At 41.7% G+C, this 287,689-nt stretch overlaps 10 protein-coding genes and 1 long non-coding RNA gene across 19 annotated transcripts in view; 3 read left to right on the top strand and 8 right to left on the bottom strand.

The window, feature by feature from the left end:
• EDN3 (endothelin 3) overlaps window positions 1–9,273 on the bottom strand; it is a 16,535-nt gene extending 7,262 nt beyond the window's left edge. Inside the window, exons 1-2 of the mRNA XM_058850776.1 lie at window positions 8,892–9,273; window positions 8,336–8,552 (exon numbers count right to left, since the gene is read on the bottom strand). Of these exons, the coding sequence (XP_058706759.1) occupies window positions 8,336–8,552; window positions 8,892–8,943 (269 nt within the window). The 5' untranslated portion in view covers window positions 8,944–9,273. The remainder of the gene's footprint in view (window positions 1–8,335; window positions 8,553–8,891) is intronic.
• A 20,687-nt stretch (window positions 9,274–29,960) lies between these two features.
• On the bottom strand, window positions 29,961–42,418 carry ZNF831 (zinc finger protein 831). The gene is made up of 6 exons (XM_058850582.1): window positions 42,351–42,418; window positions 34,701–38,906; window positions 34,052–34,194; window positions 32,223–32,392; window positions 31,945–32,096; window positions 29,961–31,652 (listed from the first exon to the last, which is right to left on the bottom strand). Exons 2-6 carry the CDS (start codon window positions 38,871–38,873, stop codon window positions 30,810–30,812), a joined length of 5,481 nt encoding a protein of 1,826 aa, XP_058706565.1. The 5' UTR covers window positions 38,874–38,906; window positions 42,351–42,418; the 3' UTR covers window positions 29,961–30,809.
• A 13,832-nt stretch (window positions 42,419–56,250) lies between these two features.
• Window positions 56,251–61,473, bottom strand: LOC131584873 (uncharacterized). Its single transcript, XR_009278819.1, has 3 exons — window positions 60,420–61,473; window positions 58,249–58,473; window positions 56,251–57,300 (listed from the first exon to the last, which is right to left on the bottom strand). It is a non-coding gene; the product is annotated as an uncharacterized LOC131584873 (long non-coding RNA).
• A 141-nt stretch (window positions 61,474–61,614) lies between these two features.
• PRELID3B (PRELI domain containing 3B) lies at window positions 61,615–68,388 on the top strand. Its single transcript, XM_058850416.1, has 9 exons — window positions 61,615–61,773; window positions 62,389–62,557; window positions 62,927–63,016; window positions 63,397–63,467; window positions 64,250–64,352; window positions 65,009–66,378; window positions 66,463–66,521; window positions 66,561–66,604; window positions 66,772–68,388. The coding sequence occupies exons 1-6, from the start codon at window positions 61,742–61,744 to the stop codon at window positions 65,126–65,128; spliced, it is 585 nt and encodes a 194-aa protein (XP_058706399.1). The 5' UTR covers window positions 61,615–61,741; the 3' UTR covers window positions 65,129–66,378; window positions 66,463–66,521; window positions 66,561–66,604; window positions 66,772–68,388.
• A 5,587-nt stretch (window positions 68,389–73,975) lies between these two features.
• On the top strand, window positions 73,976–75,165 carry ATP5F1E (ATP synthase F1 subunit epsilon). The gene is made up of 3 exons (XM_058850262.1): window positions 73,976–74,134; window positions 74,262–74,388; window positions 75,009–75,165. The coding sequence occupies exons 1-2, from the start codon at window positions 74,103–74,105 to the stop codon at window positions 74,383–74,385; spliced, it is 156 nt and encodes a 51-aa protein (XP_058706245.1). The 5' UTR covers window positions 73,976–74,102; the 3' UTR covers window positions 74,386–74,388; window positions 75,009–75,165.
• Window positions 75,166–75,289: 124 nt separating this feature from the next.
• On the bottom strand, window positions 75,290–83,158 carry TUBB1 (tubulin beta 1 class VI). Of its 3 annotated transcripts, none has more exons than XM_058850260.1 (5): window positions 82,868–83,158; window positions 81,165–81,399; window positions 78,343–78,451; window positions 78,070–78,180; window positions 75,290–77,951 (listed from the first exon to the last, which is right to left on the bottom strand). In XM_058850260.1, exons 4-5 carry the CDS (start codon window positions 78,128–78,130, stop codon window positions 76,873–76,875), a joined length of 1,140 nt encoding a protein of 379 aa, XP_058706243.1. In that variant the 5' UTR covers window positions 78,131–78,180; window positions 78,343–78,451; window positions 81,165–81,399; window positions 82,868–83,158; the 3' UTR covers window positions 75,290–76,872. The 3 variants fall into 3 exon arrangements, with proteins under 3 accessions (XP_058706243.1, XP_058706242.1, XP_058706240.1); XM_058850259.1 differs by having other exon boundaries at window positions 81,165–81,388; XM_058850257.1 differs by lacking the exons at window positions 81,165–81,399; window positions 82,868–83,158 and adding an exon at window positions 79,902–80,080.
• Window positions 83,159–83,482: 324 nt separating this feature from the next.
• Window positions 83,483–88,620, top strand: CTSZ (cathepsin Z). The gene is made up of 6 exons (XM_058850261.1): window positions 83,483–83,798; window positions 84,211–84,374; window positions 86,019–86,198; window positions 86,788–86,938; window positions 87,134–87,296; window positions 87,760–88,620. Exons 1-6 carry the CDS (start codon window positions 83,659–83,661, stop codon window positions 87,871–87,873), a joined length of 912 nt encoding a protein of 303 aa, XP_058706244.1. The 5' UTR covers window positions 83,483–83,658; the 3' UTR covers window positions 87,874–88,620.
• Window positions 88,621–89,378: 758 nt separating this feature from the next.
• On the bottom strand, window positions 89,379–97,925 carry NELFCD (negative elongation factor complex member C/D). 2 transcript variants are annotated; one of them, XM_058850256.1, is made up of 15 exons: window positions 97,823–97,925; window positions 97,268–97,383; window positions 96,977–97,086; window positions 96,021–96,130; window positions 95,619–95,726; window positions 94,927–95,079; window positions 94,055–94,185; window positions 93,478–93,643; window positions 92,714–92,848; window positions 92,196–92,335; window positions 91,896–92,010; window positions 91,492–91,587; window positions 91,157–91,297; window positions 90,699–90,828; window positions 89,379–90,296 (listed from the first exon to the last, which is right to left on the bottom strand). In XM_058850256.1, the coding sequence occupies exons 1-15, from the start codon at window positions 97,886–97,888 to the stop codon at window positions 90,262–90,264; spliced, it is 1,752 nt and encodes a 583-aa protein (XP_058706239.1). In that variant the 5' UTR covers window positions 97,889–97,925; the 3' UTR covers window positions 89,379–90,261. The 2 variants fall into 2 exon arrangements, with proteins under 2 accessions (XP_058706239.1, XP_058706238.1); XM_058850255.1 differs by lacking the exon at window positions 89,379–90,296 and having other exon boundaries at window positions 90,305–90,828.
• A 7,702-nt stretch (window positions 97,926–105,627) lies between these two features.
• On the bottom strand, window positions 105,628–238,121 carry GNAS (GNAS complex locus). Of its 3 annotated transcripts, none has more exons than XM_058850243.1 (12): window positions 237,741–238,121; window positions 185,780–185,852; window positions 154,574–154,628; window positions 154,369–154,488; window positions 140,988–141,085; window positions 114,024–114,078; window positions 113,603–113,676; window positions 113,116–113,174; window positions 111,395–111,515; window positions 110,265–110,395; window positions 109,668–109,735; window positions 105,628–108,777 (listed from the first exon to the last, which is right to left on the bottom strand). In XM_058850243.1, exons 1-12 carry the CDS (start codon window positions 237,982–237,984, stop codon window positions 108,631–108,633), a joined length of 1,245 nt encoding a protein of 414 aa, XP_058706226.1. In that variant the 5' UTR covers window positions 237,985–238,121; the 3' UTR covers window positions 105,628–108,630. The 3 variants fall into 3 exon arrangements, with proteins under 3 accessions (XP_058706226.1, XP_058706227.1, XP_058706228.1); XM_058850244.1 differs by lacking the exon at window positions 237,741–238,121 and adding an exon at window positions 189,494–190,640; XM_058850245.1 differs by lacking the exon at window positions 237,741–238,121 and adding an exon at window positions 187,488–188,971.
• Window positions 238,122–258,715: 20,594 nt separating this feature from the next.
• On the bottom strand, window positions 258,716–271,922 carry NPEPL1 (aminopeptidase like 1). Its single transcript, XM_058850726.1, has 12 exons — window positions 271,720–271,922; window positions 270,657–270,842; window positions 269,332–269,502; window positions 266,699–266,788; window positions 265,950–266,031; window positions 265,630–265,772; window positions 264,979–265,056; window positions 262,389–262,489; window positions 261,661–261,784; window positions 261,125–261,301; window positions 260,391–260,501; window positions 258,716–259,638 (listed from the first exon to the last, which is right to left on the bottom strand). Exons 1-12 carry the CDS (start codon window positions 271,867–271,869, stop codon window positions 259,480–259,482), a joined length of 1,572 nt encoding a protein of 523 aa, XP_058706709.1. The 5' UTR covers window positions 271,870–271,922; the 3' UTR covers window positions 258,716–259,479.
• Window positions 271,923–274,320: 2,398 nt separating this feature from the next.
• Window positions 274,321–284,826, bottom strand: STX16 (syntaxin 16). 4 transcript variants are annotated; one of them, XM_058850570.1, is made up of 9 exons: window positions 284,447–284,826; window positions 282,140–282,151; window positions 281,006–281,113; window positions 279,926–280,066; window positions 279,357–279,519; window positions 278,332–278,423; window positions 278,029–278,172; window positions 277,438–277,518; window positions 274,321–276,316 (listed from the first exon to the last, which is right to left on the bottom strand). In XM_058850570.1, exons 1-9 carry the CDS (start codon window positions 284,579–284,581, stop codon window positions 276,212–276,214), a joined length of 981 nt encoding a protein of 326 aa, XP_058706553.1. In that variant the 5' UTR covers window positions 284,582–284,826; the 3' UTR covers window positions 274,321–276,211. The 4 variants fall into 4 exon arrangements, with proteins under 4 accessions (XP_058706553.1, XP_058706555.1, XP_058706554.1 ...); XM_058850572.1 differs by having other exon boundaries at window positions 282,140–282,184; window positions 284,501–284,826; XM_058850571.1 differs by lacking the exon at window positions 282,140–282,151 and having other exon boundaries at window positions 284,447–284,825.
• Between the last annotated feature and the right edge of the window lie 2,863 nt (window positions 284,827–287,689).

The following is a 287,689-nucleotide window of genomic DNA, read 5'->3' as shown; positions in this document are numbered from 1 at the left end:
GAGGCAGAACTGGGGGGATCCTGCACTACCAGTTCCTTACACTGTGTTCCTTCTGGTTATGACCCAGTCCCTGCCCTAAGTACTGGCTAAGCCATATAGTAATTTTTTTTTAATTTCTCTGAGGCATCCACAGGTTTTCAATTAATTCATTTTTTTAAGGTTTGCATTTAATGAGAAAATTTAAATTCCTGACCTTTAACTCAGTATGCAGCATTTCTTTAGAAGAATAAAATTCTCCTGAAGTATGCTAATATGAGTTTAAGATATATTTATAGCTAAGGTGTTCTGTGACTCCTCTATGCCTTTCTTCTCTACAAAGTGGAGAATAAGCAAAGACATTTCTATATCAGCCTTTCCAAGGTACTACTTTGAACTGGTATCTGATTGGCAACATCCAAATCTGTGATTTCTGAGGAATTACACTCTTTTGGGAGGTTCACTATGGTTACTGCAGCCAGACAGTGGGTGCATAAAGGTCTGCATGCTCAGTTCTTCAGCATTTTCTTACAAAGAGAAGGTCTGAGTTTAAGGAAATTGTTGCTTCTTCAGTATAAGCTATTTGTTCTTTACACTATACGCAAAAAAAACCAAAACAACCCAAAAAACTACCACAACTCTCCAGTACTTACAATTATTCCACGTGTTGTAATTGTGATTAGTCAGTGCAACAGATAATTAACTGAAGATAATCTCATGTATAACAGAGCAGCACAGAACTAATCAAAGCACAGTGTGTTCTTGTCAGATTGGGTATCAATGGCTGAAATAACCAAGATTATTTGTGTACTTCATGTCCACAAAACACAACCAGAAAAGCTCTCCCCCTAAGAGCCAGCTAGCTCTTGGAGCAAGGTGTTGACATTAAATTAACAGAAATAGTTTGTTGAAAAAAGACAAGAAGTAGCAAGTAATTGGTCCCAAGTGATTTCTCCACTGAACAGCTGAACATTTTCCACAGAAGAAAACTGCCTGTTGAAGGATTAATACCTTCAGGTTAGATTGGGAAGTAGGATTTGCCCGAGTCCTGCTGTACCCCACTCATAGTGAATGCTCAGAATTCAGGCAGACAAATCCAATTGGTTTATTTTAATTTTTATAACATGTGGCTGATTTTCTCATGCTACATTATAATTGATCTATGAGTTGCTATTACTGCTGTACCCCACTCATAGTGAATGCTCAGAATTCAGGCAGACAAATCCAATTGGTTTATTTTAATTTTTATAACATGTGGCTGATTTTCTCATGCTACATTATAATTGATCTATGAGTTGCTATTATTTTCTACTTTCCCAGCCACTTAAACACAGTAGATACCTCCAGGGCACTGGAGAGTTTCAGGCAAAACAAAGGGATGAGGGGGTTGCAGCAATCATCTTAGATGCTGTGATTTCAGGATTCAGCAATATATTTTCTGGCACACACCCAGGCCAGCAAGGCTCCCAACAGTCTCCAGTGTTTTCAGACAGTCCCAAAATGTATGGGATCCCTGTAAGGACCACTGAGAGCAAAGAACACAGAAAGGAAGCAAAATTTACCATCCTCCAAGTGACACAAAATATCCCCAGAATGAAGGATGATGCCTGGGGGAAATAACAGATATTCCTGTGTATATTTTAAGATAAAGGTGCTGCAGTAGCATTGTGTAGCTTTACAGATGAAGAGATCATTGCCTGCTCTGGAAGTTGGCTCCAGCTCTTCCTATAACAGGCGTGGGATTTTAGGAGTTCACAATAGAGGTACCTCCCATATTAACCCATCCTTATCATTATTTAAGGAGTAAAACATCTCCAGAGGATGCCTGACTTGTTGCTTTGGTCATCCTGTCCACATTCTCAGAAGCTGCACTTTTTCTGAGTAGCTTTTGGAAGTTATTTTCAGATGAAACAACTTTTATCCTTTATAGCTACACCTTTCTTTCCCACATCCTAAATTTAACAGTGCTCAGTGTTCCTAGATACTGAACAGGCTTCTATTATCCAAAAAGGTGCACCTCCACAACCTTGCTATCTTATCCTTTAATTAATAATTGCTAATTTTCGAGGATGCCAATTAGTTTTAGTTCATTAATTACAGCTAACTTAGGTAATAAGCCAAGGATTCCACACATCTGCTTCATCACTCAGGTTCACTGACCACGTGAGTTCCTTGATTTTCCTCCCCCTGGGGCTTCTTGGTACCCAAGTCAGGCACTGTGAGAATCTGGAGGCTGTTTATCACTCTCCATCCTCCTCCTGTAGCTGTCAAAGGGATGTTACAGGTTTTGTTTCTCAGATATGGTCAGAAGAATATCTGAGTTGTGGAGTGAAAAGCTGGGGTGTATTCATTGAGGTAAACACCATGAAGCAAGCCCGGGGGTGTCCATTAACATCCCAAATCCCCAGAGAGACTGGGTAGAGCTCACCTGACCTAATAAATCAAGCCAGTGTTTCACAGAAATACCTCTCTCAAAACAACTCTAAGCACCTCCTTCAGTGCCTCATATCAATCCCAGTCCTGTTACAAGATATATGATCATTAATTTAAAGAAATAATTAAAATTTGGAGCAGCATCCTTTGTCTGTCAGGCACAAACTCCTATTATTCCTTTTCTCCCTCTGACTAGCAGTCAGTACTATTAGTTAGTGGTTCTTACCACTTACCAGTAGCACAAAACCAGCCCAAAAGACAGAGCAGCTGGGAAATATGGAAGAAAGGAATCAAATTAAGATTTTTTTCAAACCAAAATTCAGAGTACTTACTGCTGCTTCAGATGCCACCACAGCAGTGCACACAAGGAACACACACTAATGTACATTCCCACCTCTCTCTACAGCATGTGCAGTTCAAAACCCACCGCTGGTTTAAAAACAAATAAAACAAAAATCCGGAGGAAAATAAACACATGGTGTTAAAATGTAAGACTGGTGAAAGTGACTGTGGTTTGACAGCCCTTGAGAGTGTTTATTCTTAGAATCAGACCAGCAGGAGCAGCAGTAGTGAAATTTCAAAGCCCTGGCTATCAGCGTGTCTCATCCCTGACCTCATATTCTCAGGGCCAGCTCCTGCAGGGACATGGGATTGTAACTGCAGAGCCAAATCATTTCAAGTCTTTCTGAGAGATCACTATAAAACATCAATTCTGGGAGCACTGTCAGGAAGCTCAGAGGACATATTCTACTTCTAGACTGAGGAGGGCATGCAAGCTATACACACTTCAGACAGTGAGACACTGAAAGTGTGAAGTCAGTACACATTTTAAATATGTAGGAATATCTTTTTGAATAGAGAGGCCTAAAATCAAATCAATTTGTCCATAATAAAATATAACAATTTCAGCAGGAGCCTGTTACTATGTTCAGTAAATCTGTTTGAAATGTTCTTCATTTCACGTGAAGATTTTGCAAGACAAACAGATTCCATGTGAACATGTGGATAGTAAAGATTGCAAAAACAGGGTGAGCTTCATTCAGAAAAATACAATCAACTAGACAAAGATTCATCATTCCAGTTTTGGCACTTGGTTCTGATGGTTAACCATGTGCACTGTTCAGCTGACATATCAGCTTCCTTGTTTGAGCTTCCTGGCTGGCAGCCACTGTTTTATCATCATGCCTTTGGCTAGCAGGGATTTTCAATCTGATCTAGATTTTATAACCACCTGCTTAATTGTTTTGCTGAACAAGAGATCTTTAGCTGTGTATTTTATTTCCAGTAAAATACAGGATGTCACCTATACTTATTAAATTATGAGTATAATTATCCAGAATTGGGGTTAACTTAGAGTATCACAAAATGTCCATAAGGATTTAAAGCATCTTAAATTTTGTTATGTTGGGCTTCTGTTCAACAAAATTCAATCACCAAAGAGATGCAACAAAAAGATGTTATGAAGGAAAAGTTGGCCAGCAGAACATGCAGTTAGAGCAGAGTAAATCTTGTCTTTTGGAACACCATCCCAAGACATCATCTGTGTGTGTGAGTAAAACTGTGAGTGAAGTGATGATAGCTACAGATTGTTTCCATTCTGAGATGACTTTCTGATGGTAACCTAAGTCAGTAATGAGCAAAGATCTTTAACTGATATTTGTTGGAGAGCTGGGCGCAGGTGGGATTTGCTCAGGCTGTTTAGTCCTGACAATCCCATTTGTCATCACTTACAGCAATGACCACAAGTGTCTGAAAAGCATTTCTCACCTCAGCCAGTGGTCACCTGAGGTCAGGAAAACACATTGCTGTTGGGAACTGTCTGGAGCTAACTTGTTGCTAAGGATTATCTGACTTGCATGAGTCACAGAAACAAATTTCTTTATTAAGTGAAAAAACATCAGATCCTTCCAGTGCTCACACAGCACGGGACACTCACCAGATCCTCTCCCAGTGTATCCCACACAGCAGAGACAGACACAAGTCCTGTCCATGTCCTTGTCCTCCCCCAGAGGAAACAGAACATATGTTAAGTACAGAGGATCAGAGCAGCAACATGGTGTTAGATCAAAATCTGTCTTTCACTGTCTATCCAATTTTCCTGATTCAGAAATTCATGTAATTGGCAGACAGAACTCTTAGATCATCTTGTAACTGGTCTTTACAGTGTGGTCACAGAATTTCATTCAGTCACTCCTCTTTTGAACATAATAATAAATACCAAAATGATATGTCATTTAGGGGAAAAAAAAACACTTTTGCTTTGTTTTAGACCCTTCAAAAGAAATGTTCTTATTTTTGGTGCATAGTTTGAATGAGGAATTCTCCATTGGAAATGTTTGGATTATTGCCATAGATTGTCATTACACTTTTATTTTAGAATTGAATACCACAGTATGTGTGCCCTTATGATAATAACATTTTCTTAGGAGTTGTCACCTCTTAATCTATTACTCATCATTCTGAGCATTGATAAAGCTTCATGCAGCAACATTAATGTTATTAACTGAATGAACTGTTATTAATTGTTATTATTGCTGTTGGATGCACTACCTCAGTTCATATTGAAATATGGACACCTCTGAAGAAGTGCAGATCTAAAAGTAGTCTTTCTCATATTTTCTTCTCTTGCCTATATTTTCTTCTTTAACTTAGAAAATTAAGCATCAAGCTGTGTCTGTATTACATCAGTGATTACTGTTTAAAAGACAATTCATTCTTTAAAATGTGGCTGTAGCTATAGATCAAGATAAGCATAATTAATCACTTGACAAAAAAAATGCATTGCAAACTAATTCCTGGATAATCAATCTTATCAGTGAGAACAGTTCACCAGCTTTTAATTACCTTTGTTATGCAACATTTGTCTACACCACATAATTGCATTATTCTCTTCTGACTTACCTGCCTTTCTTTAGGTCATCTTCTTTTCCACTTTCCTACTGTTCCCAGAATGAAACACTCACTATACCAAAACACTGATGCTCTTCGTGGTCAGGATTAACAGCAGTGGTTTGTAGTCAAGTATAAAGCAATACTCAAAACATGTGTGCACAGATAATTTCTCATTTAATTGGAAAAAGCTGCAGGGAGTCAAAGCCTCCACATTCTGCAATTTTGTGCTTTCCTACAACTGTCACCCTGCTGATCTAAGTGGTTTCTCAGCAGGGATAGAAATAGACCTTCTATTGTCACTCTGCCTCCAACAGCTTCAATAAAAACTTTAACTGCTTTTCCAGAAAAGGAGGAGAGGCCATGACCAAGATTTGTTTTGAATATATTACAACAATGCTTAACAGCTCCTGTTGGGAAAAGCAGAAGAAACTAGAGGAGGAATTAAAAGTTTTTTTGTAAAGTATAGAGGTGAGAGTAGTCTGAAAACAGAAAGTACTGAGGAATTTTTGTGGGGAAAAAGAAGCGATAAAGTGAAATAAATAAGGGGGGAAAGAAAGGAAAACATAAGAAACAATTACAGAGTTTTGGGGGGAAAAAGGTAAATAAACAAGAAAAATACCAGAATCAACAGATGTCAGGAAAACTTCTCCAAACTTTAACACCAACTTTCTGGCCTCTCACTTTGTTTATGATCCTCCAGGTTGCATTGGAGCCAAATTTTTAGTAAATATAAAAACTTTCCACAACACGTGTACGAGAGCAACGTAAAAGCCCCTTTTACAAACAGCCAGTCTGCACACATCCAGTGTTACTTCCATTTCAAAGAAGTAGTGTAACTTGCTCAGGATATTAAATTGCCTAAGCAGGCCTGGTTCCCCTTATTCACTTCCAGAAGAACCTCTTGACTTCCTGAGATGTTATTTGAAATCAATCACCAGGGCAGAATTAGTGCCTGTTCATGGCACATGGAATCTCAAATCCTGGTCTTGTTGCACTGAAATGGTTCAAAATATCCAATACACGTAATTTAATGTTTACCTCTGCCCTGGGAGCATTCCTAGGAAGAATCCTGGGAGTTTTGAAAATCACATCTATGCAGTTTCAGAGAGAGTTTTGTACCTCTGTCACCTGTTCATGGAGCAGGACAGCAAAGCTGCCCATTTCAGACAGAATCCAGGAAATTGAGTCCCTGCTGATTCCAGACTAATTTCACCATCATCCACTCACTCTTTGTCAACCTCAGAGGGCTCCCAGCACCCCAATTCACCCAGTTCCAACAGTGTTGTTAGGTTACACAAGTTCATATCTTTGGAGCTTCAAATGTATTATTCTCTGTGAATAATTAATGTTGAAATGGAATGTATTCATTCCATGGTTTGCATAGAAACATCCCATCACATGGCATAAAAATTATAAAAAGAGAATTTCCTAGTCCTCACATTAAGTCATTTCAGGTTAACCTATACCCAATGGGGGTAGACTTTACAGATCTGAAAGATTTGCTGCTGTTTTATGTACAACTGACTTCAGTCAAGAAAGCAAAGGCTTAGAACCCCAACTGTTTAATATTTGGATTATTATACAGACCTCATTGCCAATTCATGAAAATACTATATGCCTTAATTTCTAATTTTTTGGTCTTTCTTTAGTGATATTGGCATAAAACTTTCATGTAGGAAAACTCTCTACATCACTGAATTAATGCACACAAAGTAATTTTGGAACTGGAATGAAAATTGTAAGTCCTGTAGACTTAAAACAGGATATCCTAAAAAAAAAAAAAAAACAAACACAAAAAAAAACCCAACCCAGTGTGTGTTTAAAATTAGCAGAAGTCTATTTATTCAGTGCGTAGGGGAAAAGGAATGTCATTCCCCCATTTTCACTGGTGAGCTCTGACTTAAATTTACTGAGTCATAAATATTTGGCTAAAATAACCCTAAGTAATCCTGGGGTGGATTAGTGCAGGTATGGAACTCAAAGAATTGAATGACATGTGTGAATACATGATACTTACAGGTTGGTAGAAGTTCAAAAGACTTCATCAAGACATGGCCTCTAGCCAGGACACACACGTGAATTTACAAATTAAGCGCCCTAACCCCCATTTGACTTAACCTAGTTTACAGCTACTTTCTATTTTTCTACTCCTTTTGTTATTTTAATCTCATTAAAAGCTTTGCAACCGATTCAAAGGCAGGTCTGAATCTTTACAACTGTTCCCAGACTGTAGTCACTGCAATACTTGGCCGTATGTGCAGAAGTTCACACCACAGAGTCTGAAAAACTTTAATTCTTGAAGGTATTTGTTTTAAGGTTCATTTGATCTCCTGATTATTTTTGCACTGAGCTGATCTCTGTGGTTGCTACAGGACCCTATTAGCCTGTGAGAATCTTTACAAATCTGAAGTCTGTTTTGGTTACTCAGCAAGACAGGATATATACAATGGTGTAGGAAAAAGAGGCCTCTAACCTTTAGGATGTAGGCAAAGTGTCGCTCTTCCTGGATGCTTTCTTCCCATTAAGCACTGTCAGTACAGACAGCAGAGCAGCTTTTCTGCACGTGTGCTCCACCCCCAGCTCCCTGTGTGCAGCTCAGAACTTCCCATCCAGGCTTCAAAATTTGTTTTTATTACGAGTTGAAACAAAAGCTTGTGTTTCCGCAGAGCACAGTTGTAAAAGACTTTTGTAACATCTTAAAATCTGGCATATTGAATTTTTCAAACGTTATCCTAACGTCTCGGTATTTTTCCACATTGATTTGTATCAGAACTAGTACAGCTGCACGCACACACACTCTTCTCGCTCTCCCAGCGGCTGAATTGTTAGAAACAGATTTCTCGTGGGAAATCGGCTCTTTTCCCTGCTGTCAGCCCTGCCCGGCACTCCGCGGTGCGGGGTCCCCGGTCCGGGCAGGTGCTCGGGGGGCTGCGCTGGGCTCCCCCCTTCCCGTCCCGTCCCGTCCCGTCCCGTCCCGTCCCCGCGGGGTCCCGGGACTCCGCGCCCGCTCCCGCCCGCCATTTCCCGCACTCACTCGGGGGTGTTGATCCAGATGATGTCGAGGTGGCAGTAGTACACGCACTCCTTGTCCTTGTAGGTGTAGCAAGTGCAGCGCCGGGCCCGGTGTCGCAGCGCTCCGCCGTCCGCCCTGGCCCTGCCGCCCGCGGCCGCCGCCGCTCCGCTCTCGTCGCGCTCTCGGTGCCCCGGGCCGGCCGCCGGCAGCGCGGAGCGGGGCCGGGGCAGCGCGGTCCCTGCAAGAGCCGCGCTCAGCTCCCGGCAGCTCCGACCCCGCACACCCCCGCCCGCAGCCCCCCCGGGCCGGCCCGAGCCAGCCCCGCTCCCTGCGGAGCCCCGGCAGCACCGTTATGTTTGTGTCCGCCCCGGGCTGCGGCTGCCTCTGGGTTAAACCTACGGACGGCCAAAGGATGGCTTTGGCGTCTGGCTCTTTACAGCGCACCGGAGTGGGCTGCTGATTACAGCCCTTTGGAAGGAGAGGGGGGGAAAAGAAAAGGCAAGCAGAAAAAACCCACCCAGCCTTTCTTTGTGTGCATGCGTAGAAGTGGGCAAAGAAAGAAAGAAATTCACATTACCTGCAGTCGACGTAATCGTAAGTCCAAAGAGGAACAATAAACCCAGCTCCATTAAACCCAAATTGCACGCTGGTTAACTGCAGGCAAAGGTGAACTGCAGGACTGAACCGTTCCAGGAGGAATCACTTCAGGTTGGAGGCAGGGAATATCCTGGGGCTGGCGGCACACGCTGCTCCCGGGAGTCAGCTCCCACACGGAGGTGTGATTAGCTCTTCTCCCTCGCAGTTATTTTCCTCCAGTGCAAACTTAGTCCTGAAGGGGAGAGTGTTGTCAAAAGAAGGGAAGATCCATGGCTCGGCTTTTCCCACACACACCTCCCACCCCACCCCCAAATCTGATCAGCAAGCGGAGCTGCTGTTTTCCAGCTGCAGACGCCTCCCACCCGCCGACAGCTGCCGGCCTCCCCCGGGGCTCGGGCCGGGGGCGGGCACGGCCCCGCACCGCCCCCGCTCCCCCCGGCAGGTAAAGCGGGGATAGGGCAGCACATCCTCCCGGGAGCACCGGGGAGGCACAGCCTGCTGGGCTGCTCCGAGTTGAGCGCTTGTAAATGACCCGATCCTGTTGCTCCGAGTCCAGGAGGAATGGCTTGTGTGATAAAAATGCAGATTTTTGAGTCAAAACTGAGCTACAGGTTTCAGAGTTGTTTGGGGCTTTTTAAAATTCTTTTTTCCCCCGAGACTCTGCCACTGATTTCCCTGGGTGAAACTGAGTCATTACTTTATTAGTACTCTTTTCCCTACTTATTTGTGAGCACCTCTTTGCAGGCAAACCCACCTAGAGTGCAACACTTAAGGCAAATTTTATATTTGCCTGATAGCTGGGTCTGGAAGAACACTCCAGCCTGTGGCCCCATTTTCTATCTTATCAGCTATTAAGTGATAATAGGTAAGGGTTTAAGGTAATTGGCTATATCTTTCCTTGCAGTAGTTTGTGTAGTACATCCTGTTATGGGAAAAGCACATGGAGAAAGGTTGCAAACTTAATTGTGAATATTTTAAATGAAATTCTAATGTTTCATTTATGAATGTTTCAGTATTAACAGAAAGATCTGTAGCCAAAATTTCTTTTATGTATCATGCCAATTTAACACTTGTACTAACACCTGGTTTGCGAGTAGAAAACTGATTGGAGGATCACCCAGGAGTTACTCAAGTGAGGAACACTGTTGTCTACACATTCTTCTCCAGCCCTGCCCCCGACTGCAGCTTCTGATGTGGACTATCCAGTAACACTTGCAAAGAAACCTCATTAAGATGTCATGTTTTGTCAGCTTGTCAAGCCTTGCCTTTTGTCAGTGCCTGAAGATTGAAGGTTTTGTAGTGGACATATTCCCAGCTGGTTACAAAAGCACGATGGTCCCCAGGCAGGGCAATAGGCTCCAGTGAGCCCACAGCTCTCTGTGGAAATTTCAATTGCTCTTATTTCATACAATTTGTGCAAATGACAGGATATTCTCGTAATTAATACAGGGGGGAGTAAAACCCCTGTAAATTACTAAATTGAACAGTATATTGAAGTTCATGCTTGAGCTGGGAAAGAAGTGCTTGCTCACCTTTAGGGGTGAGGAACTGCAGTGGCCTGAATGTTTGTACCCTTTGTTTTGCTTGGCTGGGGGTCTGTGGGTGTTCAAGTCGTGCTCCCCAAGCATCAGCAGAGTTACAGTTCAGCCTCACAGTTCTATGGGTGCTCTGCTTTGAAAAAGATTGTGACAAAACATCTCTGAGAAAAGGAATTGGTTTGAAGTTATTCCCATTTCTTATATATCTAGAAAAAGTTATTTGCTTTATATCAGGAAGTTCTAGATACCATGCTCTTGTGCTGTTGGATACAGGATTGGTTTTGACAATTGCTTATGATTGTGTTTATGTTTTATGTGTTTATGTTTCATGTGTTATGTTTTAATTATCAGGAAAAGAAAAAAAAAGATTTATTGTGCAGTTACTGTTTAACAGAACACTGAGTGAGTGGGAAGTGATTACATGTTGCAGGTATTATAAGTAATAATGACATTATTCTACATTCTGGTTGATTAATTTCATTTTCATTATTGCAACAGTTATTCATTTTTATAATGATGCAAATTTATCATAGAAATGAGAAATATATAACTGTATCATACATATAGATATGTTAACAACAAAAGTTGTGTTGTGTGTGAACTGATTTAACATTTTCCTAAAAAGTATTCTGCTTTCTACATGAAATTTTGAAGGCATCTTCTACATTGCTGTACTTTTTCTTCTATGTGCTGTTTAATCTCTGAAGAGCCATGGGAGACCATATCAGCACCCAGCACTGTGCAAACAAAAGGAGTAATAAAATATATTCTTAAATCAGCTACCAGGGTTCAGAAATTAAGGGCGAGGGTTTGGCCAAATGACCTCATGTGAGCTTTAGAAGATAAGACATAGACTCTCTACAGGAAGAAAGATACCCTCATCAAACGAATTAATACTCCTGGTACTGCAGGCCTGATTCTCATTTACATTGATTATCAAGTTGTTTGGATCATATATTACCTAGTTACTTGAGAACTTTCTGTTTCATAAATACAGCTCTCTCAAAACAAGAAAGATGGTTAAGGAAATAGCAACAAATAAATTTTTAAAACCTAATCTCTGTTTTGCTTTGGGATAAGAAATAAAAGATATCTGGATACCATTGTCAGTGATAGTCATACATGATGCAAAATAGTTTTGTAAATCTATTTAATGATTATGTTTTCATTTAGTAAAAAAAAAAAAAAAAAGAATAGTATCCTTGAAGGTAGAGACTGGAAGCCAACAGATTTAATTAATAGTATTTTTCAGCTTTTCCTTTAAAATTGTTTTAACTTCATAGATTCCTTTTTCTTTCCCAGTTTCAAGATCTTTAGGGTTGATGGGTACTTTGCCTAAATCTTGAGAGTCTTGGACAATGTGTAGAGAGAATCCTTCTCTTTATACCTTCAATATTCCCAATTCCAGCACATCCCTTCCTGCCCTTGTGCAGCCCAGGCTGGCAGTGCTGTGAGCGCCGGCTCTTCTCTCCACAGACAATGGGAATTCCCCAGTCCTGGGACACTTCCTCATTCTTAGGGCCACCCAGGCAGCTGAAGAAAGACAATCAGCAGATCTGCCTCATCGCCGGGTATAAATTCTGTGTATTTGAGAACTTCTAATTGACTGGAGGGAGAATAATCTCGGGGATGAGGTCAAGGCTGAAGGAGTCCTGGAATGTGGAGCAGCTGAAACAGATGATGTTAAGGAAAGTAAGCTCAGATTCCAGATTTTATATGTGAAAACCCTGGGCTGCCATTTCAATTAGGAACATAATCTTGGGTTTGTTTAGGACTCCTCTGCCCCTTGTATCCCTGCTTTATACATCCACTCCTGTGGTGGTGGGGCAATCAGAGCCCCCAGCAGTAATTCCACAGCATTTAACCTTCATCATACAGGTGACTACACCAAGCAGTTGTGAGTTACAAAGAAGTTCCAGATGTGTTTAAGGAAAGTTGGTTACTGAGAGAAACCACTTTAAAAGCTGAGTTCCTAGGATGTATTTACACGAGTAATAAAGCCTGTAGTTAAAAGGTAGGGTAAGGTTTCAGCAGCAGTGCAGGATTTTTTGGCACTGATGCCGCTTCTTACAGCAGGCCAGGAGGAAAGCCTGATCAATACAGATATGGTACTAAATAAAGACAACCAGTCTAGTGCTTTATAAACCATTCATATCTCTTTTCCCACCCTCTTGCTTCCTTCTTAGTCATCGTGGTTTTTAGTGTTATTGAAAGGAAAGGTTATATTAAGCTGCAGACACTGTGTTTAGTAGCACACTCTGCATCACTCTCACAAAGCAAGCAACTTCATAGTGGTAGCTGACATTGGAAAAATGTGCTGAAATCAGTAGGTTCTCAAGAAAACCTTATCTTCTGATTATTATTTGTAACTTTTTGCTGGAGTTCTATAGGCAGAAAGCTGAAGTTAATCTCGTCTCCCCTCGTGTTTCAGACAGCCGCATTCAGAGCCCTTTGATGTCAGTGCAAAGAATCCCATTTTTAGTGGCCTTTGAACCAGATGTAGTAAAAGGGCAACTGAGCATTTGTAGGGGTTGCAACTGGGTAGCTTGCTTAAAGGAGGAGAGCTCAGACACTCATTTCTGTTTTCCCCTTTTATTTATTACTTTTAGTATTTATATACCATTAAGAGTAATGTAGATACTTGGTAGTGAAGAGGACTAATGCCTCAGATCTGACTCTGTTTCGCTTTATTTAGATAAAAACAAAGTAAAGAAGGAGCTCTGTGGCTGTTTTTCAGCCACACGAATTTAATGATTCCTGCTTGTTACAGCTATTGTGAAATTTAAGAAGGAGTTTGCATAAGATAACATATCCTGCTGTTGTAATGTACTGGAGACAGGGCTCAGATCTCTGGATAAGGAATGCTGCAAAAATCCCAAGTGTTATTATCACTACACACCACTCTCCCCAGGATCTGAACCTGACCTCCCTTCCTCGATCCAAACAATCTCTGTCTTTGTGAAAATAACAGGATTTAACCGGAAGAGAATTTTCTATAATTATGTGAAACAGTTCTTTTCCTTCACATTTCCTTCATTTTTCATGTTTGGGCATGTTACTGAACAAAGAGAATTCCATATCAAAATGTGATCAATCTGAACACTTCTTGTGTTTGTAAGGAATGGACAGGGGGCTGCCAGCAAATAAGCTGGAGGTGAAAAACTGAGGTGGTTGTCTTGCCAAAAGAACTTCACACATTTAAAAATGAGCAAGGACTTTGGAGGGACAGCTTGTTTCTGGAGGTACAATGGCAGGGAAGAAAACTTGAGCACCAAAACAAATCTTTTTGGGCAGAAGCCAGTCTGAAGAGTGGTGTGGAAAGGGAGGGAGTGGTGTTATATCTATAAGGGTTTGGGTCTGGCCTGGTTTTCCTTCCTCAGCAGACTGGTAGGAAACTTGTGGTCAATCATTTGTAGTGTGAGTGGCTGGAGGAGTCTGGAGTCCTGGGAGGGGAGGGAGGGATAAAGATAAGCTGGAGGAAGGGGGCCTGAGAATGGGGATGTCCCCAAAACTATGGCTGACCCCCAGGTTATTATACAAGAAGTGAAATCCTCATGCTTCTCTGACAGCTCCTCCTTAGGAGCTCCCGTTCTTGGAGCTGAAGCCTGCCTGGATGCCTTTGAAGAGGTGTTTCTTTGCATTTGTTGGAAAACCAAAGGACCACAAGCCCTGAATCCACTGCCCTGCCTGGAGCAGAGCCTGCAGGGAGGGGTGCCCTGGGGAGAGGTGAGTGTTGGCCAGTGCCACTGTTGTGCTCTGGGAGCTGATGGAACACCAGTGTGGGGGTGAGGGGGATGCTACTGGGGCTTTTTACAGCTCTCTTTGAGCAGAGATGCAGCAGCTTGGATGGAATAAAAGCCTAAAGCTTGTGCTGCAAATCATGTGGTTCATAGCCCTTCTGGCTGTAAAGAGCTTTATAACATCTGCTGGCTTTTAATTAAGAGCACAAATTTTTCAGAAAAGTTTGGCCTCTCTAGGTTCTGATGATTCCTTTTTGCCTGATTCAACAGTTTTTTAGGGCTTTTCTCTTGCTGTGGCTCTGTGATGTGACTTGCAGGTGACTGCAAGTATTAAAAATACCCTGTGCTGGAGCCCTGAAAGACAGGAATATCTATTGCAAATCCATAGGTGAGACAGGTGTTTTCCAACAGCCAGTCTTGTTACATAATAAGGGCAGTCTGGAGCAAAGCTTAATATAATATGTGGTGCAAAAAAATGTGCACATTGATGGCAAAAACCTGATTTATTGTATATTATGTGCCCAGGTGGACCAGACTGTTAATGTACAGCAGTCAGAATGCTGTGTGATAATAATTTATTCACCTATATAAAAACCAAACAGGCTGATCATAACCACCTTTATTCTGTAGCAAATCTCCTCCTCAAATTTGTACTTAACAACATTTGTAAGAGATTAATGTTTCTGGTGCTGTTTGTAGTATAAAGAAAAGTTCTGCAGCAGTTACCAGCTGCAGAAGTTCATTACTCCTTATTGCAGCTTCTTAGTAAACCCAATTTTAAAGACAAATACAGGTCTGACCATTTGTGTTTTGGGAGGATCCACAGCTGAGACTCATCAGTTTAGCAACAACCTTGACACCATGTTTGAATATATAACCTTTCCTCTCCCCAAGTAACTTATCTCTCACTAAGAAAAGACTTCCAGAGAGAAATAAACAAGTGTCTGCCTGTATGAACTAGTAAAGGGAAAATAAAATGAAAAATGAACTTGTATTATTTAAACAGTATGACATGACAAACTGCAAGTGCTGCTCACACCTAGACCTCTGAAAGCAGCTTGCTTTGTTGATAAGCTTTGATTGAACCTGAACCTTGAGTTCCTGAACCTATTTCTGTGAATAAATTACATTTTGCAATGGCATTATATTATAATCCTCCAGATTTGTTGGGATGAAATCACACAAATATCTGAACACAAAGACAAGGCCAAGTTGGGCATCAGTGTTGTGAGTGATCTGTCAGTCCTCTGGGATTATTCCAGTTTGGTGCAGAGGCTGAGCAGATCAAATCATTCCAGTCCCTGGAAAGGCTCAGGGGGCTGCAGTGTGGACTCTGGGGTAACACCTGCAGATCCTGTGTGCAGGTTGTATGGCCCAGGGCTGCAGTGTGGACTCTGGGGTAACACCTGCAGATCCTGTGTGCAGGTTGTGTGGCCCAGGGCTGCAGTGTGGACTCTGGGGTAACACCTGCAGATCCTGTGTGCAGGTTGTGTGGCTCAGGGCTGCAGTGTGGACTCTGGGGTAACACCTGCAGATCCTGTGTGCAGGTTGTGTGGCTCAGGGCTGCAGTGTGGACTCTGGGGTAACACCTGCAGATCCTGTGTGCAGGTTGTGTGGCTCAGGGCTGCTGCAGGTTTGGCCAAGGGAGGTTAAGGAAGCTCAGGCACTGCCGAGGTGCATGTGCAGTGTTCCAGCCCTTCCTGCCGAGCTCAGGGCTCTCAGCTGGGTTTGTGCTTTCTGAAATTCCACTGAGGTGTGCATTACAGACCCAGCATGTCTTATGGAAAGAGGTCATTGCCAGGCAGATCCAGGTTACCAAGCTGTTTTCAGCTTGAGGCGCTGTTGGTAAATAACAAATGGCACAAATATCCAAAGCAGCCCCAGTTAGGAAATTAATTTCTGTGGAAATGTGGTGTTTAGTTTGGTTTGTTGGAAGAACAAGAGTTTTCAGCATCTTCTTTGATGGTTCAAAAGGAACAGCCCTTTCCAGAGGAGGCAGAGGGCTGCAAAGTAAACACAGGGAGTTAGGAGATGAGCATAAACCTAATGGAACATGGGAATTCTGAATCTATTTATCTGTTCTCATTGACGTGGTTGTACTTATTGTGGAGGGTCTTGACCTCACATTCAGTTTAAGAACACAAGCCTGGGAATAACAGCAGTGCAGAACTTCAGGCATGGCAGGATTTCTGTACATTTAAGTACATGAGTTACCTTCTGTGTGGCTGAGACATCAGGGTAAGAAGAGAGCTAGAGGGAGAGTAACTCTACCATGCAACCTGCATGGAAGTTCTGAATGCAGCTGATGGAGCTTTCTCACATTTCCACAACTGCATTTCACCCTCTCTTATCAGGGTTGGTAAAGCAAGTTTCAGTAAATCAGATTATACTGAAAGAGTTGGTGCCCAAAGAGCGTTCTTACTGAGCTCCTATGGCGGGTGATGCTTTGGCATCAGCCGAAATAGGAGGGAAAAGTGGGGAAATGGGAAAAATAATGAGGAAAAACCATAGAAAAAGGATGGGGAAAAGAGAAAGTCAGTTAACTCATTTTTCACAGAAGTATCTTTTTCCATTATAAAGACAACAGAAGCAAACAGGAGGAGGAATAAACAAAAAGTTAAAAGATAAACCAAGATATTTGTAGGGGACGTAGAGAAAAGGAATCAAGAAACAGGGTAAAGGAAGAAAATGAGATGTTAATCTCTGGCCAAGGGTAAGTTTATCCCTCCAGCAGTGTGCCTGGGATCTTGCTTCTGTTTTTTGCCTCTGAGTGCCTCTTTAAAGCAAAGAGTTAAGCAGGCACCAGGCTGTTTAGAGTGGTTGCCTGTCATTTGAGCTTCCCAAGTACTCTGCTATTTCCCTGCTGAAAATTCTTCAGCTGCAAACATTGTCAAGCCATGGTTGTGGTGTTACGGGTTTGGAGGAAAGAGCGACTCTGGGATACCTTCTTATTACAGGGTTACTTTTCATATATCTTAGAAAATACATTGTGGCAAGCAATGAAAAGGAAATTGAGGTAAATTAGAAAAAAAAAGGCAAGTTCAAAAAGCTGTTTCATTCTTTGAAGGACTTGATGAGGGAGGGAGTGAAGAAGGACTGGAATTTGTACAACTCCAAGAGCCTGGCTGCATTCTTTTGTCAGTATTTTTATTGACTCTCACTTCCAAAGAAACAATGATGCTTCAAGCTGTTCTCTGGAGCCTGGATATACCTTGCTGACCTAAGGAGGCACAATGCACCGCAGCTGTTAGCAAGGGTCGTGTGTGGTGTTTGAACTGGAACAAAAGAGCTGGGACCATTCTTCTGTCACTCTGAAGTGCAATTGTTTCCATGCCTTTCCAGTTTTGAGTAACAGCATTTCACACATTAGAAAGGCCATAATGTAATTTATTATTCCTGGCTCTGAAGTAATTTATTATTGTTTTGACATTTTTCCTTTTACTGTTTTATCTTTTCTCAGTCAAGGAATAGAGGAGTAGGAGTCAGAGTTTCTGCTTTTGATATTTGCAGTTTTGCCAGCCAAGTTTAACCTAATGTGTGTATGAGCTAAAGTCAGACTGGTAGTGACCCTATAATGACAAATAACTGAAGAGGACATAGGGCTTGTATTCCCTCTGTGATGAGTCAGAACCTGCAGGCAAGGATCTTCTCTGTCCATCATTGCCATAATAGTGACGGGCAGAAAATCACTGACTACGGGGTAGCTGCAAAAAGCAATGAGGATTATTATAGGCTCCAGTTAAACAGCATAAAATATGAATTAAATAATTATCAGCTTCTCCACTAAATCTCATAGATGTCTGACCAGCTAGAGTGTCATTCAGGTACCTTTATTTGCTATTAGTTACTCTGAGAAAAGAGCATGAGATATTAATGAATTGTAACCAGTGCTTTCGAATAGTTTCTATCTTGAATTCTGAAAATGCACTGAGGGCTTAAAATTTGCACAAGACAATAAAAATACATAATACATACAATATACTATAATATAAATATATATAATATATGAACTAATAATATAAAAATACAATAATACAATTTTAAAAGGGTGGCACTGAGAACAAGGAGATGTGAGCAAGGAAATACTGTTATACAGCTGGAAACTGGCCACCCAAGAAGATCTGGCAGAGAAAGTAAAGTATTAATAGCATTATTAATCTACTAAGTTTTACTGCCAGTAAAATAAGTAGAGAAGGCAAGATCAAGGAGGAGAAGTTATGAGGCAGCAACACAAATAATGTAACAAATTTACAATTCTCAGGGGTATTGAGATTGTGGTTCCTGTTACCAAACTGTGAGAGTACACAAGGACAGCAGCTGTGCCAAATGTCCAGATACTGCAGTTCGCAGTGGGATAAAGGGCATGACACTGTTTAAACTCAGTACTCTTCTCATATGTGGTAAATCCTCCATAATTATTTACTACAGAAGCCATTTTTCATGGGTTTGAGGGGAAGGGTTGAACACTGAGTTAATCAATGCATTTCTTCTACTCTCACTCTGCAGAGTTCTGGCACCGTGGCACTGGGCCACTGGGACTTCTTGTCTGTTTTGCCAAAAACTAAAAGTTGTTTTCCTGATATTCTGGAGAGGTTTTTTTCAGACAAACAGTTCCTGTGATTTCAGAGTGTCTGAGACTGTCATTCATGAGAAGGTTGGGTCACAGTTCACACTTTGTGAAGAACGGCATCTTTCCAGTCCATCACCACTCAAGGCAATGCCACACCAGGTGCTGAAACCTCCCTTGTGCTTCCAGCCTGTGTTTCACAGCAGTGCCTTGGCAGGAACACGTTAAGCTTTGATTAAAGGGGCATGTTTGCTTTCAATGAAGAAAATTCTGCTCTGAGCCTGAGGTTTTCTAATAAAGTTCAGACTCATTTCCCAGTTTTCAGTGAAAATCTTTATTCACTATTTTATTTAGTTGTTCTTGCCTTCCTGATGGTCACCACAATTCCACACAATGATTCCATGGTAAACTTTTCAATATATGATTTTTGGAGCTAAAGGACATACTCTAGAGCATTAGGCCTCCATGAAAATGACATGAAGTTATTTTATTTTTATTTTATTTTAATGTTTGGTTTGTAGCATCAGGTTAAAGGGCCAAAAGAGAAGGATTTGATTGTTTGATCCACTGCATATGCATAAGTAGTGGTTGCTACTTTCCTGTGTTCTGATTGTTCCTGGTCAAGACAGGTTTACACAGTTGGAAAACTGAAGGTCAGGTGGTTGAGAAAAGATTGACTAAACCAGGAAAATTGTGGCCCAGCCTTTTCCACATTAGCTGGCTTAGGAAAAGAGAAGAAGTAAAAACCCAACACATTGGTGATTTCAGAGCCTATTAAAGATTAGGGCTCCTATGGATGGGTTGAGAACAGATGCGGATTTCAGGCTAAAGGCCCAAGTAAATACAATATTTAGGACAATACCTTCAACACATAAGACTAATAAAATACCGTGTCTGGGTGGGAAAATCATGTATTTTTAAAATAAACATAGGAGCCCTCTCAACAAATCACATGTAGCTATAATTTCCTAGAAGTGTGAAAGGCAGACTATGAAAAAAATATTTGGAAGAAGAGAATAAAAACAGATTAGTAGCAGGAAAACTGAAACCCAGTACATGAGCTGTCAGAGAACCATCACTCCCTTTTTGATTCCTCAGAAGCAGAGGAAGACACAGAGCTTTCCTCTGCTGCTTCAACTTCTTTCCCCTTAGGAAAATTGTTTGTTAGTTTAGTTTGAAAATTCACATCTGTTTTATACAAACTCCATGAGTATTTTAAACTTCAGCTATAAATGCTGTTAAGATATCATTTGCTGCTCACAGGATGGTTTATGATTGGGATCACGTACTCCCTTCTCAAATCAGGAAATTAAGCCAGAAATCCCTAGCTTGATAATTATCTCTGAAATCAGTGATAAACTGACTCTCATCCTCTGTGAGCTGGGCTCTGCCAAGGGTTCCAGTTCCAGACTGGTCTCTCCAAGTCATTCCATTCTTCTTCAGGAAGAAGAGGAATTTGCTGGGAATCCAAAGGTACCAGCCTCAAGAGACAGGGAGAGCTTTGCCATTACAGGTTTATTTTTTTAACTTGTCTGTTTGTAAGTAATTTGTTTGTTTTCAAAATCTTCCTACTTCCCTTTCCCCAAACTAACTTAAACCCAAGCAAGCATCCTGTTTAAAAGTAAATAAATAAACAAAAAATCTAGCTATGTAATCAAATCTCAAGTATGTTGCTTATGTAAGTAATCTGAACTAAGTCAGCATGAAAAATCCAGAGTTTGGACATTTCATACTAGTAAGTTCTAGGTTTTAATTCTAAAAATATTTTCTTTTTTGTTTGTTGTAGAAGACACCTTTGAAAAACAGTTGCTGTATAAGGATAGAGCATTTTGAGGTAATTTTTAATCTTCTTCCAACACTGCAGGCCCCTATCTTTGGGAGTGTATTCAGACCCTCTTCTCTTTCTTCCTCCCAGGGTTACTCAGATTCTCTTGGGTCTATAAAGAAAGTCGAGGTTGTTTCACCCTTCAGAAACTGAAAATTCAGCAATACAGGAAACTGAACCAAACCTTTTAGGTTTAATCCTGATAGATATTTTCCGTGATGATTCAGGAAGTCACCATCTCTTTCTGTATTCATAGCTGCCACTGAAGAGATGCTGATAGCTCCCCACCTTGAAGGACCCTATCTTAAAAAAGTCAAAAAAAGCTGCATCTTGCATAAGCTTAGTGCCCTGGTTTGTTGGTATTTTGAAAAATGACTTTTTTGTCTGAGCTGGATGATGTGAGTTAAACTGCAGTGGTCTTACAGAATGAAAGTTCTGTGTTTGGGGCATTTGAAATGCATGGTTGGTTTTATTTTCTTCTCAATTTTTATATCCTGGCTGTATTTACATTTTATGCCCAGATGGTTTTCTTTAACTTCTTAGTGTAACTTACATGTAACATCTTGCAAAAGCTTTGTTTTCTTGATTTATGCCTCTGTGTTTGAATAGTTTGAAAACTTTGTTAGGGACCTAATGGGGAAGCTGCTTTTTTAGCACTGTGGATGGCTGTTCTCTGTCAACAGAGAACTGGAAACTTGTGGTTTGTGTGTGTTGTTGGACAGGATTACAGTCATGTCATGCTATGGGTTTCGATTTTATCCTTGAAGAAGTCTAAAACCTTTACCTTCAATTGAAAATCTTCTTTCTTAGCACATTAATAGCTCTGAAATCAAGGATCAAGTAAACAACTTCTATTTTTCATAAGGAAACAGATTCCTCCCATATAATAAAATGCCATAGAAGATGCCAAGGCCTGTATGACAAAGATAAAGCTCAAACCTATGAGCTGATATGTGTGATGTGAACTTCTCATGAAAGGAAAATCCAGCCTTAGTTAGAACTAAAAAAGCTCATTGAGTAGATAAAAAGCCTGTAAATACCACTGGTTATAACCATCTTGTACACAGCATTATCTGAAAGAAAGGTTTGTAAAGAAATATTAATATATAATTCTAAAATTACTCTGCAATATAATGTGCAAGTCAGATGTCCTGCATTGTAAGAGATAATTCTGATCTATGAGTAAAAACACCTGCTTTGTAATGACAGCCTAAAAAGTAAGGATGTGCAGAAATCCATGGTGGTAAATTGAACTGGCAGTTGAGGGGGTTCTCAAAACAGAGTAACAGAGGTTTTCTCTCTTCTGCCTCTGGGGAGGGCCTGAGAGCTTTTGAGATTATTTGAAAGATGAAGTAAAATTGTGAATGAAATTACGCAGCTGGCACAAGGAATTGATTTCTTATCAATTATGACTATGCCAGTTATAAAGTGGTTTAGCTGCAGTGACTAACAAGTATTTCTGTTCCACTGCTGAACAAAATGAACTAGAAATGTTCACCAGCAGTGGAGTGCTTTCAAAAGATGCTGTTGGCAGAGTTACAATTCTTTTAGGGGAAAGAAGAGTAGAAAAGCATCTTGTTTTTGTATAATGTGAATGTAGTAGAAATTAGGCCAGGTACATCAAATTTACTGTAAATTTGCCACCTTAACTGCTGAAGTCTGAGCTGTATTGGCAAAGTGCAGTTACACCTTTCCAATCCCCTGAGAGCTTTTCATGGAGGAAGAACTTCTGTGCAGCCCCAAGGAGATGAGATCTGTTCCCTCCTTTCAGTCTCAAAGTCTTCCCATATACATTTGTTTGCAGCTCACACCCCCTTTGGCCAGTGCTTAGAGGAAAATACAATGTTAAATTCATGTTGGTAAAACATCATTAGAAAAGTTGGAAACAGGAGTTTTCACTAAATCAGGATCTGGAAGTTTTGTAAACCTGCTCTCTGCATTCATCTCAAGCACCAGCACATGCCAACACCAGGAACAATCTGAGGCATGATGGGATCTGCAGCTTTGAGTGGAAGAACAAGTCCTATTTTCACTGACCACAACCTTTGTGCTTGCCAGGGTCATACAGCCCTGCAGACCAGCATTGCTAAGGTATGAATTTTTATGAATCAATCTTATGATCAATTAATTTAGTTGGAGAATTGGAGTCTGTTAAAAAACTATTAGGATTTTGTTGCTTTTAGAACTTCTTTACATTCATATTTTTTTTGCAGAATAGCACACGATTTCCCACAAGAACAAGAAAAAAAGACTCAGGCTTAGGATTCCTTGAAGCCATTTACTGCATTCTGTATTATTTTTTTTATTTTGGACTTGATTATGTTTAATGCAGACTTGTGGTCTGTTTTAAGTTGTGCTGTACTATGAAACCTTTGTCTCCCAAATGATGTTAATTCTCCCTGCATCCCATAACTGTGAGTTCTCACTTGAGGGGAAGGGAGAGTACCTGTGAATACATTCCAGATCTGTGAGGCTTCCCTTAGGAACGCTGCTGGAACGCCAGCCCTGAGCCTTCCCAGAAGAATGTGGGATGAATTTAACTTTTCAGGGGGCAAAGATATTTAAAGCAATACAAGCTATGTAAAGAACTTAGGGATAGTCAACTAAATAGTTTTGTGTTGACTTCAGTTCTCTTATTGTCACGCAGTGATCAAGGGGGGGAATATTCATGCGAAGACACGTGAAAAAATGGCTCTTTCCCTTTGTATATCTTAGGGGCTTTTTTAGACTTGGCCTTACTGCAACATAGTTACTGTTGCTACAGTCCAATCTGGAATCTTTCCATCAGAAATGTTATTTTGATCACTGACTTCTAAATCGTTCGTATCTCTTTGTTCTGAAATTTGTCACATCCAGAGCTTGGGAGGGGAAGTAAATCCCATTTAATTTTAGATCAATTCTTTGCTATGCTGAACACTAGATTCAGTTTTGTTTAGGCTTAAGATTTCTATCGATTTCTGAAGCCAGAAACATCAGGGAGTTCCAGGGGTGAGTGGCAGTCACTGGAATGGCTCAAGTGACCTGGCGTGGGATGTGTGCCTTGCTGCAGAGCGAGTAACATGCTGTGTTACCCCTCAGACAATGGCACCACTGCCCTGCAGGTGCTCTGGAGCTTCCCCCTAGGAAATCCATGGCAGGCTGTGTTTCCACCCCCGGGACAGAGGATTCCAGATGCGCTGGACACCCCTCTGAGGGAAAGCAAACTGCATCCTGCCCTCTGCTGCCAAAGGGATTGAGGAAGGTGTGTGAGGAGCATCACTTGTGCCACCACTCCAGCTTGTATTAAAGGTCCAGCATGTCCACAACAGAAACTGGTGGTTCATAAATACTTGTTTAACCCTAAACAAGACCTGGAACATATTAAGCCATGAATTGGTTCCCAGCAATAGGACTGCACTGGTTTCAGCATCCCGGGGATATCCAGAACTTTCCGAATTCTCAAAGGCCACTGTAATAACGTGACAGAGAGGGAAGGTGTCCTCTCCCTAGGGAAGGTGTGGGAAGGAGTCCCCTCCCAGCTGGCTCTGGGGACAGGCTGGAGCTGCAATTGCTGGTGTGGGCTCCAGGAGCAGCCCCTGTGCCACATCGTGTGCCAGCCTTACAAAGTACAGCCACAGGAGACCTTAGCCCCGTTCCCAGGGGATAAACAGCACACCAGGGAACATGCACTGCAAGGAAGGTGCTGCACTTTAAGAAGAAACACAACAACTCTGAGAGCAAATAAATGTACACTGCAACCAGCAACTGGTAAACTTATCTGACAGGAGCAGCTGAGGGAGCTGGGAAAGGGGCTCAGCCTGGAGAAAAGGAGACTCAGGGGGGATCTTCTGGCTCTCCACAACTCCCTGACAAGGAGGATGCAGTGAGCTGGAGGTTGGTCTCTTCTCCCAGGTATCAAATGACAGGAGAAGAGCAAATGGCCTTGAGTTGCACCAGGGGAAGTTTAGATGGAAGCTTAGGAAAAATTTCTGCACTGAAAGGGTTGTCAAGCCTGACAAATTGTTGAACAGATTACCCAGGAGAGTTGTGGAGTCACCATCCCTGGAAATGTGCAAATGGCACTTGAGGATATGGTTTAGAGTGAACAAGCTGGTGGTGCTGGGATGATGGCTGGACTTGATGACCTTAGAGGTCTTTTCCAACCTTAAGCATTCTGTGATTCTCTTATTCTATAGATGTATTGTCAGATCTATCCTAGAAGCTCTCTCTTGATCCTATTGTCCAGGAGGCAAGGATAAGATTTAACAGCTTCTTGCCCTATTTTTTGCAGTGTCATTGTAATTAAACCAAGAATGGTGAGGATGTTTTGGTAAGAGGAGCTCTTACACAATGTGTTCTTGATGAACACAAGCGGGAACATCTGGTAGACAGAGCACACAGGCAATGCAATTACATTTTATAACTGATCCAGCATGGATGAATTTTCAAAATACATTAGTCACTACTGTGTGAATTAAGGTGGGGAGAAACAATGGATGTAGGCACAGAGAAGATGAGCATAGACATTGTGTGGATTCCATGAATGACAGTGATATCCAGGGGAAGAACTGCCTGATGGCTTTCTCTGAAGACCTCTTGTGTGTAATTGTTCTGTACAATGAGTGCCTGTGTTCTGACTTTTGTTAAATATCCCAGAGGAGGTATTTAGAAGATGTTACTGCAGTAGAACATTCTCTGGCTGTATTGTCCTTCTTTGCACTTTAAATCTTACAGGACCTATTGTTTCCCCAAAATGTTTTACCAATTCCTTTCCTTCCTAAAGGGAATTTTTCCTCTGAGCATTTCTAAGTAAATCCTTCATATCATATGCTTCAATCAAGCTTTTCTTCTGGTTCTATTGGTACATTGCCACTGAATTTAACTGGACCACATTGGTGTAATTGAGAGCAGAAGATTGGTTCCTTTAATGTTTCTGCACAAGTAATCTGTTTCTCCAATCAGAATTTTTTTCACTGCTTGGAATTTCTTCAAATTTGTCAACATCTTCAGGGTAAGGAGGTTCTTCCAGTTCTAATACCACCTAAATTCTTTTTGAAGCAGAGAACATGTTTCCACAGGCATGCTATTAATTATGGATATTTCCCTAATTCCACTTCTGTGAATATTGTCCAACAGTTTGCATCTGCCTATCCACATCTGGTACAAATAAAAAAAGGTTTGGTGTTTTTCATATCAAACATGTAATAATGACCATTTTGCTTTTGTTCTTATTTTTAAATCAAAGTTTGTGAATCCTTTTTCATATAATCTCTTAAGCCTTATAATATTGGGCAGGATGAGGCAGTTTTTTTATGCTTTACTTTGCTATATTTACTTTCCTGCTTCTGGACGACCATTTAAGGTCTGAGACCTTTGTATCATTTCCCTTTTCAATATTTCCCATTTGGAGCTAACATAACCCATAACTAGAATCAACAAAGTTATACAAAACCTTCTCATAAGTGGGATGAGTTGGAATACCAAGCACTCGTGGGCTACAGAGGCAGTGGTGGCTTTTTGTGTCTTCCATTTGAGGAGCTCAATGCAAATGATTCCCTGTGAGCAACGGGAGCATTAAGAGGCATTGTGGAGCTAATGGTTGAATCACTTTTTAAGGAGTGCAATTTTACCTGTTCCTCCTCCCAGCCAAGACACAAACATGTATGTGCACAGAACCCTCTGAATTGCAGCTTGTGCCAATCTCGTAATTGCATTTGTACTTACAAGTCTGGAGATTTGAGGTAACTGTTACAGTCCTGGCTCAGCTTCCCAGTGGAGTATTGCTCTTCTCAGACTGTGGTTTCCTAACACAGGTGGGAACAGCCCTGGCTCCCTTTTCCCCATTTAGTTGCTCACCTCAGTTGCTGCCAAAGCATGTTACGGAAATCAATTTTGATTTTTTTTTTTTTTTTAATTAACTATTTTGATGAAGAGGAGGAAATCTCTGTAATGGCTTCTTTTTACAGAGGAGAAAGGACAGCAGCTCAGCTGAGTGATCCTGTCATACACTGAGCTGTGTGTGTGTGTGACAGAATGTTTCATTTGGGCATGTGCAATGAAATAAGGATGTTTTCAAGAAAAATCTGACTGTGACATGTATAATACAGAATGATAAATCACAGATTTGTAGATACAAACACTGATTATAGCTCTATCAGTGTAAAAAGAGTGGGGAGGGCTGTTGATGTGACCTAAATTTTGCCCTGGGAATATCTCTGTAATGTGTAAAAGGCTTTGCTTTGCAGAGGTTAAGTGTAAAGCAGAAGGTGTAACTGAAGGTTTTACTGTCTGTGCTGGTCCAGAATGTCTGATCTCAGCAGCAGAACCTGAGTGGCCACCACATCAACTGGAAAACACGACCACAGGAGGTTATGAAACAGCTCCCATGGCTCTTATCCAATCCCTCCTTTTGTTAATGGCATAAGAATCTTTGAAAAGAATCAGAGTCTAATGTATCCCAACTAGCTCACTCTGAAACACTTCCAGTCCTGGCTGGATTAAGAACATGCTCCTGGTGTTGTACTCAGCGCTGCTTGTTTTGTCAATCAGTGAATGAAAAACATGCAGCAATCCTTGTGATGCTTAAGAAAATGGATTATGGATTAATGAATTGACTCTATGAAAATCACCTTGTTCAGCATTGGGTTTTGAACTCTGACAATAATTAGGGACTGGTAAAGAGACTTTTATGAGTTTTAAAGCTAAAATAGTCTATACACCCATGGCACAAGAAGTCTCTGACTACTTTGCAAAGCACCCACAAATTTGTTCAGGTGAGTTCATCCCTTGTTTAACTGGCTCTTGCCCCTCTAAACCTGAAGCATTACATAAATGCAGAACATATTCAGGCAGTTGTCATGAGTAGTCAATAGGTGCTTTGTGAGGAAGAAAACTCCTTTTTTATGTTTAAGTACTTAAGAGGATGGCTTATAACCAAACTATGGTAACATTACAGCTCCCTGGAAGACACAGCCTCTAAGTACTTCTACGTGACATTTATCTAGTTCCACCAAGACACTTTAAATCAACTGTTAAAATCTCAAAGTATTTTAAAGTCTAAAAAAAAAAAGAACCACTATTGACCCTTTCATCCATGTGACTCATGGAATGCTGATAGTAAATGAAAAATATAAGCCAGAAGTCTTAATCTGTGGCCATAACTCCACACAAATTCTTAAGGTAAAATTAATGGTTTAACAAAGCTACTTACCTACAGGAAAAACTATTACAATATAAACACTGATGAATGGGAATTAATTTGGTTGTGCAAATAAAACCTAGGCAGGTTTAGGTATGTTTTTAGGTACCACTCCCTGTGTGTGTCAGCAGGGCATACACTGAAGCACTAAATATATTAGGAATTGTGTTTTGGGGAAGATGTTGACAAACAAGATTTTATGGGTAAAAATAGGACTGGAAAGAAAGTCTGTTCCAGCCCTAAATGTCATGATGCTGCATTGGGTTTGTGTGGCAAGGTTTTGGCAGTGGGGGGCTGCAGGGGTGGCTTCTGTGAAAAGCTGCTGGAAGTTTCCCCCTACAGAGCCAATTCCAGCAGCTCCAAGCCAGAACTTTTATTCAAGGAATATCTGGTATTTGCCAGGGATCTCAGGTTTGCTCTGGCTGGTTCACACCCCTCTCACCCACCTTTGTGTAAGAGTTGGGGTTTGCCAGGCAGATCAGTGAAGTACCAATATTTAATAAGATCTACTAGAAAAGTCTAAAACAATAAGAAAAAATGTGTTCCCAGTTAAAGAGGCAAAATCTGAAACATCCACTAATTTGCATCTGTGTAGATGTAGGTGTTGAATATAGACCTTATTAGTAATCAGCATTCCTTATTAATTCGCTTCCTTCACTGAAACAGGATAAAGTTGATGAGGTGCATTCATGTGCAAAGGAATTTCAATTTTGCTTATAGCAAAGAGATGATCCATCAGAACTGCTGCTGGCTTTGGAGGAGAAGGAAACACAGATTTTTCCCTCTGTGCCTGGTGCCCTCCTGTGGTTTTTATGTTCAGCTACTTGGGAGTGAATTAAACGCATCAGTGGCTGATTCTTGTGCTGCATAAAACATAGAGAAGAGTTTGCCTGTTTAGTCTTTTTTGTGAGTACAGTGTGTTCTGGGGAGCTGGAATACAGTTTTCCATACAGCCAGATGGATTTGGATGTGCAAACTCCCTGAGTTTCCTAACTTGGACTGAGACCATTTCTCCCAGTCCTCACACACTGGTGTACCTGGCTCAGACCTGGCTCCTCCAAGGGCTGTTATGGCTAAAAGGATTTGTGCTGGAGTCGCTGCCTTCTGCAGTGATCCTATTAAAATGCCACCATGGATCTTATTTGCATTTTTAAAGGACTAATGTTAGGTCAAATTGTTACACAAGGTAAGGAGCTAAAATGTTAAGGATTACCCGTACTTCATGCTGTAAAATCTATGCAGGATAAAAGTTTCTTTGCACAGCACTTCTGAGCCTGTCATTAGAATATTTCTAAATTACTGATCTAGAAATTCTACTTTAAAATACATCATTTAGCCACAAACATTATGCAGAAAAACTTTATATAGACTATTCTTTACATGTATTACAATGTATTAAATAACTAGCTCTTGCACAAGCAGGAGGTGAAAATTGCTGCTATGGAGGTGCTGGTAGGGTTTGGTGCAATAATTTTTATACTGTGCTTTCTAAAGGTGCTTGGCCAACAGCATTGCTGGGAACACTGATCTGGGGATCTCTATAAGCTTTGTGTTTCTTCTTCTCCTGCTTTTTCTACAAATTCAGAATCCAGCTGGAGCTTTCACTGATTCCATCAGAAAAAAAAGCTCCAGAACTTCGAATTGAATAGTTCAATATTCCTCTTTTCTTCACAAATTCAATTTGTGTACTTCTCTGACTTCACATTATATAAATTCATTACACCTGGGATTCACCCCAATACCCACCAGATTGTCTGGGAGCACAAATACTGAACAGAGAAAGATAAAGGATAAATGTGAAGCTCTGTTTTGACAACCTCAAGCCTTGTCACATTTGTAGGACATTCAAATATACAATAAATGCACAGGACTTGGCATGTGGTTTATCTCTCTGAGTTGTTTGGGCATTTTTTTACATATACACATTTATTTTCTTCAGTTAATTTGTACTAGATTTCTTTCTATGATCTGTTTAATCCTTTACCCAAGCATGACTAAAAAGCAACTCCAAAAATCCCATTTAATTAATCCCGATGTGTGAGTCAGAATACAAGAATAGTAGAAGTTTAAGTACAGAATTTTACTATAATGTAGAAATGGAATGGTTTTACTGCTCATCAGTTTAATCAAGCAAGTGAACACACTTGGTCAAATTGAAATATCTAATTATTTATTCACATAGAAACCAGTAAATTTTAGGGTTTGTAGCACAAAACTTGTTAAAAAAAGAAAACAATCTATGCCATATAGCTTATTTACCCTCCTTAAAATTACATCATTGCAGTTAAAATTACAATAAAAATTAAACATTCCAGATGACATCAGTTGGAGCACAATGTGACAAATATAATGAGAGAATCCTTGTCAGGAATTTTACCACAAGGAAATACCAATAGTTAACACCCATATTCTCCACCTAGAAATCAAGAATATTTGAGTAGATCTTGGCATAAAAGGCACAAAACACAAAGCAAGGCATGCTTGTGTAATTTCTCACACAGAAGCACTGACATTTGTGCAACATGGAAAAAGACCAGCATTTTTCCAGACTCTTCCAATATCACAGATCCTTAGGGAACAGATCTTCCCCTAAATGCCAGTGTGTCACTCCCAGTACAGAGGCAGTGACTAGAAGAAACAGGAATATAGAGAGGAGAGCACATCTGTACCCTTCCAGCAGCTGAGGAACTGAGGAAGCTGCTGCAGTTGGATTGTTGAAATAACCCAATCCACTGCAGGCTTGGAGTAACACACCCACAGGCAGCCAGCACTTGAGGGAATTCTGAGACTGGCAGGAACGTCAACAATGCTGGAAACCTGTCAGGAACACAGGGTTGCCTCTTGCATTTAAATGTGCCATGCCAGCCTCAAATGAGCATTTTCAAAATAAGGTTGAGTCCTTGAAAGGAAGGGCTCTTCCAAAGAGGGTGTTGCCTCTGGCACAGAGGAATGGCTTTGCTGATGTTAAGGTGTTTCAGAGCTGTGGATCAAAGATCCCTGGCATTTCCTGCTGTAACAGGCTGGCAGACAAGCCCTGGCAGCAGCCTGCTCCTAAATTTCTATAACCAGCCTGTCCTCATCATCACTGCTCGTGTCATCATATTCCACCCGTGTTTGTTTCCTCATCATCTCTAAACCTCTCTTTTTGTATGTCTTGGGGGGTGTTGCAGAATAACTCTTGAACTCAGGGGATCTGAGAGTAACTGGGGAATTTTTAAAGGTAGCAGTAGCTGTTCCATGTGGCCTTCCATAGGGATTGGGCTGCAGGTGGGATCTGTTCCTGTCTGCGCTTCTGTGCAGCTCCAGGAGGTGCTGAGATAAGTCTGCCCTCTGTGAGCATTCCCTGCTGGGTAACTGAGCCCTCGTGCCTGTCTCAGAAACAGACTCTGCTTGTGATCCAAACAAATGTGAACATCCTGGCTGGGAGCTGGGAGCTGAATTTTCTGTGGGAGGTGAATGTGTGTTTTCTTCACTTGGAGGTTTCCCCCTTCCGGAGGCCTGGATCACCAGGTCTGATATTCCAAATATTTGGCTCTCTGACTCTACCCTCAATATGTTTTCCTGGCTTGCTCCAGGAAGATGAGCAGCAGCCTCTGGGTTTGTGCTGTCAGGTTGGTCACCTGTGCCTGTGTTTGTAAATTCAGGGCAAGACCCAAAGGAAGCTGCCACGGGGTCGCTGCGAAGGCTTGGCTGGGATTCTCCAGGCAGGGATGGCTGGAGCACGAGGGGCTGTGTCACCCAGCAGCAAATGGCCACGTCCCTGCTGAATTCCTGCAGGGATGTGTCAGCTGTGGAGGAAAAGGAATGAGCTGTCACAGCTATTCCCAGAGGAGCTGTAATGTTCTGGAGAGAGGCGTTTGTTCTTGGGTGTTCCCTGATTTGCCCAGAAATGTCCTGTAGGAATTAGGAGGGGAAAAATTTTATACATAGTTTTCAGTCCGGAGCAATTTTATCCAATTGATGCAAGTTTAATTGTTGTTTTAGCAAATTCTAACATTAGTAAGTTTTCATTATATTTTAACCCTCAAAAATACCTTTAACACACTGTAAAATATTTTAACCAAAATCTGTGATACAAAATAGGTTCAACTTCAACTTTAACACAGCTGAAATAATTCAGGTTTTAAAGAACAATTCTTTTTTCTGTTAATAAAAAATAATACAAGAATTAAGGTACAATACCTACTTTTTTATCCATTTTGTCTTTTTGTTTAACATGGTTTAGATTTTCAGTATGGGAAGATATTCCTGAGTTATTTTTTGCTTCTTTTTTCCTTCTGCAAAGTTGTTTGTCTGAGGTGGAATATGATGTGTCTTTTTGCTGTTGTAGATAATTTTCTATTGAAAAGAGGTTGGATAAACTTTTACTTTGATTTTTATCACCTCACATGCTCGAACTTGCTACATTTCTCATCATATCACTGAAATAACATTAATTTTCACACAAATATTCCAAATACTTACCTTGCATCTTGGATTGAGGAGGATGGCACTTCTTCTGCTTGTTAAATCTGGGGGGTTGGGATGAGCAGCCCTTTCTCAAAGCATCCAGAGCTCTGTTGGGAAAACAGGGCCTCTTGCTCAGCCGGTTCATTTTCAGCTGAGCAAATCCATGGATGTGCCTCCCTCTGTACCTGCAGTGCCAGGGGCATTGAGGGGATAAACAAATATGGGAGATGTAAGAGCAGACAGAGGGGAATAACACCACCTCACCAAGGGCATTAAAGTCTAACAGCAATTTATTACTGGGAAGAAGATGCTTGTTTATGTCCACTCAAAAAAAATCTGGATTTTAGGCAAGAGACACACAATTACTTTATTATCTTTTCTTTTCTCCGTAGGATTCAGTAAATCGATTTTCTAAGAGAAAATTATTAAGGAATAACAGATCCTTTTTCTTATACCTGGAATTTTAAAACAATATATCTCACAAAGATTTGAACCACACAGGAATCACCTGAGGCTGTGGTTTTCTCTTTTTCACTTCTTGAGTGCTACCTGTTCATCATCACTAAGGGACAACATAAGGATTTTGGTTATTTAGCAGACCCACATTGAATAATCCAACTCTGCTTTATTTTTTACACTGGCTCCGTCTTTTACTAACTCTGAATGAGTGACACTAAAGTCCCATCCCTAAATCAACAGACTGTCACTTTCCAAAGAGCATGATGCAAATCTAAAAGGATGCACTTATTCAGGTGTTTGGTGTATTAGAAAATTAAATTACATTTGGTGGTTACCACTTGGGCCAGTTACCTACTAATAGGTATGACCTGAGCTTTCAGGGCACTGTGCTTAATTAAATCCCTGCACTCATTGGATACAAATAAATTTGATATAAACAAATTCTGAGACCAGCAGGGGAAAAAAACCCACAACAACAGAACACCACCTGAAAATCAAACCAGAAAAAAGTCCTAGAAGAATGTCACTCGGCTGGGTGACATAGACCTGAGTCTTCTATTTCTGTTCATATGACCCTGCAAAACTGCAGTGCTGTTTGCTGAACTAGACACGGTGATTAAATTACTGCCACTGATTTGTCCTCTAGGGAGTCACTCTCGTCTGATTTTGCTCATGAAATAAAGAGGGATGTATGCACACAATATGTGTTCCTTACTGAAGCAATTCATCAGACATCCTGCTGCCCCACACTCCTGAAAGATTAGAGGGGAAATGTTCCATTGATATGAATTCCCACTGAAAGGGGGGAGCTGTGCTGATTGAGACAATGTGCCCTTGATAGTTTTATGCTCAAATTCTTCCTGCTTTTTTATTTAAACCAAATGATCCTTTGAACTACAGATGGTTCTGTCAGTTTGTGTTAAACTTGATATTTATTCTTCTGACTTCTCTGGTGAATACCAGTTCAGGATATGGATCTTCCGAGGACAAAGGGCCTCGCACACTGCTCTGACCTGTGACAGGATTAAAGACAGAAGCATTTTGGTTCCCTTCAGAAAAAATAAATGCTGACGATTCTGACAGATAAGAGTAATTTCTAAATCATAGAAAGAGTCAGCTGACCAGGCATCATCATTATGTGGAATATGTCCTGTTTGCTTAGAAAAGTCTGTTCCTAATAGTAAACACACTGATATTTTTACAGTGTACTTTTGGGGCCCTGCTGTGGTATAACAATAGCTCTTTCTGAGAGATTTCTCTTTTTTCTCCACCAGTTTTGACATGGTTGCATTTTGGACATGACTTTTTCTTTTCTGTGGAGTTTTTACATGCATTACAACAAAATTATGTCTGTATCTAGTGAACTTGAAAGCCATACTCCTTACCATTTAGGGGTGACTTTAATCCTTTTCTGTTTGTGGCTCCTCTTGAGTTTAGTTGTTGAGACTTTTTCCTTTTTACAAACTACTGTTTTCTTCTTTTGCTCTGAAATATTTTTGAAAGAACCACCAGGAACTTCTGAGCTTAACTGTTTAGAATATTGGAAAAAAATTAAGTACATGAAAACTGTGAATTACATTGACTGAGAAGTTGGAAATCTGTGCACTTTTAAAATAGCAATGAACAGCATAGGAGTTAAGTATAGCACAACTCTGTATTTAAGTCCTACTTTAAGTCAAATATTCATTTAGACTGAAAACAATGAAATACAGATGCTATTGGAGAAAAAATATTAAAAAACGCCATGAAGAGCGAAAAAATCAAGAAATAGAACTCTTTTCACTATAAGCATTCTGAAATGGTCAAGTGAAAGAAACTTAAATATTCACACAGAAGTATATCTTTCTGATGCATGAAATGAACATAAGACTTATCTCAAAAAAAACATAAATTGTAAATTCTGTATCAGCAAATGCCTGAAAATATCCATAAATACACTTCTGATAATTATTTCATTTTTCTAATAAGAGGGTGGAGGTGGGCTGTCAGCCAATAACACCCTCTTGAGACAGCAAACAGGATTATTAATATTACCTCCTGCATCTGGTGTCCTTTAGAAAAGGATGAAACCAACGTTTTTAAGCTTGTGTTTGTTAAGCCATATGCCACAGTCTTGCTAATATTTCTCATTTTGAAAATGGAGATGTCGTATTTCGACAGGGTGCATTCCCTGCTGGGTTCCTTGTCCCAGGAGTGCATGGAGGGGTGGGCAGAGGCTGCATTCCCACTCTGCTCCGAGGGCAAGGGGAGGCTTCTGCTCAGACAGCACCAGGTCAGCCGGGGCTCGGCACTGAGGGATGGGAAGGTGCTCTTGGAGCCTGGTACTGGAGAAATGCCAGAGTAGCTGGTCCTGTTATTGTGGGCCAGCACTGGGAATCCTTTGCAGTGAGTGTTGAGAGTGTGGCAGTAGAAAGTGCCAAAAGAATGGCAAAAATAAGTGGGGTTGTCTCTTGAGCTCTGGGAATGCTGCAGATCCTGCAGTGGTGGTGGGCTGTCCTTAAGGATGCGTGGACTCCCTGCTCTGTCCCATCCCAGGATTGCTGGCTCTGCACTCTTGCTGGAAACTGATGTCTTTATCAAAGAGTCACTTCCTGAGCAAAGGTGGTGTAAAGCCTTCCTCTCATCTTTGATGTCAGCAGATATGAAAAAGCCACTTGTATACACAGAAGTAAAGCAGATTTTCTTCCTCGGAGTCTGTGTAGAGCAAGTACTTTTACTCATCCACTTCTCTTCTGTTTGTCGTTGATAATTTAATTTATTTTTGTTCTGTTTGTTTTTCCAATCCTTTCTTGCAATATCCTGCTGCTTGAAGTTTTGGTTACGAAAGGTATTCTCTGCTATGGTTAAGATATTTGTGGTTTCTGAGTTGACTGGTGAACAGAATCCTGGAGGTTTCCAGTTTGTGTGAAGATTCCATTGAATTTCTCCTTTGCCAGCCTTTTGTCTCACTTCAGATTTTAAAGGAGACCAAACCACATCACTGGAATGAGAAGGGAGGAATGTGCTGCTGGAAGAGCAGGGCGGGGTTAAGGTCTCTGTCACAGGTGTGCCAGGTGTCATCTCCTGTTCAGATCGAAGCAAAGGTGACAGATCTGAAGCTCTCTTGTCCTGTGGCAATTTAAGGATATATTTTGGAGAGAAGACATTTTGTTGTGGGACTGGACTTAAATGGTCAGATTGTGGATCATGGCTTTTAGAAGATACATCCACAGCATTGTCATTGGGAAGTGGCACTTTTGCTCCTGTTCTTACAAGATGTGTTTTATCTTCTCCATGTGTTACATTGTGCGAAGCAAAAGAGTTAGAATCACTTCCCCTTAATTCAGACCCTAAAAATCCCACCAGTGAAGCTTTTGAGATATCTGCAGGGTGTGAAAGAAGGTTAATGTCACTGTAATTAAGAGCTTGTGTGGGAAGTTTGATTGTTTTCCTATATTCCACATCCTCAGTGGCTCCATTAATGCCTGTGCTTGATTTTTGCTCCTCTGCTTTACTGGAGAATTTCACTGGAGCTGTGGGGAGACACTGGGTGCCAGGGCAATGGCCTCTCTCTGCTTCACTTACTGCAGTGGTTTCACTACTGGGACTAGGACAGGACACTGAAATCACATTTTGTGTCTTCTCCACTTCAAATTTCAGCTTCTTCCTTTCTGATGGCAAAGTCTGGGATTTCCCTGCAGTTTCTCTGTTGTTGCAGTGGACCCACGGGGGCGTCAGGCCATGCTGGCCACTTTCCTTAGTCCCGTGATGGTTCCCATAATTGTGTAAAGTGCTTTTACAATCTAATTCAAATGCACTGGATTCTTTCCCAGGGCTTGGTTTCTCCCGGTTGCTACTCTGTACTGGCAAGCAGTCATCATTCCTCCCATGGCTGCTCAGCTGACTCTCAGGATTTTGTAGCCTGAGTTCACCACTGCTTGGAGCCAGCAGTGTGCTGCTGCCAGCTGTGCATTTCTCCGTGTCACTGCCACTGAGCTCTCGGGAAGTTTGGCTGGTTACAGCTCCGGCAGTTACGGAATGTGATGTCTCCATTAGGTTGGACACTCTGTCTGCAGTTTCCTCCGAGGACACATTCTCCAGAACATGATTACCAGCAGCAGAGGTTCCTGATTTACCCATGGTTGAAGCTGCTGTCACAAGGGAGGAAGGACTGTCACTTACAGAGCTGCCATCTCTTTCCTTAGTTATTTCAGTGCTGCCAGCTGATTCCCTTGAATTAGGAGTCAACCTTGTAATATCTGTAATCTTATTCTCTCTTTGTTTAATTTTCTTGGCATTTTGACTGCTTTTCATTTTTTGGTAGATTTTCTTAAATGTTTCATCTCCATACATTTGCCATTTTTCTTGAGAGAACATCTTCAGCTTCCTTTGATTGTGTTTCTTATTTTTAGCACTGATTACTTCTCCGGCCCCAAGCTTTTTAGTCCCTTTCATCTCCTCTGACAGAGAAGGATGATCAGCCACATTACTTAGGGGCAAATCATCCACTGCTGTTTGTCTGACTAGAGCTCGGGGATGGCTATTAGGGAAATCCACTGAACTTGCAGCGAGATCGTTGCTAGGCAGCAAACCAGCAGTGCCTGTGTTTACAGACTGCTTAGTAAGAGAAAGTGGTTTTGAGCAACCTGGTTTGTCACGTACCATCCTCGCTCCCTCCACAACAGGCAAGGAGTTGCTCCGAGTTACAGGCACAGTGTCGATTGTTGTGGAGAACTGGGTGGGAACTGAATGGAAAAACATTGGCTTGCATTTCTCCAGGGGTGCAAAGGTAGATTTTGCTGAACAAAGAGAAAGATTCTTTTTCCTATTTACATCACAAGTTCTGATATCAAAATGGAAAGAGTCTTTGTACGTGTAAGGCATTGGCAGGTCAATGCTTCCCTGTTTAGAAAGGACAGTTTTTCTGGGCCTGACATTGTCTAACTGGGTGTCATCCACCACACTTTTGTTGTGTGAAATTAGCTTTGAAATGTGTTCTTCCAGCCTCTTTTTCTCTAGCATCGAGGCTGTAGCTTTGTCAGCTGCCTCTGGCTTTGCAGTGCTTCCGGAGGCACACCTTGGGCTGCTGAAGGCAGTTTCATTTTCCAGCTCCGTGCTGTGCTCGTAGAGACTGTGCAAGGGGCTGGAAGATGTCATCTGCTGTTCTGTGCTGTCGGAGCGTGACAGATACCCCGAGTCGGTGCTCTCACATTTCTTCAGCTTGCAGTCCAAGGGTTTGTAATCCCACTGCTTCTCTGAAGAGGTTGCCTGCTGCCTTTGCAGCTGAATGTGCTTATTGGTAGTCGGAGATCTTTGCTCCTGCATCTTCTTTCTCAGACACGGACCATTTGGCAAAGCTCCTGGAGATGATAAACTTCGAGGTTCTCTTTCAGGATCCCCCTGATTAGCCTTTGAATGGGAGGATTGATTTGCTGTTTCTTGATTTTCTGAAGCAGCTGATGAAGAGCTTGTTGCTGGCAGGGAGAGCTCATGAGGTTTCTTGGTGTCTGTTGCTGCACTGGTCTCTGAACTGGGTTGTCTGATGTGTATCCCCTGGTCTTCACTGGTGCTACTCAAGACTTTGCTGCCTTGGGGAGAGGTGGTGCTCTCTGCTGATCTCTCATTTTGTTCTGGTCCCCCACTGATGTCAGAGTCTGAGGGCAGCCTGGTGTTGTTGACGTGCGTTTGAGTTCTCCTGTGTTTATACAAGTTGCTCTGAGTTTTAAATGCAATGCCACAAGTGGTGCACGGAAAGGGCCTCTCCCCCGTGTGAGAGCGAATGTGTTTCTCAAGGACACTTGGCTTCAAACAATCTCGTCCACAGTGTTTGCAGATGTATTTCCCAGATTTTTTTGATTTTCCCAGGTTTCCAATAGATGCATTTACACAAGAACTCGGCGATGATAAAACCGGTAGAGTGCTGACTATGCTCAGCGTTAGACTTTGCCCAAGCTGTTTCTGGAGAAGCGGCTGAGGCTGCTCCGCGCCCTCCGGGGGAACCAGCGGGTTGAGGATGAGGGGAATGTTGCTGCCGTCGAGGTGGACGCAGCTCCTGCCGGTCACCAAGGGCCCGTGCGGCTGGAAACAGCCTGGCTGGACGGGCTGGAACAGCGGGATCGTCAGGGCTTTGAGGTACAGCGGCTGGGGCAGGGCCGGGCCCCGGGCAGGCTCCGAGGAGCCCCGCGGGGCAGGGCCCGGGCCGGGATCTGCCGGGCGCTGGGCCTCCATGCCAGGGGCGGCTGCTGCCGTGTGCTCATGGACCTGCCGGGAGGGGACACAACGAGAGCGGTCTGCAGGCAGCAAATAACACACACTGCAAATCACAGATCTTACATGCTGGCATTATACAATCATTACCTCCTTTCCCAATTAAATTGATTCATCTTTCATTTCTCTAGGAGCTACAGTTCAGTACAGTGTAAAGAACACTGAACACTGCACTTAAAACCACTCTTACAACCTACACCGAGTACCCAGAGAGTTTCAGATTTGCAAATGGAGGCTCTAAGCACACCAGAAATAATACAACTTTAATTTTCTGGCACTATATTTCCATTACATATTTATATTGTGTTTTTAAATGTCATTAGTATTAATAATTTTTAATACAGAAACACAGAACAGCTGAGGTTAAAGGGGACCTCAGGACATCTCTAATCCAAACACCTGCTCACAGCAGAACCAGCACCAAGGTCAGATGAGGCTGTCAAGGTGTTACCAGTCTGGTTTTGAAAACCTCTGGGGATAAAAACTGCACAGTTTCTTTGGGCAACCGGTTCCAAACACAGGACATTAAACATGCCTGCATATTATCTGTGCTTACTCAATTTAAGGGAACTAAACACATTGCAACAAGTGGTGTAAAATGAAAATGTGTGAACAAAATTAAACTCATGTCCTGTTTTACAAGTCAGATTTGCATAAATTTGTGCAAAGTAGAAAAGATGGTATCATAGGAAAATAGTGTGAGAAACTAAAGCTGGCTTTTGTGTAGACCAAATTAAATTGGTATAATTAATGGAGATATTATGGTGTACTGCTTGTTTTTAGATGCTTTCAATGCCAGATGAAAACATCTTCTAGACACAATTTTTGAAAAAAGTGAACCTATTCTTTTGAAACCTATCCTAATATATGCAGGGTTGGTCCAGACTTCTTCTTATTTCAGCAAAAATTTGTATTGTCTTTTTTTCTTTCTTAGAAACAAAGGAGGAAACTATCAAAATAAGCAAGTTGAAAATTTTCCTTGGAAAAGTTAAGGGCATTGTAATTACAGTTTGGGTGAAATTCAGGTGATCTGTGAATGTTTATTTGATTCTTGCTCAGCTATGCTCACTGGATGCACTGGCTGCTATGAATAATGGGTTGTTCTTGTGCAAACAGACATTAGAAACCCATTTGGAATAATATAATCAGTGCTCAATTTGAAATCTGCAATTTGTTGCTTTACTGCATAATCTCTAGTGGTGTTCGTGTAACTTCCTTGGATCATCTTAATAGGTTATCATTACCGGGAAATAGTCAAAGAATTGCTTCAAAATGTGGCTTGAAATTTTTACTGGTTCAGTCCAAGAAAACGATATGTAAAATGAACTGATCTGTGCACAGCAAAATGTTAGATTTTGCCTTTTTTTCTTCTTCGTGAATGTTATAAATTAAGCTCAGTTATCAAGCATGGACTTTTCTTATGCACTTCTGACATTTCTATGTGGAAAAATCACTTAAGTGGCTTTTTATTCTAGATAGTGACTATAATGATGAAAGAATGTTAAAAGAATATGGCTTGTTAAAGAAATTAAGTTATTATCCATATTGTGCAGTGTGGTTACCCCTACAGAATAGAAGTGAAATTCTCTAATTTGCAAAGTGACGTTATCAATATTTCAAGTCCATTTGAGATGGTTCCTAAATTACATAGTCACTTCTAAATTTAAACACAGCATACAATAAGGGATAAGACATGAGAAAATGATACAAACTAAGTATGCAGTGGTTTTTCCAAAATATTAAAAAAAAAAAAGTTAGGGGAAAAAAATATGCTGCAGAGAACAGACTCCAAGAAGAAGAGTGAAGCCTAAATACCCAGTAGGTGGAACATCTAACAAGTACCACATCAGACAGAACAAGTCACTATGTCCTTGCTCCCCTCCCTCCCCCAGAGAGAAGTGTGGAAACACTTCCACTTATTTTACATTTCCCCCACCAGCCTGCTCCAGTGGCACAAACTTTCTCTCTCAGGTTTCCTCCCAGCCATGCAGAGCTGATGGGCCCTTCAAGGCCACCACAGACAGATGTTTTTCATAGGAATCCTGTGGTTCCCAAGTACCAGAGGCTCTGTAATTTCACTTAATGCTGTTAAGTTTCTGGGGCCCACAACACAGTCTAAGTCTGAGACTCATTTCAGTGTTCTGTAATGCTCTACAAAGAAAATACCTAAGTGGTGACAGAAAATTTAAAGGAAAGTTTTAAATAAAGCTCAACAAGTAAGCTAATGGTGATACTTAATGCACTTTTAAGAATGTAATAACACATAGAGATGTGTTAGTTTGCTACTTTTCACAGCAAGAAAAAGTACTTTTTTCCTGAGTGAAACTGCCGTGACTCGTATTCTACTGGGGCAAATACCGTCAGAATTTTCACATCTGTTATTTATATACCCAAAAAGGCCACTGTATTTCTTTGTACATTGACAAAAATAGCTTATCTCAAACTAATTCTGCCCCAAGGCTGATTCAGGGTAGTCCTTGCCTAATGTAGAACTTCCTCTGTTGGTTATGCCCTGGGCTCTGTTAGTGAGCATCCACCCCATGTTCTCAGCTGTTTGTAACTTGTGGCACTGAACTACCAGCATAAGAACTTGATCCTAATTAGATAAGGAAAATTTTCCAAAAAACAAAACCAAATTGCAGGATTTGGCCAGCTCAAAATTTTCTAAATTGATTTCTTAAGCTATCAAAACTGGTCACTAAAATTCCATTAAATATAATTATTTTTTCCTAGTTTGAAATTCTAACTTCAGGTACACACCATAGGTAAGTCTGTGGAACACTGAAAAGTGGAGCAATTTCAGATAAAAAATCATTGTAGCAGAAATTGTCTTAGTCAATTTATAACTATAAAATACTTTAATACAGAAGGTTGATTAAAAAACTCATTTTAAATCAGTAAGTTCCATTTCTGTAGACTTTTCCCTGAATTCCAAAAACATTTAAAAAATTTTGTTTCATTTTGGCAGCACTGTTATAATAATTCTGAACTACACAATCAAAAGATTTTTGTCTTTTGCATGGCACATGCAATGCTCTGTCAACTGCCCATCATTATTAACCAAATTAATAACTAAACATGTAAATACTTATTTTCTGCACTTTCATATCATTTTTTTACAAAGCACTGAGCAGAGCTTCAGCCTCTAAGCAGACTCAGAGTTCAATTACTCAATCCCCCACCCTGGTCTGCAGGTACAACCTGGAGACATGGCAGAGTTCCTTTATTTTTGTAACCCCACAGAAGCAGGTTTTCAACATTCTGAACATACACAGTGTTCAGTTATACCAGGACTCTTTGCCTTTTTTAAAGCTTTTTTTACCTTTTAAAAGCTTTTTAAAAAGCTTTTAGTGATCCCTGCCTTAAATACCAGGGAGCAGAAATGGGAGTCTGGAAATAATTAAGTCTTTAGTCTGGATATAATTTTAGTTCACGTACCTTTGATTGATCCAGGCCTTTCAGCAAAAAAGTCTCATTTCTGTCAATACTTGATGCAAGCAGAGAGAAACGAGGACAAAGACTTGAAACAGATTAGAAGTAGGAAGTTGGGGTTTTCTTTTTTTTTTTTTACATTTGGTGTCACGTTAACAACCTTCAGAAAACAGGAAGAGTTGAAGTAGAAGAAAATGAAGTGTCATTTCAATCTCTCCGTATCCTTTATCACTATTTAATTAGGGAGCTCAAAACAAAATCTTCAAAATGTGGGGGGTTTGTACTCAGCTTTCAGTTGCATTGTCCTGAAATACAATGGTAGGGGTTTTCATTTATACTCCAAAAGATAATTTTCTTTTAACTTTACAGTAAAGGGCTCACTTAAAATATTTTGGGAAAGAAAACAATGGAGGAGAGAATACACTTGCCACATATGAAATGCTAAACTTATCCAGAGTGGCTGCTGTCCACCAGCTTCTTCTAATGGTGCCCTGTGGGATGGGAGAAAGCAGCAACCAGGTGGGAAAATGCCTCAGGAATGTTAAAAGCATTTAGGTCACACTCAACAAACATCCACAAACTTGTGGAAAGCTGCAGGGAAAAGAGGGTAGTGCACAGCCAAGTGCACTGAAAAGATAATTGTAAAAAATTAGATTTTATTTGTGGGTCAAATTCCTAAAGAGTGCTCAGGTAACACAGTGAACAGCACTGAGGGGTCCTGGGAGGGACCACTCTTCCTTATGCAAACATTTGTTTAAAATAGGGACTGGGATGGCTGCAACCTCCTCTGCTGGTAGACTGAGTGAATCCCAAACTGGAATATGCATTCCCGATAACATTCCAAAATTGGCATCTCTGGCCTGTATAATTTCCTTAGGAACACCATGTTTTGGAAGATAACAGCTTTTCTTTTCCCTGTGAAGAGCAGCTGCCCAGTGCAGACACTGCAGCCTGTCCCTTGTTGGGTAGTTGTGAAACTGTAATGTTATAATTGTCCAATATCCACTTCAGTGGGAGTTCTTACTTTTAATAATTCTGCTGATAGACTAATGCCCGAGGCCTCGGTGGATTTTCATTCCAAACAGCTTTATTGATCCTGGAGAGTTTTTCCTGTTGTTTGGATTGCTTTCCATTCATTTCTGGAGCCCTGATTTAGCAGTCCTCTAATTTTGGTGGTGAAGAAATATTTCTGTCTTGTTCTTCCAATCTTTCTTGCCTGTCATATAGTTATTTAGGGGGCAGAAAAGCTCTTAACAGGGCCCAGGATTACTGCTTGAAATCCTCCTGGTTTCTTCCATACCCTGAAATGCTCCCAGTAATTGGTAATGGCACTGCAGACGCTTAAAATCTGTGAATCTAGAAAATACTTGACATTCTGAACTACTTTACAGTGACTCATGCTTCTGCTCTACAGACTCAGTCTGTCCAGATGGAGAGAATTACATACAGCAAGTAGTTTCAGCTCTGCTGGGAGATACTTTCCTAAAGGAATGTGTTCTCACCTCTAAGTGAGATCTTCTGGAGGATTACTGCATGCTACAGTCAACAAACCAACGGGGAAAAAAGATGCGCATCTTATAATAGAACACTGGCATGAATCAAATCATACAAACAGATGATTATGGGCATTTTACATAACCAGTCAAAATTAGTTTGTCTTCAGTTTGATCACATTTCTGGAGCCCATTATATTTTATAAGACTTTAAGACTGACTATTATTAAGTTAAGGTGAATTTGCTTAAAAGGGACACTTAATTTAAACAGTTCTAAAATTGCAGCAGTATGCTGGACCTAGTAACAAATTGAAAACATGTATAAGCATTTAAAATTAATTATTTAGATCACTCAGTATCAAATTCCAAATGCTAAAACTGCAAACTACTTACCCTGAGAGGCTTAAGGAGGCAATAATTAATTAAAGCAAGTTACAACAAAAGTGAGTGGCTGTCTGGATATTTGCCACTATCAGAGAGGTTTCAGGGTATAGCAGAACCTTTTGAAGCTTGATCTAAAATTTCTAAACCTTGACTAAGTGACTCTGGAATCAGGGTCCTTCACAGCATCCTGTGATTCTTCCCATTTTTGTGGATAAACAGGCTGCAATGGCTAGAAGTAACAAAATACAGAGCACCAGTATGACACTGCACCAGTTCTGTTTGAAATTAAGTGATTTTTGTTTCCTCTTTCTAATCAATCTACTTATGTGTTTTGCTTCCTCAGCTGCAATCTCTATGCAAGATTACTTATATTCATTTAAGTTCAAAATATTTTCCTGCTCAGAGAAACTCAGCTAACGTCAGCTGTCTCAATACACAGCAAAGTGTCAGTTTAAACTGTGCACAAAGCTGAGCCCACTGTCAGATGCTGCACAGGAGGGAGTTCTGGGGCTACACTCCTCTCTCAATCCATGTCCCCATCGGGATCTGAGGAGTTAAACCCACACACCATTGGTACACATTTCTGGGTCCCAAGTGGAAAAGGTCCCACCCCAGGTGTTTCAAACCCTGCATCCTTCAAAGAACCTACAGAGTTTTGTCAGGGGTGTGAGCAAGTGAAAGCAGCAATGAACATTCTTCCTGTGCTGGTGAGGAAATAGATTCTGAAGATCCTGCAACTACACGTTTTAATGAACTTTGCAAAGTTAAATGAAAATATCTTCCAAGATTGCTAATTATTAATTTTTCCTGTGAGGGCAGTGATGCTGAGAGCAGCACACAGTATCTTACTGTCAGAGGAAGATACAGACAGTGGGATTATCATTTCCAGTTGCTCATCCAACACTGACAGCCAGCACAACTCCCTTGACAGACCACACAAAACTTCTACCTCAATCTTAGCATCATAAAGTCTTAGTGAATCCTAGGGTCTGAAATAAACTTTGTGCAGATGCTTTAAACACTCCTGTGATGGAAGCAAAATGTTTGTGAGTGTACCCCAGGTCTGGAGGTTTTTAGTCCTCAATTCAAACAAGCAAAATGGAACCAACACATTTTCTGGTTAGTCCAGAAATGACTGTTAATCTTGGTTTACTTAAAAACTATTTCTGCCTTTGCTCTTTTCTCAGTTTGACTTTGTATCTTGAAATGCCTCATAACAGAAGTACTGAGTTCACCTTTCCCCCTGTTCTTAAGGGATGTGTCTGATCCCACAACTCTGCCAGTTCCACCCTCAACCTGCACACTGCCAGTACCTCCTGAGCAAAGTTAGGAGCCTCAGTCCCCTGCAGAATCAGGCTAAAAGTGTTTAATTCCATAATCTTCTGAAACCTTTCGAGTCTTTCCATGGTAACATCTCAAATTCTGCCTTTGGAAAATCTTGCTGCTTGGTACAATCATTGTTCTGAAGTTTCGCCCTGATTTAAGTACAAAGCCACTGGAAAACCTGCTGGGGGAACTTGGAAATTCTTGTATCATATCCTAAGGACAAATATTTTTGACACTTACTTCCACAATTGTATAATATCAGCAAAGCTGGTTAGGTTGGGTTAGTATTTCTGTAAATACTGTACCAGAATACAGTATTAAAATATTTTAGGAAGAACAGGATCTGCTTTACCTTCCCTTTGTTCCAGAATAGCAGCAACTGATTTTATTGTTATTATACATTTTTCTGTATTTTCCTATGTTCCTCTTCTTGAATATTCATAAATTAAAACATTCCAAAGGCTTAAATCAGTAAAAATATTGTTACCTAAAATACATTTTAATGTGTAAGTAAACACTGTATTGGCCTTTTTGATCTCTTCATGCAATTTGTATTAAGAATATTTCCTTTTCTACTTCTTACAGTGCTACTTTTCTCAGCTCCAGCCATAAGAAATGCTTTCTAGTTTATTATATGTCTCTAGTTTAGATTTACATCACTATTTCTAAAAAGAAACATATCTAACATATCTGTTGGTTTTTTTAACAAGTTTGGTGGCTTGAAAATAAGGAAAAAATAGGATTTTTAGTGCTTAAAAACCTCAAAGGATTTTGATTCTTTTATCCTTTCATCAAATTTACTCCTGTGCATTTCCCATGTTAGGAAAGAGTTAACAACCTCCAGCCAGCAGACTGCAATCAACAGGTTGCTCTAACAGAAAAATAATAACCCTAATCCATCTTTTAAAGTTTAGAAGGTTGGACTAAATAATGAAAAAATACCGATTAAAGCCCTCTGAAAAGCTGAAGTGGGGCCAGAACTGAAATGCTTTGTGTTTTATGAAAAAAAAAAATCTTTCTCGTTGCTAAGTGAAAGAACCATCACAATAAAAAAAAAAAATTGTAACTTTAAAATTTCTGTCTTGCCATCTAAAATTGAATTCTGCCTCTGTCCATAGAAAATGATAACAAAACACTTGCTAACCTTTAGGTGGCCAATTCACAGGCAGGTGGAGAGGTTCAGGTCCCTGGAATAGCGTTGAAACAAAAGAAGCATCCTGTTTTCTTTTTTCAGTGTCTTTCTCTTCTCCTTTTTTTTTAAGCATTTGAACAGTGAAGGGTGGGTGGTGGGGTGTGTGCAGAGAGAGCAGGGGGTGCAGGCAGCCCACGCTGGTGTAGGAAGAGTTTTAATGGCCGATGCTGGGAATATGGTTTGCCTGCTACAGTGTCTGCACTACTGCAGCTCTGTGTGTGGGCGTAAAGAAATGACACGACTGGGTTTCAAACCATTACACTGAAGATTTGCAAACAGTTAAAAAAAAAAAAAAAACCCCAACCAAAAACACACAACCCCATCAGGCACAAATGAAAGATTATGACTTTTCTCCTTTTATCTTTTTCTAAGGGTTTTTTGTTGCTTTGTTTTAACTTAGCAGATGTAATCCAGTCAAGTTTTTTTCCTCAGCCTCTAAAGAAAAAAAAAAGGTAAATTGAGTATTTAGGAAGGTTTTATATTTTACATAGTGTTAATATTTTGTTATCATTTTTGCTGCTATTTTTTAATTAATCTATAAGAACTTGTATTGCTGAAGGGTATCCAGATTTCCCCAGTGAAAGTCTTCAGAGGACACCTATATTTCTACTTTAGAACATGCTAAATAGGTGCCTAAATCTTGGTAGCACCAAGTACCACAGCACAGTAGAGCAGCCACTCCACAACTGGCCAGGCAGGACACCTGAGCCCAGGACTAACCCTTGAAAATTCCACAAAACACAGCCAAAAAACACAGAACATGCTGGCAGCCCACTTTTGTTCAGTAGTCCAGCAACACCTCAGGTTTACTGATCTAAATTGGGCAGAAAACAGACCTGAATGTTTATTGTAAATGCTGGAGACCAACAGGAGCGAGACAAAGGGGCTGTTCCCTGTCAGATCATGGGGAATGAGAGGAAGATGGGATTTCAGCTGATATAAAAGTGCTGACACAAGTGACAGTGACTAAAACAGTTATGAATACACTGCTGTTGGGAGGGACAGGTGGAAGGTTTTGTCAGAAAAGCAAGAACACTTCTCAAACATATGTTTTACCACAAAAAAGTGAAGGACAGACAAAACAGTTTTAAAAAGGAACTTGAAAAGTTCAAGGAATCTTTCTGATTTGGTTGCTCCATGATAGTAAGGGACTGACACTTGATAAATGTGTATCTTCAAGTATGTTGAGAAGAGACAGCCAGGTTGAAAATGTTGTGTTTGGACAGAAGGAATGTGTTCTCTGGGATGCAGGGCTTTGGGTGTCCATCTTTTCACACATCCAGATGAGCCCCAAATCAAGCAGGATTTCTGAAGCTCCATGCACAGGGAAAGGGGAGGCAAAGAGGGGAGACTCTGGGTGGTGTTCACAGCAGGGCACCCCTGCAGTCATTTCCCAGGGCTGAGGAGCCAGAGCTGAATGTCAAACCAGCACAACTCAGTGTGAGCAAAACCAACAGGACTGGACTGGACTGGAGGGCTTCAGACTGCTGATCCCAAACTTTGACGAAGCCTGATAAAGGAGTTAAGCAGTGAATCACCCAAAAATGAATGAAAAGCGATCCTCAGTTCTGTGTCTGTGTGGTAAAACTCTCAGATATTGCCATTATTACACAGCAGTGCAGCCTGACTTGGCACTAAGTGGGGTCTGGCCACAGGAGAAACTTAAATTCTTTTTCCATGTATACATTAACAGCTGAGGTCAGCTCCAGGAAAATTTTGCTGGAGAAATGTGTCCTCAGCTGATACAGGAAAGTGAATGTCTGGAGAGACAAGAAATCTGCCTGCCAGCAGGGTTCCATTCATGCAGTCCCAGTGCCATTGCACTCCCTGATGTAGTTTGCAAGATGACATTGCTTAAATCAATTCAGTAGAACTGGTTGTTTTCCTGGCATAGTAAACTTTTTTGTGTGTGGATAGAAGTAAAAGAAAAGAACTACAACTTTTTTTATTACTCTTTCTCTAAACTCCTAATCTTTGTGTTCTGTCTGCTCAATGAAGACCCTTTTTGCCCAGTTAAACACTGCATTATTAATGAGTGGTATCAGCTCAATATTTTATTATCATTCATATTTTTTTAAAAAATTACTATTTTCTTGACTCAGTTTGAAAAGTGTAGTAACAAAATACGCATCCTGAAGCAGTAACTATCAGAGGTGCATGTGTTGATCATTTCTGTCTCAATATGACATGGACAATTATTTCATGACCCTGTAGCTGCTGTATTTCCAAGTCACCATTTCCCCATGGTGTTGGTGACTGTGCTGCAGATGAAGTAACACCTGGAATGTCTAAATGCTCCTAATCCCCCTCTGAGGAGTAATCCCCATGAAGAAGCATTGCATAATATGGATATTGCTTATCATAAATAGCAATAGTTCTTTTATAGACACAAACTCTTAAAATTGAATGTACAGAAATCATGGTTGCCTACACATCTTTCATTTGATCATTTCCAGCATGGTACTTAAGATGACTGTTTTTTTCCCAAAGATCACAGCTTTGTGAATTGGCAGAATCTTTTAAAGCAACTATTAAAAATCTGGGGAAAAAATTAAATGGGGAAAAATATCCAAAAAATCACATTCTTTTAAACTGGACAGCAAATTACCACCCTCCTATCAACAATGCATAACTACAAAGATTCATCTGGTGGTTTATTCTGTTTGTTGAGCCAGTGAGAACTACCACCCAAAGAGGAGTGTAACCCTCACAGACTGGTCAGGCCATACCAAGAGGAAAAAACTTAAAGACAAAAATGTGCTTGAATAGCTAAAGGGAGAGACAAAGCTTCATTAGAAGTAAACATGGGTCTCCTTGCCAAAAAAAGTCAGTTCAAGGAAAATTAAAACAGAAGGCCAAAGTAATGGATCCCATTGGGAAAAGACTCAAGGGCTGACGAGAAAATGCTAAAGCAGCCACAAAACTGAAAAGGTTCAGCTGGTTGCAGACACAACCTCAGTGTTTCACTTAAGTGAATTTTTCCTTTAAAGTACTTGGGTTCTTTCCACAGCAGGGCTGGACAGGCAGACACTCACCCAAAGGAGAAAGGAAAAAAAAAGAAAAGGAAAAAGTCCAGCGTCAAACCATCTTCTGTCAAAATCCCATAAACCCTTTTTCTAAATGTAGTTTCAGTTTGTGTTAGGTAAGGCTCTAAATGCTGAATCATCACACAGTTTGATTTGGGGCTTTATTTGGTTTGGGTTTTTAGTATTAATTCACCATAAGCAGGTATTGTGAAGGGTTGTTTTATGGACTAATTTACAAGGATAGCCTGAAATCCAAGAAAAATCTTGGACATTGGAGAGAAAAACCAGAGTCCAGTTTTGCTCCTGAAGTATCAGGTGATGGGGTGGGAATGAAGAGCTCCAGTTCCTCCTCCTTGCCCAAATCTTCCTTTTGCTGACAGTTGAAAGGTTAAAAAAGTGGAGGATATCATGCCACAAAAGAGATGTTTTGCAGGAGGAATAGGAAGGGTCTTTCTGGATCCTATAGACTGCAGGATTAATGAGCTGTAGTTTTTTCAGGCATATCACATCACAAACATGAGTAATTACCATTATGACACACTTAGAAGCAATGTAGCTTTCAGAGGAACAGTTGCTCTAACTCGAAAAGGCAACAAGGTTCAGTGGTTTGTACGTGCACAAACTACAGATGTATTCATTTTTCCATCTGTTTCTTATTTGTCACAGAAAAACAGAGAACTACTGCCAGTAGTCAGAAATGTTCTAAAGCCCACCAAGTACACTGACTTCAATGTGTTTTACAGAGAAAGAGGATAGAATTTACAGGATCAATGATCACTTGAACCAACTCAGATCAGTGTCTAAACCAGTAAAAGGAAGCATCAGTAACTATAAATAGAGAAACGCAGCATTCCCATCATTGTGACCCCAGGCCAGCACCAGTCACTGCTAAACCCACAGTCCACACCACTAAGACAGCTCAATCATGTATTTCTTTTTATTTTCCCCATAAGTTGCTGTGTAGTTTTGTTTTTTCCCAACATGCTGTCAAGGAAACCCTACACTCCTGTAGCTTATTATCCAGCTCTTTATTGCTATTGACTGACCAAAACTTAGAATTTTGAACCAACTGATACACTGTCCTTCCCATTATGAAGGGATCTTCACTTATACCATAAGCTGGATAGAGTTAAAACAAGACCTTTTTTGAAAGTTCAGCTCTTCCAAAATGCCTGGGAGAAACTTACCAATTAACTCTTCTGTTTATTATTTTATTAATCATTTTACATATCAATATTCTATTATGCTATATGCTATCCACTGAAAAACAGCCCTGTAATCTGACTGGTGTCTTCTAATTTAGCTGTGTCTCAATTCCACTCTTATGTTATCTTTGAACAATGTTGAGTTCCTCTGACAAACAGTATTTTGTGAATTTTGTGAGAGCTGCCAGCTAAATTTCAAGTGATAACAATTAAGTTGCAGTTGCACATTGCTTGTATCTGTGTCATACTTTTATCTAACAGACAGATTTTCACTAGGAGAAGAGGTGCTATATATGAACATATATGTGAACACTGAATTTAGGATGCACTGCAGGGAACAGGAGCTCTTCATCCCTGGGTGTGCCCCGGTGGTGTCCCCTGTGCCCTGAGCTCATGTGGAGCACGAGTCACATCCACACCGCAAAGCACCAGGGCAGGCTCAGATCGGGCACTTGGCCTCTCAGCCTGGGGTCTGAGGAGCTCTTCCACACTCCACACAACACTCACCTGTTCCAGGAGTGCCCCAGGAGGGTTCCAGTCCTCATCACGTGCTTTAAGGCTGCAGTTCTTACCCTGAGAGCCTCATGCATGGATAACTGCAGGGTAAAGGCAGGGAGTGGTCACCTGAAAGAGCACTCCTGGCAGAGTGGAATTTATTATTGCACTGGACTTGGATTTCAGTTGTCTGTCATGGTGAGAGGTATTTCTGTCCCTCTCTCCTTTGGGTCTCATGGAGCTTTGCTTTTATCTGTCGTCAAGGAAACACCAGGGTTTTTTCCCCCTTGCTCATTAATGTCTGCATTTTTGTTTCCATAGCTACAAAGGAACCTTAGTGTTTTAAAATAGCAGTAATTGGATTACCATGACTTTTTCAAATTTATTGACACCATTAATGGTTCTGATTTCAAAAGCAGACACTGAAATTGTATCAGCAATTTTTCAGCTATTAACGTGTTATCTCCTTGTCCTGAAATCCTTGGTACATGCTCAGAAAAGTCTTCAGCATCCAGACACTCACTGCAGCCAGACTCAGGCTCCATATGTGGTGCTCTGAAATTACTGAAAATAGTAATAGTAATGCTCTTTACTTGGATTAGTTTCAATTTCTGATGGTCTCCTGCAAAGGAGTGCACAGGTTCTGTTGAGAATCTGCTCGGTATTAGCATATTACAGATCCTTTGTGATTTGACCCCAGTAGAATAATCTGGAAGAATTTTTACAGCCAAGGATCTAGGCAACTCAGGATGCAGGAACATGGGAAAAGCACAAAGAATTGAGAGTACCAGCATTGTTAACAACTGGTATTACTTAGCAGGGACATAATTCATGTTTTAAGACAAAAAGCGACACTCCTACACTGTCTGTGGTTCTATGCACCCTCCTACCACCCTGAAATTATTCCTGTGCTGCCTTCTAGCACTTTTCATTTACTTGTTACCATTGGCTATTTGAGGTGCTCACAAAGCACCATAAATGCATATTCTGTACCCCTGCTCTTTCTTTCCTGCCCCTCCTGCCCTCAGCTGAGGACAGAAAGCAGCTGAATTCACTGTATGGATGTCCCAGCAGCGGTGTCACCACTCCCTGTGCTCAGCCCAGCCAGAGACACACAGCAGTGCCACCCTGGAACTGGAACTGGAATAAAATTAACCAGAAGCTTAATAAGAGGTGGACAGAGAGAATGTCCAGATACCACCTATTGTTTTAGAAAAACAAGCTCAAGAGAGTCTCCAACCTAAAATCTAGGCATAGCAAAAAGGTGACTAAACACAAATAAGTGTGAACAAGGAAGTCTCTTTAATTTAAAATATTAGTTCCTATTTTTCATAATGGATTTCTGTGCTCCTCGAGGCTCAGACATTCTATCACCATAGAAACAGTATCCTGTGTCTCTGAGGACCTGCTGTAGTTGTGTGCTGTTATGGAAACAGTCATCTGAACAGCTCCACTCATGTCTGTGTCTCAGTGATTGTGTTTGTAAAGATCCATTGCTAAATTACCCTTTAAGGATTCATTTTAATAAAAACTAAGTCCCTGAAGTACATGGCAATTTCATAAACTCCTCAAGGCTTCTCCAAATTAAAAATACAGCAATGGAAAAAAGATATACATTAGAATTACCTTGCCCTTTCAATAATTACCAACCTCTCCTAATCCCTACCATCAGCAAAGGTTTGGGGAAAAGATGGGTCTGTCCTCCCCAGCAATCATTAATAAAACTACTTCAGGAAAGTAAATTTTGATGTCATGTTCTGTGCAAGGACTCCTTCACACACCCATCCTATGTGGCAGCATGGCAATGAAATTCAAAAAAATAAGATGGTACAGGGAGAAAATGTGGCTCACATGACTGAACTGGGAATTCTCACATTTTAATTCCAGGTGAACCATTCTTTGTCTCAAAAAAGCCATCCAAGACAGATTTCGGAAAAGATAACATGTGAGTTGGAAGCTCAACTCCCACTAATTTTTTCCTGGGAATTGAGTCCTTAGCTGATCCCAGAAAATTTCCTCAACATTTTCATATTTGTAACATCTGAGATACTACTACTTACATATTTCACTAGAGTTCTGTGGGCATGAGTATTTTGTATTTTCTTGAATAAAGCCATCAAAGAATCAGGAACAACTGAAAGGTGCTGTTTGGGTTAATAGTCAGCTGTAAAGAGCTTCCTGCCTAATTACAGATTTTTCCATGTAGTTACTGCAACTTTAGACTGTAATTTCCCACTTTTTATCTTTTTTTTTTAGTTTAATTAAAATCATTTGCATCAAGAAGCTCCTTTCCAACCCAAACCATCCTAAGGTTATTTCCTATCTCTTTATTCCTACAGCAAATACTGGTTATTATGGCTTGTAAAGGGAACATTTCCTAACACTGGATATCTGAATATCTCTGATTACACTATCATTTTATAATGTATAAAGAAATTACCCAAACATAATGAACTTGTGAGTATAATTCAAATACCTCCACTGAACTTCAGGGATGCAGGAAAACAAAAGCTACTCAGAAATGTGTCAGTTTTGAAACCCAGGTCTTTTCCCCTCATGAGAGGGATGCAGTGATACCTCAGCAATATCATCATCATCATCATCATCGTCATCATCATCATCAGTCTTTTTTCCTTTAAAATATTTACAGCTTCTTTTATGAGCAAGGTTTAAGATATGTGACACTCTGAAACACATTTATAAAGGGAACAAATATTGATTTTGGAGTCATGAAATAAGTAATGAAATAAATGAAATAAGTTTTAGTTATTGCTGATACTGGATTGCCTCCAAGTTTTGTGATTAATGAAGCTTTGTGGAGGCTTTTTATTTATATCATAATTTTCCTTAGAAGTCTCCTGGCCTACTGCTCCCCTCGCTGATGGATCTGGCAGCACCAATCCCTGTGTGAGTCTGTCTGCTCAGGAGTGTCCAGCTGGTCACACAGTATTTGTTTTTCCTGTTCCTATGCTACTCATCCCACTGCACATTTGGGAGCTTCTGGCTTTGAAGACACATAGAATGCACATCTTGATTAAAAAGAAGGGCTGTGCTCTTCATCTTGCATTTTATAGACTTTTATTTTTAATAATTACTGCTTTACGGTATTTTGTGTATTTCAGAGAGCTCCTGGATACTCAGAATTTTTCATCAGTAGAAAGGGTATATAAAAATTCCTCTTATTTCTGACCATCAAAACCAAACATTGACACTAAGAAGTTTTAACTCCATTTTTGCCATCATTAACCATGAACCTGCAGGATATCCTATTAAACCAGTGCACTAGAACTGATATTATTGACTTGTGCAGGAACTTGGAAGTGGTTCTTAAATTACTCAATCTAGAGAAGAAATAAATTGAGGCAGCTTGGTAGAAAGAGCTTTAATGTACACTATGCAAGTCCTAGATATGAAAAATTGCATTTTAAATGGTTTTGTGAGAAGAGTAGTCAAGGCTAAAACTACTTATTCCTTTTAAAAATATTTTTAACTTCAGTTTGTGGCTGTCTGTTTACATTTTGGACTCTATTCATGTAACAGAGAACACATATACATCCTCAGGAGATGGATCAGTCCAAGCTGACTTAATCATACTGGGATAAAATTGATGATTTCTCAGTGTATGGAATTTAACTTTTCCTTTTTTTATTTATACACGTAGTTTATTCCTTTCATTATTGCTGAAACGTTAAGTTGCAGGCAGCTCCATTTCATTAAGTCTAGGCAGTACAGTGGTGAAAAAGCTGATTTCTCCCAAAGGGCTCTCTAATTAATCATTACTAATGAAGCTGTGCCAATTAACAATGGTAGTGGAATGCCTAGAAGAGTCTGAGGGCTGAGTCCAGGCTGTGAGGATTTTATTTGCTGTCCTTCACAAGTGCAACACACCCAGGGCTGGTCTGCAAATGGATTTTTAACAGCTCATATGTTTTTGTAATATTTACTAAATTCTTAGATCCTCTTCAAGTTGTTGCATATATTTGACTCAAATGTTCTTGGTCTGTGTGTAGCAGGTTTGTACAGGCCTGTTAAATGTGTTTGGCTTTGGATCAGGACAGAATGTAGTGGAGTTCTTTTGCAGGATTTCCAAGATTATAAGTATTCCCACATATTCCTCTCACTTTCCTTAAGTGCTGTAATATTTCACAGTTAAGTACATTAAAAAGCCCCCATGGCCTGGAGTGTCAGACAGTGGTTACAGGAAATGCAGATTCAGGAATTTTATCAAGCTGGACACTGACAGTTTTGGTCACACCATCTCATGGCCTTTGATTTTTCCTAAAAGGAATCTATGACTTTTACATTAGTGAAGATTTTATGGAGTCTGCTTACTTTACAGTTTAATATGTTTATTAGAGCATACCATAAAAGAAAATACTTTTGTCCCAACTGTGTATTAAGAGTATTCTGTTATTTTATTTGCATGGAAGATCCTGCATTATGTTTCCATCTTAAACTCTCTTATTTGATTATTTTTTTTTTATTTTTCTTTTATAGTTTATCCCTTAAGCTGGATGAAATGAACTCATGAGAAACCTTCAGAAGGCTCTTTGGAAAATAGGAATATTTTCAGTGAAGCTACAAACAAGAAACCACCACTGGCCAGATAAGATATTAAAAAATTTTAAATATCAGAGCGCCTCATCCCCAGCCGGACAAGGATCATTTTCAGGTACAGTTTTTGACTCCTATGCTCACTGTTTCCCTGTGAATTGTCAGTCCTGTCCAAACACCAACGTTTCTTCTCAGTTTGGGGTTGGGAATTCCCACTGTCAGGCCCAGAGGAGAGGCTGGGACTGAGCCTTAAGCTGCTGTTCCTATTAAAGATCTGAGGACTGCGGTCACAGAGAGGAGGTCTTGTGCTCTCAGTTGCTGAGACTGGATCCTCCCCCTGCATAACAAATACAATCCCAGCACTAAGGACAGCACAAACACTCCTAAATCTAGGATCCACCTTCTCTGGCCCACAAAACTTTGAAGAAAAATGATTTAATGGCTTTCCTTCAGCAGAGCTCTGTGGTTAGCCATGGGCACATGAAAGCCTACGTGCCTCAAAACTGTTTGGTTGATAATTGATCCGATCATTGTCTTGGTGACAGTGAGATGTCAGCACTGATGACTAAGTGGCCACTTCCATGAGGTACTTTGTGTATGACAAAGTGACAGCTTTTATTTCCAGGTTGTGATTTCTTTAAACCATGCCCAAAGATAGCTGATGGAGCACAAGATTTCTGAAACAAAGAGTTTGATAGAAATTTTGGACACGGGAGCAAGGTCTGAAGACCATGAGTTATGTTTGTGGTTTAATACATAAATCTGACCATGACCTGTCGTCACTGGTTCTTCAGGCTTTGCACTGAAAGTTGCACCAACATATGTTTGAGAATGTTTTTATAAGAACTGTTGTCATCTTTTGAAATACACAAGGATCACTGGGGGAGAAACATGATTATCTCCAAACAACACAAAATCATCAGCATTTTCAAAGTACTTTAAAATTTGTGGTTTTGTCTTTAATTGTGCTGTTACTGTGCTTGCTCATGAGTTGTGGGTGATAACATGTGATTATCATCTGCCTACTTGATCACATGCACATTTGTGATGCTTGCAAGAGCAAACATTATCTGGCTGGGATCTGTCACATTCTCAGGGTTTCAGAGACTGTTTCCCAGACAACAGCACAGTCCCCTTCATCCACGAGCCGTGCACCACCGTGAACCTGCGCTCAGTCTAACACCTGGTGGCAGCTGCTGCTCCCACTCCTGACACAGACGAGATGTTTGTAGAGCCATAATCCAACTGCCTGAACTCTGCAAGTCAAGGAAACTGCACAACTGAAATTAAAAAGTCAAAATGAGTCAAACAGCACCTACCTTGTTACAAATTCTGAGTCAGTTTTTAAATTGAAACCAGACCACTCCTTGCCAAAAGCCATTTAAGGGCCGTGTACTACCTGTTTAGGACCTCTGCTGCCAAACATCAAGCCAAGCACAGCTGTGTAAGGTGGTAAATCATTTCTCTTTGGTAATTTGAGTGTGTTAAAACAAAGGAGCCCAGAGGGCAGGTGGAAGAGTGAGTGTCAGAAGTAGCTCAGGCCAGCTGGGTGGGATCCTGTGAGCAGGGCGTTTACATTTTGGATGTTGTCAGGTGGGGGAGGAAGCTGATAAGAAAAAATAATTATTTGCATTCAAATTATATAAACAGTGCCAGAGCCTGGTTAGTGTAGGCAGTGTTAGACAGAGTGTTTCCCAACTGCAGGAGATGTATCACATGCTGGGTAAGGAAGGTATATGAGGCAACAGCACTCTGAAGGTGTGCAGCTCTAAGCCTCTTGGCACATTTTATGGCAGAAGAATAAAATAAAAAGGATATGAAAATCAAATGTGTGTCCCAGATCATTCTATTAAAGATGCATTAAACATTTTTAATATTCCCTAACTTAAACTTTGCATTGTGAAGCAAAGATAATGTCTGGGTTTGAATTTATAGGGGGGAGGGGGCAGGATATTGGTGGGATTTGGGCAGGGTTCTTCAAGGTGTGCAGGGGTATTTGGGGAAGGGAGGGGCTCTCTGGGGTGTGCCATTCCCTCTCTGGGTACCATGGGAGATCCAAGGTAGGATCTGATGGGAGATTTACCACCCTCTATAGCACCCGTTCCACTTCTGACTGCAACTCTGCCTTTCAGGGCTTCTCCAAGAAAAAGCAAATCCATGATCAAGATGAAGTGGCGATTCTTTTTCTAGCTGAAGACAGCTTTAAATTTTTTTAAGATATCCCTCACCTCCTGTTGAGAGCTTCCTCTTCCTGTGAATGATGTCCTTGGCTTTCCTCACTGTTCACATAAAGTACTGGTGAGTGCACAGGTGTACAGCAGGACATTTGCACTCTCAATTGTTCTCAGGTTTTTGGGTTTGGACATCTCTATTACCTGAGCCACTGGACTGGCTTTATTGAAATCACATCCTGGAGAGCTGTGCAGTGTAATTGTAGCTGTGGTAACCAATACCTGCAAAGGGAAGAAAAGCTACTTCATCACAGATGAGTACTTGTGGAAATTGAAATCTAAAAGACTGTTCTCACAGGGACACACAGGGAGTGGAATACACAGACAACACATGAGATCCAGCACCCCCCCTCTCATGGTTTTCCCACACAGAAGGCGGGAATCGATCCAAACTGATTTCTTAGTAATTATATAAACACCTGCAGCTCTTCTCTGAAAGCTGATATAGTTACTGGCATTTAATCTCTTCTTCACAGTGACAGGTATTAGTCTGAGGATAGAAAATGATAATCTGTAAAAATTTTTATTAGTATTTCCTAGGCAACTTGATGGCTATTTCTGGTGGAATATGAAAGACCAAGGGAAAGGAATTTGTTGGCTATTTCTATAAGGTTTTTTTTCTGCAAACTGAGGAAGTAAATACTACAGTATAGAAAACAAAACTCCCCTGGTCATCTGATAAAGTGCAGAAACAAATACAGGCATTTGGTTGTCTTACATTGCTCTGTGTTGTAACTGAGTTGAACTGAATTGCATGATACAACCAGCAAGTCAGTGTTTGTCAGAGGGTGAAGAACAAATGCACTGAACTGAGAGAACTGCTAAAGTCTCTGCTAAAGCCAAGCTGGTTCCAGTGGGTGTTTTGGGGCTGCACAGCATTGGTCAAATCAGCCCTGATCAGTTGTCCTTGCTCTGCAGCACTAGCATGGCTTTCCTGTCATTTTTTCATTTCATTTATGGCTCAGTGTGCAAACAGAAATTTAGCTGCCTTGTTCCCTCACAGTGCTCATCCTGGCCACGTGAAGAGCTGTCCCAGAGCACCACGAGCAGCAGCCCCAGAACAGAAATAACTGTCCTGAGGTGGCCCCAGGGCCAGCCCACACAGCCTGGGCAGAGCTGCAGAGCTCAGGGGCAGTTTGGCAGTGCAGCTCCCCTGCTTGAGGCTGTGAGGTTTATGGAGCTCAGGGCTCTCAAGTGCTGTTTGCTGCATTCTGGTCCTTTCCCTCTGCCCTGGGTCAAAGGAAGGCTACAGGTCTCAGCAGTGAGGAGTTTTCTTCTGTTCTGAAAAAGGAAGGGGAAGGGTTTTGGGGTGGGAGGCCAGTTTGCTGCAGCAGTGGGGACACCAGTGTTAGGACTCAACATCAGCAGTGAAACTCTTAATGCCTTGCAGAGGATGTAAAACTGGTAAAGAATGCTGGTTACTTCAATAAAAACACATTTTCAGGCAGCAGTTGCATTTAGCAGTTGTGAGCAAACAGCCCCTGAAGGACAGATAGGAAGACTAAGGAATCTCATCATGGGTTTCCACAGGTTTTTATGTTCTCTTCTCAGTGTCCATCATCATCCTCAGTGATGATTTTGGAACTGCCTGGGACTGGACAAACTTAACTGACAGAATGTTTTATTTCAGTTATTAGACAAATACTGACAACGTATAGGGACAAAGATACTGTATTTTATGGTACTATAATATATGTAAATAATTCTAAAGTTTAGGTTGTGCCACTTTTTATTCTGCAGTTACAAATGTGCATTTCATTTTCCTAAAGTCTGGCTGTATTATTTATAATTGTGTTATTTCTCTTACAAGACAGGTTTATAAGTAGTTCCACACTTGATATCACTCAGATATAGCGATCTACTTTAACAAATCTCCTGTTAAAATAGCCTGAAGTTTACGTGAGCAAGAACTGCTGAAATCTAGCTCCTAATCTGCACCATATGTTAGCATATGCTTTCTTCTTGGAGATGACATTTTGCTTTGCTTCCAGTAGATAACATTTCTTTTTCAGAAAAATACCCTGATGAGGCTACAGGCAGCCTGATGGATAAGGAATGAGTGTCTGTTGCACTGTCCCTGCCATTTAAGGGACACCTCCTTCCACAGCTGTGTCACACTGAGAACCCTCAAAATGCTTTGCATTTTTAACATCCTTTGCAAAACTCACCGGTTGCAAAAATCACTCGGTGGCTATTCAGACTACAATGGATTTAGAGCTGCCTCACAATCTTCCAGCAATAACTCTGTGCACTCTGACAGATCAGCAGCGTGTTAACCATGTTCAGGAATAGTCCATGAGGTTAAAGAGTCAGGGAAAATAGAATCAAGACAGGTATGCCCAGCAAAAAATTAATTCTCTTAACAGCTCTCATTTAAGTATTTGCTGCTGGCTGAAGCTGGTGTTTACCATTAAATAGTAGCTTCTCTGTACCAGAGCTGCTGGATTTGATGTTCGGGATGCACAGGGGATGTTCACTGCCTGTGAGTCCTGGCACAGGACTGGGATTTCTGGCACGGCAGAGGGGCGCCAGCGATGTCACGGTGTCACAGAACCTGTTTCTGGAAGTTTCCCTCTCCTGCTTTTCCACTGAGGCTATTTCTGTGCGGTTACGAGTGCACAGAGGTCACTTTGTGTGCATGAAACGCTACCCGGCTGTTTGACCAAAGCCCCGTTTTCACTGAACTCACGGCACTTTCCAACATTGTCGGGAATTTCAGAAGGAAGCGCTTGACGGGGCGCCAAGAAACGCATGTGGGTCTGTTTGGAGCCGTGCCCACTCCTTCATTACGGCCGTAAATCAGGCCGGTTCATGCGGCGGATGAGTCGGGAGGCAGTCGGTGCCAGCTGCCGCGTCCCTGGCAGCGCTGCGGGTTATGAAACCCTTACGAAATCTCTTACAAAACCGCCCGGGCCGGGCCGGGCCCCGGGCCCCGCGCCCGCCGCGCCTCACGCGCGTGACGTCACACCCCGCCTGCCGCGCCCCCGGCGCCCCCTGCCGGCCGACGCGGGAAGGCCGCTGCGGTGTGACGTCACCGGGCACCTACGGCCGCGCTGACGTCATGGGACACCCGCGGCTCCGGCCCCGCCGCGCCCGGGCAAGGCGGCGAGGGGCGACGGGGCCGGGCTGGGCCGTGCGAGCCCCGGGCTGGGCCGTGCGAGCCCCGGCCTGACCGGAGCGCGGCTCACAGACCGCACCCGCCCGTGCTGGCGCGATGGGCGGCGGAGCCGGCGGTGCCACCCCCGGGTGCTCCCTTCACCCGGGCCCGGGGGGGTCACGGGCCGCGCCCGCCCCAACCTCACCCCGTATGTCCCCGGTCGGGCACGGCCCCGGTCACGCGGTACGCGCCCCGTGACGTCAGCGCGGCGCCGCGCGACGATTGGCGGGCGCTGCCCGCGCAGGCGCGCGCGGCCGGCGGCAGAGCCGGGCCCGCGGAACCGAGCGGCGGCGGCGGCGGCTCCGGAGCGCGCCCGGGCCGGGCCCCGCAGCCATGAAGATCTGGACTTCGGAGCACGTGTTCGAGTAGGTGCCGCGCAGGAGGCGGGCGGGCGGCGGCGGGGCCGGCCCCGGACGCGGGGGGCCTCCTCCGGCGGGCCGGGGGCTGCGGGGACTGCGCCGAGCCAGGGCCGCTCCCCGGGAGCTCCGCGCCGCAGCCCCGCTCCGGCGGTCGCGGCCTCTCGCCTCCCCTGACCTTCCCCCGGAGCCGGCGGGGCTGCGGGAGCTCGGCAGCGGCTGTGGCTGTGCGGGGCCAGCCGCGCTGCCGGCACCCAGCAGCGTCCTTGTGCTGCCCTCGCCCGCCCCGATCAGGCCCTCCGTGGTGTCGGGGCTCAAGTGCCCCGGAACACCTGCGTTAAAAATAATCTGAAGGGACCACTCGTTAGAAGGAAGTAGAAACTTAATAAATCACTCCGGTATTACGAAAATCTGGATAAAGAGCAGTCTTTCAGCACGGTGTCACAGGGAAAAGATTCTTATCCAGTTGCAATAGAATTCAGCACACCCAGTGAATCAGGTGTGTTGTATACTTGATTTTTGTGTGCCACTGCTCAGTCGACGAAATAGAGGGTTTTTTCTCTAGGGGAGGATATAATCCTATTGAAAACTGTGCAACTTAGTGTTGTGATTGTGTTTGGGCAGTCACCCCTGGGAAACGGTGATGACAGCTGCCATGAGGAAATACCCCAACCCCATGAACCCCAGCGTGGTGGGAGTCGATGTCCTGGACAGACACGTGGATCCCAGCGGGAAGCTGCACAGCCACAGGCTCCTGAGCACGGAGTGGGGAATCCCGGCCATTGTGAAATCGGTGGGTGTTGATTGTGTCACAGGCCAGAAAGGGACGCCGCAGGGAGGGGAAGCTCCTGAGGCAGCTGTTGTAATAGATGTGTATTATTTCATAACTTTAATGGTTTAAACATTTAATGACTTAAGCATTTACGTATTGGGAAAGTTCAGCAGCAGCACACAGTGACCCTGGTAGTCAGCTCTTGATCTCAGACTGCTGCTATCTGGAAAATGAGATCTATCTCAACTGAGTAGCTTTGTTTTAAGCTAAATCCTAATGGTGTTCTCTTGGTGTCTGTTCAATTCAATAACCACTGCTTGTGCATTTAAAGGCATGAAGAATTGCAGTGGGTTAGTGGAATTGATGCCATCTCTGTTTGCCTGTCCCCAGCTCATTGGCACCTGCAGGACAAGGACGTACGTGCAGGAGCACTCTGTTGTTGACCCTGTGAAAAAAACAATGGAACTTAAATCCTGTAATGTAAGTAGTTGTGTTTGTGCCACTGAAATGGATCACAGAGTATAACAGCACCTTGTACATATGAAAAGGAAAATCATCTTGAAAATAACATGAAAATTGTGTTAGAACCATGCAAGTTAAAGGTTTAAGTAATGTGGTAATAGTTGATCAGTTCTGTTTCTCAGGAAGGAGCTGCTTGGCTCTTGGAACTTGTCACTGCTGAAGCTCTGAACATACTGATGAGCAGGAGGAGTATTTTGGGTGGGGGTTGTGTTAAGAAAAAATGTTTTAAAGCCTCTTGGTGTATGTACACTGTGACTGTTTCCTGATCATGTAACATCTTGCTCTCTGTAGTCCTATGTTATTTGTATCAAGGGGTAATCCTGTCCTGTGTTCTACAGATTTCATTTACAAACCTCGTGTCAGTAGATGAGAGGCTTGTCTATAAACCACACCCTCATGAACCACACAAGTGAGTACCTCCCTGCTCTGAGATTGCCCACAGCTACTGGATTTTGCTTTGAAAATGTCCATGGTTTCCCTTGATCAGAAGATGAGGTTTACATGGCCTCTGTTACACTAAATTGAAACAGGAAAAAGTGGACTGTCACTTCCTGCAGTGGTTCTGAGACTCACTGGAACACTTTGGGTCATGCTGTGCTGGAATCCAATTCTGTCTGTAACTGAGTTTGTGCACATCTGCAATTTTCAGCTCCTTGTTCCTGATCCCTGTGTTACCCTGAGCACAGATCTGCACTAGAAAGCACATTTATGTCCCTTTAGCCTCTGATTTTGGAGGTTTGTGTTTTGGTGGTTGCTTGGGGTTTTTAAGGCCACTTAGAGCTTAGTGAGTATGCTGCTGGAAGTGATAATAAGGTGATAATTCTGAAGGATCGTTCTAGGGATTCTAATGCTGGAGTTTTTTTCTGTCATGACAGTCAGAAATGTTCAATCCCTATTGTTGAAGGGGATGTTTACTGCAACTCCATATCTGCTGATTCCACTCTTAACATTCTACTGCTAAAGATGGAAATGGCTGAGAGCCACAAAGGGAGACTTGGACTTGCCAGGCACTCTTAGGCTTTATTTTATAAGTAGAAGCTTTATAAAGCAGTTACACAGTGTGGAAATGAGTTGAGTTTAGGGGGCAGGAAGTTCTGTGTTATAGAGCAAAGCAGAATGTACTTGTAGAGGAGGAGGGAGTTTCTTTTTTAAACAACTCAGAGTAATTCAGTTTCCTGCTCTCTGTTTCAGAACCATTCTGACACAAGAAGCAATAATATCTGTAAAAGGTGTCAGTCTCAGCAGTTACCTAGAAGGGCTAATGGCAAACACAATTTCTTCCAATGCTAAAAAAGTAAGTATGGCCTTTGTAAATGTGTGGTCACTGACTGAATGTAAAAGGGAATAAAGATCTCTGTTTTACTTTTTGGCTTTATCAGCAGTCTCAGGAAGGGGCCACATAGTTCTGCTGCCTTTACTGTAGAGACTGAATGCTCAGCATGCTGAACTTCCTCTTTTTTCCTCTTGTGAATGGAGATAATAAATTGTTATTGGCAAAGGTCTCTGAATCTTCCTGGGAGAAAACATCTCCCCTCACTCAACAGTGTGGCACTGTCATTCTTTTGCTGCCCTCTTGATGCCATCTGTTCACTTTTGCTGTCAAAAAGGGATCTACATTCATACAGAAAGAGTTATGTGGGAACAATGAAACAGTATTTTAGTTGAGAGTCTGTTTTCTGGCAATTCAAAGATATCTGGAGTTCAGCCTCGAGAATGATAAAGCAGTCTGGATAAAAAGTCCTTTGTGGTTCATGATGTGAGAACTGCTGATATAAAGAATTGTTTTCATGAAATCAAAGGCAGAACATGTTCCAGCAGTACTCCAGTTATTGAAATAACATCAGAGACACGTATTTCAACTACTGTGTCTTTAGTCATTTTCAGTAAGAATTTAGCTGATTTACTTATTTGTTAAGCTTTACACACTAATAAACTTTTCTTTAACTGTAGGGCCGTGAAGCATTGGAATGGGTAATTAAAAGACTGAATGCTGAAATTGAAGAGTTTGCAGCTTCAGCAAGAGGAACCATGAGGAATTCAATGGCAGCAGCAGCATTTGTAGAGAAATGATGATAGTTCTTAGACCTGTATCACTAACAAGGCTTAACGACTTGCAGCTTCTCTCCAGGCCTAAATACATGCATCCTTTCTTATTTAAAGGATGTGTGTATTAGGCATGTTATAAATTTAATCTGGAGAAAAGCTGAATTCTTACCAAGGCTGGGGCTCAAGGGCAATTTAATATATTGGGTCAGCTGGACCGAATTGCGGTTACAGATGAAGAAATAAATTTCAAAGTGTAGTTCCTGTATTTACATGAACTCTAATTTATAATGTTTGCAGATATGAAATAGCCTCATTTAGTGGTGAGGCTGCATATGGTGGAGGACACTGGCATGTTAGATTAACTTTATTTTTTGTGTGACTTACGGACTACCTCTTTTGGGACCAAGCCCAAAATTAAGCAGAATGGTTGTTCCAGCATTGCTCTTTTTGTTGATTTTTGGCAGTTGTGTGATACAACTTGGTTTTACAGAAAGCTTATTACTTGATGCTTGAAATATAAAAGAATGTTCAAAATATTTTTTGATAAGCTTTTTAACTTGACTGGTTGAACTAACACGGTACTCAAATTATTTTTCAGTCACTATAGGTAAAACATCAAAGTGTCTCTTACCTACCTACCAAGACCTAAATCCTGCTCCTAAATGCAACATTTATGAGCTGGGCATGCAGTACCTTAAAATCAAATTTTATCTTAAACTTCTAAGTATAAGAAGTATAATAAGTATCTCCATTTCTAAAAGCCCGTTACATAAAGGTACAGTAAGCAAAGAGCCTTAAAATCTTGTAAGCTGCTACAGTAGCAGGTGTTCACTCCAAAGAACCAATTAAAGACTGAAAAACCTTTGTAAAGGTGGCTGAGGAGATACCTGAATATAAGAGGAAGTAGTATTTAACAATATTCTCATGAACTTGATCAGGTTCCAGAAATAACCTGCTCCATCTACTGGATATTGTGTTGTCCTTTACTTTGACGAGTGTTCTAAGTTCCAAATCCCTTTACCCTTTGAACTTATTTGCTCATAGTAGAAGGCCCTTTGTGTTCTCAAGGGTTTCACTTGGTGTTCTCCAGTCTCTGTTTCCTGGTACTCACTGCAGGTTCTTGGTACTGTTGCCAGTCATTTGCTACAGGAACCGAAAGGTCAACCCTGTGTGCCAGGATGTGTGTGTGTGTGTGTGTGTGTGTGTGTGTGTGTGTGTGTGTGTGTGCAGGTTTTGTGTGTGTGTGTGTGTGCAGGCTGTGTGTGTGCGTGTGTGTGTGCAGGCTGTGTGTGCCAGGCTCTGTGTGTGTGTGTGTGTGTGCAGGTTTTGTGTGTGTGTGTGTGTGTGTGTGTGTGCAGGCTGTGTGTGTGTGTGTGCAGGCTGTGTGTGTGTGCAGGTTTTGTGTGTGTGTGTGCAGGTTTTGTGTGTGTGTGTGCCAGACTGTGTGTGTGTGCAGGTTTTGTGTGTGTGTGTCAGGCTCTGTGTGTGTGTGTGCAGGTTGTGTGTGTGTGCAGGCAGTTTGTGTGTGCCAGGCTCTGTGTGTATGTCAGGCTGTGTGTGTGTGTGTGTGCCAGACTGTGTGTGTGTGCAGGTTTTGTGTGTGTGTGTCAGGCTCTGTGTGTGTGTGTGCAGGTTGTGTGTGTGTGCAGGCAGTTTGTGTGTGCCAGGCTCTGTGTGTATGTCAGGCTGTGTGTGTGTGTGTGTGCCAGGCTGTGTGTGTGCCAGGCTGTTTGTGTGTGCAGGCTGTTTGTGTGTGCCAGGCTCTGTGTGTGCCCCGCTGCCAGTTGTCCTGGGCACCTCCCTGTCCCACCAGGCTCCTTCAGTGTAACAGAAAAACACAAAGGCACAGCCCAGAAGTAGCTGATGGTGGTATTTTTGGTGCCCAAGGTTTTTTTCTGGAATTTTGATTCTAAGTTTACAAGTGATTTCAAGACCCTCTTGGCCTTTATGAACTGTAATGTCACCCAGCCCAGCATATTTGATTTTGCATGCCATTTCTGTTCTATCAAATTGCCTATGAAGTAGCATCTGCTATATAGAGAACCAGAGCTTATTTTAACAAACGAGAACACTTCTGTAAGGTTTGTGCTGGGGGAAGAAAACAGAAATATAGATATATATTACTTTTAAAAACTAACTATTCTAAATAGAATATTTTTCTAAACAGAAATTGTTTGAGACTACCTTACTAATTCAAGTCATTGAGGTTTGCCATACTTTTACAGATTATTACAACTGAAATAACATTTCAATTTTAAAAGTCTGTGAAACTTCTGCAAAACTGTACCATCATTTCTGATAAAAATACTTAACTTGAAACTCATTTTATATGTTTGCTCAGCCATTAGCATAACTTGATATTCTAAAGTCAGTTTTTTAATTTCCAAATTTTTCTGCACTAAGGACTGCATAGTAGAACTCACAGTTTGGCCTTGCACTGAAAAAAAAGCCTTTTAAGTTTTACAGGCATTCAACAACTTGTTGAAAGATAATAAATTTCTTTCTTCTATTTTATTTATATGCCTGCATTCTCATTCTGTCAGAGTATGGCTTTCTGTACGTGGCGCTTTTTAAATAAAATTTTGTTTCAATTCTGGCTAATTCCTCGAACTTCCTGGTCTATTTGTGTTTTAGAACTATAAGGTGAGTAATCTAAAATGAGAGGGGTGAGGGTGAAGAAATCCCTGGAGTGAGTGGCTTCTTTTCTTGAAATGCATATCCTAAAATGCACATTCACAGCTGCTTTTTTGCTTCTTAATAACTGCTTTTCTGCAAAATCTGGCTGTAACTCACACCAAGATTTCACAGTTTGCTGTGGAGAATCCATCCTGTCTAAAGATTTTCAATCTGCTTGGGCTGAGATTTGTGTTCAGATTCAGTGCAGGGAGTGTGGGTTGCTGTGGATGAATGCACCACACCACTGTGAGGGGCTGGGAGGAATGGAGGAGGTGGGGAAGAGAAAGGCTACAGCTGGAGGAGCAGAACTGAAGGACCAGGAGGAAAGGAGAAATAAATAAAAAAGGGAAGGGACACGGGAAGTTTAGGGGCAGAGGTGGAGGAATGTGATGTGAACAAATCAGTGCTGAGGATTGATGGATCCCTGCCCACCAATGGGTGTCAGCACCTGTTCAGCCACAGCAGTGAACTTCAAGTGCCAGCCAGGGGTTTGCTTCAAAAAAAGCAGAAAAATTGTAACCACCATTTCCTACAACATTGCTGATCTGTCTCTTGTGGTCTGTACTTGCATTTATATTTCCAATAAATGTCATATATAGTAAACATGAGCACCCACTGTGTGATAACTGCAACATTGCCAATCTCCTGGCCCTGACAGCATTGGTTCAAAGGGAGGGTCAGTAACCTGTTGAGGTTCAAGCTTTTGGAAGAACTGAAGAATGCTGATAAAGAGCTTGTGTGGAAGCAGTGAGTCACTATAGAATCCTTCCATTTCTTAAAGTGGGGGTTGTTCTTTCTCTTGCACAGGACCTGTTAATTTCTATTTTAAATAACCCCGTAGCTTTGCTTTACATGTTGCTGTAGAACTGAATTATTCTGCAGGTAAAGTGCATGTTACAACTAAGCTGAACTAATTGCTTACCTTAGGAGGACCATGAGCACCAGCTGTGGACAAAATATCTTACATCATCATGCTATTTTGTTATAACCACATTTTAAAAGTAACAGAAGTTATTAAACACATGAAAAGAGGAAGTAATGCACAAGATTTTTAAAGCTTGAGTGTACCTGAGTTGTGCTCTGCAGATCCTGGGTCCCTCCTCAGGCTATTTATGCCAGATTTTGTAGAATGGACAGCTGAGACTTGGATGGCACTGCAAAATTATTTTTACTTTGAATCCAGGTGTCCAAAAGTTAAAAATTAATGTCTTCATCTTCTTCATCAACTAGCCTTCAAAATACTGTCCTGTAACAGGAAACAGCACAGAGCTGAATCTTAAGATAAAGATTAGAGCTGATTTCAGTGAGGTGTTTGCTGGCACTCTGGGCAGTGCTGTGCTCAGACAGGAGATTTACCAGGAGATGACCTGTATTGTCATCAGCATGGCATCATTTCCAGCGGCTGTGCAGCAGATTAGGGTCAGCAGCAGAGAGAACAGCAGAGCTTTACCAGCACAGCCCAGTATGGCTTACCCAGGCAGAGAAAGGAGGTAAATCCACAGCTACCCAAGGTAGGAAACGTTGTTACTGACCTCTGCATTTTGTACAAAGGTGACTGTAATTCCATGTTTCTTGACAGTGTTATTTCATAGGAAAAAGTGCAATACTTCGTTATTTTAAATTAGGACAGAAAGAACTCAGTGAAAAGATGATGGAATTTATAGCCTGTTGGATGCCGGCTCTTAATTTTAATTTGCCTTTTTAAAAAAATATCTGTTCTCCCCTGTAAAATGCACTTGAGAAACCTTTGAGATTAAAGATAGTGACAAAATTATAGTGGCTTTAGATAGCAAGGGATTCTTTAGGGGTTAATTACTTTTATGTTTTATTAAAAATACACGGCAGCAAGCAAACTTGTCACTTTATCATAAATTATGCATGTTTGGAAAAAGTAATTTGTTTTGCCTTTTGATCTATAAACATTGTGCTCTTGAAAGAATTGCAACCATGTTTCAACAGCTCTTAAATTACAGAAACACTATCTCTAAATGTTAAATACATTCAAGAACTTTTGGGGATGTCATCAATGATATATAAGCAGCTCGTTTTTTAGTGTGGGAATTTTTGTGTTGTGCGAAATCCCCAGGATTTTAATGTTTGAATAGTGAGACACCATTCAAGTTCAGTGGCTGTTCAGCAGACACCTGCTTCAGTTAAGAGGTGACCTGGGTGGGAGTTGCACCCATGGTGATTATGTTAAATCCATTACACACTCATCTGGCCATGGTTGTGTAAGAACACGGGCAAAGCTGGGATGTGTTCACCTGCAGCTTCCTGTACCTGTATCTTGCACTTTCTTGCTCCATAAAATGTGCTTGTGATGAGTGAAGAGCTTTTTGTGCCTTCCTGTGCCTGTCTGGAGAGGCAGCCGCAGGTTTGAGTGCTCTGAGCTTTGCGGCGCAGTCTGGAGACGAGAGAAGGCAGCTGTGGATCAGCCTCTTGATCTACTCACACTATAATTAGATGCACCTTTTTGAACTGAAATTTAAGCTGTTCTGTTCCCTTTTCAATCATGTCTGCCTTCTATCACAACTTCTCTTTACAGTATTTTTATTAAACAATTCAAACTAGCACAAATAAAAAAAAATAGTTACTATACAGGTTTTATATCCAGAGGTATAAAAGAAAGGTAACAAAATGAGACCTCTTTTTATCTGAATAACAGAATGAGTTTAGCACATTGTTAGCTTCCAAATCATGCACATGGTACACAGGAAAATAAATCTGGTTGAACAAGGACAGACATACCAGGAGAGAAAAATGTCTGCAACTGTATGTGTGATTTTCTACTGGTCCCCTGGAAAGGCACAATGTTCTCAATAATTGTTTGGGCTCCTATTACTGGAGTGTTTCTGTACCAAAAGAAAAACTACTGAAAGGCCAAGCACACAGTTTGAATCATTATTTTCTGAAAAAATATTTTTGGGGTCATGCTGTCTTTTTGTTTTGGTGTGATAGAGATCTTTTGTTTAAAATACTCCTGATTTAACACCCATCATGTTGGGGATTTATTTGGCTTTTCAGTGTCATCTCTTCAACCTACCTGGACCTACTTGGTCTCACTTTTTTGGCCTCCCTGGACCCCTCCAGTGTCAAGACTTTAGCCTCCTTGGAACTCTTTAAAATCCCCTTTTCAGATTCATTGGATTTATCCAGTCTGAGCTCTTCATCCTCTGTGGAATTCTCCAGTCTCACTTCTTCATCCTCTCTGGACCTTTCAAGTCTCACGTCTTCATTCTCCTCAGACTTCTCCAGTACCTCCTCTTCAATTTCCTTAGAGCTCTCCAGTCTCACCTCTTCAGATTCCTGGGAGCGCTCCAGTTTCTCCTCTTCAGTTTCACTGGACCTATCAAGTCTCACTTCATCAGGCTCTCTGGATCAGTCTGGCGACAGTTCCTCAATCTCTTTAGATCTCTCAAGTGTCACCTCTCTATCCACAGATTTCTCCAGCCGTTCTTCTTCACTCTCTCTAGACCTCTCCAGTCTCACTTCTTCATCCTCCACAGATGTTTCCAGTCTCGCCTCCTCAGCTTCCCTGGACTTTTCCTGTACAATCCCTCCATCCTCACCAGGTGTCTCCGAGTACAGCTCCTCCACCTCGTCGGAATCCCTAGACCTCACCGATTTTAATTATTTCATGTTTCAGCGCTCCTCTGGATTATCTTCTTCAACTCCTGAGGATGTTTCCAATCTCATCTCTACACCTTTTCTGGATGTCTCCAATCTCAGCTTTCAAGATGCTTCTTCCCTCACTCCCTCAGTGTCTTTGGACATGTCTAACCTCACATCCTCAGTTCCCCCAGACCTCTCCACGCTCACATTTCTGGATGTTGCTAATCGCACCGCAGCAGCTTCTCTTGATCTCTGCATCTAACCCTCCTAACTTATCCCCTTCTCTCTGCAACCTCTCTCTGTCCTTCTAAATTTCTCTCCTTTACCTGCTCTCTTTTTTTTTTCTCTCTCTGAAAATTCTTACTGGAGAAAAGTTTAGGGTTTTACAAAATATCTCCTGGCATCTAAACTGGGCATGAGAACAGGTCATACAAATCTATAACGGTGCCTTTTAACAGCTGCATAAACATCAATATTTATTCTGGAATTTTTGTAGATCACAGTTTCCATCACTGATTGATATCCAGTCTGCCTCAGCAGACCTCTCCCAAAGGTTTAGCTTTTTCAGTTCATGCTGAATTTTTATTTATCAAGACCAACAAATAGTAAATGGAGCTAAATGTGTAAATAATTGCATCCAGGTTCTATATCTCCATTATGAGTTTATATCTGAGTTAATTTGACAGAATTCCAGGCAGAGGGACTTCACAGGCAGGTACAGAGAGAGAAGGTGTGGTGGGAAAAGAAAATTGTGGAGCAAAAAGGAGCTGAGAAATGGGTTAGGGAGAGGAACCAGAGAAGCTGTGGGGCAGGAATAGAGGAGCATGTAGCTGGAGAAAAAATGCCCAGCTCTACTGGCATGATTTTTCTCTCCCAAGCCATCTATGTGGCCTGGGCTGCCCATGAGGCTTTAAATAATCTTAGTGCTAATTATTTTTATCTATCAAATCATCAGGGGTTCTCATTAAAGAAGTATTTGCATGTAACATCCCCTTTCTCAATTGATGTAACTACTGCAGTTACTTGTCTTGCATCAAATGTGCTGCTTAGCACAGAGGGGCTTCCCAAAATCTTTGGTGCTGTCTTGTATCTTTTTATTATCGTTATCACTGCGGCTTCAAAACCAAATATATTTCCTTTCAATATCACTGGCACCTTTCTGTTCTAAAAGTGCAGAAACATCTTTGTCATAACAAATATTTTTTTAATTTATTTAATTTATGCAAACTGTAAAGCCTTGCTCCAATATGCCACATCTGTCAAAAATTAGAATATGTTTGACACAAAAATAAAGAAGAAAACAAGTGCAAGTAAGTATTGTTTTCTGCCTCATTTACACTAGTTATTTCTTTAAAATTAAGTAGGAACAATTGCAATATGTCTGTTTAAGAAATTAACCCAGAATTTTATAGGAGCAGAGTTGTTTAACAGTTAAACAAATAAAAACAAAACAGATCAGTGGTCCAGATCTTATGATTGTATGCTGAAGACAGACTGACATATCTGGTGGACAGTTGTTCTTTTTGTTCTGGTGGGTCTTCCCTGAGTAAATTGTGTGGATTGTTAATTGCAATGGTTCTGGACTATATGAGATCTCTAATAAAGCTGAAAATTATTCTGTGCTTTAAAAATGGTTTGACTTTGGATGAAAGGAAGTAAGCAAACAAAAGTGCAAGGATTTGTTAAAAAGCCAATATTAAATCTCCTTAAGTATTTTGTCATAATTATTTAAATGAACATTAGGTTAGGACCAAATTGCTTACATATCAAACATGATTTGAATATTCTAATACTTTTTGCTTACGATATGTGGGAAATTGACTATTTTTTCTTTGTGTTGATAGTTTCTAATTTATTATGTTGTCTTTCATGGATTTGTTTAGAGGAAATGATTGAATTTCAGGTGTTTGTATCAACGTCCAAAGGAAACCCACGGCAAGGCACCGTGTCTGATGGGACAGAATTGTCACAGCTTAGCCACACACAGACCAGCTCCAAAATGAACACAGCCTGTTTAAAAAATCACTGGCTCCACATTCTTGTAAAACGTTTTTTTTTTTTTAGTGTCTTATCTCGAAAAAAAAACAAAAAGTGATGGCACAGACCGGTAAGAAAAGATTTAGGTGCAAAACACACCATTTTATCCACTTGCTTGGATGCTTAGATTACAACAGGATTACTGAGGAGGGAGTTAATGGTAACTAACACAAGTGCTCTATAACTAGCCATGAGCTTCACAGAAAACTTGGCCTTTAATTTATGTTCTTTACGTAATTGACCTCTAATGTATTTTCGGCAAATTACCAGCTCTGAACCACTGCACCGAGTCTCGTGGTTTTGACAGGCAGGCAGGCCCCGGCAGGCCGGAGGAGGGCCCCTGCCATACCGGGAAGGGCACGCACCTTTCCCTCACGGAATTTGCCGGGCCCAACCGCGAGGAGCCCCGGCACAGCCCGGTGCGGCCATGGCCCCGCCCACTGCCCCTCACGGCCGCGGGGCCGCCCGGGCCGAGGGGAAGGGGCGGGACGAGCCCGGGGCGCGGCAGGCGGAAAGGGCGGGAGCCGCGCGGGGGAACGGAGCGCTCTGATTGGTCACTGCTGGAGGCGCGCGCCCGTGAACGGCGGCGCGCGTGAGCGGTTCCCGCTCGCTGATTGGCCGGCGGGCACGTCCCTTGCGGCGCGCGCTGACCTTGCCGCGCGGAGCCGCAGCCATGGTGGCGTATTGGCGACAGGCCGGGCTCAGGTACTGCTGTCGCGACAAACCCGCGACAGGGCTGGGGCGAGGGGCTGGCGGGGTCACAGCGGCGCGGGGGGAACGCGGGTTTGGGGCCGGGCCCGGGTCTCACCGCCCTGTGTCCCCCCGGCCGCAGCTACATCCGCTACTCGCAGATCTGCGCCCAGGCTGTGCGGGCCGCCATGAAGCCGCAGTACAAAGCGGAGGCGGAGAAGGCAGCGGTGGCCACGGTGAAAACGGTGAAACCCAAAAAGGAGTGAAATGTAAGCGGGTGGGGTGGGCTGGGTGCGTGGCTCGAGCTCTGTAGTGCAGGACTGGCGTTAGCGATGGTCTGTAACTGCTGAGTCCATTAATCCCCAATATCTGGAGATAATCGCTGGATTTCCAGGCATGGGAGTGGAGGGGATTGCGGCTGCTGTGGTGCGCAGGTGTCTGTGACCTGACTGCGTGTGAGGTGGGGAACAGCCTAATGTCATTAGTGAGGGGAGAGGTACCGTCTGCCAAGCCCCTCACTGAACTCCTTGGGGTTTGGTCAGATTTTTTATGGGCTTCCACAGAACAGCTGGGGCTCTGTAGTGATGCTCACAGGTTTCTCTATGGTATTCACATGTTTGATACTTGCTAAGCCAGCAGATAGCCTCTCTGAGCTGCTCCTTCCCCTGATCAGCAAATCCGTTGTATGGGTTTTCTGCTCTCAGTGAGACCGATGCGGCTTGTACCTTTATTTGTGCCAGTCCATACATCACAAGCAGCTGAAATAGTTTCTGTTCTGGATAAAACAACTTCTATAACTGATCTGAGATTAAATATTATTACCTTTTGTTTGAAGTGTACCTTGTACACATTTTTGAATCTAATAACTTCTGTTTTTAATCTCTTGTAGGAGCTGATCTGTGGTGAATAACAGCAAACTGCAAAGCTGTAGGCAAGCTCAAGACTGCAGTGTAATGTCATCACATGAACTGTAGAACTTGCCTCTGTATGTAAATTGACATTAATATATGTATACATTACATTAATAAATGTAATTTCTGAATGTGTGGAAAGTGTTGTTCCTCTTGAAACAAAGTTTCTGTTCTGCAGTGGCATTTATTTTTCAGTTTTGTTAAAATAAAAGACTGCCTTTAGTACAGTCTGGACATTTAGTAGCAACACTGTTTATTTTTAAGCCAAATCTCTTTTTGAGTTTCATGCTGATATTTCAGGTACATAAATGAGTGAGAGATTTGATTGTTTTTTAAAACTTTACTACCTACTACATTTTAATGATTACTTTGAAAAAAATCCTGGCTAAAATCTGTATTAACAGAGAATATAGCATATAGCTTTGAAAACTGGAAGCAGGACAATTGTGCCATGGATGTACTGCTGGGGATCTAATCTCCAAGTCTGAGGCAGTGAATCAGGAATTGGGAGACTTGGTGTCATGTAAGAAATGGAGAAGGAAACAGGGGAATCTGAATTGTTTAATCTCATTAACACTTTGTCAAGACAGGAAGGAGAGGGACACACATTCCCTGGGAAGCAGGTATGGAGGGGAACACTTCTCTTGGCTGGGAGGTAAAGATGCACTTCAAGCTGTGTGGTTTTGGGGGAAATTTTTGCATTTTCCTGCTGCTGTGTATCCTCATAGCAGGAACGACATTGTCCCACTGCACAGGACACTTGGCTTCAGGTTCCTTCACCAAGACTGAACTCAAACATGAAGCATTACTTTCATCAGAGTACAACAAACCTTTTCATCTAAGAGTATAATTAATGTCATTCAAAGTTAGTTCTTGCACAAATAAACTATGGGGGTTTGTCTATCAAATGTTTCAAGTATAAAAGTTTCACAGAATGGTATATGATCTTTATTTAAAAGATTATTGTAAATACATTGTCAAGTAGGCAGCTGTGATGGTAAGAAATGTTTTTCACCAAAGGCAAAATACAGTTTTGTTTTAGTGACTGCCACAGAATTTATATTAATAAACTACAAACCATTCTATGTCATTTTTGTTGTACTGAATGTGAGGAAAAAAATTTACAGTAGTGAGTACCTAGGAAAAAAAAAATACCACACCAAAACTTTTACACAGTGTCACAACTTAGTGTGCTAATGTAACTCAACCTGTAGTTAGAAATAGAAACAAATCACACTATGATAATGAATAAAGCTCTGCAATAATATAAGCCAGCAATGTGATAGAACAATTAGACTACTTATAAGAATGTGCATATTCAGTCATTTGCCCCCTGTTGTTTCTGCAGATCCACATCAGTCTGTGGAGTGATAAAAGAGTCACTGCCTTTGCAGGCCTTAGAGATGTGCACGTGTTCCTAAACCAGTAACAAGTTCACAATCAGCAGGGACTGTTTACCTGAGAATAAATAAATGTGATGAGCTGACAGCATATTTTGCTATTGCTTATGATCCTGATCTATATACAAAGGCACAGTGGCTGTATAGTACATTCAGTATCTGGTGATTATATCCTAAAAGTGAATCCATTTACAGGAAAGACTGGTATGAGATAACGTGTCTTCATAGTGGATTGGTTTTGGGAGAGATTCGGTGTCAACAGTTGTTTCAGACAGTCAAGCAGAGCTGCCATTAATTTCAAAAGCAGTGTGTTGTAAAATCATATATTTGGCCAGATGCAGAGAAAAAGTTCAGAAGAAATGTGTTATTTTGGGTATGATGGCTATTGCTTTGTCTTTAGTGAATGTGAATGGGCTCGTTCAGAGAATGTTTTGATACTTTTTTACTCTGCTTCCTTTTCTGGCTTGGCTTCTGCTTCCACTTCTACCTCTTCAAATTCCTCCACATCTGCAGTGGCATCCTGGTACTGCTGGTACTCGGACACGAGGTCATTGGTGTTACCTTCTGCTTCAGAAAACTCCATCTCATCCATGCCTTCCCCTGTGTACCAGTGGAGAAAGGCTTTCCTTCTGAACATGGCCGAGAACTGTTCGGACACCCTGATGAAGAGCTCCTGGATGGCCGTGTTATTGCCAATAAACGTGGCTGCCATCTTCAGCCCTCGTGGTGGGATGTCACACACGGCCACTTTCACGTTGTTAGGGATCCACTCCACAAAGTAGGAGCTGTTCTTGGTCTGGACAGACAGCAGCTGCTCATCCACTTCCCTGGTGGACATTCTTCCCCTGAAGATGCAGGCGACGGTGAGGTAGCGCCCACGGCGGGGGTCACAGGCTGCCATCATGTTCCGGGCATCGAACATCTGCTGGGTGAGCTCTGGCACCGTCAGGGCCCGGTACTGCTGGCTGCCCCGAGCTGTCAGCGGGGCAAAGCCAGGCATGAAGAAGTGCAGGCGAGGAAAGGGCACCATGTTCACCGCCAGCTTCCGTAGATCCGCGTTCAGCTGGCCAGGGAAACGCAGCGAGGTGGTGACGCCGCTCATCGTTAGGGACACCAAGTGGTTGAGGTCCCCATAGGTGGGATTGGTGAGCTTTAATGTCCTGAAGCATATATCATACAGAGCTTCGTTGTCAATGCAAAAGGTTTCATCTGTGTTCTCTATCAGCTGGTGGATGGAGAGGATGGCGTTGTATGGCTCCACCACTGTGTCGGATACCTTGGGTGAGGGCACAACGCTGAAGGTGTTCATGATCCTGTCGGGATATTCCTCTCTGATCTTGTTGATGAGGAGCGTCCCCATGCCTGAGCCTGTGCCACCGCCAAGGGAATGGATGAGCTGGAATCCCTGAAGGCAGTCACAGCTCTCACACTCGTTCCTGACCACGTCCATGACATTTTCAATCAGCTCAGCACCCTCTGTGTAATGGCCCTTGGCCCAGTTGTTGCCAGCACCTGAATTACCTGTGAACAGAATTACAGAAAGAACAGCCACAAAGTTAACAGGAGAATTTTTAAAGGACGCCCAAGGCCCTTGGGACACTGGCCTGCAGTCAGTTTGCTGGCAGCGTGCTGTACATACCATGGATAAAGTTGTCAGGTCGAAAGAGGGGGCCAATTCTGCTGGACCGGACACTGTCCATTGTCCCAGGCTCAAGGTCCACCAGGATGGAACGGGGCACATATTTATGGGCTGGAACAAAACAAAATGAATGCAAATAATTACTGCTAGTGATCAAAGAAACAGGCTTACAATCCACTCTGAAAAGTCCCATCCACCTAGAGTGGTTTAGGCTTTTTGTGGGTTTTTTAATTACTTATTTTACCCTCCCAGCCAGCTCTGCTGAGCACTTACAATAAGCCTCATTGAAGTACACGTTAATTCGCTCCAGCTGCAGTGGTGAATCCCCACGGTAGTTCCCAGTGATGTCAATCCCATGTTCCTCACCAAGCACCTCCCAGAACTGCAAAAGGAAAGAGGTACAACACACTGAGAATTATTTATTTATGTTCAACGCAACATGTTCAGCACCAGCCCTGGGAACTGTGCCTGAAGCAGGGGATGCTTTGCCATTTACTTAGCAGATCAGAACAGGGATCCTTCTCTACCCCTCCCAAATAAATTTGAGGGAAAAGATTAGCAGACCATTTATGCTGCTTAGCTGTGACCTATGCACTAGTAGATGGAGGCCCTCAATTTCTTCTCTTTACAGTAAAAGAAAACTGATGTTTAAAAGTTTAAATAACAGCTACTACTTGGTATGAGCTTAACAAAAAGTTCGTGAAGGTATGGATTAGGGAAAGTTGCTTTGAGTCCTGTAATGCACAAGTGGGACCATAGCATGACAAAGCTGGCACGGGCAAATTTGTACATGAGCAAGGCTTTCCACAAACAGCTGCTGGTCCTAAATGTCCTATCTTGACACTCATATGGATGTGCTCTTGTGCTGGGCTCTTATCTGGGCAGCAGCCACAGCAGTGTTCATGCAGACACACCCACCCACTGTAATGACCAGGCTATTCTAGTATTAAAGGTCTCCTGGGTTAGCATCCAGTCTAACCCACCACTGCCAACTGGTGCGGGTTCCATGCTTCATGATCCATTAAAAGGAATCAAAGTTAGGGGTGGGAGAAAGGGAGAACATAACAGATCAATCCCTCAATTATCCCATGTCTTAAAAAGTCTCCCAGCCCAAAATAGATAATCTTTGGACAACTTCCTACTTATCAATTAAAAAAAAAAGAAAAAAAAGATGGACATCACACAGCATAGTAATTGAGGGTCTTTTTAGTTTTTACTCCTAGCCCAGAAAGTCAGCAATAGTGACTACTCCCTGTGTCACAGCATTCCAGCGTTTGAGCTACACAAAAATACTCCAAATGATATCTGTCTCTCACAGGAGGCCAGTGACACTTTGTGTCATTCTACACTCTAACAAGTTATGCCGTTGATTAAGATGATCCCATATTATCTTTTAAGACCTCTTCCAACACAAACCATTGTATGATTCTGTGATATTTAAGAATAAAATGTGGCAGTGCTGCTGGCACATGGCTGAAGTAAAGTACCAGCAACACAGTCTCACAGCCCTGGAATTACTGGCTCTGTCACTTGCTCCAGTATCTTGCAGAGTATGTGAGTTCCCCCTGGGAACAGAAGTCCCAGCAGGAATGCTCTGGTGCACTTGTAATCACTGGACCATGGTTATTGCAAATGAACATTAAACTTTGCATCAGGAGCAAATCCAGCTCTTGCCTTTCATACCAAAATACTCATGTTCCCTGCTAACATGCCATGCTTCCCACCACTGAGTTACAAGGTAACTGTCCCCCCAAAATTCCCCATCCATCGATGATGTGTGACCTGCTACCTCTGATTTACTACTAATGATCAGCATTGAAAAGAGACCTTACCTTGGCTCCAATTTGGTTCCCACACTGGCCAATCTGCAGGTGCACAATTTCACGCATTTTGTGTGCCTCAGACCTGTTGGTGGTGGCTACAACCTCGCCCAGGCCTTCCAGCTCCCCAGAACAAGCCCTCTGCCTGCTGCTCTATCAGCTGCACCCAGCACAGCCCGCCCCAGGGGCCCTTTTATACCCGAGGGACTGTCACTCAGCCAGCCAGGGGAGTAGCCAGCCCCAGGCTCTGCACCAGGATCCAAGGGCCTCTTTACTGCTGGGGACAGGTACAACAGCACAGGTGCACCACTGGGTGGCTTGGAAAGCAGCATTGTCACATGCACGCCTTCCCAGTTCTCTGTGCAGCAGTGTGGTGCATGAATATATGTGCATATTCTGTTTGTGTTTCATTATTTTATATTAGACATAATATATATACAAATATATGTGCATATGTAGAGATTATAGCCCAAAGTGAGTGATCTTAATAAATTAAGCACATGTGCTTCTGCCACATAATTTAAATTTTAGCATCATATGATTCATAGAGGACAACAACCATAATAAAAACAGTAAGAACTTGTGAGCAGGAGCCTCCTATAATCACAACATTCAGTGCATTGCAAGGCAAACTCCAGTTCACTAAACAGGCATCATTCCTGATGTTTGACTGCATGAAGGAGTGGAACAGGAGCAGTAACAAAAAATACTTTGTAACACATAAAAATAACACTACCCTCAGTGATGCATGGTCTTTAAATAGTTAAAGAATCCATCATTTTTAGCCAAAACTTGAATTAATTTGTGACTAACTTGTACAGATGCTCTTTCTCCCTCTCTCTCTCTCTCTCTCTCCTCATTTCCTGACATTAAGAAATACAGCATTTCTAATACTTCTTAATTTCTTATATCTCAGATGTACTTCAGAACTTGCCAGGAAAATGCTAGAGGTGAAAACCCCATTTCACTGAAGTTCTCTGAAGTGAACTGTAACACTCACTGGGTGAAACATCTCACTGTGCTAAAGGAAATGATGTGAGGCAGAACAAAACACAGCACAGTCATGTTTGGCTGCTGATAACCAGGACCAGTATCACTGACAAGCAGAAACCCAGGATGAAATGACTTCTGAAAGCTTAGAGCAGTTTCATTACATGTCAAATGACTGTCACTGCCTTGAAAGTGTTCTTTTTAAGGATGGGAAAATAACTATAATTAGGAAAGCACCTTAAACTATTGAGCATAAAATGGTGACAGTGGAAGGGCTTGACTCACCGAACGTAACTACCACTTTATGGGTTGCTAGAGATAAGGGATTTCTGAGCTTCCATATGGTTCCAGATGGAAAATCAGCTTATTCCAGGCTTCCCCTCCACTTGATGACTTCCACTTTTTCCACCAGCCAATGAAGGAACAGACAACTGCTACTAACAGAGAGTTCAGCACCAGAAAGGCATTGTAAAAAAGTAGAGAGCGAACATCCGTCATCCTCCGCCATGCTGTGAGCATACTCAGTAGGGAACAATAAAAGCAAGACGTTAAATTCAGGTTGATTCATTTTTTTTCCCTTAAAACACAATAATTTTATAATTTTCTAAAATATAAATATTCTCTAAGCCATTAAGTTTACCCAGGAAGACACACAAAATGTTCTGTTGCATTGCCACATTGTCAATATTTCCCACAATGACTTTGAATATCTTCTACAATTCCCAAAACAAATTCTAAAAAGGTTATTTGATCATTTACTTTAAAAGCAAATCTCAGTTTATTTATGCACATTTCATACTGGTTTTCCCCAACCATCCTTAGCTAAGAGCAGTAATGCAGATCTCAGTTGTAAATTCAACTGCTGCATTCTGAATGGGGGCTGCCTTGACACAATGTCAATAATAAATACTAAATAAATACAATTTAAAATATGCAATGTATTCACAATAGACACAGTTTAGGCAGAGGCTGAAGGTGCTAACCCACTATCTGAAAAATACAACAAAATAATTTCAGCAATAAATATTTTGCTGAGCACGTCTCACAAGGAAAGGGAAAAAAGGGAAGCGAGAGAAATATGCAATCACTCAACAGGGGTTTTTCCCCTTGCTGAAAATAGCTCCCTAGAATCATGTGCCTCCTCTGAAGCGCTTCCTTATAGAGTCTTAAAAATTCTGGCACATGACACCAGGTAGCTGAGATGCTTTGTGAAGCGGATGTGGGTTTGGGCCCCTTTTCCCCCTCCTCCCCACCCGCATTTCTGTGAACCTCTAAGTCTGACTTTATCCCAAACCTGGTCTAGAAGGGGCTTGTTTCTGTGTAGATTTAGTTGCAGGGCTGTCCCTGCTCAGCCCCAAGAAGCCCCAGGCCTGTTAACAGCCCGAGGCACTTCCCAGGCACGGCCATGGCACATGTGCAGCTGCAGATTAGCAGAGAGGCACTGGGGAGAGAGGGCCTGTGCTGCATGGGCTGGCTCAGACGGACTTTTGGCACTGGGGAGATTAGGAGCAGCCTGGCACTGGGCACAGCTACTACAGCTGTCCCACAGTGGCTATTATCAGGCTGCCCACTGCTTCCAGTGCTTCCAGAGCGGGCCCCAGATACCACAGCCTTGGTGATGGGCTTGAGCTGAGACCACAAAGACACCAAGCTTTTGTGGTTGCTGGGCTTTTTGTTGTTTTTGCTTTCTTGGTTGATTTTGTTTTGGTTTTTTTTTTAATACTACCCCAAATAAATATGCATGTGCAAGGAGGCTTTCTGGGTACTCTTTTTTAATGGTTTGCTTGGGAGGAACTGGCTTTGCAGAGTAGCAGAGAAGATTGTTGAGAGGAAAGCCTATTCAGTTTGAGATAAGCCTGGCGACAGGCCATCAGATAATTTTAGAGATCTCTGAATGGCTACCAGACGAGCTGATGCAAGTCTTAACTAACCTGGGCTAGCTGAATCACCCTTAAGAATGATACCAAAAAACATTGCATTCAACTCACAGGCTCCATTCTTACTCTGCTGTTCCTTTTGGTGTGTTGGTTCTCTGTGCCTCAGTTTCTCTATTCATAGTGTGGAGCTAGTAGAACTCAGGCCCTCTACACAAAGTGCTGAGAGCTAAGGATGAGAAGTTAGGAGGGGAGAACTGTCAGGTTTACCAAACCTGTTTATCAAACATGAAAGCTTCTAACATATGGAAAAGAGACTGGCAATCCATTCACACAGTCACTAGAAACTTCTGCAGGAAAATTAGGAAACAATTTTTACTATTGACTAAGTCTTCTAGCAAATAATAACGAATCTTCAGATGTCTGAACCCTAAGGAGCAGCCTAGCAAATAAACACAGGCCTGTGTTCCTCCGTAAATTGTAGCATTAAAGGGCTTGAGAAATCCAGGACTTGGGACTTCGAAAAAACCACAACCAAACAAAAAAACCAGTCACAGCGGCTGGCCACAGTCTAGCACAATGCTGAGGTGTTAGGCCAAAGGTAAAGAAACCTGTAACAGGGCCTGTCCCAGGTACAAGTCCTCTTGTCACAACCCATGTGACCGAGTTACTGAGCGTCCGAGCTGGAATCGCGCCTGAGGGTTGGGAAGGCGGGATCTCAGTTTGTTCCTCGTCCCCAGGAGACCCATCAGACACCGACCCTGAGGCGGTCCCAGCGCAGGGCGGTCCCCGCGGGCCGTCCCGCTGAGGCGGCCCCGCCCGGCCCGGCCCGGCCCGGCCCTCCGCGCCTCCCGCCGCCCTTAAACCGCGGTGCCGGCGGCTCCCGGGGCTGCCGCTGTCCCAGCATGGCCACACCGCTCCAGCTGCTCATCCCCCTCCTGCTGCTGCTCTGCGGCTGCCTCTGCCCGCCCGCCCGCGCCGGGCTCTACTTCAGGGAAGGGCAGCACTGCTACAAACCGGCCCCGCACAAGGCGCCCGGCCTCAGGTGAGGTTCGGTCCCCTGTCCCCTCCCGGGTGGCGTTCCCGGCCGCACGGCGGAGAAGGGCTGGGCAGGCACGGCCGGGGTGTTCAGGGGTCCCGGGGTGTTCGGGGGTCCCGGGGGTGTTCCGGGGTCCCGGGGGTGTTCAGGGGTCCCGGGGGTGTTCGGGGGTCCCGGGGGTGCTCGGGGGTCCCGGGGCCGCTCCAGCCCTGCCGAGGCTCGGGGTGGGGGGGGCGGTCACGAGACACCGGGACCGGAGCGGTCACGCCGCGGTCACGTGACTCCACCGGACACTCGCGGCCTCGTTACGAAACTCGGTGAAATCCGCGGTTTTCTTAACAAAAAAATCCCAAAATAACACCCGCCCGTCCTGCTCCGGGGGATGCCGGCGCTACCTCCTCGTCCCGTCCCCCCGCAGGACCTACCCCCGCCCGCACGAGTACCTGGACGTGTCGGCGCTGCCGCAGAGCTGGGACTGGAGGAATGTGAATGGGGTGAATTACGCCAGCACCACTCGGAACCAGCACATCCCCCAGTACTGCGGGTCCTGCTGGGCCCACGGCAGCACCAGCGCCTTGGCAGGTACGCTCAGGCTCCCCTGCCGGGCTGGCTCTCCGCTGGAATCGGGAGTTTTCGGGAAGCAAAGGAAGTTTAGCTTCAGGTTACTGACAGCTGGTATAAGGTGCTAAATCACTGCAGTGACTAACGCGACAAAACCGAGGCTGAGATGTCTGTAAATACAGCAGAACAGTGGGAATACCCAAGCTGAAGGCAAGGAGGGTAACCAACCCTCCTTGAATAGAAAAACAGAATAAAGCAATAGAAAAAGCAATGAGAGTGAGGCTGTCTCTGCCTTATCCAAAGGCGGAAAGGGGGGAGTGCTGATGTGTGGTTAAAATCCTGTTTGCAGAAGGAATGTGGCCATAGCTCCTCCCAAACTGCTCTCTAGGTCCTGGGGTAAGAGCTGGGGTTTTTGCCCTCCCCTCGGAGGTGTGGTGATGGCAGCAGCCGATGCAAAAGAGTTGTCAGGTCTCCTTCCTCTTTCTCATATCTATACAGCAGGGGCTCTCCAGCCATGCTGGGAATGAGGAAATAAAAGAAGTTGTTTCTTATGGGCTACAGGAGCCCTGTCAATCCAGTGAACTGAACACCACAGCAGACACACAAGTCTGATTTCAGCAGGAATCTCCCTGTCAGCCTTTTTCTTAGTCAAGGGGAAGTAGTGGTTTGCTACAGATGGAGAAGTAGCGGCTCTAGAGAGAATCCATGATTTGCATGCAGCAGGTACTGGAGAAGCACCACTTGCACAGGGAGGCTGTAGGAAAGTTACCTGTGAAGGAGAAATAGAGGAAGGTGGGAGAAGGGGGAAGACAAGGCAGGTGTGAGCAGACAGCAGGAATCATGAAGCATACAAGGATATGGACATGCATGACACCTGCCAGGATGAAGTACTGGGATGGGTAAAATACAGCAACTTGAAGGAAGATTAGGCTGCGATGATAGCTCCTTGTTCTGTCAAATATATTGGAATGTTGTTGGTACTAATAGGATTTAAAGTACTACAGTGGCATCAGTTAAGACTGTTAATGCAGAGAAGCAGTTTATAAATACTCGTCAGGATGTTTTTCCACCAAGTAAGCTTGTTGTTTCTGACAAAATAAGGCAGCAGGGTGGTGGTGCCTGTCTGAGATGGCAGGATGACAGTGAGATGCAGATGTAACAGCAAGGAGATGACTCTGAAAGCTTGTTCTTGCATTAAGACTCACAGAGCCAGCAGCCTGGGCTCCATGGGCTTATGTTTATGCATGGGCTTATACATAAATCTCTGCTCTCTGTAAAAGATGCTGTTCAGAGCTATTTTTTTGATGTGTATTTGAAAACTCTTTACTGTCAAAGTCAGGAAACAGATCTGAAAGTTTTCAGAAGCTGTGGCTTGAATTAAAGGTCTAGGGCTCTTCAAGGCTTTAGAAGATCTTGCTCATCTCCATGTTTTTGCTGAGTTTTTAATGGAAAAATCCCTCTTAATGGAAACCCACAATAATAACTGAGCCTCTGGTTTGAATTAGGTCATGCTGTGTTCCTCACTGCATACAGCAGAGGCTTTTCCAACCACAACTGCTGCTGTCTGCAAACAGTTATAGGTTCAGTGGAGAGAGTTTCAAAACCAGTTGCAATGTGTAGCCACTCACATATTCTAGTAGCAAACCCGTTTACTTATCCTTACAGACCGAATCAACATTAAGAGGAAAGGTGCTTGGCCTTCTGCCTACCTGTCTGTCCAGAATGTCATCGACTGTGCTGACGCTGGGTCCTGTGAGGGTGGGGACCACTCCGGGGTCTGGATGTACGCCCATGACCACGGCATCCCCGATGAGACCTGCAACAACTACCAAGCCAAGGATCAAAGTAGGATGGCTCTGCTTTGCTGTAGGATTTCTTCCCAGGTCTAGCAGATCTTAGTGTATTAAAAGAAAATAATTTCTTGGGTTTTCAGAGTACTGGTTCCTGCTGTTTGACTGACAGAACAGGTTTTCTTTACGGGCCTGTGTGTGCCTCCCACTCCAGACAGACGGTGTAGCACTAAATCATGCTCAGACAAGTTTGCACAGTTGAATTGTTTTAACTTAATCTCTTAAATCTGTGACACACAATCTCTAATGTACTGAAATATTTACAAGTGTCGCCTCAAGCTGAACAAAGGAGAAATTTAACCTTTGGTGGGTCACGTATGACTGGAATAGTTTCTCTATGTCTTCAACAAAGTATTTATACTTGTGAAGTAAAGAACAGTAAGTGGTGATAACAGGGACTTTAAATGTGGTTTCCAGGAAATGACTCAGTTCATCACAGAGAATATGTATTCATAATTACTCTGAAATTATTAATATTTACCTCAATTAAATTATAAAAGCTCAGTGTCCAACAATCACTTCACTTGAAGAAAAGCACCTTCCTGCTGATTATCTCCAGTGCTAATCTCACCTCTGTTTTACAGAGTGTAAGAAGTTCAACCAGTGTGGAACTTGTGTAACTTTTGGAGAATGCCACGTGATCAAGAATTACACTCTCTGGAAAGTTGCTGACTATGGGTCTATCAGTGGAAGAGAAAAAATGATGGCAGAAATCTACACTAATGGACCAATTAGGTAAAAAAAAACATAGATGAAACTCAGTGTACATTTTCACTCTAGGACATGTCAGCAGCTCTGCACTAACATGCAGACTTCAGTTCATATTTAAACTGAGATCAGAATTCAAAATGCAAGAAAACCAGTTGGTTTGTAGCCAGGCCCCTGCCCTGATCCCCCTGTATGGAACCTTCTCTCTCTGTTTTCTTACAGCTGTGGCATAATGGCTACTGAGAAGCTGGATGCCTACACAGGGGGACTGTACACAGAGTACAACCCCTCACCTACAGTCAATCACATCGTCTCTGTGGCTGGCTGGGGAGTGGAAAATGGGACAGAATATTGGATAGTTCGTAACTCCTGGGGTGAACCCTGGGTAAGGAGACATGGGAACACACTTTTGGCTTTGGAGGGAGGGTAGGGTTTGTCACTTGCAGAACTAAAGCCTGTGGATGTAAAACTGAAACTTTCTTTGAACTAGACTAATAGCTTCAAAATGACACCTAGACAATCTGAAGACAAGGATATTTGGTCAAAGCTACTTGAGTAATGTCAGCTCTATCCCAAATTCTACTTTTCAAGGACGTGCAGCTCCTGTTATAGGCAACTGGAAATTGCTGTTAGTTGTAGGCAAAAATCAAGTCACGTACCTGGACTGGATGAGTGGGATGTAAATTCACCAAAGCACGTTGCCCCATGGCTCCAGGGTTACACTTCAGCTGGTGTGAATTCCTCCATTCACTTAAATCATTCACATTTGGCTGACAGAACAGACCCACCAACGTACAATTTCTACAGTTGTGTTTCCTAATTTACAATGCAAATTAAATCCTTTACAGGGTGAAAGAGGGTGGCTGAGGATTGTGACCAGTGCCTATAAGGGTGGAAGAGGAGCAGACTACAATCTGGCTATTGAAGAGGACTGTGCATATGGAGATCCAATACTACCTTGATTCTACATGGTACAGCTTTTGGTTTAGGTACTTTGTTTGGAAGCTTCCCAGCACAACCTCCTTTTGTTTAAAGAATAGTAGCCTAAGACTCTTTCACAGTTCAACATCATCAAGCAGTTCTGCAAAATTAGCCCAGATGTAATACAACACCTTCAAAAATACAGAACTACCCTAATTTTATTTACATCTTGAAGTAATTCACCCATGAAGGAGTTGTCTACCTTGATGCACAGTATTAAAATCACAGACTGAATCACAGAACCTGTACATGTAAATATCTATTTTTTTAAATACAAAACACATAGATGTACTGGAAAAATATACTCAATATTTGGGTCTAGAGCTTCTTTTAAATTCTGTGACAGTACTGACCAAATATATTGCAATGATGCAAAAACCATCATAAATCTGGACATGATAAATCCAAAATATTAAACCCTGTTTCCTTGACCTCCTGGTGAAACAGTGGTGTTGGAAGTTTCAAATAATGAGACTGCTTTTATCCACCAAAATGATATAATGGGAATTACTTGGACCAAAAGACAGTCTAAACACTTTCTACTTCATCAGTCTTGTCTTTGCTCAAATTTCTTGCTCTAATATGTGATTTTACCCTTTTTCTCCTAAAGAGGAAAAATATAAATTGCCAAAACTCAGGACTCCTTACTAATATGACAAACCAGTGCCATATCAAATGTTACTATGTGGCATTGCTGACTGCATTTAATAAACAGACTTTTTCTCTTACGTGACTGGGTCTTTATTGTAAGAGCTTATTAATACAGGTGTGTGGCTGTCTCCACCTGGATGGTGCTGCTTTCAGTGGCCTTTTTCTTCTGAAAGGCCTGATGCACAAGTTTATACAGCAACAATGCTGGTTCAAACAACAACAATCGTATGACAGCACTGATCACAGCATCACAAAGGGTTTAACAAGTTAAAAATCATCTACAGGGATCAGTGCAGAGCAGCTGTTTAGAGGAAGTGATACCAAGCTGAACACAAGAAAGTAAAAATAAACCTTGTTCAAACTGCTGGCAGAGCTGCAGTGGACACAGAGCAAACTGCTCTTATCACCAAGAGCTTGCATGGGGCTGTACCCTAAATTGATTCTCTATAGGGTGAATAATTTCTGTCGTCAATTCTATAATTTATTTTAATTACAAACACTAGATCTCATGCAAGTTTTAAATGGTGAGAGTTAGCTGGAATAATAGTAAATCTTCTGTTCGAGGATAAGCAAGTAAGATCAAACCGGCCTCTACAGAGGCAACTTTTTCCCTTTTTAGGTGATTTTCTTTTTAAATTTACATCCAGCTGGACTTAGAGTTTCAGCGTCTTTTAGAAAGCAGATTCTTCAGAAAACAGATGTGCTTGGAAAAGAAAAATGTGCTTGTTTGCTCAAGAAAATTACTGTTTGTTTAAAAGTGAGGGGTGTAAAGAGGAATCCAGCCCAATGAACACAGAGAACAAGTAATCTTAATGAAAGTGAAAGACATCTCTGGAAAAGAACAAACACCTTTATTTAAAGGTAAGCTATATTGTTGAGTGTATCTCCCACTGTTTGACATCAGCCAGGACAGAGTAGAGATAAGTATAAAAACAAAGCCACAACAAGCAGTAATGAAATTTCGGCACATATTCATATTCTGGGACAGTAATGACTCGGTAATGAAACTTACCGGTAACATCTGATGCATCTATTTAGCAAAAAATAGATTCCAAAAGGTAACACACTCACATAGAATTCATCTCTTAATACAAAACTAACCTTGATTGTTACAACTCCTCTTGTTTTGTTACACAAAACAGGTGTTCTCTTTTCATGTAAGATATTTAGAATTCTAGTCTACTGCAAAGGGGAGGAACAGACATTAGGGCTTCTCTGCAGCACAGCGCAAATCCCACAAATTCCTAGTGTTTGAAACTTGCAATATCAAAGCCTAGAGCATTCAAAACCTATTTAGAGAACTGACAAGTGTTTTTAGTAGTAATTACCTTACTTGGTTTTTGTATTTTATTATACAAAGAATCAGTGACAAATTCTGCAAGTAACCAAAACAATGTTCTTTCAAATCTGTTTCTTGCTACCCCATCAGCTTCAGAACATTGACTTATACTGATTTGTGTAACAACAGAAAACCCTTTGGTATCATTCCATTTTCCAAATGACATTAACAGTTCTCTGCTATGGAACACAAACACTCCTCTGATAAGAATTTCAAGGTCACCATGCAAGTCAAGCAAATGCCCTTCAGCCTTTTCCTCCCTGTTTTAGGTTTGCTGGGTTTTGTTTTGCTGCTCTGTTGCCCATTTCTAGAACCTCAGTGGTGGGGAGCATGGAAAGCAGTGATCATGAGCTCTGGATGCATTCTTCTTTTCCACTGCTTAGTTCATCATAATAAAGTTAGATTTGCAATGAGCTTAAAAGGAGAGAAAAAAAAGACACTGTTCAGTACATTATTATGATTCTGTGATTTATATATTTGCATATGGATTTCTGGATTATGTAAATAATTGGGATTTTTGGGTCTGGACAGATGTTTTTGTTTTAGGATAGAGTATAATACTCTGACAACTTTCCTTCCTCTCCTTTCCTTGCTGCAGTGCTAGTTCCCAGAAAGTAGCACTATCTTTGCTTTCCTCACTAGTACCCACAGATTCTTGATCACAGGAAGATTGCTAAACACAGGCCAAAAAGGGAAGCTGTATGTGAAAAAAGCTGGCAGGCATTGCTATATTTAGCAATCTTCCTCCTAAACATTATTTGCAAATTGTAACAAACACAAATGGAAGCAGGTATGCAAGGAATAAACGTGACTTACCTATGAACTCTGTGACAGGATCATGTTCACCTTCTGTTTTTATAGTGCCTGCAATACTTTCGTTCTCCAGGATTGGAAGAAAAAGCTGTACAAAGTCTGAGGTATATGGAGGAGCAATCACATCAAGCACCTGAAACAGCAGACAAAAAATGATATTTCTTACACTTACAGGGGGAGGAGGGACAGTGTTTAACTCACATATCAGTTTTGGAAGCATACAAGTAGTTGTGTGGACAACAAGAGGTCTCAAGTGCAAGTAATTAATTATGTATTCTCAGGGTGCTCTGTGGAGTACCTTATTACTTCCAGAAGTCAGGATCAGTAGGACCAAGTCACATCCTGGTGAACACTGAGACATTGCTCAGAATTTGACCTGAAGTATTTCTGAATATCCAAAACACATGGAGCTGATTTTAAACTTGATCTCTAGACTTCAGTAAACAGTTTTTGCTGCTGACCTCTGTCACAAAGTATCTGATGAGTGAGATGTCCGTGTCCAGCTTCTCCAGGCATTTGCGGATGTAGCTGACAACAGGCAGGACGTACCCTCGGCTCAGCAAGTGAACCATCCTGTCCAGGAGAGTCTTCTTCAGCTCCAGCTGACGGTGAAGGGAGGGAAGAGCCAACACATTAGAACCTGCTCTCACAGTGTGCAACTTTTCTTCATTCAGAATCTGCTAAGCTACATTTTAACCACTTCTAAATTAAGCCTGCTGTGAGAGCAAAAGGTGTTGAATTGGCTAAGAGTGAGTGATGTGAAGTAACAAAAACCACCAAATCCTCTGAGCATCACCTGCTCCATCACATCCAGCTGAGAATGTTCTGTTTCGAAGAGCTTGACAAGAAGTTGCAGAACTTGGGGATGAAGCAGCTGATGGCAAGTACTGATCTGTGAACAACACAGCAAAGATCCTCAGAACTGCAATTTAAAACACAATGCACCAGACAAATTTACATTGATGTTCAGTGCCAGACAGAAATCCATTTACAAAAGCATTCCATCATTTCTTTCTGTGATGCCCAAGTTTTCCTGGTGTAAATAATGCTGAGCTGACAAAACCAAACAATTTACTCTAAACAGATTCATCTCTGCATATTTATTACCATATTGCAAATGACAGACACTCAGTACACTGGGTGTTACACAAGAATCAGAACTGTTCTTGCTCTCCAGCAAAGTTTTACAGACACTCTTACCTCATCCAGCAGTGCCAGGTGAACTGGGGTGTGATCAGTCTGCAGCTGGAAGTACCGTGGCTCTGACACTGTCCAATCCACCCACTTCAACACACCCATAGCCACCACTGGGAACCTACAAGAGATATCACTTTAGCACAGCAGCATGAAAAAAAATGGAAGTTCTATTAGAAATCCAATGTAATCTGTCATCATTTTCCAGTGGCACAGAAAAGCATGTTCTGCCACTCAAGGAGGACAAGTTGTGTGCGAAAGACAGGATTTATGTCCTCACAAGAGATTCCCAGCCTCTCTGCTCACCTGATGCACTGATAGAGAGTGCTCAGTTCTGCAACCAGCTCTGATGCCCCCTTGTTCTCATTGCAACACAGATTGTGAACAGTCTCAATGGCTTTTGAGGTCGACTTGAGTTCATCCTTGTTGATGCTGACTCTCTTGTTCTGCAAAATTATTGCGAAGTTGGAATGCAAAAGTTGCAGATCTCTTTGGTTATTTAAGGAAAGGAGCTGTAACCTGCAATAAGTCTAGGATTGCATCCTGTGTCTCAAAATTCAGACTCACATGCAATTTTCACAAGAATTAATTATGAGTGACCTGAAGTACAAGGATGTTTGCTTTACTTAATTCTCAGTGCACTCAGACTTCTGTTTGATCATCAGGATCTACACTTTTTAATCACCTCAGTTGAAGGCAGAAGCATTTCATATTAAAATAATGCTGAATATATTAAACTGAGCGACTTCACAACCATACATTTTCTTCAGCACCGGCAGGCTGCTGTAGGTAAAAATAATATTATTCACAGAAGTGAACATTACCTTTTTCCACATCTCTACAACACTAGCTGCATATGCCAATATGTGGATATATTTATGTTTGTGGTCCTGGTTGATCTTAGCACCTGGTTTAAACAAGGACTGCATGAAGAGGTCCAGAAATGCAGGCACTCGAATCTATGAAGAGAAAGAACATTTTATCAGAGCCTGAGAGTCATGAGAGGTGACTAAGAATGGAGTTCTTGCTTATGATATACCTTGCATAGAACAAGGTAACACATTTTCCTTTAAGAGTACATTAAACAGTTTTCTGAAGAGAACCAGAGTTTTGAAAGAAAAAAGGAAAAAAAATGAATCAGTTACAGACCATATTGCTAAAGTATCAAAATCTTGCCTTTTCTTACCAAAACCCAGGTTAGAACAATGCAGTGAGAAATGTGAAATATATCATCTAGGCCTGCTTATAACAAACTGTTAAAGTGGGCAGGGATTTTTTTTCCTGATTTTTTTTCTGTTTAAAGAATTCATTGCCATCTTTATTTCCTATGGAAAAGTTCTTTAATTTAGTTATGTGTAAAAACACAACTTGGAATGATTAAAAAACCCCAACAAAAGTACCATGAAGCTAATGCAAACCAGAATGCAAGTAGCAGCTTCACTTTTAGACATTACTTACAATCACAGAGGGACGAGTGAGTGCTAATTTAATTTTTGTGTCTATACAACACTTAGCACAAGGCACCCCATTTCTGAGTGCTACTGTAACAGAAATAAGTTTCAGAGGTTACAAACAGATAAATACTGACCAGTTCTACTGGAGGTGGGTCCATGCTTGTAAACATTTTGAAGAGGACAGTGATATCTGCTGGATTCAGAGCTCCTTTGGACAGCATTGCCCCCAGAGCCTGGCAAGCTCGGGGGTAGGAGGCTGCAGTACCCAGGGCTAAGGTGATCTGACTGGCATCGTGGCCTCTGCAGGAAGAGCAAACATACACAGTGACTTATTTTCTTAATTCAGACATTTCAGATGAAGTCTCACAGAGTCAACAGGCCATATTTTATGGGATGTAACACCTTAGGGTAATTACAGAAATAGGCCTGTGTTTACCTTGTTTATTTCCAAAATGTTAATTGAAAAATAAAAATAGATATTTCTTAATAGACAGAAACTTCAAGTCTTTGCTGTTCCAGTTTCAGGTCCCTCTGGTACAGGACACTGAACTTTTCTGCTGTTCCACAACTTCAAGCCCTGCTACAAGACCTGCTCTGTTGCAGCTAAAGATTCTCCTTTTGCTGGTGAAAGGTGATCAAGAGTGCACAAAAGCCAGCAGAGTTTACAGATTGTGTGAGTTCCATGTCCCTGATCCTGGAGCTGCCACTCACTTCTCGTGGGCGTATCGCTGAACCTCCTGAGCGATCCGTCGGACAGCGGAGCCGCCCTGCTCCTCCTGGGCCAGGATGGACATCATGGACTGAGCAAAGAGGTAAGTGTGTTCTCCATGGCACACCATCTTCTGTGAAAGCACAGCACAAACCTCACCAGTCAGCAAGAAAACATCCCAGTGTCCTTCTGAGATTACATTGCCATGAGAGCAAAGGGGAAAAAAACCAAACCAAACAGCAAAATTGCAAAGGAAAAAAAAACCCCAAAACACAAACAACTAAACAACAAAGCCAAAACCCCAATAGCCAAGAGGAAAATACAGAAAAGCACTGATGCCACACAAGAAGAAATGGCTGAATTGAGAACTTCATTTCTCAAATGCCAAAACTGAGAGGACAATCTATTCTGTTTATGCTCAGTACTTTCTCTGCAGTATTTAAACACTAGGAGAAGTTCAAAGCCAGCTGAAAATCACTGTGCTGTTTCACAACACTTAACATGTGCTGGGTTGATTCAGATGGCAACTTTTACACCAATGATGATGATAAGAGAATTATTTTCATTTGCCAGGGGACTGACACAACTGATCTTTAGATTTTGCGGCACATCTGAAGGACAACAGTTCTACCTCCACCTTTCCACAATCCATTTAATAAATATAAGAAGTGTCACATAAGCAACCCAAGGAATTCTTGGTCAAAGAATGACCAAAAAGCATAAATTTCTGGGTTTTAACTCAGATATACTGTCTCTTCATAAGCCTTTGTAGGACATCAAGATTGGCTACAATCCCACGGTGATCTCCATCTCCTAACTGGAAAGCAGAGCCACATAAAAAGGAGGGGTGGGGAACAAAAAAAACCAAACTTACAGCAAACTCAGGGAGGTTTTTCTCAAGGTTTTCTTCTCCTCCATCTAATATTGTTGCCAGAGATGTACGCAAGACTCTGGAAAATACTTCTAGTTGCTGACATGCTGTTGAAACACTGGTTATTTCCCCTTGATATCCAGCATCAGATATAAGCTATAAAAATCAAAACATCACAGAAATCTTGTTATTTACACTTACATTTCTAATATCCTAACAAACCTAGAAGAACACACAGAATCTAAGTTTCACCTCTGCATACACAGACTGGAATTCACATTTATATTGTGGTCTACAGAAAAGGAAACCAATAAAGATGCAGCAAAAATAAAGCACAATAATAAGAAATGTAGCAGAGAACACCAAAATATAACATTCTTTTCTTGTCACAGAAGCATACAAAACTGAGATGTTCCACTGCACCAGAAATCCAGAATTTTCAAACAGAGATCAGAGGAAAACAAACAAACAAGAAAGAGAAAACCTCCACACCTCATCAAATATTGAAAATACTTTTAATTGGGAAATTACACTTACTGCAACCTGTAGCACAAGTCCTCCCACCAAGGTGTACCTTTACTAATTAGCATTAGCAGGAATAAATACAAGATACAAGCAAGACCACAACTAATATTTGATGCCAGAACAATTAGCCCTCTATGAATATTCTTAATCATTAGACTTAAGTATAGTACCTTCACAGTAAAATTAAGCATTAAACAATCAGGATGGGCTTCTGCCAATTTGTAAAAAAGATCTCTCCACGTGGTATGTGCTATCATTTGCTCAAGCCAGGCTGGAGTCTGAAAAGAACAGAGCAACAGAAAGAAATTTAAGAATATCTTGTCAGGATCATAAAAAGCAAGGCTTTTACCTCTCTGCAGTTCTGTAAGTTGTCCTAGAGCTTTATTACAAAGGAATTCCAAATTTCCAAGTTCTCTAAACCTCTGAGGACTCCAGTGAGACAGAGCTGGTTTTCTGAAACCAGTTGTTCCTCAGCCAAAGAGCTTTGAAGATTCAATTTCCCTTCACTCCATCAGATGAAGGTGTCTAGGAAGGACCCACTGTAGAGACAGCAACAGGGATTCCATGCACACCTCTCCTTCCTCTGTAAAGATGGAATCTGCTTTCCGAGGGTCAAAGTGCTTGATCAGTAAGCTCTTCAAGTGGTTCTCTACAGTCTCCTGAACTTGCATTGGCTCAACACCTGCACAGAAGGAACAAAACAGATGCATTGGCAGATTCAATGCAGTCCAATGGAACACAGCAGCAGCATCCCACATTTTTCAATGAGAACAGAAACTACTCCAAAATTTATCAACACAGAGAAGATGACAGGAGAGCCATCTGTTCTACCATTGAGCCACACTGATACAGATTTACAGATTTTCAACATTTTTTTCCTAAATGCTAAACTGTTTAGGATCTCAGGCAGGTTATAACCTTCCTCTTGTTCTCCTCATCAGACACACAAAGAGCAATGCCAGTCATCCCCAGGACTGTTACTGGTGCAACAGCAAAATGCAGGGGTACCTTAATCAAAAAAGGGATTACCAGGGTTGGGGCACAAACCCACATGATTACACACTGAAGTTTATCCTTTTAAATATTGGTTTTCAGTAGCTTTGATAGTATTCTATAAAATAATACACAAATAGCAACGAGTAATTCTACATTTCTGAAATCAAGAGTACAATAATTCTGGTAATGTAATAATGATTATATAATTAATTCTATTACAAGATATCAAACACTGTTTATGCTATCTATATAACAGCACCCTTGCCCTTTGAATGAAATTAAAAAGAAACTATAATTTATGCAGTTGTTTCAGCTATAAAACCCTTTACAACACAGCTTGTTGGCATTTCATCAACATATTGCTTCATTATTCTCCAAGTGGAATAAACCTATTATTATAAAGGATTTAGCCACATACAGGATGACAATATAACAACCCATTTCCTGTGTGTGATCAAATTTGCCACAAATTCAGATATTTCTGACAGAATAAAGATTATAGACACAAACTACTCTGTATCTGGTATCATACCTGTCTGAATGAGCCACTCTGCCAGCAAATTGACAGTCTGTGCCACTGCAGTGTAGTTTTCAGAGAGAAGCTGAATAACATTCTCTGGAGATCCTCCTGCTTGGAAATATCTGATAAAAGGATTACAAAAGAACTATTTGAGTCATATTAAAACCAAAAAACAATCAAACTCTAAATTTAATGGGAAAACAACAGCACTATTTATTTTGCACACATTTCCACACATTTGCACACATTTCCATAGGAAGTGATACCTCTAACACACTGTAACACACATCAGGTCACACTCACCTCTTTAACGTGTTAAATATAGAGGGTTCCATTATATAGTCAGGGGTTGAAAATTTCTTCAGGCACTCCTGCTGAACTTCGGCATCATCTTCTCCCTCACCGTCCTCATCATCTTGCTGTTCACAAGCACAGTCAGGTCAGCTTCCCCCATCCCGTTTCCCCCCACACTCCCATATTCAGGATCTTTTTGCCCACAGCAGCACACACACCTCGGACCTCGGCTCAGCACTGCAAGCGACCTGCGCCCCGACAGGCAGCGATTATTAAGGGAGAAGGCACAAAAACCAGCACCGCCTTCCCCCTGTTTACCCCGGAGCCCCGGGCCCGGCGCAGCCCCGGGCCCTGCCCTCACAGCCGGCGCTTCTCGCCTCAGCCCGGAGCCCCCGCTCCGGGACCCACCCGGGGGTCGGTCCGGGTCCCTCCCGGGGAATACTCCAGGATTCTCCCGGAGGATGCTCCAGACTGAGGGGAATGCTCGGAGGCTGTGCCCAGGGGTTGCTCCGGGACACGCCTGGGGCTGCGGCCATCCCTCGCCCCGCTCCCCCCGGCGCTCACCGCGCCCCCGTCCGCCTCGCTGCCCCACTCGGCCGCGCTGCCCTCGAAGTAATCGGCGTCCTCCATGGCTCCCCGGCCCGGCCCTCCCCGCCCAGCGGCCGGAACGGGCGGGGCGCCGCGGAATGGCGGCGGCGGAGGCGGGGCGGCGGCCCCGGGATGGCGGCGGCTGAGGGGCAGCTCCGGGCGGGCGGGCAGGGTGTCCCCCGCAGGCTCTGAGAGCAGGCGAGCAGCGGCCACACTGCCTCAGGGCCCTGCAAAGCCTCCCAGCGCAGCAGCAATCGGCTGAGAATTGCAAGGGAAGAGGGAAAAAAGGGATGCGTTGCTCCATGGAATGCGTTGCTCCAAGGGGTATGTTGGCCATGGGATGTGTTTTCTATGGGACGTGTTCTCCATGGCATGTGTTGCTCCAAGGGATGTGTTCCTCCTCTGGCTGCAGCTGGACAACAGCAGTTCCCTCCCTCCCTCAACTCACATGGAAGCATGAGGACGATGCTGAACGACCGCCAAATTGGTAGAAATGATGAAATGTTACAGTGAATAGAAAAACTGACAAGTAGGAAAACAACAAACAAACAAACACAACAAACAAACAAAAAACCAAACCCAACCAAACAAAAAGTGTGTGTGGGGGTGGATAATGAAAGTGGGCATCTCTGGGCAGAGGAGAGGTGCTGGGAGAGCCACGTCCCCCGTTCTGAGGCTGTTCTGTAACCAGGCAGGGCCGCCTGTGGCACAGGATTTATTCCCCATCCACAAAAGTGCATCCCCAGCCCACCCTGGGACCCTGCCCGGGCATGCTGAGCGAAGACAACGGGTCAAGAGGTCCCTAGGAAGGGAGGGACAAGGAATTAGATGGACAGGGGACAAGTCTACAATGAAAACTGATCACATAATCAGGCCTCAGGCAAGGAGAGAAGCACTAGTGAGACCGTGTGAGAAACAAAGTCACTTTGTCTCTCTTCAGATCCACTCCCGTTCTTCAGTTGTATAAGAGTTTAACTGTGAGAAAGGGGAGGGTGAGGGTGTGTTCTGCGATTTGGAGGCCAGCCAGGAGTTTTGCTGATTAATTATTTAAAAGGTCCTTTATTCTCATTCAGTTGCTAACTGAAAAATAGTAAAAAGAAATGACATTGTCTTCCATGCATTGCTTGGTAAGAAAGGCCAAAAAAACCCCTGTTCAGAAATAACTTATAGGATCTCCAGCAGACAAAATCCTTGTTCAAATGTGGTTGCTGTGGTAATCAATGGATTTGCTGTTCACACAGATCCCCACAGAGAATGTACCCCAGCACCTGAGCTGCAGCACAGCAGCAAAGGAGTTGTGCTGTCGTGTGCTGCCCTACAGTGGTGAAGCAGCCCTTCCTGAAACACTGACATTCAGGAGAGCCCGGGGTAATGTGCTTTTTGCTCTGCCAGCAGAAAGGAAAAAAGACATTTTTGGAATAAACGACATGGATTGAAGCAGACCCACAAGGGACAGGTTTTCCACATTTCCCACTGCAGGCAGGGGACAGTGAGGGGCATCCCAGTGCCTGTGGAACCACTGGTCGTTTTTTATGAGGGATAAACTGGGGATGAAGTGACAAGCTGAGGCTAGGAGCCAATGGAAATATCCTTGAGAAAAAGTTTTTGGCTGATCTCCATTTAGTTAGCAGGCAATTTCCATCCCATAGATGTGAGAAATAACAGTGAACTCAGAACAGACAGTGTGATTAACCAGTCAGAGCTTCCTAAGAAAATTCCAGATTTGAATTTAATCCATCCCCAACCAAGAAAGAAAAATATACTTCATGAGAGTGTCATAAGAAACATCTCTACACCTCCTGTTCTTCATCAGCTCTTTTTTTTTTGGTTTTTTTTTGGCTTGCAATGAAGCTATAAGATGTGTAATTAGGTGCAGGACAAGTTCTCTTGAGGAGATTTCAGAGTAACCATTATAGTACCTTAACAGAAGGTTCAGAAAACTTCAAATTGGAGAAAAAGTGAGTCTCCAGAACTTAACATTCCAATGAAACTGAATGGGAAAACCACAAGTCTGAGACTTCCTAAGCCTTAGGAGAAGATTCTGGTTCTTTACATAAAGTTCAACTAAATACACTTCACATCACAATTTTTATATAGGTAGGAGACTCTTCCTTCCCACAACCAAAATTTGCTGTGCATCTCCTGGGCAGGACATTGGGATCTGCTGCCTGGAAGACTTCATTGTGCCAGAGCTTATGGCCTGAAACACTCTTAGCCTCAGTAAAACATTCTCAGAGCAGGCAAAAGTTTTGTCTGGTGACAACAATTGGACTTGTGGGACTTCAGTGGTAATTACGCTACAAAACTTCCTGCTTAATTGAGTAGAAAATGGGAACAGTCCCCAGCACCAACTACCAGTAAGACACATAGTGGTATTAGACATTTATAATACAATTTCAGTGCCTGAATCTTAAAACTAGAGGTTTTCCATCTTTATATATCTTTATTTTGATTGCAGTAACAGAAAAATTTGTGGTTTTTTTAATATATAAAGAATGAACAATACTCAAAGCATTTACTTTCAGCTTCCCTTGAGAAGAAAACTAGGGATCTGTAGCAGCCAGACATTTGCTGAATAGCCCTTTGCAGAATTGCAATATCCAACCTTGCCTCACTTCAGGTCAATAAACAAGAGGTAAAATCAGATTAAACCGAACAGTTTCAAGATATCACTTAAAATGTGATGAACTATTACATGTATTTGATTTAGCTAACTAAACCTTGACAATTTTGAATGGAAACAATGTTGGTTGTCTCTTGGATTTAACTGCATTCCCCCATATGGATTTGTGTTTTACAAAGCTTCAGTGAAATGTTCATGACTAAAAGCACTTAGATTTACCTGAATATCCCTGAAAGGTTTATTATGCAGCAAATTAATGCAACCAATTTTCCCCTAAATGAATATTTGACTACATTTTTTGTGTAAAATATTCTTGAGTGACAACAATATCTATCTAATGAGATTTTGATGAGGCAGAGAGCAAATTTTGTGATAAATTTTGAGACAGAGAGAAAATTTGGAGTCCAATAAATATCCAATGAAGGTCAGCCTTGGAGTCTCTGCTGCATGATTTGAGGAAGCAGTAAAGGCATTCTGGAAAGTGAAAGTGTGTGAAGAAGAGCCAGATGTACAGGAACATGGAAAATTACATTGTTTTTTCTTTTTGTGCCTTTTTTTTTGTTGTTGTTGTTATTTAACAGGAAAATAAAGTCTCAAATGCTCAAGTTTCAATTCCAACTATCCAAATTTGCTTGATTTTTGACCAAGTTATTTAACAACTGTACTTCAGGATTTGCTACCTAAAGGGATGAGTGTAATACAGCTGATGAAACCATCCAACTTCATGTGGTTCCTTCCTAAAATATAGAAGAAAAATCCCAAACAGAAGAGTCGACTTCCAACAAAACTGTTTGCCTTTTATTCATATGTTTTTTAAAAATATCCACCCTGGCATTCTCTGTCATTCCCTCTGCTCCTTGCCCTCTACAAATTCTTTTAGCATAAATTTGTATTTTTGTAATCGTTAGCCCTTTACAAAGCAGCCAATACATTCAACTAGAGATAAGGTAATAACTTTCCAATGGAGTAGGAAATTACAGCAGCATCGTTAGGCTAATGAGTTTTGGCTAAAGAGTTCCTCCTTCTTAAGCAGAGCCTCAAGACGAAGCATTTCTGTTTGTACCTCGAGTACTGGTAACAGTTATTCCAGACATTGAACACACGACACTTCACCAGGTAACCAAGAATATTCTGAGACAAAACAAGGTGGTTTTGAGGTTGCTGACGTGATGTCATTCTAGTGTCCTTCGAATGTCAACTTAAAAGTTGGAACTGTATTTTATATACTGAGGATTGCTTAAAACACTGAGCCTCCCAACGCCCCAAGTGCTTCTCAAGATGAGCCCGTGGTGGAAACATTTTCTTGCTTGAAAGCAAGTTCCTGTTGATTTTCATGCTGATCATTAAACTCACCTTTCACTAAACATCTCCCAGCTCTAATGGGTGCACAAAGTGCCTTTTTTTTTTTTTTTTTTCCCAGTTCCTTAACTGGATATCCCTGGACTTTTGGGATAGATTCATTCTCTGACCTTGAAAATTTGTATGAGGATCCCAGACTGGGTCACTCACCTGGGGAATAAAGAATTTCCCCCCTAAATTTCTTTCAGTGTCCAAGGTGATGGATTTTGAAGTTGTCTCATGCCCTCTTTCAAAATTGCTCTATTCTCTTATCAACCACCCTGTTACAAGAATAAGGGGGGTGAGGACAGGAGAAAGCAGCTGAACCCAGAGGCAGCAGGGTTTGGGTCATGCTGCAGGACAGAGCAATTTGCTGATAAATTTCCCAGTTTTAAATCACAAACAGGTTCACAAAAGCTGTTGCTCATGGCTGCTCTGGGCTTCCAGACTGCCTTACACAGATCAACCTCTGTAGCCCAGCAGAGCTTTGCCCTGTGAGAAACAGAACTCAGGGTTAGCACCAAAACGGTCACAATCCATTACTTCATTTTGGATGTTGTGCCTTCAAACAGTACGAGAATAGAGCTTAAAACTACTGAGATATTCATCACCCCTCACACCCCCTCAGGACACATCTCCACGGCTCTACTTCAGCACCAGTCTGAAACACTTTCCATTAATACTTTGAGCTCTTCCACAATATTTAGTTCTATCACCCAACCTGTAATTTGTCTTTTTGTGGAAGCTCTTCTGATCCTGCCAACAGCAAACTGAAAATGTAGCAAATAAAGAACTGGAATGTGCCCCCCTGATGTGGCAATTCCTAACCTGATACAGCTGTCCCTTTGCTGGCACTCTGGCATTTCAGTTGCAAGAATGATACAGTTCCAAAGTCACATCAAATACCAGAAAACTACAGATAGAAACACTGTACTTCACTTATTAATTCACATAAAATTCACAGCCTAAAACAATAGTTTGCATGACAGAACAACAGAACTGAGACTTCCCAACATTACCACGTCCTAGGCATGTCTTTCTCCAAACTTGAGTAGCAGTATATTAAAAAAATAAATTAGCCAACTCATTCAATAAAATGACTGGGTAAATTAAAGTGAAGAGATAAATTCACATTTTAATTTTGAATTTACTTACATTTGTCTGCTGGTACCCCAGCATTAGAAAGCATGTTACACAAAAATCCCTAATGTCAGCATCTTCTCCCTCACAAATGTATCCTTCTCCCTACCTTGTTTAAATGTTTAAAGGTTTTATTTTGTTCTGTCATTCAACAATTTTGAGTCAGACTTCCTAAGTGAAAAAAAAAAAAAAAAAAAAAAAATTAGGAAAATCTGTAAGTTTGTTTTGGTGGATTTTTAATTATCTATTACATATTTAATAGTTGTCCAGTAGTTCAATAGTTAATGGTCAGTTATCCATGTTACAGAGGTATCAATGCTGTTGTTACCCTGGGGAATTCTGTTTTCCACAGAATCAGTTTCTGGGACACAGAAGTCAGAAAAAAACCTCCACCTTATTATTTTTACGATTAATGCAGTGAGAGATTGTTTGTCTCCCCACCTCCTCCCATGTTGTTTTTCCAGGTCACTTTATGCTTTATACTGCACCCATTTTGCTCAGCTCAGTACACTGAAAATAACCAGGGTAAAAAGCAGTTTGAGCTTTTAATGAGAATCAGGGGTTGAAACAATTAATTATGAAGCCAGCACTTACGGCTCAAGTTTTAGCAGTCTGTGCACTACAGTGAAACTCTGAAGCAGTTTTACCTACCCTGACACACATCCACTCATGGGACTGAAGCCAACTGGGCATGACCAGGATTAAAATAGGCTCACTCTTGGAATTTGTCTTGTCAGTCACCAGAGGGATTTTTCAGTGTCAGGCTTTCATCAGCAGAGCTTCAGAAATCCCCTTTGTAGCTTATTTTGTTTACAAAGACGCTTCAAAGTCTGTCACAGAACAGGAAGATTTTTTTTCCCAACAGATGAATTTTCAGAGATACCAAGCTGAGAAAGAAGGGCACAGTTTGGTTTTGGACTGCAAACAGATGTTTGCCTATACACATTTTTACTGTTACACAAGCTCAACACTTATTTTAGAGATGAGGACTTGCTCCTGTGTGCGATTTCCACTGATAGTAATCTATGGCCCTGATCCTGCTTATTAAAGTTAATAGGAATTTTATCATCTACTTCCATGGAAGAGGTCTTGGGAGTGCCAGCATTTTAAGGAACACACACAGCACATTAGGTACAGCTGGGGAAAGAAGAGAACTTACTCTCTTCCACAGTGAGTCACATAATTTTATAACTTAGAACAACTTTATCACTCTTAAGACAACAGTATAGCACCAATCACCAAGAGCATTGTCACTAAGGCACTGGACTGGTACTCAGCTGTCACGGGCTCTGCCTCCAGGTTTGGGGTCAATCTCCTGTCTTTATGTCTTTTGTTTTTACTGGCACATAATTTTTGACATTGGAAAATAAGATAAATAATACAAAACATCCTCCATCATTTACAGGAACAACACACCACGACAAATTACAAGGTGCTCAAGTTCTGAAGCCATGAACATTAATATTTCTGTGCATAGATTTACTGGCAGAAGGAAATTACCCTGCAGGTATCAATTCCATGCAGCACAGTGGAGCAGTGTTAGCTTCCCTTCCTCTGGAGTTAGGACATACCCTCAGTTAAATCCTGCCCTGATGCCACGGATCAAAACAGTTTTTAGATAAATGAAGAAAAGCCCTCAGGATTCCTGCCTTTGACAGCTGATCCAGGATGCCTTCCTAGGCTTTTGCATCAAAGTCTGCTCCTATCAACTTGCAGAGCTCCAGTTTCAGCCTCTGAGAGTAGTTTTTGATGCTTTCAGAGGCAGCTGAATCCTTTTTTAGTTTCTAGTGGATTTATCTCTCCACATTATTAAAAAAGAAAAAAATCTTTATAGGAGTTATCCCTACTCTGCTGCACCACACTGAATGTGTGCTCTGATGCACAAATTATTAAAAGTTCTTGGGTTGAAATAAGTTACTGCAAATGCACAGTAGCTGATTTTGAAACCACAACATCTCTACAATTTATTATTATTTTTACAAAATACCCAAAATGATCAGACCATATTGTAGGTTACTGGCTTGCCGAAGGTTGTTTTAAAATCAAAACCATTTCTGAGTTACAGAAGTGCCAAAAACAATCTTGAACCAGGTTTGTTTGTTGTTTTTTTGTTGTTTTCTTTTTAAACCAACCCCATCCAACAAAACAGTTGTATAACTTAAAACAGAAACAAGAGTTTGTGTTGGAAACTGTTGAAAAACCAACCCACCAAATCACACTTGAGCAGAAGCCTTGTATGGCAAAGATTCAGCTTAGGGCAGTTTAGTGCCAAGGTAAGACCCTCCATAGGTTTACAATGGAAATACTGACACAACCTCAACTACAGTGATGCAAATGTGCCCTAAAAACACTGTATTTGCTTTTATTAATAAAAGTGGTAGTGTTTACATTTGCAGGTATCTTACACTTCAGCATCACGATGAATACTGAGTAGAATGAGTTAAGTTTTGGCTGTAAGGTCAGAAGTTTCCAAACAGATGAATGAGACAGAAGTGACAGTCCTCAATCATGAAAACAAGAAGTTCAAATAAATAAATAAAACAAAACTAAGAAATATGGGTAAGCATTAGGTTGGAATGGTTCAATTAACTGCAAATTATGGCCACTAAATTAGAGACAGAAGAAAACACAGTTACTTATTAAATAGCAAGCATTAAAGCTTTATGGTTTTGTATTAAAAAAAAAAAAAACAACAAAAAAAAAGGAAAAAGAAAGCTGTTAAAAATAAGACTTGCATTTACCAGGCCACCAAACTGCATGGACTAATAAAGAGACTAACAAAGGCAATACTGAGACATTAAGACACACACACGCTCTCTGTACTTGTGCAACTCAACCATATTCAAAACAATTGCCTTTTTCCTCACATAAGAGAGAAAAAAAAAAAAAGCATCCCCTAAACATATCTGTCCATATAAAGCTTTAGGTTTCTTAAACTGTTGCTGTCTTATATAGCTCATTGTTATTATGTGTCCTCATCAGAGGAAGAAGCTTATTTTGTTATTTTTAATGGAGGTGCTTTGTTTCTCTCAGACAAGAGATTACATTCCTCTCAACACTACAGGTTTTCTCCATTTATAAATTTGGTGTTCACACCAACTCCTCCTAGGCTTAACAAGATAAGGGTTGGCACTAAAATAAAGATTTTGGCTCCTGTAACTAAAATTAAGGCTCACAATGAATTTCCTTTCCACTACGTGTGTTCCATTTTTACCTAGTGGAAACGCCAGCCCTTTACCTACAGGCACTGGATACATTCTGAACTGGAGGGGCCTATTTTCAGTCATGTTTTCTACAGTTCTACAAAGTTCAGGTGCCAACTGTCTAAACCTGTGAACAAGAAAGATCATTCTTGAAAGGCCAGTAACAACTGCAGCTGAAATTTTTTCAACTATTCAGTGTCTTCTGGAAGCAATTCTGAATTGAGATGGGACAGTAACTCCCTCACATCCCTGCTCTCCAGTGAAAATGGACTGTGTGATTCATTTTAAGACTTTAGCCACAAAAGCAAATGAAAAGTCACAATTCTCAACAGTTGCAGTTCTTAGTATTGAAAAGGCATCCGATACCTGAAGCAAATCTAGCTGCACAGACATCACTGACCACACCCTCACTTGAATTTAAACTGGATCTCTTCCCAAAAAAAGAAAGCCAACACGGTCTCTTGGGTGGAGGGAAGCTAGTGTGAAAGGCAAAGAGGCAAGAATTTTGGTGTTTGTTTTTGTTTCTTTTCCTTTTAAAGTCACTGCAGTTAAGATCCAGATCAGTTTAGGGGTGTAAATGAAGGGGGAACAGGGGTGTTTGAGTAATATAGGCTAACACTGTTCTAGATGTGTTATTACAGCTGTAATTTCTGACTCTGTACAAATTGTACACGTAGGTTTAGACACATGAAAAAGTAACACACTCACAGAGACATAAAACACCTAGGTATAAAATATAAAGCAGTGTAGTAGTTACTAAAATTACATGCTCTCTTATTGCTACAGTGATTTTTGCTCTTTTTTCTTTTTACTGTACCACATGTTGTTCTAAGCATATAATTTGCATAAATTATTCAAGTTTAAGAAAAAATCCACACATCTTCACTTTTAAGCTACTTATATAGTTAATATAAAACAAAAAAGGTTCTAAAGTATCTCTTTATTAAAAGAGAAATAAAAATGTCATTTGAAACTGGAATTCAGTGGCCAAATCCAAGGGCAGTGCACACCTTGTCATTCTGGTAGTCGTTGCCCACGCAGCGCAAGCCGAGGTTGGTGGGTATTTGGCCCAGTCTAGAGATGGTCACCAGACCTGCATGATGCCCTACGTGTCTGTTATTGTTCTGTTTTTTTTTTTTTGTCTTTAGCAAAAAAAGGACTATGAATGACCAAAGACTAACATTTATAATTTGTAGCAAAATTTGGTTTTATGTAGAAACAAGCCATGTTTTGCATTTGGATAGAGATTTAAATGAATTAAAGCTAAAAATTAAAAAGCACGATGCTGCAACATCTGGTCACTTGTTGAAGACCTCACTTTTAAAGTGGTTAAGTTTGCACAATTTGTACTTTTTTCTTTTTTTTTTCTTTTTTTTTTCCTTTTTTTTTTTACTAAACAGTATTTTTCCTTCTTTTATAAACCAGAAAAACTAAACTACAGATAAATTTTCCCTACCTTGAGCTAATGCTGCAGATAGGGTTGACAAAGCTGTACAGCGCAATCAAACATACTTACATCTTAGCTCATTGTACAGGTACAGCCATAATCAAGGCACAAAGATCTTCTACAAGTTATTTTCAATAAAGTTGTACAAAATAATACATTTTACAGTCTGTACAAGAATAATAATCCAGCAGTAAAATAAAAAATGAGGGAAGGGAAGAAGAAAAAGAAGGGAAAGACTGTGAGGACTACAGTCCAGATAATGATTTTTAGAGCAGACGGGATCATCAGTGGACAAACTGAAAACAGTGTGTGGTTAACTCTTTCTGCAATCACAGGCCATACGCAGTTCAATTCATAAATGTCCATGGTTGTCTTTAGACCACCAAGACTGGTTTTAAAAATACCCTTCTGAAAGGTAGCAGTTGGTTTTTGCACTGTCTAGGTCTGTTGGAGAATTGTCAGTATTTCCGCCCAAAGCCACATTACAGTCAGAGAACCAAACTCAAGGGTCTGTCTTCAAACTTGGTCTGTGACTTGGCACCTTCGTTACTCGGATGCAGTGAGTGATACAAAGTGGAGATCACGGGTTATAGGATTATGCCCACAGCAGTGCTAAATTACCTAAAGTTTTCTCTCCCCCAATTTTTATTTCAACGTTTTAATTTTTTCATCCCCAATTCTTTCAGGTGCTCCGCATTCAGGGATTTTAATTAATTAAGGGGGTTTTTTTTGTTTTGGTTTTTGTTTTGGTTTTTTTTCCTTTTTTTTTTTCCCTCTCTTATTTGTTAATAACAGTGTTAGGGAATCCTCATGGAAATGGCCTTTTAAGTGTTAGGGGCCATCTCAAACTGTCCGGGGGGTACAGAAGCAAGCTTAGAAGTGCTGCTATTGTCCAGCAAGGAGAAAAAGTTGAGGGGTGCAAATCAATGGGAGATTCAAACAGTTCTCTTCCACCCTATGTGGGCAAGGGTGGTTTCTTTCTTTTTTTTAATAAGGAATAAGGAGTCCAAAACACAGAAAAAAGTGCTCTCCATCACAACAACTCGTATTGGCGAAGGTGCATGCGCTGAATAATGTCCCGACAGTCATTGAAAACCCTCCGGATGTTCTCTGTGTCCACGGCACATGTGAAGTGAGGGTAGCAGTAGTGCCTTCCATCTCCACTTGCTGTGCTGATTCTCTGTGCAAAGCAAGAGACACTGGGTTAAAATAAAACCCACTGGGGGAACCCCAACCCATCCCCAAAGCTCGGCTGAATGAAGGTGAGATGTGCAGTGTGAGCTGTGTCTTCAAAAAGTGCAACTGAGTGGAAAATGCCCACAAAGTTTTCACTCTCTCACCTGAAACATGAAATTCAAAATGATCAGAATTACATGGTGAGATGGTCACTGCAAGCTGGGGAATTTCAGAAAGGAATGAGAACTCAGGAAAATGCCATTATTTATATGCAGCTTTGGTGGATTTAGCAACACATCTCCTAGTCCATTTAGCCATGAGAAAAGTAGGATTTTGCCTCCCTGTACAAAGCTTTTATCCCTGCTTTACACTTACAGAAAGCCTCTCTCAACTTTTTGTTTTGCTCCATTTTAAAATGAGTCCACAATTTGATTGCCAAGCTCACCATTACAAGTAATTGTAACAATATTAAAAAAATAAATAAAAAAATCCATGTCCATTATAGCTTCAGCTGACCAGTAATGGGAAAGATAATACGAAAAGAACATTAATATCTGACAAATGAGGTATCTTTTCATTAGTCTCTATCTTCAGAAATAATGCATGGAATAAAAATCTGGCCCCGTTAATAACAGCAGGACTTCACTCACCATTCTATTTGGGATTTCTTAATTCTCACCAGTTCTTCTACTATTTAATTATGTACAAACAAATATCAAAAAAGCAGCTAAGAAACAGCAGTAGAGCTCATAAATATAACAGTGTTTGATGCCATGTGGATGTTAAATATAAACAACACAAGAAGTGACAGCATTTTGCAGTAGCAGAAGGTGAGCAAGAGCTTGGGTTTGAGAAGAATCACGTAAGAAATAGCCAAAGAAAGGAAATACTTACAAGAAACTCGTCTCTAATAAAATACTTGGCCCTTGTAACTCTGGGATCCTCACCAGGCTCTGGTGTTGCTGATTAATAATAAAATAAGTATCTTATTAAAACAGGTGTTTTCTGGTAATAGCACCTAAAAATCTCAACTTGTTCTGTTTTCTGCTCTCATATGACAGAAATACACTTGGCAAAACTGACTGTGAGACAAGACAAACCATAACATTATTTAAACCAGGATTAAAGCAGGATTTCAGGAGAACAAGGGAGTATTACCATGGCCACAGTACCAGGCACTTGGCAGGTAAGAGAAATGACCACAGGCAGGTGTGGGGGAGTCCTGAGGACACATTTGTGACAAAATGTCAGACTTTCATCTACACCAAAGTAAAAGGCTTTTGTCATGATGAAATTATTAAGATATTAAACGTTTCAGAGGCAGGAATCTTCCATTACTTGTATCTTAAATTCAACATTACAATTTGGCTAAAAGTCATTGATGACTACATCTACGTAAGAGTTTTCAAGTCTTAACTGAAGCTACCAAAACAATCACAAATGTGATTAATAAAGAAATGATAAATTGCAAACCAAACTTAAAAGTCTTACCATCATCTGGTGTAGTGTAGCGAGCAAATTCTGGAAAGTAGTCTTCAATTTTAGATTTCCCTGCCAAAACTTTCTCTGCTAGCAAATCTTGTTTATTCAGGAAAAGGATTACTGAAATGGTCCGTAGCCACCTGTGGAAAATGGAAACCAAACACTGTGAGGAGGCACAGCCCAGATCATACAGAAACTTAAAATAAGTCACACAAAATGTCTGGTGACAAGATCATATGACACACTGGAATGATTTGGAAAGGTTCCTTTTACACCTGAATCCCAAGAGGGTAATTCCAGGTGTGCACACCCTGAGGCTGTTTGGGTGCTCCCCACTTTGTGCTGTTAATCCAAACCCATCCCAGGGAAGCATTTCCACCTCCCAGAGCACTGCTCCATCACTACTTTAATTATTTCAACCTCAATATGGCAGCCACCAATTAGTAGCTGTGCAGAACTCTTTTCAATGATCTGAGTTAATATACATTAAAGTTGTGAGGCTGTGAAAAGAACCAGCCCAGACTGTGCTGGGAGATGTGAATAACAGAGCCCCCTGTGCTGTTAGCCCTGGTGGGCAGCCAAGCACCACACAGCTCCTCACTCACCTTCCTCCTCAGGGGATGGAGGAGGAGGAAAGGAAGAAGGAAAACAAAAAAATCTGGTGGTCAAGATAAAATATAAATGATGACTGTTGAAGTAGCGAAGGATAAATAAAAGCGAGGAGAAGACAAAACAAGTGATGCAAAGGCAATCACTCAGCACCTCCTGTGGGCAGACCAACACCCAGCAAGTTGGGTAACAATCCAAAACCCCCTCTTTTCCCCCTTACTGCAGAGCATGAGTCATGTGGCATGGAAAACACCTCTGGTCAGTTTGGATCTGCTCACCTGTGTCCCCTCCCAACACCCCTGAGGATTCACTGCAGGGACAGGGTGAGGAACAGAGAGGGTCTTGATGCTCTGCACACACTGCTCAGCAGCACTGGTGTGTTACCAGCATTGTTTTGGGCAAAACCTAAACCATGACACTCTATGAGCTGTTAGGGAGAAAATGAACTCTGCCCCAGGCAGGCCCATCTGAGTGGTGACTGCAGGGTGAGACAGGATCAGTAACCTCAGTGATAAGAGCCTTTCACAGACCTGTTGTTCCAGATACTCTTGAAGAGGTTTAGTGCTTCCTGCAGCCGATTGGTCTGATTGTCCTCTCGTATCACCATGTTGTAGCTACTGCTCGCCACCACAAATATGATAGCAGTCACATCTAAACCAAGAAATATCCTTCAGTTAATGCAAACCTCAGAAGAAATATCCATGAATCATGAAGTTCAGTAAGAAGCTGACAGACTTTCAGCTCCCTGCAGAGAACAGGCTAGAATGCTGCTGCTGACAGCTTTTTAAGTACCAGGAACCAAAAAAGAAAGTGAAGAAACCATGGAAGACACTCAAGGCAGGCCCCAAAACAGAAGCTGACAGAATGACAAAAAATGTAGGAAAGAAAGGAACTGAAGCGAGAGAAACTGAAGAAAGCCAAGAGGAGAATTAAAAGAAGATTTAAAATGTGTAAAGAAAATTGGAAACAACTGTGAGCTATCAGGAAAGGACAGAGAGGTCCTTGGGGGAAAACCTCAGGACAAACAGCACTTTTGATTTGTGTGATAACAACAGCAGACTGCAGTGAATTCATGGTCAACTGCTCTGGTCCCTGTAGTGGGTTTTACTGCTTAGAGCCCCATCTCTTCCCTGGGAGGCATTCCCAGGATCACAGGATCTGGATCCCTGTGCTGCTCCAGTCCCCCACACTGACTTCCAGGCTCATCTACCTCGGCACCAGCAGCACAACAGATGAGTCAGACCATGAGGGAACAGGAAAAGGAAGGAGCAGAGGTAAAACCCAAACAAATCTGTTGCTAATACAGAAGAAAATATTACACTGTCCTTCCACACACACACACACACTGTCCAGGTGATTCTGTGACAGGAACTGGAGCAATGCACCATGGATTTCAAGGTGCATTCTGCTTTATTTATTCTCTAGGATCTCATTGTAACTTTTCTACAAAAAGGTGACTTTTTTGTGTAACTTCATTGCTATTTTGTACAATCAATAACAAAGAGAAAATATTTTCACCAAATCTAGGTTTAAGAAAACCTGTTTTCTTAAACAGAAATGTTTGTCATCTAAAGATATAGATAAAACAAAGAGCTGCAGTGAAGGTACCTGTCACACTTCAGGACAGAGACAGAACTGCCTAATTTCAGTCATGTGGGAATTAAACCTGACCTGAACTCATGGGGCCACTGCTGTTAAAAGACTCCAGCTCTCACCAGATGTATCCAACCAAACACATGCTCCCTACAACCTCATTCTGCATTACTAGGTCAGTGCTGATTCAGAAAGAACCACCACAACAGAGCCAACTGGCTGCAATTATACACAAAAATGTGATAATCTGATTTTATGCATGTAATAATTATTCTATATTTTGTATTTTGCACAGACACATCCATTGTAAATCTGCACACGGAGGACAGAACATGGCTTGGAATTTACACTCACAGCTGGCAAATAATGCACAAAGCCACCTCCAAAAATACCTAGTTAAGAGAGGGAAGCCAAAAAAATGGACAAACTAAAGCTATCAAACTCAAATTCCTCTCCACCTACATTCTCCTTGAAGGTGTTCTATGTGGTTACAGGAGTTTACCAGTCAAGAAAAACTTAATACTCTGTGACTGTTAGATAATTCCTAATCTAAATCTACATGGAAAGATGATGGATTTCACAGTGGAGAAAATTAACATTAGGCACTACAGTTCTGCAGAGAACTGTTTTATAAAGCCAACAGAAATTCTAATCCTACCATTAAAACACTGGATCCATTTTCGGCGTTCATCTCGTTGCCCTCCAACATCAAACATACTGAGGAAAAAACATAAACCCAGTCAGTCAGAATCATTTTGTGCTGAGTTTTTTGCTTGTATCTGCATGCAAACAGAAAAGGTAAGAAACTTGAGGACTTCTGTGTCACAAAAGTTAATCTTGGATTACAAGAACCTGAACAGGTAAACAGTCCATGAACATATGCATGCAGAGAAAATGGATTTAAAACATTTTGTTCTTTGTGATTTAAAATAAAGCAGAAATTGCACATCAATTTGCGTTCCATTTTCAAGACAGACTACTAAATTAAAAAATCATAAAATACTTCCTTTCTCTTAAACATTGATATTTGAGAAATACAGTAGGCTCAATGAATATATGGTAGGCTTTCCTCCCAGTTTACCTTGGTATTTGTCTGTGTTGTATTAAAAAAATGTAAAAACATAAAAAGAAAGAATTATACTTACTGAAAATTTACTTTATCCACCTGAAACTTGGTTTCAAAAATTCCTGATGTCAAAACTCTGCATCTGAGAAGATCCTAAAGCATAAAGGGAAATGCATTGATTCAACACTGATACTTGGTGAGTTTCCATATATTCAGCAATGGAAATAAACCCCTTTTTTTCCATGCTGTACTACAACACCAGGCAACAGTATAGAGTGTTCAATGTCACAGAAGTATGATGGAAATCTTGTCAGTGATGTAACCTTGTACATCATTTTTGTGTATAAACATAATCCAAAGGACAAAGCCATTTTTACTGGAATACTAAATGTGTACAGTGCATGGCAATGCCTGAAATGGCAATTAGAAAATGAATTAATTACCCCCAAAGATGAAGGGGGAAGATAAATTGTGTCATTTCCTCACAAAGCTCCACGTACCTGGTCAGACGGGGTGTACTCGTTCTGTTTGACTATGTCAATCTTGTCTAGAAAACTGGGGAGAGGAAAAGAAAAAAGAGAAATTTGTTACTCTCAAATCAGACAAACTTCCTGATGCTTTAGTAACTGAGAGTTTCCAGGTAAATTTTGGTGTATTTTAATGCTCCCAGGCTCACAAAATGATGAAAAATCACACACTGAAATGGCTCAATTTGGGTTCTTGTCCTGAGGATGAGCATTCCCAGCAGCAGCCGGCAGAGGGCTGAGATCAGTTTAATTAATCCATCTGGGAATCTCATTCCAGCCCCTCCCGCCGGCTCCTTCCTCCACAAACACACCGGGAGTTTAATTTGGGTCATTTATTCACCCGGATCCTACGATAGAACCTGCTACTATTAACGGTAAAGCAGTGACTCAAGCAAATTGCCCACATGTACTTCCCCTGAAAGTAAAATGAGTACTTTTAAACAACTTATCATCTCTATAGTTCTTTAGATAAATGAAAGCACTAAACCCGTTTCAGTACAAGTTTAAGTGAGAGGGCACACTGATTTTTTCTGTCAGCTTTCAGTTACTTTCTGGAGCAGCAGCAGTAGTTAGCTAAATGAGTAATAAGAGAGATATTTTGTTCAAACTCATTAGCCATTACCTACAGATTATACTCTGGAGTATTAATTTTTTTTTTTAACCAATTAACTACAACCTCATAATTATCTTTCACTTCAATTTAGAGAGCAAAAATCTCAAGGAATTAGTTAGTTCTGCTTTATTGTGGTGGCAAACCAGCAGCTCAGAATGCAGATTTATGGCGTTTGCCCCCAGTCCCACTGCACAACACCAGGTCCTCAGCCAGGTGCCCCCTTGCTCAGCCCCTTCCACTTCAGCAGTGCCCTTACCCTTAACATTAATGATTAATCAGCCTTTAAAGCAATAGGCTCTGAGCTGCCTTTGAAATTCCTCTGCATGAATTGTTTTCTCTCTGAAGCAGAAATCAAAAAGGCAAGGCGAGTTTTCTCTGCCTCCTTTAATGTGCACTAACAACAGTCACAGCTTTAACGGGGGAAAAGGGATCAGATTCACCAATCAAAAACCCAAAAAGGTCCCAGTAAAGCCACCACACGACTCAGCCCCAGCTTCAGCCCCAGATGACTTCCTAAAACACCTAATGAGCAGGGAAAGGGGGAAAAAAAAATTTCCTGTATTTTGACAACTGCTTCAGTGCAATGCCCTTTTCACCAGGAACTAGATCTTGCTTCAGAGACACGTGAAAATTAATTTTTGTTCAGACTGAATTACAGAATTTTAAACATATTAAAGTATATTTTAAGTTAACACGCTACAAAAACACGAGAAACAAAGTGCAAAGATCAATTTCCATCACTAAACGTGACATGGCCACAGACACACAAGGATAAAGTGGTGACAAACTATGCTCTGCAATTTGCAAGCTGGATTTTTTCCTCATATCTTCCAAGCTGTTAAGTAATTTTTTCTCTCTCTTTTTTTTTTTTTTTTTTTTTACAAATCCAAAGGGAAGAAATAAAACTCTCTGTTCAGTACACAGAGGATGTTAAATATGTACAACAGCCGTGAGTTCCAAGTAGCACGAATGTTTCCACCCCATCCTCTCCCCTCAGAGCAGTTTCAGAATCACATGGCAATTTCACAAGTTGGAGGATGCTTGAAAAATGTTCCGAACAGAACATGTTCATCAAGATACAAAGGTGATTACTGCAATCACCCAGCCTTTCTGTATGAATTTATCCAAGCAGAACATTTTATGCTGGATTCCACAAGAGGTGGGACTTTGGTTTTGTTTTGTGTTTGGGTTGGTTTTTTGGGTTTTTTTTTAATTTAGTTTTGTTTTATTTTTAAACACTCTGCTAATCAGCTTAATGGATTTTGGAAACTGAAAATTAGAAAATAACAACAAGATATTGCTAAAACCTGGAACTGAAAGTACAAACCTCTTACAGTTGTTTATGCAGACTATTTTTAGGCCTATGATTTCCTTGAAAAACATCAGCCACATAGGAGCAGTAGTACTGTACTTGAGATGAATTCCAACAGCAATGCTCATGCCAGGTAAAACAACTTCGAATGGAATAAACATTTCTTCTTTCCCCCAAAACAAGCTCCAACATTCAGCAACATCTGATACTCCTAACAATGCTCCTTGGAGAAGGAAGTCTTTCACTGTGTGACAGCCACCAGAAAACCCCTCCTGCTTCCAGGGCATTTTAGGGAAAAAGGAGCACAGCGAGATATTCGATGAAGATTTCCCCCTGTGCCTGTGTCTCTCATCAAAGCCTGCTCCAGCAGCTTTAGAAACGGCTAAAGGCATTAAAAAACAGTTTGATTTTTTGCTCACATGTAAAGAAAGGGGATTGTTCTTTTGGTTGGTCAATGTAAAAATAAATGGCAGGAGAAAAGGGGAGCAGAAATCTGATCCCCTCTGATACACCTAAATTAAGGAGCAACAGCGGGAGCATGAGAGTTCATAAAAGATCGATACACTGTGTTCAGAGACTTCTCACTCAATGTTAGTCAAAACCAAATAATTTATCCAGTAAATTAAACTAATAATCCAGTCAGATGAGAACAAAGCTCAATTAAAAATAAACACAAATTCACCATCATTAATTTCTATTTTTAATTCTTGCTATGCCCTACCCAAAACATAAGTGAGGCCACTCGAGTACAACTTTGTGTGCTGAATTCACTGCTGTGAGAGATTGTTCTAAGCCTCCTGGAGATGTGCCCACCATCTACTGTGTCAGCAGTGAACTTACAGGGAGAAATAGAAGTGACCTTGATGAAATAATTCACATAAAACTGTCAAACCACAAAACCAAATTTTATACTGTGAGCAAGCCTTGAACCAAGTTACAAAGTTAGTGTTTTTTTTGTTCTGTAAAATCTTCCCAGAGATTATATGGAAAAGTTATTTTCCAGAAAGCAAATAATTCATTCAGCATTGCTGCCAATTCTCACTTTGGGCAACATTCTGGACATGACTAAATAACAGGATCAGCTACTGCTCTGCAAAATTCTGTCACGTAGTAAGAGACTCTTTTGCCTGTGTTATAAAACATTGATACTGCTCTGACACACACTAACAAAAAAAACCTCAAAAGACTTCAGGTTATTTGTAGTCAGCAACAGTGAGAGGAAGCATCTCTAGGTCAGCACCAGCTGTATCTCTGATATTAAAATGAAAGGTATTAACAAAAAATTAAGACAATCTGAAATAAAAAAAAAATATGCTGCATTTTTGTATCCCTTTTTTTGGCTTAGGGAAGGAAAACCACACATGAAGTGTTCCAAGCAGATCTTCGTGACAAAGTGTCTTTAATTTGAAGGGTGCACTCAGGAGGCAGATTCACAGAGAGAGCTACACAGAGCCTTTCCTCAGCTCCAGCAGGTCTAAGTAATTAAGCTATACATGTATCCTCAATTCCTTCCAAGTTTTAACTAAAATCTATTATGTCCAAACCATGTCCCAGTTTTCAGACGAAGATGTATGCCAGCACCTGAATTATTCTGGAGTTCTTTCATCCAGAGAGAGAGCTGCTTTATCCCTATGAGGAGGGAATTTCCTGAATGAACAGTGCTGCTGCCAGACAAAGAACTGCAGCTTGTTTTCCCTGCTGGAAAGGTGTGTAACACACGAAACCTTCCACCTCAGAACCAGCACAGCTTCACTGGCTGGGGCAGCACGGGAGGGGAACTCAGGCTGCCCTTCCTCGAGCATTTCCTGACAGCCTTCTCAATAAACAGCAATTGAAATGTTACCCTCTATCAACTGACAAAATGGTTGGCAGACAGGAATTGTATTTTTTTTTCCTGCTTTGTGAAGAAGAGCTTTTGTTTTCAGCCTAGGACAACGCTGGGAAGATGTCTTCAAACTGACAACACACCTATATTTGAAGAGCTTTATTTCCATCAGGTTTTTTTTTTTCTGGTCAAGTCATAACTTGAAATTTGCATAAAAATGTCTCCCTTAAAAGACACAGTAAGAACTCGTCTTCAGTGTCAGCAAGATACTTCATGAAATCAAGATTTCAACCCCAACTAAAGACAGCATTTATTTATAACTTATAAGCCTCAACAGTGGCACTGAAACTCTGTATTTGTGAAGTTCCTTGCCTCTGAAAGCCTCGAGGTATTTTACAGACAGTAAACCACACTTCCAGCTCCTGCCTGCCTTCATTGAGGCTGCGTTTCCTGCCTCCACCATCACACCCCAAAATGCACACACGGCATTAACCCTATTTTAAAGGCAGGCACACTGAGTAGTTAATTGCCCCAAGTCCCTTGAGTCAGTGGAAATGATTTTTCATTTCCACTGAGTCATGTGTTTCTACCAAGATGTAACTAAGAACCCACCAGAATATTACCAAGAATTATCAAGATTTTACTCAGAATTACACTGGCATTTCCCCTGATCACCTCTAAAACAGCCTTTCCAATTCAGGTTTTTATGATCAGCAAGAAATTAATATTTTTTACTGATCACCCTTAAGACCAAACTGTGCAAATGCCCAGCTGATTTTTATTTATTTACACCCTATCAGAACTACAAAATACTACTTAAAGTAGTTTTAAGCTGAAATTTAACTCAGCATTAACAGTGTTTATTGTAAAAAAGAGTGCATTTTTTGTTTTTCAGAACAGACCCCGCTTTACTTCTGCTTCCCTGCTTTTTTAGTCCTTTCCATAATCCTTTATGTTATTCAGCAAAGCTTTCTAAAAGCTCTGCAGTTAACTATTTGGTAAATTCTTTCTTCAGCTATGCTGTCTATGCTGAACCAGAGACATAGGATGAGTACAAAGATACAAAACTCCCTTTTAAAAGGGTATTTCTGTGTGAACAAATTGACTGTCCCTCAACTCTGTCCCTTTGTGCTGCTCAAAGCAAGCAGGGGTGGGGAGAGGGAATCCTATTCCTTAAACTGGTGATAAAGATTTCAGCTCGTTTATTTTGCAAGAGGAGCAGAACAGCAGGCAAAGTTACGGGAATGATGCAAATAAAACAAGCAAATGTTCAATCTGCTGGTATTTATAGTGTCCTACAAACATGGACAGCATGTGAAACCAAACTTGTCTGGTTTTTCCTCAAATATAAGTTAAAAATCAAAGTTGGGACATCAGTAGATTTTGATTGTTTCCTTTTTACAGATATACTGCTATATTCTATTATTTGCAAAGGAGGAGCTTTTACTGCTGAGGTGGTTGCTGAAAATGTGCCACAAATATTACTGGAAAATTAAAAATGCTCAAAAAGGCACAGCTCTTTTTTTCTGCCTAAACAAAACTAGATAAGGAGAGAGAAAATAAATTCCAAAACCTTTGTAATTACTTTAACTTTACAATTAGGAAAGATAAAAAACCTTTACAGACAGGCACATAGGGACAGTACTGTACCAAGTATTATTGCTATAATTAGGAGAGCACCACATTGCATCTAAAAACATCTCATATACGATGTTCCTGTACCAACATTCTCCATGTCAGTCCTCAGACATAAGGATCCCATTGAAAACCAGATTTATGTTGGAAATAAACCTCGAAATGCAGCATAAAACGTGAAAAGAAGTAAACCAAAAGCCGACTCCAGAAAACTTTCCCAAGAAGTTGCAAACACTTTTTGATTTCCAGTTTCAAGTCAAAGGCTTATTATGATTCCCTTATTGAAATTGTAAGTCGCACAGAAAGGTTTACAAATAGTCTAAAGTTCAGAATTTAATTATAGATGGTACCAATGCGTACATATCCCAGAAAAGTGATTTTGAGAGCGGCCCCAGCTGTAATTCCAGAAGAACCTCGAGCATTCCAACCACTTGGAGGCGGAGGGGCACCATGGGTCTAATTTTGAAGCAAATAATGAGAAAGCTGAAAAGTATGACTCCATATATTTGGAATCATCTTGTGGTAATCAAGGTTACAGTTCCTTATATGGCATGGAGAACATGAAGCACACACAAAAAATAGAGTATTAAAACTATGGGGTACAAAGAACTGCAACTACCGCAAAAAAAACAGCAAAGCCCCCTTTAGTTTTGTGTTTCTGTGAAGTTCAAACCTTGCCCTAAAAACGAGGCTGGTTACGAACCCGGCTTCCCAAACTGCCTAATTAAAGCAGCGTAACCAGCCGGGAGGCATGAATGAATTTCAGACAAACCCAGCAGAAGGCAAACCAGCCCTTCAAAAACTGCCGGCGCTTGAAAAGGGAAATGGGGAAAAGGTAGGGAAAACAGAAAAATCTATTTAAAGAGGTTGTAGTTGTCTCTTCCCCCCCCTCCCCTCTCTGCCTGTCTAAAGTTAGTCTGGCTTAGAGGATGCACTAACTTTCCCAATCAGTTTTACATTACAGCACAAGTCCAGAAATAGCTCCCAGCCGCCTTGGCCTCTAGCACGGTTGCCATGACAATGGAACCACAGGGCTATAAATAGCTCATCAGCACCAAATCTTGTGAGACACATCTGGAATGGGGCCAGCCCAGCCCCGGCCTGACAAATAAAAATAGGCACAGGCAGTTTCAAAGGCTGGAAAGGTACAATGTGGCTCAGGCTGTGCGGAGCAGGGCAGGGAAACGGGTTTGATTGCTTGTTAGCACGAGATTTATTTGATAGGAGATTGGGAGAGGTATAAAAGTCACTTTATTGCATACTAAACAGCCAGCCTTTCTCTAAGGTCTATTTTTCTTTCTTTTCCCCACCCGTCTGCAGCACAACCACCCTGCTTTTGAAACTGTAACAATGCAGCCCTTTGCCCAAGAGACCATTAAAATAAGGAAAAACAGAAGGAAAGAAAAGAGATCTTCAAATCTTCCCCCCCACAACTATTTCTGTACGTTTTTGGCTCAAGTGCATGGAGTGCTCCTGCGGGTCTGAGGCATCCTGGCTGGGATCCTGCCCGGGCTGGAGCGCTTTGCTCCAGCTAAAATCAGCCTCAGGCTGCTCCGTGCCTCCAGGAGCCTGGAGAGGGACGTGTTTCCCAAATCCTTGTGCCAGGGCTGCTCTCAGCATCATCCCTTTGGACCCTCAGCATGGGACAGAACCAGAGTCATATCCCATCCCACTTCCCGAGAGCTCCGTGCCACCGAACTGACTCTGGAGCAAGCATTTTCTTCCACTTAGTGGGTGAGAAAACGTATTTTTAGCACAGACTCTTGATCAACCCATTCAATTACATCCAAATTATCTGTGTGGGAACAGAATGTTATGTCAAAAATGTTATTCAGTGTATTTGTCAATATTACCCAACAGAAGCCATTTGTATAATGAGGAGATTCAATATTTTCTCCAGCATAGGAAAGCAGCAGCTCAGGAATCAGACTGAAGTTGTGAGACTCTGTTATTTCACAGACATTGGAAGTAGTAAGTCAGCGTGATATAACACAGAGAACACCACTCCCAAAATACAAAATCCAAGTTGCTCTATCAAAAACCAATAGAGACTACAGATGGTGATCAAGAAACTGCAACTATAATAAGCATTAAGCTACAGTAAAATATCTTCCGTCTGCCAAAAAGGCACCGTGCACGCGCTCCACGCAAACTGCACCATCAGCCCACAGGATTCCTTTAGGGCCCTACATGGATATTTTCATTGCTAAAAATTGTAGTTACTTCCACCCAGGCTTCAAGCTGTATGTAAACTTCCCTCCCTTCCCCCCTGCCTTTCACCACATCCAGTTTGCTCCCCTGCCATTTGAACAATGTACACCTCAGGAACAGCAGCTTGCACAGAAGGATTTTGGATAATGTACTTTAAAATATGCACTACAGGATTTATTGGTTTTTATAAAGATACTCCAAGTTAGTCTAAGAGTCTATCACCAGCTGCAAGTTTTGATTTAAATCATATAGAAAAGATTTTTTTACTTTTTTTTCTTCGTCAAGAAAGCAACTCATCACTACAAGATAGCCCTTTGTGGCCCACACAAGGGACAAACTTTCTCGTTTAGGGAGAAAGATGAAGGGGAGAGGGCTGTAGAGCAGCAAACCCTACATGGGATGACCCATGCCTGGCCAATGTTCCAGTCCTTCATTGGAAGGGCTTCCATGGCATCCCCAGTTCCTCTCTGCCATGAACTCCTTGCCTTGACTGGATGATCCTTACGGAGGATTTGTGCTCCTCTGTGCTGAGCAGGGCCCCGCACCCCCGAGCCGTGATCCTGCGCCCATTCCCAGCTCCCTCACGGAGCCGCCCTGCACAGCCTCCCCCAGGAGAACCAGCGTGACCCCAGGCCGAGCACGGGGGCTCCTCCAGCTGCCCTCAGTCCCGCTTTGCCGTGCAGGGAGGTGTTTCACATGGCGGCACCCCAAAGCAGACCGACTAAAGCACCTCGCGCGCCCAAGGCCGCCCCGGCCGGCCGAGCCCGGGGGTGTCCAGCGGCTCTGGAGCAGCCCTCGCCCCAGCCCTGATGACTTCAGCGGCTCCCAGCCCCGGCTGGGAACACAAGTGCAAGGTACCGCTGTGCATGAGATCACCACAGCACGATCCCATCCCAGGGCAAGCCCGGGGCGTGAGGGAGTGGGGAGGAACATGGCGCAATCCCTATTAACTGGTTTTTTTTTCTCTCATAACAAGGCTGCAAAAGGAGACAAAAACCATGGGAAAAGGCGAAGCGATTACATGTTCATGCAACAGAACTTCTCACTCCACTTTGCTCGCTGCTCTTCTGTTTCCTCTTGAATTTTGGAGGGCCATACAAACCAGAAACTTGGGCCTAATAAATGAACCTGTTTCTTGCAAGACACTATGAAATCTATTGCTTTAGATATGGGATATTTTATCTTTTCTACACTTTAAAGCAATTTTGCTTGCCTGCCTTCATTTTTACTTATCCTCATTTCCGTTCTTCCTGATGCTGGAAATTATTTTGACCTCCTGTGACTCTCAAAGATTATCATATTAAAGAATCTAGGTCCTTCACCAAGTTCAGTTTTTTTACCAGTTTTTTCAGCAAAAGCTCTGAACACTAAAGACTACAACTTTTAATTTTACTCAAGGAATTAAAAGCTGAAGTCTAACACTTAATTGTAAGAAAACAGTGAATTGTTTCCATAGTCTTCACTATCTAAAAACCAACAAGCTGGACTAGTGACAGCCCCAGTGTGGCTGCTGGTGAACTCCTCTCCCACCCGCTCCCCCTAAATAGCTGCATTTTTAATACAGGTTTTTGTCGTGCCCTGTTTTCTGGAAGGTGGAAAAGTATCCCTTAACAAGGTCTGGGATTTTCCTGTTTTAAACCTTTTTTAATTGTAAGCTAAAGTCACAGATCTTATGTACTGCAGAAGAAACCAAAAACTGCATCACTGACTGCATCCCTCCTGTGTTCTGCGGGGACTGAACTTGGAGAGAAATTTAATAATTTTCAATCTAATTTAAATCCATCAGGTGCAATAAGGATCTTCTCAGGTTTCAGAATATTTGCTGTTAACTTAGACTAAGGAGTCTGTTTAAGTGAAGTCAAATGTAGAGTGAAGAATTTTTAATGAAATTTGAATATGAATGTTTGAAATTCCCCGTATTTGATTTCAAGTAAAGATGTGAAAGCTTCCTTCAATCTCAGATGCCATTTTTGATATGGCAACAACCTATGCATTTTATAGGTGTAAGTCCCCTACTGAAGGCTGCTCTGAGCAATTAAAACAGGTGAACCTAATGGGATATCCTTTCATTGTGTTTCAACCAAGTATTTCTATGAATCTTGTCCTCATGGTCTGTAGCTCCCTCCAGTGCCATCAAATCAGTAGAATTGATTTCAGATGATAAACACCAGCATGTATCTATAATTTTAAAGCTGCATTATTATGACAGAATTAATGACATCACTAATAAAAATTATGTTAGCAATTTAAAATATTAATAAAAGTGCATTCAGATGATAAAATAATTAACAACCTTAATACTCCATACTAGTTTCCCTAAATTGAAGAAACAGAGCTATCTGCAAAACCAGATAAAATAAAGGTTCAGAAAGTTCCCACATTTTTTCAGCTTGTGTGTGGCTTGTAAACCTAAACAGCAGGAACACAGAACCGGGCACTTCCCCAATTACTACTGGAAAAATGGGCAACATCATTTGTAACAGGAATTTTAGGACAAGGCTAGCTGGAGCTGATGGGACCTCACATGCCAGAAAAGGAATTTTGAACCAAGACTGAATTTTCCTTAGGAATTAAGGAAGCAGTGATAGCTCAGGGAAGGAATCAGGCCCCAGATGAGCCCAAAACAATGGGAAGACAAACCTCAGCTGGGCTCTGAGCAGGGTGGTGAGGGAGGACTTCATCTCCCTATTTAAATACAGTTGTACAAAGATCTTCAGAAAAATATTTTGCGTATCTTTAGATGTAAGGTATAAATGCAGTGCTGGAATCTTGTCTGCTTAGGCACCATCCCAGCTGAGATTTTTGTTCTGTACTTTAGGAAGTTGGGTTCTCTGGCAAAAAGGCAGTAATTTTGCCTCTGATGTTCATTTCTGTCCCGTGATGCTGCGGGCAGGGGCTGGAAGGGCCTCGGTGTTTCCACAGGACCGAGTACCTGTCAATACCTGCTGGGGCTGACAGTCCCACACCTCACAGCAGCTCACATTTCAGCTTTTGCTTTCCTCAGAGGAATGTGGCTTCCCCCCCTCCTTCTTGTTTAAACGTTCTGCTTTCAACTCAGCAAAAACAACTCCAGGCCTCTGTAAAAGCAGAGGCACAAGCTGGCACCTGGAGTTGAAAGTATCTGTAAAGAGCACACCTCTCACTTGGAAGTGAGCTGTAATAATACAGTTATTATTCTTTTTCTTTTTCTTGAAAACATTTGCTTGATCATTAAATTTAATACCAGGAATATTTTAAAAATATAGTTTTAAATCAGGCCAATTATACACAGCTGCATCAGCATTTTATATTGTGAATTTTGAGCAGTGCAGGGACACTCATCTTTGGCTACAGTGAAAAGCAAATACCTGGTTCTGTGTTCTGCCATACAACAAAATGAAGAAGTCAAGTTTAAGTGCTTGTCTGTCCCTGGCACACATTACACTCAGGCAGATAAAAGGAGCAAGAAATCAAGCTTGAGGCCAAAATCAAAGGTAAATAATAAAGGTGACCACACTATTTCTGTGGAAAAGCCATTCACAGGAGTCACCATGGTTCTGGAATAGTGCAGCCCTCTTTTATTCCCAGAGAAAAACCTTTCAGTCATCCAGTCTCATGGTTCTGCTTTTTGCAGAGTGTTTTGCTTCTCTTAAAAGGAAAATCTAATATAGACCCTCCACCTTTGCTTACTCACGTGTCTGTGACAACATCAATACACAGCCACTGTCTGTGCAGTGTTTCCACAAACTGCATTTGGGTATTTTAGTGCCTTGAAGCCTGCAATGAAAATGGACACCTCGCAGAATAATGTGGCTTTACAAAGACTCACAAACAGCCCTAATTTAACAATGGCATGACAAGCCGTTTTAGAATCTTTTAAATATTTTGGCTCTCCCCCCTCTCTTCCCTAACTGACCTAACTTGACTCAACTCACTCTGAAGCAGAATTTAAATCATTACAAAAATATGAACTTTAAATCTCACCTCTCAAAAGACACAGCTGGCTATAAAAGACCTTAAAATAGTACTAAAAGCTCAAGTCATTCAAATGTCTGTAAAACACAGTAGGACAGACTTTGTATTTACAAAACATACTCTAACACTTGCAAAATGTGTTTTTTCATGTGGAATTTTCTAAGCTGTGCGCTTTTAATGCTGGAGTCACAGAGAATTTAGAATGAAGTGTGCACAGGAAAAGTAAAATCCCTGACAAGGCACAACCTCCGCCTGTTTCCTCTCTCAGCCGAGAGTCACGTCGCTGGTTTCGGCTCAGGGAGGTTTTCCATGGCAGTCCCTGACTCACAGAGCAGCAGTGAGGTGCTGCAAAACACGGAATCCAGACAGGACTGGAGCGAGGGCTGTGGGTGAGGGATGGGAAAATTTTGGGACAACTCTTAAAATCCCGTATTCTCTAATTAGCTTGTTTTGTAATGTTAAAATGAGGAAGTTGTTCTGCTGCTTCAGGTGGAATCAGTTCTTTTGAACCAGCTTTATTGGCTCTATTTATTACCTATATAAAAGTGTTGTAATTGCCTAAATAATTACTAATTGTATCATTCAGAGAACATAATGTTTTCAGCATTACAACCCCAAAAGCCCTCAGCAGCAGAAGGCACAGTTCTATCTTGAGGTTGAACCTTATACTCAAGAATGAAGACTGGATTAAGATTCCTGAATTAAGATTCAGGAGGTATCAGAGGTGACACAGACACACCACCACCCTTCAGCATCCTCACTGGCCTCCTTGTTGGCAGACTTTCCAGAGGCCAAGGACAGCCTGGGCAGGGAATCTTCTCCCACATCCCTCTCTCACACAGCTCTCTGTGCTCCCAGGCTGTGCCAGAGCCCTGACCACAAACCACCCTTCGGCTGAGGCTGGGGGACTTCTGTGCTGAGCTACCCTGGACAAAACTGCTCGATTTAAACTCCTGCCACGTTCTCTGCAAACCTTAACTCCAGTCCCACCTTTCCTCCAGGGATTGGGGCAAGGAGGACAAAGGATTGAGCATGAAACAAGCACCAGGAGGTGGGGAAGAACTTCATCTCAGTGGGCATTAATTCTGAAACTCCAGCGACACTGGTGTACACTTTTGTGGTTTATTACACTGAAAAGAAACTATCACAGAGCTATGAATAACAACTCATTTTTGCACCGCCAGTGGGTGAACTCCCCACCCTCGTGCACTCAATTACAGCCAGACAACACGGAATCCAAGTGAAGGAAAAGCCAACCTGAAGAGCCCAAGGTATGCACTGAAGTTACAAAGAATCTCCAAAATCCACTGGATGACTAAAAGCCGTGATTCCAGTAGAAGACATGCACATCTTCACCATCTTTTTGTCTGCAGAGGGCAGTGTCTCATGTTTGCATCTCAAATGGATGAAAGCCTGAACCTAAATTACTCATTAACAGATTACAAATTTCCTCTTCTACATGAAAGAAATATTCAGTCTCAGGAGAAGAACTGAACTAAGAAAGACACTAAAAACCAAGGGTATAATTGCTGCAGTGGGAAAGACGAGGAGGGGTCTAAGATGGTATTTCTCTTCCCCAAATACTGTGCTTATTCCCACATCACCATTTGTTAAGCCCCAGCTGGGGCTTTTGGCTGCCCAATATCCAAGCCTGTTATTTTGCAAAAAGACATAAACCCAGCAAGCCTCTTATAATGTCTAAAGAAGCACTAAATGATGTACAGCACCCTTCAGACTGCAGTCTAGGTTCAAATATATGCCTAAAACTTAGTGACCATCAGTCACAGCCCACAGATTTGGAAATAAATGTGCAATTCAAAGCTGTGCTGGGAAGCAGAGGCATGAGGCAGCTCCAGGAGAACAATCCTGGGCTGGCTCACCTATTGCTCTGATACCTGCAACTGGCAACTATGTGATTCCAGAGTGCTGGAGACAATTCCAGGATTTCCATTTGTTCTGCATTACTATAATTAGAGCTTCCGGATCATGGTTTACACTAAGAACAGCAGCAACAGCTTCAAGGTGGAAGAGACTCAGATCAGATGGGTCAGGAGAAAGTCTGCAGAGAACACTCACAGGTTCTGGTGAAAGGGAGGTGTGTTCCTACATTACCTACCCCGTATCAGGTGCTTATTTATACATACACAGTCTATAAACACCATAACCATATGTGAAACACAGCTTTTATCAAACAACAGCACTTTAACTCCACTTCCTGTCCTCAGCAGCAAATTATTGATTCACCACAAAAAAGAGGTGTCTGAGCACAGCAACTGGTACATTACACAGAAGTTAATAATAAGTGGCTACTAAATATAGCCACTCCTGCTTTTCTTCTGCATTTTGCTGCCTAAGAGATTTTTGCAGCATCTTGCACACACTGGTTTGCCCTGCACGGATGGTGATGCTCAAAACTAGTGACAGGTGCAGAGCTTTCAAAACAGCGCTTTTCCCTCACGCCATCCCACCCACGTTTAGCTCCAGCTTGTAAAACTGCAGTTATCTGCTTTGTAGGAACGCACACGCACAGGAAGTCCAAGGAACAGATTGCCAACAAGCAGATGAGAAAATTAAAAAAGATCTGAGATGCTAATAAACTGTGCCAGAATTACACACTGCATCTAAATACAGGTTTTGAGGGAACATCACTGGAGTACTTCTGCAGATAAGCATATCCCTCATTTTAATTAAGGAAGAAAATTTCCCTCCTTTGAATGAGCTCACTTCCATTGGAGAGATCTGTTTTACTAACATATCTTATGATTTTTGGTTTCTTTGCTTAAAGATAACAGAGTGGGGAAGGAAAAAAACCTTAAGGCCTATATAATTTACATTTGGGTCACTGACTTTCTTGGTTGTGGCTCCAAGCATCAAGCCTTTAAAAAAACCCCACAAGCCCCACACTGCTCTTCAGCAGAACTTCCTCCTGTTACCTACATTGATTTTTGTCAGCACAAACTGCAGCTACTCAGTGGAGTTACAATCAAAACGTATCCCAAGGTAAAAAAAAATCTTTGACTAACATCACAGTCAAAAAATGCAACTTTTTAGAAGCTGTCTGGACACAACCCTGAGTAAGGTGTTTGAGGGGACCCTGCCTGAGCAGGGAGGTGGGACTAGATGGCCTCACACCCCTTCTGTCTGATCCAGTTTCTAAGAAAGTATGCAGGGAAACTGCCATACATGTACACAGACAGACTTCACTGCAGAGAAAAATCTGTTTCAGCTTTCTGCATGTCCACCATGAATCCATTATGATGCCTTGTGGTGTGGACGTTAGGAATAAATGTGAAACAGTTCAGAACTTAAAAAAAGCAGCATTGCTTAAACATGGATATTACAACCTGATCCACCCAGTAAACCATGTATGTATAAAAGCAGCATGTGCTTGTACAGATTCTGGTAATTACAGAGGTTTGTTTCAAAAAAACACCGTGTTTCACACAATATAAACACGGTAATTGTCACATTATCTCACAATCTACATTGTGATTTCAATTATGTACAACAAAGGGACTGCTCATGAGAACTGAACTGAGAGAGTAAATCACACCCCTCATAATAATAGTAACAAACCTGTGTTCATTAGTGTTTGTTTGTTTTTAAAAGGTATTTGTTCAACTACTACAAACATCTCTTGCAGACTGGTGAAAAAGAAAAATGCACTGGGTGCGGCATCAATCTTTCATTTGTAAGACTTGTCTTGAGGGAAATCAGTTTCATATTCTTCACAGCCATGTGACTTTATCAGAAAACCACAGTGCACAATTTTGGCATAATTAGCAGGACCTTCTGAAATACAGCCCAGAAGAAAGCTCTGAGGGAAACAAACATGTTTCACATCATTAGAGAAAGTTAGAGCTGAAATGGAGGTACCAGCCTCTGCACACAACAGCAGAAATTCCACCTATTTTTAGTTCACAATTCCAATAAGAAAACAGCTGGGAGTCTAATGAAATTATCTTGGTGACAAATTTAATGGACTGAACACTAAAGTTACTATTTTTAAGTGAAGTTCCTAATTATCCTTCAAAACAAGAAGCAATTAAGCCGCAGTGGAGCTCCAGCTTCCCAAGCGTCTGCAAGGCTCGGCTCCAATCAGATTGAAACTGGGAAATGGCTCAACACCTTTCTGATCCTAAAAGTTGGTTGAGGGCCAGGCTTGGGGTTTGGTTGGGGTTTTTTTTAGTCTAATGAGAGCAGTTCTGCTTTCACCTGTCCAGTCCTGCCTCGTGCTGTTTTCCCTGCCCGAGCTCCGCGCAGCTGCGCAATTCACAGCGCGCCCGGGAGAGGAGACGGGGAGGGAAGGGAAATGGAGCACGGATGGTCTGGAGAGGGCTGGTGAGAGCCCTAAATGATAACACACTGCTTGGATCACAGAGCAGCCCCTCTGTGGGACAGAGGTGGAGAGGGAAGTGCTCCAGCAGCAATGGAGAAGGGCCAAGGATCCCACCTAGCAAAGAGCTCTGAGAGAGCACAGAGGAATTCTGGTATTTTCAAATTTACTGAAACAGCCACATTAATCACAATAAAGCAAGTTGTTATCTGACATGTTCATCTCCAAAAAGCTTTTTAAAACTGGCCATTTTAATTACTGTTTCCCATGGTAACACACTGTAGCACTAATGAGTCTGTTGTAACCTCACATCAGACTATCCCACACTTCATACATACCACACCTTATTTTTGAAACAAATTTTGAATAGGGGTAGAGAATTAGTTAGCATTGAAAATACACAGATGATGTACTAATATCTGCATTTTAATGAGACGTGGTAAGATCCTAGAGTCTGGAATGCCCATCTGGGGGAATATACCACGGTAAAACAGGAGATCTCTAAATCCATCCTGTCACCCCTTCCACCAAACCACTTCATTGTGAGATTCAAGATCAAGAATCCTGATGACAAGATCTTGATCAAGATTCTTGATGACATCACAACACTTCTTGGCATTAGAACCATGAAAGATTGATCATCCTTCATTCATATGACTTCACTTAAAACCTTACACTACCCAAAATCACCCAAGGGTTTTTGCAGATGTGAGCTTTTATAATCCTCTTGAAGAAGAGCTGTATCAAAACACCAGTTTACAAAGGGGGAAATTTTGTTTTGCCCAGGTGTGTGTATCCTAAAGCAGTTCAGCTCCCTGGGACAGAGGTGAACAAGGAGTCCTCCAGAATAAACAAGGAGAAGCCATTCCAACCCAGGGAAGAAAAAGAGTCTGCACATCTTAACTGCAAACTCTGTTCCTGTTCATGGCACACGTAGTGATGGTAGGGAGCGCTAATGAAAACACCAAAATAAAACAACAATCAGGAGGCTCACCCTTGAGACTCAGTTTGATGGAAGAATATCCAGAGAACAGCCACACTTTATGAAGCTGTGTAAGAAAATTGTCTCACCAGACACAAAGCTTCACAGTCCCCTTCACACATCTCCTGATCTTGTAACATTATAAATGTGTAATTCAAGTCCCTCTTAGACACCTTAACAGCAGAAGTGCTGGACAGTCTGGTTCTCAGAAACTTTGCAAGTATTACCAACACTGGCAATAAACAAACAAACAAGGCACTTTTACAGCTGTGGGGATTTTGTATGTATATTGCTGCTTTCATTCATTTAGAAAAATTACTTAAGGTTCAGAAAGATCTTTTTTTTTTTGAAAAACAGAAATCTCTCAACCAAGATCCCACAGCAGACCTGGCCACCTGACCCAGGCTGGCTGTGGCTCCTTTAGCAGCCCAAGAGCCAAGGCTCCTTCCCTCCCCCAGCTTCCTAAAAATAGTCCTTTGCCAGCTTTTACTGGGGCTGCAGTTTACATGAGCCCTCTGGGGGAAGGGGAACCTTGCAGACTACCCAAGGCACTCACTGACAATTTACTGGGCAGCCAACACGTTTCAAGTGTAAATTATCATCCAAACACTGAAACCCCTCACTTCCATAATGAATGCATTACAATTTAGCTTTATTGGTGCATATCCTTCTCAGAGACTTAATTAGTGTACCACAATACAAATATAGTTAACAGAGATTTATATTTAACTACAACAACTTATTTTAACACGTTTCAGCTACAAAATCAATGTATAATATACTACAGAGTAATCAGTTCAAAATTGCAATGCCTATCAATGACATCCTGCTACAAAATTACTCTTAATCACATGTAAAATTAGCCAGCAATTTCTTTCAGTTTGTTTAGAACTTAGTCACATACTAAAAATACCATATTTAAAGTTACTCAAGCTCAGCTTTGGTTTGAAAACATCTTCACCTATTATGAGCTTAATCTACTTTTTAATTTTCAGCCTGCCCCTCCTGAAGTCAGGATTTTATGACCATGTTCTCTGCATGCAAGCACATGGTCTCAATAAACTTTTGAGCCTGCTGGTAAATTTATACCAAATGTCCTCCAGACATCTTTGTCAGGGGTCTCTAAAAAACAGTAACTTCAGCAATACCTGTGACTGCAGGCAAGCACCCAGACAAAAGAAATTTAAATTGAAGTCCCCAGTGAAGGAAAGGCTTTGGCATATCAGCCAACAGTGGGGTTCACAGAAGAGGAAAATGAAGGGGAGAACGTGCAAGTCAGCAGCATCCAGTGCTCCCTCTCCCTGAGACTGGCAGTGATGTATCTGCAGAGTTTCAGCCCAGGGAATAATTGGGAATCGAAGCTGGTGCTTTCACATTGTACCAGCAAATGTACTGGCCTCATTTCATCCTTGGATCAGGAATTTTCTGTTGCCTTCCATCTTTTGGAATACGGGTGCTTTTACTTCCTTTTTTAAACCAAGTTTTTAATGAGGTTTTACGGTAGCTTTTTAGGTCTTAAGTTTGATAAAAGTATTCTCCTAATAGTCATCCTGTTATCTTGAGATGTTCCTTTTCTGCAGCAATGCAGCTGAGCCATGAGAGCTCTCATAAAACCCTCCTGTGCTCCAAAAGCTGTCGTGCCTGCTCACAGGGAACAGCAGAAACAGCAGCTCCCAAGGTCAGGCAAAAAGCTCCAGCACCCATTCACCCACCCAAGCAAATGAAATGCAAAATCCTAAAAATATTGGTCACACCTGCTTCAGGATGGTGCCTATCAGAGCACCAAGGATGCACATGCCAGAAACGATGCTCTGGCCTTACACGGGCCATGCAAAAGTGATGCAACCAATGCCACACTCTTTCTTGTTCCTTGTGTTTATTTAGCTTGTCCTGTATTTTGTGCCTGCAGATCTTCCCTCCTGGCAGGAGGGATTCCTAAGGAAGGCTGCTCCAGCCCCTGTGGAAGTTTTTTATTCTGCTTGTTTCTGTCTCACACTGAATTGTTTATTTGAATCACAGCTCAGAACGAACCTCGTTTGGGGATTTCTCTGTTTGCACAAGACACAAATCTTCACAAAGAACAAAAGCTGGGGAAGGGGAGTGAAAACTCATTCTCAGGAGCTACTATGGGTTGTAAGAGTTGCTTGGGTTGATTCTCACCATTTGACAGGCACAGAGTTTCACCAGTACAGCAGTCCAACACTGCTACATCATTAAGTCCAATACTCACAACTCAAGATGTCATTTGCTCGGCTTTATAATAAGCTCATGGAAATTTTATGGTAAAAATGAGCAAGTTTTTATATTAATGAGTAAAACTTAAAAAAATTACAGAAGTACACCCGAGGTGCATGACAAACTTACAGAGTTTACAGTCACAATTCCTCCTCTTATTTAACTTCTCACCCTAATTCATTCTGACCAATTCATTTATGACATTCATTCATTCCCAGTTCAGACTGACCACTACCTGTCTTCACAAAAACCAGAGGATTGAAGGATTACTGTGTCTACAACAATCTACTATTTTACTCATTTCAATTTTCTCAGAACATTTGAGCAATGCAATTACAGAAGTTTCACCTGCAGTAAACTGCTACTTTTAGGGAGAATTTCTTGCACTTTCCTTCCCATAAAAAAAAAAAAAAGGTACTCTGTAGCTGTTTTTGCAGCACTAACCCCAGGTCAGTTTAGGTTTAGGCACAATGTGCAGAGCCAGTGTTGTTCATTAATTCTCATTCTATTACAAACTTGGACCTATCAACAGAGCAAGAGACCAATACAATATTCACAGCATCTTCTCCAAAAGCCTCAGTGGATAAAATATGTTTTTTCATACATTTCTACCATATTCACTCACACTATAACTTAATGCCACAACAAAAACTTCTGAGGATGGAAAGAAACAACAGTGGTAAGGAATGAGGAACATTAAAATGCAGAAATTAGTGAGAGTTTAATTAACCAAAGGTTTTGGCTTATATTTCATCTCCTGCTGTATCACATTGCAACACTTTCCCTTCACCCACAAAAAAAATTCCACTGAATTTGCATTTGTAGGTTTGCAGAGAACAGAACCACAAAAAACAAAGCAGCAGCCTGAACAGGTATCAGAAATATGTAAAGTCCAGACACTACTGAGCCAAACAGACTTGAAAGCAATTACAAAAATATGCATCTGACGTTTGGTTTAAAAAAAGCTCAAGATTACTTTCTTTTCTGTTTTGGAACTAGAAATCCCTGGGATTAGGCACATTTTGTCATTTATTTGTATGTTTAAAATCACGTAGTGATGCAAGCATAATACTCTTTATCAACCAACACAATATGCCATTTTTACCACTAGTAACAAGGAATCCATCCTTCTCTTTACTGAATTATTTTTAACTCTGTTAATTAACACTATGGATATAGGCCACCCATCAAGAAATTGGCTAAAGAACTTTGTCTGCAGAATTGTGGACTGTAGCCAAATACTTTTAGTACAGAATTATCTTCTGAAGATGCATCACTCTAAGGTTTATACAGCAGTACTTACTTATACATTAACATTCTTTGGTAATAACAACTTTGGTTCCAAAGCCGACTAATAAAGTAAAATATTAATGGAGATACATCCTGAGCAAACTACACCCTGGACTCTCCTCCAGATAACTAAAATGTCAATAAGTTTGTTATCTAACCCTGCCTTCATTACACTCTCCTGATGGGTCTTCTGACATTGAAAATTAAACTTCTCAGTTAGAGTAGAAAAGCAATCTACTGACCAAATCATGTGGGAATCTGCTTATGACCTCAGAAAAAATTACTATTTAAATGACAACTTTTATTTAAATAAAATGCTAACATTCTTGCCAAACTTTGAAAAATACTCTTGACCCAGTGCAAGCCTAACCTGAACAAAAAATGTTGTGCATGTGAATTTTGTCTGAAACAAAGAAATAGCTGTTGTGAGAGCAAATCCATTCGCACGTGAAAGCAAATATAAAACACCCATTTCCACTGAATCAGGCATCTGTGAACACTAGAGTTTATCCTTAACCCTTGCAGGTATTAGCAAGTGATGCACTTAAACTAAAAAGTGAAGTCTGAGTATTTGGACACAAGAAACCTGGGAAGAAGTTCCTACCCAGCTTTTTCATGCTTCACAACCAGGTCAGCCCTGCCTCCAGCTGAAAGCAAATCCTCAATAGTTACAACCAGGCAGGGAAAGGAAATTGTATCTGCAGCCAAAGGCCAGAAAGGAACTGGCACATTCACAGATGTGTGGAACAGAGGAATAAAAGCAGCAGATGAATGAAGGGGGCTGGAAGTGGCCGAGGGAGTGAAAGTAGAGGCAGAAATCAGATTCCTGGAGCAAACAGTTAAACCCCTTGACAATAATTAAGGATGATGCAATGGGCATCACAGACACCTCAAAAGGCTGTGGTATGACTTCTTCAGTTAGTCACATTTTGGATTTGTAAAGGTCTTTCTGCCATTTATGGCCCATCAACTTTTTATCTTCCTTACTGGAACACCAAATTCCTAACATTCAAGTAACCTATTCTGAGACACCTTTTGGTTTATCTTGCTTCATACTGGGATGTAATTTATTTTGAAGACAGAGGAGTTTATCTGGGGTTGAGTGTAGCTTGAAATTATGAATTTATGATTAGCTGTGACAAGAGTGGGAACGTGTGCTAGATTCATAATCCATTTATTGGCTAAATTTAGGTAATCTGCTTTTCAGAGCACTTGCCAGCAGGCACATCCCTGCTATTGATAGTCAGCAAGAGAGGATACACATGTGGAGGAGTTGGGTATAATTCAGATACTATATATTTGGACCTGTGTTGTTGGTAGTGACTTCACTGAAGCCATGCAAAGACAGGACTTATTGTGCTCCCCATCATACACCTAATACTGCACTGGACTGCAGAAAATGTATAGCCTGGGCTGTATTTCTTTAATCAAAATTTAACCTTGTTTAAAACATGATCTTCTATTCCCTCAAGCTGAAGATGAGCAGGGAAAAGACCCTAATTCAGTTATCTCTAAGCACTCTGGAATAGAATAACGTGAATTTTATAATCAAGACCAAAAACTAAGAGTTAGATGATCTGGGTCTACTCTTTGGCTTGCCAAGGAATTCACACAGCAGTAGGCACGCTCACCAGTTTTATTCCAGCAAAAGGGGACATGAATATTGTTCTTCCTCATGGGAGTGTTTAACAATGTAATTGTCACTGTCAGTAAGAAGCTCATGTATGCCAGGAATAGGGGCCAGGGAAATTCCTGCTGTTCAATGGGAGCACTCAGAGGAGCTGGAGACAAGAGAAACCACTCTGTCAAAATCACATCAAATGTTAAGAAAGTAAAAGGAAAAAATTTACAAGTAATAAATATTATGGATAATAAACTAGACTAACAGTAGTACTCCTGATAAATCAGACACTATTTAAAAAGTTGAGACTTTGAGCAAACACACTTTACTGCATGTTCCATGAAGGGAACTTTGTCATGAAGAGAAATCAACATGGAAGAAAATCATCAAGCGCACAGATTGGGGCTCTTAACTGCTCTCTGCAAGTCTGCAATTCCAGAAATAAAACACACCATAAATCTTAATAAAAATATAAAGAATTCACAACGTCAGAAATTAAAAAGCCTGTGTGTCCACATGTGCTGATCCTTCAGCAGCCCTGCACAGCAGTCGGCTAATAGCTGCACTCCCTGCCTTTCTTTGATAAGTATTTTAAAAACAAACATCTTCAAAAATACTCCTCATAAACCCTTCTGGAGGAGCCTGGCACAGTTTCAAGGTATCAGAGAGGCTCTGCTGGTGCTGGAGTTCCAGAAACGTGACTCTGCACCTCCAGAGCCTCCTCCCTGCGCCTTCTCCTTCCCCGAAATGGCAGCGCAGGAGGGGAGCAGAGGCAGGAAATAGCGTGAGAATGGGCTCCTCGTGCTGCTTCCAGCCCTTCCTGACCTCGCAGGGTGTGAAATGGGCTGCAAACACTGTCTCTCACATTATTTCCTTTTCCACCCCAGCCACAACCAGGAAGCACCAACGAGGAGATTCGCAGGGAAAACGCAGTGTAAAATGAAGCACAAAACCCAATGAGTGGCCAAGGGTAACTCAAGCAAAAATCCAGGGATCTGTGGGCTCAGCCTAATATTAGCAACCCTAGAAAAAAGCACTAGAAAGCTCGTGTAGTACTCAGGTTTTGCTCTTAATTTGCTGAACAGTTAAACCCAAATGTTCAATGCAGATTTCTTCAGGCCATCCACAGGCTTTGGGCAAGGACAGTGTGGGCACCTTCATATCCTCATGCCACAAACAGCACATTCCCAGGGGACAGATCCTGCTTACTCTGGCTGCTCTGCTGGGTATTCCTGAGGCTTTAAAACCAGAGCTGCTCAAATGAAACCTGAGGTAGAAGTATAGGCAACAACAGCGCTTCCAAGAGATCGTGTTTGTTTGTATTTGACAGAAGGAAGATTTGACAAACAGGCTTTGGCACATCACAGTGGAAATGGCTCCTATATTTTTAATAATAATTCTAAATAAAATGTGACCCTGTGCCTTCAGGGAAGACATATGATGGATGGTAAATAATATAACACCGTTTGGGATTTTCTGTATTCTAGACCCTTCTGTGTTGTTCTGTTTATTATTAGCCAAGAGCAGGATCACACGACAGCTTCACATGAACACTCTGTGTATATCCCTGCAAGATGCAAGGGCAATGAAATTTGGTCTCCTCACAGATAAAGCTCCCTCCTCACCGCTGAAATATAGACTGGTGATAACGTCACAGACCGTGCTGTTCTAAATGCAGAATTGAAACTGATTTCTTAGTAAGGCCAGTTAAGAAATGGGAAACAAGCCTTCTTTCCTTTCTCTGCCTCTCAAGACTGTAAAATATGCCTGGGCAGGAAGTACAGTAAAGCTCATGATGAGCAGAGGCAGCTACTCTTTCAAAATGAACAGGACTCCTCTGAAGTGACATTTTCATTTAGGCAGTGCCTTGAGGATACAGGGCAGGATACCAGAAGGGCTCTCCAGCAGATGAGGTTACTGGCCAGACCTCCCAGCTTCACACCTCCAATGATCACAACTGCAGGGAAATGGGAAGCCAGGAAATGGGAAGCACCTGTAGCTCTTGGTGAAGTCACCTTTTCTCAGCCAACACAACCAGAGACTCGGTGGAGCAACAGCAAGAGTGTGTAATAATGTCATTTCTTATGGAAGACACTGAAAGTTGTAAAGATGCAGAAGGAAGCACTGTACATTTAAAGTTACTGCTCCAGAACAGGTGAAAAATACAATTTTCGGACTCTAAACCCCTACACTGGAATTAGGGAAATAAAACATTGAGAATTACATTTGTTCCCACTTTCTTGGGAATAAACATGAAACAGAAAGTGGCTTTTCCCTCACGCTCTGTCCATCCAGGAGAGCTCCTGACCCATCAGCAAATTCCTGTCTTTCCTCAGCACAAACTCTGCAGAAGTTTAAGCTGCCTTCTCTCCAGCATCTTTCTTTTCCAGGCTCTCCATCCCTGAATCCTGGAAAGCTCTTTCTTCTCCTGGACTACAGCTAAGCTGTCTACATGTAGAACCAGCTTTTATCCATGGAAAGCAGAACAGCTAAAAGACAGGCAAAAGTGATTTTTAAACATTTGGCAGAATATCCTCAGAAGCTTCCTATATAAAACTATGTCACAACAGTGACAAAACCTCCTTTTTAAAAAAATTCAGAATGTTAAAGTCCATACCAAGACAAACTTTACACTAAGTGATTCAGCCTTCAAAAAATGACAGTTGAAAAGAATTAAATTTTTTTACAAACAATTCTAAAAAGTTAATTGTTGTGAACAAAAAACATTGTTTAAAATTTTAAGGCAGATCACTGAGCAAAGAATCCATTAACATTTAAGATTTTATTCAACTTTCAAGAGCAAGAAAGGATTTTTTCAAGTCGGACTGATCTTGAAAGACAAATGCCACTTTTCCATCTCCCATTGCCAGTGTAACTTCCTTGTTTTAAATGGGGGCTTCAGAAGCGGAAAAATGTTCAGAACCCAAAACTTCTCTGAAAGAATGGACAACCCCAACAGAGTTTGATCAATATTCTCTTTTACTCTATTAGCACGAACAACAGCTAGTTGCAACTTGCAGATCCATATTAAAATATCCCTATTTTAGTAAATCTCAGATATATTTTGTATTTTGCCTTTGCCACATTTTTGTTAGTGTGTGCTCACCAGGTTAACTTAAAGGTATCAATCAAGTCAAATTTTATAGGAAGCAATTTTTGTTAGGTCCTTTGAAAATTTAATGTGATAAAAACAAATTCAGCATTTCAAAGTGACATTAACCTGCATGATAACATTTTGCCATTAAAAAACTCCTAATGTGCATATTCTGTTATTAAAAACAACACCACTGCATGGTCAAAAATGCCAGAAAGGACAAGAACTATCAAAATTAACAATTAGAAAGCTCCTTCTACAAGACTATAGTGTCATGTATGTTACCATCATATGGAATAAATACTAGAATTATTAAATACTTTTAGAAGGAGACAGCAATTTTTATTTTATTTTCTTTAGGGAAAAAAAAAATCTAATTTGTCAGCAATGTTCAAAGTTTATTTTTGGCTGAACAGCCCATGATGTAGAATTAAGTGTTCCACTAGATGGAGCAGGATGGTAAAGCCATCATGAGGGCCACCTCCCCTGCTGATCCATGGAAAAGTAAGTGTCCAGGGATGATAAGAATTTCAGCTTTCTTCTGTGCATTCAGGGCAGAAAAAGGGCAACACAAAACCCTCTTAGTGCTCAACCATATCTTTCTTCCCAGCACAGAAGGTATTAACAAATACTAAACAGAAACAAACCCACCTTTCCCTCACTTCTATCAGCTTTACACTAGAAACACAAAATCTACTGGTTGCTTGTCTGAAAATGAAAATATCTGTACTTTTTTATTTTGTAGTAACTGAACTTGCAAAAAGCTCCATGTCAAATGATCAAACATTAGTCACCTAATGCAAAAGACATCGTTACACATCAAACAAATTCACTCTGGAAACAATGGCAAAACTTCAAAGAGGCTCCTACAGACCTGGAGCTGTGCAAGGCATAGTAAAATTATCTCTCTTGTCTCTTTTCAAACAGAGCTAATTGTTGATTTACCTTTAAGTCTACCTAAACAAACAAACAAAAGAAGAGCCTTACAGATTTTATTTCATCAGCTGTTTTTTAAGAGATGCAGTATTAGACAAACTGCAGTTGCCACCATCGTGTGAAATGAGAAACCCTCATTTTCTTGACCATTAAACCTTATTTCAGCTTCTCCAAAAGAAGTAGAGAGAATATCAACTAAGAAAGAACAGTTTTAACCATTAATATTTCATACTTAAGTCCTGCAATTCTTGAGTATGCACAACAAAAGGACCAGGAATGGTCACAATTAACTCGAGCACCTTGCCATAAAAAATCCTGAGCCACAGTATATTGCTGGATGTGATAAATAACTGCAAACATGCAGCAGACTCTCAAGACAATACTAATTATCCCAGCAGTATAAATACCAGGAGAGAATGACTCTTTCTCAGATATGTGCATGAAGGCACACAAGCAGAACTCCGGTGACTGATCACAGGCTGCTTCCCATGACTGTCACTCCCATCTCTTTGTTTCCAGTTAAATAAACTGCACTAGAAACCAAAGTGACAAACGGGTTTATTTCCCACCAACATTTTCTCCAACTTACTGCAGCTTGCTGCAGCATCTGAAGCTGACATCTGGAAAGGATGGGCCAAGTGGAAGAGGCTGGAAATTTGGCCCTGAAGACAATAAAACTGTCCCCTCATTAAGGGGCCTTACTAAAGCCTTTTGAAAGTGAAAAAAGTCAATGCAGATATTGTCTAACTGAATACCAGTTTGTCCCACCTCTCTGAACAGCTGATTACCAAGAATTCATTATGCATCACACATTTCCAGGGATATGGGAAAGCAAGCATCAGGACACCAAAGCACTGTCATTGCCACGTGCAGTGGGGTGGAGCAGTACTCACTACTGTGCACAGTCAATCAGCTGGTACTCGTTGGATCTCTCGTAGCAGGCTTTCACACCTTCATCCTGCCAAAGTGTTTTTGTGTGTTCATAAAACTCCTGAAATGAGAAAACAGAGTTAAGGAAACGGGTTAGAGATGAAGAGAATCAGCAAATAGTAATGCATCATTTTGTTTTGCAGGAAATGGAGCATATTTAACAAAAATCTTTAACCATGCTTTAGAACCTCACTATGAATTCAGTTGGCTTTTTAAGTTTGACTTCAATGCTCTGTAAGAGTTAACTGCTTCTCAATCACTAATAGAATCCAACCATTGACTGTAAGAAGGATTAATGCCTCAATGATGACAATTTCCTTAGCATTTTTAATAATCAATGATATTTGGTAACATTTGTTCTTTAACTTGTAGTGTCGCTCTATTTTACATTCATGTGGCTGTCGTGATTTCTTTTTCTTCAATGAAACACTACTTCTCTATAATTCCTGCATGAATGATAATGATAATTAAGTTTTACATGGCTTTGCAAGTTAGTGAGGATCTTCAGGGACTATACAGACATCAGGGACTATACAGACATCTGTATCTTACTTAACTCTGTACCACTTTCGTAAATTCATTCTTTTACAGTGTAAGAAGACATTGAACTACAGAAGAAAGACAGTGATACAAGGCTAGATCATGTTTTGTCTCAGCCTTAAAAACTGAAAGCCAAGATATGAGAGCAGACAGCCAAAAATGCAACGCTTTAGATTTGTTGAACCCTTAACACAAGCTAACAACACAACCAAAAGCCCTCTCCATTTTGCATATGAAAGATGCACTTTGGCTCCAACAGTGCGTGTGCAACATGGGATTGAACTTCTGGCCATCAGTCCAAGAACTCTGAATACACTCAGAAAGAACAGCAGCAGCCTGGTGACTAAAATACACACAGACATCACCGTGGGCATTCCTCTAACCAACAACCAGGGGTGTTCCTTGGCTATCTCTCAGAGCTTTCAAGTGTTTTGGGTAAAAGACTTTCATTCTAAGTGGCAAATAATTTAGTTTTTTAATCCAGACAAGTGCAAGACCTTTAAAATTGCTGTTGCATATATTCTGTGTCTCCCCACCCTTTTTCTTTACAGCAGATCTATTTTAAAGAAGAAAAATGTGTTATTTTTGCTGCTTCAAGGTTCCTCCATCTCTTGGGATATCAGTTTCTCACATTCCTTCACTATCAATTTAGTACAAAGAAAGGGGACACGTTCCTAAGTTTCACTTTGAAAAGAGTGTTCAAAGAAATTCACATTCCTACCAGAATCTTTAACACGTGAACTGTAGCAGAACCACAAATCCTTTAAACTGCATCTTAAAGATGCATAAAGGCATCTTACAGTAAATTCAGTGATGCTGATATTCAGAGCACCCTCTTCTTGGCAGGTATAAGATGCATATGTGCTTGTGTGATCACACAATTATGAATACCAATGATGGAAGCAGCTCATCAGATGCAAATTTGATTGTCCTTTTATTGCTATTAAGTATTCCCTAGCTGCACATACACAAAAATGAGAGTAAACACAAAATACACATTTACATTTTGTTCTGATTTCTTTTAAAGAGATTATGATGTTTATATATGGTATTAGATGTCAGTTTGTTCCCTGCTTTTGTGAACTATTCATGAACAAGAAGACCAGTTAAATTTCTTTCGGAAGCAGGTAAGAAGATTTTACTTGATTTTTAGTATTTGCAGATTGCATGACCATTTGCTTTTGCTATTAAAGGAAACAGAAGATTAATCAAAATCTTAATTCCAGTCCTTAGTTTTCTGTCTCCCACTTCTGGAATTATGCTCATTGGATACTTAAATTTTGAAGATTTCCAATTTCTTGGCATTTGGGGGACTGTCAGTCATCTTCAATCATATCACAGCACAGTGAGGAAAATATCTTTCTAAAGCAAAAGGGAGAAGGAAGAGAAAGCAAGGGAGAGAGGGGGAATTATCTGCAATCTCACTTTATCTGAACAAAACCCATTTTGGAGAATGTTTCTATATTTGTTTATAAAAGTAACAGCTGTTCAGTACAGAACATCATATGGCTCACTCAACTTATGACTACAAAGCTGGGAAATTGAAAAATGGAATCAGCAATTGTACAAGGTTTTTTTTTTTTGCTGAAACAGCAGCTGATTCAATGGACAAATTGTCAAAGGCAAAGGTAAGTTTACAGAAAAAGCAGTGAAACATTCTTCATCATCAAAAAAATGTAGATATAAAGTGAAAAAAGTCAGTGCTTTAATAAGAAAAGTCACAGCACAGTAAAATTCTGTCACAAAAATTCTTCCTCATTACTGTTTCTGACTACAACTGTGACACCTTGGTGGAAAGCTGATATAAAACAATTATTTCAAAGACCTTTTAAACTCCATAATGCCTTACATTTGAAGTAGTTTCTGCAATCAGATCATAAAATGGGATGAAAAATAAAACCAGTTCCTGGCCCTAGCATAAACACATTGGTAATAAATAGAAAGCCCAGGGTTTAGTTTACCAGAACAGTTACACATTGTTTAGAAGAGTCCTCCCTGTGTTCTAGGGGCAGTTTTCACTTCTAAGAAAATATATGAATTACAATAATGGGATAAAGATCACTGTTTGTGTCTTGTTAGGTCAAATTAGCAATAAAATGTTTAGAACTGCCTTTATGCCTGTCCTGCTAATCTGAACTATAACCAGCAATACTTAAGCAATCTTCTCAGTATGCTTATTAATTGTCCATGTGGGATGGAAAAAGAATTTAATTCCACATTCTTTGCACTTCTTATTGGGGTTTCAAAATCAGGATCTACAACAAGTAAAGAGCAATAGATCATTATACTAAGATACAGTGGGGTTTCATTGGGGCAGGTTTTTGCTGTTACTTTTGGTCTTTTTTTCTTGTTTATACTGTGTTTTAAAAAATGAACTACATGACTTGAGATGGTCAAATATGAAGGCCTTTCATTAATACACAACCTTTTGTCTTTAGGCCGCATCAAATACATATTCACACATGCTGGGACTGATGCTGAGCCACCTCACAGAGCTGAAAACCAGAAGGTTTCACCCAAGCAAGGTCAGAACCAGGCTTGCAGAGCTCCTCTCCTGCTTTATTAGAAGCCTCTTTACTGTAGTGACGGATTTTGGAATTAAGACATAGTAGCTGGTTGCAAAAACCCCAGATTCTCCCTCCTCCCCAGTACACCTACACTAACCACAGCTCTGAAATAATATTTAAGAAAAAGAATAACACAAGAAATCCTCAGCATCCCATTTGAGTCATGGAATGTAGCCTGGGGCTACTCTCAGGGAAGGCAAGTAAAACCACAAGATTTGTTATGTATTTAGGTAAAACAGGGGCTTCAGAGGCCACTAGAAAAATCAAGTTAGCAAAAGGGCTGGGTTTTTTGGGTTTTTTTTTAGTTAAATAGGTATAATTTGTATGAGAGCTCTAAAAATAATGAGTTAGGAAACAAATTAACCAAAAGTAGCAGGAAAATTTCCTGAAAAGAAATAGCCAGAAAACTAGTCCTTACATGTCTGGTTCTCGTTTCCACAACACTGATTCATCTGCTGGCATTCTAATATAACAGACTCTACAGCAGCATCAACACAGGTTTTTCTTGCACTATAAAATGGAACTCCTAACAAAACAACTAAAATAAACAAATAATAGTAAATAACAATTTGGTTTGAGATGACATTCCACAACAAGTAGATCTGAATGTTCGGTTCCAAATGATCCGTAATATTTGCAGTGTATGATCATATTATCCATTCTTTCCCTATGCACACTTAAAATTGGGGGAAAAATATTCAAATTATGTAATTTTCTGTTAAAAAAATAAAATGCTGCAGTGTCACAATACACACCCAAGATCCTGTTTAAAGTACAGCTGAAGCTGTGTAAAGCAACAAAAGTCAACAGAAGTGGTGACAGGATGGCACCACCAGGGAAGATGAGGAATGAATTCCTCCTGAGCTTTATGTCAGGATTAGAGCATTTATTCACCACCCCAGACCAGACTTTACACATCCCAAAACGTTCACATAATCCTAAAAGAGGGAGAAATCCTTGAGGAGAACACTCAAGGAAAGGAATGTCAATGTAACACAGATCTGAAGAGAACAAACAGGGCCGGACTGAATCTGCTCAGCCTGGGCAGGGGAATAGTTTGAATTCCGGGCACAATCCCCAAGAACAGACTCCACTTCTGGGAAACCATAAAAAACCCTAAGAAAACCCTGTGTCTGGATAAACCCTCTCTGGTCTTCCTTAGATAACTGAAGGATCAAGGGCCACAACTTGCTGCTGCTCAGGAAACCTCATGTCTCACGATACCGGAACACTGCAATGGTTAAAAAGCCGCATTTATGTGAAATGTATTTCATTATTAATGTTTTATTTATGAGGCAACAGTTTCTCCACCTGCTGAAAGCTTCCCAACACAATGAGTCAATAGGCAATATTTGTAAATCACTTGTATTCACTTACAGGAATCTCTGCAGACCTCTAGAGAGAAAAAAAAACATCAGTGGAAATGTGGAAGGGATGCTTGGAAAATGGTTCTTTGTTCCAGAATGATCTTGCTGACACAACTCTGGATCAGAAAAGGGGTAATGCAGAGTCTAATCATGTTTAAAACTGACTTATATTGGAAAATTTCAGCAAGCTGAATAAATGGCAGCATGAGAACAGTGGTTTTGCTCAAAATTAAACTACAGAAAGTGTTAAAGAACTTGGGGGTTGAGCACTTGGGTTGTTAAAAAAAATAATCCTCAAGAGACAAACTCCAGGCCTGGGAAAAAAGAAAGGAACCAAGATCTGCTTTTGGGAAGCGTTCTAAAAGGATAAAATACTAGTATAAAATGAAAGAATATAACTGGACATACTGCCTACAATGCTTTGTTCCCTCCAGATGTATAAATACTCAAGAGACTTAAAGAAAAAATGTTTATGAAGCAATGTTTCATAGGCATTAGGATGTTGGGAGGGAAAAACATTGGCACAGTCAATGCCACTGTGACACCAAATTCACAGGAAACTTAGCATGGACATGCAACATTACCTTTTCTTTGTAAAGTATAATATAGGGTGGATCCTTCAACAGAACAGTTTATTTACTAATTCCAGCAAATGTCAATGCCATTGAAAAAAACCTTACCTCCTAGAAGGTGTGTACAACCATTACACAATGTTGTGGTTAAAACTGGGATTCAATTCCTGGGCAAAGTTCACTGTCCCATGGAGCTGCACGTTTCATAATAAGAGTTTTAAATAGGTCACCGACTTACAAATCGAATGATTAAAGGTCAAACCAAACCAGCTCCTAACTGTAAAACTGTCTCCTGGAGGACTTTGCTTCCCAATGTGTCCAGCTTTTAAAAGCAGCACTGACCATTGGTTTCAAACCCCTCCACAGACCTACCCTGCCGAGGGGAGCACAACTTTCCTTTCCTGGGAGCAGCTCTGCTGCATTCCACAAGCCAGGCACTGCAACAAGGCAAGGTCATGGGATGGCAGGGCAGCACAGAGCATTCCAAGACAAACTGCAGCAGCTCATTTTCTCATTCCAGGACAGGTAAGTACCCACCAAACTGATTTATTTCTCATTGCTCATGTATGAAATCGAGCGATCACTACTGACTACCGCTCAGAGAAGGGAACTCACGGCATCTTTTCGCTCTCCCCAGGTTTGGGTAGGGATACCAAAATGTGTTAAATTTGTAAAATCAGACAGTTTAATAAGCCACTTACTTGAATAGGGAAACATCTGCATTCCTAATGGTGTGAACAAGTGTTAATTATTGCTTGCTATTTTAGGGCAAATATGCTGATGATATCACAAAGGAAATGCATACCTACAAATAGTTGAAGATATTCTCCAGCTACTGGCATGTGTCCAGAGCTGAATACAAAACTCTTTGGGAGAGGCCCAGTGCTCTCAGCACTTCCCATATCTGAGTCAGGAACATTTTCAGCAAGGATTTAGTCTCATTATCAATAGTTTTTCATGCTTGGAAAAAAAGAATGATGCTGAAATATTCTGTGTTCATGCTTGGTAGCTTCTAGTTGTACAAATTAAACTGGATGTGGCTGCAAGAATTGGCCAATGGGAAGGGGAATTCTATTTGAGAAACTTCTGTCAAGTTTGAACTCACATTATTCCCCTTTGTTAAGAGTTTCAAAACACCACAGCATTCGAGACATGTGCCAACACACAAATCCATACCCATAGCTACAACGTGCTATGGTTAGAAGTCCTCACTAACATATCAAACTATTTCCCTTTAATTACTGCTTTCACAAGAAGTTTATTTGCCACAGAAACTTTATCTGTTGATACCAGAACACAGCTCCTCACTTTAATTAGGGAGGCAAACTCACTTTGGGGGACAGCAGCAAGCCTGCTCCCTATGTCATCAAGATTCCTCTACAATTTAAAGCAAATAATCAGTGTTCCTCTGCCTCTTCAAAGTGTATTACACATAGAAAGAGGCAATTCATTACTGGATCAAACCTCCTGACAGCAAAAAAGGCACAACAAAGTCTTCTACCTCATTCCAGCTCTCTCAGGGTAGTTTACACTGGTGACAGAGGCAGTTCAACCATCAGCTATTTTTGGAGACTTCAGTCTAAGAAAGAAGGTTTAATAAAACTGAGACATTTCCTTTGAGCCTCAAATCACAGTTTGGAAAATGTCTTTTACACTACATCATTTAGCTGTTTTTTGTTTAATAAATATATAATAAGCTTGAACAGTCAAATCCAATGACATTATTACCTTACCTGGTGCCAAGAACAAACACCTGGGACCACACTAAACTCAGCTGCTTCCTTTCATGTTGGAAACAAAAAGCCTCTTTTTACCAGAAACTTCCACCAACAGAAAAGGGTGTAAGATAAAATAGTTCTCCTCATTCTAAATTTACACAGATCCCAAGGACAGCTCACAAACCCCCTTCCAATCTTTCTGAAGAAGCAGCATCTGTACTCATAAGTGCTCACAGGCCCACAGTAAAGTCTCCACGAAAAAATGAAAAGCAAATATATTTAAAATACATTAATTGAAAGTTCTGCTTTATTTCTGGCATTTAACAGTAAAAAACCACTCTGTTTCCTGGGAGCTTAAAAAAAATATCTTAAATTTTCCTGGAACACTGAAGGAATGTCATGTATTCTCCAAAGACCAGCTGAAAGCCCTGACCAGGAGGCTGAGCACAACAGGGCTGTGGCTGGATCTACTGTAGTACCAGGGAGGCTCACAGGTATCATTTTATTTCATCTATGCATACACCAATATTTTGTGATAGTCTCTTACTGTGATTAAAACCAGAAAATGCTTAAGAATTTCCATATTAAATTATGCCTATTTCCTGTTTAATTCAGATGACAGCTCTTGTATTTCAACATAAATTGAATTAATCTGTCCTTGTTCTTTAAGACTGCTCTGAGGAAAACAAAGAAGATGTATCAAGAGAAATTAAGTCACGTGAACTTCTGAACCTGTAAATATGGTCTGGTATGGTGGGAATTTACTGGATAAAAATGCAAGTATAGAACAAAGCATTAACATTCACTTCAAATGCTAATCAAATAAATTAGTAATAAAGTAAAATATATAGGGTGAGAGGTTTCTGTACTACAAAAGCAACTGCACTCAGAAAAGACATGTATATAATGCCCATTGTCTCAAGTCCTGGGCTACAGATTTTCCAATTTAAGGAAATTCTTTGTGGGATTTCAACAGAATTATGTGAACACCTCAGTGAAAGCACTGCAGAATTCAAAGGGCTGAAAGAAAAAAAAACCAAAAACAACCACTTCCAATAAATACTTTAGCACTAACAAAATTTGCTAGATATTGATAGTCACACAGAAGAGTAACACATTCCTATCAGGCATTTATGCATGTAAACAAAAATCAGAGATTTCAGGAGACTCATTTGCAAATCATTACAAGTTATACATGTTTCAATTATGGGAAACAGAAATGAAATCAAGTGGCTGCCTGCCTCACAGACCCTATACTAAAAGAAGGCTTCAAAGGAACTCTGACTAATCTGTATTCAAGAAATTATTCTGCTATTAAAGGATAGGAAAACCAGCTTCATATAAGTTCCTGTTAAACTCTGATCAGGTAAACTCAATTGGATTATCTGGAAGCCCATTTAGGGGGAGCTGCTCTGTGTAGATAAGATAATAGAGATTTAAAAAAGAGTTAAGTAAGGATTATTTCAGAGTATCTAGCACCACATCACTGATACCGACTTCCCACTCCTTTCTCTGAACATTAACATTCCTGAGGCAAAAATACTTTACATATCCACATTTTCTAGTAGTTTTGCACCTCAAGACATGTATTCATCAGTCTTTTACACATAATAAGATAGAGGAGACTAAAAAAAAGGTAAATAGGACATTGAGGCGTCTTGCTCAAGATCATAAAAAATTTGGACAAGAAAAAGCTGGAGGCCCTAATTTTCTCTCTGTGCTAAGTATCCAAACTATACACAATATGTGCAGACACCCAAGAAACTGTCTCTGTCTCCCAGCTTTCCCAGCTTCCCATGAGTATCCTCACCAAGGAAAATGTTTTGCCTACTTTCACACCCCAAAATCTGTGACATTTGAGATATCCCCACGGGAAATGTCCCCCACTGCAGTGATTATGTTTTTCATTACTTTATAAAGCTAGTGATGCTGTCAAACCAGAACAGCTCTCTTCTTCTCCCATGATGTATTTAGACAGGAATAATAATATATCTATCATTATACCCATCAGGGTGGTTATCTACAGGGACAGATAATTTTGCTCTGTTGCCTACATAATCAAGGAACACTTCTGGCAGCAAAGAGATCCCAGCTCACATATTTTCTTACTGAGACTCTATTATCTCGTTACCTTCTTAAAGATTTTGGTGTCAAAACCATTTTAAGGACTCGAAAGCCTCGTTCTGACCCTGCTGCAGGTTAAGGGATCACACTTGGCACCACCTCCTTTGTACCACACTGCCCACGGGCCAGGTTGTAAATCAGACCTCAAAACTGATCCCTGTTAAAAATAATCTCCCCAAAATAGAAGAGAGAAGGAGTAAGGGTTACCAGGGTTATTTTTAACCTGGGTTGGTTCAATGCTCTGATTTACACTGGGGACCCAGAGGAGGTTTTTTTGGCCCGGTGCGGGTGGCACATCCCGGTGTGGAGCGGAGGGAAGGGTTGGCTGTGGGCACAGGGGATGCTGAGCTGCCTTTGAGGCTGAAGCCAGAGTGTGGTAAAGCTCAAGGACACCACTCAGAAACCATAATAAAACCATTCAGCAGCAGTGGTAGTGGGAGATTCAAAATAACTACAATGGAGCAGTGTAATAAACTGAAACCAAGAGACCTGCAGACAACATCAGCATCTCTTCTAAACATCCACAACCTGGAGAGCCATAGTCATTCCTCTGATATTTTGCCTTTCAATAGCTATTACTCTGATTCTACTGCTTTCTGAATACCATTTTTCTGAATTTAGTATGGTATTTTCAAGAGACATCTTCCTTAACTGAGTCCAGATCAATTAAAAATAGGCAGCTGTAAATCCTGCTCAGCTATTTTGAATATTTCATTAAAACCAGAGAATTATAAAGGGACTGTAACCCAAAGTAAATAGGTTTTATTTGGTAGCTTGGTTCAATTTGGTTGATCATGGAGTGTGAAATGTTGATAAAATGGGAACATTTCCTTCCCTCTTCTAAGAGTAAGAGCAAAAAGAAAGGGATGAGAAGAAGGCCACTATTACTGGGGATGGAGAAAATATCCTAACCACTGTCTGGTATGCAGAACAGGAATAAAAATATCACTTTTATAACCCAGCTAACCTAACATCACCTGACATTTGAGACAGATATACAGCTAGTTTGAATTATTGAAAACTACTTCGGAGGTTGATTTTTGACACTGAAAACACGCACATACAGTTGTGTTAAGCTAAATGCATTAAAGGACAATAATGATGGAAATACTATTTGGAAGCCTCAACTATAGATCTGATCTACTAAAAACTACAATATTTTAAAACACCAGCACGATTATGTGGACAGAATTCCTTTCAGTCAGTACTATGTTTTGCCTTTCTCCATATGCTACTACTTGTATTCAAAAATTTAATTTCTTAATACCAACTGTGCTGAATTAATAATCTCCAACATAGTAAATTTTCAGCTTTAAGGGGGATGTTTAACCTAGCATTACACTGAACCAACATTATTTTTAACTCAAGCTGTTGTTTTTTAGTTTTTTTTTTAATTCAAAACAATATGGTCTACACAAATGACACACATTTCCTGTAAGTCAAAAGCTGCAAAGCAAACAGATGGAGACCCAGACTAAGAAAAGAATTAGAATATCAGAATACAAAAGTTGCTCTTTGAATCCTAATTTACATGCAGAGCTAGATCCCAGTATTAGCATCCCACTGTAAAGCTCCTACATTCTTCCTGACTTCTGCCTTTCACATTACACTGAACCTTGCTGTTAGGAGACCTGCATTCTAGCTCCACCTGCTCCACAGGGAATTATAAACACAGATTTTGTCCTCTAGTTTAAAATTCATTTCAACTGCTCCTTCATGAAGATGATGATCTTGTGTAGCTGCAGAAGAAATCCTAATCCTTGTGCTGACCTCTATGTCAGTGCATTCTCTTCAGGAGAGCTACCTAAATTAAGGGTTAGGAAAAGAAGAATGGGCATTTAAAGAGAAGCAGAACAGCCATGTATTTAAGAGTATAGTTCTAAGTACTTGCAGCCCTCAAAGAAAATCCCCTTGGGACATGAGTGTTCCTCCTCCCTACCCTCATGCTCTTTCCAGGGCAGAGCAGAGCATCAAATACTACACTGAGAAAAGCACGTCCTCAAGACAGCTGAAATGTGATTTCCCATGAAGAAAATGCAAGAGGCAGAAAGCAAGTTCTGCAGCTCAAACTAGACAGCATTACACAGAGCTGACACTGCTGAAAGTTCCCCTCCCTCCTTCCCAATCAGTACTCTATATAAGAAAAGGTTTAGCTGCCAGTTTATGAAATTCTTCCCCCAGTGTACTGGAGGAGGAAGCAGATGATCAAGATTTCCTTACATTTAAAACATAACTAGCATAAGGCTGTCCTTTACACTTCCATAAAATTTTTTCTTTCTTCAAAGTACTTTTAATTAATCTGTAACAAAATCAAATGTTATTTTTACAGCAGTACTCAAGGATTGTGGTTTCTGTCACTATGCTCTAAGAGCTAGCATCGAGGGACACTCTAGATCTTAACTTGATTTAAATCATGCAATTAAAATGCAGGTTCGGTTTTCCAGGTGCCAAAGGACTGCAACCTACATTCAGACAAACTCAGAAATCAGAGGCATATTAACTTACATAATCACCAAGGGCAAAGAGAGCCAAGAATAGTCCTTCAGCATCTGTGGCTAATGAATATCCAGTTTAAAACCTCAACCCTACAAAGATTTACATATGAAATAGTTAATCATGCCAATGAAGTAAGCCACCAGTCAGTTATGCACACACCTAAACCTCTGTAGACTCAGGGCTTAAAAATTTAAGACAATACCTTTGCCCAGAGAAGAAAAACTAGTTTTATTGGAGCACTGTTATTCCTGAATAATTGTGTGTCATTCAACACCTCAAAGACTCTTCACTGAACTTGGAATTATTCATAGACCTTGTAAGTCAAACAACTGCTCCTTGCTTTCAGTGAAAAAAAGGGAAAAATTAAAAGAAATCACTGCACTCCAGTTGAATGGAAGAAAAAAATTTCTCTGAGATAGAAGATACAAGGAAAATCAAGTATTTTAGTGTGAGGTAGGTCACAGGAATTTGTTGCAGCATTGTTACAGATCACAACCTGAACTAGCACAAAACAATGGCAGTAGGAGAGCTGTGGGCACACAGCCAGTGCAGAAGCACAGAGGGTGGAGCAAGGAACCAGTCTTCTCTCTCAAATATTCTCCTAAAACTATCTTCAAAGCAGGAATTTTTCTGTGCCTCCAGCAGGAGAGATCATCCATGAAGGGATCAAGTATGTCTGTAAGTAATGCTGACAAATGTCTAAAGAGGTGTGAAGTTAAAAATCACAAAATCTCAAATTTAAGATGCTTTAAGACAAAATGACAATGACTACATTTTATGGGCTAGAGAGAATCATACATGCCCCCTCCAGCAACCTGTCTGTGCCTGTTCAACACTGAAAAATACTTGAAGATAACACTGCAGTATATTCCAATTAACTGCTAATGTCACCTGACTTCTGCATTGTACACAAAGCATGTGGGTTTGTTTGCTTGTTTGGTTATTTTTCTTTTGATAAAGACTGACCAAAGCAGAGAAACTCCTAGGAGCAGCAACATTTGGAAAAGGTAACTGTTGTTGGTCTCTGAGACCAGCTTGTTCAATCATGTCTACATATCAAGAATTACAAACTGAATTAAGAATTGCTGTGGTGCAAACTATCCCACATCTTACTACTATTTGCACTTGCACTTTAATTTCAAGCATTTGGGACTGCTGGACACAAAATTCTGGTGTAAATGGATCATGATTTTTGATACATCATGGTAATTCCTCCCCTCAGCCCCCTGGAGCAGTGCACAGAGAGAAATGCAAGTTTTGAAACACTCCTGCATTACTGCAAGTAAAAGGTGCTTCATGGAAATTAGCAAAAGTATTTTCTCAGTGTTTAAGTGTTCAGTGTTTGCAAACTGTGTTTTCATGGGCTTCTGCTACAAGTCTGGTTGAAATACAGGAGAAATTAATCACTGTGAGTGGGCACAAAGTTGTATCATCAACTAAATAATGATTCTTTCTGCATTTACTCCGGGACTGCTGGCACCTCAAACGATTAACCAGGACTGGGAGGGCTGGGATAAGGATGTGTGTGCAGAGCCTCTGCAGAGAGCCTGCCTGACACAGAGTCTGGACCAGCAAGAAAACTCCACTCCTCTTCCAGATGAGAGAAAGCAGCCTCATTAAACGCCAGCTAATCACCAAGACAGTGCTGTGTGTACCTCCACTCCTTTTGGGCAGGGCAATCCCCAACAATATCCAAACTTTAGCCCAGCACTGTCCACCTTGACTCTGTGGCTAATTATTTCACCAGAGCACAAAAAGCAGACAAGGGTCTCCATGTTCCTGAAGGATCAGCTGGAATATTCTGGCTGTGCTGCTGTGAATTCGATTAGCACTCACCAAAGGCACCTACTGCAGTAATTCCCAGAGAGCAGCTCACTGTTCTGGGGAAATATTTACTACAGGGCAGTGAAATATAATCATTTGCAAAAAGCCATGGCTGCAGCCACTGTGAATTACTCACCGGAGGGAAATCGAAGTCTATCTGGTTTGCTAAATTTAAGATGTAGTCGATTCGAAACTGGTTCTCTGGATTGGCTAGTTCCACTGGAGGTGCCAAATTGCCCATTGCTGTCACTATTGTCTGCAAAGAAACACAAGTAAAATATTGCAGAGAATGTCTAAATAGCCACCTGGAATAGTTAAAAAACAGTAGCACATAAGTTTACCTCTATAGCTTCTTTAATATTGTTCTTAATATCCTGAATTTTCATTTTCTTCTCCCTGTAATCAAAAAGATACATCATTAAATTTATAAGCCACGAAAGCAGAATACCTTTTTAAAACAGAACATGAACTTGAAAAATATTCTATCAAAGCAGTATTGTCTAAAGTGCTTTCAGTCACTGAAGACTTTTGTAAATAGACTCATTGAAATATCTTGAAACTTTTCTACTTAAGCAGTAACATCTATTTGCATCTATTTTAAGCAGTAACATCTATTTGCATCAAAAAATCAGTGTCTAATTTTGCTTTAATGAAAACTTACTACAGTCTTAGACTGGGACTAATACATTCTGCAGAATCAAACAGATTTTGATTCATTTGAATGCAAAATACTGGACATACGTGAAAGTTCTTTAGGAAACAAACACTGGAAACAAACAGAAAGGAAAAAAGGGTGAGTTACTAAAAGTAGAAACAAATGAAAGGACACCAAAGAACCTCAAGGCACAAAAAAAATTAAAGCACAAAAATAATGCCTCAGCAGAACAAGCCAGAGCAGAGCACTCAACCTGACACAAGACATTCAAACAGTCTGGATGTGAAACAGAAACAGTAAAGGGTTAATCCAAATATATAAAATTATCCTTGACTAGAAGCAGAGGAGTAGGCTAGAAAACCACCTGGAATGAGCACTATCATTTGGGATTAACTGCAGTCACATTTACGAGCCAAACAGGCTGGAGCAGGACAGTGCAAACCAGTGCCTCTGCTCCTTTCTCCTGCATTTTGTGTCAAACCTGACAAGTTAATTTCAATGCTAAATAGTGCAATCAAATGATCAAACGTTTGGTATAACCAAGAATTAGCACCCTAAAAGTAGTACTAGCATTGAGCCTGTAAACTGTAACTTAATTGCAAAGCACTATGATAAAATTTTTCACATTATTAATTTCTTGCTGTACACAGCATAAAATCACTGCTTTGAGGTAAACCAAGTTGGCCATGTAATTACTAAAAAAAGCCAGCTAAACTGTGTGACTTAAAAGTGACCTTTTAATCTTCATTGAACTGCTTTTACAGGACTCTGATCATGGAATATTTATATCAACATTTATTTTTTTTTTTCATTTTGAAAACTAACATTTTCCAGCATGTTGTCCTAGAGACTATGAAGTACCACAGCGTCTCCCTTTTTTACCCTTTTAAAGATAGTAACTCACACTTTCAGCTTACAGACCCCAGCTTGAAAACCTCATTTTATGGAGTTAATTCAGTAAGCATATTGCAAATGCTTTTTATCACTTTTTCCATTCTATAATTACTCACAGTCAAAAACTAAAATGAAACTGAAAGCATAGTCACCAATCAAGAATGCACAAGAACAGCAGGGGAAAAAAAAAAGGTACTATTTCAATAACAAGACAGACACAGACATCCAGGAGTGGTGGGAATTTTGGCTATCAAATGAAAAAAATAATGCAACTTTTGAAAAAGACAGTGTCAAGGAAAACACCACCATGCCAACCCTACGTTATTCTGCCTTTTAGCCAGAGGTGTGGAGGATGTGGCTGGATGTTCCCCAGCTGTGGCTGCATGACTGCAATGCAAGTGCTGCTCTTCCAGAGGGGAAAAGCAAACAGCACCAAACCATCGTGCTCAGGATGACTCTGCTGTGTAGGGAACGGGTCTGAATCAGCAGCAATCTCCAACAAACACAAATGTGATTATCCTGAAACATCAGCTCCTCACTGACCACATGTCCTCAGATGTTTGGGGCAGGGACAGGAAGGTCAGTGAAGCTGAGATGCAGAGAGAGAATTGAATGATCAATAATCAGATGAAAATTCTGTTTTCTAGATTTCTTTACCCACCTACAGACTACCTTATTCCTGACGATTACCAGGTTTTTTTGCTTCAGAGATTTGGCACTCCTGATGAGAACAAGGCAGTGAGCCAAGAAAGGCCAAAAGCACCAAATTAATGAAAATAAATTAGACAGGATAAGAGAGGAAAAACTGAGGGCTTTTCACCCTCTTCCTTCCTAACCGCAATGCTTTCTACTGCCTCAGGTCTTAAACTCTCCATTCCACAACCAAGAGTCAGGGTGCACAAATACTGTATTTTTCAGTACTGCACATACGGTTGCAAAACCACCATCCGCTTTCAGTTTTTAGAAATCATGTTTAATTATTAAAAATATGTAAATAGTGGTATGAAAGCAGGAAGCATTTATCAATGACAGTGTAAGCAATTTATCTGGCTTTTATTCTGCCACCAAATTTCAGCCACATCTTGAACCTAATGAACATGTACCCAGATTCTGCCCTGTTTAGATCAAAAGGGTAACTGATATACCAAAAGCCAAGCAAGATACCAGTATTTTTAAGGAATCAGCACTTGTTTTCCTTTTGTTTGGAATATCACTAGAAAAAGAGAAGTTTAGGGAGTTTGGATTGTTTATAAGCAAACTCGTTATTCTCTCTTCCCTGGAACACTTGCAATTAATTGTCTCAAAGCATCAATGAGGTGCACGTTGACCTGACTCTTCCATGCCATACCATAAACCTCTTTATTTTAATTAAAGATTTCAGTCAAACTTCCACATTTACACCTCCTGGCTGATCCTCTCACTACTAAGTGATAATGAGTATGGAGAAATGTTAACCTGCAGCAATTAACAAAGTGCTTGATAACCATCATCATCTTTACAACAAGGATACTCATAGTTCCTATTTCTGGTGTTGTTGCTATGGCCCTATAGCCTGCCCAGTAAACAAGGAATCCTATTACACAGCAGTGAATGTATCACAGCATTTTGTGTTTTGTAATGTTTACTAGACATAAACTTTCCATGACAATGAGACACTTTATTCTTCTGGAACTCAGCATGTTCATCAATCACCCATCCAACAGCAGCTTACAAACAACTCTAACTTCTCACAGAAAAACCCCCCAAAAAACCCAAAAAGGTGACCTTCATTTTCCTCAGGGACTAATGAGGTGAAGCACACAAAAGCAACATCCCACTGCTCTGCAAAATTGTCCTTTTTTTAAAGGAACCCTGCCAAGTTGCACCTCAAATTTCCAGAACTACTCAAACTTTTATTTTCCATAACCACAAAGACTGAATATTCAACTTAGATTCTTTCCTTTTCAATTTCTTATTCCTAGGTGCTGGCACAAAACCACAAAAGAAAAAAAGCTGGGCTGCCAAAATGTTTTCCTCTGGAACATCCTGAGTAGTTTGGGAATGGCACCAATGCTCTCCTGGCTAAGGAATGACTGATGTCTCTGCAGGCCTGTTCTGTATCTTTAGATGCCATGGGTTAATAAGGTCATATTTTTAATCTTGTTTAAAACTTTTGCTTAGGCTGTGCAAGGTAGGCCAAACAAAGCATTAAACTCTATTAGTTGAGGATTAGAAGAAAAATCTCAAATCCTGCTGTTTTCAATATTTAAATGGGCCAAAGAAAAGCTGCACATAGCTTTCAGGAAAACTAATAAAGTCTATTTTAGGTACTATAAAAAAAGATGACATTTTAATTCAAGTAACATTAAATTAGAATGACATCAAAGGTCAGAAAAATAAAATATTCCTTGAAAACCAACCTAATCAGTATTTAGTAAAGAAGTTCTCCACCTGTGGTTGAGTTTTACTATTAAAAAGGCAACATTTTTACTCAGACTTTATGAAATCTTATGCAGAGAACACATTAACAAACAGTTTATCAGACAGCAAACTAATTTAATTTTAATGTTCATCTCCGGTTTACTTTACAGATAATACAAATGACAATTACTTGGAAAGAATTCTTAAGATCTTAAAAGAACATCCCACAGGATCAAGATTCAGTTCACACTGAAACCTTCTGCATCTCCCAGATAGAAAAATAATTTTAAAAGAGGGTGCTGAAATTAATTCTCACAACAAAACATGTTAAAGACTTGGGGGGGCACACAGCTGGATGGACAGGGAGGATAGGACACTTTAATACCATTAATCTAATTCCTAACATCAAAGAATTTTGAATTTTTTGGTTAGTGCAGACACATTAAGAGAGTTCTACAGCTCTGGAGAATATATAAACTATTTTAATAGGGCATATTAAAATGTAGTCACAGAGTGTTAATACAGAGCCTTTGTCTCCTTTACAAGGCTGTAAACAGCCCAGCCTCTATCACCTTCAGGGATTGGTGTAATGTATAAATTACCTTTATTTCTGAAGCAGTCAAACTTGGCTGACTGTTGAACCTGCTGACACAACAACTGCAGCAGGGCAAGGCTTCCCTTCCCCAGGCAAAGCGCTGCACTTAATGAGTCCATTTGCAAGTGGAAGAGCCAGAACCAAAATCTTAACAAAGCAATTCATTTGCCTCTTATTTTTTATGGTAGAAAATGACATGGTTGTGTTTCACACAGGTGCATAGCCCTGCTTTTTCAGGTATTGCCAACAAATGTGAGTGCCCAGGGAAGCAGCCACGGGCTGTCTCCTTCTGCTCACCTTCAAAAGCCCATCAATTACACACTGACAGCCAATGAAAACTTAATAGATCAATTTTGTTTTAAAACACAACTCAGTTCTTTGACAGGCAGTCATGCACTTCACAGGCACGTGGGATTTAAACATGCCTATTCATCTAAATAAAGTGTCTTTGATGCAGTGAAACACGCTGATGGATTTAATAAATATTCCATAAAATCTGCATTAAAATTTATTTACTGAACCTTATGGAAACTAAGAGCACTACCTGCCAATCTACCTCAGAGAAACAGAGCTGTGCAGTCAAGATCTTCAGACACAAGACCACGAGCAAGGAAATTCAATTAAGGTTTTGCTACCAATCCACATTACAAAAATCCTGCAGTACTTTACAATTCAACTGAAAGATAAATTTGTTTTAGCCTGGGTTATTTCTAACAGAACATGGCAATTACCTCAAAATACAACAGCTAGAACAGCAAAGAAGGCAGAGGCCAAGTCAGAGGCACTTGAAAATGGGGAAAAATAGTTGCCTAATTTGGAGTGAAGCTGAAATAATTCATCTTAGACCTGTGACAAAGTATCAATTTTACAGACAAAATGACTAAAATGCAATGGACAAACCCACTAGGTATCTTCTGCAAACTCAACACCATCTATATCACACTGCTGAGATACCTCAGTATTCTGTCAACTTCAAAGAGATTTTTCTGTTTCATACTGTTCAAGCCCAGAAAGGACAAACCCTTTCAGTGCCACGGGGCAGTAACTGCACAGCTTAAAGCAGGAAATAGGATTTACTTGGGTCCTCACCCGCAGTGGAGCTGAAAGAGATTTTCTAATCATGTTAATACTTAGTTCTTGGTCAGCACCTGGTAAAATGAAATGGTACCCAAGGCACAGGAAGCTGACACGATGCACCCTAAAAAGCACTTTACAGTCAGTGTTTGCTGGTAACTCTGACCACACAAGGGTTGAGCATCTCCCTGGAAGCACGAGACCCTTCCTGCAGAGCAGTTTCCACTCCCTACCACTATGCTCTTCCTCCTATACCACCTTTCCTCCACCCCAACACCAACTTCACTTTGAAAATTCTTTGTTCTACTTCTCCAAATTTCAGGTAGTACCATTCAGCTACCAAAGATCTGTGAGAGGAAATAATATTAGAAAAAGAACAGCTATGAGGATAAACTATTTGCTTTCTCTGTAAATAAGTAACATCTTCTGGAAAAAAAGAAAAACCCAACAGGCTGAATAATTTTGTCGTGATATACTTTGAATTAAAGACACAGTTAAAAATTGATTATGTTGGACAGATCTGTGACCTAAATTATTAGGGAGAACTTAGTTCAATTATCCCCTGAAGCATAATCACTTTCTCACACAATATGCGATGCAATGTATGGAGTAGACAATACAAAAGGGGCTTCCACAAGTTCCCTTTTCAAGATTGTGAAAAGCACTATAAGTTGCTTTACCACTTCTTGTTTTAGTACACTGCAATATTTTTCTCCATGAGTAACATGCACACCTTACTATGTAGCCATAAACACATGAACATATGACAAGAAATACAAGCACAAAGAGACACCTTCTATTAATGGAATGACAGAACCTTTTTCCAAATTAAAAGTCAAGAAACACAAATCACTAAAGTTGATTAAAAAAACCCCACACCACATCTCTGTGAAAGCAGAAATCTTGTTGGTTTTGATCATTATTTACATTGAAGTGTCAGGGGCTCAGATGTGACTTGCCTCTTCTCTTTGGGAATGGTACCACAATGAAATTGTATCAAACTCTAAAAAAGGCATCCCTGAATATAAACATAACATTTTTAGGTTTATTTTATCTCTGCTCCCTGTGATACCCAAAGTGCAAAGGTTAAAGGGTAACTTTATTCTGCCTCTATGGATATTCTGATGCAAAGACTGGTTGTAGGCAGACTTTGCTCCTGATGAAGTTCCAGGACTCTGGCAGCAGGCACGTGGCAGCCTGGTCATACCACCTGCCCAGGTGGATGTGGCACAGAGATGCTATTCTGGCTCTAAGCCACCTTGAGGCTCCCCTTCAGCTTTGCAAATTCCTACATAAAACCAGTTTAACTGGTTTACAGCCCCTTTACACCTGTTAGTGGCACAAAGAGACCATCACAGACACAATATTAAGAAGCATAATTCTGCTTATCCTGCTCCATTTACCTCAACTAATTAACTAGCAATAGTTTAGGTGAGGGATGAAAATAGAATTGTTCACAAAGAGCTCTGTGATGTACGAGCTTGACAAAGGCCCTTTAGATCCTGCTGTGCAATTAAACACCTCTGTAAATTGCAAACCCTGCCTGTAGCTGCCCAGGCATTCAGAGGGGAACACTCCGGTGTCATTTTCTTGCTCTTAGTACAGGTAATTAAAGCATATTGAAATAAAAGGTGTCCTCAGAAGTTTAGCATTCTCTCTGGACACTCGATATAATAATTAACAAGGCTGTAGAGGACACTGTGAATCCTTTCTGGTGTGGAAGGATGCCTCAGAAGCGGCAGGAACAGGAGGACTCAAGTCGAATTGCTGAATCATCTTGCCTTGTACAATTCACTACTTTGAGAAAATCAAACTGCTGTCAGGAAGCAGAGACCTTTTTAATTATTTATTTAAGTATTGTGAATGTAGCCATTATTAACACAGGATAGAGGAAATGTCCATTGCCCATCACATTTTTTTAAACACTTCTGCCCAACTGTGCAGCAGCACTGAAACTCAGCACACGACACCTCTCGGGATGTCCCCTCTGCTGTTCCAGGCTGTTCGTACAACCACCCCTCAGAGCAGAACCAACCTCCTGGCTTCTCCTCAATCTCTTCATGCTCAGAAAAAATACCACTGTGGGAGGATACAGTGCTCAGGCACTGTACACAGGTGGATCAGCAGCACCTGCTGTTAAATCTGGGCCATTTACTGCGCTCTTCATCACCTCATCCTTTGCTTTCACACACAGGCAGGTAACAGCAGCACTGTGGGGGGTTCCTGTTCTCACCTTAGTTCTCCCTTTTAAAGCACTTTTGTCCAACCTTTGAAACATCAATTTGATGAGTGTCCTATGTGTGTCATTTGCTCTAAAACTGGTTTGTGAATGCCTGCATTCGAGTAACTTCTTCAGCCAGGATTGGATATGAAGCTTTTGAAGAGAAGGCAATCACATCCCAGGGGTTTGTGCACAAGGATGAGAGGAATAGCTCCTATAATGGCTGATGACCTCAGAGTTACTTAAAGCTGAAAAAGTACACAGCTGGCTAAGTGCTAATATTAAATAGAAAGAAGGCCTAAAATAAAAATGGCTGGAATAGTGGATGCCAAGCAAGTGTAAACACAGACCAGCTAAAGCAGGATGCAATGCAGTAGGGAAGACACTGATGAGACAGGTGGAAAACGGCTGATCTTGAAAATCCCTTGACTTTTTTTTTTTTTTTGTTTTATTAGTGGCTATGATCTCTGTTATCATCTGAAACACTTCTGGCATGTGATATTGTAGACAGGTGATCTGGAAGGTGGCTGCCTCTAGCAGTGACAAAAGGGAAGGTTTTTTGCCTCACTTAAATAAAAAGCAATTATCTAACGTATTTCACCATTTTCCCCCGGTACTTCTAAAAAATTCCAATAAACTCTCAATGACCCAAACACTTAACATTTTCTAAATGCTGTAGGATTTAGTATTGGTAGCTCTTAAGTTCAGAATGACAATCTGAACAGGAAAGCAGTTAAGGCAGGGGATGCAGACCCAAAAAAACAGGGGGAACTGTTTGGACAAGAACAAAGGAACTGTTTACTAAACTATGCAGGTGTCACTGAAAGTTAATATTTCAGAGAGATATTAACATTAAACGCTTTGTTCACCTCACTTTCTTATGGCAGTGTTGAACTGCTTTCACTCAATCAAGTCTTTCCTTCACAGCTGTTAAATCCAGAATTTTTACCATGGACAAAGTCTGAATTAAGGAAGATTTCCACAGTTATCTTCAAAGATAATGAGCTGTCAGGTACATGCAACTTTGCTCATAAGCATTCAAGAATTACAGACTCAGCATTATCAGCAGAAACTAGAACAGCCCCTACTGATCTCTGTTTTTTGGAAGTTCAAGCTCACAGTCATTCTTAAGAATGTGCTGTTGCACCTAAATGGTGATTTCCATTGCACACTTTATTAAATACAAATTTCAATAGAAATATAGTTTTTCAAAAAACATTATAGATGTCACATTTCCATGTAAAGACTTAGCATAAAGTTTCCTCTGAAACAGCCACAAAAAATCCTTGTGAAATTTGTCAAGGCCTGACATTTCAAGTGTTGTAGTTGTGTATTTATACTTCCAGACTGTGTATGAAGTTACTATGGCTGTGCACATAAACTGCAATTTTAGGACACAGAGCAGCTAAATACTGGAATGAGCAAATCTGAAAATGTGTCCCTTGAAGACCCAGGCCAGGGCACGGAGAGGCAGGTGTAACACAGCACACAACAAAGCAAGGTGCTGACAACTTTGGCTCTAATCCATCAAAGCACTTAAGCACATGTTTAATTTTAAGCACATGAGTAATTCTATCAACTTTAATAGGGCTACTCATGGTTTAAGTACTGTGATGGATGGGGGCCAGAATGCCCAGAACCTTTAAGAATGCTGCATGGCCTATGTTACATGGAGAAAATACAGCATTCTCCCACTGAACAATTAAGTTATAAATGCTTTGAAAGCAAAATTTACCATAAGTTGAACTCAGCTATGCTTATGTAAACTCAGAGATGTAAGTTCTTCCACAGCCTTTGAAGATAAAATATGATGAGGGTTCTCATGTACAAGATGTCCACAAATTTTATTTTGCTTCTCTTTGACAGCTTTGAGTCACCTCTGCCCACCACACTTTGCTTTGAAATAGGGAGATTAGTTAAGTACACTGAAAATTTAGCTACTAGTAGCACTCTTAAATAAGATGCTTTGGTTGCAGTTTGCAAACATCAGTACTGCAGCCTTTCTTACCTGTCTCATACATGTCCAACTGCAACAGGCTTAACAGTGCAGTAACTCCTGGCTAACATTTATTTTCACTATTCAAAGCTGTGCACATGCCTCTTCTGTATATCTATAAGATGTTGCAAATACATGTCTTTAAGTAAAATTAGGATTTCTTTAAAGTATCTTATATGGCCAGTATTAAGAATGTAAAAAAGAAACAAAACCCCACACCTGCTCTGCAAATTTCTAGCTAGGACAGCCCCTCTAAATCAGTGGTGACTTACTCAATCTCTAAACCACTCACTAAATAATTCTTGACCTTGTTTTATCTTAATGTGGCTCCACAACATGTGACCAGGCCTCATAAAATAACTTGCTAAGAAAGGAAGAATGGAACAATTTGAGAAATTACCTACACATTATTTTCTTCTCAGTTTTTTGTTTGTTTGTTTGAGATTTTTTTTACTTGGTAAACAAGCAGCAGAAGGAACACAAAAATATCTCCTGTGTGGACTATGCATTCTGAGATATCTGCAGCAAGGGAATTATATACTATTGCTTATGAGATGAATTTTATAGTAAATGAAGTACACTACCAGGGAACTTAAAAATTCCATTAAACAAAATTCAAAAGAAAGAAAGGAGTTTTGAAACTATGTTACTGCAGAGTTTCCACTTCTTACTAGAACTGTCATTTTATTAAAACAGTACGTCTAGAAACAAATTTTTCAGGGCTACTACTGTTGCCAGATTTAATAATAATTTTGACAATTTCTAACTTGAAAAGCTTTGTAAGTCATCACAACAGTGTTTTATAGTTATTTCTGTATAACAAATGAGTTTATCCTTGACTTCTAGTATTTCTACTTCACTTGTGCACATCTATCACAGCAGTACCGTGTGAGCCACAAGCTTGGAATCCTTGTTGAGCAGGAAAGGAGGCAAAGTGGCTGTGTCTGCAAAAGGCAGTTCAGAGTAACTATGACAGAGGTAAGCTTTTCTCAAAAAAACCTTTAGGAGGTCAAAACTGCATTTCAGGCAAAAGCAAACCAAAACAAAAAACCATCACAGACCCTGCTTGCAAAAAAAAATACAGGGCTGCGCTTGTCTCTGAGTGAAATCCTCAGCATCCACACAACACTCAGCTGAGGTTGTCTTTATTTCACATTAATATGGCCAATGATTTTGCCACATTGTTCCACCTTTGAAACAAGGAATGTGCTTTACTGAGAACTTCAGTGTGTCCTCACAGCTTCCAGCAATCCACTGGTTAATCAGGGCTGTCACTCTACATTCAAACACAGACACACTTCAATTCCGTTCCAAACTGGAATTCAAAGCACTTTCTTCTCCATTCAGGGTGGTTTTAAAATATTTTTTCCAGAGTCACACTTGCTGTTAATTGATCTTCCCTTACCTCTGGCACAAGTGTCAGGGAGCAGGTAATCCTCAACAGAGCAAACCTACCAACATCCACCAGAAATAAACCCTTCACCTCTGTTACCCCTGATTACAGCTCATATGGAGCTTCACAGATCAATACTCAGCCTCATATTTATAAAGGTTTGTTAATGGCACAGTCACACAACTGCTTATTAATATCTATGCAGTAAGAAGCAAGTGTATTATGACACCTAACAATGAGAATTACAACAAGCAAAATTCAGTGTGAGTTAGTTCCACTGAAAGAGCATTTGGATCAGAAAATCAAAACTCCTGCATACTGTCTCAAGTAACCTGACTGCATTGCTATTTATTTTGCATCTCACATACCACTGATTTTACTACTAAATTTTTACTGATACAAGACTGTGCCAAACTTCAAGGTGGCACGGGACAGGAGCTGAATTCCCCCCATAGCCAGAGTGCTCAGACCAACTACAACAAAACAACGCTGCTGTGGGCACCAAACAACACTCACCACAGGGAATCCAGCAGGGAACATCTTGCACAAGTCTTAGCATCGTTCTAAAAAAAGATTTCAGCAGTAAAAAGCTTGTTGGTCTAAACCAACACCTGCTTTTTCTTACGAAAGGTCTCCTCCTGTCAGTGGTGCCGCTGAGCCCTCTGCGGACACCAAAGCTGCTCTAACATCTCCTGGAACATCGCTGGAAGGGAACACAAAACTTTCCCCTGTAGATTAGCACGTTCCAACCCTAAAGCTCTGAGGTACAGTAACATTGGCCTGGTTACAGCAAAGGTCATTCAGATCAAGTTAAGGCTGGCCTCAACGTAAAAGAAAAAGGTATAGTTTATATCTGCTGAGTGAACAACCAAAGTACTTGTTTGTTCAAAATGGGAAACTTCTGTAATTATTGTTTTAGACGAAGAAGTCAAGGAAGCACAGACTCCTCTCAAGGAAGCACAGACTCCCCTCTAAGTTTAAAATCTATTTTCTAATCTTTTCAAATCCCCTGTTCTTACAAACACCACTTATGTCTCCTGAAACTGTAAAATTACAGGAGGAGTTTTCCACTGCACCTTACTTGTGCAATTGCCAGTGTTTTTGGCTAGTTTCATGTTCTGAAAATTTTTCTCTGTTTTAGTTCTCCAAAGTAACAGAAATTAAAAATCACTTCAATAAATTATGATCTTAAGAAAGGCAGTCTCTAAGTACAGCCAAATTAAACTTTAAACTCAGCAAAGCTAAATGAAAATTGTATCTGTTAGCTACTTTCCTCATCTGCTCAGTAAAGTTCCAGTGTGTTTACACACAGATACCCTGCCACACTTAGACAAGCAGAGTTACTCTCTTAACAGCCCAGAAATAACACAGAAATTGTTTATAACCAACCTGCCATGCAAAAGAGATAAACCACGCTGAATTTCAAAGCCAACGCTGGAAAAAGGAAGCATAAGGCAACAGTGCAAGGAAACAAATTTATGAGTAAAGAAATTCTCCAAAAGCAACTTGACACCAAAACCCTCAGTTTCAAAGGCTACACCACACTGGTAACAAGCCCAAACTCAGGTATTTTTGTACTAATTATCTCTGGTGGTCCAGAGATCAACAAGTATCAGGCAATAGCTGCATTTAAAGTATCAACACTGATTTCTATAATTACACTTCATATGATACAAGGTATTTAAATTTATTTTCCAGTTGTTAAAAGTTTTGCACTACCAGAAGTGAAGATCATATAAGAAAAGTATTTGTAAGTAAACACCAAATATTACCAGGCAACAACAACAAAAATACCCTCACTTCCTTCCAAGCACAGACACCGTCAGCACCACATTAAACCCATTAGCAAAATTCTTCAGCCAGTGTCAGGGAATATTGTTTCAGGCAACAGCATCTACCTGACGTTCTTGCTGGCCTGACTTTAGAAGACACTGTCAACTAAAAGACATCCAAAATACCTATTTTTTTCTAGACATCTAGGACTCTACTTACAGAAAAGCTGGAGTCAATTTATTAAGGGAAACACTGTACTGCTACTTCTGAAATAATTTTGCTTTGGATTAAGTAGGGGAAAAATAAAATCTTCCTTCGATACAGAGGAGCTGTAGGAATGAATCTGAAAACAAAATATACAGTTCCTGTACCTAAATTCTGCATTTCCCATTATGCCCACTCATTTAAAATGCACAGTAAGAGAACACATTCAGGCCTCACTCCACCACAGTTCTGGACTTCCAGGGAACCCCACCTGTAGTGCCAAGGGAGTTCATTTAACCAGGAAGGTACAATTTAGAACCAGAATTCATGGATGTTTTGGACAAACAAATTCTGGATCCAAACTAGAGCCTTCCCTAATGGAACATAAATTAAGTCGAAAAATTCCAAACAGCTCTTATTAAGCAGTTTGGAAGCCACAATGTGAAGAAACTTTCACTTTAATGTATCTAATACCTAAATATATTTGAACTCAACCTGCAAGAAGAATGACCTTCTACTGAGCTTAAAATTGGAAATTAATTATACCTGAATAAGCACATTTATTTTCATTTCCCTTGATAAAAGGGAAGTTATATTGTTGTAATTTAAGTCAAACTGTGACAATGGCACAATTATCATGTCCTGGCCCTGACCTGACATTTCTAAATGATAACAAAAAAGTAAAAGACACAGTTCATGCTGACAGTATGTAATGAATGAGAATGTTAGCCAAAAGTTATGTGAGAAATGACTTGCTGATACTTAACTCATCAGTTAGAATATACAGCCCCTCATCATAACTGTCCAATTACTTTCACAACATATGGTCCTTTAAATACAAATAATACTGTTTGAATGAGAAACTTATACACAGCTGAAGAGTTTACACATTCAAGATAATGTGTATAACACTGCAAATTACTTAAATAGCATTGCTTGGGCACAATTATTGATCCAACCAGCTGCTACCTTGGGTTCAACAAACCCACAGCAAAGCTTTGAGAAGCTGGAGATACTTTGGTTCTACCTGAATCTGACTGACCTCAGTGGCACCCAGCTAATGCAGACGTATTAAACCAGGCAAAACAGCTGTTTCCCTGGATTTGCATTCTATTTGCAACAAAGGAAAACTTGAAACTTCGGAAGGAAAATGAGTATTTTTTAGATTATTCAAGTACCAGCTTTTTTAAAGAAACAGACACATACTCAACGTGACAACTTCAAAATGTGTATGAATTTCGCTTCTTGGAGTTCTTGAAGTGGCAGTGACAGAACTTGAAGAGGAATCACAGTGAATCTCTTATTTTTTCCCCCTAATCCTCCCCAAGTGCCATTTCTGACACATAATACTGGACTACACAAAACACTGGTCTAAACTAATGTTGTGCTGATTCTTAGAAATTCTCTTCCTAGAAATTTCAGCAGACCAGATGCCACTGTGCTACAGAAAATGTGTGCTTAGTACCACAGATTTGATTAAAGGAATTTGATGAATCATCAGTATCTACAACATTCTAAAATATATTATTTATGAGATACATAAAACAGACTACATGACACATTTTTCATTTAAATAAAAGAAGCTGCTTCTTAGCCATGGGGTAAGAAAATACTTCCCAGCTACTGGAGGAGAAAGGGAGAATGGACCCTCACTGTCATACAAGAGGGACATTTCCTTCCAAATGTTCAACATTTAGGATTGAAAAACCTCTTTCTCTGTGCGAAGTTTCACAGAAAGATAAACCAAGTTTATTCCCACCAGGTACAAGCGTGTATTTTCAACACATGCAAATAATATGCAGAAATGCCCTACGAATTTACTACCTGTAAATCAGATAACCACACCAATGTACCTACATCTTATGATATTCACTGGCACCTCCTCCTGTACTTTTGTGCAGGAATTAGAGGGACCTTTCAAGAGCTCAAACTTCTAGAACACAACATAACCAAACGGCACATGCTGTGTATTCCAAACACATTTATGAAATGTTTAAGTCATGTATTTTAATAGGTTATTAACAGTTGGGTGTTGGCAGCAAAAGGCTACATTTCTCTAAAAATATTAATGTAAACCTAGCCATTAACATTTTTATGAGTAAGTTTTTATAAAGCACTGCACTGACATGAGCTAGTCAATCCTATCCTAAGGGGCAGATTAAGTATTAAAGTACATCCAAGGTGTGGCATCATATCAGTTAACTCTTAGTGGCAGTTAAACTTACACAATTAGAGAAAATTCTACATCAGCTTCATCATTTGAAACTTGTGACAATGCTGAATTCTGCCAAGTGATTCTGTGGGAAGAACTCCCAGTGGACAACTTACAGCCTGAGCTGTGTAACTACAGATTAAGTCACTAGATGGGGAAAAAAAACCCAGCACTTTCACACTACATGATAATTATGAAATTCACAAGGTACGAAGGTAGTGCAAGTGCTTTGTCTTGAGCATTGTGCCTCAGGAGTATTTCAAATTTGTCTGACCTAGCTCTGCATTTCTCCTTTTCTACATAGCAATCAATAAAAAAAGGGAGGGGAAAGATGAAGTATCTGGGTGATAATTTCACCGTAGGCAATCAACATTCATATCCAGCATTAATATTCAGGAAATGCCCCAAGTCTCAATCATTAATGATTAAGTATCACCACACCTGGAATACTTTACTACATATCTGTATTGACATCATGAGATCCAAACTTCAAACGTAACTGCTTGCCATTTTAAGGATCTTCTTGGAATTCAGGGACGCTCACTAAATCTAGAGAAACTCCTGTGCCACAGCAACAAACAACTGAATTTAAAAAGTTGTAGTCTCAACTTCCAACACACTTCAGCAGTCTGGGGAAACTTTAGGACATTTTAAGTATAACCATCTTCTGGAAGACAGAAATTTAGAAAACTTAAACCTTAGACTGACTTCCTCTATTTAATAAGAAATAATGCTTTATGCTTTATAATTTCACCTCACAGTACCATACATCTGCAACACAACTTGCAGCTGCACTCCTGAGCTCACACAGCTCTTGGTGAACATTCAGCAGGTGGAAATGGCTCTGGGAACCAGAACCACCCCTGGGCACCCAATAGGGCACGGGATTTGTGTGTTCCAATGAAGCAGAGATGGCTGTGTTTAAATGTTTATCACCTTTTGCAGTATTATTACTTTTAAAGACACCGATGAAAAATCTGGAGTAAGTCATGTGTTTACTTTCATTCTGCAAAAAGGACGTTAATTTTTATGACAAAGATGTTCTCCTCAAAGTAACTGGGTGTCCTATTTTGGTTGAAAGATGGATAAAAAGAGAAAGCAAGGAGCAAACTGTATAATCAAATTAGATGACACATTTGCATGAAAAACCTAAAGTTTAAGGCACTGAGACCATACTGAGTATCACTACATACACAGCTACTTATAAAGGGTTAATGTACAATATGCAGCAGTTAATTGTCATAGATAACTCTAGTTAGAGTTCAATAAATTGGTAGAAGGATTATGGTGCAGTTTTATTACTACCTCCAACACTTTTACTGATGTGCTTATTACTTTTTTTATAGCGTGCTGCTCTTGAGCAACCAGTTTATAATATTTACCCTTTTAAAACTAGATATACAGAGAATACATAAATATATAGAAGGGCAATTAAGTTTACATGGCAATACTGGTGCAGCAACTAACATATCACACACAACACATACATATATATATATATACACACATATATTAATTACCCACATCTTGCATGGACAAACCTATTCACAAGCCTAGAGGCAAGAGGGCAGCTGATAAAATCCACGTATTTTATGCATTATAAAAAAAGCATGAACTACGACTGTCTTCTCTTAGAAGATGAGGATAAAAATATCACCACTACAAACAGTTTTTGTATACACATCACACACACAGACACACACAGACTATTTTTCTATCTCTAAATTACTTCTATTAGCTGCAGAATGTGAAAAGAGATTTTAGTCCAACACAAATAACCCTTCGAAGCTGAACACTGTAAAAATACTATGTAACACTGGGATGTTTTTTCACTCATGATTTAACCCTCTCAATTATGTTTTAATCCTCTCAATTGTGTTTTAACCATTTGCAAGTGTAGTTCTTTTTTATGCCTTCCTAATTTAATTTATCCTTAAACCTAGAATGATCTAGTACTGTTTCTAGTCCTCACATTAAAAGCAACAACCAGTTGACTTAAATTCACTGCAACTACACCTGGAGAATAATCCACCACCCCTAACACTGAGCAAAACCCAGCTCCTCTCAGGCAGGCACTCCTTTGGGTCTGTGATTCAGATGAACACAGACCGATTCAAAATGTGGATTTCGTGTTAGCAGCAGCTCCAAGCAGCAGTCTCCCAGTAAAACACTTTCTCCCCTGCAGAAGCAGGAGAGCAGAAGCACCTTGCAGGGATAAACTCTGGATTTGCACACTGAGCCTCGTTTTTTTTATGTTTGTCTGCATCACACAGCAAATGCCTCCTAAATAATCCTGCCTCATTTGTTCATTTGATCCTGAATAGAGTCAGAACACCCATGTGGAGCTGCAGTGTGTAACCACAGGCTGAGCACAAGGCATGTAAAAAATGTGTGTAAAAAACCTCACTGGAGCATGTCCAACACGTGGATGTGTGTGCCACAGACACAGAGGGTGTAACTCACAACACATCCTACTTTGTGTATAAATTGACACATCCCCGTTTCTGACACATTTGCAGCACATCCCTTCTTTACTACCCTCTCTCAGAAATGGAATAAGGATCTTCCTAAGACCATCATCTTCAGGGAAAATATGAGTGGGAAGGAGAGGATTGAACTGTGACTGGGGCCAACACTCCTCTGGACCAGAACGTGTAGGACAGCCCAGCTTCTCTGGTGTCCCTTCACAGCACACAACTTGGGAGCTCCAGGCAGACTGTGACAGGGAAATTGAGTGTTCACAGTGTCAGAACCTGCTGTAAAAACCCCAACATTTTAATTCAAACTGCTTTTTAGGAGTTAGTTAAGGTTTTAAACTAACCTTCTTATATAGGCAGTCAGTGGAATGGTGTCCTAATGAAGGAGACCGCAAATTAAGGGAATCTTAACTCAGATAGTTTCTAACTTAAGTGTATCCTCAATAATGTTGCTTTAGTCAGTCTACATAAAACTCAAAGTTTTGCTTTTGAATAACCTAAACCCATAACTATTTCCCAAATCAGCTTTCACTTCCTTTATGATGTTTTTTCCTATGGTAGTTTTTTTGCTTCTCGGATCACATTTTTCACAGAAGACAGAATATAAAAGTAAGTTCTATTTATTGCTTTATAGCATTACAGCATTATCATGTAATAAAGGACCTACACACAATCTTTCATACTTCTAGTCTGGAAGGCCTTGCAGGTGATAAATATTTTAATGAAACCCAAAACGCTGCAGGTGCATCTGCATGAAATAAATAGAGAACGCTGGCTACATATCAGCAAACACACAAAGAAAAATCTTCCCAAACCCTGCAGATAATCTGCAGTCCAACTAGAAACACAGGAAGTCAATACAGGTCAGAGAAGAAATACATATACTAAATTTCTTCACTCTGGGGATTAAATCTGCCCTCTACTCTAGGAAGCATAAACATAATTGTGCATCACTCACTGAAAGGAAAAAAATAGTCTTTATTTAATAATCTTACGATTGCTTGATTAGTACTTGGAAAATAAAAAGCACTACTTAAGTGCTAAATATTATTAGCTTTTTCAGAACATCAGCTCCAAACTCGCCACTCCCCATTTCCTTCCCTCGTAACTCTCTTCATTCATGTCATCAGAAGGCATCTTATTTTCAGCAACAACTAATCACTTTTTTTTTTAATGCTGCTGGATGTGCAGAACTACTGTTGAGGTTGCTTGGCAACTAGTGAGACATATCAGAAGGAGAGATAAGGTCCAGAATGAATGGAATTGAAGAGAACTATATTTGGTTTCATTAGGACATACTAATGCGCTCTAACTATACTGATTGGAATTACACACTAAAGTGAAATTTTGCTGTTTCTTTCAGAGATCCATAATCACAGAGTAGCACTAAATCCAGTCAGGCACCTCCTCAGCCACATACATGTCTCTCTCTCCAGAACAGGCTTCAGAACCAGAGCTTTAACCTGGGCTAGCAGTTTGGAACAGCACGGAACAGTCAGGAAAACACAGATACTTTTTAAGTATTTTGAAGAATTTTAGGCCAGAGAGGATAGTTGAATGCTTCAGTTTGCCTTTCAGTGTATCACAAGCCACTGTGTTTCTCCATATGCTTTAGTGTTGAGATGAAATTTCAAATAAAACAATTATTCTGAAAGTCACAATTTGAAATGAGGTAAGGACTGAGCACCCAGGACTCCTGCAAGGACAGAGAACTGCTTAACAAAAAGTCTGCTCTAATGATCCAAGGAGGTCAAGAAAGCCTTGTGCAGAAGATGGAAACAAGCCTAGCCGTCCCTAATGAAAGAGCTCTTATCTTAAGCTCTTCAACTAACTTTATCTGCATCACTTGAGTAAGAATCAAGCAGTCTGCCCCAAAAGAGGATCTTCTGACATCACCTTAGACCCTGCTCGATCTTTGATGCTTCAGGAGGAAGTGAAAACAGTGACAAAAAAAGCAGCAGAATTATCTCAAGGGAAAAAACCAAAACCAAAAGTCAACCCCCATGCTTCCCCACCTCTCTGATGCCTGTGGGCAGACACGGGGCTGAAAGGTTTCAAGGCTTCAAACACCAACTCAGAATTGCAAATATATAATAATGCTCAGGAAAAGGAAGTATTTGCAGCACGTGCATCAGACTTTGAGCTCCCCCAGGCCACAGTGGGCATCCTGAGCACACACACCTGCATCAGGAAAGATGAATCTTCAGGTGGATTGAAATATGGTTTAAAAATAAACCCCTACCTTTGTAAGATTGCTTAAACGAAGCTTCCTCTAACCCAACAAATTATTTCAAATAAAGTATCTCAAATGCTAAGGAAGTCAGTCTCATGCCTGCCTTGTTCTTAGGCATCTTTCTCACACAGCACCACCTCTATACAGCCATGAAATCACACCTGACATCCCTCTTCTGGACCTGGGACAACACCTGTGGCTTTTACTTTTAACTTCTTCCCAATAATTCCACATCCTTCATGAAGTGAAAGCACCAGCATGGGATATACTATTTTAATAACACTCTTATCAGATTTGGAAGTCCCCTTTATCACTTAATGTTTCACTTTCCCTTTTTTTAGTCATCCAAGCCTGCATTTGTCTTTTTGCTACAAAAAACATCCCAAACCATACTAAGGTAATTTAACTAATTGACTTTCGAGTCCTTTTCCAATTTTACAGATACAATCTAAACTCTGACTCCTGCGGGACTCTCTCATGTTCAGCTGCATTAAAACAAATTTCTGAAGTACAACTTATCAGATCACCCCTCCCAGTAATAATTATAAATAAGTTATATAAATTGGTGCTTCCCATAGTTTCTCACAGGATTTCCTCTGGGATTTTTCTTCATTGTTTATTGAAAATACCCATATTCTATTTCCACAACAAAATCATAGAATCACACAGAGATGATCCCAGTATTTGTCCTTCTACCAGACACAAAACTTCCCTTTCTAGTTGCAGCATTATCCAAAATGGAAACATACTATCTTTGGGTAAAGCATAATATATGTAGAATATGTCTACTTTCTCTACCTAACTATGTATAACTTTACCGCTTGCATTCAGTTAAAAAAAAAATAAAAATATCTGTGCCCAAACAGTATTATTAATAATTAAGTGGAAAAAAAAATCCTATTTTCTAATTGTCTGAAATTATTATCAGAATGGAACATATGAATTTCAGTTAGGAAAACAGAGGCCTTGGTTTACTCCAGCAAATCCCAGAAAAAAGTACATTTTAAAAATTTGTTCAGCAGGAATAAAACTGTGAGGAAAAAGTCAGACATTACGCTGCCTACGTGATTTTGAAATGTTTTTTCCCAACTTGCTGTGACTGCACAGAATACAGAAATGTTTTACTAAACTCAATCTTTTTCACTCATTTCTTGCCCCTTATTTTACAGTGCCAAAAAGATTCTTAGGTAACAGAACGCTCCCAAGTTCTTCGGTAATTGACATAAGGAAAGTAAACATTTGATTGCATAAGATACAATTACATAAAATGAAGACTGTCCAATTAAGTGAAAGCAAAACACAGAGGCAGCACAGAGCATCCCAAGTTCCCAAGAGTTGGGGAAATTAAGAGTGACACAGTTCCAGTTCAAAAAACTGACAGGCAAAATAGTTATATTTCAGATTTTCAGGTCTCCTATGTGTAAATTACAGAGCATATTTTTATCTACAACGTTCCGTCTAAGCAGAATGTGTTCCTATGAGTAACTACTTCGAAACAACATTAATCATTTTGACATAGCAAAATTAAAAGGTTGCATCCAATTTCCAGGCATCTATTTTAGAATGCATCAAAACCCAGAACTGAAAATCCAGTAGCTTCCCACAACATAGAAATTTAATAACAAAAAAAAAACCCCACACAATCCCATTAAAGCAAATATTCCAGAAAGTTGTGTAACAAGCTTGCTGCAGAAGACATGGCGACAAAGTACTCGGAAACTTAATTTTTTTATTGACACTGAGCTCTGCAACTGTTTTGTTAAATATTTGGAAGTGTAGAAAGTGCTGCTCTGTCTGACCTGCACACGGGCTTGGGGTTTGTGTGGGAGATTGAGACTGAGTGGTCCCAGCTTTCCTGAAAACCCCAAGTGCTTAACTGAGCCCCTTCCTTCTCAGTTTTTTCTCTCATTTAAAGAATAAATAATTTTCCTGGGCTTTGTATTGTGCTTATAGTTTTGGTTTTATTTCCGTGAATAATGCAGTGCTGTGATTACACTCTGATTTCAGAATATATTCAATAAAATCATTTCAGTAAATGCCTATGTCATCAGGATTACTATATTCTGCTTATTAAAAAAAAAAAGTTGTTACAACTCTAGGTTTTCATATTTATCTTAAATAGTCTTAACCTGCTAAAAACAAAAAAAAACCCAAACAAATCTATGCCAGTCACTATTGTGCAAGTAAACTGAAATTAATGAAACCAACTAGTTTAATTTTTCCATAGTAATGCCACATTAAACCAAATTTGCCTAGCCTATTTTAATTTAAATGATCAGGTTTAAAAGAAACATCACATGTAGTTCTCTGAGCTTAATGTGCTGAGTCCCACTACACATTTTTATCTACATTTAAAAAAAAAATTTAAAATAAAGCAAGATTAAAGCAAGGCATTCTTTGTTACTACAAACTTAAGGAAGAAATTTACTTCACAAACACCCATTTCCTTGCAACATTTTCTAATCAGTATGAACAGTTCTATTATGCAGATAATTGTACTGTCAAAACAGAATAAAAATGTCTTAACTTGAAGGAAACCAAAGATCTCCAGACAAGAAGGGAGTGTTTAAATCCCAGGGATGAAGGAGGCAGCAGTAAATCCCCAGCAAGCTGTGAAGGTGCCATTCAAAGCTAAATGCAGCATCTCCTGGGACTACCCCAAACCCCAGAAGGAAAACCTGCACACCTCTGCCTGCTCCATTAGCTCAGCCACCACTCCTGGGAGGCTGCAAGGGTGCAGTTGGGAGAGATAATTATTTTCTAGTGCCTTAACTAAAAAGAAAAGTGAATGCAATGACTTATTCAATAGCCCTGTGGAGAATACAGCCAGCAACAGGTAGCTCAGAGAGAAGGGCACGAGCTTTCCTGTACTTCTGTAACAGAAACCCCTTGAAACAAAACATCCCACTGAGATATTTCACTGCTATATTTTTCAAAAAGTGGATGCTTCTGCCTCTTAGCTGTCAAAAACACCCCTCAATGCATTTGCTCCTCAAAGCAAGCTCAGATGTAAACAAGTAATTCTAATTAACTGCATATTTACATTAGAGTACAGTTGTAGAAGTAACTATTAAAAGCTGATGCAGCTACACTTGCACTGTATCCTAAATCTTGAATTTACTATTAATTCAAGGTTCAACTGTTTAAGTAAAATGTAAGGCATGCTATTTTTAACATCAAGATTCAAATTATACTAAAAAAAAACGCTCATCAGTGGAAATTCCTTCATTTCAACTTGAGAGCTCTGAATGACCAAGATTTAGCTGAGCAATTTGTGTATCTCAGCTCTTCATCAGAGATGGGACCTGGGCAACCCTAATAGACAAATGCATGATATATCTAAAAATAAAGATAACTTTGCCTGCTGGATTATACTTCAAAGCCTTAGCTCTGCCTGCCTTGCTCTGAGATGCTGGGGAAGGATGTTCACAGAGCTGCAAGAAGAAAAGTGTTTCCACTTTATAGAAAAATGCCTCAAAACCCCCCAAACCTGCTCCCCCAGCCCAGGAGAACAACACAGGAGCTCACATCCTAAGAAACAGGAACAAGAAATCCCACTCATATCTAGACTGCTAGAAGGAGGAGAGAAAGGCACAGCTTTTATTAATAATACATTTTATCTTATGGGACAAAACCACAAGGTTTTAACATAATGAAATTGAAAAAAAAATAATAATTTCCCAGCTGGAATGACTGGCAAGAGATAAAATGTAGCTATATCATGAAGCAAGTGAATTCTTCAGGGTTTGCAATAATGTAAATGAATAGTTTTAATATCAAAAAGGTAACTGTAATAAGTTTAAGATGATAAGGAGCATTCTGTTCATATATAAACTAGCTCAAGCGTCCATCTGGAAAAATTAGTAAAAACTTCTTTTTTGAAAAATCAGAGTACTGCGCAGTCTGTCCATCCAAAATATATGGGAAGTAAGAAATATAATGAGATACTACAGAAGAAAATTCTTCACATACTGCTGATTCTGCAGCAGTGGCTAGAGAAAAGGTAGCCACTCTGCACCATCTAATTATTAGGAAAAGCTGGTGAAAACCTGGAAAACCCAGTGAAATTTTTCAGAAAGGACACAGAAATGTGGAATATAGATATACATTTAATATTCTCCACAGAGAGCTATATTTTTGAAGTTATCTGAAGTTTTTTGCAGTATTTAATACAGCTTGTGATTTATTAAATAACAAGTTAAATAGAACATGATACATTGGTTTATACTACTAGATGTTTGCTTAAGATAAGAAAACAGAGAAAAATACACCACTTCCACTTTAACTCATGAATGTGGAAACTAAAAATATTTAAAAAAAAAAAAGTAAATCTGGAGTGAACCAAGAAAGAGTAAGACTTTTATTAGCTGTTTTTCCTCAGTCTCACTCTACCCCAGATTCTGCTATGCAACCAAACTTGAAGAAGCATTCCTGCTGCAAAATTAATTTCCAGAAATGAAAATCAGAGGCTGAGTAGAAAAGAGACCAAAATTAGCACTCCAATGAGGAAAAGCAGGAAGAGTTCATGTAGATCTAAACCAGCCACAACACATTCTGACTTTGTCCAGGTAACAGGAAAACCAGAAAAGGGAAGATAAAGGGTGGGCTGATGCAGGAAAATTTAGGAATCAGTGTTGCATCAGGGAGAAAAACGAGGAGTGGAGGAAACAGGAGACACTCAGAAAACCACAAGTCCCAAAGAGGAGCTGCAGATGCTGCTGGGGAGAAAGGATTTGGAAGACAGAACAAGTTACAGAACCCAGACTTCACTCACTCAGCTACCCACTGAACGGTTTATTTTCTGTTTGGGAAAATAAAAGGAAACTTGCACATTTGTTTGATTTTACCAAAACTAATGAGTAAAATCCCACATCTACCATCAAAAGTCAAAACCCTTGCAGACCCATTCACAATGTTTTCCACATAGTTAAGCCTTAAGCTCTCTTCTGTCTCTCTCTTCTGCTTCTCAGATTACATCACTCGTGCTTATTCCGCTATTCATAGTTATTGCTCTCCAAGCTCTCTACAACTGTAAAGCTTTCTCCTAGGTTGATAGCTGCATACTTAAAAAGCTTTTGTGAAATTTAAACCTCAAAACAAATAGAACTACTGCCATATTTTTGGCCAGTCCGTTTATATGCCAAATCATGTCTGCAACATATGCAAACTTAGCTTGAGGGATGAGTTTACTACTGGGTTTTTTCTGTTGTTGGGTTTCTTTTTCAGAAAACTGAAATATTTAACTGAAAGCACAAATGGCAAGTTGCAAGCCAGGAAAAGTAATTCAAAGGACAAAGCGCTCTCAACATGTAACAACATAAAACTGGCAGTTTAAATACTGCTTTCCTAGGAGAATTCAGCATTTCCCAACCAGTAAATGCAGGTAAGATGCACCTTCTGCTCTGAGCAGTACCATGTTTCCCATGAAAATAAAGAAATTATGTTAAATTCACACTTTCTATCTTTTACCCATGTGAAAACAAAGCACAAATGTAAAAACGAAAGTCAATGCTTTCTTTGAACACTGTGCTGTCATCTCTCCACTGATGGTTAACCTGAGCCTACCACGAGCATCTAGAAGCAATAAAACTAACCAGCTTTATAAACTTTTAGATTCCTTCATGCACTACTTTTATGTAGTATTTCAGGAACCTAAATACACAATTTTTTACCCTGAAAAAAAAATTCACTTCACTTGCACATGGAAATATTTTAACGGCTTAATTTCAGAAAGCCCCTAAGCAAGGTGAAGGAGTTATCCCAGTGACTGTTAGAATTTTCAGTGTCACAGTATGTTAACAATCCTTGCCAAATGAGGCCCAGTGCAGGTATTATAAACAACCAAAATTTTCTGAAAACTCATTTTACAGCATTTAAAAATTACACCTGAGTAGCACCTCTAAATTGCAAAGTATTTGCACAAGTTCTTAATGGACAATGACTCATATCTTCAGGCAAGATCCCATAAGAAACTTGAAAAAAAACCCATCCCAAACTCAGAAGGTTTTTTCCTTTTTTGTTATATGTAAAAAAATCTTAATGCTGCTTCACTGAGTTTAAAAAAAAAAAATAAACAAAAAAAATAAAAAAAAAAAAAAAAAAAATATAAATAAAAAAAAAAAAAAAAAATATCAGAGAGGTAAAACTCTCTTAACATTCTAACAACTAAGGAATTGCCTGGTTGCATAGGTGGTTTAACATCACCAGGTATTGCCTCCCATTTCTTTCAAGTTGATAAAAGTTATATTTAACTTGTATAAACATTTTGCATAAACTTTTACGAGCTATATACAGTAGTCAGTTCTTTTTCATAGTAGAAAAAGAACTTATCTTCTTTTTCATTAGCTGTTGGCATACCTTTTGTCTTTTGATAAAATTCAACTATACAACTTTGCCAGGTCTCAGGACAAGACCTAAAACTGAGTGAAACACAAATCCTCCTCCCCTCTTTGCCCACTTCATGTTCTATAGCACAAATTTGGATCAAACACCATAGCCAGTTGTTCAGATGGAATTGAACAGATGTGTACACACAAATTTTCCAGCACATCACTGGTGTCCTGGAACAGGAGCTGAGAAAAAAACCCCAAAAGTGTGTGCCAGAAGCCTCTTAACAGACACTGCGATGCAAAGAAAGAAAGAAATGGCCGAGGGGGAATCACACACCCCAAGCCTCCCCCACTCCAATTTTCAATTTTACTCAAACACCAGGAAAAAATTACTTTTGTTGCCAGTCAAGTAAAACACAATAAAGTCTGTTTGTTTCTTGGCAAGGAGCTGAAGTGACCATTCTGAAAACATGGGATTGGTACACAAATGTAAAGGAACTATAAAAACACAGCAATCATATTTGTGTATACAAGCTAATATTAGCCATTAGGAGGGAATTCACTATTTTGGAAGACTTAGTTACAAATATTATACTTTTCCCTCACTCGTAACATTAACTTCTCTTCCATAAAATCACGTGGCTAAAAAGACCAAAGTTAGAAAAAAACCCACAGTATCAGACAACTGAAAAGTAAAGTTACTGAACGAGAAGTTGTTCCACTTACAAGAGACGGACACTGACTAGAATGATTAGATAATATTATTTACTGCTTTATGTGACATAATGGTGGTAATGGATGTATTAAGAGAAGATTAGAAACCATCTGACTCACAAACTCCTAAATCTTGGTGAGAAAAGAGAAAATGTTCAAAAGCTCTAAGAGGGTGACCTGGCTTTCCTAGCTTTACCGCTAAGAGAAAATAATTTTTAAAAGTACAAGAGAAATGCAAATATATTTGTCATCTAAGTCTTGAAAACAAAGCTATTGAGCTCTGCTTATGCCGTCAACACTACCAGATTTAATAAATACACAAACTCCTATTCAGCACTTCAACATATTAGTTCAAGAAAGTGTCAACATTTTACATCATCATTTGGGAAATTTGGGCTGAAAAGCATTACCTGGAATTTCCTGTAACTTCAAGACTTCCTGAATCTTAAACACTATCCAAACTTAATAATCACAAAGGCATATTCCCCTTATTTGTCAATCTTTGTAGTGGATTTCGTAAGTCACATTTCAACTATTTATTTCTATTTAAATATTTCTGCTTGTCCCAGTTTTTCCCATGACACTTCAAGATTGTCTCTTGCCCATGCCAATTATTCCTCGCTTTCTAAAATTGTGCATGACAATGACTCTCTCCTGAGAGTCTGTCAGCCAAAGCAACAGTGATCATAGAGGGGAAAGATGACTTAAAGAAATCAGAAGTAAGTGAAAGGCCATGTTTTTAGTAGCAAAGAACCCCAGCCTCTAAATAGCACAAAAAGGAGTTTTCTTTTCCTCTTCAACCTGAGCTACACATTTAATTCTTCCAACTGTATTCATTACTCCTCCTATCCTCCCTTTCCCATTTTTCATCCTTCCCAGCTCAGGAAGATTGCCATCTAAACTTCTGCACAGTCAAAAAGAGAAGGTTTTGGCTCCACCTTATCAGTGGATACTCACAAAATACTGTCTGCAGCAGTAGATACCTACTCCTCTGGAACTGCCTCATGAAAAGACAGTTGAAGTGTTGAGGAGGGAGGGAAGGAAAGGAAGGGAAGTCGCAGGCTTCCTGCTATTAAAAGCCAAATTTAAACCCTTTCTACATCAAAAGGGCCTCTGTTGTTGGGAGTAATGCAAAGAGCAGAAAATTTGGTTGATACGGCTTCCTCATTCTGCTTAGAAGGCAGCTCTTCCATGTTAAAGACCAGGAACACTGGAAAAATACTGTGGGGTGGCCAAACTCCCATTTTTCATGGAATTGCTGCAGGAAGATGTCAGATGATAGCATGGCCACCTGAAGCCATTCTGCAAGAGCTGAAAGTGGGCTAAGCCCTTCCAAAAAACCCCATGTAGAAAAACCTCTGCTGTAGAACATGCCTTGCTTCTCCAATACTCAACTCCCCTTACCAATGCCACAGCACTCTTACATCCCACACACCAGCTCCACTACAGCAACAGAAAAAAAAAATGCACTTCTGTCTCTAATTCAACTACAAATTATAAAAGGAACATTGAAAAAAAAAATAGTCTTTACTGTAGTTAACTTGCCTACAACTTTAACCACCATCAGATTAATCTTAGCTTTAACTACTCAGCACATTAATTACCTGGAGTACCTGATTCCATACAGTTCCTCAAATAATTAATTAGCTAAAGGGATTGAGAATTGGAGTCCCAGAGGAAATTCCAGTTTTGTAGAACTACACAGATTTCACCTTGCTAAATGCTACAATTCACCTAAAGGCATACGACAACTTCAATTATTTAGGGGCAGAATCCTAAAACCAAACAAAATAAAATCCCCTCACACTCACTGAAGTAGGCCAGCACTTTTAGCACTGGATATCCTGTTTAGTCACCAGCAAGAAGAGCAACACTAAATAAAAACTTTTGATTCCCTTGTTCATTGCCAAAGGGCAACAAAACCAAAGGCAAACAATTCTAAGACAGGACTTTAAGCTGGATTTCTTTCAAAGCACAAGAATAAGCTGCACCAATAATAATACACAGAAATAATTCAAAACTAGTTATGTACAAGTACACTAAAATTAAAGGAAAGTCTCCTCATCTGCAGTATATTACTGTTTTCAGCATCTCTCTCCTGCTATTCATCACATCAGCTGTGGTGTTGTATGCAAACATGTTTATATTCCAGAGCAACTGATCAGGACATGAAGAGAAGTAATGCTTTGCTCTTCCTACCCTTCAAAAAAAAAACTCCATGCTATTTCTCTCATTAGCTGAATCCCACATCATTCTTCCACAAGGTAAGCAAGGCAGAAAGGGAGTGAATCAGGCAAAAAGGGTAATGGAAAGCGAGACAACATAGAGAGCAGTTAGTTATTTGGAAGCAAATGCAAGTTATTTAAGGACAGATGTGTAACTTGCAAGAATTTCAAAACACTGAAAAACAGCCTTTTCCCTGCTGTAAAGTGTATGTTATGATCTACTGATTATTTTTGGCAGTAGAACCCTAAAAATGATGCGTTATAACTTACTCCTTGTACTTTAAATATCCCATACTTCTGTATTGGATTTTTATGCACCTCAGTGTTCCAGCATGTATTACCCAGCAAAGGACAAGCAAAAGGGACAAAGTGCCCTGGGTGGACAATGCCCAGCTCCTGAGCCCCGGGCTGCTCCCCTGCAGTTCCCGCACAGCTCCCGCACAGGGACATGCCCCGTGATTGGCAGCAGGGCTGTGCTGGCACAGGGCTGCCCCGTAATCCAAATCCCTTGCTCGGAGAAGGCAGAAGCCAGCAGAGCCTCCTGAGGCCAAATTTTGCCATGTTGCCCTGGATTCCAGCTGTGGGCTCAGCTCTGCCCAAACCTATAATGCAGTGAGACACTGGAGGAACCCCCGGCTGCTGCAAATCCCAGTGTGTCCCAGTCCCCCGCCAGTTCTGCACAGGTCTCTGGGCTCCCAGGTCCACACAGACTTGGGTGTGCAGCCTGCAGGGCTGAGGTCACCTACCCACATCATACACCATCCATCACACAGCATCATTACCCCTCTAAGAGCGCCCATCTGCTTAAAAACTTAGAAAAACCATGTTGCTTAAATGGACTGATACTTTCAAAGGTCCCGGGGATCCACTTCCACTTTCATTCATGAACTTTTTACTCAGCACCCAATATTGAGACCTACTCAACCAAGTCAACTCATTCATGTCTTTTAAGTCACACAAGTCTTTTAAGAGGTCTCTGCAGCAGCCCAAAGGACAGAGACAGCTCAGCAGTAACAGGATGCAGGACTAGGCACTTATGAAAAAGTTATTTTGGAAAAAGAAAATATTCCTTATAAAAAGGAGCTAAAAACATGTAGCATATAACGTATTTATTATGAATCAGTCTGAACTTTCATCCAAAAGACTTGTGTACCTTATGCTGAACTATCATTTGCTGATTAGGAAGAAGTACCGTCCAGACTCCCTGGCTAAACTTTTAGCTCAGATATTCTTACTAAAGAATTAACTACTGGAAGACTAAAGAAAGCTTAACCTTCCCAAAAAGGCAGGGTTCACAAGATAGACGATACCACTAAAAGCTAAAGAAAGGATGGCAGTACAAAACTGTTATGTTTGAAAACAAGCAAGACAAAACCAATAATACAATCTGAAAAAAAAAAAGCACAGAAAGTAAGCTTTGAAATTCCAATACTTTGATTCAATTAGTATTAATTTAGCAGCTTTTAGTACACACACACACACACAATTGCAAGCATAAATTAATGTGCAAAAGAATCTCTTCCTACTCTCTAGCAAAGTTAGTCAAAAAGTTAGCAAACATAAATCTTTCTCAGACAAACAACAAGATATCCATTTTCCCTATCTTAATGCCATTCCCCTTTTCACAACTGCCAAATAACAGATATTAGATGCAAAAATTAAAAGTTTCTAAGAAGATAATTTAACACAAACATCTGGACAAACAAACACAACAAAATCTCCAAAATTCAGACTACAATTTCATTCTGTGAGGACACAGAAAGTAATTGCTTGCTCCAAATAAAGAAAATTGCACTCGTTTTGTACACTGACAAGAGGCACCTTTACAGCAATATGAATCAATGTACTATGGCTGAGGCAAATCAGTGTCAGCCATGTTGTGAAAGAAACTGTAGTTAACAAACCCACAAAACTCAAAACTTAATCAAATCAGGTCTGCCTTGACATAAATAATTTTACACTGCTCTTACTTATGATTGGTGCCCGACTTCTTCAGGTTAATATCTATTAATCTCATCTAAAAATACACATCCAAATTCTAGAGGTAGTGAAACAGAAGCAAGAGGAAAATACACAAGATATAAACCAGGAGCACTGACTGTGGCGCAGAGGAGGAAGGTATGTTGTAAAGTGAAAAAGCAAATGCACTTACTCAGCATTAAATCCATTCACATGAAGGATCCTCATCTGCTTGACTATTGTGCTTTTACCGGATTCACCAGCACCTAGAAAATGAAAGTAAATCGATTTCAGAAGGAAGCATAAGTGATTAAGGCACACGCTAGAATTTTTTTCTTCGGGGTAAAATCAAGAAAGTTTGGTTTCTCAGTGCAAGAGCGAAAAGTGAAAGAAATAATTGCCACTGGAAACTTCAGTTGTAGCTAAAAATAAATGCCCAGCTCAAGTCATGTGTCAGATCTGAATCTTGGATCATTTCACTGTCCATTTTTCCAGTGTCAATGTTAAAAGCAGATTGCAGTATCTGGAAAGAAAATGGACAACTTCAACATTTCACAGAGAAGACAACAGGGAACATCACAACCTGGTTGCCTTGTCACTACTATCTGACAGAGGGGAAGACTGACTGAAGTCCCTTTTAAACTGAGAAAATTCTGTTATATCCTTAAAGAATTTTAAGTTTGGCTGCAGTTCATCATCACCAAGTCAAACTCCGTAACTTAAATCACGCGGAATAAAATATGTAGATACTCACATTTGAAAAAGGAAGGCATCCCTTTAAGCCTCCACCCACAAAGTTACAAAAAACCTCCTCTTATCTGCGTCTTGTAAGCAGCCTCCCACCCTCCCTATACGTTCCAAAATCGACCCTACACACAACGAGAGGCAGAGACCACCTTTTGTGGCTGCCTGCTCCAAAGAGCCCCCCTGCAGCTCTCCCCTGCTCCCCTTCTGAACCCGCAGTGCAAAAACCCCACTCCACTTTACTCCAGTTTCCATAAGTAGATGGATGCTATTTCTGCTGTGCTGCTCGGATGCCAGTGCACAGGGCAGCCCATCTGCCTGTAGTACCCGTTTTTCCATGCACGCTGAACAACTCCAACAGCAGCATTTAATTGAGCTGCTCCACGCTGCCAGATCGGCAGCTTTCTTTCTATATAAAGCAAACATATTTTTGCAGGAGTAGTATCGTAACGTGGCAAAATTTAGAAAGATTCCCCTTAGCATCTCCTGGCTACTCGTTTACTCCCCTCCTCAGCCTGTGTCTCACCCACAGGAACCATACGGCTGTGGCAGAACGGGCAGGGAGGTACAGTTTGTATTTATAGGATGTCAGGCCTCTGCTAGCACACACTGACAGCACAAGCCTCCATTTTGAGCCTCATGTTCAAAACTGTATTTTAGCAGCTACATTTCAAGGTTCATTTTTTCACAAATGCTTTCCCCCTCTGCTTTCTCCCTTCCTTTCCTTCTCCCTCATGAATTCCCAAGTCCTCCTCGGCTCTCCATAAAACCTGGTTGAATGTTTTGTCACTTTAATCCCAGAGCCTTACTCCTTTTCCTTCTCCTTGCTCACTGGTGTTTTGTAAGTATTTAGAGAGCAGTTTTTATCTACAACTCTTTATGCACACGCCACTTCTCCCCTAAGCTGCTGTTTTATACCATGCACCCTCTGTCTGATGAGGCAGACTGCACCACACAATAAACACAGGTGGCTAAACCAATCAAGAATTAGTATCTTGGGATAAGATAGACTGGATCATCTTCACAACTAAAAATTATTCACAAAAGCAGTATTTACTATAGTCATATGTCTACTTAAATATTAACAACAACTAAATTTCAGCTGTAACACTAAATCACATTTTATATTTATAAGCATTGGGAGCCAAAATCTTTACCTCATTTGGTCCAAAAAGGAGGCTGGACAGTTGTTGCATTTGCTATAAACACACACGGTTTGGTATCAACACATCTTGGTTCTCTGGATCGGATACAACACCAATGAACCAAAATGATGTATTACACCTACATTTCTCCATAAGTCTAGCTCTGTATTTGGCTGCTTGTTAAAGCCATATTCTCAACAACAATTACACACACACGTTTAACTTCACCACCAAGGAGAGTTCCATTAATTTCAGCAAGACTGCTCGTGGCAGCGGGGCAAGCACGTGTACAGCGATGGGGCCTACGAGCAGCAGCATAAACCCACTAGAATATTCAGCAGCTCTTCTTTGTTGTTATTTGAATATGATTTGAAAAGATTAAGAACACTTTCCAAGTGCCTGGCTTCTTATTGCATATGTCTTATAGAGGAAATGTATGATAATAATAGGGAGGTGAACTTTTATATTTTTTACTACTGACTCTGAGTTACAGACTATCCACAATTCATGGCAGAAACTGTAACAGCTGAACTATCACTTTAAAACAGACATACAGATGACTTTACTGTCATTGCTAAACACACGCAAATTTTTATTTGCAAGTATCTAAACTATTTTTCAGCCACTAAAACTAAAGAAAACAGAAGGAAAACCCAGGCAAGCCCATCATGTCTCTGTTTGCTGAAATTTTGCCTCTTACGAAAGCAACTCGTCTGATGACAAATAGTTTCTACGTATCTACGTAATATTCAGCCTGAAATCTGGAAGTCCAAGACATTTCCCAAGAGCTGAAGTCCAAATTATCCTGTTAAAAGATTTCTGCTGAAGCCCTGGCAAGCTCCTTAGTGTTGCAGGTGCTGCTGTAGTCACAGTCACTCTCCATTTATATTAAGTCTCTTTCTTCAAATGAGTATTTGAAAGATTTTACTGGTGATAGTACGCTTCCAAATTCACCGCCTTCAAAAATTTTTTTTTTTTTTTTTTTTTCCCTTCAGTTAGGGTTTTTTCCCCCCAAAACTGAGTCAGCTCGGCGAGGCCTAGCCTATGCTCCACGCTACAGCCCTGCAGAACGTGCACAGGCAGTCAGTCCCTCGCCGTGACCAAAACAACCCGCGGCTTGTAACTGCATCTGATCCTAAAACACTGCTCCAAAATACTCTGAAATAATGAGCCTGACAAACATTTGCTTGTCCTCTCCGATACCGGTATTTGGACCTTTCCGTTCCCTGAAAGCCACAGCCCGCATTTGTAAATGTCTCTCCTGAAAAACACGGGCAGGTAACCCAAAGGAGCCGCTGGAAGAGCACCTGGAGCCCGGCTCTGCCAGCGCTCCAGCGCGCGGTACCTCAATTCCTGGTGCGCCAGCGGAGGGTGCCGAGCCCGCCGGGGCCGGGGCCGTGCCCGCCCGGCCCTGCGCTGCTCCGCGGCCCCAGCGCGGCCGCGCTTCCCTCCGGGACCGACATCCTCCCTCCGTTTCCCCCAAACGATTCCCCGACTTCCTCCCTTCCCCTTCCTCCTCTCCCCGGCCTGGCCGCACGTCCCTCGGCACCCCGGCCCCGGCGCGGGGAGCGGTGTCCGGCCCTCCCGCGCTCGCCGCGCCGTTCGCCCTCGGCCGCTGTCACTGCCCTGCCCTGTTTATCTGCCAGGCTCCCCGCGGGCCCCAACGCGGCATCCCCGGCCCCCTCCCCACGGCCGCCCGAGGCCCGCTGCCGCCCCGGCGGCGGGCGCTGCCCCGCGGGCGGAGAGCGGCCCCGCGCCGCCGCTCCGTACCTGCCCCGGCCCCTCCCGCAGCGCCCCGGGCGCTGCCCGAGCCCTCCCCGCCGCTCCCCCGCACCGCGCCGGTCCCCCCGGCGGCCCCGGCCCCGCCGCCCCGGGCGCTGCTATAGCGGATCCCCGCGGCCCCGGGTGGGCCCTGCGGCTCCGCTCCCCCCCCCGGCCCCACCTCTCTCCCCCGGCCTCGCCGTGCCCGGGCTGGGGCCGCTGCCCCGGCGGGGAGGGGACGGCCCGCGACCCCTTACCCAGCAGGAGGAGCCGGTGCGTGGCCCTATAGACCTGCTTGTCCTTCTGCAGCTGCTTCTCGATCTTCTTGTTGGCCTCCCGCTGCGCCTTCTCCTCGTTGCGCTGATCCTCCGTCTTGCTGTTCCCTAAACAGCCCATCTTGGGGAGGGGAAGGCAGGGACGCGGGGCGAGGGGACGGGAGGCGGCCGGGGCTGCCGGGGGGAGGGAGGGAGGGAGGCACTCCCGGGCTCCCTTCTTCTTCCTCCTCCTCCTCCTCCTCCTCCTCCTTCTCCTCCTCCCCCCCTACTCGCTGCTGTGGCGGCCGCTGCCCAGAGCCAGAGACATGGAGAGCGCCGAGCCCGAAGCCAGCCGAGGGGGGGCCGATAGCGATGACTTTGCTGCCGCTCCGCCGGGCCTCCTCCCCGGCAGCTGCAGCTGCCTCTCCTCCCCCGCCCCCCGCCGATCCCCTCGGCGCACCTTTCCCGGGGGGTGCGGAGCGATCCGCGGGGATCTCCGCGCCCCGGCCGGGCCGCCGGCTCCTCTAGAGGCAGCAGAAATGCCCCCCCCCGCGCCGCACGCACAGGAACAAATCCAGCTTCAGTGCCACCCCCAAAAAAATAATAATCCTCTTTAGATCCAAAGGCACGGGCTCCAGGCGCGGAAACCTCCCCAAATCCTCGGCGGGGAGGATCGGGAAACGTCTCTTCCTCGCCTCTCCCCCCTCGCCGCGGGGGTCACGCAGCCCGGTCCCTTCCCTCGCCGGCCGCCGCAGCTCCTCGCCCTCCGGCCGCCGCGGGTCCTTCCTCCCGCACTGGGGCGGGGGGGTCCAAGCCAAGCCCCCCCTTTTTTTCCTTTTTTTTTTTTTTTCCTCCCCTCTCCTTGCTGCTGCTCTTTTCACATGCGTTTCCCAGGCGGCTGAATCCTCTCGGCGAGAAGAAAATACAAAATGAAATTAAAAAAAAAAAAAAAAAAAAAAGCAAGGGAAAAAAAAAAAAAAAAAGCCCGTTTGCTCTGTGCCCCGAGCACAACCTGTCCCCTCACGGGCGGATTTTTCCCCGTTTTATTTTTCCTGCTCTCTCCCTCATATTTTTTTTTTTTCCTCCTTTTTTTTTTTTTTTCCCCTTTCTCTCTTTTTTTTTTTTTTTTTTTTTTTTTCCCCTTCCCCTATTGAGCGGCTCCGCGGCGGCGGAGCGCGGGGTGGGGCGAGCGGGCCCACACTGCACGCTGGGAGCGAGCGGGGCCGCTCACATGATGCCCGCGTCACCCCGCGCCGCCGCCGGCGCCCTCTTCGAACCGGCCCCGGAGCCTCTCCGGTGCCTCCATCCCCCGGCACCGCCCGACCCCCGCCCCGCGGGATGGAGGCGCCCGGAGCTGGGCCTGCAGCTAATAGGATTCTGGATAAATTGTAAGGGAGTCGTGCCCCGCGACGCCTTGTGCTAGAAAATAATTAATGTGGAAGTTATGGTGCTGAATGGTTTGTGGCTGGGTGTTTTTTTTTTGGGTGGATGCTCGCTCGCATCCCGCGATCCGTCGGGCTCTGTCTCTGCCTGTCCCTGTGTCCATCCCAGCCAGGACAGGGGCTCAAGGTACCAGGGGATGCTCTCTGCAGCAGCGGAGTACCGCTGGATGCACACATATCTTGCTTCTACATATGGTTTTACCCCCTGTCTAGCTCAATTTTCTTCTCTAAAATACGTTTTTGAAACCTCATTACAAAAATTACACAACTTTATCAGTTACATCTGGAAAACAAAGGTTGGAGCTTTGCTCTTTGTATAACCCGGTTCCCTAAAATACGCAGGTAGCTTTTCTCTACGCACATATCCCCACACACAAGTTAGTGAAAGGTCCTTTACTATACAAATATTATTTACTCTCATTTGCAAAATTCGATTATCTACCACGCTGTTCCCACGAACACACCTTCTTACATCATCCAGTTACTATATTTAGAAACACCCACAGTAAAATAATTATGTGAATAGAGGAAACAACTAGGAGGTCACAGCTAATGTCATCAAATACATCTGTTGAGATGTATACCTTGCTGAAAGAGGGGGGAACCTCAGGAGAAACAGGGAACATCACAGTCACTATTTTTAAATGCCACAGAGCCTAAGAGTTCTGGAGTCACAGGAGAGACTCTTACTGGTGTCTCTAAGTGTTCTTTTAGGCTAACAGCAGTTTTAAAAGGTCTTAGAGAAATTTGGCTCAGCAATGCCCAGATTCATCTGAAGTTGGCAATAATTCCTTGTATCTTTCATAGGCTATTTATTTGTGTAGTTTCCATGTAATACACAATATTAAAATATATTTTAACTGTGGAGTTTATAAGGCATAAAGGACTCAGAAAATCATAATTTGGACTGAAAATTAGAAAACCTCATACTTTTTTTATGGTTGCAGGTATGAAAAGACTGCAGAAGTTCCAGTACTTGCCACCTCACACTGGGGAAAATCAGCCCCAGCCTCCAGGTTTGCTTCCCTCTGGGTCTCAGCTGGGGTGCAGGGAGCCCATCTCAAGCTCCAAACATGGTGGAATACACAAACAAGATAAAAGTTATTGCTGGAGATATACAAAAAGCTAAAATCTCAGTGAATGGTGTCTGTACAGGGAAATGGGATGGGTAAATAAGCCAAAGCACCCATGGACAAGGGAGTCATGGTGTAAATGCTGTTGTCCAGCAGTGCACGCCCATCCCTTCCCAAACAGAACCAGGACAGGCTCTGCGAGGTTAAACTCCCACAGGAATCACTGCCCTCCTGCTGCAGACACCTTGTGCCTCTCTCTTTAGCCTGAGCAAGGCATGAGGTAGCTGAAAAAGAAAAACGCACTCAGCTAATTCATAAAGCTCCCAGTTACTTACAACAGAATTAAGAATTAGCTCCTCGTATTACAAGTGTTACTAAAGTGTGAAAGTGTCAAAAGCTACATGAAACAAAAAGAAAACTCCCACATTGTGTAACCTACCAGCAATTACAGATTGTTTTTGTCTTTCTGAAATATGACAGGACTCAGGACATCAGGCACCACCCGCACTTCACAAACCCAGTGAGCTGCCAGGAGTTTTTTCAGTGCTGTCCTGATTAGGAGCCCATCGTTTGAAGAGTGAGCATACCAACACATTAGCTGTTCTCACTCTTTTTTCATTTGTTTAAATAACATAACGCTGCTAATGTGTCTTTAAAATAAATTGTGTTTCTTATTGGACCTAGTTCCATTAGCTTCCATCTTGTAAAAATCCATGAACTTGAGTTTCACGAGACTCCTGCCATCAGAAGGGTAAGTGCAGGCACAATCTGACCCCTGACTCACCATAAAATTAAATCTCACTTCTGAAGAACCTGCAGCCTTAGGAACAAATAATGCAAAGATAAAATAACCGTATGCATGGGCATAGTGCCTCTGTGATAAAAGTCTATTTGAAGCTTGAAAATAGGGTGCTAAAGGACACTGCTCCATGTTAAATGAAAATGTTTTCATTAAAAAAAGGTAAGGTAACAAGAACGTGGAAATGGCTATAAAAGGTCATCAGAAGGTTTCTGGCTATTGACTCAATCCTGCACTATTTAAATTAATGGGAAATACAAGGTTGCACACAGAAGATTGTGATCATTGCACACTTACAGATTAAATTCAGATTCACTTATATTCCTTCTGTGCTTGAATGTAACACTTTGAATAGAATAGAGGCTGTTGTGGTTTTTATTTTTCAGTCTAAAGTAAATGCAAAAATTCTGATGTACTAGCACACATCTCAGGGCTAGGATTTCACAAAAAGAACAGGGGGGTTGGCAGTGTGAAACAATATTCTGCTGTTTTCACTTCTCAAAACAGAAAGGATCTCACAAGGAGAGGTAGCAGGATAATTACAAGCAATAATATTTCAATGGAATATTTGGGGGAAAAGAAGGGTGTATAAAAGCTCCTTGAATCTATAATCCATTTCAATCCATTTTATCATTTTAATTAATGGATTTTTAGTCCCATTGACCTAATTTCTATTACATCCTAATGAAAATCATCAAGTCTCCTAATTTTGTTAATTTCTTTTTTGAAAGCGGAATTTTATTGCAATTATTTTCTCCACTTTCCCTCCACATCTTTTGCCCCAAAATCTACTCTCTGGTGCCTAAAACTAAAGAAGGATTTGTAACAATATCCTAATCCTGTAAATAAACCTGAACTTTACTCAGTTGAACAGCCCTATTGAAGTGCATAACTTATGCCAACTTTACTCTTCCCAGCTAGGAAAACTATATTAGCTTGACTTAAAAATGGATAAAAATATTTTGATAGACAGTTGAAGCAGACTATCAATAGCAGTAGGAGAGAGAAGTTGTTGAAAAGTTCACCTTTTTTATGCTTCCCCCACCCTATACACATGAACTTCTGTCCTTTTAAGATTTATATGTAATATCTGCTGATGTAATCAATCAAGAGGACCTCAAGAAAATTACTATCTTTTTCCTATTTTAATATATTTGCTTTATATCTGACAGACTGTTCTACCTATTTCAATGCATTTTCCTTATGGTAGTCTCCCTTCTTGTGCATGAGGATATTCACACTTTATGTATAGATAAAAGACAAATAAATATTGCTGTAAAATTCCAATAAAACATTGGCTGGAAATGTAGATGCAATACTTGGTTTTGGAGAAACTATTGCCTTAACAGAGTAGATTCTGAGCCTGTTGAAAAAAAGTTTTTCAGACACATATTTCATGTTGTTCTTTTATCTTTTTAATTAAATGGATAAAACTTTCTGCTTACAGTTCTGATGTTGCATCAGTTTTATGCTAAATTGACCAGAATCAGGCACTGAATTTGAGTTACTCTTTGTATTTGATTATGAGACCCAGATCAGATGCCCATCTTACCCCACAGCTTCCTCCCAAACATTCCAGGTGACAAACACCCTTATTTCCTATTGCAAATAATTCACATTTGTTAGTGAGTTGAAGGCACTGAGCGCTTGGGCGGCTCCAGTAAAGAAGAAATGGTTAACTGATTTTCAGATGGGATAGCTACGGGCTCTCACTGTCCACAGTGAATGTGACCTCATAAACTTTTGGCTGTGAACCGCGGGGGTGGAGTTGTGACCAAGCCAATGTGCTCATTTGGAAGAGGAGACACAGACGACATCTCGCTCCAGCATCCCTTAGCAACTGGACTGAAATGGCACTGCAGCCTCTGAGGAGGTTGTCAGCGTCCTGAACTCCAGTTCCTACCACGGCTCCAGAGACACAGCACAGAGGACAACATTTGTATCTCAAAAAGTGACAGCACCTATCTAATTGTACAATTCCCTTTGTTTCTGTTTGTAGGAAATAGAATATTTTCAGCAAGTCTTTTCCATGGAAGGACACAGACCTAAATTAACCTGGGGGACACATGAAACAAATGGTTCTTATAGCAACATCTGGATTTTTGTTAAGGAGCCCACATTACCCCATGCTTCGTTTTGCTGTCCTACAAATCCACAATGCCATGGCTGAGCAATTGGAACTGACCTTCCTCTTTTAAAAGCAGGGATTAACTCTGGAACAGACTGAGTCTTTCAGGAGGACTCTTTCAGTCAAAGGACGTTTTTTAATAGCACACACTGTATATTCTTGTGTATGGGTACCACTCTGACTAGCAGCTAGTTAAATTTAGGGTCTCCATCCTGGGCTGGTAGTTGAGTATCAAACCTGTCAACCTCAATGTATTTAATCCTCAGTAAACTTAATACTTTAGTTACAGATAAGGATTAATTAAGGTTTTGATTTAGACTTACATCAGTGGGGGTTTTTTCATCTAAGAAAAACTACCATGGCTTTTTGCAGTGACTCAGGTCTGCTGCTCACGTTTTCCTTAGATGGAGCCATCCTCCACGAGCTATCATCCTGAAAATCCTTTGGACTCTGGGAAGAACAAAACGTGGTGATAAAAAGGGAGACGGTTTCAAAGTCTCCAAATTACCCTTTGACCTGCTGAACAAGGAACCCTTGAGTAATCTCAAACCCGTTTAAAGGAGAAACAAACAAATTAAAGCCAAACAATAATCTAAAAAGGAAAACCAAAGCAAACAGATTGGAATTGGAGCAAGAATTCAACGTGGGTATTTTTTTTTTTTTTTTTCATCTGTTTCCTTTGTGGGGGCCAGAAGAAAAAACACTTTTAAAATAGGTAAACAAGATAGGAAATGCAGCCATTACCAATCAAACCCTGGGAGAGCAAAGCAGGATCATCACGTGAAAGGACAAGTTTGTCTGTCAGATGGGCAGGAGTGAGTGCAATGAAACGAGCATTGTCAGGGAGGAATTAATGCACCACTAATGTATTCAATAAAGAACAAACACAAAACACTTAACTACAGATACTCCAAAACAAACAGAATGAAAAGGAGATACTTCCCTCTCTGGCAAACAGGAAGAATTTTTCCATACAGAAATTCTAAACTTGAGAGGGATTTTTGTTTTGTTTTTAAATAAAAACAAGCCCAAAGTCTACTAATAGAATTAACCAAGATCTTCCTTTAAACCAAAGAAAAAAGAAAACCTTGCCTCCCCTCCTTTCACTCCGAGGCTTTCCTTCAGAAACATTAAAAAAGAGACTTTAAGGAACTCATGGAATTATGGAAATAACACACTGACTAAGAACTTTTCACTTAGTAGCTTTTCTTATTTTTATGTAGTTCTTTTCCTTGATATTCCTTCTCACTTCTCATGCATTCTGCACTGCACTTTATTAAAAAAGAAAAAAATACTCTTATGTAACAGAAGTAGCAGCACATCCTAGCTCTCCACATAACACATATGGAATGCCGATTAAAAAAAAATTGGAACAAGTATTTTCTCATATTTAGTTTCAGTATTTGTCAACATTCACTGCAGACCTACCCCTGACTGCAAGCTTTTTTTTTTTATAAAGAAATATTCTGCTTTAATCCTTGTTACGTCTCACAAAGAGAGGCAGTTGTGGCAGAGACTGTTTTCTAAATACTGGTTATAGTTAATTCCTGCAAAGAAGCACAAAACTCCCAAGCTTTTCTCCTGCCCAGGGGTCAGCAGAGGAGAGGAGGCTCCTGCTTCACCTTCCCAGCACCAGCCACAGTTCCCGGAGCAGGGTGGCAGCTGGGGCTGAGCCTGACCCAGGCTGACTCCGGGAGCACGGTGAGCCATCTCTCCATGCCAATATTATTTATTACTGACACTGCATTCTCATTTTATGGTGCATAACAGGAAAGGGAATAAGAGGATTGTTAAAATAGTTCTTGCTAAGTTGTCACACAGGTTTTAATATGCTGTAAACATTCCTCTCCTTCTTTAACATTTTTTAAAATAGGATGACGTCCAGGCTTTCATGCTCAAAATAACTTTACATTTTAGTGCTAGCAAACCACAATACTCTCAATACCAGGAGCTATTAGAGACAATCTGCAAGGAAAACAGGACTGTGATTTTGCTACTCTGTCTGTGCATTGCTAAAGGCCTAAAAGTATTCCTTTTGAAAAAGTGTATTTTCTCCCATCTTTTTCTTTAGATGAAAAACGTTAAGCCTAGGTCCTAAGATTACATACCAACACAGTTATAGAATAGGGGTCTTTTGTACCCTGTTTTTCCTGGAAGAATCTGTCTGTCTGGCAAACTATCAGCATCATTACATCTCAAGTGCCTTGATGTCAAATTAGAGTGCCCCACATGCCCTAGGGCAGTTGCAGAATTTAGACCCTTTTTGCAGTGAAAAAGTCTTTCTGGTGGTTTGGGTGCTTTTTATGTCTGTTAGATTTTAGAAATGTGTATGAACCAACTGATTGTCTCCAAGGCTTTAGGTGCACAATGAAAGGTTTCCCTTGTTGTTCTATCTCAGGCAAAGCCAGGAAAGACATCCATGGCCAGGGCTGTGGGAAGCAGGCAAGAGCTGGGTCAGAACCTGTGGTCCAACACTGGATTTTGCCTCTGCCACATTAAAATCAGCAGAGGTGAAGGATTATTCCCTCCTGTGGAGCCAGCTGGGGGATGATCAGACCTGTCTGAACACTCACAAACTGTGAATGGAGACAAGATGAGCATGGGGATCAAACAGGGGAACAGGATCCAGGAGACCTGATCTACTGCAGATGGTTAAGTCCAGCACAGCCACCGATCTGTGGGTGACCTTGGACGAGCAACTTCCCTTTTTTGTGCCTCTTTGTCCAGCTATCTTTTATCTGCCTCTCTCTTACAGGTTGTGAGCTGTTTGCTTCCGACATGTCTGCACAGCACTGAGAACCAAGGGGCCCTGGTCTCACTGGTGACCTTTAAGCCCTTCTGCTACATGTTTCATCATAAAATAATTATTCACAAAGGAAGCAAGTTTTTTTAATAGTCTGTCTTCCTTTTTGTAACACCTCTTAAACTCAGACATTTTCAGCAACATTTCGTGAAAAAAAATAGGCTCTATTCAAAATCTTAATGCTGGTTTTCTTATATGAAAATGGTGAGAAAGCTGCTAGTACTCAGTCAAGTCCCTCTCCCACAGGCCCTCCAGCAAAACCAGGGAAAGCTAGAACCAGCATGCTTGCCACACTCAAAGTACCAGACAAAGATACTTTTTATTTTGAAAACAGAGAGGAAAGAAAAAAAAAATAAAATAAAAAGCCTGCACACTTCTCAGTCTTTCTTTGCCCACCATGAAGCACCCACCAGGACAGAAACTCAGTGCCGTGTTCTTCCGCAGGTCACTCCCAGTTTGCTTTATGCTCTCTGGTGTTACAATAACGAATTTGTTTTTCCATTGCTCCCTTGTCTAACTGTGACCTGTTCCCTTCTGAAGCAATCGGCTTTTTACAGCTCCGTCTCCGCTGTGCAAACAGGGAACGAGCGCGGCCGAGCCCCCGGAGCTCTGGGGCCAGGATCTCCCTTTCCAGCCCGGACCTGGAGCCCATTCCTGGCTGTCATCCCCAGAGAACCAGCTCCCCAAAACCTGCCACTGCCCTCTCTGCTCAGCAGGATTGCAGCCATGTCAGCCTTCCCATGCTGCATGAAAGCCCTTGGAACATCCAGGGAAGCGAGGGTGCTGCAAGGGGCAGGGGGTTTGATGGCTTTGACCCTGCTGCCATCACCTCTGCAGCCCCATAAAGCACAAGAGTGGCTGGTAACCCACCCTGCCCTCAGCCCCAGCCCAGGGTGGCACCAGGGGACTCCTGTCCTCTCCAGCCCTGTGCCATGGGGCACCTGGAAGATGCCAGATCCCCTGGCCCTGGCAGTCCCTGAAGGCAGGGCCCTCCTGCAGGGCTGCACACCCTATATATAAAATACACAGCTGTACAGTGAGTCTGAAACATGCTTTCTATAAATTGGTGTTAAGGGATATATATACTAACTCCATGCATGTGAGAGTTAAGGAAGATTTGTCCAAGGAAATACTTCCAGAGGAAGTGCTGGGCAGCCACATTATTTGTTTTATTTAAAATGATTTCAGGCTTGATAATGTCTCTTTATCAAAACTACACATGTGCTGAGCATGCACAGTGCTGTGTGTTGTGAGCCATACAGGAAGGGGTGGATTTAATTTATTTCTTTATTATGAATATTGTGGTGCTGTAAGGAGAATCCTGGCTGACAGTGTGAAATAAAGCAAAACTTTCAGAGGATATTTTGGGAGCTGAAGTTCCTGTGCTGCCTTTTCAAATTCAGTCCTAAATTCTGTATTCCTAATCCTCTGTTCTGTCTGGACCATCTCATAAATGGACATGTATATTATTACAAAGCTGACCAAGTACCTCCTAACATTTGCCATTAATATTCATTTGAAAGAAAAATGGAGTTTCAGTTTCCTGGTTTTCCTTCCCTTGAGTGAGGAGACCAGTGAGAGAGTTTATAAATTCACAATTCTGGCAGGCAAAAGGGACCAAGGCAATTGTGACACACCAAAAATAGTTCTCCATCAAAATGATAACCACATTTTATTTTGCAAACATAATTTTGGCTATAAGGTTTGTTTACATTTATTTGGTATCATACCCTCCATGGTGGATCAAAGCACTCTGTACCCAGCTGAACGACAATGGCCCGAAGCAGAAAGAACAACCACGACCAGCAGAGACCATTTTTCAGCATAGAAATAAAAAGAATTAATTCTTCTCCACCCTAAAAGCTGGAGGGAAGAAAGTGGGCTAGAAAGAATTGACTTCTGAGCTGCTGGGTGTAGGGGCAGTGACCCAATCCAAGACACACCAGCCACCAGACCAAACTGTGCAGTAACAACTTGCCAGAATGCTTTTTTCCAGTGATGTGTATATGCTTACAAGTGCTCAAGAATAAAGTTTAAAAGGCTAAGAAATTCCTTGCCCAGGGATGAATAAAAGATTTCCTGTTACCAGAGAGTTGAAACTGAGATTGTATCATGGAATTAAGAATGTGAAGCTCTGAAGCAGTGCTTCCACCAGCTAAAAAATGGACTGTGGGATCTCACTGCCCCAAAGGGAGTCCTCAAGCAGGTCCCTTTAAGGAAGCAACAATATGAAGTCTGCAATGATCAGGTGAGAGGTGGCAGAAGGACAGAAGTTCACTGGCAAACACTCCAAACTGATCTGCATGAAGAAAAGGTGGGACAAGACATGACAGTAATAACCTACCATGGCTTGAGACCTCCTGCCCTAACAAAAATGATGTAATTGTTACAGTCTCCTAATACCCAAGAAACCTTTTTATTGCATCAAGTTCTCATGTCTAGACAGATACACATCATAGAATGAATCACTACCTTTGAAGACCCGAGCTGAAGAGCACTCCATGATGGAAAGCCACTATCTGGGCACATCAAAACTTGGGGAACAATTTTCTTCAGACAGGTTTTTCAGAACGTTTCAGTAAGGTTTACTATCTGTGAGAAACTCTGGTTTTCCAACTGTGTCCTTAAAGGGCTGATAAGAAAGCAGTACAGGCTTAGTAAAGGAACCTCTTAAACAGAGTCCAAAGTCTTCAAAAATACCCCAACTTTGCCCTCCCCAAACAATTAAAAAGCTAACAAAAAAGCATAACCAAGGCAAAAATACATGGAAAAAAACAAACAGGCTCAGATTTATCTCTTAGCCTGATTATGCATTTCCTAGCAATGATTCTGCCACCTCTTTGTCTAGAAAATTTTACTTCTTTTTTGAGACGGTGCCTATTCCCTAAATAATTGGAACCAGTTATTTCCAGAACTGGCAATCAGCTTCTCTGCAAAATGGCCACATCTTACAGAATTATTTTCCTCAGTTATTCTAGGTGATTCCCAGCTTTCTCATTTGTCCTCTTGGAGGTGCTCCTCTCCCTGGCAAGGACATAGGGCATCTCCAATATTAAACTTGTATTTTCATTCAGCACAGATGTTACAGCACAGGGTGAAGGATTTGGTGTTCTCAAAAACTGTGCTCTCCAAACCACAGTTTGACTCACATATGCCCCCAAACAATCATACATTAGCAATTATAATGATCTTTAATTAAAAAAAGAAATATGTTGCTGTGCTTACAGATAAGGATCTATAGAAATACTTGTATAGGTGCCATGAGAGTTTACTTTTCAAACTACATTTCAGTGAGGGAATTTTTAACTACCTTACCTGCATTACTTGAATTCTACTCTAAAACAAACTTCTTTGAAGTTTTCTTATTAAAAAAAGCTTTAAAAATAAGCAGTTTGAATTATTTTTCTATGAACTACCTAGTCTTCTTAAGTAGTAAAAAGTTAACTTCAGCTCAAGTCATTCCACTTGGAAAGAAGCAATGAAAAAGCAGTAGATTCACCCATCTCGCCCTGTATTTTCTTTAAATTTCATCTAACCTCTGATAGTTATAATTTTTCATGGTAAAGCCTTCTGAGTGTTTTTAGCCAGCAGACTTTGGCTTTTATACTGGAAAATCTGTTATATAAATGTCACTTTCATTTATATCTTCAGATATAACAAAGTCATTAATGAAGTTAATTCCTAAGAAAACTTGTCTTTTAGAAACTTGTAGCTCTGGTACTGCATAAACACGTCTAATGCAGAGCATGAGAAAATGATACCTTGGAGATGCTACACATTTTAAATCAGGACTAGAAGCTAGATTCTCACTCTTCTTGATATGAGTATCAGTTGTCAATGATACATTTTGTTCCCAGAGAGCCACGATCTCCTAACCACATTTTGTAGCTGCACTCACATTATTGTGTAGAGTGTGTGGCTTGGATCCTAAGGTCTCACAAGATGAGAATCTGGGGTTGGATGCCATGGCACTAAAATTGCTCTTCAGGAGATTCCATCGCTGTCGAAACCAAAAGAAACCTCCCCTCCTGGTTTTCAATCCTGCTCAACACCAAATATTGGAAGCTGGTTAAGATCTACGAACTAACAGATCTGGCCTCTTGCCATGTGCCGTATTAAGATGCCATATTTAGCTCCTCATTCCCTAATAATCATTTACCCTGTTCTCTCCAGCCCTTTCATCTACTTCCAGTATGCTGCTAACCAAGATGTCTTTCACTCTTCTCTTTCTTTCTTCCATTTCTCCTTGCTGTTTTAAGCACAATTAGCGCTTCTATCCCATGGCACTGGAAAAGGGACTGTTGTGCTCCCTCTGCTGCCTGCTGGGCTCTGCAGCAACACCGCAAGAGGTGGGGAGGAATCAGAGCTCTCCTCAGCAGAAGGAATTACTATAATGTGAAAACTCACGTTGTTACATGTATGAAACCCAAAAATGCCAAGCAGGGAAACCTCTTCCCTATATTCTCCACGGACCTCTTGTGTGGCTTGCAAGGAGCTAAGGGCCTCCTGCCAGAGCGCCTCAGGAGTGTGGGGAAGACCAAGGGCAAGGAGAAAAGCACACAAATGGATGGGATAACACTATCTAGCTTTGGTTTCTGGGCATTCCTCGTGGGAAGAGGGCCAGGCAGCTTCTCAAGGCTGGTTGCGATGTTCGTGTCACGCGGTCCTTGACACCGCTACCGGAGTGGCAGTGGCTGCAAGGAGCCTGGTGCAGAACTCCTCGAGCAAGGTTAGTTCCAGCTGATCACAGCCATGTGAGCACAAACTCCTCTTCATTCCATTGAGGAGGCTGTTGTCAGGGCTAAGAGTATGGAGAAGGACTGTGGACAGCCAATTATCTAAAGAATTCTCTTAAAACCTTAACAACATGGAGCACTCTGTCCCTCTGCTTCAGTGCCCACAGCCCGGGTGCTGTGTCTGTCCTTCCCAGGGGTGATTCAGCAGCAAAGAATATTTACTGTTATTTAACAATGCAGTGGTCTACAGACATAACTTATGACTCAACAGAAAACACACTGGGTGCAGACCTTCTAAAGAAATGATCAACAGATTGTGTCTTGCACTTCAGAAAAGAAAAAAAAAAAGCAAATAATTAATTTATTTGAGGGTCATATGAGAATAAAATGGTTGGAGTGGAAGACACCTTCATGCTGTTTTTAGAAATTACAGTTTTGGTTGAATATTTTTAGAAATAATTAATATTTAGGGTATTATGAATTAAGTGAAAGGTTCACTGGATTCTGTCTGAAACGTCTAAAAAATAAGCCTTCAAGTCTTTGTTTATGTTGGCAAGTAACCCGGCTGGGTATAAAAGCCAAAGGTATGATTGACTACCTCACATATTTTACAACTGTTACACTAAATAGGTATTTCAGAATTTACATCCTTACAGAAGGATCCTTAAATAGACTTTCTTACAGCGCTTAATACAAACATACTTTAGGACATACTTCCTGTTTCATTACAGTATTTAATATACTTTAAAAAAATAAGTTTACTTTTCCTTCAACAAAGAGCCAAAAAATTCAACCTTAAGCGTACAAAGATCACAGAAATCTATCTTACTGTTTTTAATGTAATGAAATTGTTTAATGAATACCCACAAATCCTTAAAAGAAAAAGCATCAGAAATAGTGAAGCTTTCAAGCACGTTAGTACGTATACATTTAGCACTTAAACATAAAAGGCATGTCATATTGCTCAGAATGGAAAACTCTTACAATTGAAACTCAAATAATAATTAAACCCCAGATCATTGATTAGATGTGCTACAGTATTACAAAGACTGAAAAAGATTATACTGACAGTTCCCTCTACTTCCTTTAGCTTTGTGTGGGAAAAATTTGCAGCGCAAATTCATGCAAAGGGATGCAAACTGATTTTTTGGTAGTGTTTAATATTCATCACCAACTTTCAGCATTGATAAATGGCTTTTATATGACCTGTAGTTAGAGGTGTGTATCAGTCTGGTGCTGGGAAGATCAGTGACAGTGAGTGAGGCAGTTTTCAATGATACAAATTAATTACTTTATTCAGGTTTTTTGAGTTTCCAGATGAGCAAACCAATGTCCCATTGCTGCTCACCACTCCCATTTATTTTCACCATCGCTGCCAGTTACCCACCTCTTTAATCCTCTACAGGGGCTTTGCAACTGCTCTATAACTCTTTTACTGTTTCTTAGCAAGAACATGGATATTCTTCCTCCTCCCCACTAACAGCATTTTTTATTTACAGAGGGGAAATAGAGCAGGTTTCTGCAGAGGAGCAAAAACAAGGATACAGTCTTCCAAACCCTTGGCAGTGAAAGGAATCTCCCCCAGCACTTAATTTGGGAGGACAGGCTCAGGTATTGCAGAACTGGTCAGAGCTAGAGAGCTGGTGGCATCCTGCAAGGAGCCCATTTCTGCAACAACTGAAGAATTAATCTTATTTTAATCAGAAGCCAGTCACAGCTTCTGCTTTAACTTCATACACTCAAAGGTACTTACAGTTCTGGGAACTAAGTTAAGCTTATTAAACAAACCATTTTTCTGCACCTTTTTTTTTTCCTGTGATGTATGATACAACTTCTTTAGACACAGTTTTGGGAAGGAACCAGATAAAAGCTGATTCTCAGGATGTCTGGGGAATAGTTTCCAAAGGCATGTGGAGAACAGATTTCAGAAGGTACGGATGCAGGTACAGCTCAACAAGGGCATCCAGCTGAACCCCTGAGGTGATTCTATTTGCCACACCTACAACAGTAGGCTCCCACTGGGCACTTTGCTGTATTTTTAGGTAATTCTAAATAAAATACACAACATTTTACTCTAAAACAGGGCACACGTGACTCTGGAACACAAGGCTACCGATGCACCGGTTGATGCAGGAATTCATGTCCCTGCTCCCTGGGCTGCAGCAGCCACCAGATTTTTGGAGCTGTACTTCAGCCTTTCAAGCTCTTTCCCTGGATTCTCTGATTCTCCAAAGGGAAGGCTGAGTGTTTAGGATTGTTCCTCCTTTTGTTTGCGTATTTCAGACAAGCACCCAGAAATGGAACCTTAGAAAGATATTTAATTGGGAAGCTCACATACTATGCATGAATAATATTAGTGCACAGCAAATAAAATAAGCAAAAAATGCTAATGCTGCATATTTATATTATGGGTATTACATTAAAAGAAAAAAGCACTTGCCAGCAGGCACAGAAATCTCGTTATTTCAAAGCACTGCTGAACATTCACTGGTTGCAGTTGTTGTTCTGAGTTCTTCAGCTTTTCATTCCCTTTTTTTTACTTAGCACTAACAGTTTAACTCAAATCCCCATGAACAGTGAGCAGTGCCTTCTTCCCCTCTACCAATCACTACAAATTATCTAACTCAAGTAGTACAGAATACATCTCGTGTTGCAGGGGGTATTTTTACATTTGTCAGGAGAAGATTCTAATAAAAATTGCATGAGCTTGGAATAATGATTTATCTACAACTGTGAGCATGCAGAGTCCATCCAGAGGAGATTCAGTGTTCCCTCAACCATCCAGGGAACACACAGCAAGGTTCACACCCAGGCCAGACCTGTGTAAGAAATTCTACAGAAATCTACTTTATTCACAAGCATTCATCTGTTTTAGTTGTTCTCTCACGTGAAAACATTCTTTCAGTGGCCCTCGACACTTTCAGAATAAAGAATCCAAAATTAATTGCAAAACCTGTAAGCATTCACTGTAAATCAACAAACTATGTACAACTTAGCCTATACAGCGTCCAGCCCAAAAAACCACAAACTGCTCTGAACATTTTTTTTTCTTTCTTTTTTTGCCATCTATCTTTTGCAAAGCTGTCGTCTTCTGCTTTCTTGCAAATTCATGCTTTTCAGGGGGTTCTTGTTTCTGCTGCCTTCTCAGATTACAATTTCTTTTGTGTTAATTAAGCTGAAAAATTGTAAGAATGTCGCTGACTCTACAAAGAACACAAAACAGGCTTGCTTGAGAAGCTAAAAATAGATCGCTCTGTTCGGAAGACAGACGACTCAGTCTTCAAACTATTTGTACAATGTGAATTAATTGCAGATGGCCAATTCATTTATTTAGACCTCTGTGACAGAAATGAAAGTGCTACTGCGATGATTATACATCTGCAGAGAGCTCCTTTCAGGTAGTTGGGACTAATGGAAAACGGGGAGACAGCACTTTGTTATTTTCTGGAAGTCAGTTTGTCAAAAAGTTTTCTGATGTGATTCTCCCTCTCCAGCCTCCCGGCCCCTCTCCCAACAGCTCAGATTTAAGACGTGAGACTGATGTACACAAACCAAAGTTACAATGGTCTGCTCACATGTACTCCTAGCACTCACAGTGCATGCTGTAAATCAGTTACATTCCTTCGATTAAAATCACGTTTTATGATGTAAATGTTATAACAAAACCCACCCTGATTATTTAACTTATCTGAAATTAACGACATTTTTCTCTTTTTTTATGTCCCAGTATTTGTTTTAAATGGAATTTAATATTTTTTTCCTTTTTAGCCTTTCTCCTTAAAAGCAAAAGAAAGCTTAATCTAAAAAAATAATGTTATTGATTTAATGGGAGAGAATTCAGGAAAATCTAAGTGGAAACTGATATTCCATCCTGGCTCTTATTGTTAGATAAACGGGAGGTTTCCAAAAATACCAGTTATTAGACTAGGGCCTATAAAGTGTAGCTGTGAAATAAAAATATCATTGAACTAGATAAATTGTTTGGGATACAGAATGATCTGTACTAGAACTTTACAGAAGATCCTGAACAGCATGAAGCCTCCTTTGTGCTAGAAAACTAGAAACGTTGTCATTTGGGAGTCTAAATAATGCCAAGAAAAAGAAACTAAATATCAGAGTCCCTTTTCTCTAATGCCACTGTCTGTCCTTTGCAATTTTACTACTTTACAGTCTCTAAATCCTTGTTTGCAGCCTTGCTGACTTGAAAAATGTGCAAAAGTTGATCCATACAGGGTCTGAGCTCACAGGGCTGTAAGAAAACCTCCCAAGAAGTTTCAGGTGATATGATATCTGCCACGCTGATAGTATCACAAAGATTACATTTTTCTGTTACTTTTTAAAAATAAATTAATGTTGCTCCTTGCATTTCAAAGTATTTATATTACATCTTACAGCTTTTAAATCAAGACTGGAGTTTTTTAAAGGCATTAGGTCTTGTAAGCCAAAAATAAAGTCTGATGCAGGAATGAATTAAATTTTCTGCCTAGACAAACGATTGTAATCTATTAAAATTAAAATACCAATCCTTGCCACAGTTCAAGCTCCTTGCAAAATACCTTTTAGGAAGTTTCTTTGTGGTTAGCACAGCTTTAGAAGGGGGCAGGCATAACCCTCTACCCTATATTTTAAGCTATATTCCTTTGCTGCGACTTCATCTTAACTCCCACCAAGGTCAAGGGAAACAATTTGTTTTCAAGCAGTACAAAGCAGGCTGCTCAGTCAGGCTACAGCATCTTCCTCCTGCCTTTATGGACTACAAAAAAAAAAGTTTAAATAGAGCTACAAGCTTCTTAAGAAGAAAAAAATCCTTTCCTCAGGAAAGAAACTTCCTAGGATGCCTCTGAAAAATTACCTCCTGCAAGCTTCAAAATGTTTCCATCTACTTCCTGGAAATCCAGGTGATACCCGAGGTGGAGCAGAGGACAATAAAGCTGCTAAGTAACAAAGGTCACCTGCCTTCAACTACATCAATAAAAAAGGCTGAGATATCCCCTTGGTTCAGTCCAGGCAGAGATTCACCAGGACAGGGGGACACTCAGCAAACAACCTGCTCCTGTCATGAGCATACGTGTCCCCACCTCATTTTGGGGGAAAACTGAAATTCTTTGGCCACACATGCAGAGGAGGAATCTGCTGTTTTCCCACAGGAAGATGCAGTGAGGAAAATGCTGTTGGGAAGCAGCATCCAGCACACGCCAACCAACCGTGTCCTGATGATGAGACACTCCACAAGCAAGAGCAACAAACCTCCTGATTTTTTTATTTTTATTTATTTTCCACTGTAGAATTTTTTCCTTTTATTTATACTCTGTGGTAGGGCAGACTCCATAGGGACCATGTCCTTACACAGACACATCTACCTCCTCGCAGAAGAGAAACATCTTTGTTTACTTAAACTATTTTAGTTAGACCTAGTTTTTGCTGGTTCTAAGGAGTTTTGTCTTACTTGTAAAGTAAACAACATCTCTGACAGAAGTACCACCTTTGAGTGCCCACTCTTGGTAGACCTCATAAAGGTGACATATAAAATACATATATATATATATTTTTTTTTTCCCCAATTTTTTTCCCCCCCCTGCTTGCCAAGATGAATCATGTCAGCCAAGGTCTTTGTAATATATAAAATGCTCTCAAAGCATTAACTATTAAAGATAGAGGAAAGCAGAAGTGGAAAATCTTTGCACAGAACCAGAGCAGGGTCTGCTGATACAAAGCAACACACTTATCAAACATCAGGGCTGCAAAAGAGGACGACTGGACCCAAATAATGCAGTCAAGGGCTGGGTGTCCTCTCAGTGCTTCCCAGCCCTGGTAGGATTTACAAAACCTCCAGCATAACACACGCAGAACCCCATGCAGAGCTGGAAAAGCATTTTTTACAGACGCTGATAAAGCCTGACACAACACAAATAACCAGAGCCCATGGGGTGATTTCACTTCGGGTGCATCTGCTCCACTGAAATTCGGGGGCTGAAGGTTCAAGACAAAGCATAAAATGCTGGAGAATGCATGTGGAACAGCCCCCCACCTCCACACAAACAGTCTGCCCTGCAACTAAATACCCCAGAGGTGAACCACTCTGTCCCTACTGTGATAAGAGCAAAACAGTGAGAAAAGTAAATGGATTGTTGGAATAATAATCCGTCATTTATTTCTTGCCAGGATCCCACAAGAAGGCACAGCTCGCCTGTAAACTGACAGCTCAAAAGAAAGCACCCAAATCACTTTGCAGCAGTGAAATCTTTGTTATAAAGCCAGAAAGTGATTTTTTTGTTGTTGTTGAAGAAGCCTTTAATGGGTAAAGATGAAAATTCAGTGTCTCTGTGCTCCATGGGCGGGGGGAGCACCGGACAGGGAGAGTACATAAGTAACGCTTTAGCATTTTTTCCCCCAATTTTGTAAAGAATTGCAGCACACCCCCTCTCTAGCACTTTGACTACATATTCCTCAATAATTTTTGAACCTGGAGGAGTGCTAAAACTTAACATCTTCCCAGTTGAGAGCTCAAACAGGGGAAGAGTAAACCCAGCACACTCTGACTGGGTTTGTCCCCTTTTCCGGTGCCCCACATTGGTTTCTTGGAAGCATCCCTGAGGCTCCTGCTGAAGGAGAATGAAGTCAGAGAGTTTACATTAGTTCTTGCATCTCTACAGCCCCTGTCCCAGCAGAAACTTCTCTCTCTGGATGTAATTAGAGCTCAAGGAATAGCCTGTCTTCAAGATGACAGAAATCAGATTCTACTATAAAAACAAAGAGAAAAACCTTCATTGTACAGACTGCAAGATTTCCTAAGTATTGAAAACCAAGATATCCCACTGTTTTTCAGGATGACTGAGAAGCTGCAACATTCATGTTTTCAAAGGTCGCTGTCATGTTTTTATTTCCTCATCAGGTTGCATGAAAGAAGCACTTTCTTTCACTTTGTTGAAAATCCAAACCATCACATAAATATAAACATGGTTAAACTAAAATAAATCCATCATCCTGTAAATTTTAAATAAATCAATATACTGTTAAGTTTTGAAATGGTATAAGACAAATTTTTTCCCCTCTATAATTCAAAACCAGCCTTAACCAATTACTCCAAACTTTTCCCCAGACACATCTCCCTTGGCTACACATTTCACATGAGAATTTCCAAGCCAAAAAGAGTTTTCTTCCACAGACAAAATTGGAAATGAGAGATTGAAATCACCCTAATGATAGGTACTGGTTATGCCTTTCAACTATGGATCTGTGCCCATATCTCTACAATTGTGACAATATTTTTCCAAGCAGAGTATCATGCTGTATGTAACACTGAAACTTCCTGGTCTCTCTCGGTCTCTGCTGCATGGTTACCATCTTATTTTTATAAGCATTCCATTCTGGGGCTGGCCCTTCAGCTTTGGCAGAGCGAGGCAGCTTCTGCTTTAAAGCGGCTATTTTGCAACTAGCTGCTGCTTGCTGCATCCCTCTTTTCCAGCCAGGAAGTACCTGCAACGTTTTCCTCTCCTGCTCCTGAGAAAATGGCACATTCCCACAGGTGCTGTCCCTAAAACAGGGCATGTGCTGGCAATAACTGGAGCCCGCCAAGAATGGCCAGGGTGGGTTCATTTCTGGGTTTTTGGAAGAGCTACAAAATGGCTGGTTTTAAATAAGTTCAGAGAAAAAGTTTCCAGATTCACATCCTTCTCATGACTGGCACTTCTGCTACTGGAGTAGGCAGGCTGGCATCAAAGGAGAGTTTTCACTGCCACTCCAAATCAAAGGATAAACACCAGAGGAGCCACAAACAGCACCACCAGGCACTTCTCAACATTGCTGGCTCCAAAACAGCAGTCAGCAGAGCAAGGGTAGCAAACTTCACTCTGTATTCTGCGTCAAGTAACTACTGTATGAATTAACTTTACTTGAGCTGTTCAGTAGTGAGAATCCAGCCCTTTACAAATAAAAATTAATGTTCTATTTTTACCTTAAAAGCAAACAAACATAAAACCCCAAATGAGAGGATTTAGAGCACCTGAAATGCTAAGTAATGCCTAGAGGAGAGCTCTGCCCATCTTGTTCATAACAGCTGCCTTGTCCTAGAGGTGACATGGTTGTGTCCTTCCCATTTTCCTCAGCCTTTTAATTGCTGTAGTTACGAGTTTCACACACAGGTGAATGGCAACCAAGAGAAAAATTCAACCCTGGGCATAGTTCCAGAGGCATCTCAGCCTCCTGATGTGCCCAGGCGCTCTCAGGACATTTTTGGCTGATCCTTGCTCCAGATCATGGACATCAAGGCAGTAAGTACATCATGGATTTTTAGCAGAAGCTCCTCACTGCTCTGGCAGGCGGTAATTAGATTACGAGAATTACAGAAACGACAGGCTGCTTGTCTACCCTCTGTACGGGCAGCCAGCAACAGCTTGGAGAAGAGTAAAGCATCCAGATTAGTAAAAGGATGAGCTCAGTGTAAATCCAAATAATACCAAGATAATATGTATTAACAAATAAGGCCCCTGAACCAGCACATTTACTGCTGCCGTGCATCCTTATCCTCTCCTCTCTCACTAAACTACTGATGCAAAATGTCCCATATATGAGGCTCTCTGGTCATTTGCTTTTCTAGAGCATCTCAGCATCATGCCCTCCCCTGTGCCATATCCCTTGTTCACACAGCTGTTAGAAAATCCTAAAGAGGTGGGAAAACACTGGGAACCTGCTTTCACAAAGACTGCAAGCGCACGTTGGCAACCGCAGTGACAGCATGCCAGATGCTGGCATCCAGATGAACATAACAAGCATTCAGCTTTGCTTATAAAATTCCCATATTCAGCACTGCCACAACACACAGCTTTAAAAATTAGAGCAGGGTTTTCCCATATATGGGAACGCTGACCTGCTGCTGCTGCACCAGCTCCCCGGGCGTGAGCAGGAGTGGAGCCATGCAGACCCTGCCTCCTGCTTTGCCTGGGCTCTCCCTGACTGCTCTGGGGTGATGCTGCTCTGCAAGAAGCCTGGAGCCACATTATTTCTGTACTGGGCTCACTTGCCAGCTTGACTAAACCTGTTTCAATAAAACTACCACATTTTTCCAACCCTTCCATCCAGTTGTGTTTGTACACCCAATACTTCTGTGCCCAAAGCTGAGGTCTGAGCAAGCAGCATCAACCTCTGGGCTTGAGCTGTATGGGAATACAGCCCTTAGGAGGCTTCCTGGGCTAAAGATCTTCACTTGAGAATCCTGAGTTGGGTCAAGGGATTCCATTGGGCCAAGCTTTAACACTCCTGTGTGATCCATGAGCCCCCAAGAGCCGCTGTTTTTAGGATGAGCACTAACAGAAGTCTCCCTTGGCTGTGGGAGAGCATCTGAGCAAACACATTGCTGCAGAGCCCCGGATGGAGGGTGAAGGACCACACTCCTGAACCACTGGCAGCAGTTGCCAGCGGTTTGTTGGGAATATTCTATTGTTTTGAATGTATGGAAAGCACAGGAAGCTGTGCCAGGACTGCAGCAGAGCCACCGCCAGCAGCTGGAGACTCCTGGCTGGGAGCGGTTCTTGTGCGGGTTTGGGAAAGCACGGAGCCCTTTGGACTCAAACAGCCCACAAAATCCTGACCCTGGCTAACTGCACGAGCAGCAGTGTGTATTTATAAACTCCTTACAAAAAAACAGCAGGATGAGCAGGGCTGGGACTATCCAGCTGCAGTTCTGGTTATGCCAGACAGCTGCTCTGTCAAAGTGCTGGGAGAAGCCGCGTTTCCTTGCAGGGGACGCCCTTTGATACTCCGCAGGAGCCTGCTTTGGCAGCTCTGTGCTGCCTAAGGGAGAGATCTGTGAGAAGGGGATGTTTTAGGAAACCAGCAGTGTGCACTGAATACCTGCCTGTGCTTCTGACTGCAAGGGATTTGCAGAGGGGAAATAAAAAGAAGAAATCCAGAGCAAGCGCTATTAATCACTACACAATCATGACTACATTTTCTTTTTCCCCACAGTTGTTAAAAATCAAGCGAATCAATCACACATGACTTTCGAGCTTCTTGGCACACGTTTCATATTCTGCAGGTTTCCAGGGGGGCTGGCCATGTGAAGGAGACCCACAAGCAGTTCTCCCTCAACCTCACTGCCTGTGAGTCAGGAATTAAGCTGCAGGGCTCGTGAGCAAGAGCAAAGACTTCAAGAATGAAAAGTCTGTCTCAGAACAGTAACAGAATCAGAACAATCCGATAGAAGAAATTAAAATTGCCTCTCTTGGTTTTGTTATTAGCATGGAAATGTCTATTTAGGTAACTGAAAGCGTTGCATCACTTTAAGAAATGTTAATTAGATCAGTGGTTTTACTGTAAAAAGTTTCTTTTTCCTTTCCAGTTTTTTAAAGCCTTAGAAGTATTTCAAAGGGAATCCTTCCCAAATATGCAAACAGCAAGTCAGTACCCTGAGTTTTTTTGCCAAGCTTCCTTTTCCCTACATCTCTCACTCAAGAAAATACAATTAAAAATACACTCAAATAAATAGAAAGGGATTACAGTTGAGCACGTCCAGCACTGCCAAAAAATTACAGATAATCACAATCCTCACTAAACGAGTCCCAGCTTTCCCCACCCAGAGGGGCCTCCCAATGTTCCTGTGCTCCCCTGTAACAAGAAGTAATTTCAGTGTCTGCTCCTGCTGTCGCACACAGGGAGAAAGAAGTGCAGGAGCTGGAGCAGATCTCCTGCAGCTCTGGCAGAGCTGCTCCTTTGAGACACACTTTGGTGGGTTTTACTATTTAAATCATGCCAGGAGTATGTTGGGTTCTTCTTCTCTCAACAAAAACCCTCAGCATTTTCATTGTTTTAATTAACTCACTTTCCCTAAGGGGTAGAAAAACCCACTAAGGATTAATAACAAATGTCATAATTAGTACCTCACTAATTGCATTCATTTATTTAGAAATGCTATGCCACACCTTCCAGAATATTTTGTTTTCCTTGTGTTCATTTTTTAGTATTTAGAAAAATGATACAAATTTTATTTTGATTTATGAATTTTACAGAGTGGCAAAACAAATTATTTGGTTTTACTTTCTCTCATCATTTAAGATTCCCAAATTTCTAATCATGGTTGCTGCCATCAGTTTCCCTACTTCTCCTTAAAATTTAGATATTGCAATTGAATGTTTAACACTATGGTTACAGTTCACATTTAGGACAAAGGTGACTTAGCACTGAGCCAGTATAAAGATACAGAATAATCTTCAATGTAAAAAAGTTTCATATGTCTCAATGCCTTTCAGCACAGAGTTTGTAGAAATGCTAATAAAATTAAGTATATTTATCTAATAATAATGTAATACTATTTATATGAAAAAGTGGATCAACCTCAAATTAAAAAAGAATATATCAAAATTCTGAAAACTATTAACTCTGAAAGCCATTAACTATCTTAGTCATCTATGTAGAAATAAGGAAGAAAAATATTATTCAATATTTAACAAATTTTATTTATGCCACCTCAAACTTAATGCATTTAGGGTAAGAGAAGGGAGGTAGGTTCCAAGGAAAGATGCAAGTATTAACAAAGTTAATTCAAAGTTGATTCAATTCCCCTCCTTTATGCCCTTACTGTGATACCATGCAACAGGAAAAGTTTACCAGGAAAAATGGTAACAATCTTCTTAGAGATTTTTGGCTTTGCAATTACTGTCTGTTTTTTTCCTAACAAAATATAATTCTTCTGTTAAGTTTCTAGAGAACAGTATTGAATTCCCTACCATGCATCCAAAAATTCTAGTTCTGTAAAAACCATTCTGAACAAACAGGGGCTGCAAAATCTCAGCTGTGACTTTCCAGAGATGTTCTCTTCACATTGTCAAAAAATTACTGACTTTTCTCTTGTTCTCAAAATTCTCCAATATATCCTATTTAAAACAAATAGATTATCTGATATTTTAATAATATCTTACCCCTTACAAATAAAATGCTAAGTTATCAATGCACTCTAAATTCTGATACATACACATAAATATTAAAAAAATTATTTTAGAGGGTAATGGAGCATTTAACATTTACACTCTTTGAACAAACAATATCCTCCCCATAAAATTATTAGCATGAGGGGGTTAAATTTTTTTACTTACAAGCAACAATCACAGGATTGATTTCTTTAAAGCTCAGGCAGATGAAAAAATACAAATGTGGAATTCAGTTATTTAAAACAACCTAATCCCAGGAGTTAAATCTCAGCTGGCTGTTATCAATTACCAACATGCCACCTGCGTTCTCCAAGCTAGGAAAACATAACAAAGTGTTAAAGTAGTTACAAACAGGAGCAAAGTAACGTAATAGGCAATGCTAACAATTGAACAAATAAAAAATAAGCAGAGCCATATGTAGAAATACAGGAATTTCATATGTATAGGTTGGCACATTTATACTACAGTACTGAGAAAAAAAATCACTTTTTTTACTTTCACTCCTGTGCCACCAATGCAATTTGGAATTAGATGTATATAATTCAAAAATCCATTGACAAAAAACCAGTAAATGACACATCAACACATTTCTGAGAATCCAAATCTTTCCTACCTATGCTAGGCATTAAAAAAATACACTTGTAAAATAATTCTATCTTGTGCTCACTCCTCTTGAATTCCTTTACATGATTTACCATCTCAGTTTACTTTCTTTGCATACTTCCAGGGGATTAATTTCAACTACATTTGAGCTTTTTTCCCCCTAGTTCTGAGTTCATAAGTTATGAAAGACAACAACTATCAAGTATGTTAAAAGGTAACAATTTTAAAATCACAATCCCTGGAAAAAGAAAACCCCTCTTTAAGAGTTAAATTCCCTAAAGAATAGAAATGGGCAAGATGCATTTGAGACATATGACTATTAGTCAACTATTGTTGAAGTGATCCAATTATTAAATAGACAAGAATTATTTATTTTACTTATATAAACTATCCCTCTTTTCTGGGTCTGGAATAAATTAACACATCCACATGTTTCTTTGTTTACTATGCCAAGAAGTATGACTAATATTTTTCGATAATAATATTTTGATAAGAAAATGAATGTTCAGTTTATATTCATAACAGGAGTTTCTGCATCATTTTTGTGCGCTGAATCGAATTTGAAATGATCAAATTAGAAGGATTGGAACAACCTAATTTAAAAACAAAACAGTTTTGGTCAAATACAAAAAGAGGCTTTCTAGGCACTTTATCAAATGAAAGCATACTTGTGCTTTCAAAAATATACTGGTTAAAAGATTTAGACAGGCTTCGTATGAAATATATTTAAACATCAAAACTAATTTAAAATGCTCTAGAGAAACAAGCTGCGGAATGTCCAATCCTTAAAAAATAAAAATATTAAAAAAATTAATTAAATGCTCGGGGCTTAGCCTGCTAAATACAATTAAGGACATTCTCCTCCTTTCTCGTTTTACCAGATAAACACCCTCCCTTTCAGCTCCAGCGCTGGCACCACCCTGGAGGGCTGCAGCAGTCCTGGGAAAACAGGGAAACATCAACCTGCATTTGAGGGCCACTTCCAGACGCATCAGTAATGCCTCGATACAGAACCCCCTGAAATCACATTCATCACATTTGGTTTCCCAAGTTTTTCAGCAGAGGAGAATCCGGAATGCCACAGGCAGAGCCTGGTCCAACCCTGCCAGGGCACTTCCTCCATCCACAGCCAGAGCGGAGAACTACCCCGTGAGGAGGTGTTAAAAATGCACCCCTGAAACCCCCACCCCTTCAACCGAGGCTACAAAAAGCCAGGTGGAGACGTTCAGCTGCTTGGTTGGGAGGGAAAAAAAAAAAATAAATCTGTTTAAACATGTAATTGCCTCTAAACTGCAGGGCCTCCACTTTGTCCCTGTCCTGTGGCGGGGCAGCCTCAGGAACCAGGTCTGCCTTGTCTGTCACAACAATTGTTTCTGCCTCAGTTACCCTGTCCAGCCAAAACCGGCACATTTACAGGCAGAGCTCTGGAAGATGTCGAAGGAGATTTCTACCAGCCCTGCAGAGCTTGTCCCCTGGCCACCCCGGCAGCGCCTGCTCCTCCCTGACCCCCTCCCACCCTCAAGCCCTCAGTGCCTCCAGAGAATGGACCAACCGAGCCTTTGCTTCACAGAGCAAGCTCCTCAGGGTCTCTCCATCCTTTCCTGTCGCCCTTTTGCTGTCCCCTGCCTCTGCCGTGCCTGGAGAACAGCCTGCACCTTCCTCGTGTGTGGGGAGGTTGGTGCGGGGCTTCAGCTCCTGCCCCGCGGCTTTGGAGCTGCCAGGGCCCAGGGCCAGGGCAGGGCGACAGCCCCGAGCACTCCCAGCAGCGACAACACGGTCTAAAACACCAAAGCAAGAAACACCACCGGGAAAAGAAAAAAGAAAAAAAAAAAAGAAGAAGAAGAAGAAGAAGAAAAAAAGGGAGGAAATAAAAACCATACTAAAAAGGTGAAAAGGAAGGGGAAAAAAGTGAGAAACAACCCCAAGGACCTTCTAGCTGCTCTGTCCCAGGACCGCGCGACTCTCAGAGAAAGAGGAATTTGTTCCCCCTTTCTCTGGCGCGAAGTTTCAGCAAACAAAGTAACAAAACAGAACAAAACAATCCATAAAAAACGTCCAAAAAGTCCCCAAAGCTCATCCGCTGCAGAGTGCAGGGTCTGCTTTGATGGTTTCAGTCTGCTGAGGGGGTTTGCTTTGGGGTTCCTGACTGGAGCGCAGCGGGGCGCAGGGCAGGGGCGGATCGGGAGGGAGCAGTTCCCAGGAGGGTTTCAGGACTTACTGCACGTTTATTTCACCAGATGCTATTTTTAACCCCGCTGTTACTATTTTTACCCGTGTCAGTGTTTTCCATTTGCTGAACTCTGTCCCCAAGCCGGCCCCGCTCCCCCCGGGTCCCCCCGCTCCCCCTCCCAGCGCTCCCATCTCTTTTCAGGCTGCACTTTTGGATCTCTTCAAACAGCACCAGAGGAGCCCGTTCCCTCCCCCGCCCGGCGATACAGATCTATATATCTCTGTCTATAGAAGCAGTGCAAAGTCCACGGGTAAAGCTCCAGCTCTTAACTTCATTCTTCTCCAAACACATTCCTGCCAACGGGCAGGGGAAGAAAAAAAAAAAAGGCAGAAAAAAAAAAAAAAAGCAAACAAACGCCACTGTTGCTAAGTTTTGCACTTTATACCCTTTTATATTTACAATCCTCTCTCGGCTAAAAATAGCAACACATGATCCATTTATAACTGGCCGGACATGCCCCGCAGCCGCCGGCGGGGCCCTGGCTGATGAAAGGAGCTCTCTGCGTTCCTTCTACCTGAGCTCATCTCCCGCTTAAAGGGCTCAGACAGCTCTGCTCCCACAAAGCGCACATTGAAATGACTGCTGCTTCCCGGGGAGAGCGGCACAAGTGACGGGAAAAAAAACAAGAAGAAGAAAAAAACACTACAGTAAGCCATGCTGGCTGCCCCATGCCCTCCTGGCCCTGCTGCCCGGTGTCCAGGGAGGGGGCAGCGGGCAGAGCAGAGGTGGTCGGGGCTGGCAGGCGGCCCCAGCAGGACCTCACCCGGCACACAGCACAGGGGGGCTCCAGAGGCAGCTCCAGCTTGGCTCCATGTCTGATCAACACATGGACTCATGCCAGAGCAGTGTGGGGAACGACTGCAGACCCTGACCCAGGGGCAAGTTCAAAGGTTCTTCTATAAATCACCTTAGAGATGGAAATTATTCTAGACATGGCTTTAGAGGTGTCTCTAGAAATTATGCTGGAAACAGCTCCTGGATTGACTCCAGACAAGTCTAGATGTTGTTCTGGGGTTTGGGTGTGGAGAGGGGCTGGAGGGCAAGGTTGGAGTCCGCTCTACAAGTTGGTCAAGAAGTGTCACTACAACTGGCAAAGGCATAAACACTCGGTGTTATCTGCAGCAATTATTCATCCAGGAGATTTTAACAATGTGGGATTTATTCCTTGACTGAATTTGTTGTCAGAAATTCCCATTAGCATGTGCAGGACTCAGAAGCTGCACGTGCAGCAGCAGGAGCTGCGTGACTGAGCAGAGTCCCAAGGGCACAGCCCAGCGCCCAGTTCAGTGGAAACCACTCCTTACCACCAGAAGATCCAGGTGCCACACTAATGTCACCTCCCACCTCACTCACATGGACATGCTTGTGTGTTTTAAATTTTTCCTCTTTGGAAGCACAGGTTTCCTTATTTTCTTCTCATGGCTAAAACAAAGAATCCCAGCTCAAGAGGAGGACAGTAGCTTACACATCACTGAACAGTGGCAACAAACACCACGCACAATATTTTAGTGAAATTTATCACAAATGTGTAAATCCCAGCCACTTAAAATAAGGGGTCAAACCCTCCCAGAGTTTTGAGACTTTAAAGGAAAAATACACCTTCCAGTTATGAGCCTTTGGGGAACACTTGAAACGTTTCTCAGAACTCTTAAGAGCTAGAAAACGTGGCTTGTTTGGACTGACAGCAGAAGTTCAGTGCCAGCGCTCCACAGATTGTAGCTGAGGGGAAAAAAGCAATAACCATGGTGAGACCCAAAGAAAAAGTGATTGTAACAGTTGGCAACATCATTACCTACATTTATTACTGCTAATAGTCCCATTTCAGTGGCTTTTCTGATACTCTTCTTGATTGGCTTTTCAGTGGGAAGTCACATCACCTCCTGTCCTGCCAGCACAGTTTTCAGGCTATATTTTCTGTCTATAGCTTGACCACGTATGCACTCACATGCTTTGTTTATACAGGAACAAAAACTGTCCATGTGTACCACTGCCTGTCCAAAATTTTACATATCACCAAACCAGACATGGAGCAGGCTGGTCAGAATTCTTGGAGCTGTGCTCCTTGTATGCATTACAATTTTTTTTTATTACAATATACATATTTTTACCAATTTCTATTTGCTTTTGGATGTCTGCTACAGGCAGGGGTTCAGACTAACCACCTCCCATGACATGACATTAGCAATCAAGTGCCATTTGCAGGCTGCTTTCAGAAAGGCTAGAAGCAAAAATCACTGAAAACCATGATTCTGAAAGTCATTAACAGGAGAATGCAGCAGTGGTTCTGCAAATGCTTTTCTGCAAGCAGATGCTTTAAGCAGGGAAACAGAAACTTTGCTGCAACATTGCTATCAGTGTTTGCAAGAAATCCTGATTGTTGTCCCTTTTAGCAGTCACCAAACTGTTGCAGAATGACAGCCAAACATGCATGCAGAGGCACAGGGAAGCATCCCTGGACAAACCTGTCTTGCCATGGCTGCTCTGAAAAATATTTTTCTGAGCAAGAGAGTGTTCAGCCCAGGGGGTGGGGATACCTTCCAACCAGGCAGAGAGTGCAAATCTCTCCAGAATACCTGAATTAGCCATGGAAGGTGCTGTGCCCTGGGTTTCAAAAGCAGAAGCAGGACAGAGGCAAAAAAAGTACAACTTCACCCAAGCTATGAATAAATGCCTGCACAGTAATGTTAAAGAAATTGATATTATTATTAAAGCAAAGTATAGCTCAACAAACTTTTTTCTCCCCCAAATAATAACCCATAGCAGATGTCAAAACTGTAGCCAGAGGACAGTGGCAGCTGTAGCCCAGGCTGGGCAGGCACCACCCCGGCTCCCATGGGCAGGATGACCCCAGTCTCACACCCACAGCTTGCTTGGGAGAGCTTCTCCCATGCACCCAGAGTGCTCAGCCCTTCACTTTCCTGGCTCCTTCCCATTGTCACCCTCTTCCTTTTTTAACCTGAAACCCACCCTCAGTCCTTGCAGCTTTGGCCCCCTCTTCTGTCAGCAAAACCAAACTCCCTGGTCATGTTCCCCTTGAAGCTTTCACAAATAATTGCACTTCCTTTTTTTCCCCTCACATTCTGGTTTTGCATTTTTCAGGTTTTTGGTTTTTTTTCCTTTCTTTCTTTTCCCCCCTCCTTTTTTGGAGGGCAATGGTAGAGTTGTAAAGAGAGCAAAGGGACAATGCAGGTTGTCCCTGCAAGACTGTAATACAGGGTATGATGTATTTAAAATACAGGATTTCACACACTGCCCCTGTGTTCTGGTCCAAAATACCTAAGGAGCCTGCTGGATGTTTCACCTGGAGAGGGGTGCACCTTTAGTACATCTTCCTCCAGCCTGCAGCAGGGAGCACTGAGGGAGCTGTAATCGGGACTAAATCCAGTAACCTTCACAGCACTGCCCCAGAGTGACAGAACTCCCAGCAAAAGAAAAGCCACCCTTTTTCCTTTGTGCCAATCAAAACCAGCCCGAGGTCACTTAATGAAGGAGCTGTGTGAAACTCCCCATGTGCAGCAAAGAGCAGCACTTGGGCCAAAGGCTTTAGAACTTCCTTTTTTAAGTGGCCAAAAAAAGCCCTGGGCTACTGAATTTCTGGCCAGTGACCTTTGTATTTGTTTATTTTAAAGATGTGTCACTATTTTTCTCATAAGTCAAACTATTTAATGATTTCTAAATTCTCTTCCCTCTGACCTCTTCCTTTCTTCCTGTTCTATTCTAGAAATACTAATTCAAGACTAAAATATAATGAGTGGGTATGGCCCAAATGTTGCAATTCCTCATTCCACAGATTGCTATCACTATTGCAATTGCTATTCCCTCTGGATCCAGAGAAACCCACACAAAAGGACACTACAGAACACACATTTGAATAGTATATGCTAGGAATACAAAATAAAGACTTTGAAGTATCTTTACAAAAATACTCCTTAATAATTAGGAGGAAAGGGCTTTACTTTTACACATGGAGAGCTCAAGTGATGCCTTCTGCTCTAAGCAACGTCTCAGATGTTCATTTTGTGGATACAGGTAATTATTAGGTGCTGTGATTGCATTACCCCCATGGAATCATTCCCTCAGGCTTAATTTGCTTCTCCAGACACAGCAGCATCACTCGGCAATTCTGCTTTTGAACAAAGCTGACTTGACCTACTTTGATCAAGCGTGCTGGGAGACAAGAGGTGGAAAGCTCAAGAGAAGGGGATTCTGGAGAATGGAGGAAATCACACAGACAGCTTTGTCAGATGGCTGAGAGAGATGCTGCAATTCAGGAGCCACTGGTGCTTCATTACTCACAAGCTGAGGAGTGAGTGCAACCAGGGCTCCCTCCAGCAGCTGCCTCAAGGAGAGCTGCAATTCTGCTGGCAAAGACACTGCCCAGTGAGTCCAGAGCCTACAGGCTCCTTGCACAACCATATTAATGTATGTTTAGGATGACACCTCTAGCAGACCACAATTGTTTTACACTGCCATATTTTTGTCCATACAGTTTATACCATAAAAACCAGCACAAGAGTGTGCTGGTTAAATCCACAGCCTACCAGACATAGTTCCCGTTCCCTCAGTGCCAAAGGAGAGTGGATATTATGCCTAAATCCTAAATTCTCTGTTAAGGTAATGAGTCACACCAGAGAAGGTTCTGCTCCTGTCTCTGCAGCCTAAACTCGAAAAGACCATGGAAACTGCAGAGAAGTTGACAAAAGCTGTGTGTGGGGCTCTGCTGGCACCAAGCATCCCAAACTCCAAATCTGCATCCTGCAGAACCTGGCCCATGGCTGACCTGTCTGAAGAAAACTCCTCTGCTCAGGTCTCCTTCCACCATCACTTCCAACCAAACTGGTCCTGAAAGCACCTTTCTTACCACAGACTAATTAAAGGGGAAACTCCCAAACCAGCACCCTTCCCTTTAGTATTAATTTAAACAGTCTCACAGATTGGTGTGAGCACTCAAAATTCCACCAAAATATTTTACATGCTCTTACCAGGCTAAATGTGCTGAAGAATCAAGCCCCAGCACATGACGGTGTCCCATGGGACAGCCACCATTGGGCCTAGGAAGTGTCACAGCACTTGAGGGCGCTGCTGCAGTAAATTTAACTCACCCTAAAAACCTTGACTTGGTTTTATTATGAACTCAAGTCTTCTGTTAAAATGTCAGTGCCTGGTGTTGACACTGACTTACATTATTGCTGTTACACAGTGGCCCTATTTTGGTAAACAATGAGCAGAAGTTAGTCCTAACATTAAACATTCAAGGTTAGCACCTAGTTATGCCTTCAAATATTTGCACAAAATGATAAAGTGGAAGGACGACACAAAAACAGTTTCATTCGGAATTTTTTTTTAATTTTAATTTCCTTGCTTTAGGTTAAATGAGAAGGTGTCAGAATGCATTTGTGTTCATGGAACTAAACAAAAAGAAAACCAGGGATGAAGATATAAACACCCATTTCTCTTGGAAGGGATTCATGAGCTGCTATAGTCCTTTATGGGCATGTTGATGACCCTGTTTTGCACTATTTTCCCTGGTCTTTAATAGCATGCTCCTTGCAAGGGCTTCTTGGGCCTCCCAAATAAACCCACATCCCTCCAGCACCTTCCACCTGCTGCATTCTCCACTGCATTCTTCCCACATTCCTTCTTTCAGGAGCCACGTCCTGCAGGATGCTGATGCACTTTGGGATGCTCAGTGCCAGCCCCAAGATTCCCCCCTTGCCGGGAATTGTTTTATTGAGCTTCTACCCCCAGCACACATTTGCCTCCAGTGTCAGGTCATGGACTACCTTGCTCTCCATGGGTTATGGTAATGTTTCAGATCTTTCTGAACTACTGTAATTAGCCCCCCAATTTTTTCCTGCTCCAATGTCAAACAGGCTGGAGGGAAACATCTTTTTTGAGTGAAGTTACAACTTGCCAATCTGAGAAAACTGTTCAAAAGTTCTGCCAATGCAACACATTTAATAACATCCTTTTTTTATTATAGGACTTCTGTATTTTGCTCTTTCTCAATTTTGACTGGCACACAAGTTTTTCATTGCAGGAGTTACATGGTTTTCTCAAAAAAATACATTTTTTTGAGCTAGGACTTCTAAATTTTATCAATACTGGCTGCTTAACAGAGAAAGAGTAAAGGGAAACAGTGACAACAGAAAAGACCTTTCACAATGTCTTTTGATATTTCTGCAGCACTGTATTTCTCCATCATTTTGTAACAGTGCTCTGTGTCCTTAACAGTTCAATATTTAAAAATTCCATTGACAGTGTTTAAGAAAAAAAACTCACTTCAAGTTTGAGAAAACAGAAATGGTAAAGGAAGTGTGCTGAACAACACATCCAAGCGTATATGGACTCCTTTGCCAAAGATTAGGGACAACTACAGCACCAGTCTTACAAAAAATATATTAATGTATGGAGTACTGTTTATGTGTCAAAAACCAGCTACAAGTGTAAAAAAGGCAGGGACAAAGTTAATGAAGGGAAAGCAATCCTAGAAAGATGCCCTAAAACTGACATTTGTCAAGAAAAGAGAAGAAAACAAAGAATAGAGCACAAAGTAACTCAGCACTTTATCTGCAAAATCCTTTCTGCTACAGTGTTCTGTGGTAGTGAAGAGTTTAGCTTAAAAAAACAAGTAATAACAAACAGTGCACGACCAACTTTAACAGTTCTAGTTGTGACATGATACTGATTTCTGTGTTTATAGCTGGAAACCAGAGCAGCACGTTCTACCCTTGAGTTCTGACTTGCTGAAGCACTCGAGACACATCGAGGGGCCTTGGGACTGCAGCAGCCCAATGGCCAAGCTGTCATAAAAGTTTTGTCTCAGTTGGGCTAAGTTTATGCTAAGTAAATGCTAAATTAACACTAAGTAATGCTATGGTAAGTGGGTTTATGTTGAATTAAACGTTGTACTTCATCCTTTGCCAAAGATCATTGATTTTTGATCACTTGATTTTGATATTTTCGCCAAGGAAACTTTGGTGTGATTTTCACCTTGCATCTATCTGGTGGCGATTTCTCCTTTGCACTAAGAGAGAGTAATAGAACCTTGAGCTAAAGCCAGGGCTAATAAAGCCAGGATTCAGGGCTAAACAGGTGCCAAAACAATTGCAGCAAGGCCCCAACATTGCTGCTCCTACACCTTTCCCATGGGACCAGTTACACACCAGGACATCTCCATTTGGCAGGGCTGGAAATCTTTCAATCTCTTTTCCTGCCGACCCAGCAATAGCTGGAATCTTCTGTTAACAGCCAGCAGAGTAATTTGCTGAGCTTCAGATTTAGCATTTTACCACGATATATGAAAACCTCACACATCTGCAAAGTTCAAACCTTCTAGGAACAATTCCAATAAGATGCTTCATATTTCCTGCTCCATGCAGAAAGAGAAAAAAAAAAAATCTCATCTATAATTGACCTTGACAGATATTGAGAGCATTTGGCACCTATTAAAACTCCTTTAAGATGAAACCCTCTAAGCTATAATAAGAAACGTAAATCTGAACTTTACACCACATTTTGTTCACTGGAAACACTACCATGGTAGGTTCAGTCATTTATTTTCCATTGAAAAGTTATCTTAAAATATGTACAGAACTAACTTTTAAAACATTTATTGAGCAAATAGGACCCTTCTATTTCATCCTACACATCTGCTTTTTCAGGCAGACTATTAAAATTAGCTATCTGCATAGCCTTGTCATTGTTCTTCTGTCTGGTCCACATATATGCACAGGAACAGCTGGAGAAATGCAAAAATCCACTGAATTGACTTTTCTACTGAGAATTATCCCTACTTACAGCTTGGAAGACCCTCACAACCTCTATCTGACCACATCTAGGAAGCAGAGACAAAGCCAGGAACTATCAGCAGAGAGCAGCTCTGTCTTGGTTGACACAAGGGCTGCTGTCATCAGAGCCACAACCCACTGAAGTGTCAACAAACAAGTCCTTAATCAAAGGATAGAAGGAGAAAAAATACTGGCAGTTTTAGAGGTCCAGGGACACTACTCCCAGCTGAGAAATAAGAAGGTCCAGCTTGGAAATAGGGCCAAGGTAGCCAAAGCAAAATGTTGGGCTGTCCCTTGAGTTAATCCAAGGGAAAGCTCTCTTCCCCCAACACTGTCCTCATGGCTGTGATCAGCTCCTGAGTGTGAGGGTCCCTCCCAGAACTTTCTGTGCTGAGACACTCTGTTTTCCATGAGCATCTGGGTCAGATGTGACATAATCCCCTTCTGGATGAAATTTTGGGAAGCACTGGAAAATTGCTGCTTGCAGAAGCAAGACTTTCTCTATGCATAGTAGGATGCAGGTGGAGGATAAAATTACACAAATAAAATAGGAATCTCTTCTATTAATGCAGTGTGGACAAATTCCTAATGGCCAAGGCACGCATTCCTCTTGTGGCATCTTCATAGGAGAGCTCAGCTGAACCAAACTGCCCCCACAGACCTAACAAATTTATGCCCTCCCAGCCCTGTTCCCATGGGGAGCTGGCAGGGATCTCTCCCAGCCTGCAGGCACAGCTCTCTGGCTGTACAAAAATCCCACTTTTTCTCCTCAAACACAAAAGCTCCAACAGCATCTCTCAGGCCTCTGGTGTGAAAGGATGAGCCACTTCTGTGCTCCAACACAAACCGTGCTCGATCCCGAGTGCACAAACACAAAGGGCTGTTCTTGCTCACTCCCAGGGCCTTTTGCTGTCCCTTTTGCACCTTATCCAGTGCCAGGCTATTCCTGGAATGTGGCATGTGAGCCACAAACCGGGGTGATGGCTGCCCACCCTCGAAAGCACAGAGGCTGCAAAGCCTGAACGTGGTTTAGGGCCTTTCACTTGATGAAACTGTAAGAAAATTGGAACAGCTCTCGTGGTTTTGGCATAAAAAATAATCCTGCCTAGCACAAGGAATGATTGAGTGTGATGGCTGTTCAGGAGAGAATCAGGAGGGGCAATGAGCTACAAAAAGAATATGGGACAAACTCTCCACCTCAAAAGCAATTACAAATCCCGTAATCTTAAAATACTTAGAAACAGCACAGTTTAAATTTAATAGTTTGCTATTGGCCATGATAATGGTATCAGCTGAATAACCAATAAAATATTAAAATTTCTCTAGAATAAATTAAGCTATTTAGAAACTAATATTCTGAATATTATTTGTGATCCTAAGGCTTGTACTATGTCCTCGTGGATTTTTCATAATATCCTGCATTTTCCATGTTTGTCTGTGACAAAGAAGAACTCAAGCAAATGCTCCTGAGAGTCCACTCATGTCCTGCTAGAGCAGCCACCACCAAGGATTTCACAAGTTCACATCACATTTTATTTGTGTAAGAATCCTCTACACCCCTCCATGGAAATTTCAAGCGATCAGAAGCAAGCTGCTCACATTAAAATTGCAATCTCAAATGATTACTTTAAAATGTTAGAAAATTAACCAGTCTGAGGTGAAGCTTTACAAGTATCTCTGGAGGCAGAGAACTAGGTTTTCTGCTCTTGATGAAAAAAAATATTCCAGTTGTTTCAAAATACATTTGCCACAATTTAACCCTTACATTAATAAGGTAGCCTGCATAACAATGCTGCTCTTTGAGAATAATATACCAGATAATATTTAGATTTTCCATCTAATTCTAAAGACAGAACTGCAACATGCAAGCACAATACACTAACAAACTCGTTTTGACTGTATAAATACTTTTTTTAAAAAAAATTATTTCTGGAAACCCAGCAAAAGCTGGGTTTAAAATCTCTCAGTGGAATTACATTTTCATTCTAGCAACACCACATAGTTTGGAAGCTACGGAAAATATCTATTAAAGCAGTTGCTAATTTAGAGAAAAAATGACCCCATCTGGAACAGTGTCTGCAGTGCTGTTCATTGCACCACAAGAAAAATATTATTGTACTGCAGCGTGTGAAGCCTTGTAACAAAGATGACACCAGGTCAAAAGAATCTAACTTAGAAAGAGAAGTTGAGGTTAAGGTCTTGCTTTTACTGTAAAAGATTAAGTCCAAAGGGAAGCTTAACACAAAGAAAGGGGTGGAAAATAGATGAGCTGAACTAACAGCTAACGATTTTTTTCCCCACCTTAATGAAGTTTTCCAGCTCCAAGAAGATGTCTCCCAATAATGTAAATTAAGAAAAGTAACTTAGGAAGCATTTTTTTGAATGTAAAGAAATTTAAGCCTAGCAAGAGCATTATAGAGCAGATTGCTCAAGTAACAAATAAATTAAGAGATCCCAAAAAGAAACTATGGGAATTACATCCCTGAGTTGCAAATATTGGTGCCTTAAGCAGTGGTGAGGGTAGATCAGGTATTTATTGACAACAGCTCAAAGCCAGGGTGAGTAAGGGGATACCAAAACTACCAAAATGTGTGACTTGGGGGTTTTTACATCAGGTGCTTGCCCATGCAGCAGCACTGAATCTGAGCAATCCCCTCCTCAACTGCAGCCTCATTTGCAATTGAGATCTGTCAAAAACTCATCTGCTCAAGAAACCCCAAACAAACGCTGCCCATGCAATAGCAGCATGTGGGGTAGTGCCAGAGTGCCGTGGAGATGTCCTGGGCTGCCCAAGGAGATTCCTGCAGCTTCCCCAGCACTCCCTGGCCCTTGGCTAACTCTGTCTGCTGGCACTGTGGTGAGAGCCATGTCCCTAATTCTCCACCCCAATTTCACATCAGGTTACTCCAGCAGTATTCCTAAAAAAGAGATGATCTGTACTGGGTGAGATCAGTGGGAAATGAAGATAGCAAGCATTGTAATACCATGCCAGGCCTGTTGTTGAATAATCCAGATTTTGGACTAACAAAATAGCAAGCAGTTATATGGGACTACAAACATCTGTTTTCAAGAGGTGTCCAGATCATTAGCAGCTAATTCTGTCTCTCTGTTACATTCCCTGCCATATGTTGGGGGATAATCTCAGCAAGCAACAGGGATTTTCATCTCAAATCCTGACAAATCTGCTCTACAAGGCTTCATAGTTTTTCTTATGTCACTTATGATATAATACCTCTAAGCTCTCCTCTCTGCTCTTTCTATGCCTTGTGTGTACTCCATCACAGTACCCAACAGCTCCTGCAACCTGCCCAGTAAAAACTCACAATTTCTCCAAGCCATCCTGGAAAAAAATCCCCTCCCTTGTCAAGAATGAATATAAAATTTATCTCTTGGATAAACTCACACTCGGGCTGTCCCCCTCACCCTACATGTCCCATCCTCCAGATGAATGATGGCAGAGGATTTGAAACAATCTTGAATGAACTGTGGCAGACCAAGCTCAGGGTGGTGAGGATTTGGTGGTCCTGCCTCCTGCCAGCCCCCAAAGTGATGAGAAATTCCTGCAACCCCAGAGTTTCCACCAAAGCCACGAGCGGTGCTGCTGTTGGCGAGGAGGGACGTGCGGACAGGATATTTTTATCTCCTCTTCATTCCCATCCCTGTCAATCCAAAACAAACTTGAACTAGTGGGAAAGATGGTTCATGATGAGAAAAGGATTCCCTGGCTCGCTCTGTGTGTCACCGCTGGATATGTGGATCCGTGCCACTGCGGTGGCACAGCTGCATCAGCCCTGGCTTCCCAGCTCTCAGCAACCTTCCCAGACAAAAATAGCAAACCTACTGCCTGATTTTTAGCAGCTGAAAAGCAGCACTAAACCACATAAGTATTATGTAAAATGATCTTTTTCTAAGTATATGTTTATTGTGCACAGAAGAAGTGGATTTAATTACAAACAACTGGAAGTTTTTAACAGGCTGGATTGCCCCCTACTCCCTTTCTAAAAACTAAGGTTTGGCAGCAGCTTTTGGGTTTCATTGCAAGTCTTCTAAGTATTTCCTTGGAAAGACTTTACACTTGGTCCCAGGCAAGAAGTCAAAATCAACATTTAAAAAGTATGCCCTGCATAATTTCCAGGATTCAGCAGCATTAAGGTATACTTATGGAAGCCAGGAGGAGAAATGCTTTTTGTGCTTTTTCTCTTCGTGCATAAAGCTGGTCTTCAGACAAGGAAGTTTATATTCCAAATAATATTTTTAACTACATGTGGTCAAGTACATAAATTATCAGGCCTTTCCTCAGCCCCCTCCCAAAATAATCCTGAACACTAAATACCTTTGCAGTATTTAGATTTTGCTTAGACCTCTACTAGAAGCAACAGATTCTCAAACCTCCTAATGCAGAATAATTCAACGGCAAACAAAGTCTCAAATGCCATTTTCTTAAATTCTTTTGTACCATAAAACTCCCATTTGGGCTTGACAGCGATATCCAGGCTACATTGGTTGGTTCTGCACTCAAGTGGGTTACACCCAGTTTCAAGGTGTGTCCCTGTCCCTTCCCCAGGGGATGGAGTGTCCAGGTGGGATGGCAGCACACAGGTGACTCTGAGGGGACAGTGCACACTGCCCTTGCTCACATGAATAATCTCACTGGAATCACAAGGATATATACATGTTTAAGAACTATCCACTCAAATTTCATGCCTGTTTTCGTTTGGGGAAAACAGACGAGAAGAAGCGTTTTCCTTGTGAATATCTGAAGTGCTGCTAAAAACAAATACATGTTCTTCTGAAACATGAGCAAGTGAAGTCCTGTATCACTCACCACCTAAAACCACAAAATACTACAGATGAGGCTGAATTTCACAGAAGCTGGGAGAAATGAGAGCACAAGTAGTGTTAAGAGATCAGGAAAGAAAATACCTTTCAGCTTTTACAGTCTAAAAGGAATTTGTTCCATGCTTTTCATCAGCAGAGAAAAATCAGTTGTATAAAACTGTGAATTTCCTGTGTGGAGGTAAGGCAGGGAAAGCATCAAGATGGTATTTCACAGAGTATTTTTCTTCCAAGCAGACAGTTTTAACTGGCATTTATAAAAAACCTGAAACATCTGAATGCAGATTTTCAGCTCACAATACCATGCCCTTCTCCTGAGTATCTACATTTCCTCCCTATGTTAAGTTCCAGTCATACAAATCCCTCCATGCTCCAGAAAACCTCCCAGCTAACCAGTGATCCTGAGATTTCAGCATGAAAAACAACCAGGAAAAATGCAAACCCAAAGGCATACAGCCCTTCCACAAACTAAAAAATTGTGTTTGGTGGGGGGTGGGGTAGGAAAGAGGAAGAGGTGGTGTATGTGCAATGAGGATGATGCAGAGAAAGAGAAGGTCAAACCCTAAAAAGTGCCTTTTTTCCCCTCATTTCTGCAGCAGCATCTCCCCATGAGAGCTGCCAAGCAGGCACAGCCCAAGTCCCATGTCCCCCAGGGATCAGAGCACCCACGTTCCGTGGGACAAGCTGCTGGTTTCCACTCCAGGCTGTTCTCCAGGGGACATGGACTCAGATGGGTTTGTCACCTCCACCAAGAAGCCAACACAGCTCCTCATCTCCAACAAAGTGCCTGACAGGATTGCCCAGTTGGTGGTGTCCCACTCGAACTGCTGCAAGCAAAATTGAAGAGTAAGAAAGGACTAAAGCCCAGAGAATCCCTTCCACCAGCCTCTGGTCCCTGCAGGGGCTGGTACACAACACACAATCGCCAGCAGCAAGCCCATGATCCAAATTGTTCTGGGGTATCAGTGAAATCTAAAATCTCTGCAGTGTGACAGGAACAATTTACAGTTGAGGCTCAGGTTTCTGGTTGCCCAAGGGAGCAGCACACACCTCACAAGCTCCTCTGCAAGGCAGCCTCAGCAGTCAGAAACAGCACAAGGGCAAGATGTGACTGATTTCAAAGTCAAAGGAATGTTCTCAAAAGTAAGCGTTACATTATAAAAGCAACTTATTTGGGTATGAGTCTCCTGTAACATAATGCAGAGGAAGCAGAGCTGTGACAGCGCTTGTTCCCTCTTCCAAAACACTGAGACAGAAGTGGCTAAACAGGAAGACTGTAGATTGTAAAACTGCATCTTATTCCATCCTAGGAACCAACCCATCCTCTTCAGCATCCCCTTCCTTCACTTGGCAAAATAAAAATACCAACTTTCTGACATCTGTGTGACACCTGCTGCCTCCCCACACTCAGTGCAGAAAATACCCATCAGCTTTTCTGTCCTCTTGGTGACATACAGGTCCTTTAAAATGCTGCCCAGACAGACCCTGTGGGTTTTCTTTGCAGAGGGAACACATTAGAGGAAGTAAAGAAAACTTTGGCTGAGCTATTTATAAAGCTTGCATGGCTTGGTTCTCAAATGCTTCACTGAGCAGGGGAACAATAAGAATAAGTCATGGAGTTCAACTTCTCTTCTCAAGACACATTCTTCAGGTCTGAATATCTAAACCATCATGGATTTCTATGCCTGGTAACTGGGCTTTCTCATAAAAAGCATCTGAGTTGTCCTCACAGCAGGGGATTGCCAAGCTCTTTTCCTGACATTTTTAAACTGGCAATTAGAACGAAACTCAATGAAATCATGCATATTTGTGAAGGACACTCCCAAATTTAAGGGAGCCAGGGAAGAACTGCATGTAATTAACTGCACTCCTCCAGGCTTCTCCTCTAGGGAAGCCCTTGCACAGGAGACAGTTCAATGTAAGATGTCCCAGTGGAGAATGGTGCCAACAGCTGCACAGAAGCAAGCAAGACGTTTTGCCTGCTCTGGAAGCAGATGGTGCTGACCAAGAAACAGGATCACAAGCTCAAAAAAGTCAAGTCAAAAAGAAAGCACTGTTGGGGTGGAGTTTGAGCTTTAAAAATAAAAAAATTCAGATAACTCTGAAATTAGATCCATGGCTACAGATGAATGCAGCCCCTCTAGAGCGATGGATTATGATCTTTATGCCACCAGGCATTTAATGAGTGAAAAAAACAGATTACCACTACACAGAGATGTCATCTCTGCTGGGGAAAGGGAGAAACTATGTACATTTATGCTGCTGTGTGACTGTACAGCATGGTTGATCATAGTGATCAGGGGATCCTTCAGACTCCTCACCCCCTTCCAACAAAAATTCGTGCTTACACATGCACAGAGCATCCCTTCAGCATTAGCTACAACTGTGAAAGTAATTAGTTTACAGTTCAGATCCCTGTAGAGAACATCCACCTTGCCTCACACAGAATTGCCATCCATTAGCAGCCCTCCATCCTCACACACTCAGAACAGGGCAGCTCCAGCTTTTCAGACACCTTCCACTGCCAAACCCTGTTTGAAGCAGCTCAAACTTTGCCAAACTTTAAATATTCTGGCTGAAGCTCTCCACGACATGTGTCTGCCTGAGGCTAATGATCTTTTTGTTTATGTGGAGCAAAGTCACTATCAGGAGCTCTCAAGGAAAAAAAACAAACAAAAACAAAACCAACCAAAACAAAACAGAGCAGGAAATGAGAAGTAGCTTGCTTCTCCCTTCCTATGAAATTTAAAATGAGAGCAGGAGAAAAATTACTTTACTAAGTGGTCTAAAGCATAGAGGTGCCATTGCTGAGGACACTAAGCTGTTCTGAGATTCAACAATCACAAATCACGTCACAGGTGCAGCCAGCACTGCTTGCACACTGGGAAAAGCTTTATTAAAGTTTGCAAAGCTTCCCAGTTATTTTTGTTTGGGGTGAACATATTCCAATCCAGAAGAACTCCATTTACTGACTGAAAAGGCATCACATTTTGGATACAGCAGTGGGAACTGAATAGGACTCCTCTTGCAGAGGCTCCTCATTGCAAAGGAAGATCCATAATTAGCATTCCACCTCCTTGCTGTCCATAGCAGGATTGTCATGTCTGCCCTGGGAAGTACTGGGCAGATGGAAACCACAGAGATTCCCACGTCCAAGTGTTCTTGTAGTATCTGGTAATTACTGGGAGCCCTATTGGAAAATATTGTAATTCCTTCACCACTAAAGACAGTCCATTTGGAGAAGTGCACACTGCTGCCTCTCCAGCTGGTATCACAGTGTGCAAGCAGCTACAAGATACACATATCACAGGCATTCCCTAGGATTTTTTTGTCCTGGTCCTGCTTTTCTTAAAGGGGAAATTTAATCCCAACTTGGTATAAGATGTTTAGTGCGAAAAATCTTGTTCTTGAGAATTAGGAAGCACCAGGATAAAGATACCCTCTACATTTTTAGTCTATTTTATCCTGTACATTTTTTATATGATCTTCTGATAAGGATAACATGCTTTTCAGCAGGGTGTGTGCCCTCTCTTGCAGCTTATAATACGTGGGGCACAAGAAACAAACTGGTGGCAAGTGAATGAAAATCTTGTCAACAAGACAGAATTTTGTCAAGTGCTTGAGCACATGCCTGTCTTTATAACTGGGTGTCTTCCTCTCCCAGCCCATCCTGAAAGAAGCAGTGCTAAGATAATCACCTCCCTGTCAGCTAGCAAGATAGAGAATCACCTCAAGAGAAGGAATATTTTGTGGGATTTGCCATTACATGCTTGCCCTGGAGAACCAGGCCAGCTTCAGTCTGCTACAGAGCTGTCCTGACCAGCAGAGCAGCACACAGCTTCCATCAGGGATAACCAGCTGAGCTTCTCACTCCTGGGCTGCACTTCAGAGCACCTAAAGCTCACTTTGCCTAAGTGCTGAGTGTTCACAACAATAAGATCTAAATACAGAAAGTATTTACTTAAACAAAACCAAAAACAAATAAAAAAAGTTGGGTACTATGGATTAAAATTAGTGTTTGGCAAAGACAGGGCATATAAAATCAGTGGTGCCTTTCGACAATTTCAACTTTAGTCTTTGGTGGCATTTCCCACTCCAGCATCCACAAAAGGAGGAGGACACCACCTCATTTCACAGCAGTGCCATGCACTGACATTTGTGAAGCATTCAGTCCCTGCAGGGATCAGTGCTACAGCACCAAGAGTTCAACAGTTCTTCATTCAGCACAGGGTATGGATGGAGTGCCACAAATAGGGCACAGGGTGACACATTGTATGAGGAGGATAAGAATATTGAATAGCTGCTCATTCACTACACAACATCCATCTTGTGCCCTGAATGAAGTACCAGCCCTGTGGAAAAAAAAATACAATGTAAACCATACAAGACAGTCTTTAATTACATGGCAAGCAGGGGCTCAGCATGCAGCGCACACATAGAGCGGGTGACCGTGGTCAGTCTTCACGCTGGTATTTCCCAGATTTCTAAAGCATGTTTTTCTTCTGTATAATATATTTCCCCATAAAAGCTTCCCATTTGCATAGCCTATATTCATATTTGCACCAGTATAAATATTTCTGTTGCAACCATTTTTACTTAAGCACTGATGTAGGGAAGATTCAGAAGGGTTGTTATTTTATAAGCTGTAGTTGAATGTCAATATTTAGGGTGACAAGTGCATATATCACGATTCATATATTAATATCCACAGTTCCTTTTCAAGATGGGAATAAGCTACAAGTACTTTTTACATAGGCAAGAGCTCAGCATGAGAGAGTGAAAAAGCCAAGTACACAGAGATTTGCAAAGCACGGAGGGGGGACCAGCCCAAGTTCTCTCTTATAGCAAATCAGATTTATACCTTCAAGTCCATAAAAGAGAAAAAAAAAATAAAAATAGAGGAAAGCCCACATTACTGTCACCAGTAAGAAAGCACATAGGTAACGGAATTATTTTATTACAAAGTTTAAAATCTTTTCCCCCATAAGCACAGACTTTCACTTTTAGAGGCAGGATTGTTCTCCAACAAAAAAACAACCCCCATGCAATGAAAAATCACCTCCTATTCCCTCTGGTATCCCTGAACTCATACTATGCTGCCAACATAACAGTGATTGTAATCTTGAAGTTGTGACTTGTACAGTTCACTAAACAAAATCCAGTAAGATTATACCTGGTGGAGCATTTCACAAAAACAAAGCAAAAAACCTCCCACTACTCTGCTGCAAGTACAAAGTCAGAATATTGCCTCCAAAACAGAGCAGATGTAAGATCTTTGGTCTACTGAACTTAAGAGAAGTTCCAGGGTTTGAGATTTTATCTTACAACAATGGTGATGAAAAAGGACAGAAAAATTAAAGAAACCTAAATCAACTAATGGCATAAAGCTGTCCACTGAGTAACTACACTGCAAACCCCTGAGCACCTGGATAAAATGAACTTGTCCTTCCAAAAAAAGTAGCAACAACGTGGGAACATAAGTATCAGGTGTGCTGAAGAGCATAACCTGAGTGATACTCTGAGTAACAGACGAGTAAGTTACACACACCAAACACCAAACCACACAGCAGAGGCACAGTGACTTTGTGCTCTCCCTGTGTCCTGTACAGCCCTTGGAAGTGCATGAGCTACTGCAGCCATATGATAGAAATTAATTAGTCTGAGGGACAGGACAGACCTGAAACATCAGTTTTGATTTAAAATCTGTTACTCTCAGAGAAAGAGCTGGCACCCCTGGTGTCCCTCGCTATCCGTGTCAGTGATGCACTGCTACAGGAGCACGTCAGCCTAAAAATTGGGAACACAAGTGAGAAACTCCAAGTATCTGCTGCAGCTTTTGCCATTGAGCTTCAGCCCAAGCAAGGAGACACTCCTGGCTCTGCACTTTTCCCCCACCCTAACTCCATTCCTTAGAGGAAGACTCAGCTGCAGCTTTAAATCCCAGCTGGACGTTCCTGCCCCTAGCATTCAACATCACTCTCCTGCTCAGTTTGTGTGTGCAATCCCTAAGCAACCTCAGCACAGACACTCAGCTGTGGCAGCAATACCTGCTGACGTACATGAAGGATCACCAAATGTTCCCCAAACTTCATATTCTGTTTAGAAACAGAAAATTCTCAAAGCAACAGTGACAGTGGGATGCAGGGGAAAAGCAGCAAGGGAAGGAAGCTAACTGGAAAACTGACAGTCCCCATGCAAGGAGCAGGGAAATGGGTCTCTTAGGCATCCCAAGATTTACAAGAGGGCCAAAAAGTGACTTCCTGCTATTCAAGTCCAGGCTGAAATATAATAAACGACTGCCAGCATAACACTGACTCATATCCATCAGATTTATAAATCAGTATTTCGACAAAGAAAGCTCTGTTGGCTTCACCATAGACAACTCTAACCACTCAGATGTGTTGTTTAACCCACTCAGTGTTCAATGCAGAAAACCCAGCTCTTTATTAAAAACCAGGCAACTGAAGTATTGCCTACAGAAGCCTGTATCAGATAGCCTTTATGACTTAAAGGCTTGCAGATTAACATCAAAACTAGCCCTGCTGTTGGATTTTTTTTCCTATTACTTAATCTACAAAGAAAGAAAAGTTCTCACGGCTCCTCCTTCACGCACTTGTTCACTACAGAACAAGCTGGAAATGCATTAAAACCAAACACCAAATGATAACACACCTACGGGTATGGTGTGCTTGAAAGGAATGCACGTTGGGTAGAGGTGTGATTCCTCACCAACAGTCACAGCACACGAGCTTTACTCTTCCCACAAGTGTTGCTCAACCCCCTTCCCATGAGAACGAGGGACACCTTTATGAACAGACTTGCATCAGTATAGCTGCAACCACATCAAAAGAAGCTCTTCTGGAATAGAAACTTTTACCACTGAGGTGTAGAAAACTAGATCCAATATTGTTTTCTAAAGCTCCTCAAAATTCTGCTCCTCTAGTACAGGCTGCAAATAAGATGAAGGCCAAATTTTGCTGTTTGTGCCCTGCAGAACCACACACGCTCCGAGGGTGAGGGTGCTTAAGTTATTTGTGAACATCTGAAAATATTCTCTATTATTCCAAGATGCTCAGGGTAAACCGTTCTCCCCCTGCATGGTACTGGCAGGAGGAGGAGGAGTAGAAAGATTTGCAGCCTCCTTCGACTTACCTGAAGGTTTTCTAAGGCTGTTTGGGTTGGGGTCATGTACCACACAAGCTCAGACATCACACAATTGCATAATTAAAGTGCCTTTCCATTGGGCACACCTCGGGAAGGTAATGCCGGTGCTGTCACCGTGCAGGAGCATCCCTGCCCGTGAGCCCTGCGCAGCCCAGGGCAGGGACGAGCTGCGGTGCAGGGAACAAGGGCTGGTGCACGGGGCAGCGCTGGATGGAACAGCACAGCCCGAGATGCTGCTTCTGCCCGCTGTGCATTCGGGGAGGCGGAGCGGACAAATCTCTCCCGCACGCACAAAACTCGGGCTTCCTCCTTACGGGAGAGCCGCCCCCGCTCAGCCACCGCTGCTGCAGCCGCGGTCCCGCTGCGCGGCTCCGGGTGAGCGGCCGGCGTGGGGACAGGCGGCCGCGGCCCCGAGCATCACCTTCCCGGGGGTGCGGCCACCGCCTCCTGCCGCACACGGCGGCGGGCGCGGCCGGGCACGGACCCCGGGGCCCCGGTACCCCCGGCCGGGCACGGCGAACGCCGGCCCCGTTCCCCCCGCGCTGCCGCAGCCCCGCCGAGCCCCCGGAGCCCCCGCCCGGCGCCGCCGCCACGTGCGCGCCCGCCCCGCCCCGGTGCCCCCGCGGCCGCCGCCCCCCTCCGCCCGCTCGGGCACCGGCGGCGGCCTCGGGCCCCGCACCTGCCGGGCCGGGCCGAACCGCGCCGGGCTGCGCCGCCCCGCTCACCCAGCAGCAGCAGCCGGTGCGTCTGCTTGTACTCGCGCTTCTCCGCCTTCAGCGTCTTGTCGATGCTCTTGCTCCGCTTCTTGTCCGCCCGCTCCTTGGCCACCAGGTCCTGCCGCAGCCGGTGCCGCACCTGCGGGTCCCCGTGCTCCGCCGCCGCGGGGGTGTCCGGCTCGCCGCGGCTGCCGTAGGGCGCGGAGGGGTGCGCGGCGGCCAGGCGGGAGCGCAGGCTGTAGCACAGCCCCATGGTGCCGGAGCCGCCCGCCCTACGGCGCCGCGGGCATCGCTCTCCGCCGGGGCGGGCAGGGCGAGGCGGCGGCGCCCGGCGGCCTCTTAAAGCGGCCCCGCTCGGCCGGCGGAGCGCGGGTCCCGGCCCGTCCCGCCCTCCGGCCGGTCCCGAGCCGCGCCGGCGGGAGCGGCCGCACGTGATGCGGACATGTTTACCGTATTCTCTGGAAAGCGGCCCCCGCCGCAGCGCCGGCCCTGCGGGGGAGCGGCCCCCGCGCCCCCCCCGAGCCGCGCCCGCCGCCGGCGGGACCCGCGGGGTCTCTGCGCTCTCTCCTCCTGCCCCGCGGGGACAGCCGCCGCTTCCCGCACACACAACCGGCGGAGCCCGCGCCGCTTTGACGTTTCGCACCGGCTTTTGCCAGGTCGGGACCTGAGCCGACATCCCATCGTGAGGATGCTGCGGTGCCAGGGAGAGCCCTGGTCCACGGAGAGCTCGTGTCCAGTTTGGACACTGCGCCTGAGCTCCTAGACACAACACCTGAGCCCACTGGAGAGAAGGACACCGAGACCTGTGCCATTTTCATGCCCCATTTTTATTTCACTTCCTGCCACACACATATTTGTCAGTGACTTCTTGTTATTTTCTACCGATGCCGTCATCCAGTGGAGAAGTTACTGATGAACTTCCTCTGGAGGCACCACATCTACCTTGTGAGAACAAACCTCACATTCAGCTCCTCAGTTCTCTCAATTTACCTGGCCTGGGGTGATGATGCTGATTGTGGCCGTGCCCCCTTCCCTGGCAGCACGGGCTGTGCACAGCGCTGCCAGCTTTGTCATGCTGTATTTTGTACTAATCTCCGGCCAGCTCTGAGCATTCACTTATGAGATGACTAATGCTCTCTGGGGCCTGGCCACATATCCTGCACTCTGGAATTGAAGCTTTCCAACCAGCTCTCTGTGCTGTGGCCTGTCCTCTTCTAATAGCCCGTGTGGTTCTCACTGAAATCTCCATTTCTCCTCTCGGTGCTTGCTCACAAGTTAGGTGTCTTCTTGATGCAAATTTCTCTTTCAAAATCTCCTGCAATTGGTACAGCAATTAATAAGTGTAAGAATGAAATCACTACACAGCAGGGAAGTTCATTTGCACATCACTGTTAGCCGAGGATTCAGCAGCAGTTGCTGCCTGTTGCAGGAATAAATCCATCTCACATCGGGCTCAAAATGCCCACATGACTCATTCTGTCTCCACTGTTGTAAAGCCTTCTCCTGTGGGACCCTGGGTTCGTTCTTCTGGTGAACATACCCCTGAGAATGTAATGTAACAAGAAAATTTAAAGGTCAGCCTAGAAGATTATTAATAGTTTTCTTTCTCTTCCTGTGCTTTTTGGAGAGACACTGAAACAAGACAAATCTTGTACTTACAGACAGTTCTTTGAGGCAGACTGGTTTGTAGGGATCCATCCACGTGCCACCTGCCAAAAGGAAAGGGAACTCTCCTGAGGACTGTGAAGAAAACAAACCCAAAAACTAAAATGACAAACTAGTAGGAACATTCGGCCTATGAATTTGTTCTCCTGGCTCTGGGGGTAGGCAAGCAGAGTTTTCCTGCTGGTGCAATTCACAGCAAGACAAGTTTAAGGTCAGTCTGTCTTGGTTTGGTTACTCTGAAAACTTTGCCAGTGCAGGTGACAAGTTCAGCAAGACACACCAAGACTACCTTGGCTGTAATGTCCATTCTCTGAAGTAGAAATCTGAAAATAAAGTAGGATTCCAAAGTGGAAAACAGGCTTTCCCTCATCCTATTATTCCAAACCCCTAGAATAACTCATAAAACTTACAAATTGTTTCAGGAAATCAGAAATTTCACATCCTGCTGTGGCCCTGCCCGTGGTTACAGTTTAGATGTAGTTACTTGAATTCCAGCTGTTAACAATGCCAGGCACAGTTCATCACTTCCCTGCTCTCACCAGTTTTAGTTAGCGGCAAAAAGTGACAGCAGAGTCACATGTTTCACCTGGGTGAAGGTTGCATGACACAGACTGACAGCATTTTTAAATCACACACAGTTTCAAGAGGAAATTACCTTCAAGATCTGCCTCTCCCCAACTCTCAGGAGGGAGGAATGGAATAGAGAGTTGTATTTTCCTGAGCAGACCTCTGCATTTGTATTCTGTTGTTTTTACCATCTGCAACGGGGGGGAAAAAGATGGAGAGGTTGAAAAGCAGAATGGGCCATCTGAGAATACAAAAAATATTAAGGAAGAAAAGAGGCAACAACTGTGAGACTGCAGTGTTAAAAGAAGAGACTTGGACACATAAGCAAAAAAACTTAGATCAACACTAGGAAATACGACAGCAAGAGAAATGTAGACAAGTAAAATTTTCATTCATTCGTACCTTGAGAGGGAAAATAATTGACTGAACTCAGACTCCCACCTCTGTTGGAGTAAGTGATCCATATGTTCAAGCCTCATTTCTTGGTGCAAAGCAGCACGTGTCGGCCCCGCTGCTGCCACTGCCCTCCCACAGGCAGCCGCTCTCTGGGGCCCCAGTTTGCACTCAGCTTTTCCAGTGTAGGTGGCTGTAGCCTGGCACGGTGGTTAGAGACATCTGAGTAAAGGTTTAGCTCTTGAAATGGGCCCTGAGACTGCTGTGCACAGTCTGGCTGGAGCAGCAAAGGGGGCTGAGCACCCCTGGAAATAAATCCTGCCACCCAGTTACATAGTAAGGCTTTTAGGGCATAAGGAGAGGAATCTACATTTGTGGGATTTGCTCAGTGTTTATATGACTGAACACCCATTACAGACTGTGAGAGTTTTCCATTAATTTTAGCTGAAGTGGATTCTGTCTGGTCTTTGCTTTTGGTTCTTTCCTTCACTTAACTCTTATTTTGCTGTCATTTCTCCATTTCCTGCATTGTAGTTTAGGTCAAAAATGGTGACTAAGTGCCTAATTTCAATCATGGATTCCTAAATTCTTGTTTAAGTATCGATCTAAACTGTGAATTTTTTGTCTTCTTTCTGAAGAAGTCTGAAAATCAAGAGCTCCTGATATCTATAACCACAAAGCCACTGCCACTGGCCTCAGCACATCTATTAACCTAAAAGGTGGCTCATCTGTAAAGTAAACGTCCTGATGCACAGATAAGGCACGATAGGTAGAATTAGCTCCATTTGAAATGTTATTTCAGATATAAATGACAAGAGGTATTGGTGCTTCTGGCCATGGCAAAGTCACTGAAGACGTGGTCAACAAACTGTGTTGTTGTTACTGCACAGCAGCTTTCAGCTTCCACCTGGGCTCATGGGGCGTGGGCTGAGCAAAGCCACCTCCATCTAGGACATTCAAGACCATTCCAAGTACAAAAAGGGCAAAGTCTTTATTTGGAGAGACTGAAGTGTGTTGATACAGCTGGGGAGGGGACAATGTCCTGGTCTACATGCCGGTTCTGACTGACATCCTTCCAGTCCATCTCTGCTTCCATCAGCTGCAGGGAGAAGTCCTGGACTCCAGGAGCAAAGCTCTGCACTTCATTGTGCTTGGTGTGTAGCTGAGTAGATAAGCATCCAGGTTATTAATATCCTGATTAACTTGGTGCAGAAGTGAGATTTCCATGAGATCTTTCATCCCCTGATCCAGCATTTGTCTTCTCTCTGGTCCTGACACTGCAGTGAGGGATAGAGGACCAGGCACAGAACCAGCCACTGCCACCATCCCAGCTCCTGAGTACAAATTTTTAACTCACAAATGCAATAAAACCTGCTACTTTTCCTTTGGCTATCTTAATGGCTGGTTTTCCTCTGACTATCTCGGTTTGTGGCTTCATGCCCCAGTTTGCCTTCAAGAATATCAAAATACTTTCACTTTTTTTAAAATTTTTTTTTCTTCCCCAGTAACAGACCATGTGTGTTTCCCTAGAGGAGCCTTCTCTCCCAGAGCTATCACCTGAAAACATATTTATGGCAAAAAGACGAGATCCAATGTCAAGTTCCCTCCATTCAGACATCACTTAGCCAGATGACTGAGCTAAGTCCACTGATTTTCCTGGGCTTTACACACATATCTGGAATTAACTTGCCACAGAAGAGGTGCCCTGAGCTCGGCTAGAAAGCCACTGGGATTGCACTTGGGAAAACAGCAAAGAAATATTTTGATAAAGCAGCTTATTTCCATTTCTTAACCGCTTTTCCTCCAGCCTGCAGAAATTTCCTGCTTCCCCCCTGTCCCTCTCCAGCAGATAAAGGGACACATTTGTTGTCGAGATCACTGTGGCACCCTCAGCAAGCCGAGGTTGTCATGGGACTCCCTGCACAAACAGAGCAGGTTTTCAAGGATAATACACAGCACAAATGAGCGGTCTTGTTCTGTCAGCAAAAGTCTGTGTGTTTATAAGGACCCTCGAAGGTGTTTTTAGAAATACTCGGGCGGGTATTTTTAGCTGTGCGAGCCCGTTCAGCCGCACCGATACCGCTCTCCCTTCGCCCAGGTATCCCCGACGGCGGAACTCCCACCCGGGGATGCTCCTGCAGGAGCAGAGCCCCGAGCAGAGCACGGCCCCGTGTTGTTCAGGCTGCACTGACATCTGTTGGCTCTTATCAAGGCGGCTAGGAAAAAACAAGGCGGTTTCACGCAGTGAGATAGCGCCTGCGGCAGGAGCGAGGGACGGGGCGATGCGATAGCAGCATCTCACCGCGGAGATAAGGGACCGGCACAGGGCTGGCAATGACCGCGTTCCCTGCCAAACAGGCAATTCCCAGCCATCGTCCTTCCAGTCCCGCGGCTGTCCTCGTGTCCTGAAGGAGCACGGGTTGCCTTTCTGAAGGAGAAGGTTGAAGCCAGCCCGTGTTGCTTCACTGCGAGCGCGTTCCCCGGTCCGTGTGACTAAATAGAGCGTTAGGACATGAACACTCATTTCTGAATCAGTGTCTGAAAACATCACACAACCTTTTGGAAAAAGCAAGTAAGCCGCGAGGAAAAGCGTTTCGGTTGAAGTAGCAAACGCTTACTCAGATGTACAATTTGGATAACATAACGGCATGTTTGGTGCAATAATCGGAGGACAACTGCATGTCCTGGAGCTCAGCCAGCATCCTGCTTTGGTTAAAAGCTCCGTGCTGCAAACCCTGTCTCGTATGTCAGCGCTCTTATTCACGGAATTAACACGAGGCTGAGCTGAAGTGGGTGACGGGGCTACACGCTGCTCTGTCAGCCTTAGGGATGGAGCAATTACAAACCTCTGGTTTGAGTGACTAAAACCTCAAGTGTGGCAAGTCCCAAGCCTGACTCTGCAGCCCAGGGGGTTTTCTGAGAAAAACTGCAAACGTGTCCAGCTGATTTGGACACTGACTGTCCCCAAAGCCCTTTGTGAGCAAGAGAAAATGCAAACGAGTAGCAGGGAGGTACTGCGGCCATGGGAGGATGTCGTGTGGAAGAGGACTTTTAGAACAGCGTGGACTGGAAGCTTGAGAGAAATGGAGACTACCATCAATTTTGTCTTTCAGTGGAAACAATCCCAGAAATCCTTGTCCCTGCTATTCCTCACAAATACTTGTTAGATGATTGGGTCAACAGCATTTAATTTTGGCCATACTGTATAATCTCATTTTTTAATGTCAAATTTGCCCTTTGATTTTAAAGACAGCTTGTGCTGTTCAGGTTCTGAAATAATTTCAAACAGAATTAGCTTATTTTACAGCTTTATAAATCTCTCCTAGTTGGCTCCAGTGTAAGTAGGTTGTTAAATTCTACCAGTAGAGATTTCATCATTTCTCTGAGCACTGCAGTTTAATATTTGCCATTGAAGCACTGGGTCAGGCTGACTTTGCCTGCTAGTCTTCACTGTTCTCATGCAGCTTTAAAGGAGAAAATGTCAGAGAAACAAGGGATCTACTTTCTTGGTAAAAATACCCCACAGAACCTGAAAGCACCTCTGGCTGTGCAGGACAGGGGATGTGGGAGGGCTGGTGTCCCCACTGCCAGCCAGCCCTGGAGCAGCCTGGCAGCTCTGCCACTGAGCCTCTGTGCCAGCACTCTCCAGAGCCAAGGGACACTCGGAGCTGCCAGGACCAGGCTGAGCAAACTCAGGCTCTCAGGAAGGCACTGCAGTGACATTCCCCGGGAAGCAGCAGCCCTGCAGAGCGGTCAGAGCTCCCACTCACACCTTCCCTGTGTATTTTTTCATGTTGCCTGACAGCTGCCTGTCATTAGGACTGCAGGAAATAGAGGCATCGATGCACTGTAGCTGCAGTTGTAGACATAATTCTGATTATTTGTGCGCTGCTTCCAGGGCAGGATCCCTTCAGTGGCTGGGAGGGAGCAGGGGAGGTGCCCCCAGAGCAGCTGGATCTGCTCTGTGTCACCCCCTGTCACTCTGGGGACAGGGTTCTGTCACTCACATCAGCCAAGCAGCAGGTTTTGTCTATTCCTTGCTTGCAGCAGTGCAGTTTACACCCTCAGTTAATGAAATCTGAAACTCCAGCGGCGCGTTTCCTCAGGAGCAGCCACACGGGCACACGGAGCGGTTCCTAATGCTCTGCTCTGCCACATGGCTGTGAGAGGAGCCCAGCTGGCAGCAGGAGATGCCCCAAGGCCATCCCTGCCCTGCACGATGCTGTGCCTGGTGCCGAGAGCCGGAGTCCTCTAGATGTCACCAGTGCCGCGGGCTGGCTGTGCCTGCTCCTGCGGTACCACCACCTCCGAGTGTCCACCAGGAACAGAGGCACAGCTCGGCTCTGAGATGGCCAGCTTCAGTGCCGTCTGTAAGCTGCTAATGAGGCCCCGGAGTATTAACACCAGCCTCATTATAAGTTAAAAAAAGAACGACACTGCTTCGTTTCCTTCTCGCCGTTTTGGCTGTTGTTACTGCGTTCCGCGCTTTCACACATCTGGTGTCTCATCAATCCAGGTGTCTGCATTTTCTTCCTCCTTGCTGATGCTGCAGTGCTCAGGTGCAGGCACAAAAGGGAGAGATCAGGAATTTATCATCTTTATTCTTCAGGTGCAACAACAGAAAAAAACCCTTGGCAAATACAATGTTCCTCCTTGTCCTCCTCGTGTGCTCTGTTTCGCTGCTACTGCACTGTCGTATTTGACAACTTCCCAATGGTTTCTGTAGAGTAAGGATTAAGTCTTTGCCTGGACAGAGCCAAAACACATCAGGTTGGAGTGTCCAGGGGAAAGACTTGTGTTTGTTAGGACAGACAGACAGCTGCCCTTCACCCAGGAGGGTTCTTCTGTGCTGACCTGCAGACCTGCAGCCTCCACTGAACCAAATGGAAAGGCTCTAGTGAAAGAATAGTGTTAAGGAAAAAAACACCTTGAATCCTCTCATTTATAAAGCCCTCCTGGAAGTGCAAAGCATTCATGAATCCTCTTGCTGTTATTATTACTGAAAAAATTTACAAGAGAATGGAACAATGAAGGCAACGAAGTCTTTTCATGGTAAAAACCATGTGGCAAAAATATACACCTTTGCTTACATGATATGAGGTACTTTGGCTTCTCTTCCATTTAAAAGTGTGCTTTTCTGTATCTCAAGGAGTGTTTTTTTGCTGGGCAGCAAAGGGAGTTTTGATGAGCTTTATTAATTTTTACTGAGGACGTCAGTGCTCCCATTATGAAACAATTCTTCCTACAGCCAGCACCAGCCAGTCTGCAGTCTTTCCAACAAGATTTTAGGTGCAGAATGCAAAACTGACCATCATTCAGCCTTCACATGGACTGAATTAAATTCCACTGAGAGCAGCAAAAACCTGGATCTGGAATAGAGGAACAGATGAGTGTGTGGAGCCTGCGGAGTGTCGCTCCTTACCTGCCTCGCTCCGGCCTCGCTCCTCTGCAGCACTGACACTCCACAGAGACAAACTCCCTTTGGACAGACTGCAATTAAAGCACAGCCCCTGGACTAATTCCCATTCCTGTGTGGGAGCAGCAGGCAGCTGCCAGGGCTGGCTGGGAACTGGTGTGATCCAGGGCACGGTCTGATCACCTGCATTGCTTCAACTGAACATTTCCATCCATGTGCTGAGGGGTGCAAACATATTCCAGCATTCTGACTGAACTCTGGATGGGAGCTCTGCTTCACTCACTGATTAATTCTCTTTAAAGCTAACAATAACATAAAAGGAGACTGCACACAAGTACCAGCCTCCAAACAGCTTGTAATTGCTTTTTTGGCAAATAGTCATGAAGGGCTCTGTGTTTTCAGAGCTGCGAAGTTCATTCACAAATAAGTTTGGCAACAGAAATCACAGACCCACCATACACTCTCTGCTGGATTATCTACTACAAAATCCTTAGCCAAAGATTAAAAGGAAAAATCACAGATGCATTTCAGCTTTCACAGTTTAAGTAGCAAATGGCTTCAGTAAATAATTAATGTGACAGAAAGAGGATTTGCTGAGTAAGGCAACATTACCAATATTACTAGATCAACTTAATTGTGTTCTGCCTTGCTAGTTAATCCTGTCCTGAGAATTACTAAGGAAATAAACCAGAAGTCTTGTGCTGTTGTACCTCTACTGTCCCCAGTCTCTGGCCTGGGATTGCTCTGAGCTGGGTTGGTACAGGATGAATAGGTGGAAATTTGGAAAATTTAACACTGTAGCTATTCCTCAAAAGCATTTGAGTTAATTTAGGCGGATCATGCAGACCTCTGTGATGCTTGGGTTGCTACTGAGAATATTCTTTAATGTCTCTTCACTTGGCCTATCAAGCATTTAAGGTTACATTGCACAGAGACTGTGTGCATTCATCTTAAACTCAAGAATTAGACCTTTGAGTATTAATTAAAAAAAATCAGGCCTTTTTTGTTGTTTTTTTTTTTTCAATGTGAAGAACAGTTCTGCTCTGACTTGTTATTTGTATCAGGGAAGAAACCAAGCAGAGAAACTCTAATTTAGAAAGAATGATCCTACAGTCACATTTCAAAGTACTTGTTCAGCAATAAAGAGCCTGGATTAAAAGTGAAACATAAGGGATCAATAGTTCCCATTTCAGAGAAAATGAGGATTATTGGACAGAGAGCAAATCCCAGCCTTTGGTTTGATGATTGGAAATGTATACAGTAAATGTACCTGCAAAGCAATCGATGGACACAGTTTGTGCTTTCCATCTGAGAACAGAAGGGCGAGGAAACAGGAACAGCTCCCTGCGAGCTTCTTCCCCCTTTTTGAAGCAATGAGAACAATTGCTGTTGGCACAGGGACACTCTTTGCACCTCACCAGTTGGATTTCTGTTTTCATAAATGGTTTCTCCTTACTCATAAAATATTCTTGGTTTAAATTGCAGTCTATCATATATAACTTCATTTATCCTGCTGAAACTGTAGCATTCCTACAGTTCTTGTACATGAGTGTAATTTAGCATGGAACGCTCTCCTGGAAAAGAATGATAATTTTTTCCACTATTCTATTACAAAAAAATTTTACTTTACTTACTTTAAATTCTATTAGCTAAGTTTTTAATAACTGATATGAACTTCCTTTCCTGTGTTTATTATTTTTGGAAACTTGTTTTGAAAAATAGTCTGTACAATATACCCTTGGTTATTCTTTACCTTTAAAGAAAATACTTAGTAAACTTGGTACATGAAACAATTGGACAACATGAATATATGACCTAATTTATGAGTGCTGTTTTTTTTGGCACAACTTACCCCTCATTGAAAGCAGCACCCTGTAACTGCATTATTAGCTTGGCAGTACCCACTGCAATGAAGAGGTAGCTGAAATCTTTGCTTCTCCATCCCATTAAAAATCCAAATTTTACAGCCCCACACCTTGAGAGAATAAATTGGCAATAAAAAATTGTTGACTTACAAAGCATACCAGTTCTTTTTTTTTTTTTTTTTTTTTTTTTTAAACTGGCATTTGGTCACTTTTGTGTCTGAAGAAACAAATCAGTATTTGAGTATGAGAAAAATAAGTATTTCAGGGTTTTTCTATGTGCTATTGATTAATTTTAAATAGAGATTTTGTTCAACAAAGGTTATTAACTCAATTCTACTTTCATTGGTTGTGCAATAACCACTCTGATTTCAATAAAATATGTTTTACATTTGGGGCAGAAGAGAAATCAGGAAAATGTGCTTCTCTGTGCTTTACAAAACAAATAAATCCCTCTCTCATTATCTAAAAGTCAAAGTTTACCCAAAGCTTCTTGTTAATATATTTTATTTGCATTCATATCAACCTCTTGCTACTTCCAAACCTTTCACCTCTTTTTATTGGAGCATTCCCCCTTCAAAATGCACCAATAATCCACATTTCCAGTTTGCCTTCAAACTGCAGGGAAAGGGTCTAGGACACTCTGATTACAACAATTTTCATAAAGAGATAAAATGCTACAGTCACAATCAAAACTAAGCCACAGAGAGGTGGAGTTCATGCTCAAGGCTGTCTCACAGAGCACAGCAGAGCTCGTGGAATGATGGAGAGGTGGCTTTGAATTAAAATACCTGGTTCCCACTATCAGCAGTACTGCCAAACAAATGTGGGTTTTCTTTTAATTCCATCATGGTTCTCAGTTAAAGTCAGCTCCTATTTTAGAGCTCCATCACCCCATACAATGCACTTTGCTTCCTCTCTCATCTTCCTATTTGGTGGCTCGTGACCAGAGGCGCTCATGCCTTGCGTAGTTCCCCATTCCTTCCTGCTTACGGGAACATCCTGCAAGGCTAAATACCTCCCCAGAGGAATTCTTCCCTCGAATCACACAATCAGTTCTCATCAGCTTTGGCTTCAAACCACACTGACTGCCCAGAATGTTTCTTGGCACAAAGAGAGGAATTCCACATTTTCTCATTCCCTACTCAGGTGAGCCTGAGGAGGCTCAGAGAAAAGCAGAACTTTGTTTTCATTCTGGTGCTGTAATGTACTCTCCCTCAACATGAAAGATGTGAGGAATGATGTGAGGGACAAACCAGAATTACTTGGCAAAGGCACTCATGAAATCCCTGCAGTTTGGCGTGTTCACCATCAGCTCTGAGGGCAGCCCACAGGCAAAGTCCAACTCACATTATTAAATCCTGGGAGCTTGTTCCAGCCCCACCAGTTTATCACAGCCCAGGAATTTGGCTCTTTAGGAGAGCCTGGAGCAGTGAGTGGCCAGTGCTGGACAGGAGAACACTGGTGTTGGGAACACTTGTCATTTGGTTTGTCCACAGCACTTCAATGTGGGACGTGGAATCCAGAGGGGAGGGTTCTTTATAGCCAAATGAAACTTTCTGCTTCCTCAGCTGACTTAATTAACTGCTGGGGAAAAGAGCCATTTGCTGAGACTGAAGAAAAGTGCAGCAATGAGACTTCACCCCCATTTTCTGATAGTGCTCAGACCTCACCGTGTGCTGTGCAATGCCCACAGAGAGCAGCTCCTGCCCCCAGAGCCTTTGCAACCTGAATTCCCTGATTTACACCTACAAAAGCTGTGGCCTCTGGCACAGACATCCCCTCCCAACTATGCTGCCCTTTTGACTCATGTAGTTTGTAATGTTCTAAATCTCTCAATGCCACACCAAGGAGAGGTGTTGCTTGTGTGCCTCTTCCATTTCTGTGGGAAAAAATAAGGTGAAAACGTGGTTTAATTGCAGCTCCTCTATGCATTCACAGTCTGACTGTTGCCAAGGCAACATGTGATTGAGAGACATAAGATAAACAAGAATCTCTCCAAAAAGTGACAGGCAATGGGCACAGTAAGGAAACAACACCAGTTCCTCCTGGTGTGGTGCTCTGACCTTCTCTTTAGCAGCACAGTTAAACATTGTGCTAAACTAAGGCTGTGACCTGCTACCAAAATGTCCTTAGGACAGTTTTACCAAATGTCATTTGTGCAAACATGAGCATTTGATCTGTGGACACAGCACCAAGCGGGGCTGGGAAGCTCCACGTGTGCTCTTGCAAACCCTCAGTGAGCTTTGCTTTGGTGCTGGAATGGGAACAGGCTTTTGGGTATCACAAACCAGCACATGGAATAGAGATGGAAAGGGTTCACAGACCTTCCAGCCTATCTGGGAGCAACACAGAGTATTGCAAGGACCATACCTGGCTCCTGAAGCAGAAGTTTCCGCTGCCAAGAATGTTCCTTTGTTTTTACCAGTTCGGCTTCCACTGGTTGCTGTTTCAAGTATTTGAGAAAGAGAAGTGATGCCATGGAAGGTAGAAGAGAACACATTACATGTGCTCAGGAGCAGCAGCTCCTGAAAAATGAAATTACATGTGTTCAGGACACCAATCTCTTCATTTTTGACCTCAGTTGCTAAGTGACAATGCTTAAGGCGAGATAAGTCACCTACTCCAGGGGCGTTTGCAGCCATACATGGGGATAATTATAGAAAAGGTGTCAAATCAGTATGGTGAGAGCATCACACCCAACAGATTTGTTTTCTTCTTATTACAGGAGGGGACAAACCACATCATCTGTTGGAAATCCTTGGCCTGCTGCTTAAGGGAACATTAGTTAAATACTGGAGATATTTCTGTGCTGCCACATTGTCAGTTCTCAGCTTCAATGGCAGCATGGTGGCATTTGGAACAAATACACTCTGCTCTTTTGGTCCTGTGTGGCTCAGCACCAGGGAAGCAGGAAAACCAAACCAAGAGTGTCCATTAGCACAGATTTTCAGAAGGAGGAAAACCTGTCACTTCTCTATTGAATTTTGCTGGGGAAAAGAGAAAATAAAGGTTTGTGATCTGCAGTTTCATTTACACCACTGTGGCAGCCTGAACTCCTGCTGATCCCCAGGCTGGTGCTGAGGTCTCCAGGAGCAGCAGGGCTGTTTGACCCTGCCTTGAGGCGGGAGCCTTATTTTAATCATTGAGAGGTTGCAGGAACAATGTCACAGGAGGGCCAAACACTACCAAGCTCTGCTGTGTATTGGGCTGTGGTGTTCACCAGGAGAAGAAAAGCCTTTTGGTGTGAGCAGGGTTTGCACTGAGTGGTTTTGGGTTTTTTTTTTTTTCACTAACTTTTATCATTCTATTTTTGTTTGGTTTTCTCTATTAAAGAGAGCTGCAGTGTATCTGCCAGTTGGCCAGGAATAATTTCAATGGCTTCTGCTTCAGCCAGCAGGTTAAATAATCCATTAACCTGCATGGGATAAACAGGGTGTAAAAGATTCTTTACAACAAGAATTCCATATAGATATTTGTTTAGCCAATGGAGAGGAGATGGATGAAGGAAATGGTGAGAGGACCTCCAGCAGGGGGATACAAACAGCCCTGCAAGCTGCAGGTCACCCAGGCTATCCCAACACGGGGCACGTTTGGATTCTGCAGCAAAGCCTTTCCCAGTGCCCCTCTAGGTGAACAAGGATTGATCAAACATTTTGTGTTATCTGCAACAGAATCTCACAGATGTTTCCTGGCAGAAACCTTAAGCAGAACACCAAATGTTTCAACATCACATACAAAGCTGGTCCAGAGCCAGCCCTTTACGGTGGTGCTTTGTGTTTGCCTATAGTGTTGCATGTGCCTGTCAAATCCTCTTCCTGTTTTGGATATCAGATCTGGGGATGGAGAGCTTCCAAATGCTGGCCAGGTCCAAAGTAAGCTGTGCTCCGCAAAAATAAAAACAATAATATCAGAAGAAGTATTAATACTCGGATGAATAATTGTCTCTCTATTATTTCCTGACTTGCAAGCTTACATGTGTTCGAGGAGGGGGGAAATTTTAAAAGGCATATGCTCAATGCCTGCTGGCCAAAGAGATTAAAGTCTCTTGCTCTCACAGCCTTTACATCTCACATGTCAAAGTGATATCCAACAAAATACACGTTAAGAACCATCCTCATCCCTTCTGATATTCATACAAAGGGCTTTGGGTTTGGTTTGTGGGCACTGCAAGTCTGCTGGAGACAAAGGGAATGCTATATTGTTATCATGGAAGGATTTCAGACAGATGGAAAAGTGGTGAAGTGCTGTGAAATTTCTTGTGAACGATGATTCAGGGAGAAGAATGTTGGTGGGATATGTTAGGAGAAAGAATGTGATAGCCAGATGGAAAATAAAGTTGTGAGTGTGGAAGCCCATAACAAACAAATGGCTGGTGTTTTATACACCAGGGCTACAGCCAGTGTCTCCTTGGCTTTGGTTTAACCTTACATCTTCAGGAAAAATATTTCCCAATTTACAATCTGGATTTATTCATTAGGGTTGGTCTGACAGGAAATTAAAAAAAAAAATACAAAACACAATAGAATAAAATAAAAGTATGTGACTAGTTAAAAAAAAAAGTTTAGACTAAAAAAACCCCTAATGTTTCTCATTTCTTAAGCACTTTCTAAATAAAATCTGAGTTTTCTGGTGGTTTCTAGATGACTGAAGTTACAGGTTTATGTCTCGAGGACAGTGTTTGTAAGACACTGAGTTCAGATAAAGTGCACACCTAATGTAGAGCAGTCATTGCCTTAACTTTGTTTTCAACCAGTTGGATGAAACGAATCAAAATAAGACAGAAGAAATGTGAGAATTTGAAGCAAAGCAAAAGCCCACAGGAGGAAGAGCAGCATCTCCAAGATGCAGGTGAAGCAGCAGCATCACTTTGTGTCTCTGTGCAGAAAAATGTCAGCAAAAGGAGCCGCTGGCAGCCCTGGCTGAGCCACAGCTCGGGGCAGGAAAAAGCCCAAGAGCCACTTCCAGCAGGAAAGATGATGTGGGGAGGTGAAAAGAGCCCAGCAGGATGGAGATGTGTCTGCACAGGCAGCCAGGACCTGCAGGAATGAAGCTCTCCCCTCCAGGAGCTGCACCCAGAGCTGCCCAAAGGGACTGGGTGTATTTTAGCCAGACATGTAGAGTTTTCCACTCTGTCCCTCCCAAACACTGCTGCTGCCCAGCACACTTCAATGTACATGGAAAATTATTTTCTTCCAGATGTTTCTACTTAGAGCTCAATAACTGCCTTCAACTATATGAACACATTAAAAACACTAATAAAGGGACTAAAACTATGAATTTGTGTTCCATTATGCTATGGTTAACTGGCACTAAAAATCTAAACATGCACTGAGACCAGCACATACAGCATTTGCAGGCACAGATCCCTCAGATTTTGTCTAAATCATCCACAAAACTCTGGACTCCACTGATTTTTAGATTGTTTTAGTCATCTGAACTGGGGGTTGCCCCTCTTTGGGGCTGAGCAGGAAGAGGAGGACCCAGGCAGAAATATTTGTTACGGGGCAAGAACTTTCTGTTACCTGTGCCCCAAATGATCATTGTCTATTAACTTTTCTTTTCTGATAGGCTCAGAGATGTTCAAACCCACACATTTGCACCAAGTGCTGAAGAATTCAGTGGAGCTGAAGCAGCAGAAAAGATGGGAGCCAAAGGCAGCACCAGGGATGGATCCCTGCTCCCCCTGCTCTGTTTCTCAGCCTGAAGAATCATTCATCAGTGGCAGATCACATCCCTTCCCCATCATTCCAGGAGTGAAGAAGCAGGCAGGATATTAAATGAAGTTCTCATTATGATCACTGCCCAGTGATCTGTTTCTGAACAGGCAATAAAAACCCAAAAGCCAACTGACCTTTCACAATATGCATGTGATCAGAGTGAAAAAAAAATCTAAAAATTTTTAAATATAATAACACTTAATAGTTTTTAGGTTTTTAAGGATGTGAATCCTGTGTGGACTAAAAAGGTGGTGTCAGTTGTCCTAAATGGGCACTGAGGGTTGGGCTCAGCGGGGTGTGTGTGTCTGCCCTTGTGTCATACCAGGGACTGATGCTCTTTTTCACACTGTACATCATCTCTGTGGCCTTTTTAGGGAAAATTCAACTTCTGAAAAAGTAATCTGGCAACAGTTTGGTGCCCTGAGTGATGGGTAAGTGTGAACACACCCTGGTAATTCAGAGGGGCTAAGGAATGGGTGCAATTCAGGTGATTTAACTCACATCATCCTTCTAGTGCCCATAAATCAGCCCAAGTATCCCAGACTGGGATTATCAGTGACTGAGTCAGCAAAAGCTTTTAGGAAAGACTTGGTAAATATTCTGTTACCACCTCACACCTGCAGTGATTAAAAAGTTCCATTATCCCATACCCTGCTCTGATTTATTTATTCATCTGAGCTAAAAATGCTCTTTAGCAATCTCACCCCCTTGTTCCTAGAAAACAGAAATGATTCATTTGAACTCTATTTCTTTTTTTTTCTCCCACCCCTGTGGTTCAGGATATTTCATGAGAATGAACTGGAGGAGTCAGAGGTGTTTTATCTGTCTGCCTTGTGCTTTGCTTTGTGGTGTCCAAGCCAGAGAGACTTTCTATTTCGTGATCATTCTGAATCACAGGAATTTCTGCTTCAATTCTCGCTTTGGCTCTGCCTTTTATTCTTTTTTTATATGTCATTTTATCAGTTCCAAGGCCAAGAAAATCCTTCTGGATGACAGATTATTTATCCACATGTATATTTTTCTTACTACTGATGAAATTTTTCTTAGTATTGAAGTAAGTAACTTTACAAACGAGACATTTTTAAAGTACAATGAATGTCCTTCAGTCCAATATTAGAGTGGATTAGCAAGAATATAAGACTTGAAACATTTTGTTCGTGAACTGTAGACAATTCATGGACTTGAAAATGTGAACTAAATTGAGTAAAAAGAAAAAAAAAAATTTTTTCTTCCTAAAGTTTCACTGGCTTTCAAAGCAAGATTTTCTTCCAGAGTTCCAAGCCATTAAGAATGTCTGTTGGAACCATCCCCTATACTTAAAAACCTGTAGATTCCTCTGAGAATAATTATAGATTAAAATTCCAGCTAATTTGGTTTCTTCCTCTCCTCTAGATAACAGTAGCTGTCAAATATTTTCACAGTTTGGATTTTTTCCCTGGACCACTAAATTATATTGTGCCTTCAATACAGGAGAATTGTTTGTTCTGCCAAATATTGTTGGGTTTGAGGTTGGCTCTGTGCACTTTGATCTCATCCAGTTGCTGCTTTGTTACTGCACAGGTCAATCCTGAAGGTAAATTTCCATTCATGCAGAGAGGAAGTTTTCCCCTCCAGCTGTGATGCATGTTTGCAGTTAAATTAAGTGATGCTGAATCTATTTTTTATTAATTTTTGTTATAAATGCAAAATTTACTTATTTTCCATTAAAGAATATGACCTCAGCATCCAAACTCTGATTTGAAAGTTTCTCTCAGCTTTGTAAAAGGCTCAATCACACGGCCCAGGAGCATTGTCCTGCTTCTCCTGCCACACCACACAGGGACCAGAGTGAGACACTTCCTTCAGCTGAGGGCTTTGCTCCACCACTGCAGACTTGAAGGGAATTCCCTCTGATCCACAGTCATGGATAAGCTGGAACAAGTCCAGAGGACACCATAAGGAAGCTCAGCTGAAAGAGCTGGGGTTGTTCAGGCAGGAGAAGAAAAGGCTCCAGAGAGACCTTAGAGCCCCTTCCAGAGGCTAAAGGGGTTCCAAGAGAGCTGGAGAGGGACTTTGGACAAGAGTGTTTAGTGACAGGATAAGGAGAAGTGGCTTCAAGTTGAAAAAGGGCAGATTTGATTAGATATTGGGAAGAAATTGTTCCCTATGAGGGGAACCACCTCACACCTGGAGCTGGATTCCCAGAGAAGCTGTGGCTGCCCCATCCCTGCAGTGTCCAAGGCCAGGTTGGACAGGGCTGGGAGCAGCCTGGGACAGTGGAAGCTGTCTCTGCCCATGGCAGGAGGTTTGGAACTAGACAGTCTTTAAAGTCCTTTCCAACCCAAACCATTCCATGATTCCTCCTTCCTTCATGGAGGACTGGTCCAATCCTAAATAATTCCTCCAAGAGTATTTCAGACTCATGGTCTCATTGCTGGCAGTCTCCCCTACACTAAATTCTCTCTGGTGCCTGGAACAGCTGCTTATTCCTCCAACTTGGGCCTTTGAGATGTAAATAGTGTAATCCGACTTCAAGAGGCAAGGAAATATTAGCAGAATTTAATGTAAATATTGTATAAATCATCCCAAAATAGCACGGCCACGGGATCAGCCAAAGACACTAACTGAAAGTTAAACAGACTAAGTAAATATAGACTAAATATATTCCCCTCCTGGAATTGCCACTGGAATGGATCCAGACAGGAAATAGGTTAAAATACAGTCTTGTGGCAGTGATATTAAAAAGCCATTGGCCCATTTGGTGACATTTATAATGAATTTTATGTACTCCATACATTTTTAATACATGCCGAGTTAAATATTATCGAATCTATAAAAAGATTATGGAAAAAAATGTCTGGTTTCATCTGGGTGGACGCTGCCTGGAACTCTCTCTGTGGGTTTTGTGTAGGAGAAGTGTTTGAAAGAAAACATGAAAGGGAAAAATAAAAATCTCTGCACAGCACTTTTGGAAAACTACTGCTTTCCCATCCAGAGCCCAGAAGCCATCACATACCAAGGCAGCAGAATTTCCAAGACACAAACCACAATGGGGATGGAGGAGGGAGATGTACTAATTCCAACCCTTACACATGCAAATGGAGAAAAATCAATTTAATTGCCTAATGTGCCTTTGTGCAGCTTCAGGGTCACTGCAGTGTAACACAAAAGGGCCCTTTGCCTGCTTGGATGCCTTTCCAGCTGTAGCAAATGTGCTTGGTAGTAGCTCTGTGCACAGGTAACTGGAAGATAAAACATGTCCTGACTCACCTGGAACAACCTTGGAACACAAGTGCTTGTTTGATGTCCCAAAGACTACTTTCCAAAAATCTATTTTGTCCAAAATTTGCCCACATTACAAACAGGATGGGATTTTTGTGCCTCACACGTGTGCCAGGGAGAGCAGGGGGTGTTGATCTCTCCACACCCAGCTCCAAACCAGCGGCTACAGGTAAAGTCCAACACACCCAAAGGGAAATCTCTACTGCACCTTCCCAGGGTCTGGGCCCAGCAGAAGTTAATTCCTAAATATTGTTTTGCCCAAATCCATCTTTCTGGAGCACCAGGTAAAGCTCTGGAGATGTGTCTGTTGCCAGTTCCCAGTTCAGACAGCACTTGGCACTGCCAAAATGGGATAAAACCCTCTGTTGGCCAAATTTCCTCCAGTCAAAACACAAGGAAGCCAGAAAAGGCCTTTCCTGCAGTAAGCTTTACAAGTTGAACACATCACAGGTTTTTCCCTGAGTGAGCACCAACTTCACTTCAAAAACAAACCAACCAATTTAAAATTGTTCAGCACCCAGAAACGGGTGAGTAAACTAAAGGAACTGAAATTCTACTCATTAGGGGTTAAGAAACATTGTGAGCTTCATGGGAATGATCCCAGTGCAAGCTCTGTGAAACACAGAGGAAAAAGAATCATTTATTTGGCAAATACAGCTCACAAATCACTGTATTGTGTAGGTCCAAAGCTTGTGCTCTGGAGAATAGACCTTTTATCAAAACAGAAGGAAATAATAATGTACATGAGGAATAGCAAGAGATTTTATAATGGATTTGAAAGAAAGAGCCTCAATTTTTATTTTGTATCTCTGATTTTTTTATTATTAGGTGTTGAATTAATTTATTTTACTGTCCTTTAGCAAACTTCAGCTGGTTTTCAGGTTTTGATTTCCCAAACATCTAATTTGCTTTTCAGGCTTTTCTTAATAGATTTCTTTAATATGAGGTACTTAGTTTTAAAAATGGATTCTATTAAGTGCCTTCCAAATTAAATCCAGCAGAATTATGCCTTGAGACACAGCAAAATTGAAGAGTATGATAATGAGCCATCACAATCAAACTCCTCTGTTATCACTCAGTGAATAACATCAGAATTGAGCCTTGTGCCACAAAGCCACAGGCTACTTTTTATGTAAAAATCTGGCAAAATACTACATTTGAAAATTAGAATTATTTTGAAGAATGCTTCTATGAAATGGAGATTGAAGATGATCTCAGAGCACTGAAATTAGAACATGTTGCTATTTGCTTCAATGCTGAGTCTGTAACAAGAGTAACTTCATCAACACATTTCTCACAGCAGCTCTTGGTACCAGGTAGTGCTTTATACCAAGTGTAAAGAATGACCAAAGGCAGAACTCATTCAGATACAGATTTCTTAAAATTCAAGTGGACCAGGGAGCCAGAACAGCAAGGGAAAATCAAATACAGAAGTAAAGAAGTTCTGGGGTTGCAGCTTTGTTTTTTTTTTTGAAGTTATATTTTGCCTATCAAATAGGGCCACACAATGAGAATGAAACACGTTCTCTCTCCCTTCTGCATTGCGCTTTCCAGGAAGTTTTTAATCAAAAAGACTCTTGGTGTTCCTCAGTGTTGGAACTCCAGGTAAAACCAACACCAGTTCTCCAGAGATCCACTCAACAGGGAAAGGGACAACCCCTCACAGCTCAGGTTGAGTTGATCTGCAAAACAGCCAGGGGGGTGCTGGGGGGGATTTCTCACCACTGACGCTGCTGGAGCCAGGAAATGCTTCCAAAGGCTGATCCTGGGGCCAAAGGACAGGGATTTGGTCTCTCTGCTCCCATGCCATGACATCAGCTGGGACCAGTCACTTCCCATGGGTGTCCCAGCCAAACCAGAGCCTGGAAGCTCCCTGTGGCTTGTAGAGCAGCTCACACTGAGCATCCCTGACTGCTGCTGACTCAAATGAAGTGAATCAGGAAGTTCTGCAGAACTGTCCCAAAGCACTCGCTGCAAGCTGTTCCTCTCAGCTTTGTCTGAGTGCTGGAAAAGGAATGTGAACAGGGTAATGATGTTGTACACAAAGTTTTGGAGCACTCAGTGTTCTCAGAAATGTAAATAACACCAGAAAACACCACATGGGATATGTAAGCTTCTTTAATAATAATAAATTTATTAAGTGGCAAGAAGCCACTCTGCTTTGTAAACCGATTTTACTCAATCACAGTCCCTCTATTGTTTTCCTCATTTAACATGAATACATTCTGTAATTTGTATGTGAAACAATTACATAGAGATATGTTCTGAACCCTTCTTGCTGATTTTACTGGTCAGAAGAACATTAAAACATGCGGAAACAGCACCTTATTAAAACTATAGGCCTTTTCTCATTACATCTCCTTTGCTGCTAAGCTAAATTGTCTCTGAATAAGCCAAGTCTACAGAGTTTTTTTTTCCTTGTCCTGTGTTCTGAGATGTAGTGGGGCCTGCAGAAATGTCTGATAAAACCTCACATATAATAAGTAATTCAGACTTTGTAAGCAATAGCTGCAGTTGCTTGTTCAGACTAGAGAGAGCTTCTCATGCATTAATGCACTTGGTTAGGTTTTGTGAGGAGCTCAGAGGAGGACATGGCCTCTTCCTGATATAATTAGTTGAGCCTGGACTCTGCACCACTGATATTGTTCATCAACTGTGTGCACCAATAATTTAAAAAAAAAAAACCCAAAACAAACTAAACAATACATCAGGCTGTTTTTATCAGAAACAAGTAATAAATCTTATCATGATAGTAAAAAAAAAAAAAAAAAAAAAGGCAATTTCTCACATGTGACATTTCATTGCTTGAGAACAGATCAGTGCAAAGTGAGGTAACCCCACACCCCGGCAGGGCTGCGGCCGTGTCAAACCAGGCGCCGTCTCTTGGAGTCCCTCTCCATCTCCTCGGGGGGAGAGTCCCCACTGCACCCCAGGGGAGACACCAGGTTTAGCAAAGGGTCTTCAGAGGCCCCTCCAAACAGGGACAGCAACAAAGCCACGCCATAGCCAGTAGCTCGCTCGCCCTAGAACAAAACCAAAACCGCACAGTTCACACTTGTAGGATTTGGATTAGTTTTAATTTGGCTGCTCATCCAACGAGAGCCGTGGTGGTCAGCAGCCACAGCCAACCCCTGCTCTGTGCTGCTGTGTCCTCCCTGCCACTGGAATCTGGCCCAGCTGGATTAAACCAACACATGAGAACTGAGCTCCCACTGACTTGTGGGTGGAGAGTGGCCAGCATTGTTCAGGGCAGGGGATCTCCCACCCAGCCTGAGCATGGATTTGGAATATGAGCTGAATAAACGGGGTTTAAAAAAAACAGAAGCAAGTGGAGTGAATTGGCTTGGTTTTTAGGAAAGAGAAAAGAATACACACACGTTCCACCAAAAGGAGGAGAGAAAATCTCCAAGAGGGAATGTATTTTTGGAAGGATGATCAATTCTGGTCAATCATCTTAAAACAACATGGTTGAAAATGGAAGGCTGGGATTATTGCCATGAACAGAGACCAGGCAAGTTGTCAATGCTCACAATGATAAAGATGTCACTGATTAAAGTGGCTGCTAGAATATTTTAAAACCAAAATGAAAAACACAAACAGATGAAACTACCAAACCAAGAAATTCGCAATGGAGACGAGTCAGTGCTTTTCTAAAGGACCCTTCTCCACCTATTTCTGTCCCTCTGAACTGAATGGACACACTCCAGAGCCCCTGCAGGCAGCAGCAGGTGTGTTTCCCCAGCCTGTGTGCCCAGGGAGGGGCAGGAACACTCACAGCATGCACGGGAGCAGCGATGTCGATGTGCACCCACACCCCAGGCCAGTCGAAGCCGATGTGAGAGGCAATGAAGAGCCCAGCACAGGAGCTTGGGGTATTGTCTCGGTCCTGTGGGAGCAATAAAAATAGAGCTGGTCTCACAAGCAAAGAAAATGTAAATGTCCTGCATAGAGGAAAGGCAGTTACAGCTTAATGAATGGCCCTGAAACAGTCGGATAAACCAACTTTACTGTAAACCCTTGACTTAGTCCCTAGCAGCAGTGTGGCCCTGCTCAATTCCTTTTCTGCCCACACTCCTTTCTGCAGAGGTTTTGGAACCTCACTGCACACTGGAACTCTCAAATGCAGCAAAAGCAGCTGCAGCAATTCCGAGGCCTCCATCCTCATTTCCTGGTTTCTGCACTCCCAGCTACTTCCTCTGCTGGTGATGTATGATCTGAGGAATGTCCATCTTGATTTCCTAAAAGGGCTCCATCCAGGAATTCAGCATTCATTCAGAGCCATGCTTAAAAGGCAAGCAGCCCAAAGATACCTTTGCAGCAGCTCACCCTGTTTAAACCTGACACTAAAGACAGTCTGCAGAGCCCCAGGAGAAAGACACTGAAGACCAGGACAATATGGACCATTTATAAAAGGTGCCCCCATGAAGAGCTTTCAGCAGGACAGCTCGTTGTCTAGAAAACACACATCTTTATGTAACAGAGAAATTTAAAAGAAAAAACAAATCTTACTGCTACAGAGTTCTTCATATCAGCTACAGCAGAGGTAAATTCACTGAAGTGGAGCTCAGGGCAGTACACCAGAGGATGGACCAAGTCTCCACAGTTCCTGCCAGCTTTAACACAAGCCTTTTCCCATTCTTCATTATTGGTAAGAACAGCAGCATGGTATTTTCCTGTAGCAATTCCCTGGTGAGGTAAAGGACAAACTCAGGAAGAAGTCACCTCCCACCACTGCTCATCAATATAACCTTGTACAAAATAGGAACAGGTGCTAGAAAATAATAGCGTTAAATTTGTACCCTTGTATCACTCTGTGTGTGACTTGAAATAGAAGCCATTTCATGGACAAGAAAATCCTGATCACTATTAACAAATCAGTTCTGGTAATTATAAATTAAATTGCAAACATGCAAACATGGAGTACTGGCCTGCTTCCATCAGCTGCTGATGTCACCAGAATACTACTTTTAATTTAAGTATGCAAACGCAAAAAAGTTGCATAAAGAACAGAAAAGAAACTGAGTTATAAATGTAGAGTGTTGTACCTGAGCTCCAGTAAGAGTGGCCATATCCAGAATGATATCAGCTCCAAGGTCTTTGCAGGCGTAAGCGACTCCATCAGCCAGGATCAGGCGACCTTCTGCATCAGTGTTGTTGATTTCCACAGTTCTGGGAGGAAGAGAGGGCATGTCAGACTGGAGAGCTTCAGGCTGGAAGTCAGGACTCACCTGTCTGGACTAGAATACTTGAGAAAGCAGCCTCAGGCCTCATGTGCTTCTCTTATTTGACCCTGCAAGTCTGTGGGGCTGCTATTCCCCAGCTCCAAGCATCCAGACAGAACACACAAGGAAATGAGAGTACTGTGGCAGGCTCTGCCTGTTGAACCTGTGTGATGCCTTGTTGGGATTCTACAAATTACTGCCAAAGATGTAACATCTGTCCTTAAAAGAGATTCTGATGCCCTGTCTTTGCTGCTTTGCCACACAGTGCAGCTGCAGAGGGACACAGAAAACTGGTTCTACCACAAAACCACCTAAATCTGAGGGCTTTAAGGCAAGTGCAGCTCATGATATACATGTATTTTTATGTATATTTATACACCCCACAGGAAAATCTAAATACACTTAAAACTCACTACTATGGATGTCTGGAATGCAATTACCAATATTTAGGGAAGCTGATTTAGGGACAGCCTCACAATCTGCATGGCTCTCAAAGTAACACAAAAATGATGTTTGTTCTGTTTATGGGAAAGGGATAGATACAATCTTACTTTCCAGAGTAAAGAACATGAATGTCATCAGGTCTCGTTGCACGTGGTCCCACTGCGTTCTCAGCCAGACAAAAAACAGCATGAAGATTGTCCTTAAACCCCTGTAAGAACCAGAGGGAAGAAATGGCTTTTGACTCACATCAAGCTGATTTATTGGGACTGAAGTCAGTGAGGGATTAAGACTTCTTGACAGCAATGCTACAATTTTCAAAGGAAATCTGGTTTTAGGACAGGTGGGTGGGTGTTAGTTCTTAAATGTGTTGTTCTTGCTGGGAGGAACACAGCATTTTTAACCCGTTTTGTTTTTTTCCCTTAGCCTCCTCTCTTCTGGTTTATCTCATAATGCTCTAATTTTGATTTAAAGTCAAGTGCTTATGTGGTTATGGATGGTATTTTAAAATGGATGATGATTCTGTTATTTATACAGCAGCTGTATTGTGTGGAGGGATTCTAGGAACTGACAGGGAGTCAGCAGCATTTAACAAATGAAAACATTGTTCCTCCTTAACTGGGATAGTTAACCTTAACAGCAGCAAATTCTGGGGGAAAACCTGGGCCAGTTTTATTCTTAATCTCTTGATAAAAGTCTGTGGCTGAAGAAATCTGGGCTTGCTGAATCAGCTCATGTTCTGAAGTCTGAAGGGCAAAGGCATCAATCAAAACCTTTCAAAATAACGGGCAGCATTTAGAAGCCATAAAGTAATTCCAGTTTCTAGCTCAGCTGGTGGGCAAACAGCATTGCTGGAGATGGACCTTCCCTCCATGACCCAACTATTCACAGAGTCTCACTGGAGTTTTCTCCTCCAAGAGAGACACGTTATTAATCTACTGTCAAAAAGTGAAAATCTATTTCCAGCATCAGGTACCTTTTCCTGAACCTCATTCTGCCTGCAGCTCTTCAAAAGAAGGATTCACTATGCTAACATGCAGGATCACGTTAACAAGAAAGAAATCAAAAATTTAGGTCAATGTTTTTCTCTTCTCCCTTGTGTTGGAAAGCTCACAATGGAGGAAATGCACCTTTCTAGGAAAAATCACTTGTTTACTTTTGCCATCCAAAGCCTTTTAAAAACATGTTGTGTAACTGTTGAACAGCATGCAGGCAGGTATTTTATGAAGATGGAAAATAACCTCTACCCCTCCTCCCACTGAGCTTTCTATCCAACACACATTTCCCACTTCAGTCTCTGTGACAAAGCATAGCTCAGTGAAACCTCTTCTACCTTTCTTTTATTCTTAAAAGCATTAAAAAAAAATGAAGCCTTGAAACACTAACAACAAATTCTCCCCACTACCTCTCTGAACACATTTTCTGCAGGGATGTCATTTACAGGTCTTCTCACACAAGACTGTAAAATTTAGCAGTGAGTTCATTCTTTTGTTTTTACATATAAAGGCATATAAAGATTTCTCTGGGCTCAGTTTGTCCAAATACATCACTGGCAGTTTATTCACTGCTGCAGTAATTGTGTATGAACTGACAGATCACTTGTGCTCACATCTACTGTGACTGTGAAGGGAACTTCTCTCAGTGCAGACAATCACACACAAAACTACTCTGGAAACAAGGACTGAACCACTGAAGGATGTCCCCCATCCATGGCTATCCCAAAATTTCCCAAAGCACTACATTCCAGCTCTTGTCGCTTGCAGACCTCTGACATAACTTTCTGAAGGATTTAGTTATGCAAGGTAGTTATTCTGCCTGAGATACAGCTCACAAATCTGTTTTCAATTTTAATTCTCAGCAGACAACTGTGAAGTTCACAATCTTTCCATATCAAACATGCTGTTAGGGCCAAGGCACAGAGCTAGACTATTGAGAAATGGGAATTTGGCACTGATCAGCCCCTGGACAAAGCATCCATCAGATCTATGCATTAATCTGCAGCAGTAAATATATTTTGAACTTTGGATACTCCTTGGAGGCAATAGCTGCTCTGTCAGCAAGACTCAGTCACTGGATTTGTGGAGAGGGCAGAGTTTTACTGGCAGCAGCCACTTTTCCCCAGTTTGCATAGTTGAAGCGCAATAGGAATATTTGTAATTCTTCGTATTTCAATACCTGGCTTCTTCTCAGCTCCCCCACTACTTTCTGACCACAGAAGCAAACCAGCAAGGAGCTCCTGATGACACTAGAGCTGCTATTTCCCCACTAGGTTAATATTAGACCTGGCACAGGATTTGGAATATAGAAAGACTTCATATCCCAAAGTCACTCATCCCCTTCTTCGCTAAGGTGACAACAGCTGCCCCAAATCCCACAGCTTAAACAAAATCAGCACTGGATAACTCAAGTATAGACCTGATTCAAGGAACTAGAAACCACTCAGTCCACAGAACAAACCCTGAAATTCAAGGAAGACCCTTAAAAAAAAACAGCACTCAAGGAATTTCTCACAATTCTCAAGATCCCAGTAAAGACGTGAAATATTTTCCTGGAATAGCAGAAAGAGCAGAGTGGCTCAAGCTCACTAAGAGCAGTGGCAGGTCAGAACTTCAGGATTAGACAGGCTTCTGTCTCTGGGAATATATCCAAGCTCCTTGGCAGTGCTGGGATACATGATATCAATTAACACATTTTACTTACTTGCTTTACAGTGGCTTTGAAGGCACCCAAAATAGCAGCTGCTCCACCACAGTCTCGTTTCATTCCAGGCATAGTAGTCTGTTTAAACAGAACCATAGAAATTTTTTTTGTCTTTGAAAGAGAATTTCACATTAATGCCTGCTAGAACCAGTGTTTCTGATGCTTCTGAGGCTCTGGTTTTGACAGTACTCAGCTGTCAACAACGCAAACAAGGAACATGAGCCTCTGCTTATTGGTGGATCTGGTCTTGGAACTGAAAAATACTAAACCTGGGCTGCTAAACTTAAAAAGTACTTACTTAAAAAGTAAAAAGAAAAATGTTGTTGTGTATAAGTTTCACACTGAGGCCAACTCCAAGTGGTTTTGGTTGTCTTTGAAACCAGAAATTAAACATCTTTGTTCCTACCTCATGCCTTTCAGCAGGCAATATTTAAAAGGCAAAATATCATGTTGCTATTGAATTGTTCTGTAGTGGTCCTTGAAGCCCATTTGGTCTTCTCCCCTGATAGTTTGTGTCCATATGGATGACAAAAGATCAAGCATTTAACTCAATAAAAAGGTACTTTTGTTTCCTACAGACATTATCTGAACTGCTTTCATCACAAAACAACAGTGTAAGCACAGGCACCAGCAGAACAAATGCTTCTGTACCTTTCCCTTGATGCTGAGTCCTCCAGTGTCATACACAATACCTTTGCCCACCCAGGCAATGGTCTGTGTGGCACCATCTGGAGTGTGACTGAGAACTGCCAGGGCTGGAGGATGCAGAGCTGCCTTTCCAACTCCATAGATACCTGGAAAACAGAGAAATAAACCTGTGGGGAGGGAAGACTGCAGGGAGCCCCTGTGGGTATTTTCTTGGAATACTATGGGCAACAAAAGAGTTTCAAAAATGTGCAAATGAAACATTACAATAGAGATGGCAAAAAGTCATCTGTTATGAAAAAAGTGGAATACTCAACAAGATTTACCTCCAAAGCCTCTCTCTTTCAGCTCCTCATCTCGGATAATGGTAGGAGTAATCCCAAGATCCTTACCAACTTTTTTGATTTCCTTAATAATTCAGAAAAAAGGACACTGTCAATCAATCATCAGGACACATTTGTGCCTTTCCACACAAATGAGTACCCAGGTTAGAGGAGTTCTTGTGATCTTTGAATGCATACACATACAAACATTCACAATTTTGGGAGTGGTGCTGCCTTTCTGATGGCCTAATTCCACTGACACATCCTTGACTTACTATGGCATGAAATATAAATTTGACCTTTAGGCTCTGCCAGTGAAAGAAATCTTCTGAGGTAAAGGACAACTGTTCACTCTATTGGATCATGATGTAATAGGACAGAAATAATTTAATTCTCAACAGCTTTCCAGATCTTTATGATGAAGCTCATTTGAAAATATGTCAACTGTCCCTTAATTTCAGTAACTCTGGTCCCCATCAGGTTTAAGACAAGAATCCAGTGCCATGACCAAATGAGGAACTCATTTTTTCAGCTTCTTAGTGCCCAACTTCAAGCTGTAAACTCTGCCTCCTTCCAACTTTACACAGTTCCACAGAACGTGAAAGGCCAAAGGAAGAGCCTGAGCACCCCTGGTTTGATTTTCTTCCCACTGCTGACACTCAGCTTTCATTGAGAGACAGCAACACTTGGGTTTGATTACTGCAGTCTAGACTTGCAATTAGCAATTCTCACTCATCAGGTGCATCACCAACCTCCAGGAAGTTGTCAGTGTTCATCTCGTTGCACGGGGTGTCCACGATGCGCGCGGCCAGCCGGACCCCTTCGGTGGCACTGGCCAGGCACTGCAAACACAAGGGAGGACACCTGGGAAGGGGCTGGCCTTTGGCACAGCTTTGCATTTATCCCTCTGCAGATGTGTGGCTCCTCTGGAGCATGTTAATGCTTAACTGCCATCACCACAGGCACTGCACAGTTAAACAATGTCAGCCAAGCTAACCATTAGTTTTTGTACGTGTCCGACTTATTTTTCTATGTGCTTTAATTTCTAAGCAACTGTATTCCTTTACCCAGCACACTGGTGTTGCAAAATTAGTATCTTTCTCCATTATGAAAGGGAGACCAAGAAGGCAATGTGAGGTGGAGGAATGAAAGATAAGAGGCAGCTAATTCAGGAAGTCACAATGAGCTTACGGGCTGCCAGGGCTGGAAACCTGCAGAGATTGTGTAATCTGCGACATGGGAAACTGCAGAGTTTGTACAGGGCAGGCAGAGTGGCTGAGGGCAATAAAGATTACTGCTGTGACTGTGTCCTATATGGCAGGCCAATGGGCAAACTGGAATATTTCATGTTTGTGTACAACATGCACTGTTTCCTGATTTCTGTGGCAAAATGGGCTGACCCTCACCTGGACTGACCAAAACTTATCTAAGCAAGAGGGGACAGAATCAAAATGGTCAAGCAGCCAAGGCTGTTTCCCTGGATCAGAATGATTCTCCTGGCAAAAAAAGGACCATGAAGACACCAGGCACCAAGCTTCAACTTTTAACTCCCATGAACTAACAACTTGAAGCTGTAAGACCTGGGGGAAGGAAACTTTGTGCAAGCTCTCCAGTAGCCACACTACACTGAGGACCACACACAGCACTGGGGTGAGTCAAGACGGGTTTCACAGGAATCTGAGGTGTTGGACACTCATGCTGAGGCATCTGAAGTTTGGCTTGGCCAGACCAGCCTAAGGACTCCATACATTTGTATCCCAGCACACTCCTAAACCTTGGCTTGCTTTGGAATGGTTCCCAATTCCTTGCAATTACTTCTGATTGCTTTACTGTCCCTAAAGGGGTAAGGACCTCCTCAGGAGCCAAGCTCTGTCTGGGTTATTCCCTGTTAGGGCCATGCAGGTAAAAGGAGGTGCTCTAACCCCAAGGCCAAGCCCCAGGGGAGCAGCATGACTTCCAGAAATAAGCTGTGCCTGTGTTTGTGTTTCCAGAGTGCTCCAGAGAACCTGGATAATGGCAGCCTTTAATAAGTGCCCTGTAAAGCTCTGACAATCCCTGCTAGTCCTCACCATAAAATACCCTGTACAGTGCAGTAGGTGTAAAATACAATATGCCAAGGGAGAGGTTTAGATAAAAACATCCTACCACATGCCTCTTCCATGCTCTGCATTAGCTGTCTGGTGCTGGTTGAATTTAAGGGGTGCAAACTCAGCTAAGAAGAAGCCAGTAATATTTTTGGCATTGACATCAAGGGTAAAAACAGGAGGTAGAAATAATTGCAGCTTTGTTTTTAAGTTAAAAATAACCCAAGTGGTTTGGAATCTACCTATCTGAAGGAACTATTTTTGACAGCAGCTATGCTTTTTCTGATTTGGGGCATGGAAAAATGGAGTGATCAAGAGTTGTACTCTCAGCACGCCTGTCTTTGCCACTTTGCTGAAAACCGGGCTGGCACCATTTTCTGGGGCCAAATCAGTCCATGGAGTAAGGATCGAGCACAGAGGAAAAGATACTGAAAAAAAAAATACTCTAAAGCTGTAATTCTGGGAATTGCAAATGAAGCAACACCATATCCTTTGTCAAATCCATTGCCAAAGCTTTTAAGGGATTTCTGTAACCTCACTGACTGGTCAGTGACTGAAGGAAGTATCCATCTGTACTGAAGCACAGAGCCCGGATCACTGAACAGGGAGTTCCCTAACGGATTAACAGCAAACCTTGGAATAGCTTTTAAGTTTATGGATCTTGAAGAGGAATGACCTGGCATGCCAACAGTTACCTGATGTGGAGTTTCCTCTCTGTAGCAGTTAAACAAGGGAAACAGTCTTTGATTTTCTGCCATTGAAAGATGACTTGGACATATTTCACTGTCATGTACAGCTCCAAGCTGTTTTGTTTCTTAGGGTCTTGTTTCTGGCTGCAGTTCTACCAGAAAAACTCAGCCAGAGGTACACCAGACAGAAATAGCAGAGGCCATATGTGATCCCTGTTAAGAGACTTTTAGTGGCTTCACTGTGATGTTCACCTGCACACACAGCTTTTGCCTGGGTAGAAAAAAGTAAGAAGCCCACACACTAAAAGCAGTGTAATATTAAAGGCTAAAAAAAGAGTTTGCATCTGTGATACACAGAGAAGAGACATTTTCTTTCTGCTGTTTGTTTGGTGTTTTCCATCCCTGAAATCTAAATTCTGAGTAACATCCTGAGCATCTGCTGCAGTAATATGTTCAGTATTTCTAGTCACAGATGCTGTGAACTGATCAACTTCAAGGAACCCTGAGCTAAGATAATTACACAACACTTATTCCAGAGGCAGCTGGAGACAGATCCATTTGCACATGCAGCAAACTGAAGAAAAAGATGACAGAAAACGCCCAAAATCTTACTTTAAGTGTTGCCAATTCCATTGGTCCATTGTTTTGGCCAACCAGGAAGAATTCCACTGTGACAGTTTTCTTCTCTGTGCGTCTGGAGGCGCTGGACCGATGTGTGAACAGGGGGAAGGCCCTGGCCAGGGCACAGGCGGAGGCGAAGACTTCAGAGCGCTCACACACCATCTGGAACAGCAGCCAGCAGCAAAATATGTCACACACCAGGTGGGGAAGGATGCACTTAAAAGGATCTGTTACTTGGGGTATTACTGGGGAAGAGGGGAAAAAATGAGGTGGGTGGGAAATAACTGAACCCTGAGTCAAGACAAGCTCATTCATCATGTTTTGCATGGACAGGGAGGCAGTGTGAAAGTATTCCAGTGAACTGGTCCAGTTCATTTCCCATATGGAAATGAATTACACTGCTGGAATTAGTTCATCCTTATAAGGGAGCTGGACTGCTGTAATTACACCAGTGCAATTAACACAGATCAGGACTAAAAAAAGTCACGAGAATCACCAATATCTGCTCAAAACAAATATAACGAAGAAATTACATGAGAATGTGCAAACAGAAATTGTATGACTATGTGGCTAATGTTAACCCAAAAGTTTGTTAACAGGTAGTTTATTTTTCTTAAGTTCATTATAGAAATTACCAATGGATTGCAGTTTTAGTTGAACATTTTCAAAGGGTAAAAATTAGGTAGAGTTATTACTCTTACAAGTAAGTTGTCCAAGTGAAGAGTACTATTAAATTTATTCACTGACACTGACTGTATGAGTCTTCTCCAACAACCCACAAATCTGATATTTAATTATTAATTGGAGAACCCACAGAAACAAATAAATTAATCAGGCTCATAGAGAAGATGACCAAAGAAGTCCAAGAGCTAGTGCTGCAAAGGACTCACATTGGAGCATTACTTGCATCAAGACTTTTAAAACTCACTGAACAACACAAGCAAGGCACCTCTCATGGGTTCTGTGATACAGACATAACACTCTCCACTTAGGCTACATCAGTCTCCTGAAGCATGTGCTGACATCCCAAATCCTAGCTCAGAAAAAGCCACTAATGGTTCGCTTTGCATGGGCATTCCTCGTTGAAGATGTTCCATAGGAATCCAGACTTAATTTCCTCCTCCAAATGTGCTTGAGCATGCACAAGCCATTACAGTCAGGTCTTGCCTACATGTCAGTGCAAAACCACTCATGTCAGTGTAATTATATCAGTCAAACTTGTCCACCTCCAGTCTCCTTGGAGACAGCTACAACCCGGAAAAGTCGAGAAAACACTCGCTAGACATTTCACCAGAAGCATTTCAAGAGCCACTTACAACAATGCATCTGTTGACCCCTCCTGGCAGGCAGTTCCTGACCAGACGGGTGATGAACTGCGCTGCGGACGGGCTGTTGTGCCGGCTGACCCTGGACGGCAGCGCGGCCACCGTGGCATAGTTCAGGTACAGGGGACAGCTGTCCGTGGGGTTGGGATTCAGAGTGCTCAGAGCAGACTGCCAGATCTGGGGAGAAACGAAGGATTGAAACACAAAGAATTGTGCCAGACTTTCTTTCCCACCTCACTCCTGCTGTATTTAGGCAATTTTTAATGACAGGGCTTTAGGTGTTGGAAACAAAGAAATTGTGCACAAGAACCTCTGGAGTGAAAAGAAACAGGAAATTTGACAAACCTGTTCATTAACCAGAAAATAGAAATGTACTTTCCATTACAAGCATCTCCTTTAAGCCATATGAATTACAATCTAAAACCACACTGTTTAGTGCACAGGCTGGTTCAGAGCTTTCTTAACTTGAAACAGTTTTTCTAGTGATAAATAGAAGGACTGATTTACTAGCTCCGAATTATTATTTCACATAGCAATTTAATTAAAAACAAATAAAACCAAGAAGGGTAAATATTGTCTTAAGAGACTGGGGAGCCCCGTATAACAACCCCTGCCAAATATCTAGCGACCTAAAAAGCCGCAATGCAAAACGTTTATCATTCTACCACAAGCCATCACCACCACTAAACAAACAGGTCCGCAGCTCCCACCGCAGTGGCTGCGGGCGGGGAGGGGGCTCTCAGCGCTCACTGCAGCCGCCCCCCGTCCCCTCAGCGAGGGCAAAGCGCCTTTCCCCCGCCGGGGTGGGCACAGGGGCTGCGGGAGCGGCTGCCCGGGCGGCCCCGCCGCAGCAACAGGCTCGGCCCGGCCCGGCGCGGGGGTCCCCGGGGCACAGCGGCGCTCAGGGCCGGGCCCAGGGCCGGGGCAGCGCAGCCCCCGCGGGCCGGGGCGGCCGCCGCACCACGAGGCCGCCGGGCCGGGCGGGCAGGCGGCGCGGGGGCCCCGCGGGCGCTGCCGGGCTCTGAGGGGGCGCGGACCCGCGGCGCGGCCTCACCTCCTCGGTGACCCGCGGCTGCAGCTTCCCCCGCAGCTGCGCCCAGGGCAGGCGGTGCAGGTTGTGCAGCTGCCCCAGCACGAGCAGCGGGCGGCTCTGCGGGTCCGCCTCGCCCGCGCTGGCCTGGAACTCCAGCTGCACGTTCGCCATCTTCCTGCCCGGCCCGGCCGCGCCGCCCCGCCCCGGGCCCGGCCCCGGCTCCGCGGGGCGGGGACGCGCCGGTGCCGCGGGAGCGCCGGGCACGGCCAGGGCAGAGCCGGGCACGGCCGGGGCAGAGCCGGGCACAGCGCTGAGCCAACAGGGATTTCCCAGTGCTGCTTTCATAGTGCACTTGCATGGTGGGCTGGAATAGAATAAGCTGTTTATTCTGATTTTTTTTTGTAGTTGCCAAGCGCCTCCTGTTCATGTTTGGTCAGCGGACAATTATCAGAATCTGGTGATTTGGAAGGACCCCACAGATATGATCGAGTCCAACTCCTGCCCTGCACAGACACCCCGACAATGCCAGCCCGTCCCTGGGAGCGCTGTCCGAACGCTCCTGGAGCTCAGACAGGTTTGGTGCTGTGACCACTCCATGGAGAAGCTGATGCTCATTGAGCTGCAGCCAGGAAAGCAGGGAAGGTCTGTGCAATCTTCCACCTACGCGGGAAGAGTGAATTCTGATGCATATAATGGAAATACACCTAAAAAGAAAAACAAAAAAAAACCAAAACCCAGGCTAAATTCCAGAAAAAAACACTTCCTTAGAGTAAGGTCTTTGAAGGGACATCACAGAAACTTTATTGAAAGTAAAAGTTGTAGGAACATCTGTTGCAGAGGTCAGTCGTGCATCCTCACAGATGGGACAGTAACTCAATATACAGGCTCCAACTTTAACGAGTCTCTTTACTGAGCCACAGAAAATACTGCTCAGGGGTCCACTGTTATCCCAATACATAAGAGCAGCGTGGGAGTGAGAGGACACACAGCAATCACTTCAGGATTGAGATTCCAAAGATTCCTCCAGGCAGTAAGCTCCCAATCGTCGAGTTCAAAATCTGCTGTTCCTGCTGCTCGAAGCGTCCAAAACCAGCACATTCCCTGAATCCACGGCATCTGAAAAGCAAATAAAACAGCAGGAAACACTCACCTAACCCACAATCCTTTTGTTGCAGTTAAGGGCAGCAGAGGAGGGTCCGTGTGAAGGGAATGGACTGAGGAAATCAATTTTATCTACAGAAACTCCCTGTGAACGTCCCACCGCCAGCAGTTGCAAACATTTCTATTTGTCTGAGCTCCACCAGAAGCTGCAGCAAGGACCCATCTTCCAGTTATTGATCCTCTACAAGTATTCACGGAATTAAGCCAGTAAAATATGATCTTACACAATCCACCATAATTAATATGCAAAATTATAATGAATTCACTGTTTTAATGAGTTTTGTTTAAGGTGGTTGTTTGGTTTGGGTTTTTTTAAATAGTAGCACATTTTTTTCCAACAAAATCAGTTTCACTGTCACCTATCCAAGAATTTAAAGTTTGCAGGTTTCCAAACACTTAAACAAAAGAGTTAAGACTCTTCGGTGCTGTGATTCATGAAAGTAAACCTTAAATCAATGCAATCTAGGCAGTGAACACAGCATTAAGTATAGATATCCCAATTTTTAGCACATTCCAAAAATCAGCAAGCGAAAACCCAATTCTTCCACATTACTTTTCAGTTTCTAGAGAAAACTTTCAGTAAAAATAATTTGTTATTACAGTGCTTTTAATACTGTCCTTTCAGCATCTAATTAATTTCTGTTAACAAGTTGCAGCTCATTTTTTGCACGCTCCCATGCATTTCAGTGGAGAAACTGTGAACAAGCCAACAGCTTTACAGGCCACTCCCACCAGGTGAGGAGACACAAACCCTTGGGAGATGCTTTAGCAATGCCGTTCTGAGCAATGTTCTGCTCTTTAGCAAGGAATTTGAGCTTCCACACAGGCTGAGAAGAATCCAGCACCCAGGAAGAAGCCCCAGGATGAGAAGGTCCCAGCTTTGCCTGCAGCAGCACACAGAGATTTCCAGGGCTGGGCAGAAGCGAAGGCAGGAGGCTCTGGCAGCTCCTGGAATACCTGAGGAGGCAGCAGCTGCTGTGGCTTTTCTGGGCTTTCATTGCCCAAAGGCACAGACAGATCCCCTTTTGTGGGGATACTCCCACAAAGCACAGCATCAGGTTTGATTGAACTGCTGACATTATTCAGACTGACTCAAAATAAGCCACACACCAGCAAGGATTTAGAATCCAGCCTGTCCTGAGCTTTCTTCATCTACAGAATCAAGCTTCAATAAATTCCAGCTCAAGTCACATATGACACTTGACATCTGAGTTTAACCTTATTAAAAATGCATTCCCTTGTACAGAATTTGGGTTGAAAAAAGGTAGACAGTGGGCACTCATGGGAAATATCTCTTGACAATGCAAAATACATTGTGCTACAGAAAGTTACTTTTTTTAAAAAAAGGTATTTCATGCCACTGCCACTTTCATTTATTATGAAGAACAGAAATGTGTTAACATCACAGAAGTATGTTTCAGTTTATAATTTAAATTAAAAAAAAAAAGAGTAATTGCCCAATTAGGTTGGATGTGTTTTATTACTTCTTTGAAACCATCTGCCATGATAAAATGTCAAAAGCACCTGTCAAGACAGAAATAAATAACACGATCTCATGTTAAAGAGAAAGTTGCAAGTACAGTATATTAAATTATAGCAATTTGCTGCTTCACACCCAGTGATGCAGACAGCACGAGGGAGACAGTAGTTTTACTCACGATCATTGAAAGATCTATCACCAGAACAGGGGAGCTGCACACACAACACAAGCCTCATTCTTCCTTTCACCAATTTACTCCATGAATTCAATGAAGAGTTTGAACTGGCAGTTTTGGTGGTTCAACATCCCCTTTCTCTAGAGGTAACAAGAGTGGTACAAAGCTTTTCATAAGCCCCACAAAAAGCCAAGGCTTTCATGTTTTTGCAGTCTTTGCTTTCAGGTCCATCCCTGAAAATGGTCAGTTTAAAGCCACATCTCAAGTCCTCTTTAGCACAGAGTCAAGAAATTCGGGGCAGGCGACAGATGCAACTTCAATATCATAGTGTTTTGAAACTGCACTTCTGGAGCTTGGAGCAGAACATCTCTGCAGGTCTATGGGGAGCACTTGTATCAGTCAAAAAATGAAGGAAGTTACAGTCCCTTTGGGAAAAAAAACCCCAAACATATAAAAAAATCAGTATTAAAAACATTAAGACAAGGCCTCTACAATTGCACACCACTTCAGGCCTGAATTAAATTAAAAGTATTCTATTACTTTTATGTTGCCTTAATTTCTGTTGTACAGCCTGCAGCAAAGTTTTCCACTGAAAAGAGCAATGAAAACCCCAAATTCTCCACTGAAGGCCTTGTAAAATGTCACTTGCATGACATCTCTCATGGTCAGTGAAAGACCACGAACACGTCCTCTCCCCAGGCTGACATTTGAAAGAGAATTTTCTGTCAGGGAAAATGGATATAATATTTACTGTAGTGAAGCCTTCTTATACAAAAAACATAACCCATATGGACAAATGCATTGTAAAATAAACAACTTTTACAGCAGCCACAGTTTGAAACATCCAAGACCCACTGCAGCAGGACAGAGAGATTCTCTTTTTGAGTTTCTACTCCATTTTTTTTCAGGTTAACTTCACTGCTTTAATGTAATGTCTGTACTTTAAACTAAAAAAATAATGCCTGAGAAAAATATATGATCATCCCAATGAAGGAAAATTATTCCCATGATTACTCAAGCTCAGAATTTTTTTTAATTAACTAAATGTGTTAAATTATGCCAGTGATTACATCTTGTTATTTACAAGATCAAGTACCTCTGATTCTTAGTAATGGTGCAGTATCTAAATTAAGATCACAGGGGTTGGATTACGTTCTGGTTGCTAAAAGCTTTCCTTTTTAGCTGTCTATCCAGTTCTTTGGACTTTTTGAGTCTGGAAGAAAGGGCATTCAATCAAACAATTTTGCATCTCAACAAATTTTACATCAAGATCAATTTTTGATATCCAGTCGCATTGACTCAGTAACATGGTTTAAATTTGAAGCCTATAACAATTATGACATAAGAATATAGAAGACAACACATTTTGTTAACAGTAACACACTAATTACTGTAGTCACTGGTAAACTTCAATTTTTAATTATTCTTAAATACTGTGTTTCAAAATAACTCTGCATAGAACGCCAAATTTTTTTTTGTGTGGGAGCATCAAATTTCCTGACATTTTCCATATAATCCTTACAAACACCTCACAGATCACCAAACTTGTACTTTGAAGAATTCTACGGAAACATTGCACAGACGTTGCACCACAAGGGCTCGTACATTCAAAGGCAGCTTTCTGGAGTGCAGGTCCATCCATTCACATTGGGAAAAAAGTTCACAGAAACTCCAAAAATGAGAAAATGAAGCGAAACCTAGTGTAACTTTACACCAATAAGAACAACAATAAGGACAATTACTATAACAAACAAAATTAAAATAACGAGCATCTTCCGATTCTTCTTTTGATATTGCTCTGCCTATAAAAAGAGAGAGGAAAGAGTTAATAATCAGATTTCTGCAAGGCTGAAGTACAGACTCTTCTTTAGTATAAGTGAAGTCCATGTATTTCAAACTGCTCTTTGGTAACCTGACATCTCATACAATGCATACTGCAGGCAATTCCCACACAGTTCCCACACAATTCCCAGCTCTGATCTACACCAGAAGCTCCAGCTCCAGTAAATGTGCACTGAAGTCACATCCACCCGTGTTAAAGACTCAGTTTGCTGAGATAAGATTCCTGTATCATATTTGAAGGACATTAAAATTCACAACAAACTTCCTTTCTTAATAGGCACATTTGTTGTACCTGGTCAGCTGTGCATTTTCATTTAATTTCAATTAGAACTGAAAGCTTTATTTTTGAGTTGGTTCTCAAGTTTTCTGCTTCATTCCTTCTTTCTTCTAACCATATTTTGTCATTCCTCTCCTCCTTTTCCCAGGGGAATTAATAGCACACAACATAGAGAAAACTCTCCAAAAGCCAAATGAAAGTCTACTAATAGAAGCTAAACAAAACAAAGCTTGCATTTTGTTTTTAATTAATAAGCCTTCAAAATAAAACCAAAACAAAATGACCACAAAACTCTGATCTGCTGAGATCATTGTTTTTACAACTTTTCAGGTGTTCATAGCAAAAGGTTCACATTAAAGCAAGAGGTTGGACCTGACATCTAATGTTAGATGGTAAGGGAAAACATTAATAATTATTCTTTCTGCTCACATGATTGAGATAATGTTTTCAAACTAAAATCTGCAGTGAGGTACCCAATAACCAGCCCTATTCCCAAGTGCCTGGCTTTTCAAACAGAGAAGGAATTGCAGACAGGTCCCACCAGGTCAGCAGTATAAATATCAAAGCACATTGGTTGGATGCCCAGAAAGTCATTTAAGAAATTAACTCGAGGCATCAAGCATGACATTAACAGAAGTTATATGAAGAGCTCCTCCTACAGTACAGCCAGACATTTCATACTGTACAGAAGGAATTTCTAAAAGGGGCAATGTCCAATTGAAAACTGACTGAATAACTTAATAGCTATTTAATTATAAAAGCTTATTAGATATGCAAAATGGGTTAACTGTTCCATCAGCTTACCTTATGCAGTTGTTTTAGGCCCTCTTCAGTTTTCATACATGACTGTTCAATATTATAGTCAATTCTATCTAGAACTGTTCCCTAAATAAAATGGAGAAAACAAGCACCAAATTGAACCTAAATGAACCTCATAAAGAAAATGTTATCATAAGCAGCAGAGTAATTAACTGCACTCAGCGAACAGCTCATGAACTATGTAAACAATGAACTCTTACAGAACTAGTTGGGACTTTATTAAACAACTCCCTTGCTCAGCTCCTAATAGCAGCTCTGTCACTATCTCACATCACATCCCTAAAAATCATCTTGATTCCAGACCAGGTGCTTTTGGCTGACACATTTACCATAAACTGAATCTCTGGGAAAAATAACCAAGAGAACTTTGGCTTTCTACACTATTTGTATTTTTTTAAAGTCTAACACACATCACCAGTTGAATTATTATTCACTTATCTTCATTAACTCAACCTGTGCCATATTTAAAGCAGAGGAAACCTGAGCATGAAGAAGTAAATTAGGAAAAGCAAGTCTGGAAGCCTTCACACTACATGGAATGTCCCATTTCTTACTAACTCTGCACTGTCAATGTACCTGTTCTACTATCATTGCTCCCAGGTCCCTAAATATTTCATTGAGATCGGAGATTGACTGCACAATCTGACGGATTTCTCGTTCCCTCTCTTCCACCATCAGTGTGTTTTGCTCCACCAATGCCAGCTGGTCATCTGTAAAACCCTGTTGAAATACAAGATTTACACATTAAACTTAATATTAACAGTATGAAAATATTAGAAATAATTACAAGGATAAAAAGATTTCATAACTCAGATATTTATTATCTGAGAAGAGAAAATGCAATTCATATTGAATTTGTGCAATATTATTTTAACTTACTCTGTCATAAAGGGTATCATCCTCTCCATCATCCATCAGCGGGACTGAGGTGTCAAAAAAGTGTTTGGACCTTTCTTCTCTATTCTTCATACCTGTAAAAGACAAACTATGTTTGAGCATGATATTTAAGCCCACTATAATCAGGGTAAGGTCTGAAGCACCAGACAGAAAAGCACCAAAAAAAAAAAAAATCTGGGCAGCAAATGGCATAAATCACAATATTTAAATTTTAACTATCAGGCTCACTATTTAACAAAAGCATAAAAAAATCAACCAGACTTGCAAGACTGATTGAATCAGTGATTTTTAAGTTTTTATGTTTCATGAAGTTAAAAAATTTAGGAAAGTTAAGAGCCTTGAAGTGTGATCACCCCAGGCTATTTTGTAAAAAATTCTCTTAGGAACACTCCTTGTCTGAACAGCGATCTTCAGTTCCACCTGTGCCATTTATACCACAGGAGGAAGAAATATCAACTTTAAATTTGAAAATAAAGTTTTTGTGCATTTCTTTCAAGATTAAAATAATCTGACTCAGCTTAGAACTGAACCAAACAAAATCTTACTTTTAAAAAGAAATGGTTCCACTTCCAATCTGTTTATGGATGCAGAATTTTAGTTTATCACAGACTAGCTCTTAAGCTTTATCTATCCCAGCCTGCCATCTGCAGCAGGTATCATGGCTGAAGACCAGTATCATGGCTGCTTCACCAGAGTAACAGATGCAACTTTGCAAACCACAATTTGAGAAGCAAAATGCATAAAAAATGTGGATGAGTGAAATACTGTTTCATTGATACACTCAACTATGACACTTCTTCTTTATCAACGAGAAAAACAAATAGAACAAAGCAGTTTGAACATGGGCTGTGAACCAGGAACTGTCCAATTCTAACCTCTAATTAGTCCTGTGTGCATCACTTAACCCTTCTGTGCTTCAGTTTTCCCGACCATGAAAATAAGCACACCTCAGTGAGTGCTTTCCACAGAAGGGAACCATGCATTACTGTTACATCTCTTATGCTTACGTTTGAGATAGTCAGACTGTGCATGCCTAAAGTTGGTGGAGAGATCCTGAAGGGACTGTGCTAAGGAAGACACTACATTCCTGAGAACACGTGCTTCTTGTTCTGTACAAGTACGTGACCTGCTCTGCAACACCTGGACTGCTCTCTGACATCTGTGGAATAACTGAGAAAACAATTCCATTAGTGGAAAAACGTACAGCAGCATACACCTTAAACAGCACGTGGCAAAAGTGCCACACTGAAGACTATATTTTGATTTCTACATTTTTTAAAGTGATTTTTAAATTTTCCTCAGAATAGACATCTGCAGATTCAGATTTCTCTGAGATAACTGTAAATTTGATTTGATTAATCTCGCAATCCTGTTCCAAGTAGAAAATCAAACAGGTAAGGGAAACAACAGGGAAATTTAAGTGACTCATTGGGAAGTTCAGAGCAGAGCCCAGGACTTCTGGCTTGCTCCAGCACTGACCACAAAATAAATCCTTTGCTCAGAGCAAGCCTCTGCCTCATCCTAATGCATTAAAGATGTGCCAGACTGGAGGTTTAGGACCCAAAGCACTCTGTACCTGTGTGATCTCCTGTGTTGTTATTTCTATTGCCCGTTCCTCTTCACTGCTGTCATCCAGTGTGGGTCTGTTCAGATGTTTATCATGAAGACTGGCTAATTCTTTCATCTTCTGTTTAACCCTGGCAATATCATACTGAATCTAAAACAGAAAGGAAGAAAGGGAATTAAATTCATGCTTCAGGGAAAAGTGTTCTGACAAATGTTAGACAGAAATCACTGAGAGAAATCTGTAACATAAAAGGCAGACCAAATATTATTAAAAGCCACATAAAAAGCTGACTAAGAAACTGAATACTCTTAATATAAGACTTTGAGTTTGCTACTTTTTTAAACCTGCTTGTTAATCTTAGACAAGACTGCTGCTTTCAAATATGCTTCATAAAACTGGAATAATATTTTTATAATTATACAGCATCACAGCAAGAAGATTTAGCCAACTTCCAAAAAAATAAATGAAAATTCAGGTCACACCTTCAACTTTGTCAGATACTGAATAGCTTCAACTCAGCAGTAGAAGTTAAATGCCATGCTTTCAACCAAGTAATTAAAAATAAATCTGTAAGGATGAGTATGATAGCAGTAAAAAGGAGAGCATCTTTCTGCACAATGGGCTCTGTCCACAGAAACTGATGAGCCAACATGTGTTCTGAGTGTACATTTAAGAAAAAAGGTTTTCTGAAACTCAAGAATAGCTTCACACTCCAAATACTGGAAAAGGTTTTTAATTGGATGCTTCCAGAATCATTCCCTTGTGTTTGTCCAAATATTTTCATAACTTGCAAGGCATCCAGATGGCAGAGGTAGGAACATTCTCCTTCTAGAAGACACTAATGTTTCCTGTTTTCAAACACTGAACTGCTCATCCTCACCATTTTAGGGTCTATTCAACTGGACTCCTCACCAGCTTCAAATAAAATTCTTACTAAAAAATTACTTAGAATTCAAACTAGAATTCTTATTGGAATCTTTCTTCCAATACTATTTCTGCCACAAAACTGAGAGAATGTGAGTGACAGCAGTAACAAATCCCTCCATGGGAAGGAGCTGTGTGCTGGATGTACCAGAGCCGAGCACTCACTTCGTCTGCCCCATCAACCCATTTGGGAGGCAACCGCTTGGTCACTCCGATGGCTGCCTCGGGATCCAGGCTTATCCCCGACACCAGGGCCATGCGATCATCAGCCAGCTGCAGAGGGGAAAAAAAACAGCAAATCAGCTTGATTCTAATTAGATCCACATCCCTGAGCATCAGAAAAAGTGCATGTATGCCTTCCCGTAGAAATTAACCTCAGAGATGTGTTAGCTCGTGATCAAACATCTCGTCTCCTGGTTTGGCCCTCTGGGTTAGGCTCCTGCAGCATCTGAAAGCTCAGAGTTACTCTTAGAATCAATTCTTAGCAAATTTTCCAGGAGGAAAGATGGTATTGCAGTGAGAATTCAAGTAGCTCTCGTATTGGTACATTTCTATCAGACAATTCACAGCCAGTGTTGCAGCACAGTTCATATTGGGTCTGGCATGTTTGAAAACTGCATTTGGGAAAATCTCAGAAAAAACATTAATTATAACTGCTTGTTCTCAAACAATGTTATTGTGAAGAACAAACATTTTTGCAAAGTGACATGTAACTCAAGTGGTTAAATTACTTAGTTAGTGATAATTAAATTGTGCTAAACACTAATAGCCAAGGCAGTACTAGAGATGATCATCAATGATACCACTTACAACATTAACTAATTACTTGGGAAAGCTTTCATACAAACACTTCCCTTCCTAGTTTCTTCCAAATTTGTAATTTTTCTTTATCAGGCCTGGAAAGTTTTGTGGTTCCCTACCCCATCCCTTTTTAAAAAACAATCCCCCATCCTTCCTGAGTGACTCTTTCTTGAAAGCAATTTCTGTATCCCTTATTTTATTTCCTGATCAATAAAGTTTGCATAATTTATGCACAGCATGAAGAATAGTTAATGGCTTCACTGTGCAAAGTCACTCTACCCCACGTGTGCACAATGAGTCAGACTGGTTCATACATTTATCTATTCACAATATAATATCATAAAATGCTTGATTTCTCTATGCAGCCTATCCTACTGTGCAAAGACACTTCATCCTATACAATGAAATTTTATAAGCTAGTAGAATAAAGAAAGAATATTTTAGCTCAGTGACGCAGACTTCATGCAGCATGGTAGAATAAAATGTGAAAAACAATACCTCATCCAGCTCCTGAAGTGATTTGTGGATCCCATCAGCCCCATCCAGTTAGAGACAGCAAAAGATAAAAGGGAAAAAAGAGACATAGGACAGATATAGGGCATGGTCAGTTGAGAAAATACTGATTTATTTTTAAAGCATGATAGTTTACCAAGAACAAACAAACTGGCTTTTAAGACATGGTTAATCAATAAATACATCATGATATTGCATTTTAAGTCAGCATTTTGCCTAATGTACCAACTCTTAAAAGAAATATTTCAGTTCCTTGGTAAACAGCAAGAACATAAGAGATCAAGTGCAGAGCTTGGTTTGTTTTACAAAGTAATTGCACGGTGAAGTTTCTAAATACTGAAATGTCAGGCAGAAAAGCTGCAGTAGAATACAGTGAAGAATGACAGCAAGGGCAGTCTGACTGCAGCACTCAGCATCCACTGGGGTTGACTATGATTGGAGGGGCTACAGAGAAGCTTTTGTAGGACAAGCACCCCAATTCTTACAGCATCAAACAGACAGCAAAAGACAAAATGCAAAAGCAAATGTTCAGTCACTTCTGTACACACTTGAGCTGTGCTCTGCTTCCAGGGAACATTAACCCTGCAGGGATCTAAAAAAATACACAAGGACACGAATCTGCACCTTCCCTGTTCATCAGTCCTTGCACTGGGGAGGGGATGTGTGAGCAAAAGGATATTTCACTCTAAGATTAACAAAGTCAGACCTAAAATTGGACAAAATCTTTGTGGTTTAACAAAGCAGCATCAGCTGATGACCTCTTATGAGATTCCCCAAGCTTTTGGAACAGGACTCTACTGTAAAGATGCTGCTTTGATTGTCTGACTTTAGGAAGGCAACTCTTGACAGGGAATTCTCACAGCAAAGGATTTCTGAAGGAGAAAGCTGGAGATGAACTAAGGGAAGCCGAAGTACTGCAGGCTGGAATTTGCCACCCTGCCCTGCTGGCACACAGCAGCTCTGCCTGGGGACACCACCCAAGGGAAATCTGCAGCTCTGACAGCAACAGGCACCTAAAGCCATGAGAGGCAGACAGCTCACACTGAAACTTCACACTTCTTGCTGAAACAGCTCACTTGTAGAGACTCTGGGACTCTGAGATTCCCACCAGGGCCAAAAATGACTCCTTTCACCCACTGCACAGATGGACAATTTCCAGTCACTGAGAGCCTCCACTGCATCCGAGTGAGCAGCCCAGCAAAACCCTTCAATTAATGTTAACAAACACTGCAAATAAATATTTGATGCAGACGCTAAATGTTACTGCATTGGCTGCTGAGTAAAGTGCAGTTTCATTGCTCAGCAGTAGTGAGTTCAAAACATCACTACCTTTTCTAGCTGGTATTTTAAAAAACCCAAGGATCTACAGAAGTGACATAAAAATAATGAACAAGTGCATGTATGCCATAAATGCAGAGCCAAAGTACACATGTAAAATACAAATTACTATTGACATTTCCTGTTCTGAAAATGCAATTTAATACACAGCTTATTAGGCACAGGTGTAATAAAGTTAGCAATGAACAAAGACCATTGACAGCAACAGGAAGCGCTGCTTTTCCTAACAAAAATGCATTAATGTAAAGCTATTTAGAGTGATGAGACTGCCAGCAAATATTTACTGGTGGCTATGACAAATAAATGATGAGTTTAAACAGAAAGTGTGAAAACCTGAGCAGAGCTGAGCTGCCAAGCAACACATCACAGCCTGACTAGCTCAAAACCTAGAAAAAGTTACAGAAACTGCCTCTGAAACAGTAACTTTTGGTAGTTTCTGTGGAGCTACACTAGAATCTAACTCTCTCTCACAGATGTATTTGTATTTAGGGATAAACAAAAAGTGCAATGAACATCAGAGCAAGTTATGGAGAAATTGAATCAATGGGAATAAACTGTACCAGTGTAATTAACAGTTCCCACAGTGAGGTGAATAGAAGAGTTCTGCTTTATGAATTTATTTCATTTTGGAGGTAAGGAGGCATCAAAAACCTCCTGTCAATGCTAGCACGAAGCTGTTAGAACAGTAACTGATTTATTATGCCCGAAGCGAACAGAGATGCGAGCAGCACACACAGATCTCTTCTATTCCTTTAACGTGAAGCAGTGGGAAAAGAGGAATCCACAGGGTGGGGAAGGAGGGGCAGAGGAAGGAAGGTCGGGGGAGGGGGGTTTTGAGGAGAGGGTTGAGAGGAAGGGAGAACCGGGGCGGGTGAGAGGCCGGGGCAGGGCAGGCGCGGCCGCCCGGCAGCCCGGGGCGCGGCGAGTACAGAAGGATGAAGGGAGGAGACTCACCGCAGCAGCCATGCTACGTGAATTCAGAGGGCTGGAGGAGCCGAAACTACTCACTTGCTCGGCCAGCAGCTGCCGGCTCTGCACCGCGTTGTTCCGCAACAACAAGAACGCGTCCGTGAGACGCCGGGTGGCCATGGCCCCCCGCCCCGCCGGGCCCGAGCCCAGCCCGGGGCCCGCGGCAGACGCGGCGGCCGCCCCTCAGAGGGTCGGGGCGGAGACCCGTGCGAGGGCCGTGAGCGGGACCCCTCAGAGGGCCGGGGCCGGGACGCCCCTGGGCGGGACCGGGACCCCCCAGCCCGGGCCCCCGCGGCCGCCGGGCGCCGCCATCGCCCCGGCCCGACCGGCACTTCCGCGTTGTGCAGCGCCCGCCGCCTTCCGGCCGCCCGCCCGCGCCGCTCCGCCCGGGACCGCGGCCGCGACAACGGAGTTCCGCTCCTCCGGCGGCCGGGGCAGGAGCGAACACGGCCATGGCCATGGCCAGGGTCATCCACACGGCCATCCCCATGGCCATGGTCATCCACACGGCCATCCCCATGGCCATGGCCATCCACACGGCCATCCCCATGGCCATGGCCATCCACACGGCCATCCCCATGGCCAGGGTCATCCACACGGCCATGGCCATGGCCAGGGTCATCCACACGACAGTCCCCTTGTCCATGGTCATCCACACGGCCATGGCCATGGCCAGGGTCATCCACACGACAGTCCCCTTGTCCATGGCCATCCACACGGCCATCCCCATGGCCATGGCCATCCACACGACAGTCCCCTTGTCCATGGCCATCCACACAACAATCCCCATGTCCATGGTCATCCACACGACAGTCCCCTTGCCCATGGCCATCCACACGGCCATCCCCATGTCCATGGCCATCCACACAGCCATCCCCATACCCATGGCCATGGCCATCCACACAACAGTCCCCTTGTCCATGGTCATCCACACAACAATCCCCATGTCCATGGCCATCCACACGTCCATGGCCATGTCCGTATCCATTCTTAGTCCATTCACATGTCCGTGTCCATCCCCAGTCCATCCTTATGTCCATCTTCATGTTCTTCTTCAGTCTGTCCCCACATCCATTCCTTGACCAGCCCCACGTCCATCCCCATGTCCATCCCCAGGTCTATCCCCAGTCCAACCCTTCATCCATCCCCACATCCATGCTCACATCCCATTTGGTTTTTTTCCTCTGAGTCTCTCCCACGCCTTCCTTGCCATTTCCTTTGCTTCCAGTCAATTTTCTCTTTTCCAAACAAATACACTTGGCTTTTTTTTTTTTTTTTTTCTGATCCCAACCATTCGAACACCAGGATGTTCCCTGAAAGTGAACAAGCCATTTAAAATGACAATATGGGGCTTGGCTTTTCAGAAAAGACTTTTCAACACGGTGACTAAAAAGACTTTTCCCAGCTGCTCTGTGTGGGGTAGATGTCACATGAGGCTTGGGCTCCCTCCAGTGCATCCCATGCCTTTATTCGAAGGGACATCTGACAAATCCCCCATGGAAACAGCAGTGACTGCCCAGGGGAGCTGCTGCCCACGGATCATCGGGAGACTCCCTCGTTAAACCCTCAAAACACCCTCCCAAACCAAGCAATATTTACACATGTGGTAGGAACAGGGACTATAATCACAACCACGTTTTCTGGAAATGTTATCTCGTTTTATTTAACCGCCTTGGAAAACCTGTACTGTGAAAAATAGGGGGAAAAAATTCCCTCTGCTATTATAAGATATTTGGGGAGTTTTCTTGAGCAGCCCTTCTGCCTCAGTGGGAGAGACCTGAAACTTGGAATTTAGCAAGGAAATAAGCTCGAGCCATACAAGGCCTAATACACTCATTTCATTCTTCGTGGTCTGGTGAAATCTGCTTTCACTTTGGCTGCCTGACAAAGGCTTTAAAAATATATGTATGTGCTTCATTTCTTCATGCTAATTTTTAATCTACTGTAACAATTCTTATACTATGAGAACAGCTAATGACCTTTCTGCCTTCTCTTGGCACTGCTGCTGTGGCTGGAGGTCAAGAGAAATTTCTCCTGCCATCGGTGGTCTTGCCATGATCTTTTAGAAAAAACTTTTTGGAATATCTCATTTGGACGGAGAACATGAACCCAGTAGGAAGCCCAGTGCTCTGGAAGTTGGTACACAGCAGCAATTAACGTATTTTGCTTTCTGATTTTTGCCAACTTATAAAGTTTTGGATGTTGGGCAGGCTTGGAATTTACGCAGGGGCTATAAAAAGTATTTGGGACTTGAACACAGAGGGATAAAACTCTGCAAGGAATAGGTCCAGACTTGGTGAATAACCACTTCAAAGGGGATGTCAGGAATAAGCAGAGGGAGTGGAAGGAATGGAAAAAAGGATTAATCAAAGAAAACTACATCTTAGAAGTTAGGAAGTGTAGGCATAAAGGGAAATGTGCCAGAAGTAAAGCTAAGGTAGATCTTACAAAGGAAATTAAAACAAATAGCAAAATGTTCTTCAGGCATACATAGCAGAAGAGGAAGGAGAGGAGGGGGAGAGGTGATGAAAGGGGGAGAGGCAGGACACAAATGAATGTATAATATGTAGTGGAAATGTACACAGAGGAAATGAATGCATGGAGACAGAAATTACCTCATCCAAGTGGAACAAATCATCAAGGTCATAATGCGACAATGATTTGGGCTAAATGATCGTTGTAGACACCTTTCAGCTGGAATATTCCAATTTCTGACTCAGACATCCAAGAGCACTTTATATCTGTCTGTGTAACAGCATCCCTGCATGAACAACACAACACAACACAATTTGAGAATAGGAAAAATTCTTCAGGTTTTAAAAAGAGGGAAAATTATCGAAGTCTGATCCAAGTAAAATACAGGACTTTGGGGTAAATTTAGCAAGAAAGAATAATAGCAGACATGGTGGCAAAGAGAAATGGACAAGGCAACATGGATTTATTTACTGAAGGTGGACAGTGCTGGACTAACATGATGACTTTGTAAAGTTGTTGGTTTTCATAACAGATAAGAGCTGGTAGTCCTGTGCTGCCTGGTAATGAATAAATGTAGGCTGGAAATGAGAAGAATATGTTCAATCATCAGAGGAATTGGGTCCTGGTATGTCCTCCCTACAGGCATGGCAAGGGCAAACAACCACATTGGAATGTTGCACTTGATCTGATCATAAAAAACCCAGGTCATATTTTCCCCTCCTAAGACAGCACACATCCCTAAATACATCTTCC

Source organism: Poecile atricapillus, chromosome 15, assembly GCF_030490865.1.
Source record: "Poecile atricapillus isolate bPoeAtr1 chromosome 15, bPoeAtr1.hap1, whole genome shotgun sequence".
In the NCBI taxonomy this organism is placed as follows: Eukaryota; Metazoa; Chordata; class Aves; order Passeriformes; family Paridae; genus Poecile; species Poecile atricapillus.
The sequence above is the reverse complement of the archived record's forward strand: the minus strand, read 5'-3'. Positions and strand labels throughout refer to the sequence as shown.

Excerpts from the sequence above, each read along its gene's own strand:
- ZNF831 (XM_058850582.1), bottom strand. The coding sequence starts at position 38,873 with ATGGAGGCCCAGCGCCCGGCAGATCCCGGCCCGGGCCCTGCCCCGCGG. Across the intron at positions 32,097-32,222 it reads TCCTCAATCCAAGATGCAAG|AAAATTATCTACAACAGCAA; the intron begins GTAAGTATTTGG and ends TCTTTTCAATAG. Across the intron at positions 31,653-31,944 it reads AAGACAAAATGGATAAAAAA|GACATTTCTGGGCAAATCAG; the intron begins GTAGGTATTGTA and ends TAATTCCTACAG.
- PRELID3B (XM_058850416.1), top strand. The coding sequence starts at position 61,742 with ATGAAGATCTGGACTTCGGAGCACGTGTTCGA. Across the intron at positions 63,468-64,249 it reads CACCCTCATGAACCACACAA|AACCATTCTGACACAAGAAG; the intron begins GTGAGTACCTCC and ends TCTCTGTTTCAG. Across the intron at positions 64,353-65,008 it reads TTTCTTCCAATGCTAAAAAA|GGCCGTGAAGCATTGGAATG; the intron begins GTAAGTATGGCC and ends CTTTAACTGTAG.
- ATP5F1E (XM_058850262.1), top strand. The coding sequence starts at position 74,103 with ATGGTGGCGTATTGGCGACAGGCCGGGCTCAG. Across the intron at positions 74,135-74,261 it reads TGGCGACAGGCCGGGCTCAG|CTACATCCGCTACTCGCAGA; the intron begins GTACTGCTGTCG and ends CCCCGGCCGCAG.
- TUBB1 (XM_058850257.1), bottom strand. The coding sequence starts at position 79,958 with ATGCGTGAAATTGTGCACCTGCAGATTGGCCAGTGTGGGAACCAAATT. Across the intron at positions 78,181-78,342 it reads GTACTTCAATGAGGCTTATT|CCCATAAATATGTGCCCCGT; the intron begins GTAAGTGCTCAG and ends GTTTTGTTCCAG. Across the intron at positions 77,952-78,069 it reads ACCTGACAACTTTATCCATG|GTAATTCAGGTGCTGGCAAC; the intron begins GTATGTACAGCA and ends TTCTGTTCACAG.
- CTSZ (XM_058850261.1), top strand. The coding sequence starts at position 83,659 with ATGGCCACACCGCTCCAGCTGCTCATCCCCCTCCTGCTGCTGCTCTGC. Across the intron at positions 83,799-84,210 it reads CACAAGGCGCCCGGCCTCAG|GACCTACCCCCGCCCGCACG; the intron begins GTGAGGTTCGGT and ends GTCCCCCCGCAG. Across the intron at positions 84,375-86,018 it reads CAGCACCAGCGCCTTGGCAG|ACCGAATCAACATTAAGAGG; the intron begins GTACGCTCAGGC and ends TTATCCTTACAG.
- NELFCD (XM_058850255.1), bottom strand. The coding sequence starts at position 97,888 with ATGGAGGACGCCGATTACTTCGAGGGCAGCGCGGCCGAGTGGGGCAGC. Across the intron at positions 97,087-97,267 it reads ATATTTAACACGTTAAAGAG|ATATTTCCAAGCAGGAGGAT; the intron begins GTGAGTGTGACC and ends TCCTTTTATCAG. Across the intron at positions 94,186-94,926 it reads AAAACCTCCCTGAGTTTGCT|AAGATGGTGTGCCATGGAGA; the intron begins GTAAGTTTGGTT and ends GTGCTTTCACAG.
- GNAS (XM_058850243.1), bottom strand. The coding sequence starts at position 237,984 with ATGGGGCTGTGCTACAGCCTGCGCTCCCGCCTGGCCGCCGCGCACCCC. Across the intron at positions 114,079-140,987 it reads CTGATTGACTGTGCACAGTA|TTTTCTAGACAAGATTGACA; the intron begins GTGAGTACTGCT and ends TCCTCTCCCCAG. Across the intron at positions 113,677-114,023 it reads AGTACACCCCGTCTGACCAG|GATCTTCTCAGATGCAGAGT; the intron begins GTACGTGGAGCT and ends TTTATGCTTTAG.
- NPEPL1 (XM_058850726.1), bottom strand. The coding sequence starts at position 271,869 with ATGGCGAACGTGCAGCTGGAGTTCCAGGCCAGCGCGGGCGAGGCGGAC. Across the intron at positions 266,032-266,698 it reads ACACTGACAACTTCCTGGAG|GAAATCAAAAAAGTTGGTAA; the intron begins GTTGGTGATGCA and ends TGAATTATTAAG. Across the intron at positions 261,785-262,388 it reads CATGTTCTTTACTCTGGAAA|AACTGTGGAAATCAACAACA; the intron begins GTAAGATTGTAT and ends TCTTCCTCCCAG.
- STX16 (XM_058850570.1), bottom strand. The coding sequence starts at position 284,581 with ATGGCCACCCGGCGTCTCACGGACGCGTTCTTGTTGTTGCGGAACAAC. Across the intron at positions 277,519-278,028 it reads GAGCAATGATAGTAGAACAG|GGAACAGTTCTAGATAGAAT; the intron begins GTACATTGACAG and ends CATTTTATTTAG. Across the intron at positions 276,317-277,437 it reads GCCTAAAACAACTGCATAAG|GCAGAGCAATATCAAAAGAA; the intron begins GTAAGCTGATGG and ends CTCTTTTTATAG.